The sequence below is a fragment of the Meleagris gallopavo genome, chromosome 6 (assembly GCF_905368555.1).
Source record: "Meleagris gallopavo chromosome 6, MGAL_WU_HG_1.1, whole genome shotgun sequence".
NCBI classification, from domain to species: Eukaryota; Metazoa; Chordata; class Aves; order Galliformes; family Phasianidae; genus Meleagris; species Meleagris gallopavo.
This window is the reverse complement of record NC_139409.1, coordinates 6016941-6262248: the sequence shown is the minus strand read 5'-3', so window position 1 is coordinate 6262248 and position 245308 is coordinate 6016941. Positions and strand designations below refer to the sequence as shown.

At 41.9% G+C, this 245308-nt stretch overlaps 4 protein-coding genes across 20 annotated transcripts; 2 read left to right on the top strand and 2 right to left on the bottom strand.

Annotated features, from left to right (window-relative positions):
- Nucleotides 1-1737: 1737 nt before the first annotated feature.
- On the top strand, nucleotides 1738-22085 carry WDR86 (WD repeat domain 86). Of its 4 annotated transcripts, none has more exons than XM_085226980.1 (7): nucleotides 1738-1874; nucleotides 2596-2872; nucleotides 5037-5178; nucleotides 6570-7002; nucleotides 15466-15601; nucleotides 18814-18917; nucleotides 20022-22085. In XM_085226980.1, the coding sequence occupies exons 2-7, from the start codon at nucleotides 2710-2712 to the stop codon at nucleotides 20238-20240; spliced, it is 1197 nt and encodes a 398-aa protein (XP_085083106.1). In that variant the 5' UTR covers nucleotides 1738-1874; nucleotides 2596-2709; the 3' UTR covers nucleotides 20241-22085. The 4 variants fall into 4 exon arrangements, with proteins under 4 accessions (XP_085083106.1, XP_085083105.1, XP_085083104.1 ...); XM_085226979.1 differs by lacking the exon at nucleotides 1738-1874 and adding an exon at nucleotides 1995-2181; XM_085226978.1 differs by lacking the exon at nucleotides 1738-1874 and adding an exon at nucleotides 1995-2181 and having other exon boundaries at nucleotides 2474-2872.
- A 502-nt stretch (nucleotides 22086-22587) lies between these two features.
- On the bottom strand, nucleotides 22588-39129 carry NUB1 (negative regulator of ubiquitin like proteins 1). Of its 2 annotated transcripts, none has more exons than XM_003206945.5 (15): nucleotides 38887-39129; nucleotides 35707-35824; nucleotides 35459-35620; nucleotides 33467-33525; nucleotides 32816-32886; nucleotides 31751-31933; nucleotides 29736-29824; nucleotides 28245-28351; nucleotides 27135-27321; nucleotides 26680-26787; nucleotides 26339-26491; nucleotides 25475-25621; nucleotides 25117-25212; nucleotides 24194-24386; nucleotides 22588-23272 (listed from the first exon to the last, which is right to left on the bottom strand). In XM_003206945.5, the coding sequence occupies exons 2-15, from the start codon at nucleotides 35821-35823 to the stop codon at nucleotides 23109-23111; spliced, it is 1836 nt and encodes a 611-aa protein (XP_003206993.2). In that variant the 5' UTR covers nucleotide 35824; nucleotides 38887-39129; the 3' UTR covers nucleotides 22588-23108. The 2 variants fall into 2 exon arrangements, with proteins under 2 accessions (XP_003206993.2, XP_010710661.2); XM_010712359.4 differs by having other exon boundaries at nucleotides 39014-39129.
- Nucleotides 39130-40579: 1450 nt separating this feature from the next.
- XYLB (xylulokinase) lies at nucleotides 40580-190006 on the top strand. Of its 13 annotated transcripts, none has more exons than XR_014884119.1 (23): nucleotides 57259-57594; nucleotides 59585-59667; nucleotides 60566-60635; nucleotides 61729-61809; nucleotides 63772-63858; nucleotides 65250-65378; nucleotides 66688-66753; nucleotides 69053-69125; nucleotides 74223-74341; nucleotides 75954-76035; nucleotides 77024-77064; nucleotides 77496-77611; nucleotides 79544-79659; nucleotides 82265-82338; nucleotides 83062-83158; nucleotides 122565-122623; nucleotides 126618-126705; nucleotides 128895-128989; nucleotides 149207-149333; nucleotides 156371-156515; nucleotides 173434-173568; nucleotides 178273-178579; nucleotides 181712-190006. XR_014884119.1 is itself a non-coding variant. In XM_085226977.1 (19 exons), the coding sequence occupies exons 1-19, from the start codon at nucleotides 57550-57552 to the stop codon at nucleotides 137336-137338; spliced, it is 1566 nt and encodes a 521-aa protein (XP_085083103.1). In that variant the 5' UTR covers nucleotides 57266-57549; the 3' UTR covers nucleotides 137339-137603. The 13 variants fall into 13 exon arrangements, 2 of the variants coding, with proteins under 2 accessions (XP_085083103.1, XP_003206992.2); XR_014884121.1 differs by having other exon boundaries at nucleotides 178273-182341; nucleotides 188629-190006; XR_014884122.1 differs by lacking the exon at nucleotides 57259-57594 and adding an exon at nucleotides 40580-40630 and having other exon boundaries at nucleotides 178273-190006.
- On the bottom strand, nucleotides 43239-49122 carry C6H9orf152 (chromosome 6 C9orf152 homolog). Its single transcript, XM_010712358.4, is given in 3 exon segments — nucleotides 43239-43830; nucleotides 43832-44325; nucleotides 48704-49122. Coding segments are annotated over 3 exon segments (801 nt in total). The 5' UTR covers nucleotides 48933-49122; the 3' UTR covers nucleotides 43239-43752.
- Nucleotides 190007-245308: the final 55302 nt, after the last annotated feature.

Genomic DNA, 245308 nt, shown 5'->3' with positions numbered 1-245308 from the left:
ATTTAGGTGGAATTTGCCTCACCTTGCTAACTAGAGTAGAAGATGAAATCCAAATTTCCCCCGTGTTCACATCACTGCAGCACAGGAAAAATAAGGAGTGCTTGTCTATCCTCCAGTTTCCCAAATGGGGACTCTGTGCAGTGGTTTGTGAGTGGATTTGACAGATGTACGAGCAGATGGTGAGGGATACTCCCTGAGCACAGCTGATTCCCAGGCCAACACATTCAAAAGAATGTCTTTCCACAGATAACATGATTTTCAGAGGAAAGAAATCCAGTGCTCGTGTCTCACATTGAAAGTTACGGAGCACACAGTGTCAAGACTGGGGATGGTGCAGAAATGCAGATATGCTTCTCTTCAGAAAAGAGCTGGCTGGAGACAACATGCCATGCAGGACGTGTGCTTACAGTGGGCAGCAGAACCAGGACCATCTTGTGGTGGTGGTGTTGGGTGGGATGTAGCAGCTCTGTTCCACGTCTGCCAGAACGCGCAGTGCAAAATAAAGTATCCCATTAAGCACACATTTAATGGCTGCATTTCTGTACAACCCACACACTGAAATACATCATGCAGGAATGAGCCTGCTGCCTTGTTCAGTGTTTGCTAAACCTCAGGGCTGAACGTGACAGCCTGAAATGGAGCCAGCAGGCCCAAGGACTTGATACAAAAAGGCACTTCTCTGATCAAATTGAGTGCAGGCTAGGGAAAGTGGGTTTTGCTATGTACCCTACTCAGCAGGTGTGTTTTTAGCAGCACAGGTGCTGCCCATTTGTTAGTTGTCAATTTAGGGCAATGGGATCTGCATCAGACCCTGCCATGGGCTTGCTGTGGGCTCTCTGTCTGTCAGGTTTCTCTTTTGTACATTGAATTACACATGCTGGGACAGGACCCATCCCACTTGTGTTTCATTCCGCTCCTAGCACAGCAGAGCCTCATTTTGGAGCAGCAGCATGCCATCACCCCATAACCCAGGGCTTGCATGACTACAGCCAGACAAAGTGTGGATTTGTGGCCAGACTAAGTGTAGTTGGCAGGAGTGTGCAGGTATCATCCCTCAGTACTTGGCCCTGGTGAGGACGTCATCCTGAATACAGTGTTCAGTGTTGAACCCCTCACTATAAGAAGACATGAGGCCCTGGAGCATGTCCAGAGAAGGGCAACCGAGCTGTGAGGGGTCTGAAGAATAAGCATGGTGGGGAGCAGCTGAGGGAGCTGGGGTTGTACAGTGTGGAGAGAAGGCTCAGGGGAGACCTCAGTGCTCTCTACAAATGCCCGAGAGGAGGTTGTGGTTGAGGTGGGGGTCGGCTTTTGCTCCCACAAAACAGCAATAAGATGAGAGAGAATGGCCTTAAGATGTGCCAGGGAAGGTTCGGGTTGGATTTTTGGAGAAGCTTCTTCTCAGAAGAAGTGGTGCTGCATTGGCACAGGCTGCCGAGGGAGGTGGCGCAGTCACCGTTCCTGGAGCTGTTTCAGACCTGCGGAGATGTGGCACTGTGGCACGCGGCCAGCGGGTACTGTGGGATGGGTTGGACCTGATGATCTTAGTGGTCTTTTTCAACATTAATCATTCTGTGATGCCATGGAAGCAGGGGCTCTGCTGCCAGTCTGGCTTGCCCACGGGAGCGAGGGACCGCACTAATGAGCAACAGCCTTCAACATTTTGGTAACGAGCAGAATTTTTGGTGTCCTCCCGAGGAGCAGCTCAGCCGCAGCTCATCCTCAGGGATGAGGGTGAGAGGAGGAACAAAAGGCGATGGCTTCCCTCAAAGCCAGCCCCCAGCTCGCCCCCTCCCTCCTCTCCCGGGGAGCACGGGGCTGAGACAGCCGAGGGCTGGAGCCTCCCCGAGGAAGGAAAGCCGAGGAACTGAAAGGCGGTAAGGGGAGGCAGGCGGGCTCGGGGTGCCGCTTTTCCTTGGAGGGAAAAAAAAAAAAAAAAAAAAAAAAAAAAAAGGAGAGGCGGACGGGGCACAAAGCGAGGGAGCGGCACGGATTGGGGAGAGGGGAGGCCGCGCCGTCCCGCCCCGGGGAAGCGGCTCTAACATGGAGGGAGGAGAGCCGGCGTCGGGGACCCACCCCGGGGTGGCCCGAGGGGAGCGCGGCGTCCGCCTCGGCCCTCCCCGCGCAGCCCCGGCTGGGGGCGGCTCCTCCGACCCGCCGCAGCCCGGAGCCGCGTCCGGGGCGGTGAGCGAGCGGCGAGGGCGGGGATGCCGCGGGCCGGGCGGGAGGGCGAGGGATGGCGGCGGGGCCGGGGGGCTGCGGGGCAATGCGGGCTGACCGCGGGGGGCGCGGGCGGACGCTGGGGGCGCGGGCGGGAGCCGGGGGTGTCTGAGCTGCTCGGAGTTGAGGAGGCTGAAGGAGAAGAAGCGTGCCCGCGTGCCGCAGCGCGGGGCGGCGGGTGGCCGGGGATCGGACGTGCCCTTGCGCTGGTGGTGCGATGGAAGGCGACGGGAGGCCCCGCGGTCTTCCGCCGTAGGGCTTTTATGCGGTGAAAGAAGCGCTCCGGAGCACGAACGCGTCCCGACTGAGAAAAGCGGTGTATCCGCGAGGAGATACAATGACTCAACGAGACCCCGTCCCCTGCTCTGTGTCCCCCAGCCGCCTTTCCCGCTGTGAGGTGCGTGGCTGAAGGCGGTCGGTGGGAGATGAGGCCCGGAGCGAGGGGCTGCGAGGCGACCTGCTGACCCGCAGCCTTCGTGGGCAGCGCCGGCAATGGGGAACGGCAGCTCGGCCGTGAAAGTGTGCGCCGATCACCAGGGAGGCATCAACTGGCTGAGCCTCAGCCCCGACGGGCAGCGACTGCTGACGGGCAGCGAGGACGGCACGGCGCGGCTCTGGAGCACGGCCGACAGCCAGTGCCACGGCCACTTCCAAGGTGGGCATCCTGACCTCCTCCTTATCGCCTCTCTCGCTCTCCGCGTTACTTCTGTCCCGTTAATCATCTCGCTTTCCAGGTGGTTTTTATATAGAACCTCTTGGCCCAGAGCTCTGGGAGGAAACCTTGTTGAATAGAACCTTTTTTCCTCAGAGCTTTGACACACGGATGGGTCAATCGCTGGAGTTTTGAATTCTAAATTGGTTTTGCATTTGTAACAGGATCTGATGTCGTTAGGCTAACATTTGTATACCTGAGAGAAAAGCTTTGCAGAAAGCACAGCCCTGCAGGAACCACAGTGGGGGCCAAAGATTGATTGTATTCTCAGTCACTCGTGTTCTTATTCTCTTAGTAAAGCAGAAAACCAACCACCCAATGCTTGCATTTGGAATTTCTCATCCTTTCTTCTTTCAAAAATTAACATTGTTGGGATTTTTGTTTGTTTGTCTGCTTTTTTTTTTTTTTTGGTATTGTCTGTGCCCCCACATCCTGTGTCTCCTGGAAGACTCACTGCGTTTGCTGAGGGATTAGAAGTCCACTTAAAGCAACAATTAACTTTAAACTGGGAAGATAAGTATGCTGGATAGTATTCAGTATGTGGCTTATGAACTGCTGGTGTTTGGGGTAAGCTTTAAAGAGGGTTGGCTAGATGGTTTGTGAACTACCAATCACATCAGCTAACTCTATGTATATTATGTTCATGTTCTTATGCTACTCTTGTGAAAATTCACATTGAAAAGCTGTAATTACTGCTAAACCCTTACGTGGAACAGTTTCCAGCTTGTACCACAGCATAACCAGCAGACTGGTGTGGTGGCAGGCCATCACCAGACCATCAGCTGGACCTTATCTGCCACAAGGGATTACTGTGTAACTATTATCAGTGGTTAAACTCTGACTGACAGACCGTACTGCAGTGACCAAAGTGCTGTTTTGGTCTTCTAAGAGTGGGCTTGGATGCTGCTGCGAGAGATGCTTGGATGCTGCAGGTTGAAACCTGCCCCTAGATAAGCTGCTTTGAAAAATGTTGTCACAAACGTGTGAGGCTGTGTAGAGTTTACATACAGCCTTTTTTTTTTTAATATCTGATGAATTTAATTAAAAGAAAAAATGAAGGCCGTGTGTGTTCGGAGCGTGGATTCTGATTTACTGAACACTGGAAGGGTTTTCAATCATAAAAGTTGCAATAAAGTCACTGTTTTGATGTCAGTGAACATAAGTGCTTTACTGGGCAGCCTGCTTTCCCTCAGTTCTTTAACATCTCTGTTGTACAACATTCTGTTTCTCAAGCATCTCTGTTTTTCTCTCTTTTTAATTACACTTGTCCTTTCTATATGCAAGCTTTTAAATCACATTCAGGCCTACTGACTTCAGCCAGAGTCTCTTGGGGCACTTCAGAAGAATCAGTTCTGGTCTTGAAATCTTAAAGTCTAGATATATAAATCCAAAGGAGTGAAAGAACGTTCTGTCTCATCTGCTACCTCGATGGGTGACTGTATAAATAAATCTTAGTCCTTCTTTCTGGGTCATTTCCTAAAGGTATACTGATATCCTGAAAACTGTTTTCACTCATGTTATTAATCACAATGGGGAAAACACTGGCTGACTTTTTACCAATTATGCTCTTTTGTTTGCATTTCATTCTGCTTGGACAATGAAACTAAGCTTGCTGGTGAGGCTCACGTCTCTTCCTTGTTTCATAGTTACGTGCTTCAGCTTAGGACTGTTTGTGTCCTGACAGACTGTATTGAAATGCAGCCTTTTTCCTGACTTCAGAAGGAAGCAAACGTGTTTCTGTATATAAAATGGATTAACAAACCTTCTTTTTTTTTTTTCCCCCTTGTTACCAGTTTTAAACTGCAGTAGGCAAATGTTATTATACTGACAATAGTTCAGCTCATCATCTTTTGATACAGCTGAGCTGCCTGATTAGAGAAGCAGTACTGTTGTACTCTTCCACCGAATCTGTGTGAAAATGAAGGGGAATTTTCTCCTGGTAATTAAAAATGCTGTTTTACACAAATCCTTCAATGTGTAGAATGGGATTGTGCATTTAAAACTAGTCTGCCTGTTTTCTGTGCTCTTAGTCCACCTGAAGAGCTCACCCAGTCCTCCCTGCTTGCGGGCACGATGCTTGAGCTGTTATTTCTGCTCTTATTCCTAGGACACGAGAGTTACATCACCTTTTGCCACTTAGAAAACGAGGCTGCCTTCACATGTAGTGCAGATCATACCATTCGAAAGTGGGACGTGGTGACAGGCCAGTGCCTGGCCATTTACCGTGGGCACACATCCATTGTGAACAGGTTGGTTCCGTGGAGTTCCGTTGTGTTCCTGTAATCTCTTATCGCATAGATTGTCATTTTGCTGCAATTTTCCGTGACTACGCTAACAAAACGGGTTGTGTAAACCTTTGGGTGCATGCTCCACGTGTTCTGTGCTGCAATGATTCGTTTTCCTAGCAACAGTGCTGACATAGCCATAGACGGCAGATAGGAGGGGGCTGAAAGGCACATGGTAGGGGAATTGAATCCAGCACCAGCCATGAAATTCCAGAAGAAATTGTTCAATTGATAACAGATGCTTTTGATAAATAGATGTAAAAACATCACGTCAAACCTTTGAGTCACTGAGGGGGATGAAGTCAGGGCTGTTTCTGGAATCACAATTCCTCCTTGTGCAAACGAAGTTTGTACTGATCTGATTGTTCGTAACTGATTGGCTTGTCGATTTTTGAAGTGCCTCTTAATAGTTGGGATGGCTTTACTTAATGGAGCAATCGGTCAAAGATTTATTTTTTTTTTGTTGTTGTTCATTACCAAACTCAGAGCACAAACGGTGTGTAGCTGGATGCTGTAAATAGTTAGGAAGGCTGGCTCTGCCTGTGTTCTGGCACTGGCCTGATTTTGCTTGAATCAGCAGGTTGGAAATGTGTTCCCTATTCATCTGTCTTTGTTGCCAGTTTGAAAGGTTCCAGAGGACCAAACTCAGAGTATAAAGAAGACAGGTTATGATGTTCCCTATTTCCAGTTTAGAAACACGGTTCACAGAGACTGTTATCTCTTAAGTGTTTGTGCAGCTACACTTCATTATTACGGAGGCCCAGCAAGCTGAATTCTTGAGCTATAGTCTTCGATTTGCTCTTTAGTTCTGTAATAGGGTTAGGTATCAGGAGGAAGTTTTTCACCCAGAGGGTGGTGAGGCACTGGAACAGGTTGCCCAAGGAGGTTGTGGATGCCCCATCCCTGGAGGCATTCAAGGCCAGGCTGGATGTGGCTCTGGGCAGCCTGGTCTGCTGGTTGGCCACCCTGCACATAGCAGGGGGTTGGAACGAGATGATCATTGTGGTCCTTTTCAACCCAGGGCATTCTATGACTCTATTCTATGATTTAGGCTGTACCTTTGCAGTGCTCAAAGCTGCTGTGCTATAATATCCACACTGGTATACCTGAATTGAAAAAAAAAACACTTACTTTTCGAAAGTAAAACAGAGATTTGTTTAGTATGGGGAAAAAGAAAAAAGTATGGTTATAAATAATGTGTTTTAAACAGAGGGGTTGAATCAGAGGTTTATATGTTGAGTTCATGCTACTGTTTCTAGCTTCAGTGTGCTTAGCATTGAAATCATGACAAAAATAAAAGGTAAAAAGAATGATACTGTTAATATATAATTCTTTTTTTATTTAATTTTTTGCAGGATCCTGGTTGCCAAAGACTATCTGTTTAGTGGCTCCTATGACAGGACAGCCCGCTGCTGGAGTGTGGACAAGGAGAAACAAATCCAGGAATTCCGGGGCCATCGGAACTGCGTCCTGACTCTAGCTCACTATTCCTCCAAGGACGTCCTTGAGGAGGAGGAGGAAGAAGAGGAGGAGGAGGAGAGAGTAAGCAGAGACCTCCTGGTGACAGGTAGCACGGACTGCACTGTAAAGGTCTGGTGGGTGTCCAGCGGGCGCTGTTACCAGACTCTGCTGGGACACACTGGGGCTGTCTTATGCCTTATACTTGACGCACCAAACAGGGAGCTGTTTTCTGGCAGCACGGACTATACCATTCGAACATGGAATATTGTTACTGGCGAGCAGCTGAAAGTGTTCAAAGAGCATCAAGGATCAATAATTTGCCTAGAGGTAAGAACTCGGGTTGGAAAAGACCTCAAAGATCATCAAGTCCAACCGCAACCCAACCATACTACTCTAACAACTCTAAATCACATCCCTGAGCACCTCATCTGAATGGCTTTCAAACACATGCAGGGATGGTGACTCAACCACCTCCCTGGGGAGCCTATTCCAGCTTAACACCCTTTCTGTAAAGAAGTTTTCCCTGATATCCAACCTAAATCTCCACTGGTGCAACCAAGAGCCATTCTAAGGAGGTATCTGTCTTCTAATCTGTGTGAGTCTCAACTGTCTTTTTACTCACAGAGAAGTCTTATGAGACACGTTGTAAATGATATTCTTAACCATTCATATAATAACAGAATAATTGTGTCCTATGATCTTGGAACAACCCTTTCTCTAAAATATGTCATGGTATCCTCTTGGCTTCCAGTGGCTGTCCAGGTTTAACTTCTAGCTCAGTACTTATTTAGGTACCCCTTGGTCTTGAAGTTTACGTGTGGGGTCTGTTGGAGCACTCTTCTTCTGAGTAGGGTTGTGCACATTGGGCCACCAGACTTCGAAGAGAAGTAAGCTGAGCTGTTGGTGCAACAAAGCTGACGTTGGGATGGGTAACTTCAAATGGGAGGAGTAAAATTCAGAGTAAATCAGATATCCAATGCAAAATTGTGAACAAGAGATGATAGGAAAGCATAAAGCTGGAAGAAATCCTGCTGTTAACACCACACACACAGACATAAGATAAGGAAAGAAAGGGAGAAGGAGATGGCCAAATGAGAGAATGGGCAAGGAAAATGGAAAAGAGAAGTAGAGCCTGGGGGAGAGAATTGGGAAATAGGGTAGGGGAGGGGAAAAAATTTAGTGTGACTTGAAGAACTGTATCTTGTTTTTCTGTTTGTGGTATTTTTCTGGTGAACATTGCCAAGTTTATTAACATTGCAAAGGAGGGAATGGATTTAGGGAGATGACGAAGACAAAAGGGAACTATGGCATAAGTACTTGCCCATTCACCAGGCAAAACTAATGGAATTTTAAAGAAGGTATGTGATGTTCTGTAAGTTAATTTCAGGTCAGTAAACCTAAGTGCTTTTAATTAGATGTGTTGCATTAACTTACACAGGTTATTGGTTTTTTTTTTTTCTTTTCACTATTCTTCTTGTTTATGTAACTTCTTTTCCTTTGCAGAGGCTACAGTATGTATTTGTAATAGCTGTTTAATAAGTGTTGCCTCTGTTTCTAAAGAAAATAGTCATAGCTGACACTGGCAGGCTGAAGACCCAATAGTACTGAAGGAATTCTATTTTCCTTTCTTTTTAGAAAGGAAAAAGAACTAAGTTGTGTTTCCCTGGTGTAATGTTTGTCTTGCTTGGGTACATTCTCAGATTGTGGTAATGCATTTTGAGGATGCTCAAGTAAATACGTTGTTGTTCTTAGTGTCATGCTATATCTTACTGTTTAATTGCAACCTTTTTTCAAGACACAGATTGGCAACAGCAGAGCTTGCTTTAATTTAATTGGGTTCTTGCTAAAATTGTTACACAAAACTGGCTTGACCCTCTCCCAAAAGCCTGGGAAATTCAATTACACTCTTTGAATGCTCAAGAATGAGCAATGCTTCCCTCCTTGTGAGCACAGCATTAAACAATAGTTTTAAACAAACAGAACTTCTTGTAGGAGAGAAGAAAAGCAAAACCAACACGTCTCTTTGGAAAACCTGAACAATTCAAAGTAGACAAGTCTGCTGCTGCCAAGGCTGTGCTGGCAATGATCCTGGCCAAACCCTCAGCCCGTAGCTGTGAGTAACTGGTAGCCATTTGCTTCTTTGCTTCTCCAGTTATCAGTTGATGGCTGAAGCCAGAGGAGTCCAGCTGGGTACACGCTGCCCTAAAACTTACCCCAGCTTAATCACTCACTGTAATGCTGCTGAATAGCTTTAGCCTGTCAGTCTTTCCTAATTCCTCGCTCTTCCTTATTGGGTTCAACACTAGCCCTTCTGTTCCTCTTGGCTGCCTCTCAGCACAGCCCACATGGTATTTTCGTTCTTTTAGAAAGGGGTCAATCACAGGAATCCATACAAAGATGTTGCAACAGAAGGGAAACTTCCTGAGCAGAGGTGTGTGCAGTTTTCTTGTGTTTTGGTTTTTGTTTGCTTGGTTGCTCTCTTTATTTTATTTTATTTTATTTTATTTTATTTTATTTTATTTTATTTTATTTTATTTTATTTTATTTTATTTTATTTTATTTTATTTTATTTTATTTTATTTTATTTTATTTTATTTTTTGCTTTATGTTTCTTTGCTTTTGCTTTTAATAATTTTTTATTTTTATTTTTATTTTTCTCTCCAGGAACCTTTGGAGCCTTCTTTGCCCAGGGCTCCTTTATGGCAGTGTTGCAATCTGTGTCAGTGAGTTTAGTGTAGTATTTTTCAAACGCTGTGTCCGGGAGGACTTGGAGGTGGTTGTGAGTCACTAACAGTAGCCAGCAGACAGCTTTAATTGTTGGCAGTAGCTCAGTTTCTTCAGAGCGTGAGAATGAGCTTCTAATTACACCACATTTTTACTCCCTTGTCCTAGAGGAGCTGAGCTGGTACTGGCATTTAAAGGTAGTTGTTACCATTCACTAGCTGCTATACTGCTTGCTTGGAGAGATTAAAGGGGTAAAAAAAGAAGTACTAATTTTTAGTGTATGTATGCAAATAAAGGTTCCTAAGGGAGGCTGGCCATTCAGAACGTTTGAGAAATGGAGTTCAATGTGGTATCTTGTCCCAGACAGGACAGGAAAAGTGTAATTACTAAGACTGTATCTTCCCCAGCTTTAAAATATACTGTATTAGCAGGAGTGCCTCAGGATGTTCTGAACTGCTGCAGGTAAGGTCTGGGCTGGTCTGGCCAGCTTCCATGACTTTCCAGTAAATACCAATAGCATTTCTGTAGCAGTGAATGGCGCTTAGGAGAGCCTTTCAGAGTAGGTATCCATAGGAAATCCCATGATTTCTCTTTCTGCATGGCTGGTGAATGAAGAGCAAAGAGATGATGGCACGGTCATGTTCTGATTTTGAATGCTCCTCATTGCTCCAAGATCCTCCAGGTACTGTTGCCATCCAGCATACATTAGAGGAGCCTGAATACTCTAATCTGGCATGGAAGGCCAAGAAACACTGTTTGGCTTTTGCTTTCCCTTTTCCCCTGTCTTTGGTGATCACAGACAACAGTGAGGAGAATGAGCAGTTCTGATCCGTGTGACGTGTCCTGCTGTCCCAGGGCTGAATCACGGCGTGTGGCCTGCTCTCATAACAGCTGCAGGTGCCAGCTTTTCCCATTCTTCCTTCCACCATCCCAATTCAGCTGACAGAAGCTTTGCCAGTACACTTTCTGCATGCGAGGTGCCTTGGCAGCCTTGACTCCTTCCCTCACGTCGTCAGGCAAGGTAACCATTGGTGGTGCAGCCAGAACTCCTCTCTCGTGCTGCTTCTGCACTGCATTGCTAGCTTGGCAAGCGAGGGCCAGCAGCTGCTCTGAGTGCTCTCTTTCCATATGAGAGCCAGTGATGTGATTTTACAGGAAGCAATGGGAGAAAAGCAAGGGTGGGCTGAATGTAATCACACAGCTCATTCTGTTTCTTCCGCTAAAACGTTTCAGGCCCAGCTAAAGACCAAGGTTTGTAATTCATAATCAGACTGATTCCCCTGAACACCACTGCCTGCACCAGGCTGAATAACCCTGGCCCAAATATTTACTTGTGTGTGTTATTCTAAACGTCTCCAAAGTGGTTTTGCAAACTGTTTACAAGGATTGCTTTGTCCTTTGCTGATTGTTCAGACCGCGTATTTATCAAACTTGTGCTGCCAAAAGCTGGCAGAAAGAAATGATCCAGCCTGGTATTTAGCTTGGATTCTATAGCGAACATTCTTACAAGGATGAGAATTGCAAAAGGAGTTTTAAATGAACATGAGTGGGCAAGGACTTGCTTCTGCTTTTCCTGCAAAAGATCCTTTGTTGGGAACATTCCCCTTCGTTGTCTTTCAAAGCTGGCTAGAAGAAAAGAATGCTTTGAGCAAACCCGCTGCTTGAGCTCCATTTATACACTTATTGTGATTGTGGGGATTTTTTTCTCATCGCACCAATGAAATTGTGTGCACTTTTGGCTAATTTGTTTGTTGCATCGTTCATCAAAGGATGAGTTAGGGGAATCTGGGTGTTCAGCACCTTTAGAAAAGGAGCGTGTTTTAGGGCCATTACACTGCAGTGAAGAAGCTGAAAAATGTTCTCTAGTAGCCAGAGCATACTCTAGATGGATTCTCAGTTTTTGTTTTTTTTTTTTTTTTTTTTAAAAAAAACCAACAACCAAAAAAACAAAACAATTTCTTGCTCACAGGGAGTCATTTAGCTTGCTAAAATGACTGTGGTTTGAATGGGATCCTGAAAGTCTAACTCAGCGGAAGGCTCACATGGCTGTAACTTGAGACTGCTCCAAGTTGGTGATTTCTACTCTTGGGAGCAGCTGTGAACAGAAGACCCAGCTGACAGGTTGCAGGAGCACTGACCCCTCCTAGAGAGAAAGCTGGCAATTGGAAGTGTGCTGATGGGAACTTGCCTTCTTGAGAGCCTGCTCGAGCACAGCGATCTGCAGCAAGATGACGTGCCTGTTCCAATTGCTGAGCCAGTGGCCTCTCCTTGGATGAAAGTTAAATTGCCGTATAGCAAAGGTTAATTGGAGAGCAAAGTCCATTTCTATAAGCTGTAGGTTGAATAACCTGCTACACAACTCTTTTGCTGACTTTTTTTGGCATTCATGCAGGTGGAAATTGTCTTAAGCTGCTGCATGTGTTCAGCTCAGCCAAGCTCACAGAGCAGTAGGGTTGTGACTGTCTGGAGAGACCAACCCTAGCTATGCTTCTTTATGCTAACTGTGGCATGTCTAGGGGCTGCAACCAACATCAGGATTAAATAAAACAGGCAATTTCTTTATGGTGAAACTTGTAACTACTTCAGTGTTGGCAACTTTTGTTTTCCCAGTGCTGTAACTTGGCTGTTAAAAACCAGTCTGACCAAGCTTTGTCGTGGAATAGTACATTTTTCAGGACATTGCTGGAAGATTGAGACCAATGTGCCTCATTCTCATGTCTCAGTGTTTCATCTGGTAAAAAGCAAAGTCCCTCAGCACAATGAGAAAAATGAATAGTCCAGAATTAAAGCTATCAATGAGGTGATTTCTTTCCCCCCATCTGGCTGAGGCTTTAAAACTGGTCATCTGATTGTCATCAGCTTTCTTTATCCTTTTGAAGCTCTTTGGGTTTGAAGTATCCGCACAGCTCATTAGTACCCAAGCTGCAGATCTGTTGTGTGTTGTCTGCTCTGCTCCAGGTGTCCTTGCATTGCCATGCTTTTCCTTGTCAGGAACTTTGTTGGGCAGTGATCCAAAGTGAACAAAGCACTCAGGAGCCAGCCAAGGAAAATACAGCTCTGGAAATACCACCAGTTCTCCAGGCATTTGCAGATTAGAATATGTAACTGTTTCTACTGATGGTTTTTAAACCGGGATTTGACAGGCTTGGGTATATTTGGAAAATCTGTTGGGTGAAATTTTACCATTTTCCCTCTAAATTATAAGAAAGTTAAATTCTTTAATAAGAATAGGACCGGGGTTAGAGAACTGAATGTGAGTTTTGGAGCTTTGGAGATAGAAGGGGGGGAAAAAAGGCCTGGTAGTTAGGGATGGAGGTTTGTAAGCACACAAATATTGGCTGAAAATGACTGCATCTGAATGCCCATGCACAAAAATGGGTGCTGGTCTCGGCACTGGGGATGCCTTGCTCCCACCAAAGGTACAGCTTGGTCTTGCATTCTGGTGAAGAAGTTGTTCTAGGAGCTGATCTGCTGAGCCTAATGTGTTAGCAGGGGTATTTAAGCCAAGGAACAGCAATTGTGGATGCTTCCTAGTGCTACGACAAAGGGAAAAGGCTTTAAATTAAGAAAGGGTAGGTTTGGATCGGATATTAGGAAGAAGTTCTTCCCGGTGAGGCACTGGCACTTCTGCCCAGAGCTGTGGGTGCCCCATCCTTGAAGGTGCTCAGGGCCAGGCTGGATGGGGCTTTGGCAACCTGCTGTGCCCAGCCAGCATGGGGTATCTGTGCATCATGTCCAGCCTTGGGTGGTTGAGAGCCGGGCCTACTGTGTCTGCACTGGGAGATAAATGCATCTTTTGGATGCCAATTCTGGCAGAAAGCTCTGGAGTCAAACCGCTGATTTGACATGGTTGGATTGGATCGGTTCCTCTGTCTTGCTCTTGTCAGTAAGAATCCCAGTTGGTTTTCATATACCTTCCTGGGCTCAGTGCACTGGTGCTCATCACAGCTTCCCTGAGGTGTGTAATGCATCCTGTGCTCTGAGATCCTGGCACTCAGAAGTTGCAGTATTGCAAACTTCAAGACACTTTTTTAAGCAGGGACTTGAGATGCACTGTATCACAGTTCTCCACCTGTGAATTAGGGAAGGCATTTATTTATATTTTATTTTATGCCATACAATGTGAGTGCCTGCGCATCAGGTGCTTGGACTGGGGGCACTGCCTGTGATGATGATGATTTTAACTAAATAGTAGATATCTGAAGAGCTGTAGCTTAGGTTGCAGCTGTAACCTAGATCTGTTAAGATGTGATCAAGTGAAGCAGGAGGTATTTCATCAAAACTGAAATGAGAGGCAAGTGTGACAGTTTGAACACGTAGCAGACTTTGCTATTGGCTTTGCTGCAAGCTTAGTCTGTGACATCCAATAGATGGTTTAACATGTTCATGTTTCTGTTTCTAAGCATTGCTGAGAATCCTTTGCTCCCCTGCTTAAACTGGGGAGGGGGAGGAGGGGAAATAAACAGGTGTATTAGAGGGTGGCACAGAGACTTGGGGCTTAATGAAGAGAGCTGCCATGCTGCCAACTCTGCAGGTCTCCGTGCTGCTTTTATGGTTCTTATGCTCCCGGAGGCATAAATTATCTGAGTAGCCCAGGTCATTTAACACATTTTTAAATCCAGCAAGGAAGAAAATCTAGGCAAGTGCTGCTGTTCTGTTTCATTTCAGCATTTGCACACCCACTTAGATGTGGAACTCAAGCAGTGTAACCTAATGTTCCGGTAACGCTGAGTGGCACTTACCTGCAGGAGGTTATAACTCCATGTTTTCCCCTTCTTCACTGAGTGTGTCGGTGTGAGATGTCTGAAACAGAAATGTGATGACTTGGCCAGGAAAAGCCCAGCAGGCTCTCAATTCAAAACAACTCTTGCATTGAGCAGGGGCCATGTGATGATGTTTGTTGTGCCCATTCAAGTTGAGCCTGGAAATGAAAGGTCAGGTTATCTTCCTCAGGCTGACTGTTACGGCTCTCACTTTTCGTTAGTGCTGCTGGCCATTCCTTCTCTTTCCTCAAAGAGATGTAGTATTAATGCCATGGTTAACGCAGCTTAAAAGTAATGGGATGTGACATTTCAAAGTACTGCTGACTTTTAGCAGCTGATGTGTTTTACAACCCCTTGACGTTCAGCTGTGAAAACTGCCCCATGGGCCAAGTTCTGCTTCTTTATGATGCCTTTCACAAATGACACCTTCTCAAAGTGGAGTGGAGATGGGAAAGAATGGAAAAACATTTAAAGCTTATAGAAACAGAGTGCCAGGAAGAGGGATTGAGGGTTTATAGTGCAAGGTGTCCCCTGAAAGTGACCCAAGAGCAACGCCCAGGTTCAGTTGACTCATGATTGCTGTGAGAGCGTGTGCTTAACTGGCTGACACCATCATACTGCCTTCAAATGGCATCTGCCAGACCAGCCTTCTGCTTGGAGAAGTATGCAGAGCCGTGCAGAATGGTGCCTGCTCAGAGACTATATTTGCTTGCTCTAGATGAGCATGAATGCAGGATTTCTCTTTGCACTGTGGAGGGTTTCCCTGCAAAGCTGCCAGGCTCTGTGCACTTCAGATAGTCTATTGCTGTATCCTGGCAAGTTTTATAGTACTACACAGTCTACACAGGTCTGTTATATTCTCCCTGTCACTCTTTCCCTTCTGCAATCATTCCTGTTGCAGTTCTCTGCTGTGTCTGTGTGGAAAGGAAAAACCCCTCTCTGCCATTGAGGAAGAGCTAGTGTTTCCACATATTGACCTATAATCCATATAATCCTGCTATACTAAATCCTGCTATATAAACCATATAATCCTGCTATACTCTGTTTATGATAGAATCATGGAATGGCTTGGGTTGGAAGGGACCTCAAGGATCATCAGGTTCCAACCCTCTGCCACAGGTGGGGTTGCTGACCTCTGGTTAAAACGCAGTCTGTACCTTGCAGGAACTACCATTTGTTAGTTCTTTTTTCTTGAGGCCGTTCAGACAGAAACTGTGACTTCAGATGAGTCAGCTCAATGCAGTGCTCACACCAACATGCCTAAGAGACTGTTGCTAATGCTTTTTTTTCCTCTTCCCTTCAGCTGGTGAATCGGCACTTGTATTCAGGAAGCGCGGACAGGACAGTGAAGTGCTGGTTAGTGGACACTGGGGAGCGAATCCAAACGTACAAGGCTCACAAACACAGCGTTAGCACTTTGAAATACCACGCTGGGATCTGTAAGTTGCCTTTCGTATGTTCAGCAATCCCTTGTCTCCCTTTGGATGTTTGTCTTTGATTGAAGATTGTTAATAGAGAATGCTGTAATTACAAGGCTTGAAAACGTGTCACTTTTTTCAGCTCCAGCTTTTTATGTTCAGTATCAAATTTGCTGCACTGTTCTGTCTGAGAAGCTCAGATCTTCCCTCCATTTTGACCTCCTTCTTCTAGCAGATGAAGTACTTGCTTTATTTATGTTACGAAGGGAAGTGGCTTAAATCCAGAGCTGTCTGTGGGTTGTTTGCATAGCCATGGTTTAGCTTCACCAGCCTAATGTCTGTCAGCCTGCTGCTCTTGCTGACAGCAAGTGCTGCTGCTGGATACACTGCCCCGTGCCACCCTCTGCTGCCTTGTCTGTACTGTTAACAGACTGTCCCAAACCAGAATCCCTTCTCAAATCCTCGCTGCTCTTTCCAACAGGGTTTCTGTTTGGACTCTGACTATCTCAAAATTTGCACAAATTCTTTTCCCTTTTTCTGTCCTTCTGCATCTAGTTGTTCCAAAACCACCTTTCTGCTGCAGCTGAGTGTTGCTTACAAATGCTCAACTTCACTGCTTTCAATATTCCTGTTAATAGAGTTATCTTTGCATAGCTCTCTCTTGTTGATATAACATATTCCAGCCAAGAAACTGTTCTTTAAATCCCTCTCTTGGCTAGTTTTCCTTCTGCATGTCAATCTCTGCTCTTCCACATTTGGGTTGCAAGGCTGCATTTCTGCTTTAGTCAGCCCAAACCTCTCAATGCATCATCTGTCTCATTCTGACACTGTTGTTAGACTCAATGTGCCTTCATTCACTTCCCAACCAAGTATTTCTCTCTGCTAGGTAACAGGGGTGTAGAGTCTTAAACTAATCCAGAAAGCTGCAGTGCTTTTCTGATCTCAGTTTCTGTACTTTTGGCTTGGTGGTGTCACACTGGAACAGGTTGCCCAAGGAGGCTGTGGATGCCCCATCCCTGCCGGCATTCAAGGCCAGGCTGGATGTGGCTCTGGGCAGCCTGGGCTGCTGGTTGGTGACCCTGCACGTAGCAGGGGTTGAAACTAGGTGAGCATTGTGGTCCTTTTCAACCCAGGCCGTTCTATGATTCTATGACCAACATGTAACACCAAATGAATGGTTGCTATTAGGGCCTTAATATCTCTTGTGGTAAATGATGGGTATAACGGTGATAAATGGCTGACAAATGTGAGATAATACACATTAGAAAGATACAAAACCAAACGTTGTCATCAAGCAAGATGACTGCGCTAAGCGAATGCTGGCCTGATCCAGTGAGGAATCTGTACTGAGCAGACAGCAGGCTGTCTCCTTTATTAATGAGATGCTCAGAGCTGCTTTTCAGGCTGTTAGTATAGGCTTGACCAGAGTCTCTAAAATCACTATAAAGAAGGTTAGGCTCAAACAGAAGTTTCATTATCTGATGCCGTTTCCCTCCCCTTCATCCCTCTGCAGTGTCTCTGCCATGCAGATACATTACTTTTCCATAGCTCTCTTTCTTAAAGTGCATTTGGTATTACTGCATTTAGTCAGACCTGCGACATCCTGCTAGCGTGACAGAAGTGCTCAGAGTGTTAAAGATCTCACTTTTCAATCTAAAGCAAAAATGCTAAGCGTGTCAAACAAGGAAAATTTATTGCACTTAAAGAGTAAGATCCATGCCATGGAAGAATGCTAGGGATGTGTCTGAAAATAATTTAGATATATTCTGATTCTAACTGAGCCATCAAATGATCAGAATGTGTTTCTATTGGCTTTGCTCAGTATGTGTTTGTAATTACAAGCATGGGGAATGTTACAGCTGTTCTCAGTTCCGTTTACTTAACGGTCTTATCGTGGTTATTTCTCTCCTACTGTACATACGTGGTCATTTAAGATTTAATTCAGTTTATATATATATTTTTTTTCCTGTTCCAAATCTCCAAGGGAACGTTCCAAACCTGCCCACTCTCCCAAGATGCTGTGAAATTTAAGTAAAAAAAAAAATATAAAAAAAATAAATTGCTGACATATATACATATTTGCTTGTTTGCTTCAGAGAGGTGTCTATAATTTAAATGCTGAATCTGGGTTATGTCAGCAGCTCTCCCTTACAACTCAGGGCTGCAGGGAGGCTTCGTAAATCTGGAATGACGGTTCAAAAGGTGGAGGAGATGTCTGTCAGGAGCAAAATCCTGATAACTGGAATGAACTGACAGCAGTGTGGTGAAAGCAGCTCTTAATTGCTTCTTATTCTCTGCAGGTGTGTAATATAGGAAGGTATTTCTGTTAACTGGAAAAAATTGTGCTGTGCTTTGTGTTGTTGGTACTGGTCTGCAGAATGGGACGAGTGATTTTTTTTTATTTTTTTTATTTTTTTCAGTATTGTGTTGACCACAAAGTGCATGCAGGCCCATGTAAAATGAGTCTGGTTTTTCCATACCCAAGTGTTTCTTAAAGGTGTACCCAGGAGGAAGCCAGCCTCTGGCTCTTTAACTTGGGTTGGAAAGCTACTAGCAGAAGGCAGCCTGTTCTGCCCTCCATTTGCCACTGTGTACGTTTCTTCACATCTGTTCAGGAATCCAGTGCCCAGGTTCTCCCAGAAGATGAGGGATCTGTCGTTTTCAGGCATTGCAGTTTTGTAGTTGTCTTTCTGCAAGGACATGAAGTGCAGAGAACAGTGAATATGAAGCAGTGAACGCTTTGTGCTGTTTTGACATTTTTATCTGTAGATAAACTTGAGGAATTTGAGGCATGTGAAAGAAAGTGGGTGTTCCTGGAAGCAATTTATAACTCTTAAAGCACAGGTGTTCCCCTTTGGGGGAACACTGCAAAGGCATGGCCTAAATCATAGAATCATAGGAGAGAGTCATAAAATGGCCCGGGCTGAAAAGGACCACAATGATCATCTCATTTCAACCCCCTGCTGTGTGCAGGGTCACCAACCAGCAGCCCAGGCTGCCCAGAGCCACATCCAGCCTGGCCTTGAATGCCTGCAGGGATGGGGCATCCACAGCCTCCTTGGGCAACCTGTTCCAGTGCCTCACCACCCTCTGTGTGAAAAACTTCCTCCTAATATCCAACCTAAATCTCTCCTGTCTCAGTTTAAGACCATTCTTGGTGTGTTTCTGAATTGGCGTGAGCCGTCCTTTTGTGGCTGCTCCTGTGTGTGCTGAGCTGTGTGCTTGTGTTGCAGTATTCACTGGGAGTGGTGATGCCTGTGCACGAGCCTTCAATTCCAGGAGTGGTGTCCTGCAGAAGATCTTCCGAGGACACAAGTTCATCATCAATTGCATCCAGGTGGGAAATTTTGTCACTTGTGCTTGCTCTCTTGTGTTTCATGGGAACCGTGCAGCAGTTGAGTGCTGTTCTGGGATAAGATGAAATGTAATAGATGCAAATATCCCCAGTGTGAAGGATAAGCAAAGCCATAGAATGAACCTCCAGAGGCAGTCCTATGTCAGCGATGGGAGGCTTTTCAGGTCAGGTTAGACAAGCGTTCATAAGAAATGCAGTGACAGAGACATGTAGGGGCAGGGGATGGACTTAGAGAGCCCTTCAAGCAGGAGGCTTCAATATGGCAAGGATTTGCAGTGCAAGTTCCTTCTTTATCCAAATAGAAGAAATACAGCATTCAGCCCTTGTCCCCCAGATATGGCATCCCTTCACAGAGAGTCCAGCACCTGTTTACTGTCCTTTCTACTCCTAGTGAGGTGCTAGTGCTGTTCCACCCTTTATATAAACTACTGTATGAAGGGTTGCCTCCAGCATATAATTTTTTCTATAGATGTAACAATGGCAGAGAAGCTCTGTGTTGCTGTCTGCTGCACCTCCCACCAGACAAATGGAAGAGTCTCTGCTACAGGGTTAACGTTTTTCTGAAAGCTAATCCAGGTCCTTAAAAAAGACTTCTTCATTGTCTTGACTCAATGGGCACTGATGTTTAATGCGAAAAAGGGAGAAAGTGAAGGGAAGTGGTAAGGAGAGCATTCCTGTCCCTATCCACTGCTCAGTGATACGCATTTTGGTGGTGCCTCAGTCTTCAAACTTTTTAAGTCTTTGTCTTCAAAACCAGCAGTCTGAAGCTGGCACAGAAATGCCTGGCTACAGCCTGCTGTGACACTTAGGAATTAGTTCCCCATTGCTTTTCTGGTGGATGTAAATTATAAATAATGCTTGCTGTGTATATTTTATGGCTCCGTGAAATGGCTAAGAAATGAGGCCTGACTTGGTAATGTCTCATCACTGCATTGAGCATTGAGCAGCTTTCGTGATAATTTTGTGATAATTTTCGTGAGCTGTCAGGTCCTAAGTGTCGATTCAAGCTGTGTTTGCTCTGATTCTGGAGTTTGATTATGCACGTTCTGAGCTGTAGCTTGGCATTGTGTGACCCTGTTGTTCCAGATCCACAACGAGCTGTTGTACACAGCCTCCCACGATGGAACACTGAGGATTTGGGACATCCGGGGAATATGCAAGAGAAATAAGCGGCGTTTGAAGAAGGAGAAATGTGTCCAGGGCAGGAGCTCTCAGAAGGGAAGTCTGTCTCGTCTCTTCAACAATAAGGTCGGCTGTATGGTACAGCAAGAAAATGGGGAACACGAGACTGTTGAACTAATGTGACTGTCCACAACAGACTTTCTGTGAGTGACCAAAGCTGAACCTTCCGTTTTCTGCACTGCTGTCTTCATGCAAGCCAGAACTTGGAAAGAGATGGGAGACAGCTTTGGTTGAAACTCTGTTTAAAGAGCCAAAGCTCTCTGTGGCAGTCAGATGGACTCCAGTCATGTTGCTGCTCAAGATGACTCAGCTGAGCAGTACTGGGGGCAGGAGGGACTGAGTGTGTAGCAGCAGTGTGGCTGTGTTGTTAAGAACTTTATTTACAGCTGCTTTTTTTCAGTTCTCCCTGGGGTTGAGGTGTTGCACACTTCCATGTGGCTGGAATCTGACAAGGACTTTCTGCCTATCCCCACTGCCCTCTCGCATGCCCTTAGTTCAGCTGAATGCCTGAGCATGGCAGGAGCAAGAAGGTTGTGGCACCACATCTGGAACAGTGGCTATGCAATACCCCTGGGCAGCCTAGCTCAGTGCTCGGTTCTGCGTGGTCCTTGTATCCATGTGGGAGTTCCAGTTGTGCTTCACAGGGGGTGGGCATGAAATATGGGGGAAGAATTGCTGGAAAGGTGTTGTCTTTCTTCCTTATGTGGTTATACCTGGCCTTGGCTTGCTAGCAGCAATGGCTGAGCTGTTGAATCCGAGAGTATTTCTCCCCATCTTTTTCCAGGTTCATCCCTTTCTGATAACCACTGAGCCGTGAATAAACAAAGGTTCTTCTATTTTTCTATTTGCAGATATAACCCTTTGTAGAACCAGTACAAAAATATCTAACCACATGTTTTTATTTTTATGGCTTTATTTATTCTGTCTACTACAGCAAGTTAGCAACGCTGTAATTCTTTCTTAGAACGGACCAATAAACATGTGGCATCTACAACTGCCTGTCTTGCTTTTATCTACTTTTCAGGTAGAGGGAATTTGCCTGCAGGTGCACAGCAGCAAAGGATGGATGGAATATGGAAAAACAATATTCGCTTTGGGAACCATTTCCCTTGCTGCTGGGGCTGCCCTTGGGGCAGGGCTGGTGTTGGCTCTGTGTGCTCCTTTCTTCTACTGCTGTGTTTTGCTTATGATGGCAAGGTCTGTAGGAAAGCAGTAGCAGAGATGGAATAGTTGTGACAGGCAGTGTGGGCTAAGACTTCTGGGTTAAAACTTTGAACTGACTGCCCACGGTATGTGAGATGTGAGAGCTCATCACAGGGCAGCTGCACATGAAGAGGCACAGAGCTCATAGAGTGGAATTAATGAGTCATTGCTGTTTCTGCCAGTTGCTAAAGATATCAGTGTCTTCAAATGCACGTTCAAAATTAACTAAATCCTTCAACTAATGCCTCCCACCCTGCTGATCACTTAAAACTGCGCACACAGTTCCTGGGGGCAGTGCTGGCAGAGTTACATCACAGAAGAACGGCTTCTCCTGTAAGCTTTGCATGTTAAGATGCTAATTTTACAAACCCCAAGGAGAAACGTTCACTTTTTGAGTTGTCACTGCCACTTGGCTACGTAAACTGTGCTGAAGCAGAGAGCTGCTGCCTTCCATGCCTGCCATGGTCTACCACAAGGTAATGCCAGTGCAGTGCCACCTACTCCTTGATAAAGCTATGTACAGCTCTTGGCTTGGTTGGTTGTTTCCATTGTCTAGGTATATTTTGGTTTGTATGTTGTTCTGTGCTCTTCTGCAGAGAGACAGTGGGGATACAGCAGTTGCTGGTTTTTTTTTTTCTTTGCCTCAAGTTTGCATTTCTGGCTTTAGAAACGTTGGTCAGTGGGGATGAAATAACACAACTACCCTGTTTCTGTAGTGCTTGTCTTGACACACAAGTGTGAAATAAACAGCAAGTAACTAATTAATGATATAGTTGATTATTCTGTCTTTTTCTGCCCTGGGCTACGGTAGCCAAAGTAAAATCCACTACAAAACTTACCAACTGTTAGCTTTAGGATTATTGCAGTCACTTTGCAGGCCATAGTCCTACTTCCAGTACTGTGTATTTCTCCCAGTACTGCAGAAGTGCAAGCCTTCATTTCCCCCGATAAATGCTGGGTAAGAAGAAATGGTCACAACATACTCAGCTCATCTCAGAGCAGCTCCTGTCAGGGCCACCTGCAGCAAAGATCCCTGCTCCCTGCTGCCTTCCCCGGGCCCTGCAGCAGGTAGGGCTTGAGCTCCCTCTACCGTGAGTCTGAAGGCATTGAATGCAAATGGAAAAAAACGCTGGGTGAACTCACTGGGATGCTTATGTTGCAGGATGTTACACCGGGTATTTCCACGCAGGTATTTCTCCAGAACGCTATGGGCTGTGGAAGTTCCTATTGCTTTTTGAGAGAAAAGGACAGAAGACTTACTAAAAGCTGAAGCAGCACATGGTTATCTTTATTGCCTGTGTAACACCTGCATGAAACAAGAAGCAGAATGCAGTATAAATCCATGCATAACAGACACATAAATGACTCTCAGCAATCTTCCAGATGGAAAAAAAACCAAACAGTACATAGGTGGATACCTCTCTAACTTCACTAGCCAGGTCTCTCCTTTACAAAGATTGCCTCAAAGCTGATATTTTAAAGTGATGTAGAAATGCTTATTTGCCTGTATACTAAGTGAATCAACTTTTTTCACAATAAAAATATAGTTAAGTTCTATTAAATTTTCTTCTGAAAATAAATGTTTCTATCTTTTTGCTATGACAATAAATTACAGTGTACCACAGATGTAGGCTTTAAGCAGATTTATAAATAAGCAGGAATTATGTGTTTCACCTACAGCTTAACCGACTTCAAGGCGTTTAGTAAGAAATAAGCTGAAGATGCATTTATAATCCAAACTCAATTTGTCAAGGGAAAAGCATGTAACTGAAGTCAAGGTAATGAGATTTAATGCTGTGGTACTTCTATGTAGGATAAGTATTCATGAATGATCTGTTCCTCCTCCTCCAGTGTTAAATCCAGATAATCCTCTTCATGTTCAGGAATATCCTCCAGGATTTCATTGACTGCATCAGTCTCCATGTCTTCATCTGTTGGTGAACTAGAAGAACCTTCAATTAAAAAAGAAATCAAGTCAGCAGTGGTTTCATTCCTGAATGAAGTTTGTACTTTCCCTCTTTCACCAGCATGACTGCTCTGCAAGAGCCAATTACTACAAACTACCTCTTATTTAAAATTGCTCTACCAGTTATTGCAGGATGGCCAATTTTCCCTCTACTTAAAGCTGCAGGAAAGCCCTTAGTCGTACAACAGGGATTGCTCAAGCTCTGACAGCTAATATGAGACAAAGTATGAGTTTCCTCTTTGCTAATGCAGGTATGAGTTACAGCTCTATCAAGATAAAGGGCATGTGGTCAAATCAGCTTCTGTATCACACATTTGGAATAAAACTTCATGGCAATCAAAAAAATCTGGCATTAACAAGCCGAAAATCTTCAGCGCTAAGTCCAGGAAGCAGGAGAGTCTTAAGAATGTACTACTTGCTCTCTGAGAGTACAGGCAGGGAGAGGCTGATTTGTTTTTAGTCTTAATTGGTATGAGGGAATTCAGTTAGATGGGAAAAGCTAGAATTATCCGTGGGCTAGAAAGGGCAGTGTGTTCCTCCCCAGTGATACGATGTAGACACCCAAGGCCTCCAGCCTTGTGTGCTAAAGCCATGGCTAAGTCAGCAGCCACTCCTTTCAGCTTCTCCCAGGATGCCTCTGAAGGTTACCCTTTCCTTCTGGGGTACATTCTGTCTTGTGTGACACTACAGCCCTTATAGATCATATATAGCTGGGACTGATTGTAGGAGCTATAGCTTATCTGGGGCTGATGTCTGCCTTGTCAGTAACTATGGTATCAAGGAAATCAGTCTGAGGCCTAACTCAATGCCCTCTACAAATGATGCAAGCAGAAATCACATCATCAACTTCTACAAAAAGCAAAATAGCCTCCTGCTTTCTCTCGTTGTTACATGCAGTATTTCTTACTTGCAGACTCTGTGGGTGAGTCTTTAGATGAAGTTGATTCCTCCGACAGACTGGACCCCTCTGGAGATAGCTGAAGTGAATCTGGCAGAACTCCCCCATAATGAGCCAGTGTCTGGGAAGCTAAGTGGATGTTGCCTTTAAAGACCTTTAAAGCTTGCTTTGCTGACTCCTGGCTGAATCCCATGTACATCAGCTACAAGGGGCAGAAATGAAGACAGAAATTCAAGCTCAGTCAGCATCAGTGACTGACAGGAATCTGACAGTCAATCCCCTTGCGCAGAGGAAAGCGTTGCATACCAGGAATTCCAGGACACTGAGTGTGGTTTACTGGAATAGCTAACAACAGGGCAATGACCTATTACAGGAATGGGAACGTTGAGCAAAATCAAGAGCCTCTTGTTTAACATCAGGCCAGCTCTTCAGTTTTCAAAGGGAACTTCAAAGCACTCCAACATTCCAGGAGCGTGCGTTTATTATTTATCTTTTCTAGGCAATACAGTTTTCCTGCCTGACATTAACTATCAGGCAACACTAGCTAATGAAGAGCTTTTCAGATGGCCCATGATGAGAAAGACAGATGTCAACTCTTTCCCAAGTGCACCGCAATATGTTTAAATACTTGAATACATCTCTTCTCTGATGTCTTTTTTAGAGTAAGAGCACTAGAATGCCTGTACTTCCCTCAGAACCTGTGCACAACACATTGGTGTGAAGGGCAGGAAGTAAACAGGAATTACACTTCACCCCAAGTGTGACTTTGCTGTTAAGAGCAGATGCAAGACAATGGAAGTTTGTGACAGCATATGAGGCACATGGGACAAAGATAATTTCTACAGCTTTGCTTAAGAAAGATCTAGTGTGGTTGAAGGTGCAATTCAGAAACAAAGCTACCAACTCCTCAGAAAGAAAAAGATCTGACTTACCTGGTCAATACTTTCTTGGGAAACCTGAAACTGGTCTGAGGCCACAGAATCATCATCGTCGTTTTCCAGCAGTAACTCTGGATTGTCCAGAATAAACTACAGTAAAATGGAGAGGGATCAGAACAGAGAAATACAGTTATACAGTTAATACAGTCTTCAATATGGAGAACTGCATACAAGGAAAACCTCAACCACTTTAGTGTCTGATTCACTGGGTCAGGAAGTAGAAGTTTGGTCATTACAGTTCAAAAAAGGGTACAAACTCACCAATACAGAAAGCAGAAAATAAGAATCTGCTAAGCAATTCTAAAAGAATACTTTTTTTTTTGTACAAAAGCACTACTCCTGAAAATCTTACCTTAAAAGCTTGGTCCAGGTTTCCATGTGCATGATGAAGAGCTACTTGAGCAGCTCGCTCTGAGTAGCCCATACTTTTCAAGGTGTTTATGTCTTCCAGTCGCTGCCTTCTTTTAGCTCTCTCCTCCCTCCTTATCTGTGCCTTTTCCTGCAAGAACATAGCCATTACAAAGCTAACTGTGCATGGGATTGCTTCCACCTTCCCCTGTGCGTAAGGGGTTTCTTGGATTTACTTCTTTTAAGCTTGGTTTCTTGAGGAAAAAGATCTTAGTATTTTAAATACAGATTTCACTGCCAGACAGTGATCACTAAAGTGCTTTGTATTCCCATGAGCAAGCTCTGCAGCCATGCTTCTGTTCTGAAGTCTCAGCAGATCTAATCCTACACTATCACCGCTATTATAAACCCTTGTAGTAAGCCATAAACCAGCTTGGCAGATGGGTCTGTGGACAAGACCTGCCAAGGACACACAGTCAGGGCTGGGCATGTAGCCAACAAGATCATTCTTCACAGTCATTTGACTTTTCTATCCACATTTCACTGTCTTAAGTCCTAAAATACCACCTCTACTTACCAAATGTAATTTCAGGTACTTTGAGTATGGCCAATACTGTCAGCTACTTATACTTAAGCACAAAACAGCCTTCTCCCCTCATGAATTTTTTTTAAGTCCAAACACTTCTATTAAGTTGTGGTTTCAAACTTGTGGCAGCGGATGTCAAGCTGTTAGTCACACTACCAGTGCCAAAGCACGATAATTTAAGTCCTTAATTTAGCACTATGGTGTACCAGTCATGCAAAACATGATCTTAGGGACACCCCCAACAAATATAATTCTTGATTTAATGCTTTTACTGGCCCATACCTCTCTCCTGTTGGTAATAAGGTTGGCAGCATGCTCCACATTCCCATGGCACGCTCGCAGGGCAAGGCGAGCTTCCTGTTCAGAAAACCCCAGGAATGACAGTTGATAAACTTTTTCTGGATCTATGTACAGTTCTTCATACAAATGAGATGCCTGTGTGTAAAATGAACAACATCACTAACACTGTTGCTAACATACAACTGGAAAAAAAAACTCCCCATTTTCCTGAGTAAGCAATGAACAGGTAGAAGGCACAAGGCATAGTCCAAACACAGGAACATATTTCTTTCAATAAGTTCCTAGTGCAAACAACTTGAAAGCTCTCCCTAATGGTGCCTCACCTTCTGGATGTACTCAGCAGCCTCCTTTTCTCTGCCACTGTGATAGTGTCCTATTCCCTGAAGAAGATAAAGCCGGAGAAATAAAACCTTCTCACGGCCATAGCTTCCCTAAAGGATTGTTAAACAAAGGGGAGAGAGGGATAAGCATATGTTAGAACATCCATTCATTATCAATAGAACATTATACATCTTTAATGAAACTTAGTCACTAATATGCAAAGCCTCAGTATGTAAATAAAGGGTCACAGCAAAATCTACACATATAAACATATTTGCTATGACCTCATTGTCAAGCCCATTGCTTTCACAATGACACAACAACATAACCAGCTAAGGAAGCACAAGAAAGCTTTAAACTAGAAGAGAGCCTTGGAATATATGAACAGTAAGTGAATCAATGCAGGAAAAAAACAAACAAACAACAAAGCCACCCTAGTTGAATAAAATCAGCATACCTTGATATCAATAAGTCTTTCATGGTTCTCCCCATAGCACCTCTGGAAGCACCCATGGGCTGTGGTCAGCTTTTTCTCTGCATCATCCAGGCAGTCCAGCTGTTCCAGGCGGAAGTAGCACCACACTATATCCAGCTGCAGCACTGCATAGTTATCAACCGTGTTCAGCAGCTCCGTGCTGCACTCACTGGGAAAATAAAACATTTGGTTTTTTTAGGGGAGTGGTTGTTTGCCTTTTAACACTAACAAAATAACAGGCTAGGAGTACATATATTTATACTCATAAATACATATACTCATATATATACACTCAATTAATTGAGGAAGCTCGTGCTTCATATGTGAGGTAGCTAACTGAAGCCAGTGGAACTTTAACAAAACACTAATGTCCCATCACTTTCATTAATACACAGGACATTCATGATAACACTACTTCCCAAAAAACTACAATAACCACAATTCCTTTTTTTTTTTTTAAAAAAAAAAACTATTTAAGACAGCATCCATATAAAAGCAGGATAGAATTAAACACTCTATAACCTTTAAGACCACAGAGATCAATCATCTGCTTCACTGCAAGTGAATACACTGGGATCTGTGCAAGTCTCCTTATTTGTGAGTGCAGATGAGAAGCAGAAGGGGACAACATTACTTTAGGGGGGTGCCTCAAAACGAGCACCTTAGGGTTCTGACTGCTGACAGCAAATTAGATTACAAGCAGAAACTCCAATATGGTCACTGACCTCTGTGTTCTGCTCCATCTTTTTCAGGAAATTATTCCTTACAGGAGTGATTGCAAAAGAGTACGTGCATCTGCCTCTCAAGCTACAGCAATTTATAGCCTCGTACATTAATAATGACAGTTTCTGTTTATGTTAATATGACAGACTAAATGGCCCAGTGGCTGTATCTGTTCCAGCTGTTCTACACGAAGCCACCTGTCACCACAAGTCAGAGGCTTCTCCTGCTATTTCCCAACTGCAGAGAGGGTGAGAAGTAATCCTGGGCAAAAGAGGCCCTGATTTACACACATAGCCAGGGCTAATGGTGTTCCTATATTTGGATGACAGTACAGGAAAGCAAGATATAAATACTTCAAAATGTTCTTACCAGAAGTGTTTATCGGCATCCAACAAATATGGTAGAGCTATTTCATATTCCTTCTTTTTCATTAATGCTCTGCCCTTTTCATGATAACCCATTGCCAGCACAAGTGCCTAGAAAAAAATATATCAAGTCATTTCTGTACTCCCCTCAGCTCTCTTTTATAACTAAAAATTATTACGTAGGTAATCCACTAGACTCCTTGTTCTTCCTAGAAAAATACTGTTGTATCAGTTCAGTAAGAGTCATTATTTCACACTGCTTGATATTTTTATCCCATTTAATAATATATTGTCTAAAAAAAAAAAAAAAAGCAATAAATGCTACTGACACATGAAGTGAAGCACCAAATTTGTTTTAAAACTAAAACCACAGATAGATTCTCAGTAACAAGCGATAACAAGCTAAGCATTTTGCAAGTCCCACACATTCTAACAGTACCAAGCTTGTTTTGCTTTACTATTAGAACCATCTTGTGTAACTCTTGTGATTCACTTCCTATAAAACCTCAGAACTGATAATTATATCTTGAACGTGGCAGGAAAACTCTCTAGTTTCTGCAGGATGACAGTTTCAGTAATATTTCTTGACAGTCACAACTTGCAATAGTTCTTCTCACCCAAGTTCCATAGATCTGATGCTTTAACTTTTAGGGTGAGCTCTTTAGCACCTCATCAGAACAATATGCATTGTGAGAATGGACAGCTATTTTTTCCAATCATCCAGAAACTCCAGATGAGTCAGAAAACACAGTGTGCCTCAGCAGATGCTAGAGCAGCAGTTAACACACGTTGGGGTCTGCTCTTTGTTGTTCTCCCCTCCACTGTATTTTTTTTTTCTATTTTTCTTTTGTTACATTTGTAAACATTTCTTACTTATCTTCAAAAAATCCAACATCTTAAAAGCCAGTGTTACTGCCATTCTTCTGCTTTAGCAGCCAACGTCAGGTGTCACTCCTACTGTAATGACTGCATGCACCTGGCCAAAGACCTTCAGTTGAGAACTTGGGGTTTAAACAGTGAGCAAATTTAAATCTGAGATGGCTCACAATGCAGAAGATCTCAAAACTACTTTTTAGAAGTCTGACTTTGCCAGACTCATTTTGCTTCCAGCTGAAGTTAACTGAGCCTAATGAATGAGCTCTTTTCATGTGGCCCTACAGCAATCAAAATTCAGGTGCTAGGAAACAAAGTTAAAACCCATCTTAAAAACAAACTGGAAAAAAAAAAAAGACATTGACAACACAGGAGCCTATGCAAGATTAAACCTGCCATTAGATCAGCAGTTAGGGGGCTGTCTTCAGACGGCTGAAGTATCTCCTATTGCAGAGTTCTACTTCATTTCCATTTCAGAATTATTTCTATTAAGCAAATATCTAGCTGACCCAGTGTACATCCCCAGAAAGCCCAACTGTACTTCAGTACTATATTTGAAGTAGCTTCTTAAAGCCTGATTTGTCAAGTGTTTAATTAGCTCAGTAAGATAAATTTTACCTACTTTTTTGGCTTGAGGAGGAATCTCGATTGATCTCCCAGTCTGATTAGCTATATCTAGATATGGAGTAGTATCTGCATCCAAGTACTCCTCTGAAACATAAGAAAAAGCAAGACTTAGTTATAAGTACCACCTCCTAAAAGAATACCATTGTTGCCTTAAGATTATGTCATTAAGTAGACAGTTAAACAAAAAAGCAAACAACAACAAAAAACGTGAATTACAAAGAGGGCTGGAGCACCTCTCCCACCAAGAAAGGCTGAGGGGGTTGGGCCAGTTCAGCCTGGAGAACAGAAAGCTCTGGGGAGATCTCATTGCAGCCTTCCAGTACTTGTCCAGAGCTTACAAACAGGAAGGGAACCAGTTTTTTACATGGTCTGATAGTGACAGAACAAGAGGGAATGGCTTTAAACTGAAGGGGGAAATTTAGGTTAGATCATAGGAAGAAGTTTTTTACTCAGAGGGTGGGGATGCACTGGCACTGCTGCCCAGGGAGGCTGCACATACCTCATCCCTGGAGTTGCTCAAGGCCAGCTTGGATGGGGCCTCAGCAGCCCTGTCCATGGCAGGGGCTGGAACTGGATGACCTTCAAGGTCCCTTCTGCTCTAAGCCATTCTATGATTCTATTATATGAAGTCTGTTTTTAGACAGACCTACCACCACCAGCTGGCCAAGCACGAAGCATTTTAGACAGCTTACTAAAGACAATCCCCCTTTTTTTTTTTTTTCCCCCCCAAAGGAGATTCAGGCTGGACATTAAGAAAAACTACTTCTCCAAGAGAGTGGTCAGGCACTGGAAGGGGCTGCCCAGGGAGGTGGTGGAATCACCATCCCTGGAGGTGCTCAAGAATCATGGTTTAGTAGGAAAATATAGGTGATAAGTGCACGTTTGGACAAGATGACCTTGGAGGTCTTTTCCAACCTCAGTGATTCTATGATTCTATCCTTTCCCAATGTCTTTAAAGTTTATGACTGTTCTATTAATTTTTTGTTTTCACTTTAATTCAATTTAAAATGAAAAAGGATGCTCTTCTTGCAAACAAAAGACAATTAAGGAGGAGTTTACAGAGGTTAAAAGCTTCTGCCTCGCAATTTTCCTCAGATGAAACAAAAGGTTTGGTAGATTCTTTTGGTATTTCACATTGCTTCACACAGAGCCTTGAGCCTTTGAGGACACTATATAAAGACTCTGTCATACTCTGACATTTTGCTATAAATGACAGCTAGTAGTAAATATCTTAAAAAGCCCAATACAGGATTCAAAGGCTGGGGTCTAAATTACCTCTTAAGTCAATAAAAAGACCCACTTCCTTTATTTGTTCAAAATCTGGTACTACAGTAGGCTAAAAGCAGCTTTGTTCACATACTTTTTTTTTGCATTTGGCAGGAATTCATTACATACTCAATTTCAGTTTCTTGTTTGTGGATTTTGAAACAATAAAATAGAGAAATAATTTAAGTTCATCATCTAGCAGCCCAATTCACAGACACACTTAATCTCATTTTGAAAAATTATTACTGTTAAATTGACCATATCCCTTTGACTTAATCCACAGTTGCTAGCAGTTGACATCAAACACAATGAGAAAAGAACAGCCACATTATAGATCAGAATGACAAGTGAGCTGTTCTGCACAATGTAACCATGGTTACACAGAGTCATATCTGAGGTAAACTACAAAAAAATGTGTAGGACTTATCATACATTATTCCACTGTGCTTATATGAACAATAAATTTAAAGCCTGCTCTCAGAGTTGTCAGTCCCTTAACTGTCAAGTGCCAATTACATAATAATTGATTCATATTATATCCTTCAGCAAGTGTAAAATATTTTCTAGCATTCCACTTGTGTAATAATTAGAAGAGGAAGTTTTAATCAACTCAGTTTTCAAGTTGGTAGAAAACTATAAGAGTATAAACTGAAATGACAGTACAGGCACTTTTCCATGCTGAAATGCTTCAGAGATGATCTGCAAGATGCCCAGCTCCCCCCTCCCACACCAACCCTGCCTTACCTCTCTCTGCTAGGATTTCCAAACCCTTCTTAGTTCTTTGCATCTTCTCACTGATGTCTTTTTCTTTCTTGCGTTGAAGTTCTTCTTCTTGAACTTTTCTTTTAGTTTCCTCATCACTCTGTTCCAGTTGAAGTACCATCACTTTTGCATTGTGTGTTACACCTTGATCTTCAAGGGTTTTTCCTGCAAAACACAGCATTAGGATCACATTTCTCATACTTTATTTGTGAAGAAACCATTTTACATTGTTTTTTTTCCTGTAGCCCTACAATCTCAACAGCCCCTTACCTTGCTTGCATTATGCTGGTGAACTACAATCAGTACCAGATTCAAGTATTCAGTCATGATCACTGTGAATTACTGACATCTTCCACAGAAACACAAATCAGAAGCACATTTGCATTTAAGAAATGCTTTTAAAATGATTGGTATGTTTTTTTCCCCAAACCATTCAAGAAATACAAGTGTTTCTATTTCAATTAATTGATCTCCAGGCAAGAACTAGAATAATGTGGGGTTAAACAAGACGCCCAGAATCACACATCACAACAATACCAGGACAGAGGAAATGGAAATTAAATCCAAGTTCTTATTATCAATTTCATGACTCTAACTAGTTCTGACTTTTTCCAAGGGAACAAATATGTCAACTGCTCAGGTAACCAATAAAAAAAAGAAAGTAGTTGTTGTTCAGTGTTTCAAACACATTGTGGGAATTAACACATCTAACACATTACAAACAAATTTTTGAATGTGCAGCTATATTATATGGATTGGGGAAATTTATTTTTCTTAAACATCTATTCTGGGTATTTCAAAGCTTCGGAAAATAGATTTTCAACATTTATTAAGGGATTCCTATAATCAATAATTCTGTGTACTTTGATCATTACTATTTATTACCTTTACCTTAGAGGAAAGGCTGGCAAATACAACTGCAATTCCTTGGAGATTTTCCACATTAACAAAATTGCAAACAAGTTTGCTTCTGAGAAGCAATACACTGAAAAACAAACACAGAAGTATACTCAACTGGAGACAGTTTACTTGACTAGAGATACATACCCAGGTCGAGCTGCTTCTTATTTATGATTATTTTGATAGCATTTTCTTGTAATGCATGCTCTTGTGCTATCCTGTGAAATAAATCATTGCATTTATGAATATAAACTTGCAAGGACAAACAGCATTTCTAATAGAACAGCGATAAAACTTGAAAACAACTATGTTCATAATGGCTTAACCTTTGGCTATGAAAGGCTGCTAAAAGTCAAAATAACATCATCAGAAAGCTTTCTATGCCAGAAAGGGAGAAGATGGGATATAGAAAGGGAAAAGCAAAGCAGACAGAAAAGAATCTGATTTTAGTTGGGTTAAAACAAAACCAAACCAAACCGAACCACAAAAGAGAAGCTGGTTCCCTATTTAGAGGACTTGCCTCACTACAAACAGGGTTGATCACTGCTGCCTTCTCTGGTACTTGCTGATGACTTACAGAGGAGTCATTTCCACCACTAACTTTCCTTTTTTCTGTATTAAGCTACCACTTTTTAAATGAAGAACTGCCCTATCCAGGAATGCTGTACAGCCTACTCAGACATAATAAACAGTAAAAAAAACTTTAGATAACCCAACAATAGTGCACTGTCTGTATTTTTGTGAAGTAGCACACTGTCATACAGTACTAAGACAAGAACCAAAAGTGATTACACTTACTGTGATCTGAGCTCCTTGCCAGTGATGAACAGGCTAGTTTCCAGTGGGACTTTCCTGCTCTGTAGTAATGATATTGGATGGGAGAATGGAAGAGAAAAGGAAAAGACTGTATCATAGTACTTTGGACAATTTTTTTAATTAACTGTTTTCTAACAACTACCATTCCTTTTTCAAATAAGAATCACGTTAACAGGGTTACCAGTTGGCATACATACTATAATTTCCAGGCAGGGAGCATACACTGCTATACACTGCTAAAAATAAGCATTACTACTGCACAAGATTGATAGTTAGATAAATCCAAATTCAGATCCAAACAATTTAAACTAATTTAATTATGTGCTTCCAATCTTAACTCTGCTCTGTAATTACGCCACTCACCTGTGACTGGTGAAGTTATGATTAATTCCTATTACTGTGTCTGGTCCCAGATTAGATACACTGGGATTTAAAATGAATTAATTCCCTCATGCCCAGCGGCATAGAAAAAAGGAATTAGCAGACTATTTGTTTGTTTTAACTGCATGGCAAATACTTAACAACTGCTGCCTTTAACCTGTCACATTCCCTGCTAATTAATTTTCACTACAGGAGAGAGAACAATTATGATTGTGTTTTTTCAAGCATTCAGTGGAAAAAGAAAGCTTCTGAAGCACAGGTTATCTCTGAAGATCACCGTCTTCAGCAGAAAAATATTACCCTTTTCCAGAGTCACCACTCACTGCTGTTGCTGAAAAGATGAATGCAACCTTTAAGTGCCCCTAAGCAAAGAAGTTCTACTGTTATCTGAGCAGATCAAGATACACAGCTTTGGGGAAGATGCTGCTCCCACTCAGCAGAACCAAAATTAGAAAGTGACTGGAGATGGCAATTGTGTTTGCCAGAGACTGGCTTTGTCTGTACCAGTAAGAACCTAACCAAGAGCTGTTCTCTGTCCTGTAAAGAAGTTTACATCCATAAAGCTGAATCCTCTCAGCCTTCAAAACAGTACAGCTGTATCCAAACCACTGATGGAGATCAGTCCCTCACCTTGTGCCTGACCATTGCTTGGCAGAACAGCAGGTGGCCTGGGCAGAGCTGCATCAGAGAGGATGCTAACAACTGTGACTGTGGAACAGCTAGTGGGCTTCAGCTGACTGAAGTTTAGCTGAGCAGGGTAGATGCAGCCTCAGAATCCAGCACAGCAATCAGAGTGACACCAATGTCATTAGTGTGGTATGTTTTGTGCAGGAAACTAAAAGCTGAAGCCTGGATTTAAGGGGCAAATTGTTTGGAACTTCATTTAGAATAGATGAGTACCATCATAACAGAAAACCATACCTTTCCAAGTTCAGACATTGGAGGTTTAGTTAGCTGCCAGTTCTAGAACAGTTACAATATAAATCACTGTAAGAGCACTGCCACGTGCCATGGTTAAAAGCTAAAGGAGGACTATTTTATATTGTCAGCCATACACCACTTAAGATGACAGAGCATTCAATTTGGTTATTGCAATTAAAAAGAAAGGGGACTTCTTAAAAAATTGAAGCTGTCATTTAAACAAGAGTTGTGGTAATAAACTGATACTCATTTGCTAATGCAACTTTAGGTATTTTACAACTGAAAAAAAAAATCTGCTCTTTATTACTAACATGAACAGTTAAGTCAGAAGAAATTAAATTGAACTAGACAGACACTCAAATCTAATTTACTTTTCTTAATTGAAAGATCATTTCTCATTAAATCCTAAGAGGAAGACAATTACTAGTCACCCAATACTATATCCCTTCTTCATGATATTCCCATATATCTGAGGAACTAAAACTATATGCACATAACTTGTTCTCCCTCCCCACTCCCAGCATTATTATTTTTTTAATACCAAACACAGATTCATCATGCAAAACACCCAAAGAAGTTGAGGAAGAACACGTTTGCACTAGATGTATAACTAGGACTCAAAAGGCCATAAAGTAAAGTGATTTATCCCAACTTTTCTTCAACATCACTTACTTTTCTCCGAGGCAGATGTATATCAAGCCTTGCAATCCCAGTCACTTTATAATTTTCATTTCCTGTTCCACGCTCAATTGCTTTACACCGTATTTCTTCCAGCATGTTCTCTGCATCATTCTCATTGATTTTCAGCTTGGATGAATATTTCTGTACAAGCTCCTAAGAAAACAACAAGAAAAACCTGGCAAAATGCATCAGTAATACTACTGAAGGACACATGACATCAGCTCAAGTGGAATATTTACCTTCATTTCTTCACCAGCTTCTTTTTTATCATTTGTGTACGGTGGTTTCCACAGCTGAATTTTGTCTTCTCTTAAGCAACTTGTCAGCTTTGCTATCAAATACTTCTTTTGTGCCATTCTTTTAAAGAAAAGCAAACAAGCAAAAAATATCATTGAGTATGAAACACATTTTGGTGGGAAGGGAACCTAACAACAAAACTGCTACCAAAAATTGGAACACAGATAATTCAGGAGCCCCCTGCTTTGTTATTTTGTGACAGGAAATCTCTTCCTAACCTCTCATATAAGTTAGAATTGTAGAACACGTTGATTCCTCAAAATCCATGAGAAAACTATTTTTTCCTGTCCTGGAAAGTGCTGCTCATTCCAATCCCTCTGCAGAACATATTTGTGCTATGCTTCTGCCTTCCTGCTTCCCTGCTTGCACAGCTTTTCTCCACCAGCCACTGGTTGAACACAAATCATGACTCTCTTTTGGAAGACAGAAAAGAGACGTCAAGAAGAAACATCTCATTACCACAAACTTCCCCATGAGAAGACCATAACACAACGTCCTCATCCCTCCAGCAAATGAAATCAGTGCCAAGATCCATGCCTCCCCTCTCAGATCTCAATCATTTGGCAAGAAGCCACATTTAATACTCTCATGAAACGGTATTGTAAAATCCTGCCATCACGGTGATGAAATAGCAGCTTGTCACTTTTCATAGTCCACGATACACTCTTCCCACTCCCAACTGCAGAAAAAGCACAAAGAGCACAAGCAACATAAAGTACAGAGACTGAGATTAAATGTGATGTGCACTGTAAATCTGCAGCAGGCAATGAAGCACCCATCACTAGGGAAAAGTTGGCAGTGTGCTGAACAGAGCAGTTCCCTGGCTCACAGGTGACAATTTAGGCTGAACTCATCACCACAAGTTATTCACATTCAGTAGAGAAAAAGCAGTTGCTCTGAGTAAATCAGTATTTCCCTGAAAAAAAATTCCATTAAAAAAAAAAAATGGTGTTCAAGAAATGTTTAGATCTTATATTGAGGGATGTGGTTTGGTGGGAAATATTGGTGATATGTGGTTGATTGGACTGAATGATCTTAGAGGCCTTTTCCAACCTCTATGATTCTATGACAAGGAATAGAGAAGGCAGAGAGAGGGAAAGGAAAGGATGATGAGGTGATCTTGAAAAAAAAAAAAAAAAAAAACACCACACACACAAAGAAAATCTATGTACTTATGACTTGGCTCTTGTACACCAGGAATCATATGGGAGATGTCTTTTAATATATATAGAAAGACATTTAAGTTGTGGGCATTGAAAATTGATTAAACTGTCACTTTTCTTTAAGACTGGATTCATTTTTTCTTCTTCTTGTTTATCAGCACAGAGCTCTCAAGAAAATGGGGGGAAAAAGAGAAGAATCAGAGGTCACTGCCTTGTGTCCAGATTCAAAGCCTGTTCCTTGTTCAGAAAGGTATACTTAATGAGCAAAAAAATGTAGGTAAAAAATGGTCAGTTAAACATCCCAGTTAACCTTATCTCAACTGCAGTTTTGGTGAGAGACAAAGAATCTCTGAATACTACAAAGACACTTCTAGCAAAAGGCCAGGACAGCTGAGCAGCAGGTGCTTCAAAAACCCTTCCAGTTTGTTTCCTGTAGTTTGTAGAGTGTCTGATCAAACCAGGTGAGAAAACAACACCTTCTTCTTCTTACTAGATGTTGTTATTATTTCAGGGCCAAAACAAAAGATGGTATTTGAAAGCAGAAAGGAACAAATGTATCCAGTTTCCAAAAGATGGTATTAAAGTGCAGTTTTACCATTTTTTTCCAAAAGACATCACACAAATCCCATATCACAGAATGACCCAGGTTTGAAGGGACCTCAAGGATCGTGAAGCTCCAACCCTCCCCTCCTTCCCCTCCCCACCCCCCACAGGCAGGGCTGCCAATGTCCACATTTAGTACCAGAGCAGGCTGCCCAGGGCCCCATCCAACCTGATCTTGAACACCTCCAGGGATGGGGCATCCACAGCCTCTCTGGGCAGCTGTTCCAGCACCTCACCACTCTCATAGTAAAGAACTTCCCCCTGATATCCAACCTAAATCTTCCCTCCTTCAACTCAAAAGCATTTCCCCTTGTCCTGCTGTTATCTACCCTTGTAAAGAGCTGACTTCCCTCCTGTTTACAGGCTTCCTTTTAGGTACTGAAAGGCTGCAATGAGGTCACCTTGCCGCCTTCTTTTCTCCAGGCTGAAATGCAATCATTTTTTGCAATTTTTAGGGTATGCTGAACAACCAACCCATCACTATATTTCCACTTAACGTTAACTTCAGAAACAAAAGAATATCCTTTACTTTAAGGCATCCAGACACTTGAAGTCTACAAATTATACAGGTGACACTTGGAAGCTAGTCACCCACCTTTTTATCAGATTGGTACTTCACAGTTTTGTAAATCTGTTCATCTATAGAACCAGGAAGCAACACCAAAGTCTCCAATTAAACTTACCCTTACCAACCCTCCATAAAAAGAATGTTTTTCTTTCCACAAATAATAACACAGTTATAGTTTTGTATGTTAAAAAACTTTAACATTCATAGTGAATTACCATTTCACCTTAAGTAAATGGCAAGAGAATTCTTAACAAGAACTTATAAGTGACATTCCCACAAGCGTCCCTGAGATGGTTTCACTTTCACTGAGCTTAAAGGGGCTCTCCCAAAACTCAAAACAACCGATGGGGATTTACCAAGGGCTGCTCTGAACACTGGACTGAGCTTTTGCCACACAAATGTCACTTTCTAAACCAGCTGGGCTCAGAAAAACAAACACAGGTTTGAAAGCCAAATCGTTGAGGGAAGGATTCTGAGCAGCCTAGTAACAAAACAGACTGGATAAAGACATAAGCAAGGTTCCCTACAGCAACGATTTAATGCTCGCTCACGGCTCCAGGGGCGACAGAGAAGCTAAGCGCCAGAACGGGCACCCAGCAGCAGCCCTGGGCCGCCCTCAGCACACACCCGGCTCACCCCTGCCCTGACAGCACCGACACCCCCACCCCCGTGCCGCAGAGGACGATTCCCAGCGCTGTCACTGCTGGGTGCCTCCAAAGCACCACGCTGGCAGAAGGGCGAGGCCCGGGGAGGCCGCACAGTACCTCAGCGTGAGGGGAGGCACCCACCTGAGCCCTAGCGCGTGAACGCGGGCCTCGGCGCTCAGGCTGAGGGAACAGCGAGCCCTACCAACAGCTGTCCCAGCCCGCCGCGGACCCAGAGCCCGCTCTGAGGGACAGCAGGGCGGCGGCTCACCCGCTGGCGGCGGCCTGTAGGAGGAGCGAGGCGCACCGCACCCCTTAGGAGGGCTGCTAAGGTCTGTAACGCCCTTTGCCGCTTCCGGCTTCCGGGAGATTCCTGCGCTGGAACCAGAAGAGGGGGTCACGTGGTGAAGCCAAGCCCCGCCTGCCATTTTAGGGCTTTGCCCTCACTTGTGTGTGTTTGTGTGTGGTGTTCGGTCGCTCGGTGGTATGCTGTTCTGCTCTTTGCTTGCCTGCTTTGCACCTTGAGAAGCGCTGGTGCTTGGGTGCCTGCTTCTCCTTTTTATCCTTTCACCTGTCAGACCCTCTCACCCGCAGCCTTTCTGCTTATAGGCAAAAGGGCAGAGGTTCCTGTCAGTGCTGGGGGGCCTTTCCAAGGGCTGAGAGGTGCCAGGGAAGAGCCGGGTGTGATGGTTGCTGTGTGCAGGGTCAGCGTATCTGTGTGGGCCTGGGGTTAGAGAACAAGTTTGTGTTTGTTGTAAGGGTGTCAAAATTAACCTGAATTCAGAGGCTGGGCTGGAAAATTATTACGTGTGGCACGGTATGTGGAGATAAACTCACACAATCGTTAAGGTTGGAAAAGACCACTAAGGTCACCTAGTCTGTCTACCCGTCCCAGCATCCCCACTGACCCCGTCCCTCAGTGCCACATCTCCACAGTTCTGGAACATCTCCAGGGATGGTGACTCCACCACCTTGTGCCACTGCATCACCTCTCTTTCTGAGATTAATTTTTTTTCCTAAAATCCAACCTGAATCTCCACCAGTGCAGTTTCAGGCCATCGCCTCTCATCTTACTGCTGTTACCTGGGGGAAGAGGCCGATGCCCACCTTTGGTACAACCTCCTTTCAGGGCACTGTAGAGACCTCCCAGACTCAGTGAGATGTTTGGCCCCATTTCCCTTATGATATGTGTTGTACCTTCTGTTCTAGTGCCCATAATGGCCCATTGCTGAGAATGGTATGAGACTACGTAGGCTGCACAAAGTAAACGATGTTATATTTGTATGTAGGACTCCCAAAGGTCCCACGTACTCCCAAAACTGTCCCGGCAGCTAAGGATTTTCATGGTATCATCGATGTTGGAAAAGACCTCTGAAATCATCTAGTCTAACTTTCAACTCATTGCCGCCATGCCCATTGAGCAATGTCCCTCAGCACCACATTTCTGGAGTTCTTGAACATTCCCAGGAATGATGACCCCACCAGCGTGCAGCCTGTTCCAATGCCTGACTAAACTTTTGTTCAAATTGCTCTGATACTCTGAGGGAAAGCATTGTCCAAAGGTGTTGTTTATTTTGGACTAGATGGCCCTGCAGATCAGTCGTTATGTAAAGCATATTCCTTAGGCAGTTATGTGGCCCCACAGGTATTGTGTGTCTTGCTCACAAACTCTGAACTAGAATTTCAGGATTCCAAACTCTCCTGTGTGCATAAATCAGTCACATTTGCCCACTGTTAAAATAAGGTTATTGTTACTCAGCTTACTTTTTTGATACTCTTGAATTCTGTGCTTGAAGCTTTGCTAAAGTTATAGTAATGCAGTAATGATAGTTACTCCCCATAAGTTCCAAACATGGAAAAGCAAACAGCAAAGTGCTTTGAAAATAAGGTAAGTTTGAGAAATGTGACTTCACAATATTTGAAGTTTTCCATTTTTCTCATGAAATTGTTCCCGTTTTCATTTTTTTTTATTATGGTTGCTTTAGGGAAAAAATAATAATTTTCAGGCAATGCACCTGTGTAATATTTTAATCTCTTGAAATGCAAGTTCAGCCACTTTTCTCATAACTAACAATACTCCATTAACAAATGAAAATGTACTGAAATTTTCCTTCTCTTATGTCCTTGGGATTTAAACTAAAGGACTTTTCCAAAGGCAAAATGCCCTTCCTAATTAAGCTCGTCAGTACAAAGCACACCAGTATGCTAGAGAAGCCTCAGGAAAGGACAAAGTGGTTTTATGAAAGTGCCTGCAAAGGATTTAGTTATTTAGTATGTGTATAAACTTTCACTGACTTTTAAATCAAGGCATTCAAGTCTGTGTTTAGTTAAGATAACTAATTCAAAGCACTTTAAAATCAATTTAGAAGTATTTGCAGAAAATAATATCACTAATTTAGTCAAATGGGCGTATAGAGAAGGTAGATAAGATTTTAGAACTTCTATGATACTGATTTAAAAATTTAAGTTGCATTCACTGAAACGTTTTCAAGTGTTTCAATGCAACTATCTTGCCAAAATGATCTTGAATTTAATTTTTAATAGTTTTTATAGTGGCTCCTTGCCAATGTGACTTTTTTTTATTAATTTTATTTCAGTTGTTCCTTTATCTTGATGTGATTCTGTTATGGTCTCCAGACTTGTAGATACAACAAAAACAACACTCTGGTATAATGAAAGGCTGGAGTACAAATCAATAAACTCTGTAATCAGCATGACAGGAAAATAGAAAGCTAATGTGTACCACAGAGTTCAAAAAACTCATTGTCCTTTGATATTTCTCTCCAGGTACTTTCTTGTTTCATATAGCTGGTTGTTATCTGGTATTTTATCCCTGTTATAGCTTTACCTATTATCCATAATTGTGTTTTATCTTTTTTCAGTTCTTTTTTTTAGTACTCTTAGTACTGTGTTTTTAGTTTTGGTTTGTGTTTTATTTCTTTTGTTGTTGTTTTAAATTCTGTTTGTTTTTAGAAGTTAGTTGTGATTGCTTATTAATTTTTCATGATTACCCAGAAATAGGAATCAATTAATTAAAAACATTAAAAAAAAAAAGGAAAACGTTGAAAAATCACAACAAGTGATCAAGTGAAATGGTTTTAAATGGTTTTAAGTTGAGGGAGGGAAGATTTAGGTTGGATATCAGGGGGAAGTTCTTTACTGTGAGAGTGGTGAGGTGCTGGAACAGCTGCCCAGAGAGGCTGTGGATGCCCCATCCCTGGAGGTGTTCAAGGCCAGGTTGGATGGGGCCCTGGGCAGCCTGCTCTGGTATTAAATGTGGACATTGGTGGCCCTGCATGTGGCAGGGGGTTGGAGATTCGTGATCCTTGAGGTCCCTTCCAACCCTAGCCATTCTGTGATTCTATGAAGTGAACAAGTACATCTGGAGAATTTTGTTGAAGAAATAAAGGCCATATATTGTTTTGCCTTTGTCTCATGGATGGTTACTTACAGAAGAGAGGTGCCTGCCAGTCTACTGTTGTGGGCTGGATCACTGTGTGACAGTATGGAATTTAGGAACTGCTTTGAGTGGCACAGAGGGGATGGGGCACTTGGCAAGGAGGAGTATAATAGCATTGTATTGCATGATGGTTTTTCCTTTCCTGTGGTCTTAGAAAATACGGTGCCATGGTAACATGATATTCCTACCTGGAGTACTGCATTCAGATTGGGGCCTTGAGCAAAAAAAGATGTGGGGCTGTTGGAGCAGGTAGAGAGGAGACCACAAAGCTGATCAGAAGGCTGGAGGAGCTCTGTTATGAAGGAAGACTGAGGGAGTTGATGTTCAGCCTGGGAAAGGCTCTGGGGAGAAATTATTGTAGCCTTTCAGAGGAGAATTACAAAAAAATTGCTTATGGACTCTTTACCAAGTTGTATAGAGATAGGACAAGGGCAGGTAATGATTTTAAATGAAAAGAAGGTAGATTGGACAAAGAGAAGACATTCTTTATTCAGAGGGTGGTGAGATCCAGAGAAGCTGTGGATGTCCCATCCGTGCAGGGCTGGATGGGGCTTTGGGCACCTGGTCTGGTGAGAGGTGTCCCTGCCCATGGAACTGAGTGGGCTTTAAGGTCCCTTCCAACCCAAACCATTCTGCGATTCAACACTTACCACAGTGAATCTCCTGTGAAAGAATTGGCTCTTATGGCCACATTCAGAGAATGGTGGTGAATGGAGTGGTCAGGAGTGGTTCTCCAGGCAGCAGTATTGGGGCCGGCCCTGTTTAATATCTTTATTGATGATCTGGACAGGGGGATTGAGTGCACACTCAGTAAGTTTGCAGATGACACCAAGTTGGGAGGAAGTGTTGCTTTGCCTGAGGGTAGGAAGGCCCTACAGAGGGATCTGGATAGGCTGGATGGCTGTGCTGAGGCCAATCACATGAGGTTAAGCTGTGTCTATAGAAGTGTGTAGGAGGGAGAAAACAATGTATTTTTACAGGATTTATATATAAGAAAAATGTACCATTTAGTGTGTCCCATCAAGACAACAATAGATGTGAGCAAAGATTTTATTAATTGCTTTTAAAAATACATTAAAAATTTTAATGAATATCTTTTTTTTTTTTTTGAGAAAAGGCTATCATGAAATCATATTAAGTGTATGAATCACCTTCAGTACTGTTTCATTACTCATTTTTTTATTTTCTAGTCAAATCGTACCATATTGAAGTTCAGCCTTGTTGCTTCATCAGCAGTTTTGCTAATGTTTGCTATAGCTCTCAGATATTTCAAGTGTTGTTATGATACAGTCTTTTTTCTAAATAAGTAACCTGAAAATAGAGGGGAAACAGCCCAGAAAAATTGCTCCAGTCTCTGGAATAACAAAAGTGAGCTTCTGTTGCAGTCCAACATCTTCCTTACAACTCACTTTAGATTGCAGTGTACAGCAACAATTTATTTTGTGAAGATCTTCTTTGGCTAATAGGAGACCTTCAGCAGGCTGATCACAGTAACTAGGAATGCTATTTTGCTGTTTTCAGTTTTACTCAAATTTTTGACTGAACTTTATTTATTGCTGAGTGTCTTCACTGTGAGACATATAATCCCAGCCTCCTTGCTGCTTCTGAAATTCTGGGTGCTTTTTTATTAGGGAAAGGATAAAAGTCTAACTTGTGGCAAGCTGGCATATATTTTCTAGAGGAAATGTGGTGATGCATCCAGACTGCTGAAGTGTCTGACTTCAGATCAGGCTTTTGGCAAGTTCCTGAGATGGTGCTGCCACTCTCATTGCTGAAACTGCTCAACGTTGAAGTGAGCACGGATAGTTCACTCGCTTCTTCTAATTCCTTGTGTTGCAGTGTGCCATTTTCTTTTGAAACCAGTCTCTGATTGTCAAAACTGCACGATTCATTCCTGCAGTGGGAAAGATCCCAGGGAGCTTTCTTACAAGGAGTTTGTGCCAGGCGGTGAATTCCCAGGTGAGTACGCCAGGGTGAGCTGTCGTGTGCAGTGCCATTGCTGGTCACCTCCAGCCTGACCTTTCTGACAGGGACACATTCTGTAAATGACTTTGAATTTTTAACTTTTTTATTAATTAAAACAGTGTTGACCATTGATTCTGGGAGAACGGATTCATGCTCACCTGTAAGAGAAACACATACATGCACTTTAGTATGGTGGCTGAAATTAAGGGTCTACTTCAGCTGAAGAACTTTAACAGATGAGTGGTGCCTGTACTCCTTCCATCTGTGACCAAGAGTAGTTCAAACTCCTTTGATGCCAGATTACAGAGGAGTATTCCTCACTCAGTTTTGCATTTTGAAGACATAAATGCTACCACAGAGTCAGTTAAACGATAATGGAAATTTATCAAGTCAATATTGATCTAAGCACTACTCTAGGACTCATTAACAACACAGATTGAGAATTGACTTTCAGTAATTAACTGCTTGTAAGCAAAAATTCTTAAGGTGAACAGGGGCCTGCTTAATGTGTCGATTGGTACTGTGATTTGAGAGACACAAATGTTTGAGTTGATACTGTTTGAAGCTTGTATTCACGACCCAAAAATATTCTGAATTTCTTTCCTCTTTTTCCCAGTGCAGAATCATTAACGTATAGGCTTGTATTTATTACTTAATTATTTTTTCCCACCTCTGTGGTTAATTTCTAATGCGTTAAGAAAGTTACTGCTGGAAATGCATAGGATATTAGAAATAGAAATGCTAATGCTGCCTTAATTAGATGTAGCAGCTATTAAATTACTGAACACGACGGGCCTTCTGTGCCTTGAAAATGAATAGAATCTGAACTATTGTACTAAAGATAAACAAACAGTGCTGTTGACATTGTAAGCACTAATTAAATGCACGTTAGTTACTATAAATATTGCTTAAAGTGGAGGTTGTGCAGAATGCTGACCTTATTTACGGGGTTGAGTTAAAGGAACTGAATTTTTTTTCAGTACAAATAATGAAGTATATTGATGTGAAAAAGAACAGACAGAGAGAGTTGATTATATTTTGAAATACAAAATCTGAATAGCCACTTAAGAGAATTCTAACCTTGAATTTGCACTGAAACTAATTGGAGTAGGATGTTGCCATAAAAAAAGAAGCTAATGCAAAAATCCTTGTAACAGTGCTTCATATCATTGTTATGAGAAACGATCTGAAGATGTCAGATGCAGCTGATTTACTGGCAGTAAATGAACCTGTAAATGGGGCTTGAGTTAAGGAGAGGCTTTTGCTGCTGTCTTTGGCTCCCATTACTAAAGCAACAACACCTTGTACAGTACCATAGAATTTTCTCTGCCCCTCAGTTGGCCACAGAAGGTTGATCTGATAAGAGCTGGGAAGTGAGAGTCACGTGCATCTTCTGCTTTCGTGCAGTGTGATCAGGAGAGAGGAGACAAAAGCACACGCTAAGCTTAGAGCATGTGCCTGTGCATATGTCTATACAGTGAAACATACCAGAAGAATTTCCTAGTGTGAAGCCATTCTTAGAGATGAGAACACACAATTTTGCATCATGAAACAGTGAGAATCAAAGTTACGGCCAGTTTTATGGTCAGACTTTTTCCAGGAAAGTCCATTTGCAAAGCAGAGGTCTGCAAAACAGCACCAGGCTACAATGGGTTTGTTCTTCACATGTGAGGGAAAAGGCAAGAAAAAGGAGGAACTGAGAGTCTCTCAGGGGTGCAGCTTTGCATATTCTTGTAGATATCACTGCACTTTTTATAGGCACCTTCAGGTTTTATCTCAAATCATCTGAACTGGTCATCAGAAGAATTACAGTCTGGTTTGAGCTGATCAGAGAGTTCAGTGTAATGCATCAGTCCAAGTCAAATAATCCAAACTGGTTTTCAGTTCAGGTTTGATTTGATTCCTTGGCTACAGATACAACACACAAAGTTAAGCAATGAGCTGTAATAGAAATGTTGGAGCCCTGAGCCATGCTCTGTTGAGTCAGTGCACATTCAGCACTCCCTGAACTTCTGAAGAAAGCTTGATTAAGATCAAGCTTTTTTTTCTTTTAGAAAAGACAGATCTTTTGAATTGCACATAATAGCTTTGCAGTAAGGTTGTCTACCATTTGACCTTTTTCATATGCTGTCATCATAGATTCTGAATTAACAGAAGTTAATCTTTGAAGTCTTGGAAGAGATTTCTGCAGTCAGAGGTCCAATGTTTATTCCATTGTTACTGCATGCTCTGAATGCTATTTTAATTCCTAAAGTAAATACTGCTTTTCTTCTTAGCCAGTGAATAATAAATACACTATCGTATTATTCCCCACCTGGAGATCTTCAAATCTTGTCATCCTTTTTCTCAAAGAATCAGGAACTGGCAGAAATATGAATGTGGCTGTGTGTTTTGGGGACAAACCAGAGGCAAGTTATTTTAAGGTGACTTAACAGTTACTAGCTCACCAATCAAAAACCTAGAAAAGTTAAAGAGTCTGAAATTCTGTTTAAAGTTTTACAATTCTATTGTTCTGGAAAACAAGGCAGATAATGAGATGCAGAGCTGGAAGTCCTTATGGAATCTTGAAGTTATCATTCCAATGCAGTGCTGTAAACCTGCAATGCTCAAAACAACTGTGGCACCATGGAAAGATGGCCTATCTGCAGGAAGCAATTTAAGGTTTTACTAGTTAAAACAAAGACTTTTTGCAGGGATTTTTGGGACCATGAAGGAATGAAGGCATCCTTCTACCATGGAATGTCACGTCTCTGACCTCGGAGGTTTGTGTTCATCTGTAGTCTTATTGTTGTCGTTACCCTTCAGCAATGATTTTACACTATGAGTACAGTAGCAGTACAAGGAGACAATAACTGTCAGTACAGAAAAGCAGTGCACACATGGAATGCTTTGTGGTACGAGCTGGAATTTCTGGATAGCTCAGGCTTGTAACTTAAGGAGTACAGTAATGCTATCTCATTATAGTGGTGTTTATTGCATCCTGACATCCTCTTGGAAATTGATGCACATAACAGCCTCTAAATGCTGATTTACGTAGTAGGTTTTTCCAACTTCCAAACCACATGAATGTTTAAGGTTAACTTTAGTGGTGCTGAGAACTCAGCTGTTTCTCACAGCAACATTAACCCCTTCCACACAAGGTGATTAAATGTAGAAGTTCATTGCCATAGGTTCTGCGTTTTTGTTAATGTTTTGGGCTATGTGCATGCATATGAAAACATGCGTGTCAATTTCCAGCCCTACTAAATTTTTAAATTCTCAGAGCTGCATGGTCCTACTTTGTCTTTTCTTTAATCTTCAATTAATGTCCTGGCCAAAAAGAAAAAAAAAATTGCTCTGATTATGTGTATTACATCTGAAGTTTCATCTGAATTTCATTGGAATACAGACCTCCGCTTCCTTTCTTTAACTGGCTGATATTGTTCCTTTGCCTTCAAGTTAGTTGCCTTTTCATACCTGATAAAATAAGCTTGCACAGTCACATCCCTTTCTTCCTTAAATAGGCTTTTTGTTTGTTTGCTTAACATTAGAATTGCTAGCCATTTGGGTGAAATGATACTGAGGAAGCGAGTATGTTTTATGGCTCATAATTAGGTGTTTTGTCTATTGTTTTGACGACACTCCTAGTCAGATACAGCCAAAAATCCAGAACTGCTGAAAAATGTAGAGGAAAACGTAAAGAACAAGATAGCCTAAGTTCTCTATTTGTTCAGCTAACTACTAACACCAGAGGTGAATTAAGCACGTTTTGCATATTGGTATTGCATTCAAAGACAATTTCATTAATTGATTTAGTATTCTCAGTATCACTTTAACTTAGAAAGTTACTGGAAATATGTCGGTGCAATATTGCAAGCAGTAGTTTAACCGAAAACTTCAAAACAGTTGAATGTTTGTTTTCTAAAAGCTGTCTGGCATAGCAGAAAGATGATTGATACACTGTCACTTCTTCTATTTTCCAAGCACTGTGCAATGAAAACGTTTTCAAAAAGGGATCTTTTGTTCCAAGATTATATCTTAGATACCCACTGTTACTTAGTAGAAGTTATTTTCTAAGCAGATGCCCAACTTTTGCTTGATATTTGGTATTGTCTCCCATAGTCTTGTAGGATGCATTTCTTTACATAGATAAAGAAGAGAAAAAGAGACGGAAAACCCACGACTGATTGTTCTGATGGAAGAATTTGACAAAATACATTTCACAAATAGATTGATGGTAGATGTGAAGTATATGGCTCCTGTAAGAATAAACACCAACGTTAAGAATTTTACTTTCCTAACTTAAAACCTGTAAAACCTTTAATCAAATGCATTCATCTATTTCAAATTGATATTAGTGTTTTTCTGCTGTGAAACTTACTGCTAGAGCCATAAGATTGCCTGTTAGTGAAATGAATAAAAAACCTAAACTGACAGAAAAGTAGACACTTTGTACCTCTCTTGAAGCTGAGCATTAAAAGAACAAAGATAGAAGTTATTCAGTATATAAAGTTTTTACATCTACATTTACATCATTTCCTATAAATCCAAGCATACCTGTTTTAAATACAATAATGTGTGATTGCAGCTTTTGCTTCTGTTTTATGTGGTCATACTGCTCCTCAAGTAAGCTTACATCCATCTTGGTTGGCTGCTTATGATGATCTGAATCTTGTAGCTCAGAGGTATGAGTCACTGAAAAAATAGCAGTGGTGTATTTGTAAGCCTTTACCATCTGTTCCCACAAGGAAGAAAAAGTTATGCAGGAGCAGGACATTTCCTTCATTGTGTTGGCAAAAAAAGCACATCAAAGTATCTGAAATCTTCCTAAACGATGAAATAATTCTAAGTTGGGTAACTTCTTTCAGAAGTGTCTGTTCTGAAGCTGTAGATTTCAAGCAGCTTGTTCTCCTGCAGCACACCTTGAGCTCCTGCATACAGATTTCATGGTGATAGCAGGATTTATGATTGGATTTAATGTTGACTTAAGGTTGTGAACACATGAGGCTTTGCCAAAAAAAACAGTGAAATTCAAAACCTCATTGAACACGGTCAGGTGCTCAAAGGGCTGGATAATACTGGTTTATGTAGCAAGGCTAACTCTTAAAGAGGTGCTGTCATGGTGACCTGACCAAGACAGTAATTCTGTCAGGGAAACCTTTAGGTTTCTTTTCGTGTATTTTCTGTCTTTTCCTTCCCATTCTCCTACCTTAACTTTCATCCAATGTCATTCTTATTGCAGCGTCTTGGGCAGTAGGGTGAAGACTGAACTGACAACCTTCATAACCTTGCTAAAGATATTCCTGGGTGCAGAGCCAAAACAAAGCTTTATGTAACAGTGAGGGAAAGATTTAAACAAACAAACAAACAAACACGTCTTTTTCTTCTATGAGAGTGCCTGAATGACAAGCTGCACATTTCTGTCCCTGAAATAGGTCCTTTTGATGCTATTACAAGGATCCAAGAGTGTTGCGTGGCTGAAACACTGTTAAGTGTCAATCTAATCGTTCATCTGCTAGGTTCCTTGCAGTGGGAAGCATTGCACAGAAACAGTGTGAAAGGGCAGTGTGTGGAAGGAATGCCTGCATGCTGTACTTTTCCACTTACTGGGAGAAATTATGCTCTCCTTTGCGTTCTAAATGATTTACTGAATCAGGTTCAAAAAATGCGGATCTTAGGAATCTGTTTGGAAGTTGTGTGTACACAGGTGACAAAAGTCTTGCTACAGAGTTACATGCATACAGTTCTGGTAAGGCTCAATTGGCTCACAGGTGTAAATCTGCTTTAAATCACTTAGTTCCTTAATTGCTTTTGCCTTTCTATTATGCATGTGTCTTGCAAATCATGTTCCCTAGCTCAGCTGCAGTCTCATTCTGCCCTACCAGAAAGAAAAGTAAGCACAACAGTTTATCAGACGCTGACTATTTGTCAAGTCATCTTCTCCCTCCTGAGCCCTGAAAAAGCATGTGTTGTGTTAAGAGTTGTTCTGATGTGCTATGGCTTTGGAGTATCTGCTTTGATATTCTGCCTTCAGTAGTGACAAACACTAGTGCTCTGCAGAAGGCTGCCTTGTTTTTCTGCTGTTCTGAGTTGTTGGCACATGGAGTCCTCCTTTGGACCTTCAGGCAGTGGGTTTCTGCATTGGGGCAGGAGATTTAATTAATCTCATTGCAGCTTGAGCTGGTATTCAATACAAACATTATTAATGGCCATAAAAGTTCCCCAACCTTCTTAAAATTCCAGTCACACTGTGTGGTTCTCTGACCTCCTGAGAAAGTGACTTGTACACCCTGAGCGTGTGCTGCAGACAGAATTACCGTGATACCATCCCTTAACGTGAAGGTGCACTCTGTCTTAAAAGATGTCCACCTCTCTTCTCATTAAAAGATGTCATTAGAAGGGCATGTTCATTAGAAGGGCATTGAAAGTGGGAGTTTTTATCTAATCAGGAAGTATTATGATTTTTGATCACTCGTACTGTAGCATTGCCTCAGGCTCATGGAAGGCCATCACGCTCAGTTACACGTGCGCTGTACAAGGCAGCCTCTTTCCAGACAGTTGCATGGTTAAATAACAAAAACAGAATGAGAGAAAAGAGCTGCCCAGTGAAATAGAGTGAGTGCAGGTGGTACAACAGGTCAGGGGAACCAGGAACAGGATTAGCTTTTGTGTTGCTCAGCCCATCCGTTACACGCTGCGGTTTGTTTCCTTTACAGGGAACGGTTGTGAGCATGGCATCCTGATTCTGGCTCAGGTGGAGTGTGTTTGTGTGTATGCATGCATTTGGCACTGCTTACTTTGCTTGCTATCAAGGCGTGTATATATACATACATTCGTGTGGTTTGTGAATAAGTTGCAGTCAGGATATGATTCATAAAATGAGGTGCAGATCTAACATCCAAGGGATCACAGAAAATGGGGTTGTGGTTTTGATGTATAGTGAGCTGATGTAACTAATTCTTGTTATACCATTGACATAAGCTTGCAAATTGCTTACCTGAGGCTTCTGTTCTTATACTGCAGTGGAACACCTTCCTTTGTACTCCAGCCTGTTTAGGTAAAAGGAAAAAAAAATATTTGTCTTTGATACACACAAAATGGAAATGATGATTTTTGTGTTTAAGCCAGTGATCACTCACTCTTTAAATGGAGGTACTCAGATCTGCAGACTGCTGTGTGCTTTTAAAATATGCAGCAGATGGCACTATTGGAGTGATGTGACTGTAGGCTCACCTTCGTCCTAAAACATCAGAAGCCCAAATTTGCTCTGCGTGTTTCTGAGGAATATAGGCAGCCAAGCCACTTTTTAGCATTGCTACGTGCATTTCTTAACAGTACTGTAGGTTCTGAAAATTTATTGCCATGATTAGGTTTCTGAATAAAAAAATTAAAAAAAAAATAGCCTTGTCTTTAATTTAGCAAACTCTTAAAATTGTCTATGAGTGATTTTAATTTCATTATCCACTGAAGTCTGAAGTGCTATATTTTCTCTTAAGTCTGTTCATCCATCACCCAATGGAAGCAATTTTTCATTTCCTTGAGGCAAAATAAATTTGTGAGTATATTACAGTCCAAAAGTTTTCAGAACCTGATGTAGATGCTTACTGCCTTTGACCTTGGTTGCAAAATCTCATTTAAAAAGATGCAACTAATTTTATCACATACTAATTAATTTGCAAGTAGTAAATCACTTTTTATTCTAAAAATGTTTGAAGGATCTTGTAGGAATCACTGTTGATTTAAAGATAATTAAAAAAAATGCTCAGAACTATGACTATGACTGAATGCAATTCCTGCAGCCCTGGGTTTTATGGCACACCTGGGGCTGGAGGTAAATATGGTTATTCACATTGCTCTTGTGGGGAATTACAGGCACGTGGCCTGTACTGTTTGTGAGGGGTGCAAAGACAGAATACAGACATCTAGATTTAATCTAGATGATTATGAGGAGGGATAGTGATAGGACAAGGGGGAATGGTTTTAAACCGAGACTGGGGAGGATTAGGTTAGATATTAGGAGGAAGTTTTCCACCCAGAGGGTGGTGAGGCACTGGAACAGGTTGCCCAAGGAGGCTGTGGATGCCCCATCCCTGGAGGCATTCAAGGCCAGGCTGGATGTGGCTCTGGGCAGCCTGGTCTGCTGGTTGGTGACCCTGCACATAGCGGGGGGGGTGAAACTAGGTGAGCATTGTGGTCCTTTTCAACCCAGGCCATTCCGTGATTCTGTGATTCTATAATAATTCCCTTTCTGTAGCTTTCTATAGACATATATGTATTACTTAACATAGTCTTGAATTGTTGGAAACTATTAGATTGTTAGAAAATTTAGTAACAAATAAGAAACATGGAAACAGGGTAGCTGCCCTTATTGGTTCTCCAGACAATACTAGCAGAATCAATAGTAATTATTTACTTTTTAATGAGGTTTTTTATAAGAGCGTGTATCTTTCTGTTATTCAAAGCGCAGCTTTCAAGCACACTGCAGTTAGGGACTGGTTAAGTAGTCAGAGCACAGCACTCTTTAATGATGTAAGATCATTTTATGGTGTTCTCTGCACATCATGATAGTGGCATGAAGAAGCCCATGGTGCAAGGTTTCAGAACGATCTTGAGACGTTTCTTTTATCTGCTGATCTTTTGCTTCTCGTATCTGGTTTTGCATGTGTTGAAAACTTGGTGCTATGCCATTCCTTTGCACAATCACTATGGGTTTTGGTTTTTGGTTTCTTTTTGTGGGAGATAAAGGCAGTCAGGTCAAAATCACTGGATTCATAGAATCACAGAATCATCATTTGAGTTGAAAGAGACCTTTAAAGGTTATCTGGTCCAGCTCCCTTGCAATGAACAGGGACTCCTACAGCTTGATCAAGTGAATCACAGCCTGGCTCAGATGGATTCACCTACATTAAATTAAACTGTGCTGATAGTGAGGGGTTAAATGCAGCAGATGTCCTGTATGTGGGGTATTTTTTTTTTTGTGCCTGGCATAAGCAGCATTTAAAAACCTCTGTTCTTCTGTCTTCACTCTGTTGGTGCTGAGGATTAATTAACTTTCCTTTGGAATGTTAACTGCTATGGAAAGTAATTTAAAATGCCAAGCTTTGCTCTGTTAGCTGTCTTTACTCTGTTGGTTGTCTGCATGAGTAGGACTGGAATCTCTCTCTCTCTGTTTGAACAGTCAGCATCCAAAACGTAAGGTCAGGATTTGCTGTTCATTTTGTGGTTTTGTTTCAGTTGCCCGAGAACTCCTCAGATGCCCTTTTGTGAGTGACAATTTGCAGAGGCAAGTCAAAGAAGAAAGAGAAGTTATTTACATTTTAGACATTTTAAACAAATGAACCCCGCCATCTTTCCTTCCTGTTTCCCTTTCTTCTTAGTTACAGGGTTTCTTAAATCAGTATGACAAACACAATGGTTAGTTTTAGTCTTGGAGGTAGGCAAGGTCAGGCTGGATGGGGCTCTGAGCACCTTATGGAGCTGTGGGTGTCCTTGTTCGTTGCAGGGGAATTGGACCATATGGTCTTTAAGGCTCCCTTCCAACTCATACATTTTTATCATTCTATGATGTTAACATTATAAAACTGTTCATGAGAAGTGGATGAGATGGAAGTGAATTGCCTTCACGAATAGGCCTTGAGAGGATTTTGGAAATTCACTTGATTCTTTCCTTGATTCTTGGATGTTTTAAATTCCAGTTACTGATAAACAGAGCTCATATTTGTGGTACTGCTCTGTAAGTATATTTTCTGTATGAGCTGTTTCTCAGAGTGTTTCCTGCCCATGAAGTTACTATGGCTCCAGCCACTTACATTTATTCGTTCTTGCAACAGACAGAAAACACTTGCATGGAGGAACTCAAGGAGACATTCCAATTTCAAATAAGGTCTAAAAATAAGCTATATAAATTTTCTGCCTTGATTTTTTTTTTTCCACTTGTAAACTACATTAGTTTGATTTATTCTTGATTGTAAAATAATTTTTCATTCTTGCTGGATAGTGCTAAAAAGTGCGAGGCTTGGCTCTTATTTTTTTTCCCCTTAAGGCATTGTTTGAGTAGGAATTAATTTACCCTTGATTGTTCTTAATCAATAAAATGTACTTATCTGTAAGCGAAGTGTGATAAGAATCAGATACAGCACGAAAGAACTGGTTAATCTGTTGTTAATGAAAAGTTTTATCAGGATGACAACGTCTTGCTTTTGGGCTTTAGGACACAAACCACTTCAGTATTCTTCTTGAAGGAAATCTGCCAGGTGGGTAAGATTTAATAAGCCTTGCAAATGACTATGGTTAAGATAGTCCTTCAAAGAGGATGGCTGAGTGCTACCACTATTGTGGAGTGAATGTGGGCTTGAAATCTGTACAGAGGAGGAAAGCGTCCTAAAAATAATTTGCTAGTCAGAAACATCCTTCACTTCCATGCAGAGATCTCATGAGGAATTTGTTCTGCACTTGATAATCACTAGTAACATAACTGAAGTCAATGAAATGACATCTGTAAAACTAGAGTATGTAAAACCAGAAGCAATTCCACAGTGCCTGATTCAGTGCCTACTGAAATCAAGAAGTTTCAATAGATTTCTATTGAAATTAGTAGAAATGAAATTGGAGGATTTTATGTACATGATTTAGTACAGGCTCTGACCTGACCAATACATGTGAAACTGACAGATTGGGCAGCGAAGCCATCATTTAAATTCTCTGCAAGTACCCATTGTTCCTGTGCTTTCATAGGCTATTATATGAAACCCTGTGCCAGTTCTTCATAAGGGGTGGCCTCTTAATGGGCCTTAATTAGTTAATGCAGTCCAACACCTGGGAGTTTGAGTGTACACGTGCCAAGAACTAAATCCTGCAATAAGACTGCGGATAATTTCAACACCTAAATAAGGTATGTCTTCAGTCCCAATGTAACAACTGTGGTTTGGACTTCCTGTAGTGGACCACATGCAAGGAGCTTCTGCCGGATCTTTGTCTTATAAACTTTTGCTCATTCACAGTGCAATCACTAAAATTAGTGGATAACAACAGTCTTGATACATTACTTTTAAACAATAAGTATTTATTCTTGCAGAGTGAAAGATGAGGTTGTGTACAATGTTTGGAGGTATGAACAAACACAATTGTTAGCATAAAGTACAAAAGTAACTTTGGTGGATAAGTGCGTATTTACTGAAGGGAAAACATTTTTAATGTTACAGGTTCATCTCATTACAAAGAACAGGAACTTTGTATTTTAATTTATGGTACTGTGGTATTTTGAATTATCAGCACTTGGTTGAACATTGCTGAAAATTGTGATAACAGAATACCAGTGGTGCTAAGTAGAAAAGGGATGACCTTTAGAGAATTATTGTTGTTCAGGTATCTTTCCAGAAGGTAGCTCTACTGCTCACACTGAGGTTTTTTTTCTTTCCTTAAGGTGGAGTATTATTGTTACGTTGCATAGAACTTACAACTGTAAACATTATCCCACTTAATTAGCAGCATTGCATGTGACTGTCAGACTCACTGGCAAATAGGCAGAAATTTATCTGACCCAACTTAGTACACTTTGATGTTTCTGATGCCAATTAAAGACCCACAAGATTTCTTATGGGAAAAAGCACAGTTGTGCCACCAAGCCTAACAGTGCTACGTCTAATATGGACTGCCTTAGTTGTAGGGGTATCAGCTGTGTACATGCACTACGTGCAGTGCTGTCTTGTTTGTGCTGAGCCAACCTCTGCTGTGTACAAATATGAAGTACTTGTTTGGGATGGAGAATATTTGGCTGTCCAGCTATCTAAGTAGGTAGAGGCCCAAAATCTGCTGAAAGCAAAAGGATGGGTAGCTTTGAAGCAGCTTGTGGACTTCTACGAAGGTGTAAATAGTTTCACCTACCATTCAATGATGTAGCCCACATACATCAGGACTACAGTCAGTATGGTAATGCTAATTAGTATCAAAGGTCTGGTCTCGCTGTTGCCTAGTTTTTTGGCATGGGATGATACTGAAGCACAGTAGTTAGGCTGGGGGGGAAATCAATATTATTAGTTAGCTTAATAGTTAAAATTTACCAAAACAACTAGAGGCCTAAAGCATAGCAGTATTGCTCCTTTGTTGTATCAGGTCTGTGCAAAACGGCAGAAACTGGTTGATAGGAAAAGGGGAAGAAGCCCACTTTTCCTCTTACTGTAGTATACGTGCCGTGAGTGATTAATCTTTGCTGTGCCTCAAACTGTTAATCTGTGATGGTGACATTTTGTCCGCGCTCTCTGGAAATTTTGGACTCGTCAGTACCAAAACATCAGTGGCACATGAATGCGACTTCACTGATATCTGCACAGCTCTAATCCTTGTTTGCTTTCAAGAAGCGATTTTAGAGGTTATGGCAGTGACCGCCAGCATAAGCCTTAACACAGAAAGAAAAGCTGCAATGTCAGTTTTCCATGTAGAAGCAATTAAATCTGAGAATGCTGACCTGATGGGATGATGTGTAAGAGTGACAGAATGAGGTTCTGAGAACATCCTGATTTCCATTAGAAAGACCTGAACAGTAAAAGTAGCGTAATTAACTTTCCCATTCTGTCCTTGCGGAATCCCTATGGATTGTTCCACACTAATTCCAAATTTAAGATCTGATAACAGTAGAGCTGTTATCCCAATCCTATAACTTTTCTGTGCTGTTTAAAGCAAAGCATTTCACAGAGCAGTCTGACCACCGGACGATCTCATTGCTGAAGGATAGAACTGATTCTTACATTCTCTCAGGACTGCTTTATATATTTATTAGTACTGTTTCCTTTTTCAGCCCTACCACCTTCTTTTAAAAGTTGCACAGGTGTCTCTTTCCGAAGCGATTCATCATTCCCGTGGCTTTCTTTAGGGCTGACTTCCTGGGCAGCCTGGTCTGGTGGTTGATGACCCTGCACATAGCAGGAGGGTTGAAACCAGATGATTTGGTCCTTTTCAACCCAGGTCTGCGTATGATTCTGTGACTTCAATTTTTTATTATTTTTTGTGAGCAGCTGTACATTGAAAACGGCAGCATTTCAAGCCTTCCAATTCCATAACTATTCCTTATTTATAAGAAACATGCAGCAGGGTCCACCCAGCACGACCTCTTCGTGGACAGAGGAATCTCAGCAGCACCAACCGCTGCAATCCTCTGATTTAAAGAAGCGTTACTACAAACCGTGTGACCTTCGACACGCCTTCGCTTTCAGACAGATCGGTGCTTCAGCTTTCTCCAGCTGGACCTTCCCTGATTGCAGACTCACAGAACCCGACGCTGCTCACCCAGCTGCAGGCGAGCACTCATTAACTCGGGTTCACCTTTAAGCAGCCGCAGCGGTGCGGAGCTCCGTTCCGGGGGAAGGCCGGGCTTAAGGCCGCCCCTTCCCTGCCCGGCGGGGTTCGACATGGCGGCCCCCTGCTTCTTGGGATGGGATTTCAGCACGCAGCAGGTACCGCAGCCGCTTTCCTCCTTCCCTTCTCTCCTTCCTCACGCGGCTCTGCTGCTGCTTCCTGCGGGCTGGAGCCTCACGGGCCGTGCCGTGCTGCTCCCCGGGAATTCGGCGCTTCCTTTTCCCGAGTCGGGAACACCGCCTCTCGCTGGCTGCTGTAGAGCGCGGGCTGCTGTATGTCCGCCCAGCGTTCTGCACGCCTCTGCCTGCCTGCGTAAGGTTGTTGGGCCGCCTCTTCTAGCGGTGTGCTGCTGCTGTTTGTCTGAAACTGCACTTGCGAACCGGGCTGCGTTCCTCTGCCTCTTGTCTTCTGGCCCAGGTGGCCAAATCAGCGTTGGTAGAACTGTGCACTTTAATGCCGAGGGTTTTACAATTGCTGGGAATTCTGGAATTCCTCAATTTTGGAATTGTCAGCATAATCTGGTGTCAACCACACTGCAAAGAGAAATGTCTCCCATGCTGTGTATGAGCCCAAATTTTTTTAACCAGCAGGTGTATAAGTAAGTCACTTCATTATGGCTGTGCTGAAGAGACAAATGCAGGTTACTCATATTAAGTTGATTGTTTTAAGGGAGAACATAGCAAGCAGAAAGCCAATTAAGCTACAGTTGGTCAGAGCCATGTTAAAGCTAGCACAGTGCACCAACTTGGTAATGAGTTGTGGTAGTGCATAAATGAGGCCCTACATTAGTATGGCTAAAATTAATTAACCCACCCCCAGATGTGATGGCTTTGTTAATTGAAAACAGCTCTTTGAGATGACTTGGTCTTTATAGTTTTGTTTCAGTCTGTTCGTTTAGCAGCAGGTTGCATTCTTTCCTTTGTTAAAATTTATGCAGGACATGAACTACATTCTTGCTTTTTATTTGAGGCTGTTAATGTTTTTCTTCATTGCTAGTTAAACTTGAAAAAAGCTAGAGTGGGAATATCTGTGGTACCTCCTAGCCAGTGCTTGCAAGAAAGCTCAGCCTGATGGACTTGAGGTTGGGATGTTGTTTTCCATTGGCTGCAGAAGCTAAGTGTGCAGCTGTGTAATGTCCTCTGAGCTTTGCCAGGTGGAGATCAGCTTGCTCCCTGTTTAGGGGGTGAGAGAAGATCCTCAAGGTGTTCTAAAGGTCTGCAAAGTTCTTGGATAAGATTGCAGAATCAAGGGATCACAGAATGGCTTGGGTTAGAAGGGACCTCAAGGATTATGAATCTCTAACCCCCCCCAACACAAGGAGGGCTACTGACCTACATATTTAATACTATCCCAGGGCCCCATCCAACCTGGCCTTGAACACCTTCAGGGACGGGGCATCCCCAGCCTTTTTGGACAGCCTGTTCCAGCACCTCACTGCTCTCATAGTAAAGAAGATCTCCCTGATATCCAACCTCAGTTTTCTCTCCTTCAACTTAAAAGCATTTCCCCTTGTCCTGCCATTATTTACCCTTTCAAAGAGTTGATTTTCCCCTCCTGCTTATAGGCTCCCTTTAGGTACTGAAAGGCTGCAATGAGGTCACCCCTCAGCCTTCTTTTCTTCAGGCTGAACAAGCCCAGCTCCCTCAGCCTGTCTTCGTAGAGGAGGTGCTCCAGTCCTATGATTGAAGATGAGGCTATTAAGAAAAACACCCAGAAAATATGACGTGTTTAACCTAAGATACTGTATTCCTTGGATGGATTGGTTACTGTGGTGCAAGCTGGGAATGGTGCATCTCATTTACTGTTTTTTCTTTTAGCTTGCATCTTATTCTAGTGTAATTAAAGAGAGAGAGAAAGTGTAGGGGAAAATGCAAGCAAATACATTGCTGGATAACTGGCATGCTGTAAATTCACACAGTGACTTGTTTCAAGTAAAATTGTGTCCATACTTATAGTCATTTGTATGGATTGGGGTGATCTTCTTTCCCTTTTTATCTGTGAGAATTGAGTTACTATAAATGAATTACCAGGGCTATCTAATTATGTTGCTGGACGGTTTTTGTTAACATCCTGTTTTATTTCTTCTAGCTGAAAGTCATTGCTATTGATGAACATCTGAGAGTCATTTATGAGGATAATGTTAATTTTGATAAAGACCTTCCAGAATTTAAGTAAGTTTTTTTTTTTTTTTTTTTGTATTTTACTTGGATAATCTCGTTTAGAACTTTGAGTACTGAGAAAGGTCTGTTGCCTGCTTTGCTCTCATTGGAATGTGTAGAGGTGTGGAAGTAGTTATGCTGTGTTCGTGTTTTGTACCTCACAAATGAAGTTTGTGCCCTTACCTTGCTTCGTATGTAAGTATGGCAAGAACTCCTACGAGGAGAAAGAGGAAATAAAAAGACCCTCTCACCCTAAGGCATTATGTGTAAACTAACCAATGTATATTTTTTCATTTGGGACTTTAACTTTTGCAGGTGGCTGTTTCTTTTTGGGACAAAGAAGTAATCACCACCTTCGTGTTAGGATGGAATGCTGTGATAACAGTGAATAAATTGCATAAGAGGAACTTCTAAAAGGCTTTTGAAGACAGATTCAGTGGCTCCAAATGGCACATTAGAATATATAAACTCTGATTTATAGATGAGAATTTACCAATTCCATCCGCTATGGTCATAAGTGTCAGTAAAGTCATTTGCTTACAGCAAAAAATTGAGTTTCATCTTCTAGGTTTAAGTCACTTATGATGACAGTTAGGAAACTTAGAGATAATTGTGACTTGTGTGGAGCAAGTGAGCAGCGTCAGCACTGGAGTCTATCACAGATCTTACACCAGGACCAAAGTCATTCCTTCCAATTTATTTTCTTTAGCATTGGGTCTCTCTCTAATGCTGTTTCCTAAGAGCTGGCCTTTTTCAGGTTTCAAACTCTGATCTTTTCTTTGCTCCTAACAAAATAAGCAAAACACCAAGCAACACTGCGAGCTCTCTTTAGTCATTAATAAACTTGAAAAACTTTGCTTTATGGGGAAAAATGTACTGAATTTATTAAGAAAATACCGTTTTTCTGTAGGACTCAAGGTGGAGCCCATGTTCACAGTGACCGACTGACAGTCACTTCTCCTGTGTTAATGTGGGTCAAGGTATGGACAAGCTATTATGTCAGCCTTCTGGGACCATTTGTAGTATATGGTTCAGCTTCTTCCTTTTTGTTATAGGAAGCTTTGCCTAGCTTTACTGTGGTTGTGCAGCATCCAAGTTGCTGTGTCTTTTTAGAATGAACTTTGCTAACTAATTCATGTCTCAAATGGCAAGTGGTTGAAGAGCAATTTATTTAGTAATTCCCAGTCATCTTGACTGGCATTTATTTTGAAATACAGATAACATTGTCTGCTGTTTTGAAAGCAGTTTCTGCAATTCTTGCTCTCGCACGGTGCCATTGTGATTTGAATAGTTAAAGACATTTAAAAGGTCACAGAATTCCCAGTTGGTGATCAACAGCAGTTCTATCTGATAATACATGAAGATTTGGTAAATTGGTTGCAGGTGGTCTGTAGAAACATAATAAGCAGTTTATTTATTAAATTAGTATATGATAATGATATATGGTTTCTTGGGAAATTTTGAAGCATTATAGTGGTTCATCTATCAAGAAAGTCTGAGAAATGCAGATCTGAATTAGACTAAATAAAGACAGATTGATTTTTGGTTTTAAATTTTAGTAAAATAGAACAAGAGTGAAAGTAACCTAGGTACTTCAGTGCAAAAATGTACTTTCAGCAGATGCTGGAGTTGGTGATATTGAGGTTGCTTTTTAGCATCCTATAGGATGACTTGCAGGTTGCACACCATTAAAAATGTCACAGATTTCCAAAAGTAAGAACAGAAAGTTAATCACGTTTTGTATCTAGCTCTCTTAATAGTTGCTTTTAAATGAATTGGAATTTATTAAATCTTGCCTTTTATTTAGATTTCAAAGAATGGTTCTTTGTGATTCATCTTGTTTAAAGATTTTTTTTTTTCCTCTTTGTGATTCAACTTTTCTTTTATGGACTGTTACTTAGTAAATTAATGTATGTGGCTTCTTGAAATCCATAGTCATTAGCTAATTTTTCATTACCTGCCAATGAACTCTTACAAGTGATGACATGAGTTTACTCTTTAATCCCAAGGACTGTGAGTATGCATAATTTGATATCTCGTTACTGTCATTCTTGATTCTGTTTGTTCTTGTAGGCTCTGGATATGCTTTTGGAAAAGATGAAGTCTTCAGGATTTAACTTCTCTCAAGTCAGAGCTTTGTCTGGTGCAGGCCAGGTTAGTTCATAAAGAGAGAAATCATTCTTAACATATGCTCTATTGAAGGTATACTATCTAGTCGTATATTTCTTTTTAATAGTTATATCATAGGTCATAGGATGGCCTGGGTTGAAAAGGACCATAATGACCATCTAGTTTCACCCCTCCTGCTATGTGCAGGGTCACCAACCAGCAGACCAGGCTGCTCAGAGCCACATCCAGCCTGGCCTTGAATGCCTCCAGGGATGGGACATCCACAGCCTTCTTGGGCAACCTGTTCCAGTGCTTCACCACCCTCTGTGTGGAAAAACTTTCTCCTAATATCTAACCTAAACCTCCCCTATCTCAGTTTAAAGCCATTCCATATTATGGTAGATCTTAATGACATAAGTAATGTCAAAGCTTGCATATTAAACAGCCATTAAAAGACATGTGTTACTCAAGGGAGCCTAAACCTAAAGCATATGGAGCAATCTATAGAAGGTAATGGGAGTGGAGGATGACGCTTACTGATCTAAACAACTGCACTGTATAGTGCATAAATAGCTGGCTTCCAATTGTTTAAATTCTTTATATATGCAGATCTGGAGTGACTGGGATAACTTTGCACGTATCTATGTGCTTGTAGAAACAGGGTATAAAGTAATTAGCTGAGATTGCTGAAGGCATAGTAAAGTCTTGTTGAGCATGGTTTTTATTGATTAGGACAGAGATTTGCCTTTGATGCAGTGAGGACAAATATTCTGCCTTTGCCATGATTTATTCTGCCATTTTTAATTTTTTTTTTTTTTTTTTTCCAGATTTAGAAACCCATCCTGATAATTAGTTAATTTGCTTGTCTCCTAATACTCTGGTAGTGAAACAAGGAAGCTTTTACACCTTTCACAGATTTCAAAATTGTATTCAAAGTGAGGACACCACCAAAGTCATAGCTAATTCTGACACATGAGAGCTAGGTTATTCATTAAGTAGATCTGGGGCTAATTAATTTAAATTGTTGCTTTGATCTCCATGCATTATTTGTTGGAACAAAGTGTCTGAAAATAATAACTTGCATCAAGGCTTTGCTAGGAATTACTTCGTGAAATAGGAGTTAGGGACTGGAAGGAAAGTGCAGCTCTCTCAAGCGGAAATAGGAATTGGTTTTCCAAACTGACAGCATTCCCTTTGCTTCAGCTTCTTTCTTCAACTTAAAAGCATTCTATGCTTCTATTACTTGGGGTTGCTACATTCAGATTCTTTCAGGTAGTTTAGATTTCCTTTAAGTGCCACTTTCCAACTCACACTGTCATTCTTCCTTTTCTCTTAAGAATCTTGTCTCTTGTCTCTGTCCCTGTCAATCAAATGGCAGGGGGGTACCAGCATGCCAGTTTTGTCTCAGTTGTCAGCAGAACTGGAACAGAAATGTTGATACAAACTGGATCACGATGTGGGTCAAGAATTGTGAGCCTGGGAGGTTCATCATTAGTGGGCCACTGAATGGTGCCTTATAGTTTGCTTTGGGCGATCTACAGATGAACAGCTAGAGTTGTCTGACATTAGAAAGGCTTCTGAGAGTTGGAAGTTAAACAGTATTATTATTTGGTATTATGCAGTTGGTTAGCAGTGACTGGGATGGGCATGTGATTGAGGGACCTGAGGTCTGTGCAGGTAGAGCCAGAAACAAATAGTCTGTGCAGCTCTGGCTACAGCTGAAAGAGCCCTCAAAAAAGTAGCTAATGGCACAGGTTAGTAGTATGATAACAACTTCCACTAAAAGTTGCTGTAGTTTAAGGTCATATTTGTCTCAACTTCTATGTTTTCTGGTTTGCTCAGTCTCAAATAGACCTTTAATATGAGGCACTTGATTTGAGAAGGTACATTTTCTTTCTTGTAGTTTGGAGAGAGTTCTCTGTCCCTAAGAGCTTCAAATTCAGATCAAGCTGCAAAGTTCATATCCTGGGAGGCTCTCTCCAACTTGTATTTTTGCACTTCTTACAGCAACATGGAAGTGTATACTGGAAGAAAGGAAGCATCCAATTCTTAAAGAATGCATCACCCGAGCTGCCTTTACATCAGTCACTGAAGGTAATGTTCACGCAAGAGCTTTGAAAGGAGAGCTACACTGTCCTTTTCCTCGTCTTCACGCATTGCTTTTTTTTTTTTTTTTTTTTTTTTCCCCCTGCAAGTGTTTTCTCTGGTTGCATTCCCCTGCAGTATAGAGTAAAGTGTATGGGTTATTCCTTCAGCTCCAGAGCTCCTGACATTTCATGTTCTCTTGAGTGAAAGTATATACTGTTTTAAAAGCTTATAGGTGCCGGTAGGCATCCCAGAATCTATTTATGTCAGAGCTAGAGCCTGTTTGTTCTTTAAACATAACATTTTTGTAAACAACCTGTAAATATTGTAGGTTTTTTTAATCTGTATTAAAAGAAAAAATGGTGAAGAATATTATTGTACCAGAGTTTCCCTGATGTGCTTGAGTTTTCATTAGAAAATATTAAAAAATTTACGCTTTTCTCTGAAATGATAGAAGTGGACAGAATCTTCTACCAAATGCTTTGTTGAACCTCAGTACTTTTTTGGAGTGAGGGGTTTGATATGTTTTGCATGTATACTTGACAAATTAGTATTTGAAAAATAAGGAGAAAACAGCTTTCCTTTCTGTAGTTCAAGATGAATATGCAGCTTTGTCCTGGGGTGAATCAGGCCCAACACTGCCTGCCATGAGAGGGAAGGGCTTGTGTTAGGAAAATGTTCTTCGCTCAGAGCAGTGGGCACAACCTTGAGCTGCCAGAGCTCGAGGAGCTTTTGGACACTGCTCTCAGATACAGGGTTTGGATTTTGCTTGCTCTGTGTGGAGCAGGGAGATGGACTCGATGACCCATGTGCATTTCTTTCAACTTAGGATATTTTATGAATCTCAGATCAGTAACAACAGTCAAATGCTGAAAGAGAGGCATTTGTGTAAGCTGGTCTATTAAATGTTTAATTTTGGAGATACCTCATGCAGAAAACTTGGAAAGGGAATGAAAATGCTATCTGGTGATGTACTAAACCTCACTTGTTTTGCTTAACAATTATGACAATCAGTGAAGAGAAATCTGTTAGAAGAGCTCTAGAAAGATCATCTAACTGTTGAGGGAAGAAGCTTGTCAAAGTGAGTCTAAGCTTGTATAAAACATCCTGGGGCTTTGGCCACGGAAGGAATGTACTGATACATTGCTACAGTACATTCAGCTGCAGGGTATGTGTGATGTACCAGCAGATAAAGCCTGCTGCTTCCCTCAGGTGTGACATTTGGGTTAGGCTTTCCACCACTGGCCAACATACTGTCCAATACTGTTTTCCTTTAGTTACTGAGAGAACATCAGAGAACCGACCTGTGAGCTGACATCTCTGTCTGCTGTATTGTTATTGTTTCAGTAGGGACTTCTTAGAGATCAGGTGTTATTCTTAAAGAATATTGTTTGTTCCAGGCTTGTTTTGCTGTCAGTAACAGCCCCATCTGGATGGATTCTAGCACAGCTTCGCAGTGCAGCGCTCTGGAGAATGCTGTGGGAGGAGCACAGCATTTAGCAAATATCACTGGTTCTCGAGCCTATGAGGTAAGAAGCCATGACAAGAAAGTCCTCAGCAGAGTCTTATGACCAAAAACAACTCTGTCACATCACAGCAGATAATGATCAGCCATTAATTATAAAAGAGGCAGTTTTATTCAGTGTTTCTGAAGAAACTCCAATGATATTATGCTTTGCAGTAAGCTCACGGAGAAAGATGTGGAAATCCTATCCTGTGGAAATTTTCGAGTAAAATTAGGCAAAATACTGGAAATTTTACTTCAAGAAGCAGTGCAGGAGTAAGTTGGATTAAGCTGTTGCTCTTGGCCTGTGGTTCCCCAGATGTGGTGTTCAGTGTCCATACTTAAAGTCTCAGGGTCCGGCTCTCTGCTGGGAGCTCCTGTGCAGCCAGGTTTCCATTGGGACACAATTCACTTTGTGTTACAGATTTACTTGGGGTTAATGACTCAGTGTTTTGGGATCACTGCTCTAGGTTACTTCTGTAATTTAGATTGCCCTTTTGATGTTCCGTGAAGGCTAACAAGCAGCTGTTAACCTAAGAAAGGTGAGCTTCAGAAGTTTGGGACTCTATCAGGGAGTGTTCTGTCACTCATCTCATCTTCCCAGTACTTCCCTCTCTTATAACCATGACAAAGAGTTATGGAGTGGGAGTGGGCTGCCCTGCAGGCATCTTTGCACCCGTCTGCTCTCACTGTTAGTTCAGTAAAGTAAAGCTCTAACCTCCCAGAATTCTCATTCTGGTTTTGAATCATGAAAGGTTTATAGCCAGTGTGTGAAATCAGATTTTATATACTACTAATGCTTTATTTTTAACTTACTAAAGGTTAAGGTTTTGGAAGATCAGTGTTATGGGGTTTTTTATTTGATATAATATATGGAGGAAAAATAGTTCTTCTCAAAACTAATATCTTGTACTGACATTGCTTCTTTAAGTATAAAACTTCCTACCTGTTCCCATTTACCTTCCTCACAGAGAGGCACATAAGTTGGATAGCCTAAACATTTTTAAGAAGGTTAAGAAGGCAGCATTTGAATAGTGTTAGTTCCTAGGCATGTAGTAAGAGTGATTCATTCCACTGAACTGTCACTTCTGAAATGTAAATTACGTATAGTAATGTTTTTTCTCAGATTTTTTTTTAAAGGTGAGCAAAATTCTCATAATGAGACCATGTGTTATAGCCTGTTTAGTGCAGATTGCCTGCTGTGCACTGACTTTCATCATGCATCAGACAAATTAAATATCCAAAGTGCAATGTACTGAACTCATTACACAGAGTTAATGATTATTGACTCCATTTAAGGTTTGTGTTTCTAAGCATTTGCATTTCTTTCTCAGCGTTTTACAGGAAACCAGATAGCAAAGATTTACAACCAGAATCCTGAGGTCTACACACAAACTGAGGTTGGCTCAACTTCAATATACTTATTGGAAATCACCAGTTGAAAATCTTTTTAAGTAGAATTTTGTGGAGATGTCACTTTTTTTCCCTAAAAAATATTTTTACTTTTCTGCTTGCTTTAAGATAAAATTCTATGATCTTTCTTATTTTACTTCTTGTGGATTTGTTAGTCATTAGACAGATACAAATCAGGCATCGATTCCTGAATGTTGGTGTAACACAGTGGGCACCATTGGATCCTAACTTTTGTGGAGTAAGTTTTATTACAGGCTTTTATTTGAGTGCCAATAGGCTGGTATATGTAACAGTTCAAATATGAGTGGGTAATTAAGCACACATGAAATTTTAATAGTGGCAACTGGCTGTATGCATACAGAAGTGTGGTTGTTCTGCCATGCAAAGCTGGCATCCATGCAGATATGCATAGGAAACAACTGCAGTCAATTCTAGATTTTTTTTTTGAGAAACTTTTCCCTTGAGGAACTACTTTGGTTGTTATTACGAATGAATCACGTTGTTTAGTTTCCTCCTGATTATTATTATTATTATTTTTTTTTTAGCTTTTAGAAATCTATATAAAATTCCTTTACCTCATTTTGTTAAGTCTGCAGCTAGCTGTGACTAAAATAGTTTGAAACAAGGTGAAACTTCCATGCACATGTGATATAAACAAGGGAGAGATTCCTGTCCTGTGAGTAGAGTATGCCATACATCTTGATCTGTGAGGTCAAACTGCTTGTACTTTTACATTAGTGCAGTTCTTGTTAGCATTGATCATAATTTTTAAAAACCTTATTTCTGCATGAAATATTTAATTTTGTGGGGAAGTGAGTTGCAAATTTGACTGCCTATTTTTTTTTTTCTTTCTTTTTGTTTCATTATATAATTTTTTATGCTGGTGAAGACTGGAATGAAACAGGAATAATACAGTTTGATTGTAAGTTTAAGAGTAAGCTTGGAGAAAGATGCATTAATGGCAGGGGCAGGGTGGGGGGTGAGTTCCTGGGAACTGAGAACTGCTCAGACTAAGCTAAGACAAAGGGCTGGTGGCACTGATCCACCTTTTTGGCAATAAAGGATGTGCAAGAAGCTGTGTTCTAGCACAAATGTCTCTGTGCTGGAGTTGCTCTTAGGAACCCACAAGAAACACTTAGCAGGTTGGTAGTTTCATTAGCATGTGGAAGGTGGATACCTTTCCTCCTCCAGCTCAGCTTGATAAACTGGCTGATTCACAGTTTAACTTCATCCTTTTCCTTCCATTTCAGGCAGCTTGTGCCCATTGGGGCACCGCAGAAGGTAGGCCTTTGTCTAAGCACAATGTGATATATTCTTGGGGAGAGATGCATGAAGAGCAAGTGCATCATTAAGTTTCTTGGCCATTATAGCTAGATTTTTGAATTCTGGCTATAGTACATCTCTGAATGCCATGCAAAGCAGTGGTTTCATGGTCATTAATAACAAAACCCTGTCACTGCTGGCTCATTCCACTGGTAGAGATTTGATTCTGATTAGTTGTTGGGTGACAATTGCAACTCTTTTGAATTAGAGAGCACAATAAGGAATTTGTTAGCTTTTATGCCAGCTTCTGGGGGCGGGTGATACTCGATCCTACCAAAAACTCAGCAGTAGCTGATTAACTTCGTAGTTTCTCTAGCAGACTTGAAATGGAGGTGAGTTCATGTTGCATCAGTGTTTTGTGTTATGTGACCAGGGCATTTTAGAACTGGTGCTAGAAGCCCTGCAGCATCTAATGCGCTGTTGGAACATAGCCTGAGGGAGAGCAGCGGATACTGATTTAGTTCAGATTACCAATTCCTGGAAGTAAATCCTAGGAGATCTGTCATCTCTACTGGCATGGTAAGAGATCGGATGGAGGTGCTGTCAGAGCCTTGCCTTGCAGACCTCGAGGTTGATCAGTGTGTGTGGCTGTTTCCCTGGTCATCCAGACATCATTGTTTTTTCTTGTGAGTGTTTTTCCTTGAAGGGAGATCCTGGAATATACCTCAGTTGTGAATTAATTCATGATAACATAGAATATGCTAATATAGTAGGTGTATTTTGCCTGTTTCAGAATGCAAAACTATTAACAGCTTTTATCATAGGGTTACCTTTAAACTGATGTCTGCCATGTTGCTTTAGCAGGAATACAGAACTGAGTAATCCTTGGAGATGTACTTCTGAGTGTATTCTGCCTAACATTAAGCATCCATTAACATTTGCTGCTTCCAATTATTTAAGTTATTTTCTTTCTTTGAAGTCAGTACTGATGAGAATCACTATCTCACAATTTTTTTCTTTCAGAGGATCTCTTTAGTTAGCAGTTTTGCAGCTTCCCTTTTCCTAGGAGCTTATGCACCCATTGATTACAGTGATGGTAAGTATGTATGGGGTTTTCTGGTAGTGACAATTTAGCAAGGCAGATTTTGTCTCTCTTCCCATCTTATGTAAAAGCGGGATGAGATCTCTGCCATTTATTTTTGGTCTTTAAGCTTTAATGACAAGCGTATTAGTTTTTAAGCTAAATTACTCACAGACACAGCTGTAGGGGTTGGTAGGTACCATGAGAGATCATTGAGTCCAAGCCCTCTGGTAAAGCAGGCTCCCTGCAGGTCACACTGGTAGGCATCCAGGCAGGTCTTGAATATCTCCAGAGAAGGAGGATCTACAACTTCTCTAGGCAGCCTGTTCCAGTGCTCCGTCACTATGACATTTAAGAAATTCTTCCTCACATTACGATGGAACTTCCTGTGTTCCAATTCCTGCCTGTTATCCTTTCAGTTTGTTGCTACTCCTGATGATGATGTCAGGTCAGCTTCTGATACTACTTCTTTGTATTTTGCTGGTTCGGCTCCGAGTTGCGCACGATGCAAGCAAGACATATACTGTGATTATTTCTCTCACTCTTTACCATCTAACTGGATGGGATTCTTCTGGAGTGAACCAGAGGAAAAGCAAAACCAAGCCTCCCTTCCTCCTCCCTGCCGCCCTCCCCCCCAAAAAAAAAGAACAAGCTCAATTTGCAAAAAACATAATGTTACTTTCTGTATTGCTCTATTCATCAGAACAAAGAGCAAAGTGACTAGGCCAGTGTCTCTCCTTTCTGTTGTGTGTTATCTCAGTTATCCAGCTTTCAAATGGCAATTTTAAATGGCAGTTACAAGCAGTGCCTCCTTCCTGGGAGCTGCGCTATTATTTCTAAATAGCATTTTTGATTCCTTCTCTGAAAATAAGAGAAGATATTCTTCAGAGCTGAAAGGGTAGATAAAAAGATTCTCTGAGGAAATTTTGCATTATAGAGCTGTAGGTGACACCAATATGTGAAGACCAGCTCATTTTTTCCCTTCTGTTGTTCCATCAGAGCTCATAGAAAAAGCAGGACAACTCAATTTTAGCTAACGGTCAACTTATTCAATACCAGATTTCCCATTTATATTTGAGACCTTAAAAATTGCAAGACAATCCATTCTTATTTTGAAGCAATTGTGTGATTACTGCATCTGTCATCTTGTCTTGTTCTGTTAGCCGTATATTTTCACAGCTATATTTGTGTGTATTATTGCCCACAGTGTTGCTACTTTGCTCCTCAGTAGGCCCAAGTATTGAGCATTTCAGCCACTCACCGACCTCCACGAAGCTAGCTCCGTGTCCTGTGTTTCAAACAGAGGCTTAGAGCTTCGGGATGCTTTTTTCTGACAAAGGAATATGTTGCTTCAGTAGAAGATTTTCATAGAACATGTGTTGCATTTTTTGAACAGCTCTAAGGAGAGCCTATCTGTTGTACCTCTGGATATTTACGTAACTTGAATCAATGTTATCTACTGTTCAGAGCATGTAAGATTATTAAATCTCTGTGAAAAAAAGATAAGGGAACTAAGCAGGATGTTACAGTTCTCTTTACAACACAGAAGACTTTTTGGTGATGTAAGCTGTATTTTGACTTGTATGTTCTTATCTTCTGTTAATGTAATGAGAGAGAATTCTAATTTCAGTACTAAAATATAATGCATACAGCAGTTACTTGGATCCATCTGAAAAACTTACTTGCTTGTCACATACGATTTCTTGCAATTCCCTTGATCTTTTATGTTGCACCTGTATACTGTAGTTTGAAACACAGCTCTCAGTAATGTTCATATAATAGACCTAATCTTCAATTCTGTAGGTTTGACTTCAGGTCATATTGCCTTTAAAAGACCTTGTCAAATTGTTTAGCTCTGCACAATCCCCTCTTCAAATTTTCATTTTATTGTAGGGAATGTGCTAGTCAGTTCTAGGAATTTTTCTTCTTAAAGATCCAATCCCACAAAGTTCAAATGAACTTTATGGGCTCCTTATGAATGGCTGAGCACCTTGTATGATTGATTTAAAAGAAATCAAGTTATATTTTGGTGGAACGAAGAATGATTTTCACTTATATTGTGTGGAAGGTAAAAGTAAGATACATTTGGGACCTGAATAAAGTGGACGCTTCAGGTGTTGTTTCTTTTAGAAGACACCTTAAAGAGCAGCTACTCAGCTCTTGACCTAGAGAAGCTTTATCTTTTGAAATGCTTTTCTAGGAGCCTTAGGTAAATTATAGCTTAGCATACTTTTTTCTGTTGTTCAACCAAATTAGGATGTTTTGAGCTGAAGCCTATTCAGAGGGAAGCATGGTGTGCTGAATTTACTCTGGATGTAGGCTGTTGGTGTCAGCAGTTATGCTGCTTATGGTTTGAGCTCTTGAGAAGGCAATCTGGAGTGCTGTAATACAAATGCACTTACCTGTCTTACCTATTTATAAATATATGCAAATACTGATCTTTGGGTTGTTAATTAATGAAGCCAGTTAGTTGGTTTCTTTTGGTCTTTGTGGTGATTTTTTGTTTTCCAACCTTGTATTTTTATATAAGCAGTAAATGTTAGCAAGTCCCAGTTGTGCTCCTGAACACTTCATGTTAAGTCAGTGATGCTTGCAGTGGGATACTGAATTCTGCTCAGTTCTGTGTTGAACCTTTCCTCCATTCTTACCAGACTGTGGACTTGACTGTTGACCTTCCTCATTACTGATGGGGTGACATCTGGAGTGGCAAGTTGAAGGATTGCATTTTGTTGTTGTTTTTTCTTCCTTGTTTTTAATTTTATTACTTATTTTTATGTTAAACTTACAATGATGTTCTTAAGCCATTTTTTACTAACTTTCATTTCTAGAAGTGGCATAGATCATAACCAGAGGTGCTTGAGTTAGGTGCTCGTTGCGTTGCTCCACGTGTAATTGAAGGAGGAAGCAGTTCCAGGGAGCATCCAGCTCTCTGGTTTCTCTTTCAGGTGTCTGTAGTTGGATAGGGTGATCTGGGCCAATAGGCAAATTGTTCTTATCAAGTAATTGTTTCACATCTTTTAAATTAGTTTTTGAGAATGAGGTAAATTAGTTCGTCTATCTTTTATCAGGGCATAACAGTGTCTCTGTGTGACTGTGTCTACCAGTCAATAAAACTGAAGTGCTATTTCAGTTTATATATAAGCTTAGACCTTTTCAGTCATAAATGCTAGTGTTTTCCCTATTTTATGGAGGAAAGATTGGAAGCACTCCTTATGTCTTCAAAAACTGCATTGGAAGATACTGGTTGAGTGTTTCCCTATGCTTGCAGGGTATGGGGGTGAAGGATTTAAACCCTTCTCTAATAAAGTTCCTATTTATTTAAAGCCTTCCTTGCTTGCTGATTAGGAGATTTTCAAGGAAACTTTCTAGCTTTGCTTAATTCTTCCTAGGCATCCCTATCATGCCTGGAAGGCTTGGGAAGAGGCTGCTCACTCCCTCCATCCCTTGGAAGTGCAGATGGTGATGCTGGACTCAGGTTTCCCAGGCAGGAGGGATGGCTAGATTTAAGAGAACTGAGAAAAGCTGGTCTGAGTCATTATCTTTCCTTCTCTTGGTGGTAGCGACTCTAACAGTGGAGAAGGAAACTAACTGGTGCATAATTTAAGTGTGTTTAATTTGCGTGAAATTAGATGAATTGAATTTAACAAATTTAATTCTATTTTAAATGTTACTAAATATAGTTCAAATTTCCTGCTGTTTGGCTTGGTTTATTCAGGTGTTTGTGCAGTGCAAAGCACTAAGTCCAGACCTTGTTGGTGATGCTTAGGATTGAGCTGTATGAATAGATATTTTATAAATAAATGTCTTTAATCTGTGGAAAAAGGCTGCTGGGATTTGATAATGTCAGCTTATTTGTACACGATTAACCAGCAGTGGGGTATGCAGAGGGAGTATGGCAGGCTTGTGGATTTGTTCAGAGTAAGTGCCTTGTGATATGCTGGCTGAAATTTGGTTACAAACCTTCTCTTCCTCTGTGTCCCAGCGCTGTGGGTGCCTTATTCCACAGGCAGTGCCTGTTGGGTCAGCTTCACTGCCTTTGTGTTTTTTCACAGTTTTAAGACGTATTGAATTGAAGGAAACTTCAGGTATTCCACAGTGTTTCGCTGAAAATGTGGCTGTGTTTCTGAGATAAATAAGTCACAGGCTAAACAGTCTTTGAAATGAAAACATTGTTAATCCAGTGTAAGATTAATATGTCCCTGAACAGCATTAACAGATTTTTCAAGTCTAATGAAATGTGCAGTTAAAGACATCCTAGAAATATAAGCAAGGGATGTGGAGTGCTTAGTAGGTTGCTTAGATTTGATCACTAACCAACTTCAGTTAGCTTTATAAACCGGGGCAATGCAAATAAAATAGTGAGGGGGGAAAAAAAGCAATGAGAGGTGAAACAGAAAATGTTGTGCCTGGGAAAGTGGTAGAATTGCCATACCTGGAGGTTTTCAAGAAACGTGGAGGTGTGGCACTGAGGGACATGGCTTAGTGGTCATGGTGGTGTTGGCCTGATGATGCTGATCTTAGTGGTCTTTTCCAACCTTAATGATTCTACGATTCTAAGCTGGATTTTTTTTGCAACTGGTATTTTATTTCATTGTCTTTGAAGAAGGAAGCACTGATATGGAGGAAGATGAGTCAATGTGGGCAGTGGATGTAGGTGCTGGTTTGATACTCTGCTCAAAGATAGTAGGGTATAACCAAGCTGCCTAGGATAGAATTTCTTCATTGTTAGGTCTCAGATGAGGACAACTTGCCTTCAGGTGACACTGCTGCATCTAGACAGTAGTGAAGTATTTGTATCAAGTAGAAGGATTGAGGAGGAATCAGTTTGGGAGGTATGTTTTCTTTTTCTTTATTTGGAAATAACTGATTTGTCTGTTGCAGCATGCATCAGAGAAGTATTTTCTGCAACCTTACAGATGAAAGGCAGTTAGGTTGAATCATCAGTATCAATTATACTTAGAAGGGCTGAGACCATTCTATTTGAATGTAAAGTATTTTTTGTAAACTCTGCTTCCTGTAACAAGGCAGAATTTTGCAATGTAATACCGTCTGTTTTCTTTACCCTAGTTTTGTGTTTGATCTATGCTTCTTGTTTTGATCTGTATCTTTCAGGTTCTGGTATGAATCTGCTGCAAATTTGGGAAAAGGTGTGGTCAGCATCCTGCCTTGATGCTTGTGCACCAGGGTTAGTGGAGAAACTGGGAAACCCTGTGCCATCCCATTCAGTTCTGGTATGTGCCTTCTAGAGGAGTTTAAATGAGCAAACAAGAACAACCAACAAACCAAACCCAAACAAACAACAAAGAACAACAAAATGTTTCTCACTGGAAAAAAAAATAGAGCTTTTTGTTGAGAGTTCAACTGATGGTTCTTTCTTGGAGTATATTTGAGTGTGCGTCTGTGTTGCACAATTATCCTCAGAGCTATGTTGGTTGATTTAATATTTGCAGGTATTCTGTACATATGTGTGTCAGAGCAGAAGTGGACACTTTTGGAAACTGGTAGCAGGTATCAGTCATAGCTTTCACTGTGGATCACCCTGGATTCTAGCATGCTCTGTGCTAAGAAGACCACCAATTTAGCAGATGCTCCGGTGATGAGAATTGTTGGGGTTCTCCCTTCCCCTTCCCTCTATGTCCCCTAGTCAGCTGGCTACTGCAGAACTGTGTGTGGCTATTATTGCTGCAGAAACAGAACTCAACATTTGCGTTACTTAACAGGAGCTTTGTTTTAAATTGTAGAATTAATGAGTTAATCTTTGTGAATAATTGGGGATGTTTAGAGCTCCTCAATTCGTGTAGCATAATGACGAAATCAAATCAAGGCTCACATCTCTTAGTGTAGATCAATTTAGTCTTAGTATCTAATACAAAAAAGAAAAGAGCAATTGCTTTAGATGGTGTACATGTGAAACAGTGTAGATATCTGTCACTGATTTGTCTTTAGTCAGTGCTGTTAATGTAAGAGACTTGTTATTCTAATGCTGATCCTCTCTAATGGAGAGAAACATTAAAAAGTCCTTGTACTTTTTTCAGGGTAGTTGTATTCTCTTATTTTTTTTTCCTCTGTGGCTATCAGCTGTTGCTTAAAAAAAAAAAAAAAATACATTTCTTGGCCCATAAAATAACAGGTGTCATATTAGAATCATAGAGTCACTGAGGTTGGAAAAGACCTCCAAGGTCATCCAGTCCAACCATCCACATATTAGCAATATTTTTCACCAAACCATGTCTTCTGAATACTTTCTGAACACATCCATTATTTCCTAATGTCCAGCCTGAATCTCCCTGGTGCAACTTGAGGCCATTCCCTCTATTCCTGTCACTATTACATGAGAGAAGAGGCCAACCCCCCACCTTGGTCAGCAGCCCTTCAGGTAGATGTAGAGAGCAATGAGGTCTCCCCTGAGTCTTCTGTTCTCCAGCCTAGACAATCCCTTACCTGCTCCTCATAACACTTGTGTTCCAGACCCCTCATTCCAACATTTAATGTTGTGATGTTTATTAATGTTGTGACTGCATTGGATTTTTAGTTTCTGTGTATTCCATGCACGTGTGCAGAATAGGTGGATATGTTTGTTATTTGATGTGAATAACATGAGAGTGAACCAGGGCTAACATGCTACTGCTTACTTGATCTATTTCAAAATCTAATCTGCGTGTATTTCTGAGATTCTCTGACAAAAAAAATTGCATTCAAAATCTGGAAAATATTTATGCCTTAAATATACAGAAATTATTTTTGCAACTGCTCTGTGGGTTTTTGGACTATGTTACAACACTGTGAGATTATTTTCCAATTTTGAGCTTTTTTTCCTTACTCTGTATTTCTTTCTTTCCTTAGGGATCCATTTCTCCATATTATGTTCAGCGTTATGAGTTTAGCCCAGACTGTAAAATAGTAGCCTTTACAGGAGACAATCCAGGTGAGATGATTAAGTGTATAAGATTCAGTGAATATGTTTATGTATGTACTAAAATTCTAGATCAATAATATTAATTCTCAGATGCTCTTTTATACAGTGGAAGAGTATCACATTTATCAGCATTAATAGCTTTTCCTGACAGCCATCTGTCACTGATTATTCTTAGATATAGACATCTTGGATAAGCAGGGTACTGCAAATGACTTGCACTTAACCTATTATTTGGAGATGACCTCATTTGCCTCCTGATAGCTTCAGTTTTTGTTTGTCTCCACCTAACAGTCTATTCTTAAAATGAATCGCTTCCATTTTTGACTTAGGAAATGTGAATTCAAAGCCTGCTGTTTCATCTTCTGAGTCAAAGAGATGGAGATAAATGTTGCAGCTTTTCTCTAAGAGTTAGAGCTGTCCTTTTGTCAGAGTGGTAGATCCCAATATAAGGGAAGATGTTAATTTAGGGTCAGGTTTTGTAATCCTCAAGACTGTTTAAGTGCAGACAGAGCAGAGACATCTGCTTCTCAAGACTGTGAAAGTGCTTACTGTATTACAGGAGTGTGTCCAGGTTTGGATTGAGATATAGGATTCATCCTGGAATGTTTCCCATGAGCAGAATGGGAGATGAATGTCTTGAAAATTGAATTGATTTTTCTTGAGATTAAAATTCAGTTTAGTCCAATAGATACATGAGTAGTCTGTAAGTGGAAGCCTTCGTGCTTTAAATAAGGCTCCTCAATATTTAAAACTTGAACATATAAAACTTTAGAGAATCCTGCAGCTCTGTAGCTCTTTGCCTTGAACGTTTTTGATTCAGTGTCAAAAATAACTCCATCACCCAAACTCTTTTACGGTGTATAGGCCAAGACTGTCACAAGTATGCTTGCCATTTATATTCTACCTTGAGATGGTGAATTCAATGTACTGTGACGTCTCATGCAGTATGCTATAATTGAGTCACACAAGTAACTTTTTATCTGACTTCTGGTTCCAGCATCATTGGCAGGGATGAGGCTTCAAGAAGGAGATATTGCAGTAAGTCAAAATGTATTTCTGAAAACTGTTCGTGTCCCTGAATAAATAGAGTGTATGAAATGTGGAACAGTAACAAGGACAGTAGCTGTAGGTTATCAGTCAAATTAATCAGCTAGTGTTGATTTTCTGTTTATTGGCTTCATGCTTGTTTTATTTCTGTCAATGTGCAAGCTGTTTGAAAGATTTTAAGTAAACTTTGTAACTATTTTTAACTAATGCTCCAGTCAGTAAGGCCCAAGTCTCTGTCTAGTATGTATTTCACTGATGTGACAACCTGAAAGTCAGAGTTAGCTTCAGTATGAATCCAATTGACTTAATGTGTAATTTAAAAACAATTAGTGGTGATAACAAATGGTTTTAATTTAATTTCTGTATTGCTTTCCATGCACGTTGTGATAACGCCTCAATTACTTTTTTTTTTCCCCCTCCAGATTAGCCTTGGCACAAGTGACACATTGTTTCTGTGGATCCAGGAGCCAACTCCAGCCTTAGAAGGTCATATCCTCTGCAATCCTGTTGATTCTCAAACATACATGGCACTTTTATGGTAATATCTTTTTTTTTTTTTTTTTTGTACGTTTGGGATCAATAGCATATTTCTGTGTTAGTGTTTTATTCCTTTTGCAAAATGATCCTGAATAGAACATTCAGCATTCTGTATGGTCTGTGGCAATCTATTGCTGAAACATTTGCATCAGTGCTAGAGCATTCTATTCTCATTGTTTAGCGTGGGTAACTGCAACTGCAGAGTTATGATGGATACATTTTCATGGCAGTAAAAAGACAAAATTATTTTTATATATTCATAGAGCCAGTTCACTATGAATCTAAGATAGTATATTTAAGGTAAAGGAATAATAGCCTTTTGAAATGTAATAATCCGGAATGCCAGAAGCTTGACCAAACTGTATGACTTCTGTGCTATTCTAGTGGTCCAGAGGGAACATAATGGGGCAGGTGAAAGGTTTCTTTTCATGGAGGACTATAATCAGTGCTGTTCAGGGACAGATTAGGCTGTGCATGTGGAAAATACTGAGATCTCAAGAAACTGAGCTGAGAGAACGATCCTCGTGGTGGCTTTTGGCTGCTGTGATGTGGGAATGGTTTGGCTGCTATCCAAGCAAGTAGGTGGAAAGAGGACCTGAAGCTACGTTGTCCCTGTGTTCAGGGAAAAAATTTACAAGTCAGAGTATTTAGAAAGTATTTACAGGTACAAGTATTTTACAGATACATTTGAAGTCTAAATCCTCGGGATTGCACAGAGCACAGCACAGAATTTATTGGTGGGAGTGAATGGGGCTATTGCTTGGGAAGAACTCCAGAAAGTGTAATGGACTCATTAGTTATGAGTGTACAGATACAGCCCTCTTAAGGAAATTTTGATTCCCCCTGCTTTGACTGATTCTTATATGTCATAGTAGTAACGTTGTTTCGATTATTACAAATTAGCTGGGGTATAAATGGCATTTTCTGAAGTGGAGATTTGATGGCCTTCCTGATTAAAGCAACCTGTTCCCTCTGGATTTTGAGATTACCTCTTGGTGTTTTTTTTTTTTTTTTTTCTGATATCACAAAATCAAACTGTAAGTGCTTCAGCAGAGCTCACATCTGCCTTTTAATTGTGATGCCTTTATCTGAATAAAGAATAGGATGCTGTAGATGACAGTGGGAGCAGGGTTGTGAAGTTGAGTTTAGAATGTTGATGTTGATTGCAAGTTACTGATTTTCATAATATGATTTCTCAACAGTTGGCTATTTTTGAAGCTTCGTATTTAAGTTTCAATTTTTTTTCCTAATTTTTCTCTGTTTTGACTTCCTTTGCCAATACTGGCATGGAACAAAACCTCATAAGTCTTACTGGACCCAAGCTGGCTCCATACCAATACCACACTCCTGAAATCATAAATTATGTAATGCAGTGAAGAGATGCTCTTCTTCCTCCTTACAGTCATCTCACAGCCTTTTATTACTATGACAGAATGCTTCTGACAGGAAGTCAACTACCTCATCATTCAGATCATTTCTCAGTACAAAAACACAGCTCCCCAAGTCCTGTTCCACAGCCAGAACGGGCAGAGCTGATGTGTGTTCTTCTGTGCTTTGGACACCAGGAAACAATGATAAGCCAGGCTTTGGATTGCAGCTCCTGTCCTTGGTGCTCTGAGATGTGGTAGCTGTTAGAGCTAGACTGAGTATGGCATGACTTGCTAGCCTAGGTGTAAGCCAACTCATTAGAGAAATGTAGAAGAGCATCTCTGCACTGTGTTCATCAACATATCTTGTAATAGTTTTCTCTCTTACCCAGTTTCTTGCTTCTCCATCTCTTTACATAATGAAGAGAGGATAGTATAGTTTTGATTGCCCAGCTGTCTTCTGTTGATGTAATAAGCAGCAATATTACATAAAAAACAGCAATTTGCTTTAAAAATCTAGAGCCAAATGGTTTGGAAAATGCATATGGTATGTTTATGTGTTTCAGTTTTAAGAATGGCTCTCTGATGAGAGAGAGGATCCGAAATGAGTGTGCTTCAGGCTCCTGGGATGAATTCTCCAAAGCCTTATCATCTACTATTGCTGGAAACAATGGCAACTTGGGTATGAGCCTTGGCAGGACTGGAATTTCCTGAGTTTGATTAAAGACGTGACTTAGTAGGAGTTGTGCCTACTTTTTACTTGAGTCGTGAGAAAGACTAAGGATTAAGTTAAGCTGTGTAAGGGAAATTTTTAATGTGTACTCAGAAATACTCTGGCAGGCTGAGTGTCCTGAGTGTCATTATAGTATTCTTCTTCAAAATTGACTAAATAAGAAAAAGATATTTATGGATCTCTTTTGGCCATTGAAAAGGGCTAAGTTAACTGCAGATTGTTTAAAATGAGTGATTTCTGAAGGAGATTTGTTTTTTTTTCTGAGGACTCAAGCCATGTGGTTTAAATAGCTCCATGCTTTTTTTTTCAATCATGCTGATCTCTTAACATTACTCTGGAATCTTGCTCTGTGCATGTGAATAAAACAGTAATATCAAATTTTACCCAAATGTCCTGCATTTTCCCCTACATGTATTGTAAAGGCCACTTCATCCCTGGTTTTGCCCAACATTAGGCTAAGTGAATTAAATAAAATAATTGAAACACTTTAAAAATATTAAAAAAAAAACTTGAGTATTTGAATTTTTACATTATTTTCTTTTTGAAAATTTAACATTTTCAAGGGCATTGAAAGATGAGCATCTTTATTAATCTTGATTTGTATAATCAAGATTAATATTTAACGGTTGGATTTGAAATCATTGCAATCATGTGAGATCTGAGTAAAATTAATTTTAGAAAACACTGTAGGGTTATTAAGCTATGGAAGACTTCAGTCTCTATGAAAGTGAATTTAAGATGCAGTTTCTTGACAAAGTGAGGTTAACAATGATTTCATGCTTAGAATCCCAAAACAAAAAAGACAGAGAGCTGTTGGAGAGGGTCCAGAGGAGAGGGGACTGGAGCACCTCCCCTATGAAGACGGGCTGAGGGAGCTGGGCTTGTTCAGCCTGGAGAAAAGAAGGCTGCAGGGTGACCTCATTGCAGCCTTTCAGTACCTAAAGGGAGCCTACAAACAGAAGGGGAATCAACTCTTTGAAAGGGTTGATAACTGCAGGAGAAGGGGAAATGGTTTGAAGTTGAGGGATGGGAGATTTAGGTTGGATGTCAGGGGAAAGCTCTTTTCTATGAGAGTGGTGAGGTGCTGGAACAGCTGCCCAGAGAGGCTGGGGATGCCCCGTCCCTGAAGGTGTTCAAGGCCAGGTTGGATGGGGCCCTGGGCAGCCTGCTCTGGTATGAAATGTGGAGGTTGGTGGCCCTGCATGTGGCAGGAGGTTGGAGATTCATGATCCTTGAGGTCCCTTCCAACCCTAGCCATTCTGTGATTCTGTGAATCCGTATTATGTCCTGTCAAATCCAGTCTATGGGGGGTATTAAAGTAGCCAGACATTTCTTGCCACAAGATGAATCAAGTCAGTTGATAGCAGGAAGTTATTCCAAAAGTCAGACAATATGAAAGAAAAATGGAAGTTGATGAAAACCTTGTTATTGATATCAGGGATAGCAGGACTTGTGTTACAATATATTCACTTGGATAACTCAGTCCTCTATAAAAATGGGTGTTTCATGAAAGCTGTCCTTCAGTTTTGATAACTGATAACCTTGCGTGACTTCTGGGTTATTGAGTCACTTCTATGATCTTTAATTTTCAATATGATACATATTATTTATACATATTATGACATGTAAAAATGTAGGAGTCTCTGATTTCCTGAGCAAAGCAGAGTGGAGAAGAGCCTGGTTCGACTTCCTCTTTTATCCCTTGTTCCCTGCACACTCTGAGCAAGCCGATGCCTTTGGAGGCTTTGGGGATGTGGCGATGAGCAGAGGCAGCTGCTAGGGTGAAGTTTTCTTGGGGGGCAATGCTTCTTGGTCTCAATGCTTATAGGGCAGCATATCCTCATTCTGAAGACCTGAGCCTTACAGTCTGCCCTTAGTTTCCTAGCTACTCTGATCAGCTTTTCAGTTCTTGTGTTTTTTGGGTTTTTTTTTTTTTCCTCTTTTCCTGAGTATCTTTTCTGACCAACTTGCTGTCAACGCAAAGGAAATCTTTGTCATGCTTTTTCCTCTAAGTGTCTGCAAAGCATTCCTGCATTTCCTTAGATCTCATAAAAATTATTCAGAGACCAGCTCTGCTTTGTGACTTAAAATATCTGATGCTCTCTAATAAATTCATGAAATCTAATCCAGTGCATGGAATGTTCTGCTATTCTTACACACTTCTTACAAACCTCTCTTTTTCATTTTTTTTCTTTCAACTTTGCACATAATTTACTGGAACTATTTCTATTATATATTATCTTAGTACTGTGCTACTTGCATATGTACATGATCTGGTGGATGAGAACTTCTTTGGTAGACTTATCTTTTATTATATTGCTTAGATTTCTAATGAAGTTTTAGAGGCCTAGAGCCAGCCTCTCTCTTTGTAAAGCCAAAAGTAATTAAACTTATTAAATCTGGACTGAAATTAGTTAAGAAATAAGCTGTGTGGTATATCAAATGTCTTTCTAAACATAATGATATGTATTTATTATTTCAGCTCTGTGCTGAAATAAGATTACAGCTTTGAGCTAGGAGGAAACATGACACTCTTCAACGTTAACTGATGCAGGTTTCTACTTTGACGTGATGGAAATCACTCCTGAAGCAGTTGGGATTCACAGATTCAACAGTGACAACCAAAAGGTAGTGATAATCTAGTTATTGCCTAAAACCTTGAAGATGTGCTGCCAAAGCCTGAAATGATTTGCTATTATCTCTTTTCTTGTCTGAGATGCTTGCTTCCAAGTTCCAAGTCCTACTGTTTAAATGAATGCTTCGTTGCTTCTTGCTGCTACACAAGTTTGTAGGCATTAGTTGTAGTACATGGAAAAAGTCAACTGTTTTGTGAAACGTTCTTTTTTTTTTTTTTGTTCAATGTTTTCCCGCTTCTGCTAGCTTTCATCTGGTTAACAGAGGACTGAAAGATGCTACTTGTAACAACTAACAAAAAGCTTGTTTCACTTCTGTGCAGATAGAAATACATAGATTTAAACCCTCTGGCATTGCTTAAAGTGTTTGAATTTTATATACTTTAATTTTTCAATTTTTGAGATATTGATCCTTAAGCAGCCTTTGGTGCTGAGAAATACTAATAGTTTACAATTCACACTAGTACCTCTTTCCGTTCTGCATTGATTTCAGGACTGATGGATTTGCCAACAGTTCCAAGGTTATGGGTTGCGTTTTTGAGTCTTTATATGTCTTATGCATACGAATAGAGGACTGGCCTAGCTGAAGGCTGACTTCAGAGTGAAGACAAGGATAATGAACTGTAAATCTGTCTTGTGCTTTTAACCTGTCACCATCCTGGCATTGTATGCTGTGTAAGATGCTGGTTAACTTAATGCGTTCATTCTTTCGATACAGGTTTTGAACTTTCCAAAGGAGGTGGAAATACGAGCCTTGATTGAAGGGCAGTTCATGGCCAAGAGGATTCATGCTGAAAAGCTGGGGTATAAAGTCAGTAAGTACGCTGAAAAAGCTGCAGAACAAATGGTAATACAGTTCAAACACAAAGATGGGAGCTCTGACAGTAATGTCAGTATTGTGAATCGTGTCCTAAAAGATACAGAAACTAGTATGACTTCTGAATGAGCCTGCTGGAAACATTTTTGACAGTATGCTGGGGACAAGTTTTTGCAGATATTAATTTCAGAAGTAGCAACGATTGAACTTCGATTACTTCTTTTCAAGTATTCTTGCTATTTGTTACTAAGCTGCACTGTCAATTTTTAAATAAGAGCTTGGACTTTGATAGCTTTGTTAAGTGAAAAAAAGGCTGGGCTTCTGCCTGAGGCATCAGGCTGTAACTCAGAAAATCTGAAATCTATGTTCAGTTCCTGGACCTGTCATAAGATGCTCACTTATCTCCAGAGTTTTCTGCTAATAAACAGAAGTCATTTTTCTGTCTTGTGATTTAGAAAGGAAAAAAAGATGTTGCACTCCAGAATTTTTAGTGCAGCAAAATCAGCTGGTATTTTACTTGTAGAGGTGGAAGCAGATCACTACTGTCCTGTGTAACTCAAGGGGAAAAATACAGGAAATTTGAGAAGCTGTTTTATTTTTTTTCTTTTCTGCCAGTACATCATCCAATAGCATCTTAAAAACACTGAATTAACTCTTCTTGAGAGCTTTCTAAAATAATGACTTTGCAGAATAAAATGTTGGTTATTTATACGCTTTAAAACAAATCCTGACCTCTTTACAAGCCTTTTACTTTCTCCAACCTTTGTGCTCTTATCCACAATCATGAGGGATACTGTTGTGACTTTGTTTTTCTTCTGTTCTTGAAAACAGTATTTAATTGTGGAGGTTATTTATGCAGACAGAGATTTAAATAGATTGTGTTTAAAATACCGATTTCTACTCCGTTCATAGATTTGGCTCTTCATTATGATGGGCTTATGCAGCTAAGAAGCTCATGGTTGAAGAAGATACATTTGTACTTCATAAATGTCAGGGTTCAGACAAACACAAAGTCGGAGAAGAACTATTTAAGATGTCAGACAACTCTGATGCAGGAATGAGTGGGTAGAAATTGTCTCTACGTGTGTTTAGGCTAAATAGGGCAGATAAAAACCTCACCAGTTGTAGGATTTCATAAGCTTTAAAAGCACACATACCTTTTTTTTTTTTTTTTTAATTTTAGTGTTGTAGGATCTACAGCAAAAAGGAGATTGTTTTCCTGTCGATTCCTTGGAACCTTGTATGCTTTTGCTTTGTTTCATCCCAAGGGTCTAGCTATTTGGTAACTAACAGATGAGTTGCTTTGAGAAAGAACTGCTGTACATAGTGTAGGCTGTATGCATCTCCTACTTTTCCTTAGTGGTATTATTTAAATGTCATCTTCTGTTGTTTGTGTGGTGATGGCAAGCTTGCATCTGCATTTGTTGTGTGACAGCTCTGAAAACAGGGTGTGTTCTGAATGTGTTTCAGGGTATGGATGAGCTCTGTGGGAGTTACTCTGATACTATCAGGCTTTCTCTTGTTTCATAGCTATAGCTGCTGCTTTTTTTGGCTTTAATGTGATTAAACCTCATTTACTTTTTGTATGAAAGATGCAGTCAAGATCCTTGTGCTTATTCAATTCTTTTTAGGCCTATTCTACATGGGGAATTTGCTTTCATTTTTCCAGGAATCAAGAATTGCATTCACAAATGCAATTACAGCAGTGTAAATCTGTTGTTTACATCAGTAAGAGAATACTTGCTGTGACTAATAACTGCTTGCAAAATCCAGAAGGTTAAGTGATGGCACTTCTAAATCTATCTGCAACAGAAGATGGAAGCGATACGGTCAGTCACAACAAGCACTTTCTGAAGTCATCCTGAGGTTTACATGGCACCATCTCAAACGAGCAAATGAGCCAGAAACCTGGCTGAGGATTTCTACAGCTCTGGCATCAAGGTGCTGCAAAGTCATTTTTGCAGTTGTGAACCTGCCTCTCCATTCCTGGGCCAAATGCACTTTGGCTGACTGTAATTGTGAAAGCTTGCAGGTATGCCAGAAAGTGGTTTTTTAGTGGAAGAGAATTTTGTAGAAAATACTTCTGTCTTTCAGAGTTCTTGGATATGTTAGATAATTTCTTAGAGTTCATTTTCAGTTAATGAATGTATTATCTTGCTAGTAGTACTTTAAAGCTTCTCATTCTACCTAGCTCTGCAGGAAGAGGTGCAATGATGCTGAAGTATTGTTTTACGTGTGAGATTATGCAGCAAGTTTGACACATCCAATACATTATAGATCTTTCACAAACTATGAAGAATAGCATAATAAGCCTTAAAACAGCTCTTCAGTTACCGTCTATAGAGGGTTCAGTGCAGCTTGTGTGCCAGTAGAGGGCAGGAGATTCTGTGTCATGATTTTTTCCTTTGAGACTGGGATGTGTGTTGCTTCTGAAAATGGCAGAGAGTAGCCAGATGATCTTTGAGAGAAAAGTTAGACCTTACATTAGTTGTGATTTGAGGGGTTTAAAAGTGTGTGTCACTTTGCTCTAATTGCTCTAATCTTTCTCAATCAGATTTCAGGGGAAATCATTCAGTAACACCCTATATCCTGTTTTGCTTAAGGGTTGGATAGAGTGTTGTGATCTTGAAACAAACAAGTGAAGTTTGGTCTGTGCCTGTTGTTTACATCCTCTCATTCAGAGATCCATGCAGATAAGTTGAAGGTTTGCTGTTATGCTTTTATTTTCCTGGATTTTGATTGTATCGTAAACACTTCTGTTTTGTCACATCCTTTTTCAGCTTGCAACCATCCTCTTTTGAAAGCCACGCTTGCAACTGGGGTTCAGATGCTGATCATATAGCTGTACTTGTTGCCTGTTTTGGGAACCTTTTGTAAGAAGGAACATACACATTTCTTTGGTCAAAACCATGGCAACTTCACAGAGAGATGACAATGTCTGCAGCTCAGTGACACAGGTGATCACAGCAGCTATAAAACTGTCAGTGGCTCAGAGTGATCTGCCACTGTATACTTTAATAATCTTGATGATCACTTCAGTGTTGATTCTACTCCTGACTCCTGAAAATTCATATTGGCAGTGGGCTGGAGAACATTATGATGGTCCTTGCTTGCACCCAGTGAAATTGTTCTGGTGAACACCTGCAAAACTAATGATTCTTGGGAGAAAATCTTCTCCCCTGGTCACCAGTCAGTGAAGTAAATACTGCAGAGGTGTATGTGATGTATGCTGAAGGAAAACAAAGTTGGGGTTCTGGCACTGGTTACATATACAAACAACAGATATTTAAATGATGTGCTGGTATGCTGATAACAATCTGAGCAGTCTATATGTAGATATGAGGTCAGATGTGCTAGAGCTGTGAAGCTGCAGCAGCAATTAATGAACCCTGCCTTGTAGGTAGGGTAATTATCTGGGGTAGGAGGTTTTCTTAAAGCTGTTAGCTTTAGTCCAGGGCTCAGTGTTCGTGTTGTTGTTTTACCTGTTAGTGACTTCTTAACACTGTAGCTGCCCACTGTGCTGATGCATTACATTTTTTTTATACCTTTAGCAATCTGATTCTGCCACCTAACTGTCATCAGCAGGGGGAGATGGCTAGAAGGTGCCAAGTTTTACAAGCAAACGCATTATCTCTAAAATCCTGCATCTGTGTTTATTAAGTAATTTACAGTTTGTTACGTACATAAATCCATCACTTGCAAACGATGTTGGTGCCCTGAATTCTGCTGACACTACTTGGTGCTTATGTATTGGCTGGGGTGACACAGACATGGCTGTGTTTTTTGCACTGTACTAAGAAGGAGCCTTTTTTATTTTCCTTAAGTGCCATATGTTACTAGTGTGTCGAGTGTGAAAATGCATCTTTCTCATTGAATATACAACAGGATGCATCCTTAAACAAAACAGCAGTTAAAATGCTTGGCTAGGAAAACAAGGAAACTTCAGAGCATGCTGGGCGTGAGTTTTCAGTAATTAGAAAACAGGTGTTTTCACTTTAAAAACTCAGCCTAAATCTAGCAATGTGGAGTTTGCCTTTTTTTTTTTTTCAGGAGGTGTTTTCATCAGGTGCTCATTGCTGCTGGTTGAGGGTAGCAATAAAGTGGCTCTTTGTCGGCGGGGAAAGCAGCCTGGTGGAGTGAGGGGAGCTCAGAAAACAGCAGTTAGTACGTGGAGCTGTTGTTTCATTGTTCATGTTGTCACGTGGGGGCACGGCAGCCTGAAGGTGAGGTGTGAGGCTGTCACTTTGCAGCACAGTGGTGGTCGTCTTGACGGTAGGTTGCTCTCCAGTTTGGCAAGGTGAGATGCCACTGATTGTTGAGACACTGAGTGATGGCTCTGTGTTAGGCCGGTGGTTGTCTTTGCCTGGATTCTACGACTGTAGCCTCCAACTCTGTTGCTAATTATTGGCAGCTTTGGGGTACTCGTTCAGTCTGTCTGTCCTCACAGCTGAGTGTGTTTCTACTCGAGTCGTAGCAGTGTTTTGCCTGAAACGAGGAACGCTGCGAGCGAAGCCATTTTGTAGTTGCATACAGATTAAATTGATGTTTATGCCCTGCGGGATTTAAATTTCCTACAGAAATCAATACTAAAATGTTGTGCTGGCTTTATGCTTGTCTCTTGCTGTTTGCTGCTAAGAGTGCTGGTGGTGTTTCAGCAGCACAGGGGTGACGGCGGTGTTAGAGCTTTTTTGCTCCAGAAAGTGAGTGAAAACAGTTGGAAAAATAAGAGGAGGATGAAGTTTAAAATAATAGTGAATGGTGGTAATGCTTGGATTGGAACATGCAGAAAAACTGAAATATGTGGGACAAACAGAACACAAAATACCTATGCCACTGCATCTTTAGCCTGGATGTTTTGAGGGAGAAATGTTGTCTTGAAGTACTTTGTATTCATCAAAGGCAGGATCTTCCTCCCAGATAAATCAGTGATTCTGCTGTAGAGGATATTTGTATTTTCTGATGAAACTTCAGACTGATAAGAGTGCCATTGTGAGATGGGCATGACCTTGCAAAGAACTTCCTAGCAGCCCCTTTTGTTTCCCCCAGACCATCAGACTTGTATCACGTAGCAGAGCCTTTTAGGCACGATCAAGCAAGGCTTGGTTTTAAGCCAGTGGTCTGGAGTGGAAGGTTGGTTAGCTCATTACCAATTCCCTGACCAAGTATTTTGCAAGAGGGCCTTTTTATTATTACTTGGCTCAGGAGAGTACAGTATTAGTATAACTGATTTTTAAAAGGATTAGATGAAATGTCTCTGAAGGAAATGACCTAATGTGCTCTAAGGAAGCTGCTTACGTGCTCTCAGCTTTTTCATGCGGTGGCTATTGTCTTGCTTTTATTTTGTTTTATTGTTGTTATACATACACAGGAAACACAGTGAAGATAGAAAATCTGAAGAGTTAATAAAAAGGTTGCAAGGGGTGCTATCTGTCTTTCTTTCTTGACACAATGATAAAACGTTGTCATTGTTTGAACAATCACTTTTAACGTTTGGTCAGCAAAAGACCAACTATTTAAATGGTTCAATTCCTGTGCCCTGTGTTAGGAGAGACTGTTTATAACTGTAGATGTGCTCTTCAAGCAGTGTTCAGAAAAACAGGCTGTCAGTTGCCTGGTTTTGTTAGAGCTTATGGATCTCTGGAAGCCAGGGATTTAGCGATCAGTTGGGTTATCTGATAAATCTCCTTCTATCACTTGTTTTTGAGACTGATGTGTAGTTTAAAATCTCTTTGTATTAGCAAAGGAATGACATGATTGCAGTCTGTAAGTACCTTCTTGGGGAAAGGAAATCTGACTGTATAGGACTCTCTAGAGTCTTACAGGCAGTAATATTATGGCTCAGTAACTAGAAGTTGGAGGTAGGCAAACCTCAAATGATGAGCAAGGTGCACGTTGTTAACAGAAATTGAAATCAAACAATGCAGCATTTGACAGAGGTGCAGTGGATCTATTAGTGCTGACAGCTTTAAGAACAAGATAATGAAAATAAATAAAAGCTTTTCCCTCTAAAAATACCCGTTTTGTTTTTTTTCGTAAAGGGATCGCTGATGTTATTGAAGAGTTAACTTGAAGGATCAGAGTCATCCGTTTTTGTCTGAGAAATGTGAATCTGTAGAAGAAGCCATTGTTAGGAAGCTTAGCTGATCTGTACATGTGCATACATTGTGCATACATGTAGCTGGTTATATATTTATACCAACAGCGGTGATCTTCTGTTTTGATGCTGCTGCTGCTGCTTGTAAAATCCTACTCTTACCTTAGTTAACCCTTAGTCGTATATTGGATACTCATTATTTTAAAACTCTCTTCCTCTTTAAATCTGTCTTTCTGGATTTTCATTTTTCTTGCTCGAATGTGACAGGCCTGTTAGTGAACTCTAATCAGCTCTCCCAAGTTTCCACAGACCCTCCAGCTGTCTCTTTTTTTTTTTTTTTCTGGTTTAAGGTGATTTGACTTCTCTAGCACAGCTCGCATGATGCATCAGCTCTGAACACTAAGTGTCTCACTGCTTTCAGTTGCATCAACCCACACTTGAGTGTTTCAGTGTTAACAGAGGTTCTACTAGATAAATCATTCTTTCCCTACCTACTCTATTTGCCTGTACTGTGATTTTTAGCTGTGAGATTGTTTGTTGTATAAGATTAGGTAAGACAGGTTTAACCTGCTTTCAAAACTGCTTTGGCTGTCTATAGCTTTAGTTCCATCCAGACTTTGATTTCTGGATGGCAGCTACTCGGTGCTTATTGAAATGATTTCAAGAAAAAAGAAACACAACCCTTCGCATTTCTTGTGTAAGTAAGAACAGTTTTTTTGGACGGGTGGAATTTTGTGGCTTACTGGATAACTAATTCTCTATAGGAAGGAATTTGGACAGCTTTTCTTCCTTATTTCTGGCCTGTGGTTCCTAAGAATGCATTTGAAAGGTTTTCTTTTTCCACCTTTAAATTACAGCATTTTTAGCCTGTATGTGTTGCATCTAATCTATGCACTGGCAAAGGGATGCATAGCACACACAAAATGACACATCTTAGCCCCAAGGCTTTCACTGTGTCAGTTTAGTCCAAGTGTAAAGATGGAAAAGAATGGGAAGTTCATTAAAATAGGCTTCGAGTGCAGCACTTACTCATGTCAAAGAAAGAACTTCTAACAGCAGAACAGTTTTTAGCTTACACTTGGAGACTGAAATTTGGGATCAGTAACTGGACTGACTCAAAGTGGACAAATTGGATGGGTGGAAGAGTGTGAGATTAGAGCATCCATGGCATTGAGTCCATTAAGGATTTACTAGGTTACATGAAATTCCTGATCCCAGCTTCTGGACAGTGATATCATTTCTCTTTGTCCTTCAGCTCAGCAGTGCTATGCTCTTCTTACCTGGACAGTCTAAAGAATAGGTAAAATAACATTTAAAAAAAAAATTGTTCTATCCTATTGCAGTTACAATGGTTGTACAGCATTAAACAGACTTAAAACTAAAACTAAACTCAGGAGTACCTACTGAGCATTGTACATCAGTTACTACTCAAGGAGAGAGTGAGCTTAAAATGACCACTTCTCAACCACTGCTGTTGGTTTTAAAGCATTTCTTTTCTGTCTGACAATACTTGAGGCTTAACAAGCTTTCAGAAATTTATTGTTATGATCTAGAAACTTGAATTAAAAATAGAAGCATGTATATTTGTAAAGAGAGGGTGGATTTGAGATGGTTTTGTATTTGAGAGTGTCTTGCAATGAAATAGGTTTTTTTTAGGGGATAACTCCTGCATGTAAATACACCTATTAACCTTAATCTGAAATGTTAGAGAAGTATGACTTCAGTAACTTCTTACTATTTCTTCTCTGGGTGTGCTTATCTGATTCTTTTGGAATGTTGTTGATTCTTTTGAGATGTGTAATTACCGGAAGTTTTAGCAGATGAAAGTTCAACTGCCTCTTGATTGTAGGAATCAGCTAGCACCATATTAAAATATAAATCCGAATGCTTTTGTACTTCTATTTCTGCAGTAGCACTAAGTGAAAGGGACAGCAGCGTAGGAATTGAACTGAGCTGAATCTCCATCTGGAAAACTTCACTAGAAGCTGTTTTGTATGCACAGATGTAATTCTTTCTTCTTACAAGGCACCAACACCACTGGAGGTAGCAAAACTAAAGAATACGTACCCATGTATTATCAAATGACAGCAGTATTTTGGACAGCGAAGGAACTGAGCTGAACATACATTAGATTTTGTTAGCCGAAATTTGGTAGCTGAAGTTTCAGTGTACTTATCTAAATACACTGTCATTGATAGTACCTTTCTTCAGGGGCTTCTTGTGTTGTGGTCTGTTTTTAGCAGAGTTTTGTTACAGCTCAGGTATGGGGTTTATTGGTAGAAGGTTTAGGATCATATTTTGCTCGTACTAGGCACTGTACTCAGTTTACTTCATTAAAAAAGGACAGCCTGTGGTTGATTGACTAAAACACAAGCCAAAGTTAGGGTACTGAGGCCTAGACTTTTGATCATTGGACAGGGAGAAAGTGTGGCTGAAAACAGCATGCAGTTTGGCTTCTAGGCAGGTTGAGAAGGTGGTGTTTCCCTCTCCATGAAGCCTGTAGTTCTTAGACTTGCTCTTCACAGCACTGCATGCTGTATATCCGATGGTCTGCTCTTCGGGGTTGCTACAGAGAGGTATCCATGTGCTGGAGGAAGGCTCTGGAGGCTCTATTCTAGCACACCACTGCTCTCCTCCTCATTTTTTTCAGCATAGGGCTACTCAGTTCTTTCCCTCTTCAATATTAGCATCTATTAGCTAACAGGTAAATGTCAATATTTATCTGTACGTAGCAATTTTCATGCTTGCATCTTAGGAAGTGGTAATTATGGAAAGCTGAAGGGCACTCAGCATTGTTACAAATCAGTAATGTATTTCATTCCTCTCAATGGCTACTTAAAACATGAAAAATAGCAGGAAATAAAATCACATATTACTCTGTGTAGTTGCAGCCCTCTAAGTAGCATTGGAACGAAGGTGGTCATTGGTCACAGAGCTAAAAGGATTTTAAAGGGTTTTTTTTTTTTTTTTTTTAAAGCATTCACTCTCTTCAGCTGAGGTGCTTTTGATCTTTTTCCTCTGTGTTTATTGTGGTCAAAATAGAACTTTTTGTTGTTTTGAAGTAGTTCTAATTATAACAGTAATACAAGTGTACAAGTGGAGAGCTACTTGACTAATCTCTTCAAATTAAGTGCACTTCCACTTAGATGACTTAAGTGTTCACTTGCAGGTAAACTTGCGCCTCAGAGTACATGATAAAAAGCTTTGTACTACAGACCAAACTTTGTCTTCGAATGCAAAAGCCATTGTTTTTGAAGCTTTGCACATTAGAATAAAAAACTGCTGGAATATCTACTTGCAAAGGTAGAATTGTGGCTTTTAAATAAATTGGAAATGCTGAGGACCCAATGGCTTCTCATTTTTGTTTTAACCTTCTATTTTATTCACAAATCAAAGGTATTCATAAATTCTTTCAACTACTGTTGTTGCCATGAGCTGCAGTACAGTTCAGTGCAAACTTCAAATGTTAGCTAAACTATTACATGTGAACATCACTGCTGGAGCATTCCTGTTGATTTCAATGTTGCCATTTGTGTGAATAAAGGTTATTCATGGGAAATAAGGTGTGCAGGACTCTAACTTCTAACTCTTCTCTATCTTTGGAAATTAGTTAGAAAGCTCATTGAAGGCCTGAATATTTAACTATTTATTTCTGCTGTAACCAAAGGACTAATCTGATATAGTGAGCATCTCCAGTTTAAAGAGACCTCATTTTAAATTCTTGCACCTACCTTCTCCATACGTCCTTCCTAGTAGATCATTGGTACGTGCCCAGTAGAATCAGCTGAGGGTTCCTGGAGGCTGCAAGAGCAAAAATATGTTGAGGACTGAAGATATTCTACTGGTTAAAACAAGAAAGCTTATATTATGTGCTATATCTATCTATAGTAGTAGCACCTGTATTATATAAATAACTTCCCTGTATCACCTGGAGGCTGGGAGGCAGGATTGGAGATGTAAAGAACTTAAACTTTTTAGTAAGAAATGAATTCTTTTGTCTGAAAAGCCATTCATGTGCAAATGACTGCTACATGTAGAGACACAAAGATGTTTTGTAAAACCAGCGTGGCTTCAGTAACTCCTGTGCATCTCATGCTTAGGAGTAATACCACAAATGTGTGAGAAATGTGATCTAATGGATGGTGTATACCTAAAAGCTCCAAGTAAAAGGATCAAAGAACAATTAGCTGAGCTGAATGCTGTGTTTTGAAAAACAACTTCATCTGTTTTCCTGCCTCTTTTGTGCTTTTCTTCTGAATAACTCTAATGTATATTAATTAATTACTTAAAATAAAACCAATAAATCTAACAAGGTTTGTCTAAAGCTTGACTGCGGATAGGAAACTTCATGTTTGTTTCAGTGGCAAGAAGAAAACAACATTTATAGAAAACGCTAAGAAAGTTAATATTAATCTAGATGGAACTTAATGAAATCTTTAATGGCTTTTAAAAATTGTTTTATTTTCCTTAGGTTTTAATTTGAATTAAATCGTTACTACTGTTAAATTAGTTAAACACTAAATTAAGAAATGCAAATGAAGTGAGCCTAAAATCCAATATGGTTATTGTTTTTATTGATATATGGAGGCCAGTGGTGTGGAACAAATTCCAATTATATCTGATCTGTTACTTGCAGTGCAAGTTCCTGACTCTTCATTAAATGTAATACATCAGATTAAAAGCTTTGCTCAATAAGAGCTGGGAAAATACCAGTCCTACAATAAACCTCTTGCTGCTTTTTCTCTTTGTTTGGCCGGCCAGCAGTGTCTGGTGGAGGCTGCAAGGCCTTCGAGTCTGAAGTTTTACAACTCCTGCCCAGCTGTGATCATCAGACAAGGATAAAAGTGAACTTTAGGCAGCACAGTCACAGGAGGCACAGAAGCAGGGGAGAGTTGCTTAAGGCAACTCCATTACATACATGAGTTCACCTGAATAAATGCTCAGTGGCTTCTGTAATGCTAGCTTAAAATACTAGTAGCTAGTGAGGAGAATGCAGGTTTCAGATGATTTATCTCCCTGTAGGATGAAAACGTCCAAAATAATTGAAGTGTATCTTCTAATACCAGAACTAGATTATTCCAGGTTGTTCTCCATGCTCTTCCATATGCGCTGTGGCGGTTCCCTGTGGGACACTGTGAGCAAGGGTAGGCTTGTGAGCTGGCCTCCTGTAGCTCTGCGTGAGCCAAGCACACGTGGCAGTGCCATGTTGCAGAGCTGGGGCTGAACTGTGCCTGTAACACTGAATGTATCCTGCTGGGATCCTGGGAGAGGGTGATGCTGAGTGTCTGCTTGCAGTGGATGAGCAGTTTCTGGGGAAGACTATGATGATCTTTTCCTGATGGGAGATGTGCTGTGGTTTTGAGGCTGGCACTGCTAGGCCTTCTCTTGTGAGAGATTTTTGAATATGCTTTTACACAGATGTTTTCAGATGCTTCTTCCAAACTTCTTTCCATTAGGGGGCAACCAGACTTCCAGAACAATCCTCTGCCCATATAGCATCATATTGCAGGAGTTAATTGGTTTCAGGGGGGCAGCCTGGGCAATCAAGCTGCTACAGGTGTAAGAATAGTGAAGATAAGTAGTGTTGAATTAGAATATAAATCTCCATCAGGATTTTGACGCAGCAAATATAGAGCAGGATGTGCCGTATCACAAAACCACAGAATATCCTGAGCTGGAAGGGACTCACAGGGATCCTTGAGTCCAAATCCTGGCTTCACAGAGGAGCTCCCCAGTATCACGCCCTGTGTCTGAGAGCAGAGTCCCAACGCTCCATGAGCTCTGGCACTCAGGGCTGTGCTCACTGCACTGGGGCAGCCTGTTCTCTGCCCACTGCCCTCCAATTTCAGAGAGAGCTTTGCTACACTCTGAGTTAGTGTCCTTTTACACTCCAAGGGCAGTTCTTATTGCACTAAGGATGAAGCTTTTCTTTAAAATCCAATTCAGTGGCCCATGACTGAGAACTCACTGCAGAATTTGTTCAGGATTCACTCACCCCATTGGAAATTCTGACAGGGCTGAAATGAAATGTGAGCAAGAGGAAGAACCACGCGATGGCACAGGCTCATTTGTTTTCACATGAATACATTAGAACAAAATCTCTATTTCATGAATCAGCGTTTCCTTTGTCAATAACTTTCAATATTAAACAGTAAGGTGACACCAGGTTTACATAGGAGGAAAGGTAAATTAACTTGTGCAACAAAAGATTCCTGAGGGTAAATTGATACCTCGGATCTTGATTCATGATTCAGCTACAGAACAGGATGGAATAACTGTTTCCTTCCCGGCATGTTTATAATTCTTTTGTAACTGAGGGAAAGAAGGCATATCCAGATCCCTAGAGGGCACCAATTCATCCTTTACCAAATCCCACTCTACGCTGAGGAATGATACCCTTATTCCTTTCTGTTTTCTTGTAATTATAATGCTTGGTTTGACAAGATAAGGAACTTCTACTTGTGTACTTCCTTTGTTGCATAGAAAAGAAAAAAAGCTGATGCTCTAGCCTGGTCGTGTGCTGAAAGTCATATTTTTCAGTTGAAATGCAGTGTTTCCGCCTCTTTCTTGCCAAATCCATTTTGTATGACTATACAATAACCTCTTCCTGACTTCATAGTGCCACTTATGCACAAGAGGTTCAAGAAGACAAGCATTGCAGTTGTGTAGTACATAGGTACTAACAAAGACTCAAAAGAAAATGCACAATTTTGTGAATGATAGTAATAATTTTAATAAATAACCTTGGGGAAGTTGTTCAGGAGCTTTTTTTTTAAAAAAAAAAAATTAAGAGGGCTATTTTTTAAAGCTTCTGAGGTTGTTTTTTTATGCTACATGTGTGTCCTGCCATTCTGAAGCAGAAATTATTTTACCTTGGGACATGCTTGGTTCATAATCCATATACCGATTTAAATACAAGCATCCTCAGATTAGCGGCAACTCTTTCTTCACACTTACTAATGCATGACTTCTAGGCTCAAAAAAACCCAACAACAACAAAAAATCCAAATGAAAACAAACCACCAAGAAAACTGAGTCGTGTCATTTTTGACCCAGTGCCTCCTGTGCGCCTCTGTGTGACCCAGAGGCGAGCTGTGCATCATCCTACTTCATCCTATCTACACTTAATCCTGTTTTACACATTCAGCTCTATCTTCAGGATTATCTTCTGATATGATGATGAGAAGCTCATGCTTGTGACTTGAATGTATCGTGTAAGTTGTGTGTTAAACAGAAGAATGGTTTGTCAGGAGCCTCAGCAAATTCAGTAGAGAAAAATGAGGGATCTTGCACTTGGGGCACATGAACTCCCTGTACTGATAAGAGGCCCTGGGGAAATTGCTGAAAGGAACCTGGACAGTAGACAAAAATGAGCGGTGTGTCTTTGTAGCAATGAAGGCTGGTGGCTTGTGGATTGTAAGCAGCATCACAGCCAGCCTGTTGAAGAAGGTGATTAACTTTTTTTTATTGTGTGTGTGTTAGATCACATTTGGAGTACGGCACTTACTTTTGAGACACTTAATCCAAGAAAAGCATCAGTAAACTGTAGCAAGTGCAGCATAGGGCTACCAAAGTGGTCGAGAGCTAGAGGGAGCTTCCCTGAGCAGAGAAGATGGTGAAGGTGAGGTTAGTTAGCCTGAAGAAGAGGAGGCATTGGGGAATCATAGAATGGCTTATGTTGGAAGAGACTTAAAAACCCATCTGCTTCCAACCCCCTGCCATGGGCAGCGTTGCCACACACCAGATCAGGCTGCTCAAGGTCCTGTCCAGCCTAGCTTTGAATGCCTCCAGGGTTGGAGCAGCTTACCTGGGCAACCTGTTCTACTGCTTCACCATTTTCTAAGTAAAGAATTTCCTCCCAACATCTAACCTACGGAAGACTTTTGAGGTGTTCTTTGCTGAGCTAGCTGCATGACAGGAGATTGTGAACAATGTCCATACATCAGTAGATGAGGGTTTCTAGTTGGATATACAAACCTAGATTTTCCCAAAGAGGAATAAAAGTATAAAGCATTTCAGTACTGGCCTTCTGGTAACTGAAGGTCTTAAAATATTGTCTCAAGTGTAGCTAGGCACAAGGCTAATTTTACGTTGTTCTCTTTCTGAATCAAGTTGGTATATTGACCTAGTTCTGTCATTCAGCATCCATGAGCCGATTGGAGCCCTCAGCTGCCACCCCATTTCATTTTGCCTCATTTGGACAGATAGAGCTAATTACTGTAGGTACTCTATCCAAATTTTTACAGATTAATTTACAGCATGATGAACAGAGTCAGTGATGAAGATGCAACCAAGAAAGTGAGGGATGCTCTGACCTTGTCACTCAGTTGGATGAGGAAACATACTGCTCTTTTCCCAGATGGCTCCTGAGTTTTACAGAAAGTCAGTGACATGCTTAATTACTTCTGACAAATAGAGAATGCTTTCTCTTTTAGCTTCATTGTGTTATGCCCTTTGTGATGGTGGAAAAAGGCGAAGCTGCATTTTGACCAGCTGCCCTTTGAGTAGGATATTATGGACTGAAAGTCTTGGGGCTGAAGTACAGGCTTTCAGTTCACATTGTCTCTTGGTTAGACAGAGAAGATGAATCTAAAATTGCATTAGGGTGTGGGAAGAAAAGATCAAGATTGTTGCGATCTCCAAAATTATGATAAATATAATAAAGGTTGTCAGGCTTGCTTTCTCATAACTTTTAAAACAAAAATGTTCATGGGGAAAACGCTTATACTTTGAAATTTAGACATGGTGCAATCAAATATCTTTTGTAAGATTTGAGTCAGCCTTACTTGTTGGCTTGATGTTGGAGTTTTTAAACACTCAGTGTAAAGTACTTTCATGTGCTCTGTGATGGTGAAAGGAAAAATGTGCCAACTTTATTTTCCCCATTGAGAGTGACTTCGGACCAGCTCTGATTTGAACTGATTTTCAGACTTTCATTTCAAAGTGGCAGAAATCTGAGGGGAAACTCGAGTCAGTGGCAATCTCTAACAGGTGAGGAAGGCTTCAACAGCTATTGTATCCTCCCAGCTTCCACCTCTCTTCAGTTCAGCAGCTTCCTGAGCCTGAGGTTTTTCATTTAATGATTGTTGACATGCTTTTTCCCATGGACTTCTCTAATTGCTTTTTAAAAACATGTAGATTTCTGGCAGCTATGGTATCCTGTAGCACTGAGCACTTCAGTTGTGCTGTGCATTGTGTGAGAAGTCCCAATTTTTTGTTTGTAATTTCAATTGCTTCTCCATAACTTTCTACCATGAGAAACAATGAATAGCTTTTCCCTATTTATCTCCTTAAATGCTTTGCTCTTCTGGCTTCCTTCTGGGATCCCTTTAACCATCTCTTTTCTTGACTGAAGAGTTATAGTCAAGGTTTACTCATGTCTTTTTGGAATCTGTCTCATGCCTTCAGTCCACTTTGTTGCCCCTCTCTCTATAGTTTCCATTTTTATATTCTTTTTGAGATATTAGGACTAGCAATTGCACTAATTATTCAAACAAAGGCTAATCTTGCATTTAAGAGAAGGCACAATACTGTTTTCTGTTGGTTTTATTCCTCTTATAAAAATGTCCATGTTGGACTTACTTTTTAAATTTTAGGGTATTGGACTAATTTTTTTATGATATTGTTAGAATTTGCCACTCTTTGCTCAAAGGTAGTACTCAAGAGCCTGTTGGGTGTTCATGTATTTGGTTTGGTGGGGCTTTCCATTACAGACCCTGAATCTTCTCCTTTACATCACCTTCATTTAAGTGTCTAATGATTCTGGTTTTACATAGTATAGATTTCCATTATTGAAAGCACACGGATCCAACCTGGAGAACTTTTTAATAACTGGCATCATGCTTGTCATCAGTAAATGCCTTTGCTACTAAGGTACAAGGGTTTAAGTAATAGGTTCTATTTCTACAGGTAGCATTTTAACATTTTTACACTTGATTCCTATGCAACTTTTACATGGATAACATCAGGTCTTATCTATTTCTCCTTATGCATTTAATTGGTTTGCTCTTATGCCTCCTATGTTGACATCTCAACCTGGGACAGGCCCTCCAGCATCTCAAATTAAGAGCTTCCTCATATGGTATTCTTGAATAGTCTGTTGCTTTGTGAGCATTTTAGGCTTTTGGCTGCTGCCTTTAATTTATTTTTAATATGCTTTCTCCTTCTTGTGTTACTCCACTTCACTGAAATATTATAATCCTATTGTGGATTTTTATTTTATTTATTTACTTATTTTGATTCATTGGCTCTACCTAGACCAAAGTATCTAAACACTCTGCGGTATCTATTGCAGTGTCATCAGTAGTAACTTTCTGAACCCATGTATTTTTTGCTTAACATGAGACAGGTCAAGAGTTGCTCTTTTTCTTTTAGATTTTTGAGTAGCTGTAGCATACATAACATATATACCATGTGTATCTGAATGTGGTGTTTGTCCTACCTCATAAGGGAATAACCGTAGTCCCTCTATGATTATGTTACAAGATAGTATAATTGTTCGTCTGCTCTGACTTCAAATTTTCATTAGTGCAAAGCTCCAGCTTCTGTGATTTTCTGTATCTTTGCAATATAAATTGCAGTATGAATTGTTCTTTTATCTTATGCTATTGTAATGATTCTATGCCTTTCACTACTATGCTGCTTCTGTCCATATCCTCATTGAAAACTAGATACTTAAAGGTTTTCTGTTTTATTTTTCTGATTTCTAGTATCTGTGTAGTGGCACTTAAAATGGAATTACTTTTTATAGTTTCTTATTCAGATTTATTAATATCTGTCCTATCTTTTATTTATGGATACAAAGTTATAATGATTTCAGTCTTAGAGAATGTGTCATGTCCATCCGTGCCAGCCTTTAGTGCACTTCTTAGTTTAAAGGTTCTCCTGTAACATTATTAACTGTAAATGCCAGTAGTCTGCTACCAATTTGATTTAGATGAAACTCAACTTTGCTTTATGGGCAGTCTTTCTTCCATAGCTTCTGCAGATCCTACTGAATCTAAAATTAACAGTAAAAGCTCGCATTTCTGAGAACAAAGTTATGCCTGTGCAGATTTTTTGAAACTCGTAACAAAAATATTTAATAGACTTCCTCAACGGAAGGCTTTGTTAGGATAGAAAGCCTGATTGGTTTACAGTAAAGCTGTGGATACTGGAAATGCAAAGTGACAGTTGCTGAACAATAGGCATTCACATATTGGCTGTGACTTCTTAAGGGCAAAGTTGATAAAAGTGCATTTGGTTCTATTGTTGAGTTGGCATAAGAGAGTCAGAATCCCAAGCAAAGAGGAGGATCGGGCTGATAACAGTGGATGCATGGTGCCTGGTTAGGATTTGGTTGTAGGAATTTGGAAGTTGAAGACGGTAAGCTAAGCAGCTTAAAATCTTCAGAATAAGAGGGAGTGAAGCTTGTAAGTGCGTCAAGCTGTTTGCTCAGATCTGGAGTAAGGAGCTTAAGTAGCTTATAACACCACAACGTCGGGTAGCTCCAGAGGAAGGGACTTACAAGCTGTGCAACAGCTACACTTCAAAGGCCTTACAAGCACCGCTGATGAAGCCTGCAGGGCTTCCAGGGAGCATGTCAAGTAAATCTGTCCATCTGTCTGTTTCTCAGCAGTAGCCCAGTGCTTCCTTTTCTTTCCTCCTTACAAGGCTATGGACACCTCCCTGCAGTTATCAGAGTGTTAAATACCAGGCACTTTAAATTCAGGAGGTTTTCAAAATTAGTTTAGTCATGTCCTGGCTATGTATTCTGTCCTTCTTTGCCTTTCTGAAGAAACACTCTATTTTGCTTGCTAGGATGTACTGTTTTCTGATGAAATGTTATTTGGGAAACTTGAAAAGAATGGAGAGTCTAGTAGGGAATAGAAAATTATTTCTATTCTGTAATTACAAATTAGCCAATATTGGGATCTGAAGCTTTAGGCAGGTCAGTTGTTTGTTTAAATCTTTATGACTAGATGTTTACTAGTTGCAAAGACACACGAGTCTCATCTAGTTACCATTGAAATCAGATGTCTTACCTGGGGCTAGGTTCTTACAAAATGAGATGGCTAGCTTCACAAGTTTCCACTCTACAGAGAATTTTCATGTTCTCAAGAGTTTATTTACCAGTCATAAAAACACTTTACATCTTTAAAAGGAATTTTTTGTATTTCACTTTGTGGCCATTGCCATTTATCCTGTCACTGGGCAACACTGAGAAGAATCTGGTTTTGTTGTCTTGACGTATGCCATCCCCCATCCTCCAGAAGTATTGATACAGTGGACAAGATTCCTCAAGAACCTTCTCTTCCCCAGGCTGAACGCTCCCAGCCCTCTCAGCCTTTCCTCATATGTCAGATGTTCCAGACCCTTAGTGGTCTTCATGGCGCTTTGCTGGACTTGCTCAGTATGTCTATGTCTCTCTTGTGCCCTTCCCCAGGACTGGACCCAGCATTCCAAGTGTCTCATCTATGCTGTGCAGTGCTCTCTTGACATGCTGGTAACACTTCTTAATGTAATCCAGGATGTTCTTGGCCTTCTTTCCTGCAAGGACACATATCTGGACTATATTTATCTTGGACACCTCTATCCTCAGGTCATCTTCAGCCAAGCAGCTTTCCAATTAGTGGCCTCCAGTCAGTTGGCTCTCAGCCTGTACTGGTGCATGGGGTTGTTCCTCCCTGAGTAGAGGACTTTGTTCTTCTATTTGTTGAACTTCATGAGGTTCCTGCTGACCCACTGCTTCAGCCCGTCGAAGTCCCTCTGACAGCAGCACGCTCTTCTTGCTTATCAATCACTTTCAGATTTGTATGGTCTGCAAATTTGCTAAGGATGCACTCTGTCCAGTCACCTGGGGTTGTGAGTATTATCAGTCTCCCATTATTGACCCCTGAGACACACCACTGGTGAGTTACTTCTGGCTGGACTTCATGCTGGTCCCACAGCCTTTGAAGCCAGCAGGTCAACCTTTTTTCGGTCCACCTCACTGACCACTTATCTAATATGTACTGTGTCAGGTTGTCACTGAGAATATTGTGGAAGACAGTCCGAGATAAACTACATTCATTGCTGTCACCTCATGTGAGAAAGTGTACTTACTAATCCCACAAACCTTTTTATCCATCATGTTGGGAAGTGGTTTCCAGGAGTGTTTGCTCCACCATCTTTCCAAGACTGAGATGAAGAGGGCATCCAGAGCTTCAATTCTTCATCACCGTGTCCAAATACTTTGTCACAATATGCTGTAGACTTTGGTCTGTATGTGTGGGCAAGTGTTTATGTGGGCTCATTTCCAAACAAACAAGCCTGAGGTTTGTGCTGATTTCCCAGACAAGCTCTTCCTGTTCGTGGGTTGGGATATCAGCCAGCTGCCCATTGAGCCAGCAATTCAATTGCAGGGGAAGTTCAGCTTGGGTGAAAACAAAGACAGCAGTACACATTTTTTTTTTTTGTTTTTAATTGCTTCCGTCTCTATATCTGGAGTATTTTTCTTAAAAATACTTCACTTTGCAGGTGTAGCTTTGTGGACTTTCTTTCATCATAGGCTTTCTTATCATTTGAAGCCATTAGAGAGTAGAAAATGTTGTTTTGGCAGGGGAGTTAACACAGGTGCCCTGGAGCAACTCCCATTGGGATAATTGCATTATTTTACCAAAGTCCCCTTTCTGTCAGCTGTTATCTTTGGGTTCATGTCATGTCACGAGTTGTGCTTTGCTATGCTTACTGCCAGAGCGTTGTATTTCACTGCAGACTTTTAGGGCTGAAATTGCTGTACGCAAAGTAAATTTTTTCTTATACTGGAAGGACAATCCAATAAACCATTTTGTTTCTTATTGGAAGTTGAAGCAGTGTTGCTTTTTTTGGATGGAAAGAAGTGTACAGGCTGGATTTTGATGTCTCATTGATTTTAAAGCGAAGCATTGACTCTGGTTCGTAGTGAACAGGTGATGTGATTTAGGAGATGCTTGCATGCTCTGGAGACTTGGCATACAGTCCCAATTCGTCTAGGTGAACAGCTTTATTCTATCTGATTCTCACCTCTAAAATACAGAGGATGATAATTCCTATCTGTTAAGGGTGCTCTGAGGATGAATTGATTATTATCAGATTGGGTTTATAAACTAGTTTGGTTTTTTGGGGGGGAAATAAGATTTATGCCTGGAGATTTTTTATTTTTTTTTTTTGTAGTTAATTCTCTAACTTGCTAAGGACTCTGCACACCAAGAAGTTCAAAGTTCTTGTCCAGAGTTGCTGATGTTTTCAGGTTCCTGATGGTTTATTTGTGCCATAGGTGAGATACTTGGATACACGGAGAGAAAAGAAACCAGTCTGGTGGTTCTTGGAATCACTGAGGTTGGAGAAGACCTCCTGGATCATTTAGTCCAACCATCCACCTGCCACCAATATTTCACCACTAAACCATCTCCCTCAGTACAACATCTAAATTGAACACCTCTAGGGATGGTGAACCACCACCTCCCAGGATAGCCCATTCCAGAGGCTGACCACTCTTTTAGAGAAGAAATTTTTCCTAACGTCCAACCTTGAGGGCAGGAATTGTTTCTGCTTCTGTGTGGTAGAGGAGAAGATGTGGAGTAGTGTTTCCACTGTTTCTTATGGAAAATAATAAAAGGACATAGCAGCAGGTAAGCCTGGTGGGCATGTCTATAATATGTCAGACACATGTAGTGCACAGCAAGCCAGGGCACATATGATAAATCATGATGCATTGTGTACTCCTTCCAGCCAGTCAACTTCCCAGCTTTTCAGCAGTAAGCTGAATATATGTGAACCTTAATTAAGAGGGTGATATTATTTTTTTGTCTTCATACTCATTGCACTTATACTGTCTTTAGCAACTCACCCTAATCCTTTCCTCTACTTTATTCAGCTATTGCCATGAGAAGTTTTGCTTGCCTGTCTCCGAAACATGGGGAATGAGGAAGTGTGTGCACTCAAATACCCATATTTTTATTTCAGACGAAATTATGTGCTTTCAGAATTTGTTTTGAAACTATCTCGTAATTAAAATTGCACTTCAGGGAGCTTTTGGGAAGAATCATGAAAGATGCATCTCCTTCTGGAGACAGCAACTGAAATCCCTTTTCTGACTGGTAACAGGACTGAGTCTTGAACCTAGATTTGACATAAATCAAGCCAGTGCCTTTGCTTTTGGGGTTAGAGTCAGTCTGTCTTCTGCTTGGGGCTATTCTACTTCTTATGAAATATTCAGTGGTCCAGAGAGACTATATGACTTTGTACAACTTGATGGGGAAGGAAAATATGTAGAATAAAGCAGACCCTGGTTCAGGATCTTTTTCAGCTCGACACTAGGTGATTTACATCCTAAGTGAGTCCATAGGCAGTGGGGTGATATTATTTACCTATTCTTTTCCTGATCTTTCTCCTGTTATTCCTTTTCCGTTCTGGCCTTGAAAAATACTTTGATTAGCTGTCATGATCCAACAACAACCTTATAGAAAAATTCTTGACCAGATCTCTCAGAACTACTTCATGAGTTATGAATTATAGAACAAGGGTGTCAATATGTTCTAGGTAATAGTGGATAGTTTCCCATTTTATTTAATTAATCTTTGCTATAGCCAGTGTCTCTAGTTAGGTCCTTGGCTTGTTTGCAGCTGTTGTATCCCTACTTTCCATTTGCTGATATAAAAAGAGAGTCTAATGCTCTTTCCCATGACTGGAGCTTTGTTTTTCCTTTTTCTTGTGATTCTCCATAATTTAGATACCTTTACAATGTGTCTTAGTGGATTTTTAATTTTGCAGAACTTGAATCAGTTTGCTGTTGAAAAATTAACCAGTCCGTGCCCTTGAAAAGTCATTGCATCCATTATTACCTCCACATGTGATAAGTTTAAGAAAATGATTAGCAAAGGTGTCACTCATTTCTTCATGCTGTATATCAGATCGGACTTGCTGTGAAGTAGTGAACCATATTAAAGCTGTGAAATCAGCCCTGCTCTACAGGGACTACAACCAGCTGCACCAATTTTACTACTTTTTCCCTTGCAGATTCAGGAATGATTGGAATGGAGTTTGACAGTTTATTTACAGATTTGCTGTGACTGACAGGATGCCAGAGGGGAAATGTTTGTACTCCCTGAAGGTGGTTTTTGGTAACTAAGCCTAAATATCTGACAGGACTTCTGTTACCAAACAGAGTGTGATCAACAGTTGTACTACTGCAAAATTCAGTGCATCTTTTGATTTAAAATACAGCTAAAATTACAGAACTAAAGCAAGCATTTGCTATGATGGAAAGTGCACAACACGAACAAGATGTGAGGCACTGGGGAATGTGAGCATTCCAGTCTGATTCTGATCTTTCATCCCTGTAAGAAATTAGCATTGGGGGAAGGAAGATGAGAGCAACTCGCATACCTTCTTTCCTCTTGGTCACTGCTCTTCAGACTTAACATTTGTGAGTTCCATAAATTTTTCAGTATAGCATTGGTCCTCTTGTGTGGAAAATTCAAGTCTCCTAGACAACAGACCTGTTTTTCTTACCTTATGGGCTGCCAAGGGCTCACAGACCGTGTGCTGAAAACTTATGTCTATGTGTGTGATGTTAAGGTTCCTTGCAGTTTAACCTTGAAATTAATAAAATCAAATTCATCTTGCTCTCCTCTTACAAGTCATCCCTTGGCTTAAAACTATGGCAAATAGGGTTTTTCTTTTTCATGATTGTGTTGTGCAGTTTTTTATTATCAGTGTAAATCTACAGTGACCTGACTGAAGTATCCTTATGGTGTATAAAAATCAGTGTAATATGGTTATATTTAGGAAACAGAACCCTTTGTGAAGGAGATACGTGAACTACGTGCTGTATAATATACAGTGTATGTGTGGTAATAATATACTCTGTATTCCCAGAACCAGTATTAAGCATTTGATCAGGAAAGTATTTTTGTTCATTAATAGCTCTTTGTTCATTTAAGAGGCACGGAAGCTTTTGTACATTGAAAAGGTTAATTATACTCTGAGTAAAGGTACTTGAATAAATTGTGTGTTTTATGGGTAGCAGAGGTTGAAGGTGGGCAGATTTGTCTAGCACAGAGAAAAAATATATTTTTATTAGATTGTTGGGTGTTAAGAAGTGCTGCCAACTGGCCTAATGTAATCGGAGTGTTCATGAGCAGCAGATACTGATATATTGCAGAGGACAGAAAGTATGCACCTGAGTGCCTGTGCCCTTACTTGCATTTAAGCCAGTCCAACTCACTGTATCTTTTATCACGGAGTTCGGTGGGGTTCATTTGTTGGTTTCTTTTTTCTTTATTCATTGTTGTTCCATCTGGATCAGCAATATACTGTAAACTGGATTTCTTCCTGTATATACTTTGGTTGCAGTAGGATTGTGCATCAAGAAAAAGACATAGAGCACAACTAGTGAGAAATAGATGAGAAAAGACAAAAAGAGCTTTTTGTGAATTATGATCTTGTAGTGTACAGCTCTAATACTGACAGGCCAGGTATGAATTACACAAGTACCTGAATACCCTGTATTGCACCACAGCTCTAAGTAGGATTTCCCTGGATCTCTCATCATTAGATCATCCAGCTGTGTCCTCCTTTCTACTGATGGAGTTCTTCTGTTTCTGACAGGTGAATTTTTCTTTGTATTTTTTTAATTGTCAGGAATAAAAGCTGTACTTCTGGAAATAGGTTGGTAGCCAGCTCAGCCCTTTCCCAAGTAAATTCTGTTACATGGCTGTATGGATAGTCTGCTGATATGTAAGTACTTTTAAAAATCATATTTCCACTGGATTTAGTGTTCATACTGCTTGTTTATACACATATAAGGGAGGAGAAAGGTTGTCCAATCTAATGCAAGATGTCAGTGATGGTGGTGGTATAAGGCAGAAATACAGTGCAACAGCCCTGAATCCTGCTTTCTCACTAGATCTACTGTAATACTTTTTAACAGACAGAAAAGTAGATAAAATGTACTTTTGTTAGACTTCAAATAATCCGCAGTGTGGATCGTAAAATCCTTAGCTTTCAAGTTCTGACTGTTGCAGTAAGAAAAATTCAGCTGTCCACTGACCACCGCCTTGTCCCTGACAGATGACATTGTTCCTGCCTTGATTAGTACCTCCTGCTGCAGTTACCATGGCTCGAGTCTCTGCAGGCTGTAACTCTATGGGCACTATTAAAAAATAACCCTCATGCTTTTTAAGACACAAGAGAAGTGAGCAAAATTGTCAAAGAGCAATGACCAGGGTATCTGCAATCATAATTGAAGATCTTTAGCAGGGCTGCTCAGAGAGTTTTATTATGTTGCACCACGATGTCAGAGGTGAATGCTGGTGTGTTATGCCCATAGAGGCTGACACAAACAGTGGATGCAAGGAGTGAGGTGATGGGTGCTGCATTTCAGCAGTGGTGGAAGTGATCATTGTTGATCAGTGAGTCACCTCTGCTGGTGCAGGTTGTTGTGAACGTGGCATGCAGGCTCTGGTTCATCTCTGGCAAAGATGCATAGCGAATGGTGTGTTAACAGTGTTTAGTAGCTGAGAATTTCCTCTGTCAAACAGCATTATTGTGCTCTCTGCAGCTGTTGTAGTTTCCATAGAAATAATGGGAGGCATTACTTTTGGAGCAACTTGCGCATTATTTTGTTGAAGAAAGATTAGATACGTAGTAGGATTAGAGTGCTTTGAGATCAGCATCAGAACTGGGAACTGGAATTTAAGTATGACAGAGACTGTGATTCAGTACCCAAAGTCAGAAGTGTAATTACAATGAGAAGGTCATTTTTCTAAGTAAAGGACAGTTGTAAACTGCCTTGACCAGAAGAAATCAGTATTTGTTGCCTTGCTTCATTGAATTATTCATCAAGATCAGACACTTTCTTGTTCAATTTACTTTGTCATTTTCTTCTAGCTTATTCTCAGCAGTTGGGATGAAAATATAACACAGTGACACCTGCTTACGAGAGGCATTCAATCCACTAGATGTCTTGATTGGAAAGGTGTTTGTTTTGGTCCAAACTAAAATCTGATGCTCTTTATTTTAATGAGATATTCATGTTTTATGGGGAAATAACTAGAATTTGTGTTACAGTTAATCTTTCAGTTAACCTGTTATTATTTTAATGAGATATTTCAGGCCCGTAATTTAGAATAAACAAGAATCATTCATGGGTCAGATTCCACGCCTTTTCATTCTATAAGGGCCTTGTTTAAACAAGTGTTTTACCTGCAGTAAAATTTGATTGTCCACGAAGATGTAAACTTCCTTTTTTCAGGAATTTCTTTGTGTACATAGGTGAAAATAACACTGGTAGGGTGCTCTGGGCATGGTTAGGTTGTTTCAAGATCCCAGTTGGAGTACTGAAAGGAATAGATGATAATTGCTTTGTTACTTTGCTACCTTTTCTTCGTTCATAGAAATATGAGGGCTGCTCCAAAAATAACGTTTCCTATTTTATGATGTTGGCCCACAATGTCAGAGCTGGATGTTGATGGGATGGCAGTAGAGGCTGAACCTTCCCAACAGCATTTCATTTTGTTGCCAGGTGACATACGGCAGCAGAGGGGCAGTCTGACAAAGGTGTGGAATTGAATTATTCCATGCGGGAAAAAATGGCTCCCATTGACACTCACTGATGCTTGCTGAACCTTTATAGAGACCAAACAGTGGATGTGAGCACAGTGAGACGGTGGGTGGTGTGGTGTGTTTCAGCAGCGGTGACAGAGATGTTAAAGACAAGCCACATTCTGGATGGCCATATGCAGCTGTCAGTCCATGACGTGAAGAGCAACTCAATCCAGGACTGTGGAGCACATTGCCAGTCTTGGCTGGATTGTCCCACTGCAGCCACTGTATAGTCTGTATTTGGCATCCTCCATCAATTCGGGCAATGAAAGACAGACTGTGTGGGCAACGTTTTTCTTGCAGTGATGCTGTGATAGCAGGTGTGAGACAGTGACACCCCTATTGGTGCTGAAGTTTACAAGCATGGCATGCAGTTTCTTGTTCATTATTGGTGAAAATGAATAGCTAATGTTTGTGCCTATTTTGACAAATAGTGTTTTGTAGCTGCAAATTTGCTCTATCTTAATAGTGCTCTTGTGTTCTTGGCATCTGTTGTAGTTTCCCTGAAAATAAATAAGAGGCATTACTTTTGGAGCAACATATATAGAGGTACTGAAATTGAAAGGGAGATTGAAGTGGGTGCCCAAGTGTTTCTCTCACCACAATCACTCTTTTTCCTTTTTTGTTGCCTTTCCCCTTAATTTACTTTGTTTGAATATTATACTGTTTAATACTGTGGTGCCCGAGTCAATTTTCTGATGAATAATTAAGCAGGTACATGCCCTTGGAAAGTCATTGCATCCTTTATTGCCACTTAAACCTGTTAAAGGTGAGGAATTGGGGAAATGATCTTGTCCATTTTTTTTTTTTCTTGACTGCTGTTTGTGTAAGGATCGAATTTAGTAGGACTCAGAATATGCCGTATTTAGCTGTATGTGATCAACTATCTCAGGTAACCAGAGATGTACCCAGACTGGGGAAGCATTTCCTTGGCCTTTTGTCACTCAGTGCAGCTTCTTTTTGCATAGTTAAATTGCATGCTTAGATGGCAGCGGAGCATTTCTGGCAGAAGAAAACATAAAGAATTGGTCATTAATTCTCTGTGCACAGACAGCCAGGAGTTTTGCAGCTCTTCAATAGAGATAGCTGGGACTTCTCTAGAGGAGAAGGAGAGTCAGCAGCAGTTGGGGTGTGTAATGCAGTCAGAGTGTTCTGGGCATGGCTGGGTTAACAGGAAAGTTTCTGTAAGCACTGGAGAATTTCAGGTTCTCATTAAATTCTTGAGGTTGGTATGCTTGAGTGTGGCTGCACTACAGATGCAGCTCTAGGAGGGTTATTATAGGGATTTGCTGATGTTGTGCTGGCCTGGGTAGCCGAGCCGTGATTTCCCTTCTAGGAGCAGTGCATGCTCATGACAGTGGGGAACATATGCTTTGTTAAATTGCATTTTATTGTACTTTTTTTTTTTGTGAGAATACTTTTAATTGTAAACATATTTCAGTGTCTTTGGTCACTCCAAATGATGCTAAAATGTCAGCTTGCCTTCATTGCTCATTTACTCTTTACTCTCTTGCAATTAGGATGTTGTTAGAAACGCACATTGATTTCTAGGTAGATGCTTTTCCTAGGACAGGACATATTTCTGCTTAAATGTTACAAAATAAACCAACACAGTTCATGTTAATGTCAACTCATGGGTTGTTGGCAGCATTGGCCATGGCAGCAGCCTGCTGCCAGCTCCGCGGCAGGGAGGTGAGATCTCTCTTCTGGCTAAGGCAGGGAATTCCTTTATAAAGCAAAACTTCTGCCCAGGCAAGCTTGAGGAGAAAGGGTAGACTGGAGCACGTGCTTAGGGTGTTTGAGTGATTAATGAATGCAGAAATAAATGGAAAAGGTTATGACAGGGTAGCTTTATCTGTATGTGGTGCAATTGACAGGGATATTTTGATAGGGACTCTACCCACTGATGCAGTTATTGTGGCATTTGGAAGAGCTTGCCATAAAATTGCCCAGCTGTGATTAAAATTCCCCTGTGCTGATGTGGTTGATGTGTTCAGTCAAGCACCGGAAGAAGCACATCCAGTTTCGGGGTTCCTCGGTGGGAGGAAGAGTGATGAGTAGGGGGGTGGTTTGTAGCAAAACAGCTGGTAGAATTGGAGAGGTTAACATCTCAGGGGAGGTAACAGGAGTAAAACACAGCTAAATAACAAACAATTAAAAGAAGCAAGTGTCATGGAGATAAAGAACTCTTATAGATTGTGGAAGAGATTATTGACATCCTTCAAGTCAGTGTTAATGATGCAGATCTTGAAATGTGTGGTGGCTGAGATTGCAATGTGTGTTTTGATAGGAATTCTGTGATCGCTCGTCAAAAGCTTCAGACCTGTTGCTTTTTAAAGGATGTTTTCTTTGCTGTCTGAATCAAATATGCCAGCTCTGCAGTCTGTGTTAGATTAATTGAGATGCAGTGAGAGTGTAGAATCTGAACCAAGTGTGAGGTTGGCAAACTTTGTTCATCCTTTTATATAAGCAGACTTCTGAAAGTAACCGCATAGAGTTATTGGTAAAATTAGTGTGAATCTCCACCCATCCTTAGAAAGAAAGGTTTGGAGCTAGATGGAGTCTGAAGAAACAATTTGAAATATACCATGTCGTATTTGATTGGCTCGAGTGAATGAATAGTTGGTCTTGAGGAATGCTTTATTAGAGTATTATTATAGTTACTTTTCAGTGTCTGGTGATGGATTTTGTCTCACTGGAGTAAAATTCTGGAAGTGGCATGCCCAAAATACCCCAAGGTAGGTTTTGCTGTTTCCCTTTTCCTCATAAAGTGTTATTTAATTTTATGTGATTGAACTTGGTGACATTTAGTGCATCTTGAAGGAAAGAATTTATAACTCTAGCTAAGCAAAGTGTATTTCGGGCTTGTTCTCGGTGAGCTTTTCTTGCTATTCTGCCAAATCCATGTGCACCTTTGCCTGTTAGGAACCTGTGCCACATCATGCCTGAGCTCCTTTCCTTAAGGTAAAATAATATCTTCAGACACTCAAATGGAAAAAAAGAAAGCTGTGAATCCATGGGGGCAGTTGAACCACGGAGTGAGGAGTTGAAGGGACTCTTTCCGTCCCCATAGCAGTAGCTCATCTTTTCCTTTGGTTCCCACTGTAGTGCCACTGGTTCCTATAGAAGTCCCACTGATGGCTTTAATTTATATTGAGCCCAGGGAACAGTGCAGGAACATGATGTTCAGCACCACAAGGATCCATCAGGTCTTTTTTACCCACCCTCAGCTTCCAGGGAATGGGATAAGAAAGGCACTAAGAATACCCTGCAATTTGCCATCAGAAAATTTCCATCCTGTCCAGCAGTATGAAGTTTGTAGGGTGTTTGTGAATGAAGCATAGCACAAAGGAGTTGTATTGTTCAATACTCAACAGCGTACCCTCCCTGGATCTAATATTTCATTTAAAAACAATTTGCCTGAATAAAATAAAATATGCATGATGGGTGAACACAGATGAGCTCTGTTAATGTATTCTAATTAACTTGCTAAAAATATTTTAAAATCTTAATAAGCTTAAAGAGAATTTCTGATGATCAGTTGCAATGTTAATGAGCATGGTACAAAAACATAAAGTGAAGTGGAGAGCTGACTGGCATTTGCAGCACGGTCTGTATAGCTGACATTATTCTTAGGCAAAAGAGCTCTTTGGATTAAATTTATCTTTTGTCTTGGTAGCTAATTTCTTGAGATCTTTTTCTAGAAAGCATAATGCACAAAACATTAAAAAAATAATTACCTGTGTGATTTGGGGTGGAGCGGGGATTTTATTACTTAATCATGCCTTAGAAAAACATGCTAAGGACATTTATAATAAAGTATCTGTGTTCTTTGTGTGTGGGAGAATGACTCTTTTCCCTTTATATCTGCCATAAATCTCAGATTGTAGTTCTTGTTCTCTCCAGGCTATTAGGTTTCTGCAGCCTGTATTTCATTCCTTTAGCACCTATTGTTGCTTGGCAACAGCACCCAATTTACATGAGCCCAGCCCTGAATGAACAGCTACCTGGAACCTTTCTGCTCAGAAGCACCGAGAAACGTAGCAGTTCTCGCATTCAGCATGACTTTTATTAGGAAATATTAATTGCTTCTCTCAATTCATCTTTATATAGCCTTTATTTTCTTAGTTAAAGGAGAAAAAACTCCATTCTCTCTTTAGTTCCGGTCTGCCAGAGGTCACAAAATTCATTTATAGATAATCCACTCGGAAAGCGGGAGGTTTGTTAATAACGGAGGAGTTTAGCAGTGCTCAGAGCCTCAGCTGGTACAAGAGTCTCGGGTGCTGCATGCAGGTGTGCAGGGGGGAGGAGGCTCAGGGCAGTGGAGGAACCCACCAGAGTCACACATGGAGGATCAGTGGTGTTTTTTCTGTTTTTTAGGGAGAGGAAAGAGCAAGTGTTCCTAGCTCACTCTATTTGCTTCCCTTCTTGGTGCACATAACTTTTCTGAGCAAGCAAAATAAAACGAGTTTTCTGGTTTTCTCAGCCTGGTCAACAGCAGGCCTGGTCAAGTATCAGATATGGAGGGTGGTGGGCCTTCATGTGGCAGGGGGTTGAAGCTTGATGATCCTTGAGGTCCCTTCCAACCCAAGCCATTCTATGATTCTGTGGACAGCAGGTACACTTTTCCTATCACCTGGTTTTATTATTTGAAAGTACTTTATAACTTGTAGCTTATATACATGTATATTGAGAAAAGAAGAAAAGTTCTTCACCAGCACTAAATGCAAAAGTCTTATAGGACAACATTCACGAGGACCAAAAATTTAATACCTCTTTTGAAAAATCTTGTGAATAAAACACTAAAATGATTTGATAATGCTTGGACCTTGACTCTTTCCTGTTCTTTGTAGTCCTTTACTAATGCTTCTTGATAACAGAAAGCCACAAAGCAAATTTGAGATCTGGTTTGTAAATCTTTATCTGAAGATGTTTTTTCCCCAAAGTTTGCGGGTTTCTCTAAAAACAAAAGACTTGGTAGGATATTCTTTCCTCTCTTTCCTCAAGCAGTATTCAAGGTCAGATCATTGCACCCGTACTTTTTAATTATGTTCTGTGGCTTTAGGTAACGCTGAACTTGCAGCTGATTATTGTTATATTTTCTCCTGTGGACATGTCTTTCTCCTGATGCACAGACTGTGCAGATTAACTAATGCAGAATCGAATGCATTTGTGATCTAAGTAATGAAGGGGCCTTTGTTCTATTCTTGGTTGTTCTACTGATTTTGTGCGACCTTGGGCAGCTCATTTATCTCCTTCTTCGCTTTTCCCATTTTATCTTCGATGGGTGGTGTCATCTGTTGATTTGCCAGTGTAATTTTTTATTACCCTTAGAAGATTTGCAAGGTGAGTAAATAGTTCTTAAAAATGAAACGGTGGTGTTTTTGTGTTTCTGAATAACTCAGCAGTAAGTGCTATACACTGCTTTGTGGTCTGTAATGCCACGTGGTGATTACCCACGTCAGAATTGGGTAGGCATGAGGGTGTGTATATTTTGCTCAGGTTCAAGCATGGATTTCTCACGTGTCAGAATGTTTTGAGGAAATGCTAAGCTGTGCTGCAGTGCTAGCAAGAGAGCACACTGAACAAAATAAACGTTTTTAGTTAGTAGAAAATGCCTAAGATAATGATTATTTATTTAACCAATTTCTGGGATTATCGTGCATATTTCTGACTTTGGCTAACTGTCTCTGCTCCAATTCAGGGAACTGAGAAATGCAAACTTGTAAGCTTGCATTTCCAGTGCTCCTGTGGGCGCTGATGAATGGTTTAGTGATGAGCTCTCTCAACTCCAGGGCTTCCTGAAATGGGGAACATGGGACACCTGACCTCCTCAGGACTCTGCATAGTGTGTGTTCCAGAGCTGTACACCTTTGAAGTCTGCATATGCTCCTAAGAAACCTGGCTGACTTCTGACAAAAAGTTCTTTGTGATGAATTAGCAGTTGTTCACAGAATGGCTAAGGTTGGAACTCTGTGGTCTTTAAAGGTCCCTTCCAACCCATTCTAAGTGGTTGGAAAGGACCTCTGAAGTTCATCTGCTCCAAACTCTACTCCACAGGCCTACCCAGAGCACAGCGCCCAGTCCCACGTCCAGGTGGTTTTTGGTGATCTCCAAGGAAGACACTCTATAACGTCTCTGCACAACCAGTTTTATACACAGACACCTTCCTGCTAAGTGTTGGGACAGACAAACTGACTACATGCAGCATCATACAATTCTAGGGTAGACGTTTTTAATCCTCTTAACTGACTCTTCTCTTTTTTGATAGTTCTTTTAGTGGTGAAGACATTTCTGCAAGTCACTGGTAGTGTACCAGTGGCTCTAAGCGTCAGTGATTTGTGGTCTTGAGAATAAACCTTTTAATGAGTAGCAGAACTTAATATACTTATCAAAAAGAAAGATAAGATGCAGCTTAATTGTAGTCTGTAATTGCTAAGACACAAAGAGGAAACCCAGTTCTATGTTAATCTTTTAATTGGAAGCCTGAAGCCACAAAGATCAACCAAAAAGAAGTTTAAAAATAAAAACCTAAATTATGGGAAAATTGCAAATATTTAACTTTGAAGGTCATTAAATACAAAAACAGTCAGTAATCACAATAAGTCTCTGTCAGTTCAAATTTTTCATCTGAAAATCTCTGTCCTCTTCAGATTATTGTCTTCAACAAATAGTGTTGGGTTGAATTGTGGGATAATTGTGTTAAAATTATGCAGCCTCTTTTAAGCAGATGATCTGTTCTGGACTTTAACATTTTTGGAGCTCTCTGTAGGTAGATTTTTAAATAGGTAGATGTAATGGCTGGATTTCAGCTGTCCAGTTTGTTTCTCCTCTAAGTTCTACTTCAGAACATTTTTTGGGAATCGGTTAATTTGTCACATTGGTTCCAGCTTTCATGTTGCAGTTCCTCACTGTCCTCCAAGAAAAGAATTTCCACCTAATACCTAATCTAAATTCCCTCTTTTAGTTTAAAACCATTCTCCCTTGTCCTATTGCTATGGGAGTGTATAAAGAGTTGGTCTCCCTCCTGTTTATAAGCTCCCTTCGTATACTGAATTCTGCAGTGAATTTCCCTGAAGCCTTCTCTTCTTCAGGCTGAACAAGCCCAGCTTTCTCCATTTTTCTTTGTAGGAAAGGTGCTCAGGCTCTCTGATTATGCTCATTCCTATCTCACTAGCTCATGGTAACTTATTTTTTCTGTAAGGAGTGAATTCAGAACCAAGGATTTATGCAAGTCAGAGAGATAGCAAGGATGACTTCAAGTAATACTGTCTTCAGGGGAGGACTTTTCCTCAAGTACATTTTCAGATTTGACCAAATAAATTATAAGTGTTTCTTCTTGTTAGCCTTCCCTCTTTCCTTAAAAGCATTCACAGAAAGATTTTTTCAAATTATTCAGTGTATGTCTATGAAGACTTCAGATCTAAATCTGCTTTTTTTTCACCCCTTCCTGTAAACTCTGTTGCTGAGTTGTGGATTTTTTTTATACGTTACTGTTGGAATTTAGCCCAGGCTTCATCAAAATAGTCTGTCAAATAGAGATCCATGGCTCAAAAAAGAAAAGAAAAAAAAAAAGGAAAGAAAAAATCACAGCAAATTGATAAGCGATTGCAGCTCTGCAGAATTTCTACAAGAAATGCAAATATTCCAGAGGTCTTGTTGTGAGCTTGTCAATGTATATGCTACTGTTACGGCTATTGATCAGCTTGTTCCCAAATAAGTCTTTAACATTCATGAGCCGAAGTTTTCATTCCTGCATAATGCTGCTGAAGTCAATGAAGTTGAATTGTCAGTAGAGTTGTATCTTAACTTTTTGGTTTGTTTCCTATAGCATGTCTTAGACTGTATTTTGTAGGTAATCTGCAGTAACAAGGTAAAGCAAAATGTTAAAAGGGAATTTATGTGCACATTTTTCTGTGTTTATTTTCTTGAAAACCATTGAATAGATAAAGACTTTGAGTCAGTGCTATTTGCACATTCATACTGATGTGAGCTAGGTTATAAGGAGTTTCAGAGTCGGTGATTTGGTCTCTTTAAGCTCCGGGTTGTGAAATACAAAGGTTGTCTTTACTGAAGTGCTTAGAAAAGCTAAATTTGGTATCCTCATGAAGAATGATTTCTGCTATTAGAAGTCAACACTGTCACTTGAGAACATCAGGTGACCTAGACTAGCAGTTGCATATGGGTCTTGGCTATGGGTACCGCTTCTACTCAGTTTTACTTAGGTGTGTGCACATCTACTCATTTTAGTGGTATTATTCTTGCCTTGTAGAAGGGTGAGCAAGAAGAATCACGCCTGTTCTCCCCTACATCATTGTAGAGACTTTATCTATGTAAGTAGCATAAATGTTGAGAATATTAGCCATATTTGTCATTGTTGCAAAGGAAATCTTGGCTTTTTTTCCCCGGTTGAGTTAGAGCAGGTTTGATAAGAGCTGTAGCCTTACAGGCAGATGATCAATTTTATCCTTAGAAGTTGTTTTTCTTCCCCAGACAGTGCATTTAAAAAACTAAAAATAAATTCCGTGTCTGGAAAATTTATGACAGAAGTTTGAGCAATTGAAACCCCTAATGAAATTAAAGGCCGTTATGAAATATGAAAACTTTTTTGCTTGTATGTAAGGAAGTAGTCAACCTATATGGCAAATATGGCTTGCTTCTTTCTGTAATAAATTAATTGACACTTCAAAGTGAAAGTAAAGTCTTTTAAAAAATGGGTTTTGAATAGCTTTTATGAATTACTGTCTTCTTTTTAGTACTGTAAAGATGGCTGGATTTGTTTTATTATTTGGCTTCCAGCTTGTAGTTTATTCACTCAGGCAGTTGCATTGGCCTGTAAAGTAAAACAAACAAACAAACAAAAAAAAACAATTAAAAAAAACAAAACAAAACAGTTTGGGTTTGCATTACTCTTACCTCAATCAGGTAGATATTGTCTGTTGTGCTGCAGCTGTTTGTGGCAGTCTTTTTTTCTCCTGAAAAGCGTCAGATGTAATGTAGTGTAGTGAGGCAGAGAAGCAAGTGCCTTTGACCCAGTCCTCAAAGTCATGTAGGGGGCACTGAGTGGCTTGCAAATTTTCCTATTTCAAAGATACGGATAGGAAAAGCTTTCTACTGTAGCAGGTGCTTACTTTCACTGTATTAGCAGAAGAATAATTAGCATGAGTTTTTGAAGAGTTAATCTGTAAAGAGGAAAATTTTGGAACATTTGTTTTATAAATGAGGCAAAATAATGATGTATTCTTGCTTTGTTTTTTTTTTCTTGAATGAAAAGCTAGAAAATAATTTTTTTTTAAATTATAGTGTTTGGAGTTAATCAGAGAAATAACGGAGGGGCTGACACTTTTCTTGTTGCTTACAAATTGTAAATTGCAGTTATTTGCAATCATGCTTATAGCTGGCGTGGGTTCATGTGCGTAATCAGCTGCTTTTTGAATGCATGTTCCATTGTTCTGTTTTATTTATGGATTCATTTGTGATGAGAAAGACATTATCAAGTTGTTTGGATGAAGCCTTGAAAATGTGTTTTAGGAGTTTTGAATGTCAGCAAGTGCGTGGAGATTGGGGTACAAACCAGGGCTGTAGACAGCAATGGGCATTTAGGTGGAACAGTTGAAGAGTTTCCATCTTCAGGTTCTTCTTCCTGACTTTATGCATGCTCTAGCAAAAGTCAGGATTGATACAGGCATGTTCCTACTGCCCAGTTGAAATACGGCCAGACCCAAAAGCCCTAAGGTCAGGAGTTTTCCCATTCAGGTTAACATCTGAACCTGTTTGCAGTCTGATCTGCTCCCATTCCTGTTAGAACAGGGGAGTGAATTTCTGCCTCCAGCCTCCTTGGTGCTACTCGTCAGCACTAACCTTCCAATTGACATGAGTTTGCTTATGTGATTATTTTTTCTGAATAGATACAGTCATGTGCCAAGGCCACTACAGGGGATAGTGGGTTGCTCAGGAGAGACTGCCTGTCTTACTTGCTGATTCCCATTTCACTTGCTGAATCCATCTGGGCTCTTTGAGTTTTCGCTTTCTAAAATTTTTGTTCCAGTCCATCCATTACTTTGTATCTTACTCTACTTGAGCTGCTTGCTTTTTTGGAAAGGCATCGGTTGTATGTTTATTAATATACAGCCATGTAGGACTGCAGTCTTTCTTTCACTGAAATATCCATAATACAAATAACTAATTTCTCTGTCTTCCCATTTGTCCCTTATGCTTTTTGGTGAAAGCAATATCTTGACTGAAAACAAGAGCCAAGAGATGAACTTTAACATCATCCAGTTCTTCTTGTTGGATCTCTGAAGGAGACAGTGGGGCTTGTTGTGGGAACAGTAACAAAATCTGGCTGTGGGCTGGCTTCTCAGTCTTATTTGGGGAAGTACCTTGTACTCCCATCTATGCCCATCCCTTCAGGTGCTTAAGACCAGATTGGATGGGACCATGGACAACCTGATCTAGTGCCTGATTTAATGGCTGGTGACCCATGGCAGGGGGTTGGAACTAGATGATCTTTGAGGTCCCTTCCAACCAAGCCATTCTATGATTCTACTATCTTGCTATGTAAGTGAACTTCTTTACTTTTCTTCTCCCTGCTGCTCTCCCCCAGCCATAGCAATTACTGTTTTAACTGAATTTAATTAAATCAGCCACAGTATTCCACAGCGATAATTCAGCTGTGGAAGTGATGCATATTGCAGGACAGTGCCATGCCACAAGCAGCTGTAAATGCTTTCTACACAGGGTTAAAATCCTGTATTGGCTCTCTAAAAAATCATCAAATTTTAAATAGGAAGGAAATAAACGGGTTGGTTAGGTACTAAGCCAGGAGCTTTTAATTAAAAGATGTTTAAACCGATTCTCTCAACTGTCAGAGAATTGAATTCCTGAATTATGTTTGCTAGAGTTGGTGTTGATTTTTATTTTAGTAACACTGTATTTAAGTTCTTTCTGTGCACTGCTGTAGGGGATATAGATGGTAGCTCCTGACAGATTCACCCACAGCTGGCTGAGAACACCACTAGTGATGGATGAATGATGTCTTTGTTAATGCCCCCGTATACATAAATGATGGGCTTTATTTATTTATAAGATGTATCCAATTACACATCTTAGAGCAAACGTCCACCGTTCAGTAAAGCACACAATATTGGCATTAAAAAGGCAAACCCTGAAATCAGTGATCGATGCATTTTCCACACTCTTAGGAGGAGAGACTGAAATAAGAGAGAAACATAAAATTCTGCTAATTCAGATCAGTTCTTTTGGGACCTGGCTCCTTGTTTGTATTAAGTGGTTGAAACTCAGTCAAGAAAGCTGTTGTCCCCGCTCCGGCCGTATGTGGAGCTGCTGCTGGGAATGCAGAGCACTGAGGTCACTCTTCCTCATGTCTGGATGGACCAGTCCCACCAGTGCAGTGGGTCAGGTTCTCTTGTCAGATAGCAATGGCCAAGGTTCATGAAGCTGGTACCCACTGGGATGTGTTTCAGTGAAGCAAACAATCCTAGTTAAGGAAAATTAATGATTTTGCCCTTCGTGTGTAGGACATGCCTTCTTTTCTTTTCCTTGCATGTGCTTGTACTCAATAACTAGTTCAATTTAGAACTTGAGATATCCAACCAACAGTTGAAACTTCACAGCGCAATCTGCATCAGTTTCTTTTGTCAAGTAGGTTCACTATGCACTGAAATAATTCTTTAGTGTTTAGCTACAACAGAATTAGTCTGGATTCAGATAATGGTGTTAAACACCTTTAGATTTAACTCTACTTCCCCTCTTGTTAGGTACCTTCTTCACCTAAAGGCAGGGTAAATACAGGCTCATAGGTGCACTGCGATGTTACCCCTGCTTTTCCTATGGTAACTCATTTATATTGAAATGTTCCAAGTTACAGTGACGGCACAGATATATAATAAAAGCAAAACCTGAGTCTTCCAACCTATTGATGAGCAGAAGACTCCTGTCCAGCCCTTGATTCCTGCCTGCTTTTGCCCCTTCTGCCTTGTGCACCATTCTCTCCTGATGGTGACAGCCCAGAAGCTTATTAAGCCCCTCTCCAGAGGCAGAGGGTAGTAAGCATGGCTTGTTCCTTGCTTTCAATTCCTGTGAAGTGTAGCAAACATACTTGTTTCTAATTCCGTCCTGCTGGCTATTTTTGAAATGTGTTTTCATGCTGGATATGATACTTCTGCAAGAATTTATATTCTCAGCAAGGTTTAGCAAGACAGAATTGCAACTACTAGGCAAATCATTTAGAGTTCAGCTTGGTTTCTAGGAACAGAGGCTTGGTAGTTATTTTTCACTGGTTTCTGTGCTATTACATTGTTGTGATAATCTTGGCAGGGATCTGTCATTCTGCGTTGGTATAATTGAAACTTGTTTTCCCCGAGGAATCACTCTGCTGTTTGTTTTATTTGTTTACTGACATTGACAGAGATCCTAATGGCTTTTAAAACCCAATTTGTGCATCGCTGAATATCCTCCAAAGAGGAAAATAAAATTAAATTTATCAGCAAGATAGGGTCCTCTGTGCAGTGCTGTAGCTGGGTCTAAGACTCCACCTGAGCACCTCACTTTGGGTCAAGAAATGTCACGAGGAGCCTTTTGTGAGACACATCTTCTCTGTTTCTGATTCTGTCTTCAGGGATTTTGCCATTAAGGACAAATAACAAGTTGTTTAGGGCCTCGGTATAAATTGACCGCGTTTGCTTTGTGTGAAGTAAGATATTTTTTTCAGCTTTTGTTAAAAATGAGGTTAAACGAACAAAATAATATCACAGTAAAATTCCCTTTTTAGGAGGATGTACAGAATGGTGTTACTGTGATAGATCATATGACTGTGCTGCTATTATTATGATAGATTAGGGTAATTAAGTGTGTAGATTTATTTTTAAAATATAAGATATTGAAGTATTTATGCATTCATTTAATTTTAAATCTTTAAAGAATTTCAGTGAGATACTTGAACTACTGAAGCTTGTAATACCTTGCTGAATTGTGGTTGTGGATAGATGTATGGCTTGTTGGATGTCATGCTCCAGAGGAGCACGTACACAAATAAATAATGAAGCACTGGACAGAAAGCCAGGAACACGATGAGGAAGGGTAAATTTCTTATAAAGACTAAAGAATGTGTAGGGTATTTTTTTTTCCCACTACCCCCAGATCTATGATTTTTAATTGGATAGAGATTTATGTAATTTTTTATTTTGCTGAATTGATTTAGACCATCTCTAATTACCTTCTGACACGCTTCCTTGTCATTCAAGCATATAGGGATGCTCAGGTTCCAGTGAACTCTGATTGTGAACGTTGTGAGGAGTAAGTTTGGAAAATATTGCTGATTTTAAAGGTTACCTGTCAGTTTTTATATATACAGCTGTGAGCCAAACCAATCTGACCTCAAACCAGAACTGTTGTATAATACCACTCTGCCTTTTTATTGAATATCTCTTTTGCAAATCTCCCAGACTTGGTAGCACTATAATAATAATAGACGTGCAAAACCTATGCTACTTCTTTTAAGGAAGTGTTCTAATGAGTTTTGGTGGTTAGTATTATCTTCTTTTTTACATGTGGTAAGCTAGAGATACAGGGAGAGAGCCCAGACCATCTGACTTCCCCTCCTCATTCTCATGGCTTGGTTCAGTAGTGCAAATCTGTACAGTATGTGCTTTCAGTCTGATCTGTGTGTTCTTTTGCATTGCAGTGCCCAAAACAAGGATTTTGGCTACAGGTGGAGCATCCCATAATAAAAAAATTTTACAGGTAAGTAGAAAATTAAAGTAGATGATTATATCTACATTTTTATTTCGGCATATAGAATCCAAATCACTTTAACTGTATGGGAAGGTTTGGGTATAGGATTGTGAAACTGCTTCAGGTTATTGGGATTTTTCCTCAGGTTTGTTTTGGAGACTAATGCTAACTTTGTATTGAACTTCAGATTTATTTTATGTGTGTATATATATATATATATTTACACTTCACTAGTTTTATGGATGTGTATCTGAAACACTGGTGATTTCCAGCTTTCGTTGCTTATGTCAAATCAATTAGCAAAGAAACCAAGAAGAGACTTGATAAGATACCTGAGATGTTTATAGTTTTTGTCATTAAAGTCAGTACTGGACTTTAGACTGAAACTGGAGTGGGATTACCCTAGTGCTGGACACTCAAACAAATAAATCCACCGAAGAAGAACCACTCTAAACCCTGTCCCTGTTGTTTTTGAACATGTATTTCTTACTGGCATTGTGTCACATATTAGTAGAGCTCCTTTTCTTCTGTGTAGTCTCTCCTCCCTCTTCCCATCTTCCTCATCTGCTGCTGTTGCTGCACAGCTAACACTGGTTAAGATCCTTTGTCCCGAGAATATCCTGAGTTTATTCCACTGAGTGCATCAATAAGCTTCTCTTTGACTAGAGGCTCAGTGAGCTTGGGGATGGGCATCTACACCACAAAGCTCAGGAGTTAGTCAGCACAGGGTGAATTGTGTTCTCTGGATACCGATCCATTTCCATTAGTAATAGAAACTCTTGAGGCCAGCCTCAGCTACACACCATGTTCTTTGGTGAGCACGGTTGTACAAAGTGAATGCGATCTGTTCTGCAAAATGTGAGTTGGAATAAATGGAGATTGAAAAGCAAAGACCTCACTTTCTCCTAAGGCATCTAAAATGTGTGTTTGTAGAGCCATAGGATATAGAGCTCATTGGGACACAAAGGACAGATTTGGAATGTTTTGCCTGTACATGTCACTTCATCTGCTTTGGTTATTTTGCTCAAGAAGCTGATGTTGGAAAATTAACTGGTATGTTAATGGCTTAAAATATTGGTCCCCACTGAAATAGTTCTACTATTTCTTAGCGTACTAAGAGTATGTTAAGAAAGAGATTGAATTAATAGATATTTTCTCTTAAAGCAATATTTAGATACTAGGAGGGTCTCCTTGCTGTGAGGGCTGAGAACAGAATGTTTTTGTAACTTGTAATTTTAAAATAGCTGAAAATTTGTGGTCATGAGAGTGATTCCTGTGGTGCTTGCTCTTCAAGTGTAGTAATAGAGCTGCTTTTAAAACTCATTAGAAGTGTCTTAAAATAATATGATCAATATGGTTTCGTCCACTTAATTCAATCACTGGTTAATTGGATCCTCCTTTTTAATTTAATCAAAACCTCAGAAACCATATCAGTTGCATGAAGAATAACGGCTTCCGCCCTTATCATGGTCAATTTTGGATAATTTGTTCCAGGGTTACAAAAGAGTATCATTTAATTAATCAACATTCAGTAACTCCTGTATTTTACATAGCAAAGAAGGCAACTTAGGAAAATGTGCTTAAAAAAAAAAATACAGCTATAGCAGAGCAGTTTTCTTCACTATTCTGGGAAGCTTTTTATAACATATGTGGGGCCTGATTAATGACCACATGAAACATAGTGAAATATTTGTAACAGTAAAACCTTTAACAGTTTCTTTTAAAATTATTCGTGAGAGAGATCGTGGTTTCAAGTAATGTACTGAATATATGAACTTTTAATAATTTTAATTTCATAATCATGTGACACAAAAGGTAGTTATTATTTGTACGATTGCAGTACTTATTAGCATTACTGAATAGAGCTGCATTGTATAAGACTCTGGAGAGGTGCAACACAAAAGACCTCTGTTCAAGGAAATTTAAAATTCAAGCATAAGGCAAGGAATACCTATGTGAGATGAAGAGATGAACAGATGGGGAATGTGGTGAAATCATACAGGACGGGATGGATATTTGAACCTTGCACTCTGTGACCTTATTTCCAGAGGGCTTTTTAATGGATACAGTGGTTAATTTTCCATTTATCCCCTAACAGTGAAGCTCACTGTTTGTTCAGTTCTTGCTTACTAACAAAAGTTAGGCAGTACTGACACTGCAGTATGAACAGAAGAGAGCATAAAAAGTGTGTAAGATGAGGCTATTACTGGATTCTAATTAGCAACTTAATGGCTTTTGTTTCAGATAACAAAATTCGTGATTATCTAAGGTTTTTATTTGCAAATCTCTCTCAAACTTTCAGAGAAAGAGACAAAATCCTTTAAAAACATTGCATATCTTTTTTACTGTAGCATATGAATTGAATTCCTTAGTCATCTTCTATGAGGCCATGGGGCCCAGGATGAACCCTGGGCCCCATCTTGAGGCATATCACACCACATGTGCGGGACAACAGGGGGATCAGGCCTAGCCAGTATTTTGGGGTGTAGGAGCACAGTCCTCATGAGGAGCAGCTGATGGAGCTGGGATTGTTTGGTCTGGCGAGCAGGAGGCTGAGGGGTGACCTTATTGCACTCTACAACTGACTGAAGGGAGCTTACGGTGGGGTGGGAGCTGGACTCTTCTCCCTTGTAACTAGCAATAGGACTAGAGAGAATGGCCTCAATTTGTGCCGGGGGAGATTCAGGTTGGATGTTAGGAAATACTTCTCCGAGAGAGTGGTCAGGTACTGGACTGGGCTGTAGAGGGAGGTGGTAGAGTCATGAACCTGTAGATGTTCAAGAAACATTTCTATGTTGTACTGGGAGGCATGGTTTAGTGGGAACTGTTGGTGATAGGCAGATGATTGGACTGGGTGATCTTAGAGATCTTTTCCAACCTCAGTGATTCTATGATTCTGTTCTATGATCAGCAGGGTTGTGAATCCCTGGATGGGGTTTTGCTGGTCACAAATCTGATTGGTTTGTGTTTGTGGACACTGTGACCTTATTTTAAATTCTTATATACTGATGTAAATCAGGTGATAAACTTCTGAATTGCTGCTTGATTCTTGTGTGGCCTGAGGGACACCTACAATCCTTGGGGAGATTAAACAAAAATATCTATTTAATTTGGAAAGAATAAGTTGAGAATATTTTCAGTAAAGCGTTCTTGAATATTCTGTGTCCCTGTCCAAATTTGTCTTATTTTCCCTCCACAGTATCTTATGTTCTTAAAACTACGTTGTTAGTAAGAGTGCATACACTCAGTAAATGCGAGATGCTGGTGTAGATTTCAGTGCAGTGGGTGGAATGGTGCATGGTGGAATAACTTAGTATCTGTCAGATATCAAAACAGATTCTTTTCATGTATTATTTTCTTTGTACTGCCAAACCAAGCTGAGAACACATAGCCTTGCTTTGTCTTCATAGCTAAGGATTACTCAAACGCAGGAAAACTCCTGGTATGTGTAAAGCCTGTGAGATCAGGTCATGCTTCATTCTTCTGCTAACCCTAATGTAATGGGAGTGCTGGAAGCAAAGACAAGTGGTTTAGCAAACTGTAGCTTTTATGCTATCAAAGTTGAGAACTGGGGAGCCATGGCTGGTTCCTTTCTCCTTCCTTTCTGCTTGAGTCAGCCATACAAGTGATGGAGGAAAAAAGGCATCAGTTGCAGGTTCCCAAATGGATATCCCTGATGCAGGCCTTCAGCATGGGCAGACTGTGTGGGCTCATGAGAGAGATGATGCTTGAAGTTAGAATCCTCTAGACTTTCAAGAAAGAGATCTGAGGAGAAGTGGGACTTAATCTCCTGGCTGTAGTTGCATCTCTAGATCAGATTTACAAATACTCCATTGTGTCACAAGTTCAGGAGACTCAGTGTTGTCTCTGGTACTTTTTTCCATGGATACCCAAATGCTCTGCTGGAGTGTATATAATCTGTCTGTTTTCCTGTGCAGTAATAGGGATTGCTTATCCTTTGTATTTCATGAACATGCATAACTGATACTCTGATACTTCCCAGGTCCTGTCTGATGTGTTCAATGCTCCAGTGTACACTATTGATACAGCCAACTCTGCTTGTTTAGGAAGTGCTTACAGAGCGATTCATGGTAAGACTGTAAGGAGATACTTCTGAGTGGTCTAGATGTTTAATTTCAGTTGGTTAATACTTGGGATTAATGTTATTGAAAATGAGAGGGGAATAAAACTGGATGAATCTGACTGGAAGGTCACTGAGGTCAAAGCAAGGGGGAAGTTGCTTTAATACTCTTGGATCGAGCTGCTTCTCAATCAGGGGATAAGGCCTGGAAGCTGCTGAGATTGGCAGGTTAGAGTCTAGGAGCTTTATGTGTTGTTTTGTTATCTGAGTGGCTGAAGTGGTCTAACAAACTAAAGATCCATCCTAGCAAAGAGGTTCCAAGACAACAGAGACGACAAGTCCAGGAATACTGCTGGCCAAGTAAATGTTTCTAAACCTATATATCTTCCAGCTTTTAAATGTCAAGACATACAGTATACAAGCCTACTGGGCTTCACACTCGAGCTGTGTGCACTTTGTCTTGTAAAAGCATAAATCCTGGGATGCTTTTAGGTTACCCAGTCATTCTGTTCATTGTACCATATCACTCAGTGTGATGCAACAGTCCAAGACCCAGATTTAAAGTGTTAATGAACTTGTATTTATTAATGCATGCAGTGCTATGTTTAGGTTAGGCCCTCAGCCATTTAAGTGTTCAATCTCAGACAGGACATTCTAATAAAGTATTGTTTAAAGTAAGTTTCTAATACATTATTGCTAAACAAGTTAAGGAATGGGGATCAAATTCTGAAGTAATTGTGTAGGCCAACTGTTCTTAACCTCTGTTTTTCTGATTAGAAGCTTTAGGATTTGGCCCTTACTCATAGAATCACTAAGATTGGAAAAGACCACTGAAATCATCTCGTCCAACCATCAGCCCATCACCATCACTGTGCTCAATAAACCAGAAATGGCTAGCTCCTGTAAAGATTCATATAAGATCCATGCCATTGCACATGCATGGAAGAGAAAACATCAGTCATGAGGAAAAATCAGCCAAGTTGTAATTTTAGAAGCAAGTTCTGCTGTCACATTATACCATGTGAAGACTACATGCTCTCTTGCATTTGAAGAAGCACAGCCAAAAGTTTGAGTCAGTATGTTTAACACACACAACTTGCTCTCTGCTTTATTTCCAGACAAGTCACAGGGATTCTGTCAGGCAAAGCATGGCAGAGCAGTGTAAGCAGTACAGTAAGGTTATCAGTGTGTTTAAGCCATAATGGGACTATTTTTTGCACCTTGGAGGCTAAATCTCCAAACTCTGTGCTCAAACTTTGCCTACTGCTTCAGCAGTCACCAAAAGCTTTCCAGTGCATAATGCTACAAGCAAACTTTTTGTCCCTGAATACAAGTGGAATGTAGAGCCATCATTAAAGTTTTTTTCAGTGATTTCATATGTATGGAAGATATAAAATCGCTCTGCCAGTTTGGCATGTGGAATCTTGAAGCTTGGTTGACAGAGCATTTGAGGGAGGATTTCAGATGCTGTGCTGTCACAGGGACTCCTTAGCTCAGGTGCTCTGCCAGCCAAGCCCTGGGGGCATGCCTTGTGTGTTTCTAAATGGCATTTTTCAGATGACTCACTTTTGACCAGGGAAAGGAATTTAGTATAAGCAAAGACTTCCTAATATAAATGAAATATTGATGGCAGTGGCTCTTTAATCCCATTAGACTGTACATCTGGTTACAAGTAGGGTTTTCCACAGTTCACCTGGGGTACTTACAGTTGTAACAAGGAACTCCTAAAAGGGTGTGATCCACTTGCAAAGCAACATGTTGTGGTAGTAGGACTCTGTTGTTATTCTGCTTCCTTATATATCAGTGTGTTTAATGATTTGTAACATGCTTTCTTGACACTCTTTTCCCTTCCTTTTTAGTTTAGTCACATTTTGTCCTTGAATCTTTTGCTTCCACATATTTCCACTGCTGTTTACTATACTGTTGTAAACATAAATAATTACTGATATTGTTGAATAGCATTTCTGCTGCTTGCCTATTCTCCAGGGCATGTATTGAGTGATTGGCAAAAACTCAATCACAGCATCCCCACTTCCCAGGCTAGTGCACTGGAATGTAAGATTTTTTGCCGTTTATCCTTCAATCCTGAATGCTGACCTGACCGGGGAAGATCAATATAAGGTATTAATTTGCCAGGGAGTCAAGGCACATCCCTCATCTTGCTTTTTGCATTGATCAGGATTGTGATTCTCGTTGCAGGACTTGTAGCTGAGACAAATGTGCCCTTGGCTGATGTTGTGAAATTAGCACCAGAGCCCAGATTGGCTGTTACACCAACTGCTGGGGCTGAGGAGGTGAGCAAGCTTGGGAATGTCATTTTTCTTTTCATTTTCTGTCTGCTTCAAAATGTAGTAGTATACTAATTTTTCTAGTGAAATGGATTAATCTAAGTAATATTTTGTTGCACAACTCTTAATTCTTATTGTGAAAGTTGATTTAATTTGGGGAGATGGCAGGTGTAATGATGTAGTAATCTGCATGATCACCCTCTCTATGTCTGAGAGAATGATTTTTTTTTTTCCTTAACTGGGTGTGATTGGAGAGCAAAAGCGACTTCCTAAACAGATTGAGTTTGGATACACATCAGGTTGTAACTGATAGTAATTGACAAAACAGTCTTTACTTGCTTGCAGGCTGCAGTACTGAGAAAGGCATGGTGATGGTGCTTTCCAGATCTTCAACAGTGGGCAGCAATGCTGTGTCTTTTCTTGTAGCTCTCAGTTGGAAAAGCTGAAAGCATGCCAGCTTGGAGAATTCAGTACTCACAGGTCTTTGGTATTTTGCTCATCCTGGGAATTTCAGCTTATCTGAAGGTGAAACTTGTGCTTCTTTGGGCCACATATATTAAGCAAGACAAGTGGTCATTGTTGCTAATGGCACCATTTCTGCCTGTATTCCTGCCCACGAAGGACTTGTCTTGGGCTTTACAGTGCTACCTCACACCTCTCACTACCAAATGTCAGATGCCTTAATTTACAACAGCTTTTGCAATTTAATGTCAGCTAATAAATTTAAAAATGCAACATTGCTAGATTCCTGGAGAATATGAGTTTAAAGAAGCAAAGATGAGTCTAGCTCCATCTTCAGCTGTGTATCAGGACGGCCTTACATACTCTATTTGTGATGTTTGGTTATGCCCTAACTACAGGCAACAAGGTTTTAAAGCTTTTATTTAAACTGGGAAATTAATGATCTGCCAAAACTACTAACTCCCAGCTACATATGTACTGGAGCACCAGATATCATCATGAGTAATAATAGAAATGATCATGCTGCATTGTGCCTGCCAGCATATTATTTAATTATTAACTGAGATGGAGGAGCTCAGTAATCGAATAGAAGTCCCCTTCAGAAATATTAAGACATTGAATAATTTAAACTTGATTGATCTGATCTCATTTACTCAACTTTCCCCCCTCATTCTGAAAGATAATTAACAGCAATGGCCTGTGTCGCATCTGTTGCAGCTGGAGGCTCCTGTGGGGGCTTCAGGAGCAGCTCCCTGGTGTCTGATCCAGCCTCACGTTGCTGCCTCATACCCCCCAAAATGCTCACTGCTGGAGAGCTGACAGGCTGCTTTGGTGGAGGTGCAGAGTGCTCTGAGACCTGCTGGTGACCCCCAGTGCTGCTTCAGCTATAAAGCTCAAGGGCAGGGGATACAGCTGTCATTCACAGAGGACTTGCAAGAGCAGCAAGCACCTTGTGCCCCTGCAGGGGCCAGCAAGCCTAGCTGGAAAAAACAGTGGGGAATTCATTTGCCTCTTCCTATTTTACTGTCTGCATAAAATGGCCTGGAAGCTAAAAGAGTTAATTATCTCCCTCTCGATACTTTTCTTCTCCTTTTCCACTTGGTTAGACCTGGCTCTCATAGCATATCTTTTTATTGGTTTTAAATGATGTACAGCAGAGAATTATTGCCCCAGTAGATAGAAGTGAATGATAGAGAAGGCAGCGGCTGAACAGCGTGTGAAGGAATAACTGTTCCTGTGCTTCAGCTTAGCTTGCCAGCTTCATTCCATTAAGAGCTGCTTCTTGCAATTACGTATTCCATACAATTTTTTTTCTTCCTGTCTTATAATTTTACAGTTGATGGTGGATTCCCTGGCTAGTTTCATGGCTGTGAAACTGCAGAAAGCCAGAGGGGCCTGTCAGTAATACAGTGTGTTAGCATGAACAGTGCAGTAAAAATTCATAATGTGATGAGTCAGTTTGATTCTGTTTCTTACAGAGCTGCAGCTCCCTGTCCATCCAATTTCATTCTGTTGAGTTTAGAGGCTTTCACCTAAATGACGGTTCTTTTTATAAACTTCAAAGTCATCCTGAGGTTAGGTTCTGTCTCACTGAGGAGCTCTTCTGAAAGAATCTGGCTAACCAATATGAAATTGCCTGGACCACTTCCCTACATTTTCTGGACAGCTACAGTTAAATCTTGGCAGAGTGGAGAAAAAACAGGTCATAACACAGCAATCTGGTCTAGTTTTGTCCTTTCTTCTTGGTGTAGATTGGAGGCAACATGTGCTACATCCTTAGAAGGAGAAAAACCTCCTATAGACAGAGGTCAGATGCAACAGTTTGATGTGGCCTCCTCTTTGATGCCAAGGCCTAGGCATATAGCAGAACTTCCCAGGAACACGACATGCAAGAAATGTTTCTTTGATTGCCAAATGATTATTTGTGATAATGAGTGTGATTTCATAAAGGGGGGGCAGGGCACAAAAAACAATTCTTCAGATTCACTTAAGCTGACAGCCAGGTAAAATGAAGTCACAAGATGGGAAACGTAGTTCTTGTTATGTGTGACGGTTAGTAGCTAGTGGAAACTGAAGTCCCGTAAGTTGCAAGTTGTCTGGCAAAAATGTGACTTTATGTTAATAGCAGACCGTCCTGCCTGGAAATGACCATACTAAAGAGAACCATTTCTGTGGCTGACGCTTCAGCTGAACATGATTTCACAATATATTTGTAGGCTATGGAGGCTTCTGCACCCTGAGCTTATTTATAATTATGTAGACACCCACATGGATCAGAAGGTCTTCTGGTGGTAGCCACCGTGGTGATAACCTTTGGTCATGACTCAAGCAGACTAGTTGAAGTTAGTCATCTGTAGGTTAAACTGATGAATTCCTTATTCTTTTTTTCATATTTTCAGAATAACAAAAGCTAAAGTCATCTAACCTCTCTGGAGTCTTTTCATCCCCAAGGAAAAAGATTAATCAGAAATACTAGGCATGACAGAAATGATCAGGAGATTATAGAGCAGTAAATATATGCTAACAGACAGAAAGGATCCATTATTGTGGCATTAGAATTCAGCTCTATTCTAGTAATCTGTTAAACAGAGATGGTTGGCTTGTTGTTTAATTAAGCAAAAAAGCAGGAGAGGAATCATGATTATGTGGGGTTGGTGACTTATGTTTATACAAACCAAATACCTATAACATAGTGTTTGATTTATTGTAACACTTTATATTATAGGGTTTTGCAGGGAGGAGGGATGACACAATTCACTACCTCTGGATATATAATCTTTGATTGCACTATTGAGGGCACTGAGGGCCATAGTTCAGTGGGCATGGTGGGGATGGGCTGATGGTCGGACTAGATGATTTTAGAGGTCTTTCCCAACCTTAACAATTCTACGGTTCTATGGTTCTATTGACCCTATTGAAAAGTATCAATTCTGCAAACATTCAAGAAGGAAAAATGTGGGCCTACAGGTTTTCTTGACTTTGGTGATGTGCTTTGTAAGCATGTGTGTTTGTAGAAGTGACCCTGTTACCCAGGAAAGTTATAGCGACCTATTTATTGATTTAAAATAATGATATTTTTGTTGAATTAGATATTTGGGCGTGGGATGTTTTCTGAAATTGGCTTAGGTTGCTAATTTAGTGCATTGCAGATCATAATAATACAAGTATGGAAATATGATAATAGGTTTTGATGGAAGTTTGATTAAAGTGACTTGGGTAACCAATAAGTTTCAGGCTATTAAACTGTTTCAGATATGCTTACAAAATGAATATGTGAAAGAAATGAAGGGACAGTTGGGGTGTGGTTCCTTGCAGTCATCTTGAGGGTATTTCTGGACACCATCATGTTCTTTCTGCCCTAAACATATCCTTTTTGAGTTAAAAAAGGTGAACTACTGTGATGATTTTAAAATAAAATATCTGTATCTCTCAATTTCTTAAGCATATCTCTGAAGTAATTTGAATTTAGTTTAAAGGAAAAAAAAAAAAAAAGGAACCTGTCTAAAGTAGCAAGTGTTTGCAAGGGACTGATTAATTTTAATCTATGCAGAGTAGATTAAATGTACTTGGGTAGATTAAAATTAGATAATCATCAGCATCATCTTTGTAATTTGTAAATTTTGATTTGTTCCAGTCATTGGCTAACGCAGGAGACAGAAGGGTCCGTGGGATTGTCACTTGCAGTAATCATTTGTAGCTGGATGTACTCGTAGAGAACAGGAGGGACAAAGTCCTGTTCTTGTAGGCGTAGTATAAAGAAGTGGTAACAGCCCTGTCGAGTTCATAGGCTAGTAGTATGGTGAGATAAAATATGAGGATGACACACTTGATTTAGATTAAAGAGCAAGGTAACATTTATCTGCAGAGTTTTTCCAGGCAAGGCGAGTCAAGTTATTCTCAGTTATAATGTAATCTGTGTCATTTCTTCTTTCTTATTTATTTGTGGGATTGTCAGAGCGTGTCCAAGTTGTCCCAGGAGTGAAGTTCAGCATTTGTAAATGAAGCCATCAGAATACTGCTAATGCTGCAGAGTTGGCTATAGACATAAGCAGGAGAAAAGGCCATAATATAGCAAGGACAATTAAATTATGGACAATAATAAGGTTCATGTTGTGATACATGTAATTACTCCTGCTAAATATCGTGGTCTGATATATTAGGTTTGAGGCTATGACAGAGAGGGAATTTATGTTCTTGAGTTTTTATGCATCATTGAGAGTTCTTTATTCCCTTTGGACCTCAATTAGAAAAATAAATCTATATAATTGCCTCAGGAAAAAGGCTCCTGGAATGGCTTAGAAGGAGCTGCTGAGGTTCTGCAGGGGCGATTCAGCCGCAGCAGATGTGGAGAAATATCTTTCACAAACACAGCTGTGTGCGTTCAGGCCAGGTTCTCCATAAAGCACTTGGGTTTTCTGTGGTGTTTCCTGGGAGCTGTGCTGCTTTGGCCCCAGACTTCAGCTGGTGTAAAACTGCTATGAAAAGCACTGCGTATGAAAGGCGTGAAGCACTGCTGTGCTTACCAGCCACGATGGTGTCGCAGCCAAATTCCCTAATGAAGAGGAATTTAAAACTTTGTGTTAGCCCTCTGAACTGTGCTACCCCCAAATGAACAGAGTACAAGCAGTGGTCTTGAATTTTTGTTGTTGTGGTTTGTTTGCATTGTTTTCAGGTGGTACAAAACGCAGCATTCATTTACACTAATGGCTGGGAAGATTATTGCAAATGCCTGAATTTTGTCAATTAGCGAGCTAAGTGCTTAAGTCCAATAAACAGGAAAAGGGATTGTTATCAGTAAACGTGGCTGTTCATTTATTTTGACACATTTTAATTTAGCGTGATGTATTAACAACAATACTTCCCAGCCTTCTAGTGAATGTGCTGTTGTGTATTCTGTAAGAGCACTGCTGGGTAAGTAATAAGGAGCCGCCTTTCTCAGGAGTTGAGCACACTTACCAATGCAGCTCTGCTGTGCTGAATCTTTGTTGAGAAGTGCTTAGGGTTTTTCAGATTTACAGAATAGCAAAGTAAGAAACAGTGAAGCTTGATTATAAATGCTTCAGTGAATAAAAGAGCCATTTTTGTTTGACATACCGATACTCCCAGCATAGCGGTGGTTGCCTGCTCGGTATTTTGTTTACTCTGATGTGCATATTTAGCAGAAATGGGAGCAAGAGTATTCTTTGGGAACATGAAAAGAATACGTGTATGCACTTAACTGAACACCCAAGACCCCCATGTAGTCATTTAGAAATGGTATGCTGTGTGGCACTTAATAATAATAGTGGTTTTTATTTGCTAACTCAGTAATCTGTGTAAGTCTCCACGGACCTTGGTATCACTGCTCTGTAGAGAAGAGGAGCTGGGGCATGGATATGTTTGTTGGGATTGTTCAATCTGGCGAAGAGGAGGCTCAGGGGAAAGCTTATCACTCTGCACAACTGCCTGAAAGGAGGTTATAGCAAGGTGGGGGGTTGGCTTCTCCTCCCATGTAACAGTGACAAGACAAGAGGGAATGGCCTCAAATTGTGTCAGGAGACATTCAAGTTGAATATTAGGAAAAACTGCTCAGAAAGAGTAGTGCTGCAGTGCCACTGGCTGCCCAGGGAGGTGGTGGAGTCACTGTCCCTGGAGGTGTTCCAGAACCATAGAGATGTGGCACTGAGGGATGTGGTCAGTGAGCATGGTGGGGGTGGGTTGAGGTTGGACTGAATGGTCTTAGTTAGAGATCTTTTCCAACGTTAACGATTCTGTGATTCTATGTTAAATGTCTTCCCAAGATCATGGAGTTAGTCTGATACAGAGGTAGGACTGAGTAGGTTTCTCTCTTTCTGCGTGATGTGTCACTGCAAAATGGATTGAGAGCAGTGTCCTGATGAGGCCTTGGCTAGTGAACAGTGTTTCTGCTTGGTGTAGGTGTTTCTTATCTTCCCCTTGATATGCTTAATCTGTTGAAGAAATGTACTTTAACTGCTGCAACATCTTGTTGGTGAAAGGGAGGAGTCAATCAGAACAGGTTTGTTCTGCAGGATGTACCCATAAGTCACTCACCTGCTATAGGGGAAGTGGGAACAAAGCGTTAAGTCCAGATTTTGCTGTTCAGACTGAAGCTTTCCTTTTGGAAGGGGGAAACAAGAACTGAATGTTTGACCATCAGCTGAAGCACAAGAACAAAACATGTTAATTCTGTATTCCCTAGGTAAGAAAATTGTGCAAACACTTGATGGATTTTTCTTCTAACCAGGAGAATATTGGCAATATTGGTGGTAGGTGGACATTTGGACTAGATGGTCATAGAGGTCTTTTCCAACCTTAATGATTCTATGATTCTGAAATGACAGGTACAGATACTGAGGCCACTTCAGGATTATACATAAAATGCACAAGAACAGCATCTCCTCTTCCTGCAGCCTCACCATTTGCACTTGAAACATTTTCCTCCTGATTTTTTCATGCATATACAGTTGTTGGCTGTGGCTCTTATCTGGAAAAGGATAAAATGCATTTAAATGCTGGATCTCCCTTATTGATGAAAGCCGTAATTCAGTTTACTGGATATGATTCATTATGGCTTTATAACCTCACTGAACCTGGAGCCAGGAGCGAGACTGCCCTTATTATGAATAACATCAGTGCAGGGGGCTTGTAGACTAGACTTGGCGGCCCATAGGATTCATTGCAGCAGGGATATGACCTGATGGCATCCTCCTAAGGACTGCTCGAGGCTGTACTAGCTCCTCACTGGCTCCTGGCAGTCCCCTCTTTGTGCTAGTGCCAGCAAATGAGTGAAGCTATCCTGGCATGGCATCAATTTCTTATTTTATTAGATGGACAATTAAAATTCGACATAGGGGTAAGGAGGAAGGTGTATCTCCCAGATCTGGAATGGGTGTAGTTTTAGATTGCAGCCTGCAGTAGGGCTAGACTTTATTTGGGATTTCTTCTGTGTAAACTGGTCACATACAAAGTAGTTCATCTTCTAAGATATGTCCTGTGGTGAATTTGAAACAGAAGAAAAAAAGAAGAAAAAAAAATAATGTAGAGAATGTAGCAAATTCCAGCATGGATCTTGCCCATGTCCAAAAGCATAGGGCATGTTTCAGTCTGGAGTTTTGAATACATTTGAATCTTGATTCTGCTTTTCATGGCTGTAACTATTCTGAGCTAAAAATCCCTGGTGGATTCTAGATAAGGAAATAGGAAAAAGCTGCTCAGATGCTCCATGTTATTGTGGAAATAAGCTGAGTGTTTGTTTGTCCCTGGGTATACAGTGTGAGGAGCCAGGGCATGGAGCACATCATAGATGGGAAAGGTTATAGGGTGCAAGGGAGATAAGCTAAAGGAGATACGGGTTTTTGAGAGGGGTGGGAAGTGTATTTTAGAACGCCGTGGTCTGCATGTTGGTCTTTCTGACAGTGGCATTGCACTGTGGTAGGGGCTCATTAGCAAGGCAGAGGAGGAGGGAACAGAGGCAGTGATCCGTCCTGAGGTAGCAGAGGGAGGCAAGGACAGGAGTTCTGCCTGGGTGGTTAGGACTGCTATTACTGAGGGGGCATGGCCGACTTGGAGAGGTGACTTTAGCAGAGCTGCTTCCTCTGGAAGCAATGACTTGTGCTTATAGCAAGAATACAATCACAGTAAGAACAACTTGTGTGTGTCATAAAATTAGGCTGTAAAGGAGATGGTGAAAAGGACGGTGACATTTGAAGGTGGAAGATACTGCAGCATTTCTTGAGCAAATTGGAAAAGAAACCTCAAACCTGCAGTTGCCTGTGACAGCGCTACTCTTTCAGCTCTGAAGATATTTTTAACTGCAGCATGATTTAAAAATCTAATTTTTCAATCTAGACATTTGTTTCTTTTTTCCCTTTTAGCTCTATCGTCCACTCTTGAAAAGATATGCGGAGCTTGAACAGAAGGTGATCTACAACCCAACCTCCTCTTGTCACACAAAATAACAAGCAAACAAAATTTATGAGTTGGCTGCAGAGTGGACTCCCAAAGAGATCAGAAGAGATTTGCTCAGAATTTAGTGGAGTTCTTTAAATCATTTTGTTCCTCTTTGTAGACAAATCACTGTTAAATGGCTGAGTTTCAGTATGTTGATGGAAAAAGTTGCACTGTGATTGAAAAGCTAATTAAAAAAGAAATCATTGTTCTAGTGTTTGTGACTTCAGGTTTTCTCAATACTTTTCAAATGATACTTGCTGATTAGGAATATCTGGATGAGCACATGAAGTCCACTGAATATGAGCTTTGATTCCACGTGTTCAGTACTGTGGGCTCTCTACATACCCACCTAGTACAGTATCTTCATTCCATGACCTCTTTCCCCAGTGTATTTTGAAATTATCTTCCTACACATCTATAATTTATCTCCTCTTTGCTTACATAAAACCAACAGAAAGCATAAGCATATTCATGTCCATCTGATGGAAGTCTTTGAACACTCACTGGGATCCTCATAGAAGGGAAATTCTTGTTACATGATGCTATGGAAAATCTGCTGTGGGATGAAGCATGATGTTGGATTTTATAAATTGTGGAAGTTGCAAAGGTGATACGTTGAATTTACCCTGTGAGATGTGGGCCTGGTTGCTCAATGTTTTATTTGACGTTATTTTTGAAAAGATTAAAATAAGGGTCAAACGTGGAAAGTTTTTACATGTGTTCACATTTTCATTCAATTTCATAAAGAGTCTGTTCCATCTGCACGCTTGTTTGGGGTTATGCTGCTTTCTTTTCCTCCTTCAGGAGACATGGCCATAAAGTTGTTTGTTTCATGCTGAGTGTGAGTGCAGAAATAGGACTCTTCCTAATAGGGCATGAAGGTCACTGTTTTTCTTTATACCATCAATATATCATTTCTTTCTTGGGGATGCTGAGCAGAACTGGTGGTCGTCTTGCCCTGATGCTACTCCTCAGTCCTAAGGAAAGTCTTAGAAAAAAATACAGCCCCAGACACCTTCCTGCAGAGATGTATGGAAGTCACAGAATTTAAGTGAAAAACCTGCATCACCCTGTGCAAGTGGGAACAGCTTATGGCACTATTCTACAGTGCCAGTATTTTTCCCTTAGGATAAAATTTCTTCTATGAATAAAATAGGTTAACGAAAGACTTTCTGAAGCCTTTCTTCAGTTCTCGTGGAAGCTGTAGTGTGCTTTGGGAATACATCAGGGTGTTGTAGCGAGTAGAAGATCTGTTTATGGAGTACTGTGAGGTGTTGGAGTCGCCATCCCTGGAGGCTTTCAAGAAGAGAGTAGATGTTGCACTGAGTGACGTGGTTTAATGGTGGTGGTGGTGTTGGGACGATAGTTGAACTTAGTGATCTTAGTGGTCTTTCCAACCTTTATGATTCTATGGCTTGAGAATTGGGCTATGTCCCTGCTGGAGGCAGGTGACTCAGGTTCGTGCTCTTCACGTTAGAGCAGTTCAGGAGTGCTCTCTGTCCCTGCTGCATTGCTGCAGTGAGCGCTGCCTCTTGGCAATGACTCGCCTCGTGTGTGGTGGAGAGTGGGGACATTCTTCCTTTGCTCCCCTTTCTATTGAAGTGCCTCATTGTGAGTACTAACGGTGCCATTTCTGTTCACGACTCAATAATTCTAGCTTCTCTTGATATTAGCAAGATTACTCAGCAAGGTGAAGAATTACCTTTCTGAGTTTCTAAAGCGAGTTTCTTTTCAGCAATTCCTTTAAAAGGTGGCATTGTAAATACACATCTCTTTTATGTGCTTATTATTTCTGGGTCCTAAGGTACAGTGCTAAAACATATAACACTTCTCACAGGCGTCCGCCTTCAGCAGTTGCTTTGTCATTGAGCAAAGCTGTAGATAGGTTATGAAAAACGTGTTAATGCGAATTAAGCAATGCCTATTGGTTTGTCATCAGTAGTCATTAACCATGCCTGGTGACCAGTTTGTCATCAGGGTTAAACCTAAGAGTGAAAAGGTTCAGAGACGATTGCTCAGTTTTGACAACAGTTTCTTCAGTTGGCTCACTGGAGTGAGAAGACTGATATCTCATGTGGCACTGTGGCTTTGCCCTTGAATTGGGACATTCAGCTCGACTCCCACTTAGCTGAAGAAACTTAAAGCTCGTGTTCCCCATCTTGTATCACAGAGCTATAAGACACAGGGGCATTTTTTTTAAGATTATTTTTTATAGATTATACATTGGCTCTTAACAGTTTTGTTAGTGGTGTACAGTCCACATGGCTTAGCAACTCTCTGGGCCTGAGCTCTTTGTGTTCAAGGCTGCATTGCACAGTGGCCACATGTGTCCATTTCCAGACATGTTAAGTCGTGTTGGGCTGTGCTGGGGCTCTCTGATGTGTCCCATGTTAACATTAACTACTGTTTCCTCACGGTAGATGATGCACTCTCTGCTTACTGCAGGAGTCCCTCGAAAAGATGCAGATGCCAGACGCTGAAAGGCCAGGAGCTGAGCACCACTGAGTTATAGTATTGTTGTGGTGATGGGTTTATTAGGGCTGGCCTCTGAGGAATGTTGTCTGGAGTATAAGAATTTATAGACAAGCTCTTTTTTTCCCTGGCTCACCAGAGTTGCACATGTTCACTGACTAGTGTCAGATAGAATAAGGCTCAATAAATCTCCCCCTAGAAAAGTCTTTTGAGAAGATGCTGCTATAAGAGTTCTACCACTCTTTTCTTTTTGTAATTCCTAAGGATGCCTGTTAGCCTGCCAAGGAACCATGTGCACATCTCTTTAAAGAAGCCCCCAATGATGGAAAGCTCTGGTGCACTTTGGTTTCCAAAAGTATTTTTTTCTGAAGTGTTTTTGGGTTGTTTTGCTTTGTTTTGCTGGTTTGTCTACTGATTATATGTTCTGCTGTTTGGAGTAAAGACGTTACGGTGCTAATTAAAATCCTAGCTAACAAATCTGAAGGCAAGCCAATATCCTCTACCTCCACGTATTAGATAAAGGCTGATTCCCTCTTTCCTCTTTAGGCCCTTGCTGTACTCCAAATCTAGCAGCAAATTGTCCCCAGTTTGTTCAGAGGAAAGGTCATTTTCTGTATTTGAAGACCTGCTGAGCTATTCCCGGTCTGAACTAATATACCTGAACCTGTATGGAAAACTGATCTTGTCTCCTGGATTGTCACAAGGAAATTGTTCACTGCTGAACTGATCCACAGCTCCCATCTTACACCAGCAAAGCCACTTGAGGTGGCTTATGAGTCGTGGAATTATGTGGCAAAACCCAAGCAGCTTCCTTAGCTCAGTGCCTTCGCCAGTCAGTCAGAGCTGCACAGACTCACCTATGAGCTCTTGGTGTTCCAGGACCCAAAGACAAACAGTTTTCTTTGCAGCCTGAAGTCTTTAAAGTCTTTTGTGTTGCAGCGGGGAACAAACAGGAAAAGATGTTTGTTTTTTCTTTCGGGATCAGTCTGAGGGAGCTGGAGCTCTGAGTGAATAAGTAATGTACTGAAAAAAGTCCGTGCTCTGACAGTGCTTTAATAAGTAATTGAACTGAACACCACGGTGTGTGATCCCAGTGGGACCTTTTTTGTTGTTTCTTCAGCTTTCTTTTCCTTTGGAGTTGTGGCTGCCACCACAGATCACAGCAGCACAGTGAAGGGTGTGTATCTAAAGCTGCAAAAAGCCATTGCAAAATCTGTTCTGTTTGTCTTTCCATTACTGTCATCCCCAGCCTTCTGTATCCAAGTTAGTAGGTGGGCAAGAAAAGCATAATTGCTATAGAGAACTACAAATTTTGATTTTTCCTCATCTCAGTCACTGACATTTTTTTCATCTAACCATTCGGATTCGGATTTTGTTGAGATCTTTGGGTTGAAATTGACCAACAGTTAACAGTATGACTAAGGATGATTCACAGCTGGGTAGCCTTTCCCTCAGATACCAGGGGATCACTGTCCCACCTGGAACGTTTCCTTAGGAACTTCACTAGAGGAGACTGTAGTCCTGATCCTACATAGCTTGAAATTTTAATACAGTTCACACATAAAACATAAAACACATATAAACCTCCGCCAAAGAATCTTAACTTGTTACTTTATGTTCCTTTTGTGCAGGTCAAAATTAAAACGTGATGTATCAGGCAGAAAGAATTTGGGATGAGATACTTAGGTAACCAGCTTTTTTCTGAGCATGGCTCTGAAGGGTGCGAATATGACATTTTGACATCTTTAACATCTCTGACATCTTTAGCAATTTAACGTGGATGTTCAGCACAGCTCCAGCCCCTGCTCACTCTCTGTGCTTTGATTACAGCTCAGATCCAGGCTCTTTGGTCAGCCTGGTCAAGTGGCTTAGCTTTCAGCCTTCAAAGCTTACACTATGAGAATGTAAGATTTTTAGAACTTTTTCTCTACAACTCTTCTTCTTATCTTGGAAGCGGATACGACCTTTTCTTTCACAAAGTTCACCTGGTTGGCTGTTTCCACTTCTGTGGGATGCCAAGAACTTCCCGTACACGATACTTAACAGAGCGAGTGTATCTCCTGCTGAAATTTGACCCCAAGACTCTTCACTTGTTTGTCCTTTCCCCTGTTACTTCTTAGAGTTGGTTTTGACAAACAGAAGGATACTGCTGCGGTGATCACAGCCCTCTGAGAATATCTCGGCCATTGTGGGAACACAGTGATTTCTCAAAGTGTTCTTGAAGCACAGAACCTAAGGGGTAAGGATGAAGAAGTTACTCTTGCACGTGGATTCTGCTGTGATCTCTCATTTCAGATTTTGACTAGGTTTCCTCATCTCTTGATGCTTCGCCCTGCCCACTAGAACAACTGAGGATATCATTGCATGTGCTTTTCTTGCTCTAAGACCTTTCTTTGGATGACAGGTATTTTTTCTATTTTTCTTTGTTTAGATGCTGCTATCAACTCTGCTTTTATTGAGTATGTGTGTCTTAGTACTCTGCAATGTATCCACCTGGTTATCCTTTCTTTCACTCAGCATTCAATCAATTAGAAGTTCTTGGTTACCTTCAGCGTGGGATTCATCCAACCAGTGTAGAAATCTGTCTCCTATGATTTGAACAAAGGAACACAAAGAAAAGGAGTTCTTGGCTGCTGTTCGTCTTATCGTGTGGCAGTTGTCTGCAACAGAGCAGGTGAGTTATCTCCTGAGTGAGCTCTTTCTCCCTGCTGAGTAGAAGGGCAGTTGTACAGAGAGGAGAACAGAAAAAGTCAATTTTTCACATTGTGCCAAAACTCTTGAAGACTTCATTGAAAACTGATTTCAACTTTGGAGGTAAGAGTTGTCCCCAATGGCCATTGTACAACTAGAAATTTTTCTTATTCCAGCACAGCTCTGTTTTTTCTATCAAATCCATGTGATTGACCTCTCCTGTCCCTTCAGATAGGACTCCTCATGCACCTCCATGGAGATATCCAGCAGACGTGGGTCACGAGCTTTGTTATATTTCTGCTTTTAGTCCTTTTGTTGCATGCCCTTGCTTATGTTTATTTCTTCAGGCTGGACTCTTTCAGGCATTTGTATTATGCCTCTAAGCTCAGTTCTCTGCTATAGAGAAAGGCAATTCCCTTAAGACTTAGGCAAGCATTGCACAAGAAAACAAAGGCCTGCTCAACTTGCTGTAGGGAGACAATATTTACTCTCTGACTGACATGTGTGCACTCCCCTCATGAAACCTCAACTCTGTTGCAGTACTGATGTATTGGAAGATGGAATTCTCCTTGAAAATAATCTAAACCATGTTGTATAAAAGTAGGGCTTAGAGAAACAGAGCAGAAACAGAGCTATTTCATAGCTGAGGGCTTTTATCTTAATATAAAACACATTAGAGCAAGCAAGTAAGAGGTAAAGGATTCTTACACCCTTTGGTGTCACAGCTTATGCCACCTGAGAACATCTCTTCACACTTCTGCCATAGCTTTGTTAGGATGGGACATTCTCCTGTCAATCCTGGTGTTTTGTTAGATTCCTACCCTAGATGACTCGACTTGAAGACAGTTGCTTACAGCAGAAATATTTTTTTGATCAAGAAAGGTAACGTTAAAAGGCAATGATACGTTTTCCCCTTTTTCAGTTTCTCAGCAGAATTATTGTGGTACCTGCTGTTGTTGTTTCTTAGAAGAAATCCCTACTCCAGCAGAGGGAAAAAGAAGACTTTGAATGTAGCTAATCCAGCACGCAATTTAGTCATCACAGAATTGTTTGAGTTGGAAGGGACATTTAAAGATCATCTGTCCAGCTCTTCTGCAATGTACAGGGACATCTACAGCTCAATCAGACAGTTCTGTCAGTGAATAAGCAAATAAACTACATTTCAAGATTTCCCTTAGATTATTTTTTTCCTCTGAATAACTCTTGGCTGAGGAGACATATCCGTGGTGTTTTATTTGATTCCTTCTCACCATATTTGCAGTGTGGAAGACTCTCCCCAGGGTCTTTCCACAAAGGCTTGTTTTGCTATTAGCCCAATGAACGTAGGTTTTTCACTTTGATCTGTGCTGTGTGTGGTTTTGGCATGATTCTTAAATGGACTGATTAAACAACTGCTGCTAACAGCTTCCTCTGCCTTCAGGAGTCAGCTTCCATTGTTCAGGGCTTTCCTTAGCAAAAGGGAAGAGGCAACACTGGTATAAGGGCTTACATTAAAGGCTAGAAGAAATGTCAGAAAACTCTTTCCCGTTCCTCTTGGTCCAGAAACATTGCTGTAACTCACTCACTAGATAGGCAGTGTTGGATTGTTCATAGCGTGAGTGTTTTGAGCAAAAGGGATGGATGCCTGTATGCTGATGCTGAGCCAGATTGTCTAGATGAGAAATCACTGAGCTGAGACTGGCTTGGTAATTTACATCTAGTTCTGTGTTTTATATATCAAAGTCTGTGTTTTGCAGTTTACACTCTGAATCTTTAAATGAAGAAATAAATTAAATTTCTCAGATGAATGAGAATGGTGCATTTAGAGGGAGAGGGAGAGTACACTGAGACTTGGGAGCTGCTCAGGGAGGAGACCCAATACTCAAGCTGTCCTTTTCTGGCATGAAGCATCTTTTCTTTCTAAAATGTTCCAGATCCCCAGGAAATATGGAAACTGCTCCCTCCCTGAGCCTCCTTCAGCCTACTGAAGATGCATTGGGCATTTGGTCAAACCCATGAGGCAGTGGTGGCAGCCAGAATTCCCCATGATGTGCCATCATGCCAAGGCTGGTGTCCAAGAAGCTGCTTAGTTCAGCATGGGGCAATCTGATGAGGCTGAGACCGTAAATATGTCGTGGCCATGGCATGGTCAGTGTTGTCCTTGATCTTCTCTTTATGCCTTTCCAGTTGAGACAGGAACATTGCTTTCTGTGAGGCACTGGTGAGCCCCATCAGGTAGGACATTTGCAAACGTCCTCTCTTGTTGTCAAGACAGAATTTAAACTGGTACAGATGAGGAAAGAGGGCTGATACGTCAGTGAGGGGAATAGAAATGTTGTCCTAGGAGAGGAGACTAAAAGCTTGGCTTTGTTTGCCTAGCAAGTGAAAGCGAAGAAGTGATACCATTGCTCAGTATAAATCCTTCAGGCTGGGGGTAAAGAGCAGGAGAAGAGCTGCTCAAGCCAAAGGACAGTGTTGGCACGCAAGCAAATGACACGCACGGAATGGGAGTAAATTTAAACAGGAAATTAGGAGTGAGGTGGAGGTGCTGAAGGACCTCCTGTCCCCTGCGTGCCGTGCCAGGAACATCGAGCCACGTACTTGCAGCATGACGTGTGGCAGGGCTGTAGCACCATGTCAGAAATCCTCTGCTCACTGAGAAAGCTGCATTGAGTACTGACCTTGAGAGAAACTGTTGTTTGCCACGTGGCCAGAGCAGAGTTTCACACTTGACCTCTTTTGAATTTCCTTCTTAACTGTATTTGATTTGTCGGAAGCAACGAGTATGGTAGGGACAAATAAATTGAAAAGTTCCAGCACTACTTCTTAACACTGGGACACGTAATAGCTTGATTTGCTATCAGTTTGCTGGGCTAGTTCTCTACAAGCAAGAGGAATTTGCCCCCTGGCAATTTTTCTTCACTAGAACCCTGCAAAAGGAAGTGAGGTTTAATTAGCATTTTAAAGTGGACAGCCTTGAAGTTAATGATATTCAATAAAGAAAAATTGTTTTAACCTTATTTGCACTTTTCAATTTACTTATTAGAGGCCATCTGTTATATTTTAAGCAAGAGCACTGGGAACTAAACTCTCAGATTGTCAAACGAGGCTAAGCAGAAGGGAAAGAGCAGGCTGCCTTAAATGAGCAATTAGACTGCTTTTCTTAAATTTCTCATTTTTGTGTCAAAAAGCAAACAGTCACCATTTCAAGCAACAGTTAAGTTGCTCTAATGACATCTATTTTTACAGGTACTCATCAGCCCTGGGAAATGTCACTTGTCCTCAGATCTCAGATGTGGCCCAAGGATGAAATTAGAAAAGCCAGAAGTGAGGTGAAGCTTTGAGGGAGTGAAGGCTAAGAATAAGGATTTCTGTAAGTAAGTCATTAGAAGAAGGAAAACTGAGGCTGCTGAATTAGTTGGCCAACCTAGTAAAAAAAGAGCATGGGAAAACTGTGGTGCTCTTTGCTTTTGTCTTTACTGGTAAGTTCTGCTCTCGAGTCTCTTTCTGTCTAAGTAATGTGTGGGGAAAACAGGTACTACCCATAGTAGAAGAAGATCAGCTTAGGGACTAGTGAAGCAAAATGGGCATAACAGGTGTGTGGGGCCAGCTGGAAATGTGTGAGCATGCTGAGGAAGCTGGCTGATATCATTGTGAGGCTACTCTATCATCTTTGAATGGCTGTGATGACAGTAGAAAGTCCCTATTGACTGGAAAGAGGTAAATGTTTCTCTCATCCTCAAGCGAAAAGGAGATCCAAGGGAACTGCAGACTGTTCAGCTCCATCTCTGTCTCCAGGAAAGTTACAGAGCAAATCTTACGGGGAGCCATTTCTGAGGACAAGAAGGAACCACTGAATATAGGGACCAGATCTCCATTGACTATAATGGCAATTTGAGTCCTAAACTTTTCTAGCTTAAGGTTAAGCTGACTCCTAGTGTACCTTCAAGAAAGTGAATGATTTTGCCATCTTCTTGGGTGGAACAAAAGCCTTTGGTAGGACAAAAGCCAAACTTTGCTCTGTGGGGTCTCGTAAGCCCAACTTAAATTCTGAGTGCACTTAATCCCTCCTGGAAGGATGGGAAATAAAAACAAAATGTCTTCTCCAGGTCTACGTAAAAACCTATGGGAGCCAGCAGAGCTGGTGCTGTGTGTCTGGATTTGACAGTGAACATTCATGTATGGATGTGAGCAAACCTGCTGGATTATTAGATGTCCTGCTGTTCAGCTGAGCAGAGGCTCTGGATCCTGGTCTCTGTGGGATTTGTTAGCAGTGGCTGTAAGATCGCCATGCCCAAAGTGGAATGGAATAATCCCTTCTGCAAACGAACACAAAATGGGATCAATGCCATGGGTCGATAACCTGTTCCACAGGAACAACACCTTAAATTGCACGAGTGGAAATCCTATGTGTCAAAGGATGTTTGAAGACTGATTCCACAAATGTTTGCAGATGTAGATCTTAGCTTCACTTCTGTGGTTTGTCACACTAAAGTGGTTTGTCACACTAAAGTTAGACTGAAGTTAAACTTCAGTCTGTGAGATCTTGCGGGTTCCAAATTTGCAAGGAGCTGAACCCACCAGCTCCTGTTAACTTCAGGCTTGCTCTGAAATCACCTGCATTTCTGTCCTGAGAGTTACAGTAAGAGAAGGGAGGAGAAATGTAAACTGATTAACAACAGCACTTGATCATTACAGCGAAACCCAACCAAACCAAGCCAACTATGAAGTACCTGTAGCAGTGAAACCCAGCTGTCAATGATTTTGCTGTACAGAACAGTCTTTGGTACCCTTAGTTTGCTGTCAGTGCTAAAGCCAAATTTGTACATAATGAAATAGCTTTTTAAAAACCTGGCTTTTTTGTCTTTCCAAGCCTAAAAATGCTATTTTGTGTCCAGATCAATAGAAGGGAAAAAAAAACACAACTTGAGGTGACTTTTGTTTTAAGGCTGTTTTAAATTTATAACAGAGCTGGCTAAAATGCTTTTCATCAAAGTACAAAAGTTTCATGCTGTAATTAATGGCAAGTGATATCTAACGCAATAAAACACCATCATTTCAGTGTTCTTACAAGACTATTTATGACTGGATATTGAAACTGATAATGATTCTGCCATTTGTCCTCATAATTTATTATTCCAAGGAGAGGCAAGTGGTGGTAAGGGTTCATGATCCGTTTTATGGAAAGAGTGCTGAATTCTGCTTTTTATGGATGTAAATGACAACGTTTGGTGCTGGGCAGAAAGTGTGTGTGTGACAGCGAGTGCAGACCCTGTTGAGGGGTCGAGGTGGGGAGCATTAATGGTCCTTCTGAGCCAGGGAAGCCCTTGGCTGTGTGATCCCATTGCAGCTAGCTACTGGAACCAGTGCAACGGGTGGGTCGTCTCCACAGCAGAGTGCTTTGAAAGACCAGGGTAGGATTTTTCTGGAAACCTCCCACCTGATTTCTGAGCAAGATAATCTGAACTATTGCTTTGGGCAGCCAAAGCTGAATTCACTATAAAACAACCCGACCCAAAGCTCGTTGAACAGAATGAAAAGAGTTACTGGCTCTGGCAAGCCTTGTATCAGACTGAAACAAAAGCTGTCTTCCAGAGGAAACTTCTCTTGGCCTTGCCAAGTGCCAGCCTGCATCCCTCTGGGCAAAGACCATTCCTTTTCATAGAATCATAGAATCACAGAATCATTGAGGTTGGAAAAGACCACTAAGATCATCTAGTCCAACCATCCGCCTACCACCAATATTGGCCACTAAATCATGTGCCACGGCTTCACGGTTCTGGAACATGTCCAGGGACGGTGACTCCACCACCTCCCTGGGCAGCCTGTGCCACTGCATTACTACTCCTTTTGAGAAGAATTGTTTCCTAATATCCAACCTGAACCTCCCCTGGCACAACTTGAGGCTGTTACCTCTCATCCTATCACTGGCTGAGGCTGAATTACGGAATGCTTGGGCTCTGATTCACACCTTATTCAGGCTCATAGAAACCTGGAGGAATTTCTGTAAAGTCAACATTGACACAATTAATGGAAAATCTAAGTGAAGTCAAACCCTGTGGGTTATTTTTTGGGCTTAGATGGTGCTTCATTCTCCTGGACTCCGGGACTGGGAGGTTCATGTTCCTACACTACAGCCTTCTGGTTTCCAGGCTGTTGTTCATTTGCTGCAGAATAAGGTACTGTAGGTAAAGATTTGCATTTCTATCGATAGCCCTAGCTGCAGTCTCACGAGTTCCTTGCTGCTTTGCAAATAGCTTGGAGTGAACCTGCTGCCACGGAAGCAGAGCACGATGTGACCTATTATCTTTGCTTTTCAAGTGCTATGGGCCCCTTCTTCAAGCCTCCAACATCCCCGTGTTTATTGTAATCAGCACGTCAAAAGGGAAGTCGGTCCTTTATTGGAGGTTATCCGTGTCAGGGGAAGTTATGTTCCCATCGCTACCTGGGGGCCCATCAGCAGATAAAGATGGAGAGCAGTGACTCAGAATGACTTTGAAGCAACACCCAGCAGCAACTGAAGACAAGAACATAACCTTAGCTGACGTTTAATATAACCCGATACACAAATAAAGCCATTCCACTAAATTATGCATCCTTTTACTCTTGGCTGTTGTTAAAGGAAGGGGACAGGGTGAGTGTTCTCTGTGTGTGTTTCTTCCTTTCCAGTGTCGGGAGCTGAGTGACAGATGCACACTGATGGAGCACAGTGCATTGATTTTTGCTGCTGCGGTACTTTATGCTCAAAGAAATACAGCTTTTAAAACGATGGAGGACCCCTATTCAGAGAAAACAGGTGAGGCAGATGGGTGATTTTCCCTGAATACGCCTTAGTTATGTGCTTTGAGTTAAGCAGGTGCTTTGTTGACCGCATTGATGTGAGTACATTCACCAGCGGATTTGGGTTGAAGTAAGCAATGGTTAAACAGCCATCAGGAAAAAGAGGGTAGTGGAGATATTTAGAAAAAATCTGTCTCTGATTCACTGTTTGTTTGAAACCAAGAAATAATGTGTTCACTTTTTTCCCTAATGGCACGAACACAGACATGTGCCATTGCTTGTTCACTTTTCTCTTTTCCACTCAATTCAATTAATTCATTGTGGTGAATCTATAAAATATGAGTCGATTTTAAAGAGGACTCTTGCATCTTTAAGAGGCAGTAATGGCACTTTTCAGGATATGTGCATAAATTGAGAACAATCTGTCACGTTGACGGACTCAGCTGACTCTTCTGTGAACACATGTCCACACCACCAAAAAATGGCTGTGCGATCAGCATGATAGGCAAAAGGCATCTGAAAGGTCATTAAGGGGATTTGCTAGCTGCTCTGCCCTCAGAAGTGTGCATAGATCCTGTCTCTGTCCTCGTTTTTGTGTTGCAATCCGTATCGCAAAAGTCCTTTTGTTTCAGGAACCAGGCAAGCATCCCAGGTTTTATGTTTATTTACAGGAGATGAACTTGCTTGTGAGTTGGGTTCTGTAAAATTGGATCCAGCTTTAATCAGAGCTGAGCCAGTCCCTTGGCTCGTGTTGCTGTCAGCTGGTTTTCGTGGGAAGAACCTGGCTGGGGCAAGGGAGCACAGGACCTGGAGGAGGCAATGGGAGCTCAGAGGTAATGCAGGAGACGCAGGGGTTTGCTTCCTGCTCATCAATCCTTTGGTTTTGGGCTGGTGGGACAAGAAAGAATATGGAAGAAGGGATTAAGAAAGTGGGTTAGGGGGTGACAGGCTTGCCCTGAGCACAGAAAAACCATTTCATAGAATGTAGAATTGTTAAGGTTGGAAAAGACCACTATGATCACCAAGTCCAACCCCAACCCACTCCCACCATGCCCTCAGTGACATATCTCCATGGTTCTTGAACCACTCCAGGGATGGTGATTCTACCACCTCTCTGGAACAGCTTGTTCCAATGCCTCACCACTCTGAGATTCATTTTTTTCAAATATCCAACTGGAACCTCCTCTGGCACAATTTAAAGTCATTACATCTTGTCCTATTTACCTGCGGGTGATAGGAACCTCCAACAAAAACACCAGTGATGATGGGACGAGGAGGGGTGTCCTTCAAAGCTTGGTTAGATGCCAGCTCCCCAGGTCTGACAGGAGCTCTCACATTAATGTTTGCAGTACCAGGAGCAACATTTACCCTCATCAGGGCTTGGCTCTGTTCTGTCCCTGAGGGCTTGCAGAGGTGGCAGTCACCTGCACCTTCCCTGGCACTGGTGATCAGGCTACCACCCACAATCCCAAGGCTGCATGAGCTGACCCCAACCAATTTTGTTTGTGAAGATGTGGGAAAGAAGGAGATTTTGTTGTGTAATGTTTGCAGTCAAGGTTCCGGGGAGGGAATATGGTCTCTGGGTCAGAGGATCTCATCTCCTGCTGGCTCTGTGCTGACTCCTCAGCTTCAGTGCCACAGAATCGTAAAATTGTTTGAGTTGGAAGGGACCCCTGAAGGCCATCTAGTCCAGCTCTGTGCAGTGAACAGGGGCACCCACAGCTCCATCGGGTGCTCAGAGTCTCATCCAGCCTGACTCCAATAGCTCCAGGGATGGGCCATCCACCACATCTCAGTATGAAACGTCAGCCTGGAAAATACATGGGAGCCTGTTCACCATTTACACAGCAGTGCTGGGCAGAGAACGCAGCATGCATTACCCGAAAGTTCACTGGAAGACGATGATCAGGAAGGGAAAAACTTCCGATGCCTTGCGAGCCAGGCTGTAAAAAGGGAAATATTCGTGGGAGGCTGTCGCTGCTGGGGAGCAGCGGGTGGCAATTGAACGGGGCTGAGCTGTGGGCACCCACAGGCTGTGCTGCGGGGAGAAGCGCCGGGCAGGGCGGTGGGTGCGGGGGGAGCAGCGCTTCTCAGTGCATCTCGCTAGAGGGTGCCCGCTTGCTGCGCTTGCAGCAGCACACAAGCCCCTGCCCAAGCTTGGAGGTTTTGGGCTCCGAGCATCGTTCCGTCCTCGTTTCATTGCCCGAAATTGTTGCGGTGTCTTATCACCGGTGGAGATAATAGTTGTGTTTTCTGCGGTGCACGGTGCGCTTGGGCCAGAGGTGCTGCCTTGAGATTTGGTGATGCACAAGGAGTAAATTGGGTTGATTGTAGGCAGTTTGTTGTTCTGTGTACAGGAAGCATCCCTCGTCTTGAATGGGGTTCCCAGGTGATGATGGCAGCCGCCTCCAGCCCTCCCTCTGTTCCCCAGTGTTCCATTGGGGGTTACCCCCCATGCCTTGGAGGGCTTATGTGCCTCCCTTGTCCCCTTTCCCATCAGTACACTGCAGGAGGGGACTTCACAGGGATGCTGCTCCTATTGCTGGCTCTTGATCCCACGAATCATGAACAAACATCTCCTGTGTGTTGTTGCTGTCCTCCCAAGGGCAGGAGATGTGCCCTCCTCTCTGGACGTTCTCCTTGCTTCTCTCAGATCATTGCTTTTCAGATTATGTCTGAATACCCCTCTTGAGCACTCACACCCCTGTCAGAGTGGGGCCCACAATGGAGGTCACAAGGACATTCTCCACCCCTCAAAATCATGTCCTCAGTTCACATTTCAATGAAAACATTGGCCAGATCCAGATCTGAGGCAAGCCTACATGTTTGGGAGTGAGCCATTGCCAACCACTTGCTATGCTGTCTTTCAATCACTTGCATCCTTTCCTCCTTAGTTGTTCCTACTGGAGTTAATAGTTGTGCTTTCTGGGCCTAAAGCATGCAACAGCAAATTCACCAATGTCCGTGGATCTGCCCATGGACACTACTGTTACCATCCTAGCAGAGTCTAGGGCAACTTCTCTGAAGGAGCTATAATTAATTAAGAAACAGCTTTTCCTTCCAAACTGACTGGGGAGTATGTGGAACACAGCAGACTCTTCCATGTTAACTGGAAGCCCTTTCCTCAGAAAGGTGGCACTGATGATAGTGCTGCTGATCCCTGTAGATTCCAATTGTCTCCTAATGTAAGACACAGTTTGATAGAGAAGGAGGAGTATACATGAAGGATGGGAGAGAATAACTATAAAGTCCAAATCCCCCAAACTGTAATCCTGCCCATGCACAAACGCTCCCTCCAATACCAAACAGAGCTTTTACCTCCAGAAAGCCCACAGGGATTCCCACTCCTTTAGATCTGTAGTAATAGTAGAACTTGGCTATAGCAGCAGTGAGTAATGAATTATTGGGTAGGTACAGCTGTTCATGGTAAATCAGAAACCTGGTTCCCAAATACCAGTGGGATAAAGGCTTCCTCAGCAGCAGAATGCCTCCAGCTCTTCCCCTGCCCATCATAGAATCATTGCTGTTGGAAAAGACCTCAAAGCTCATCTAGTCCAACCACCCATGTATCACCAAGATTACCCAATGACCTGTGTCCCTCAGTGCCACTCCTCCACGTTTCTTGAAGGGGATGGTGACTCTACGACCTCCCTGGGCAGGGTGCACAGGTCTGGTGATGGTTTTCCTTCTTCATCCTGTTGCTATCACCCTTGGAACCAGACTTCAATCTGTATTGTCTCTTTCTCAGCTCATCCCTGTACAGATTAGGGTGGCAACATCCCATCCCTGTTCACTGCAAGGAGTTGGACTAGATGACCTTTACAGGTCCCTTCCAACTCAAATGATTCTATGATCTGACAAAGGGCAAAGAACATGGGAAATGAGTTGAGATGCTGGATGGCCCATGGAAATTTTCCCTTCTTTTATACAAGGTTGCTTGGGCTTGAGCTGTATGGCTGCTGAGTGAATGTAGCACAACAATGCTCTGCTCTCTGATTTGGTGTATTTTCCTTCAGGGTGTTCTCCTTCCTGAATGGAGAGCTCACCATTGGAAAAAAACAATCTTTTGCATCTTCTCTCTTGCATTTTTGTCCTTCCCTCCAACCCTACCAAAGTTTGCAAGCTCACATTTAAAATACAAAGGAGAGCAAAAGGGGAGTGTGCCTTATTTTTGGCAGGCAGTGCAGTTGTTAATGAAGAGTGACATTTTCTGAGGTTATGGCAGAACAAGCAGAAGTCCAGCTCTCCATGCTTGGCTCTGCAGAGTGCAAACTGTTGTGCGGCCGAGGCTTTGAAATAAGTTATTCTTATTGTGATTCTTGTTTACAACATCAGATTCATTGTTTGCAATTTTGTTCGGTGGCATCCAATCAATAGCAGACAATAAAATATTATTTCAAGTGGCGTAGACGTTCCACAAGAATGTGATTGATTGCTTTAATTTCTGCCTTCCTCAGTGTTTTTACTAAACCTTGTCTTGATTTCTTTCCTCCTGCCCTACTCTCTTCAGCACCAGTTGTTAAATAAAGTGACATATTTATTATATGAGTTTTATTTGACAGATTGCCGGGTGACATATTTTAGATTAATTTTTTCATTTAAAGATGTATGTAAATGTGCATGTGAAATTATATACGTACACACACACACACAGAAATACGTATATACTGTATAAACACAGCGTGTGCATGAACTTGCTCAAGGCCAAAATTTCCAAGCACAACTTGAGACTTTGGGTGCTCTTCTTAGGTTTTCGACACCACATTAACGAGCCCAAACTCAATTTCCAGAAGGTGTGTGACCATGCAGTTAGGGTGACCAAGTTAGCATGTGTTTTATGACATTCCCAACACTCTGATAAAGTTTAACATCTCTTCAGTTGGGCAGCAGTAACAGCCATGTGATCACTCTTGATTTTCCATGTCAACCAAGTTAACTTAACAGCCCACCACTGAGAATAGTTATATTAAAACAAGTCCTGGAGGTGGCTTGAATGTGTATTTTTTTTACAGTGTTATGTCCAGAATGTTTGTTTTGAAAAAAGGAAAACCACCACCACCAACAAAAAGGAATTTGTTAGGACTGTTTCTAATAATGCTCAGTCCCTTGTGGAGCACCTTTCTTTCTTTGAGTTCAGGTGTGCATGGCGATTGAAGTCAAGCTCTTTTCATGTACAGATATGGGCCGTGGGATTTAGTGCATCTCCTAAATTGTGGCCTAAATGAGCTGTTTCTCCCCATAAATACTGCGTGACTCCAAGTTAGGTGCCCTGGGACTTAATGGCCAGTCCCAGAAATAAAGGATCTGGAGGAGAAGGCTCTGGAGAGATCTCATCGTGGCCTTCTAGTACTTGAGGGGAACTTAAAGCACGAGATGGACTGAATTTTTATACAGAATGATAGTGATAGGACAAGGAGGAATGACTTTAAACTAAAAGGGGAAAATTAGGTTAAGGGGAAATTCTTTACTCAGCAGTGAGGCCCTGGCACTGCTGCCCAGAGAGCTGTGTGCGCCCCATCCCTGGAGGTGCTCAGGGCCAGGCTGGATGGGGCTCTGGGCAGCTTGAGCTGGGGGGGGGACAACCAGACCATGGTGGGGGCTGTAACTGGATGGACCTTAAGGTCCCTTTTAACTCAAGCTGTTCTGTGATTCTATAACTCTGTGATGTCATCAAATACACAACAACTGCTTCCAGCTTTAAGATATTAGGCTGTAAATCCTAGTCTTGGTTGCGGACTGAACGTTGCTTCACGATGTGCCCAGTGTGCTCTGGATAAGGAATTTCAGAGCTGAAAAACAGCTGGGCGCTGTGAAACATCCATTCTTGATCCCCAGACGATGACTTCTTTTTTGTACTAATCTGAATTTTTCATTTAAAATGGAAATTATCTGAACTTGCTTAGCAATGTAGGATGTTCTCATAGCAGAGAAGCATTAAAGACTTCCAAGGCTCTGAACTGCGTGCTGAAAATAGAGTACATTTGTGTTTATTTTCTAATCCTTTCAAAATGTTGTTGGGGTAGGGCTTAAGCTCAGCCACGTCCCTTTTCATGAACATAGCTTGTTGTCTCTGAGCTTAAAGAACACAACCAACAAACAACCAACAAATAAATCCTATTACTCCAAAATATGATTAGTGTTCTGGTTGGAGTTATAAATCACCTTCATTTAAAATGCACTGTTGCTACAAGTTAGGATTTGAAAGTACAATCATGCAAATGCCAGTTGCAATGTTTTCACTCTAGTAACCTTGGCAATACGGCAAACACCTTTCCTGTTTGATACATACAGTTTTGGAATTTCAATTGTAATGCAGAGAGGGAAGCTGCCAATTTGTGCCACTTCTTGAGGGGAAGAGGTCATTTCTGGGGCAAAATTTGGCTGCCAGTGGAGCCATGCCTTTTAAGTCCGCTGGATTCTGGTGCTTTGTTTTATGTTGTTTTACGCTGGTTATATCCAGCTTTACAAAATTTAAGCCCTTCTTATAAATCAAAATCACGGAGCATAAATATTTATCAGCAAAAGAAATAAGCTGCACAGTAGAAAAGCTCAGGAATAGAAAAAGCCAAGTATTGCTTATAAAGGCAAAAACAGCGAGTTATGTTTTCATCCTGTCAAAAGTTAACGTGTAAAAGCAGTCACAGATGCAAGCACCTTAATTCCCTCTTCATTTGATATTAAACACCCCAGATCAGTGTGGATATTCATGCTGCAACTTTGAGACTGGTACAGGGAAAGAGTAGGGCTTCCCTTGGTCGCTTCTTCTTCCTGCTTAGCAGGCACACAGCCCTGCTTGACCTGCCAATGTCTGCTGGTGGTTCCTGTTGGTAGACCTGGAATTGTAGGTCAGCTTTGACCACTGTAGTATTGCTACCTGCCTGGTGGGGTGAAAGGGATTCTTAGGAAGAGGTATCTCATTGTGAATGTGGTAGAACCAGAATTTCTGCTTGTGGGTGGAAAAAAAACAACAATCTCATGAGATGTAATGAGAAACTGACCTTCATTAGTCTTTGCCCTACCACTAAAAAGTTGCTCTGATGTTTTCTCACACAGGAGGCTCCTCAGCAATGCTGATTTTCCAATGGCAGCCACTCTAAGAAATTCCTGTTCCCACCTTCCTCAAGCCATGGTTTTCTGCTCCTGGATGTCAGCCCTGTTCTTTGAGCTGGGCACACCTGAACCTGCTGTACTTCAGAAGGTGAGTGAGATGGCAGCACGTCAGCACCTAGAATCACAGAATCTTTAAGGTTGGAACTAAGATCACCAAGTCCAACCACCAACCCATCCCCACCATGCCCACTAACCATGTCCCTCAGTGTCACATCTCCATGCTTCTCGAATACCTCCAGTGACAGTAACTTCACCACCTCCCTGTGCCAATGCATTACCGCTCTTTCAGAGAATAAGCTTTTCCTAATATCCAACCTGTTGCTTTCCTCTTGGGTCCTCAAATGTTGGAGGCAGGGATCAGCTATATGTCGTTGCTCTTGAGGTCCATCAAAACCTTTTCAGAAGGAGAGGCTCTGGCAGTTGTGATCATGAACAGCAAGCAGAAAAGTCTGAAAGGTTGAGTACAGTGTAAGTTATATGAATGCATTAAGTTGCCTGAAGAGGTTGTGGAGTTTGCTCCTTGGAGATTTCCATAGATGTGGGTCTGCCTGGACATGGGTCTGGGCACCTTGCTCCGAATGACCCAGTTGGAGCAGAGGTTAGAGAGATGGACCCAGAGCTGACTTCTGATCTCAACCATTCTGTGATTCTGAAGTTGAGTATACGTACAGAAATGGAGAGTTAACGACTGGCTGAGTGCTGGGATGCGCCTGCCTGGCTGCTTTCCTCGTCCCCATGTTCTTCCTCATGTGATCACGATAGGAGGGATCCCCTGGGTTCAGCCTATTGTGGTTCAAGCATGGGTGGAGAGAGCTTTGAAGGCAGAAGCAGGATGTCAGGAATTCCTCTGATTTACAAGAGCAAAGGGCTCTCATCATTCCTATAGAAATAGAACACCATCACGTACCCCACTTTTCTGCAGTGCTCACTTCCTACAGAAAGATTTTACTTTGAAATGAAACACCTTTCCTGTGCCTTTTCAGCATGGGTAGCTAACATGAACATGAAAGCAGCCATGGGTTGGGTGCTGGGGCTGTATAGGGGCCCCTCTGCCTCTGCAAGGGCTCTTTGTGTGACCGCTTTGTTTGGCATCGCCTTTTCAGACAGGCATTTTTCAACCCTTAGCATTGTTCAGGTTGTACAGCAGAGTCAAATGTTAATCGGTGTGTTGTAGTAAAATGTTTTATGGGACAATTTAGCTTGAGCCGATACCCTCTCCCTTTCCATTGTTTTTCCTCAAGAAGCACAAGGGGCTGTGTGATGCTGTTTTCCAGGTGTGAGCTCTTCTGACCGCTCGCCATCCTTTCAAGCAGGGAATGCATTTAGAGTACTAAAATTGGAACTGGTGTTTCTCCTGTCTGTGGCATGTAGATGATCCTGTTTGCATTTGTTGGCTTTGAGTGGGAATCATTGCTCCCCACACAGATACCCAAGTGTGACACCCATCCCCAAGGACAAGAGCCATGCGCAGGCATCTTCTCCAAAGGGGATCATGTTTTTTGCCCATCTCCTTGAGAAACCCATCCCATGTCCAACCTTCCTTGTCACAAGTGGCACAATGTTGAACGTGGTTCCCTTTGAAAATAAATTTCTGCATCACAAAGATGAAACTGTTTTGTTCATGGCTCCCATGGACAAGTATGTTCTGAGAAGACTGACTCAAGTCAGAGGTAAAGATGCTGCTCACACGTCAGCTGATCTCAATAGCCATCTGAAAACCCCACCAGAGGTATAAAAAGACACATCTGCAAATCAAGATGTTATTTGGACATCTTCTTCTCTTTTGGAAAATTCCATAAAATTAAATAGTGATAGGAGCAGGAGAATACTTGAAGTACTGAATATGCTGCTATGTATTTTTTTTTTCCCATATACTGTAGAATTTTGTGCAGATCAAGATCATTTGTATGAACATCTTTATTTTCTATTCCATTTTGTTAGCAGGATCTGAAACAGAAAACATAAGTGGCCATTACAATATGTACAGCATCCTCCTAAGGATTTTGCCTCCGAGATCCACAAAAGAAGTGTGTTCTTCATCAGTAAAGCTGTCCCTTTCTAGCATTTCCATTCTCTCCTAATCCCTCCCATTGTTGGAGGTCTTCATCCAGCTGCAAAGATAATCCTTCCACTTGGAGGCCTAGGCTCCAAAATTCACCCTCTGCACAGAATTTCCCAATCTTGATTTAATGTTTTGGATTTTGCTCAAATAAGAGGCATGGCAGTGTTGAAACAAGAATGTACAAATGCATCTTGTCTTGTGTTGGTACTGTGGAAGCATTTCAAATCACGAAATTCTGCAGGAAAAAGGGCTGGATGGGAAATTTCCATGCATGCTGGAAATAGGCATAGTAAATAGCTGGGCTGTTTTCTACTCTGAGTCTCAAAGGACCTGGATCTGTTCAGGGATTTCTCTCTCTTTTTTTTTTTCCCTCATTTCCCAAATGTTTATTTTTTCTGCTTTCTTCTTTTGGCCTTCACCTGTTTGATCTTGTGGGAACAACCATTAAAGACTGAGGAGGCCCGTCAGTAAATAATTGCTAGCACCCTGTAATTAGTTGAACTAATCAGAGGTGGTTAATTGTGATGGGAAAATAAGTGTAGAAGGGCCACCACCGTGGTTTGCAGGCTGGGGATGAAGCTGCTGAGGTGACTGCTGGCAGACAGAGAATGAGAGATACTTGAGTTTGGGTTCTCTTCCAAGAAATTAGGTGACTCGTGGTTTTTGTAGCCCTATATCTAGGCACCTCCAATCCCTGAGCCACAGTTAAGCTGCATTAATTCCAGGTTTATTACCTCACCATGACTTACTCCTTTTTCCAACTTGGATTGCGATGTGCCTTAGATGGAAAAGCTTTGTTGCTGTCTTCTCTTGCCTCTTGTTTATAGAAGAAGGTGTGATCTGGAATGAGGGGTTTGAATTTACTACCCTGGTTCTTGAGGGGAATCTCTACAACCTGATTCCTTCTCTGTTTGGAGAACTCTACAACTTGAGTACTTGCGTCACTATTCTTCTGCCCTCTGGGTTGCTCTGGTTTACTAAAATATACTGGTTGGGGTGTATTTTGTGATCCTGACCCGAGTGAGATAAGAAGGTTTTGACATGTCTTTTCAGCTGTGAGATATTAAACCAAAACTCCTACATCAGGCAGTGATTGGGGTATCACACATAAGAGGCAAGGGTAGACCCTGCACAGAGCCAGACTGGGAAAACACCAAAATGCCATTGTTTTTTTCTTTCTCTTCCTTTAAATTTTATAAAGTGTTCCTGTCATCCTGCCATTTTGGAAGAACCACATCCCTGCCTTCTTTTGCAGAGCTCACCCTATTTGTGCTTCCTTGAATACATGCCTTAAGTTGAAATGATCGCTGTGTTTTGCTTTCCTCATATTCTGACCAAACCTCTAGACTATGGCTTGGATGAGCCACTTGTGCCAGCTTTTATTGTTTGTTGACAAGAGACTTGATTTGCTTTTCCTTTTCCTTTTCATAACTGATGGATGTGAGTGATAGGAGAACAATGCCCTTTTTATTTTCTCCTAAGGAAGGATCCTCTCTTGGAAGAGAGCTCCTGGGTTGTTCTATTCAGAGCTTGTGTAGAAATTTATGGAAAGATGATAGGAAGTTTGTGGAAACTATGTTGGGTAGTGGAATTTCTGGCCAGGGAGAAATATCCCTACCTAAAATACCTGAAGCAGGGATGAGTTGAGTGGTCACCTCAGAAAAGAGAAACTGAAGTTGCATCACTACTGTAGATTGAAACGCACTTTCCTGCATGCTTACAGTAGATCAGTTGTTCTCCTCTTGCACCATTCTCACATCACATGGGTATCTCAATAACCATTGAGCAGGGAGAAGGTAGAAAAGAGCTTTCATTCCTTTCCCTCCTCTCCTTCCTTGTTCTCTCTCCCCACTGAATGTCTGCAAGACCATGAGGTTACAGCTTTGCAAAACCAGCTTTTGAAATGTCCTGAAATGATAACCACTTCCTACCCAGTCCTACCCCTCCTGGGAGGGCTTGAGCTGCCGCAGGGGATTTGCAGGATGTGGGTACCTCAGTGTATCCAAACGCCTGCTTCTCACAAAGAAACATTTCTGTTCCTCTGACACTGTTTTTGTGTCACAGTGATCATTTTTCATTTTTAAAGGCCGTCGATGCATTCCCTCCAACTATCAGCTTGCCACTCCTTTCATGTGATGTATTGGGGACCCTTTGGGGACTTCTGTGAATACCAGAGATTACCTTCGAAGAAACTGTGTTTTTCCTGTTTTACCTGCTGGCTCTCGTCACTTGTTTTTAACCTAAAAAAAACCCCTAACCCCACGAGAAGGAAACCAGACAGTGTTACACCACCAGGATAAGATACTAACTGTACCTTACGCTGCCAAGCCTGCAAAGCACGAATTCAATCCCAATTTAAAGTTGTTTTTAAACACTTAGGCTGCCTGCACAGCTCACAGAAAATCTCGTTTGTCTGCTTTACACTTCTCTTGGTATTTGTTCCACTTTATCTTGCAGTGTCCTCTTGTCTGTCTGCTCTTGGCAAGAGAAGCTGACACTTCATAAGCATTAGAGATGGGCTTCTCACACTGTAGACTTATAAATAATAATAGAAACCAATAATGTTCATACTGTAAATGCAAGTTAAGAAACAGCTATATCTGGAAGAAGTATTCATATTTTATGAGAATCTGTGTGCAGTCAGCGAGAGCACACACATAGCTGTGCTGAACAGGTGAACAAATAGAAATTTAGGCTACAAATACTGTTTCCTAAACAGGAGTAGGGGCCTGTTTGTTTTCACAGAATCACAGAATCACAGAATGGCCAGGCTTGGAAGGGACCTCAAGGATCATGAATCTCCAACCTCCTGCCACATGCAGGGCCACCAACCTCCACATTTAATACCAGACCAGGCTGCCCTGGGCCCCATCCAACCTGGCCTTGAACACCTCCAGGGATGGGGCATCCACAGCCTCTCTGGGCAGCTGTTCCAGCACCTCACCACTCTCTAGTAAAGAACTTCCCCTGACATCCAACCTAAATCTCCCTCCCTCAACTTAAAATCATTTCCCCTTCTGCTGTTACCTACCCTTTCAAAGAGTTGATTCCCTCCTGTTTGTAGGCTCCCTTTCGGTACTGAAAGGCTGCAATGAGGTCACCCTGCAGCCTTCTTTTCTCCAGGCTGAACAAGCCCAGCTCCCTCAGCCTGTCTTCATAGGGGAGAAACCTATGAATCCTTGGGAGTTTTTCCAGAATCATTCTGTTTTTGAACATGGAGAGAGACGTGGAGCTCAGAAGGGTGCAGGCAGGAATGCAGGTGTGTCTTCAGGTTGGATATCAGGGAAAGGTTTTTCACCATGAGGCCAGTAGACATGAAGAGTGTCCCCAGGGCAGCAGGCACAGCCCTGAGCTGTTGGAGCTCAAGAAACATTTGGACAGCTTTCTCAGATATATGTCTGATCTTTGGGTGGTCCGCTGTGGAGCCAGGAGTTGAACTCAGTGATCCTTATGGGCTGCTTCCAACTCAGGATATTCTGTGATTATGTTCTTCTCAATGAATCTTAACAGAGTTATTTTCCTTATAAACGTGGTGTTATACACAATCAAAAGATGTTAAAAGCATGTCATATTAATCACCTGCTTCATATTCAAGTTTCGTTCTGGAATTCCGTTCTCAGCCATTAATTTGAGTAACATTTTATTCATACTTGTTAATCGTCAGGAGATTCTAACTCAGCAGAAGTGGATATTCATTGATTTCCCTTTGATAATGAATTGATACAACACTAAAAACCATTGTCAGCCCTCCTGTACCTGTTGCAGTACCTGAAAAGAGTGTGTCATGTAGGCCAGACGCTTCATATCTGACAAGGATTCCTTGGGGGAATTCTTGTGTTTGATTTCAGTGGAATAAATGAGCCCTGAAGAGAGCCAATAAAAGTATGAGACCATGAGAGCATGCTAATGTATCTGCCTAATTGTTTCCAAAACCTCCCCAGAATGCTGCCTATGGTCCAGGACTGTCCTCCAGTTAGCAGCTGAAACCTTCAAAGACTCAGGAGTGTTACCACAGGGGAAAAAATAGGAGGGGAGCAAACAGCTTAGCCAACACTCTAATCCTAAATCTGATTGATTGACCAGCTTGTCTCCTTCTCTCTGTCAACCTAAACCATGTCAAACTGCATTAGATCTTCACAGTAAGAGCAGCCATCACCTATCACATGAACAGGTTGCCCAGAGAGCTGTGGATGCCCCATCCCTGGTGGTACTCAAGGACAGTTTGGATGGGGCCCTGGGCAGCCTGAGCTGGTGGGGGGCAGCTCTGCCCATGGCAGGGGGTTGGAACTGGATGGTCTTTGAGGTTCCCTCCAACCTAATCCATTCTGTGATTTTATGAATGGAAAGCAAACAGCATCTGAGTATGCATCTTTGGAGGAAACTGGAAAGATTTTGATCACTCAAGTCTGTTGAGGAGCCTGTTGTTGTTGTTTGTTTATTTGTTTGTTTTTAAACTCTGCTGGAAATCTTGATGGTTGGAACACACCCAGTTTGTTTTTAGATCTCCAGGGAGTTGTCTGGATGTCAGTGAAATTTGTAATGGCAATGGCACAGAGGAACCCAACAAAAACAGTGTTAAAGGAGGGATACTGAAGCATGAAGAATTATTTCGAATGACTTGTTTCTGCATCATCCAACCAGACCTGTTAGACATGGGGAAGCTTCAAATTCTGGCTTTTCCTTTAGACTGCAAAATGTAAAATCTGTGTCTATGGATGTGCATGCATGTGTGTACACTCTGGGCACTGAATCAGAAAGCCTTGTGTGTGACGTACTGTGGGGAACCTGCTTCAGCTGGGAGTTGGTATAGATGATCTCCAGAGGTCCCTTCCAACCTCTACAATTCTGTGATTCTGTGGTTTGGTCCAAATGTTACCTGAAATGGACACGGGAGTGATCCTTATGATTCAACTCCTTGCAGCTCTGCTGTGAGGATGCTCTGCTGGGTGCTGGAACAAGGTGGGAGCACAATATACGGTCCATACTCATGTCTGAAGCAGGATATATGGAGGCTGACTTTGCAATGTATGTCATCGACCAGTGGCGAGTTTCAAAGGCTGCAAGGTGATGGTCTGAGCCCCATCCTGTAAGGGTGGGAGAGCACTATGCTGGAGCTTGTTGACCTTATTGGGAATCTCAGTGCACTCAGTAGCTCCAGACTGAGTGATAGGTACTCAGCACTTCTCTCATAGCACATGTTCCTTGGTGCTGCCATCAAGGCTTCTCATGTGCAGCAGCCCTACTTAGTGACATTACTAATAATATAGCATGAGGCTATAACACAATGTAAATGTCAGAATTTGGACATGGTGGACTTATTTCTGCACAGGGAAGAAGGTACTGGAGGGGCATCTGGAGGGACTTTGCATTTTACAGTCCCAAGTTGTGATCTGAAGTAATTCTAGGACAAAACCATGGCTCAGTTAATCATGTAAGACGGTTCTGAGAGTGGGGGTAGGGGATAGCCTGCTGCTCCTCGTATTGATCAGGAATTAATGTCTAACCTTTAAAAATGCAGTGTAGAAACTGAGTGAGATTGTGAAACCCTACTTTGTGCTGTCTGTGATCAGTTACCTCCGGGGACCCACAGAGCTCAGGCTGCTGATTACAGATGCATTTGAAAAAACCTGAATTTTCAATTTTTCACATGAATCTCATAAAGCGAAACTGAGTCCTGCTGGGATTTATGAAAACTGGTTTGCTCTCCATTGCATGCAATACATCTCCTTTGCTAAGTTGGGAGAGTGCTCTGACAGGAGAGGCACAACAAGAATTATTCCACCCTCAGCAAGTTAATTGCTGCATCGTCAAGTAGTACAGTATCCATCCTGTCCCTTCTGCTTTCTCTCTCTTCTCCCCCCCTGTTCCTCTCCAAGAGCTGACGTGTGATGTCTTTTATTTTTTTCTCCTTCTTGCCATCTGTTTCATGTTTGTGACTTGGGGAGGGTGGGTGTGTGGTAGTGGAGCTTGTGATGGAGTTTGCTGGTGGAGGCATTTCTTTCACTCAGTTAATTAGATTTGTGTTTTCCTTACTCCCAGTTCTAAGGGCCATGCAAATAAGACTAAATTATGCATTAGCTATATACCCCAGTGTTTTAAATGCTCCTGTTGTTGGGGGACACCGACTCTATCCCATATTCCTCCCTTTCATAGAATTCAATTATATTTAAACTATTAACAGGGAAAGTCTAAAAATTCTATTAAAATGTCAGTTTAATAAATCTTCCAAGGTTTAATCTTTCATTTCTGGACTGGGGGAAGGGGAGGATGAATTATGACAATTTTAAGTTTTCCCAGAGCAGCCCCTGCATGTTAAATTGTCTGTAGCTCTCAGCATTACAGAACTTATCTCTATTTGTAAAACAATTTCAAGCAACGGGAGGGTGCCCAGGTTTTGTTGTGAAACATGTGGTGGCTGGGGGAATTTGGACCCAGCTTTTGGTTTAAGCCATTACAGAGAAACAAGAGAAACGGAGTAATTCAAGTCCACTCTGGAGACCATCTCCAATCCCTCTGCTGGCTCCCAAGATGAGGATATCTGGTTCTACACCTGTGATTGGCACTCAGCATTCATACTACACAGATCGTTGTTGTCTTTCATTCTCTCTTCCTCCATATGCCACATGAGGAGTACCAAGGCATGTGGGACCCCATTGGGCTGAGTGCAAATGACTCCTGTAGGGAATGCTCAGGTTGGATAACAGGGAAAGGTTCTGTGCCAGAAGGCATTGGGCATAGAATGGGCTACCAAGGGCAGTGGGCACCGCCCTGAGCTGTGGGAACCCAAGGAAGGTTTGGAAAACACTCCCAGTCATATGGTCTGATTTTTGGGTGGTCCTGCATGGAGCCAGACTCACTGATCGCTATGGGTCCCTTCTAACTCAATCACAGAAATCATCATAGAGTGGCCTGGGTTGAAAAGGACCACAATGATCATCTAGTTTCATCCACCCTGCTATGTGCAGGGTCACCAACCAGCAGACCAGGCTGCCCCGAGCCACATCCAGCCTGCCCTTGAATGCCTCCAGGGATGGGGCATCCACAGCCACCTTGGGCAACCTGTTCCAGTGCCTCACCACCCTCTGGGTGAAAAACTTCCTCCTAATATCTAACCTAAACCACACCTGTCTCAGTTTAAAACCATTCCCCCTTGTCCTATCACTATCCATCCTCGTAAACAGCCGTTCCCCTTCCTCTTTATATGCTCCCTTCAAGATTAACTTGAAGGGTTATTCTATGACTCTTTCCTTTCCACCTCTCTGTGTGCTGTACTTCAGACCTGACTGAATGCCAAAACCGTGTCTCCTCTGTTTTCTTCAGCTCACTCTTGATTTGAAGCTGTTCCAGTGTCTAGCACACAGGAAGCTTTCTCCTATCTCCTCTCAGCATTCCTGTGCTTGAAATCAGGACTCATATTTGACCATATAAAGAGATGGCAACGTTTCAGCCCAAATAAAGAAAATCTAGCTCTTGGTCTTGCATCTCTACATCTGTAGCACAGAGGATGAAAGCAAGGTGGGTGTTTGGAGACCCAGGACATGAACAGAGCATCCAGGATTGCCCTGTGATGAGGCTGCTCATTCCACTTAAAGATTCAAGAACAGAATAGCAACTTGTGTGGGGTAGGAAGAAGCCTTTAATGTCATCTGGTCCAACTCCCCTGTTACAAAAATGGACACTTATAGCTCCATCAGGTGCTCAGAGCCTCATCCAACCTGACTTGGAGTGTCTCCAGGAACGGGGCACCCACCACCTCTCGGGGCAACCTGTGCCAGTGTCTCACCACCCTTAGTGTAAAAAATGTCCTCCTTATATCCAGTCTAAATCTACCTTCTTTTAGTTTGAAATCATTTCCCTTTGTCCTATCACAACAGACCACCTTGCATGAGAGTGGCTGTTGCAAAGAACTCTGAGAGGCAGGTCTGACCTATGGAAACAAGTTGTGATTTGTACTGGCTCTGCAGGCATTGCTCATGCACTGGGAGCAGATCCAGGAGTGGGAGCTAACCCACTGAATGTGGGCTCTTCCAGGAATACACGCTGAGAAGCAAAACATGTCCATCTGTGGCATGGACAGAGGCTGGAGTCAATGCATTTGAGGATGTTACATAGGTTTCCCCAACAGCCATGTGGCAACTAGGGAGTATCTCTTTGTGTGGAGCCTTGCATTGTCCAACTTCTCATCGTGATTCCTTCTTGCAACCACATTTTCAACTTCTCTCTGACGTTTAATTCCAGAAGAGTGGAATTGCCCCTTCCCAGCCCCGGGAATAGAGAAAGTCAGTGACCAGCAAGAAGGGTCTAAAAGTTCTCGGTACTTCTGGAGAGAAAGAGGAGAAAAACAGTTTGATCCAATGGCTTGGTCAGCCTGATTGCCGAGATTAGCTGATGTCAGGCTGTAGGGAGAGCAGTGTGGGGTGCAGTGCTTTGTTTGGGTGAATAAACCATGCATGTTCATGGAATATTAATTAATAATAAATGAACACGCATGAATTATTCATGCTCACAAAAGCAAATTTGCCCTGAAGGCATAACACAAGACAGGTTTTAAGATTTTTTTTTTCCTTTTTTTCAAACTGGGGGACGGATTTGTATAGGGCATAACTGATTGGTGGTAATTTGCATCCAAACACAGTGTGACTGCCACAGCCTCGGCTCAGCCACTATATCTCAGCACACTGCACAGGCGCTCCCACTCCCACTAATGCTATTTTAGTCATTCATTTGTCTTCCAAGTTGCATAGAGGGACCTACTTGCTCTGAATCCCATTTGACTCCAGCAGGCCAAAAGCGCTCCCCTGGGGTAATGCTGCTGCTGTTGCAACAGGGATGGATTTGTCCCCTCACGTTCGTTCTGCTGACAGATTTGTTCCACCAGCGTGTAGTGCAGATGTCTCATACATGATGCAGGATGTCAGGTAAGATTTGAAGCAGCGAGCCGACACAGGAAATGCTGCTTCTGTGTTTTAACTCAAAATTATGCTAAAGATGCCAGAAGAACCTTTTGCTGTGCCACTGTTTGTTCTTCTTGTCAACAAAACCTGTAAAATGAATTTTGATAAAATAATGTCTTTGTGTCTTGATGAAGAGCCACCATGCCATTAGAGGCTGCCCATGACTTAGGGGATATCTTGACTCCACTTTGAGCTTGAGTTCACTGACCAGAAATGGCTTTCTACCCATAAAGAGCTGCATGTGGGACAGGTGTCACCCTGGGGCTGTCGTGTTGTTTGCTGGACTCTGCAATTGCTGACCTTGCAGGGTCCAGTGGTGTAATGGGCTGTAGCAATGCGCAGAAATATGAGCGAGCGTCTTGTCAAGTTTCTGGTTCTGCTTCTTGTATTTGAAGTGAAATGCAAAGATGTTCAGGTCATCAAAGATTCTTGGGCTGCCATCATAGGATCATAGAATGGCTTGGGCTGGGAGGGACCTCAAGGATCATCAAGTTCCAACACCCCTGCCATAGGCAGAACCACCAACCTCCAGATCTGGTGCTAACCAGGCTGCCCAAGGCCCCATCCAACCTGGCCTTGAGCACCTGCAGGGATGGGGGGGCACCCATCCTTAGCTTCTCTAAGGAGCATTGCAAGTGCCTCACCACCTTCTCACTGAAAAATGTCCCCTGACATCTCACCTAAGTCTCCCCTCTTTTAGTTTAGAACCATTCTTTCTTGTCCTGTCACTGTCTACCTGTGTAAAATGTTGATTTTCTTCCTGCCTATTAGCTCCCTTTATATATTGGAAGGCCACAATGAGCTCTCTCCTTTATCATCCAGGCTTAATGCTGAGATATGTCCCCACCTATCCACATCACCATATTAGTGCCTATCAAGGTACTCGTACTATGCCTTTCCTTAAAGATGTGGGCAAAATGTGGAAGCTGGACCTTGCTTCCTGCAGGTGGTGGGTGCACTGCAGCTCTCTCTGGGTGATAAAACCTGTCCCTAACATTCTTCCCAGCTGTCTGGGTGGTGCGTGTTTGTGACAGGTGGCTGAAGTCCTTATTTTGGGTGACCTGCTGGGGAAAGGGCTGCTGACAGCTCCAAAATTGGGTCAGGACCTGTGGAAGAGGAGAATGGTTTGAAGATTTGCTGGGTGCCTCCAGGGGACTGGCAGGGCAGGAGAAATATGGCCTTTGTCAGCCTCCTGGACATCATTTCATGGGAAAACTTAAAGGAATGTTAAAAATAGAGGTGAGGTCCCCAGACACAGCTCAGGTCTGCTATGAATCTGGCCTCAAACCATTAAAATGATCTTAAACTCCTTTTTATTTCTTTTCCTATTTTTCCCCCCAGAAGCCTGCACTGACTTCCTCAGCTAATAAAGATTGAGGCCATAAACTCTGCTGTGTTTTTCCCAGCAAGGCCGTTCCTTTTGCTAAGCTTCTTCCTCCTGTCTTCAAGTTCTTGTTACTACAGTTTTAGTTTCTACACTTGCAGCAATTCTTCGCTGCTGAGCTGCTGCAGTTTGATCCCTGCTTTTTATCCTGATTCCATAACAAACATGTTGTAAAGCCTCTGCTGCTGGTCTGCAGACGGTTTTTCCAGGAAAAGTGTTTCATGTATTACAACTTAAAACACGGGTGGATTTATTAGGATTTAATGTATTGGGAGCTAAGCCTTTGGTCTCCCTTTTCATATGGTGGTGGAGGCAGACAGATGGGAGCGATTTGAGTAATTTATATGTTAAGAAGTAATAATCTTTGCAGCCATTTTATCTGCCCAAATGCTTTTACCTTTGATCTTTCTGTTTTCTAGAAACACCTTGTGTTTTTTTTTCATACTTCTTCACCTGCAAAAGACAGACATCTCTGAAGACTCCTTTGAGCGTTTCCCTCAGCTGAAGAGAAGTGACTGTGATTGTCACTGCCCCATCCAAATGCCTCCACAATTAGCTGCAAAACTTTTTGGTAGTTAAGGGCAGAACAGCCAAGGGAAAAATGCTCTCTAGACCTTGAAAAGTGCATTGTCCTCTCTCAATGGAAATCTGTAGCCTTAGGTCTCGTGGTATTTAGAAGTCAGTAGATTTACTAATTAACGTTGCTCACTCAATTAAAAAGCCCTTGATCTGAGCCCATCAAAAGATTTTTGGTATCTATAAAAATCTTTGCCTTGTGTCTGAAGATTTAGCGATTTCTTTCTTTACTTTCAGACCAAGGGTCAGTGGGATGAGACATGGGTCAACAAAATGAGCTTTGGTGCTCCAGTGGGCTGGCTGCAGAGGCTGTCCTGGGCTGCAGCTGGGAAGGGGTTTAACTGCAATCATTTACTAGGCTGGGTAATTACTGGATTAAGGGTGGGTGTTGTAGCACTGGGGGATGGCACTGACTGAAGATAAGGTTTTGTTAGAAGAAGGCAATAGGGCCAGAGGAAGATGGCAAAGTCATTCATGATGCCTCTTTTTGAAAGGTCCCACAGCTTGGGGAATAAGGCAGATGCCAGCTAAGTTTTACTTTATTCCATTTGGGCTATATCCAAGGAAGCTAGGAAGAGAAATATTTTTATTTCACCTTGTAACAGGGTGAAGACTATCAGTACTACACTGCTTCTCTTTCACCTCTTGCTATAAATACGTGCTTGCGAGAAGGCTCTTCACAGCCCACTTTGTTTGTGTGTTAATTGTTTTCTCTGTCTGGCACTTTTCATCTGTTGAGTCTGTTGTTGTTGTTTTCCAGTGGTAAAGTCAAGCTGAGCATCACATGAACTGATCTTCATAAGTTTTTTAGGGGAAATTCAAGTAAAGTTTTCTCCACAAGAAAAACCCCTGAAGTGACAGACTGGATAAAGACATTTTATCCTAAGAACATAAGCACAGCATGATGCACAGATCTCTTGAGTTGACAGAAGCCCAGCTCTTTGTAGAATTAAGGCTTATTTCAGGGACTTCCTTAAGAAGTTTAGGCCCATATATGCCTTGAGTTTAGAAATCTCTTTTTCTCTTGCAAGGTTCACTATCTTGCTGAAGTCATGAGCATAATAAAATCTCTGATCATGCTCCTTTTTTTAGAAATGCTTTCATCATCATTTCTCTTATTATACCGCATTCCTTCATACTTTGCAGCATGGACATCCCTTATTAGCCTTGTGTGGGTAAAGTCTCTAAGTTTTGGGTGCTGTGGATGGCAGTGATAGTAAAGTGTGGGTGATTGGTAGGCTTGTGAAGTGTGCAACCCCTAAATCCTGTTTTAATTCAGAGGACTGCCAAGAAAAACAGTGGATGCCCCATCACTGGAGGTGTTAGGAAACATTTCTTCTCAGAAAGATGCACTGACACAGCCGCCCAGAGAGGTGGTGGAATCACCATCCCTGGAGGTGTTCAGGAACTGTGGAGATGTGGCACTGAGGAACACAGTTTAGTAAGCATGGTGGGGATTGGTTGACAGTTGGACTTGGTGATCTTAGTGGACTTTTCCAGCCTTAATGATTCTGTGGTTCTTTGATTCACACGCTGGGTGCATGCAGGCTGATGCAAGCACATTGCAACCACACACCCACCATGCAGACACAGCAACTGTATGCATGAAGGTATGCAATGCCAATGCTTCTCATGCACCTCTACACCCTTCAGAACTCACTGGGGATGAAATTATTCACATGGTGTTTATCATAGAATCATGGAATCGCTAAGATTGGAAAACACCACTAAGATCATCAAGTCCAACCACCGACTCATCACCCTCATGCCCTCTAAACCCCCGTGCCCGTCATTTCCTCTGAAGTCCTTGCCCATAGCAAGGAGTTTGGAGCTAGATGATCCTTGAGGTTCCTTACAACTCAAGCCATTCTGTGATTCTATGATTTACCAAGCAGTGTCATTGCAGAGCTTACCTGCCATGTACATGCATATACAACTGCCCAAGGTTGAAGTGGGAAAGAGGTAGAGGTGAAATCCAGCAGGAGCGAAGTGGCTGGAAGGAAAGGCAAAGCTCTGAAATCTCAGTTCTAAAACTGAAGTGAAAGGGTAGGCGAGGTGTGAGCAGCCCATGCCTCCACAACACGTCTCCCACCTGGTTTCCCCCTCAGTGGCTGAGCTCTGAAAACCTCTTGGGGAAACCATCAGCCCTTGGAGGCTGCGTGGGTTTAAAGTTGAGAAATGCAGTTCAGAGATGATTCTCTTTTGCTTACCATGCAGTTGTCTGTTTTTTCTAAGCCTCTCAATTGGAGCGGATGTGACTCGTCTCATCAAATTGGCATCAGCAGAGTAGATGCTGATTTCAGCAGCAGTCACCCAGGGCCCCCGAACGGACTGCAGGGATTGAGCCAAGGCAGCTGAAGGAGTCCAGGGCATGATTCATCTCTGCTTCCACTCCACGTCTAAAATAGGTCTGGAAAGTTGAGCTCAGAAAGTGCCGATTTTTCTCTGCTGGCTGTGAAAGATGCTGACAGTGGTCAGCTCGGCTGTAGTCCCCGTTGTGGACATGCATGTCATCAGATGGATCCTATCCAAATGGTTCCTGGATGGGTTTTTGTGCAGTGCTCAGCACATGGGGCATGTCCTTGGTTGCTGCAGATGTTACTTTATTATAATTAATACCACCAACATGTTGGAGGACACATAGTGTACTTTCTCATTATTCCACCTCCATGTACATACACTTACGTCTACCACAGGTTGACACACATTTGTTAATATAAGAAGACTAAGGGTAGGGGGGCCGGGTGGGTGAGCGTGCAATGCTTGGTATGAATAGGGTGAGATAGGCTGATATCATCAGACAGCATTTCTGCATCCTGATTGATTGAGGTGCTCTGTTTCCACATTAACTTGCAATAAAGCGCTCTCTCATGCCGATACGCATTCATCATGTGCAATTGTGGAGACTGTTTATAACTTAATTTACTCCGAGGTAATGATGATTATATCTAAATATTTATGGAGAGGTCAGTGCAAGTAAATTTCTCAGTGATTCTGTTTTGCTTTTCTTTTCTTTCTCTTTTCTTCAGCCAGCCAAATTATCTCAATGCTCCCTACAGACCTTCTGCTAATTCCTTTGTTTGCAGTGACAGTTAGTGGAGAAGGAAGGCTGATTAACTGCAGGCTGCCTCTGTGCCGAGCCAGCCAAGAGTCTAACTAGAGGTGTATGGCTCGTCTCTCCCTTTTAATTTTGAACTGCAGGAATGTCATGGGCCAGAGCTGCCTATTAGAATATATCTAAATCATGCATGTGTTTGTGTGTGTTAGCAGCACAAGCTTCACACCAGTGCTTTCACAATTGATGCTCTCTGCAGATGTGAAAGCGGGTAGCACTACGATGGGAGCACTGGTTGTTCTTCATCTGACGATGATTTTTTCAGTTCAGACCATAACTGATCATCTTTAAGGTGGATTATATGAGGAAAACACATTAGAGTGCCAGTTAATTTTGGAGTGTGGGCATTTCCCCATTTCTTCTATTTGCTCTTTGTGCTTTTTATCTCATAAGACACATAGCACCACGGAGGTCCTATCGCTTCTGATGGGATTTAGCCCTGTAGGGCTGTGGTCTGTAGGCATCTCACAGCCTCTATGATATATGAGGGCTGGATGAGCTGGAATTCCTCTCCCAGGAATTCCTGGAGGCAGCGTGGTAGATGGACCACTGTTATCTCAGAGAGAATAGGAATTCCACAATATTGATATGAAAGAGCAGAGAGGATGTTTCATTTTGATATCTTACAAGAAACATCTGTTGAGTACCATTCTTCTTGGCTCTCCCCACCCCAAACAGAGAGCTCCAATACATCACCACCTTCTTTTCCTTCTCCTCTATTGGCCATGTTCATTGTCTTCTGAGTGTAGTTCTGAGTGCTGTGCTTGGTGGAGACCTGGTTGCCATTCGTATGCTCCCACCCATCATATGACATTTAAGACCTCCCCTCATCCTACCTTAACTGCTGCTTGACTTTGACTTGTTTGTATCCTTCACACACACTCCACATTTTCTTCTGCTTTTCCCTTTTCTCAGTTGTATTTTCCCTGGAGGAGCAGTAGAAGCCCAGCCACCATGCGTTCCATGTGCTACACCATGCCAGAGGGATACCAAAACTCAGTGACTGGAGCCAAATGATTGTTCCATGTATCTGTGCATCAGTGATTTGGGGTGAGTATGCATTTTTAGGTGCTCCTCAAAACATTGGATTGTCCAGCTTCAGCTGCCTGGGTTCAGGTGGAAACTGGATCAGTGCCATCCTGCAGCTCAGCCTTCATGGTGCTGAGGAAGGCAATTGTACAAATCCACTGTAAGCCTGAATCAAATGCTGGAAGAGGGAAGAGATATTGAAGTATATTGAACCACAGAGGAAAAAAGTCTAAGTGCAATCTGCTCCATTAAAAATTTCATAGGCCGTTACTTTTACAATGCAATTAGCTTTGCAATTTCGATGCTATTGGAAGACCAGCACAGTGGATAATCAGGAGCAGAAATGCCTGTGAAGGTACATTTGCAGAAAACCTTTAGGTTTTAGCTATCTTTCACATGGTATGTTCCTGACTGCATTCTCATGTCAATGACTGTTGTTCAGGTTGGACGTTAAGGAAAATTTATTCTCCAAAAAAGTGGTGATGCAGTGGCACAGCTGCCCAGAGAGATGGTGGTCATCGTCCCCTGGAGGTGCTCCAGAACTGTGGAGATGTGGCACTGAGGGACGTGGTCAGTGGGCATGATGGGGTGGGTTGATGATTGGACTTGGTGAGCTGAGTAGGCTTTTCCATCCATTTTCTATGATTCTGTTGTTCTTTCCTCCTTCACTCACGTCCATTTCTGCAGTTTTAGCAAGCAACCTCTAGCCCCATGCAGCTACTCAGGGTCTGCCAGCAGCGGGGGCTTTGTCAGCAGTTTCCCACATCTGATGCCATAGCTTTGGAGGAGTTAATGCTGACATGAAAAGCAGTGAAAGTGCTTTTCATGTGAATTCTGATGAAAAGAAAAGGATCCCAAGAGCCACATAAACATCTTTCCATGGCTGAATGCTTATACACAGTTTATGTTTTGTTTTTAATACAAAGAGCAAAGTGAGTTTTTTAATCTATTTTGCATACTGCAAGACTTAGGGAAAAGTTCCCATTTCTTTGAGGAAGGGCCTGACTCTGGTCCTTGTTGACTGTGGCATGCATTGGCTGCCACACATCACAACTACAGTGAGGTTCTCCTGGGCAGAGAAATGTTTTGGCTTTATTTTTATCACAACACATTTCATTTCATTGTGAGGACTCTCAGCCCCGTTGAAGCAGCAGAAGGGCTTTAGCACCGAGTTCTAAAAGCAGCATTGCCATGCAGGAATCCTCATGGGCTCTACTGAGACTCCACGTCTCCGTATGTCTCAATGCCCAGACCTGGCAAATTTTGGTGGAAATTCATGGTGTGCATGTGGATAACCTTGCCCAACACAAGCTGTGGACAAATAGAATCAAAGAGTCATTAAGATTGGAAAGGACCACTAAGATCATCTAGTCCAACCATTAGCCACATGGTATGGGATCAGGGAGCTCGTTCAACTGACAGCAAGTCCCATAAAAGTCTGTGTTCCTTCCCCTACCCTGAACCCCAGCTCTGCAGCATGCAACCAAACATGAATCACTGATGAGAAAATCTTATTCCTTCTGGCTGAAAAAAATAAATTTCCTTAAAAGCCCAGATCCTGACATTTCAGAGAACTGGAGCCGAACACGAAGAATGCGTATTGTTTTTAAATAGATGCATGGATAACAAGAAAAAAGAAAGTCTTATATTTTTTAGCCAATCTCGCAATTTCAAAACCTGACTCATGGTTTTTCTCATGCTTCATGGTGACATTGCCAAGCTTCTGTTGTCAGACTGCTGAAAAGCTTGTTCACTTTCATCCAAATACCGAAAAAATGAGCAAAATCAGATCAGTTTCCTTGTCTCTGAAATTTGGACAGAGGTTGCATCTTTTTTTATAATGCTGTGCCTTAGAAGAAGAAACAGGGGCAGGAATCTGGGCTGCAACACCCAGAGATCTTCTGTTATCCCTCTTCCAGTCTGTCTCCTCACAACCTTTGCCTTATAAAAAAATATAAAATCATAATTCAACACAATTCATTTCTGAGTGTGAAGCAACATTGTAACATAGGCTACCATGAGGCTTTTGGGGTCCTAACGTGCACAAAATAGTAATTGTTCTGGAATGATTCCCCCCTGGGAAGAGGTGCCTCCACTCCTGAGGTGGTCTGTTCCCTTCCACACAGGTGTAGCTGTGCTCCCTGAGCACAGAGGATCCTGCTAGCAGAGACTTAGGGTAAATCAGGGATTTTTGTTGTTGCTATCTCTGCAGGCAGCCTGGTGCTGCTGAGCTGTGACCAGGGTGTGCAGTGCATGCACACTGCTGCTGGAAACCATCTCGCTAGGCTATCAGGCCAGATGTTGGACAACCAGATTTTCCTTACGGGAAATCAGTCCCCAGCAGGTAGCAGGTGGCGTTTTCTTCCCTTTTCTCTAGAGTAAAAGGCTTTGGGAATGGGAAGTGAATACCCTCAGCCTTCCTCTCCTGCAGCTCTTTCCAATGGGCAGCAGTATGGAGCTGGCACCAGCAAAGCCATTTATTTGGAAAAAGAGAGAAGAAGCGAGACTAAAAAAATACTGTCTCTAATAGTTCAAGACCAGAGGCAGAACATCCACATAACTGCAATTTAAAAGGTACTTTGAGTACTGCAAATACAGCCTGTATTTGGCCTCAGAAAATGAGGAGGTTCTGTTTTCTGTTGAATGCACCAAAGCATCTCCCTTTAATGCCAGCAGGAGCAGAACATACCTAGAGAGCAGGTCATGCAGACAAAGAGCCACTCAGGAGGTGCAGCTCACTCATCAAACTGCAGAGGGCACAGGACGGGGTGGACATGGTTTGCCGTGGGCTTTGACTGCTGTGGGCAGCAGTGCAGACGTAGGATATGGAGGCATCAGTCCCTGCTGATGAGCACCTGCTGCCCGCTGCTCTTCCAGGGCTGGCATGAGGTGATGAGCTTAGTGGGTGGTGTGAGGGGGAAGAAAAGATGCTCAGAGGCTGAGGTCCCTGGGGGATGCTTGATCCTGTGCACCTATTTATCCACAGGAGTTTGTGTGCACAAGGGCTTTCTGTCTTCCCTGGAGATTAGCGATACTTGCTTTCCCCAGCATATAATATTGGTTTGACAACTGTAGCTAACTCCTGGTTCCACTTATTTTTCCCATTATCTAGGAGTGCTGTGTGTGAAGGAGCACAGATCGTGTTTATGCCTACAGATCTCAGATGCAGACAAAGGCAAAGCAGAAATGTCCTTGTTCCCAGCCACCCTCAGTGCTCCAAGCTGGAGGCTTCAGAGGAAATGACGGGCACGGGGCTTTAGAGGGCATGAGGGTGATGAGTCGGTGGTTGGACTTGATGATCTTAGTGGTGTTTTCCAATCTTAACGATTCCATGATTCTATGATAAACACCATCTGAGTAATTTCATCTCCGTGAGTTCTGAAGGGTGTAGAGGTGCATGGGAAGCATTGGCATTGCATACCTTCATGCATACAGTTGCTGTGTCTGCATGGTGGGTTGTGGTTGCAATGTGCTTGCATCAGCCTGCATGCACCCAGCATGTGAATCAAAGAACCACAGAATCACCAAGTCCAACTGTCAACCAATCCCCACCATGCTTACTAAACTGTGTTCCTCAGTGCCACATCTCCACAGTTCCTGAACACCTCTAGGGATGGTGATTCCACCACTCTCTGGGCAGCTGTGCCAGTGGATCACCTCTCTTTCTGAGAAAAAATGTCTCCTAATATCTCACTTGGATGGCTATTCCTGCCCAGTGACACAACTTGGATCCAAGATGTGGCTATGATGTGGGCAAGGCCAGTTCCCTGGATGGAGCTTTAGCACACTTACCATTTTTATTTTTTACTGACACTTTGAATTGCAAAGTGTCTGATTTGTAGGAGGATATGCAGAGATTTCAGAATTGGTCAGGGAATCTCTGTTCTTCTGGATGTGACCTCACAGCTTAGAATCATAGAGTCATAGAACGGCTTGAGTTGGAAGGGACATCAAAGATCATCTAGTTCCAAGCCTCTGCTATGGGTTGGGCTGCCTCCCACCAGCCCCATCTAACCTGGCCTTGAGCACCTCCAGAGACGGGGCATCCACAGCTCTCTCAGCAGCCTGTGTCAGTGCCTCACCACCCTAAGTAATGAATTTCCTCCTAATACCTAAAATAAATCTGCCCTGTTTTAGTCTAAAACTGTTCCCCTTGTCCCATCACTATCAGACTGCATAAAAAGTCAGTCCCTCTTCTGTTCATAAGCTCCCTTCCTGTACTGGCAAGCTGCAGTCAGGTCTCCCAACAGCCTTCTCTTCTCCGGGCTGAACAATCCCAGCTCCCTCAGCCTGTCTTCACAGGAGATGTTCTCCATACTCTGGACCCTTTCCAAAAGTTCCACTAAAACTCCATGTGTGCCAGCTGTGGTCCTGACTGTCTATAAAGCTTATTTTCTGGAGACCTGAGACCACGTGCGGATTTCTAGCAACTGACGGCTGCCACCAAAGTGCAGCGTTCTGGCAGGGCGATGACGGAGGCACAGCTGGGGTTACAGCATGGGGGAACAAAGCAGCCCCATGCCATGGTGGAGAGCCGTGTTGTTGCACTGGGCTCTTGGGGGATGGGATGAGTGAAACAAAAAAACCCGTCCAACCCCCAACGTGGTGCCAGCAGCACCGTGACATCAGCTGGGCCCCGTCCTTTGTGACCACCCCGCTCTCTCCTTCCTCCCCATTCTTCCCAGCCCCCTTCCTGACAGGGTTAATTTTATTTTTTTCCTCCAGGGGTTTGCAGCGCTGGCTGAAACGCGCAGGCCAGCTGCCTGCCGGTGGCAGCAGGAAAACAGGCAGACAAAGCAGATGGACCCAGCAGGGGTGGAGGAGCGCTGTCTTCAGCGGGCCATAGGCATCACTGAAGAGTAAACAGCTCTCCGAAGGGAGCCGGGAGCTAACCCCAAACCCATCCTCTCCAAAGCACTCAATCACAGCACATTAACAAGAGCGCCTGGACTGCTGGGGGAGAGTAAACAATGAGAGGCCATGCTGGCGGGAGAGTGGGAAAAGCGCAGCCCCCCTCCAGCTCATATTTATTGTAAGAGGGTGTAAAAAGTGGCTCGTGGCTCAGCGTGCTGTCAGCGAGCCGCGCTCGTTGTCAGTGCTCATCTCCTTGTAGGAAAGCTGCCCTTTGCCTTCGCGGGTTGAGTGGGCGCCCGCGTGCTGCTGGACACGCAGGGATGCTCAGCGAGGCCGGGAGGCAGCAGCAGAAGTGAGAGATGAAACCTTCCCTCCCGCAGGCGAACGTGCTTCAATACTTGCCTTAAACCGGGCAGGGATAGCATCGGGGCTACAGCTCCTTCCAACCACAGCCACCCAAGTGAGCTGCCCGTTTGGATGAGGGAAGCGTGACTGGGGACCCAGCGCTATTGTTCAGAGCAGGAGGGGGTGATCTCTTCCTGTCCACACCATTGTGACTTCCTTGGTTTGAGAGCAGCTCCTGATTTATGCCCAGGGGCTGGAGCCCGCTCACCGGGCGCTGCTCTTTCATCTGCAACATTGCAGTGAAATTTGTTTACAGAGCTCTTGGCGCGGTCACAGATTCTTTCTCCCCTTCCCCCTTTCCTCTGAATCAGCTACAGTTTTCCCTCTCCTTTGGCTCCTGCTGCAAAACCGATTGACCTTTCTGGGCTGTGTCTGACACATGAACCGTGCAAAATCCTTTCTTCTCCCTGAGCCCCATGCTTGCTTGGGAACGTGGCCGCCCGGAACAGTGCAAACAGGAGCCCTCCAGCAGCCCTTTGCTGCATTTCTGAGAGCTGCTTCGCTTGTAGTGCTGCGCATCCTTGAGAGTGGGTGGCTATGTGTGCTGTGGCTGAGCTCCCCAGTGCTCTTTGCAAACACTGTTGATAGGATGAGGAGGAATGGCCTCAAGTTGTGCCAGGGGATGTTCAGATTGGATATTAGGAAAAACTGTGTTTCAGAAGAGTGGTGATGCAGAGGCACAGGCTGCCCAGGGAGGTGGTGAGGTCACCGTCCCTGGAGGTGTTCCAAAACCGTGGAGATGTGGCACTGAGGGATATGATTAGCAGGCACTGTGAGATGGGTTGATGGTTGGACTTTTCCAGCCTTTATGATTCTATGATTTCTATGATTCTATGCCATTGTTGTGTTCTAGCACTACTGAATTTCAGCCGGAGTCTGAAAATTTCTGATCCAGTTGTTCCCTGCTCCCAGTGGGGTGTATCCACATGGAAATAGCAAAAGGACAATTTTTTTCTCGTAAGGAACACTCAGCAGAACACTTGTAGGGTGCAGAGAGCTGATCTTACCAGCTTTGTGGTAGTGACTTTGTGATTTAACCACGGAAAAAGAGTTGCCTATGCTTGGCCCATTGAGCCACAGAAGACATAACAAGAGCCACCAGAATACAGTTCCTTTTTTTTTTTTTTTTAAATCTAGTGGTTGGCCAACCTGCCCGTGGGGATTGGAATTAGATGATCTTTAAGGACCCTTCCAACCCAAGTCATTCTGTGATTCTCTGATTCTATGACTGATACTTTCTACCTCTTGTGAGGGTAAAGAAGCATGGTGGAAGGGACAAGTGGTCTAGTGGCCTGGCTGAGATCATCTCTGCAGCCATTTCCACAGGCTCATATCAGTCTGCTGTGAAACCAAAACACTCTTTAACCCTTCCTGAGCAAATGTTGAACCTGGGCCTTTGGTCCACATATTGGCTCAGGTTCAGCTTTGTTGTGTTGCTCATCTGTGCTGCAAGAGGGAGGTTCAGAAGCAGCTTTCCATTGGCAGCAGGTGGAAATTGAGCTGTTTTTCAAGCGAGCCCGTGACTGCTAAAGCTGACCTTATCCTGTCTGTCTTGTATTTTAAAAGCTGGAGCTTGAGGCAGGTGAAAACATACAGGTGTTTTCTTCTTTTTGTTTGAAGTAGCTGTGTTATATGCCTTGGTGAAAGCTGAGCTTTATTCACCTTGGCCATAACATATCAGAGGAAATATCAACAGTAAATCATAGCAAACTCAAGGATGGAACTCTGAGAAAGAAGTGCCAAAGTGGCCAAGAATACATTAAATAATGAAGGTTGCTCTGGCTCAGTTGCAAGCCAAAAAGGTCCCATTTGCACAAAAAGGCATCAGATTGCCCCAGAAAAGAAAACCATGCAAGCTGAGCCTTCTCTGAAACTCGAAGCACAAGGATCCTATGGGGAACCCAACCTTGTCTGGTGGTGCTCGGCAAGGGGATCTCTCCTGGGCTGGGCCATACCCCACATGACCCATTCCCACACTCGTGAATGTCAGCAGAAGATTTTCACAAGACTCAGGGAGAGCAGTGATGTAACTTAACGATGGGATCTCCCCCCTTTTTCTGGAAAAAAATAAGTCTTCAAATTGAGTAAAATATAAAAGTGTTTTCTTCACTTAGACCTCCTACAAGTGAATTCCTTTGATGCTGGTGATGGGTTCCTGTTCTCCCTGGGAAATACATCAATTTGATTTTCTCCCTCAAAGGATTAGTCACTGAAAGACAACACCACCCTCTTCCCCCCGGCTTTTCAGTTACCTCCAGGTGCTTGGGGAATACCAGTGAAAGGAGCCGCTCCCTGCTTCTTTTCCTACATTCTCCTTTTATTTCTCATGATTGCTTCCTCTCTGATCTTTTTTTTTTCCCCTTGAAAGAACACCTTCCTTCCCACCAACTGCACTGCCTGCAGTGGTGCAGCATGTCCCAGCATCTGTCCTGGCAGCCGTCCCTCCCTTCCCATCTGATTCCTCTATATTTTCATCATTTATTGAATAAAATTACTGATAGCAGCAACAGAGCCCAAGTGCATAGACCATGCTGCAGGGCGGATGCAGAACTGCACTCTTGATGTAAGTGTAGAATAATTTCACATCTTTAGCAGAGAGGGGCAGAGCCCCTGACACTGTTTCTATGGGACCGCTGGTGATGGGCAGCTCTCCTTGTGGTGTGATGCATATTCAGCAGCCCTCCGTCTCCCCTGGACATTGAAACAGTTCACTTAGGTGGCTGACGAGAAATGTGGTGGACTCCAAGCATGCCCTGATGTTTTCACATGCTCCCCCTCTGCCTCCCCTAGGGTTTAACCTCTATGACACCAGTTTTTCTCCCATGACCAAATACATGCTCCTGAATTTGGGGAGGATGCATGTGTTTATCAGAGTTGTGAGAAACGCTCTACTTCTTCCTTGCAGGAGGACAGAAGAGGAAATGGTTTGTTTTGAAGATGTGCCATGATAGGCAATTCAAGCTTGCTTATCTTTTCACACATGCCAGCTTGGATAACTTGGGTGGAAAACTGAAGTGAAGCAAAGTCTTCAGCCTCTCACAGCTCTGGCAGCAGTCATCAGTGCCCTCCTGGAGCCGAGCTCTTGGAGAGCATCTTGATCCCAACCCAACTGGCTGGAGGTGACTGCTGTTTTAGGGATCTTGAGTACTCTAAGTGCTTTGTTTCCTAAAGCAAACAAAAATGCTGCTCCCATCTGCCCTTCAGAGACACTCAGGAGGCATCCAAGTAAGCTCCTACTTTTGGGAATGAGTTTGCCTTCTTCCCTGGGATATGATAGCCTGCAACTCAGGAGCAGTTCATGGAGCATGCCATATTCCTGACTACCCAAGAGTATTCTATCAGCCCTTTATAGGCCTGATATTGCATTAAGGACAAAAGCTTTCCAGCCAGCAGTAGGGATGCGTGAAGTTTCCTCAGTGAAAGACCACAGAAGCTTTGGGTTGTTGGAAGTTGGCTTTTGTATGCAGCACATCCCGCATCTCAATGCTGCTCTCCAGAGCTGTTTGCTAGCAAATTGCCAGGATTTGAAATTCAGGTAGGTTGCAGGATGAAAAAATACCCTTCCCCACATTGCTATGACCTTTTTGGTGGTTTATTTGTTAAAGGCATTACTGTTCCCTTCGGGAATGGTGCCTTCCTCTGTTTTATGCTCTAAGGATGTGGCTCTTTTCATGTTTATCTTTGATTCAAGCATTGTAAAGAGCAATCCCTCGCACTTATGCGCTTCATTGTATTCTGGCCATGAGAGATTCTCCCCCACTGTTTGTAGCCTTTTTTCAGTGCAGCTAGTAAAATATTTGAACAGGAAAAAAAAAAAAAAGAAAGAAAGAAAAAAAAAAAAAGAAAGAAAAAGAGACACTAAACAGCTTCCAACATTTAGAGGATAAAATGAGATGTAAGGAAAAGGACGACTGTGGTTAATGCACAGGGCTGGGATGCCTCAGATGGACCGTGGCCTCTCTTCGTTTCTCTTCTGACTTCTTCTGTGACTTTGTCTAAGTTATCTGACCTCCTGCTGTAGCTCTGGGGTGTTAAACACACACCATGTTTTCTGCTTGGAAAACCCAAGCTTGCTGCCCCCAGAGAGCAGAGCTCAGCAGTGCCCATCCGCTCCCCATGACGAACTGTATGGCCATGAGCCCTCATCATCCTCTGCTCTGTACCCAACAAACCCAGGGCCATCAGCTACCTCTCACACTCCTTGCCCTCCCATGTGGATGCGTGTCAGCATGTGATACAGCCTGGTTTTCTTCCCTAATTTTGGATGACACATGGAAGCTGATTTGCACAGGGTGGATGCAAACCAATGGCTCATCCACTGAAAAATAATTACATTTCAATGGGTTACAGCAGGCAAGCTGGAATCCAAGGATCCTAAGGCTGGTTATGTTGGGGTGGCTAAGGGGACACCTCCAGTGGGCAAAGGTCTGTTGTAGTCCAGATAAGCCCTGACAATTCAGAGTTTTCTTAAATTTCTGGAGCATAATGGCACAGCTGGCGACAGAGCACCAAGTGAATATTTGACATAAATAAACCAGTGTTCCTATGTGGGAGAAGGGCAGAGGGAGCCTGTGAATTAATGATCAGCTTTTAATTTGTCCTTTCATTGGAATCAATGAAAATGTCAGGATGATTGAGGTTTATGTGCTCATGGGAAAGATGTGAGCCCTAGAGTAAGAGATCAAGGCTATTTTTTAATATATTTGTTTCACTGAGGAAGATGCTTCCCTTCATCTCTAATACCAGAGAAGGATTTGCTATGGGTGAATTCCTGAGAAAGCCTGGGCGGTGTGTATTGGAACAGGCTGCCCAGGGAGGTGGTGGAGTCACTATCAAGGTGCTCAAGAACTGTGGAGATGTGGCACAGGGAGGGACGTGGTCAGTGGGTGTGGTGGGATGAGTTGACAGTTGGACTAGAAGACCTTAAAGGTCTTTTCCAAGCTTTATGATTCCACGATTCTTAATTCATTCAAGTCTTAGCAGAGACCTGCCACCCTCAAGCTGTGGGCTGCTGGCTGTCCTTGGGCACTGGTTCAGCCTACCTGGTGCTGGTTTTTCTGGCTGCAGGCATATCCTGTTTGCTCACCCCAGTGCCAGATCTGCTGTGGGAGACACAGGGCTGGGTGCAATTCCTGGTTTGAAAAGGGTGGATCCTGCTGATGGATGTAAAAAAATGGCACTAATGTCCTGGAGGCAGAACTGGCTTTGGATCATGACTGCTGGAAATACTGTTGCTTGATCACCTGAAATGGGCACCTCCATCCTTTTCAGCCAAAATAGGGGTTTCTGCATCCCTGCAATGCTCAGGCATACAAACCTCCTGTTCTAGCCACTCAGAGCTTGTCGCAGTGCTATTAGTAGTCAAGTGAGTGGGCATGGGTTAAGCTTCTTACAGGAGGCAGGGGGAACCTGCAGGGTAAACAGTGGACTGGAGTGGTGGATTCATTTGCACGTTTCCTCTGTCTTGATGGAGGCTTCCTGCAGCCCCTTGGCACAGAGAAATTGTCTGCAAACTGCCAGGCACGCTTTGGCCTAATTAAATATTCATGGTGACAAAATGTCACAAGCACAGGGGAGTTTTCAGCGACTGCTTCACCCCAGCTAGCAGACACCCTGCTCACTCCAGCAGGGCTCCTGTGATGCATTCCCACCCTTCCTCCACACTCACCTGCTCACCTTGCTCTGCAGCAAAACCAGGGCAAGGATGAGCTGGGCTTTTGCATCTCAGATCTGCTTTGTCTCAGGGCATCAGTCCCCGAGATACGTTTATTTTGTCTTTGAGGGATCCGATATTGCAGCCAGCGCTCTGCTCTCTGGGTTCTGGAGTCAAGTTGAGGTCTTCTGCAGGTGGATCACAGCCAGACTGTGACCTGCAGCTCCTTTCTTCTGCACATTGGCTCAGGCTGGCTTTTTGTTACAGAAATGTTGTCACTCCTGACACTTCCAGACATGAGCAACGCAACCGCGTTCCTGCCAGCAAACACAGCCCTCAACAAGAGCTTCTGTGATAACATCAGCACCTCTGCTGCTGCTTTGTTTTCAGCCTTCTCATGGAACTGACCTCATAGTTTCCTAATTTAGAGCTGGTGACACAGAGTGTGGGGAACGTGCATGCTCAACACCTGTGGTGACAAGGCCAGCAGACACCTTCCAGCAACCTGCCCTGAGCCAAAGCTGTCCAGTGGCTGCTGAGCTTCCCCAGTGGCCCCAGCAAGCACGGGTTTAACCCAAATAAGGATCAATTATCACACCAACCTAGAAATAGAAGGGAAGAAGTGAGAGTTGGGGTCCTGATTTTCAGCTACATTTCTCATTTAAGAACATTTCTCTTTTGAAATGATATGCTTTTCTTGCAGAAGGCAGAAAGCTGGATTTCCAGCTGATCCATCAAGTCAGCCTAATGCCCATCCTACAATCTTGCTGCTCCTTTCTGCTTTAGGGTACATGCTAAAAGCCTTACTGTTCTGGAATAGTTTACTCAGAGTGGAAGTATCCCACAGAACCCTTATGTTGTCTTCTTCATCTCCCCACATCCCTCCCAGCCATGGGAACTACATCCTCTCCAAGCTGCTTGAGCTGTTTAGCTCCTCGTTGTTACTGCTCTTGCTGCTCTTGTTATTGAGATGCCCAACCCAGCGTTAAACTTGTAACTTGTAGAGCTGTACCTGTGCAGTGAATGGCATGGATGAATTACAGAATCATAGAATGGCTTGGATTGGAAGTGACCTCCAAGATCATCCATTTCCAGCCCCCTGCCATGGGCAGGGTTGCCAGTCACTAGATAGTGCTTTATGTAAAACCCCAGGCAACAGAAACACTCCAGGGAGCTGATTTTTAGTGGCTTTAACTTCCCAGCTGATTATTTAGCCATCTTCACCAGAAAGTTGTCTCAGTGAAATGAGAACTCGCCCACATTCAGGATAAACTCACGGTTCTTTTACTTGTTTTTTTTTTTAGTTTCGGAAAATGTCGCGCTGTCTGTGGTGGTGGAGGTGTGTGTGTGTTTTATTTTCTGTGTGTGGCATCCCTGCATATGTCTTGGATTGCTTCAGAAGCTGTAATAGCAAAACAAGCTTTTCTTTATTCAAAAATAGAAATGGGATGATCAGACAGCTCAGACTAGGGCTATGCGTAATGCTTTATTTTTTAACCAATTATTTAGTAGTTATCAATAACAATAACTATTATTACCACGACACCTTATGCTCTGGCTTTCCTCATCACTCCTTAGAGTTTCTATATTTGCAAAACATTGTGAAAGCCCATTCCTGTTTGTTTTCAGCCCAATGAGGATGTTGTGAATTCTGCTGCAATCTGCCTGGAGGTTTTTGGAAGCCAAAGACAGCAGTTTGTGCAGTGCACTGGAAGGCCACATCCCCACACAGATCTGGTATGGGGGATGCTGCAGTGAGGCACAGAGTTTGCTCTTATGCTGCCTCAGTGGAGATGTGTATTTTGTTCATGCTCAATTACTGGGGAGTGTCCATATGTCCTTTAGGTGAATATCACAGGAATGCTCTGAATTTTGGGCGAAGAGTGCTGGTACTTGCAAATACAGCATAGTGGGATTGGTTGGCTTGAGCAAGGGGGACCTGAGACCTAAGGGATAGCAGTTGGTAGCAGAGTGACACACTGAAACAGGTCGCCCAAGGAGGTTGTGGATGCCCCATCCCTGGAGGCATTCAAGGCCAGGCTGGATGTGGCTCTGGGCAGCCTGGTCTGCTGGTTGTCGACCCTGCACATAGCAGGGGGTTGGAACTGGATGATCATTGTGGTCCCTTTCAACCCAGGCCATTCTATGATTCTGTGATTCTATGAAGTCCTGCAGGAAAGAAAGCAATCTGCAAAAACCCATCTCCTTTTGTGAATTAAGGGTAGAAATCATTCTAGGCAACTGGTTTTGTTGCAATTGCACTGATATTTGAGTTGAGAAAGAGGGAAAAAAAACACTAAAAGTTGTCAGGCTCTGTATTCTTGGATGGAGCTTTGCTGATCTTTCATGTGAATTTCCCCCCTTTCCCTGAATTTGGCACAGTTAGTACAACAGAAGCAAAGATGATACATATGTTTTATAACAGTAATGCACATAGCGAGTTTAAAGTCAGTTTATCAATGTCTCTCCTTTCCCTCTTTTTCTGTATTTTCTGTTGTTCTCCTTATGAGTTCTGCAGCCTCCGCTGAGGAACTTGATGTCATTTTGTTGAGGGAACAGCAATGACATTTTCTTTGGACAGGAGTGACATTCTTGCATTTCTGATGTCCAGGAGAAAATGACAGTCAGATAATTTCTCTCCTGCACATCACTTCTCAAATCCTGGCCGTGCCCATAAGAGCATTCATTTAGAAGAAAATTCACTTTAGGAGGGGAATTGCCACAGCTAAGCCTTATTACGAGGAGATGAATGCATAGCACACTTGGGTATAATGGAGACCCCATGAAGAACAATAACTTCTGCTCCCCTATAGGTGTTAGCCACTGCAGTGGATGTATCATGGGGCACAGTAGCTGTGTGCATTCACATCTGCAAGCATCCAATACCTAAAAGGTTCATAGTGCCCTGTATTTCTATAGTGGACAAGGTCATGCAGTTCACAGGCAGAAAGTTCAACGCTGCAGAGGGGGGGAAGGCAGTCCTATGCATAGGTCTTGCTTTAGCATCTTAAAAGTGAATGCCGTCCCCATGAATACAATGTCTGTTCATGAGGTATAAATCCAAGAGTGGACCACCTTGGCTTGGCACATTGGCAACTTCTGGGATGGCATTAAAAAGGATGCAGCACGGTTTTGGTTGTTGACTGTTGCTTGCTTAGTGTTTTCTACTGAATTCCATGAAGCCGAGCCGAGTTACATCTACCAAAACCAAATACATCTGATTTTTTCCCCTCGCCTCTTACGTTCGGGCTTGATGTATTATGTCTGGAAGCAAACAGTTAGAATAAGATGCATTTGCTAGATTGTGTCTTTTCATTATCGAGACAGAAGGAAAAGGCAGTTGACAAAGTTTCAGCAGACGGTGCATAGTTGTTGTTTATGTTAAACAAAACGAGAATGTGCAGCATTCGGGTGTATAAACAGCATGACAGCAATAAGCATAAAACATAAGATTGGAAGCAGATTTTACTTTCAGGCCTTGGGGAGCAGATGGATCTGAGATCATTGTGCATTTGCGTACAACTCCGAGACCTATAGAAACTCATTTATTCCCCAAGTCGAGGCATTTCACAGGAGTCAAATGTAGCACGGCTGCAAATGGATGCAGCTCCACTGAACATAATGGGCTGGACCCAAGCACCTAGATCTGTCTCTTAAATTGCTCCAACAGCACTAAGAGGATGGAAAGCTGTTTTAGTCTTGCAGTCAGAGATTGCCTTGTCATCTTAATGTTCAGGTGGCATAAAGATGAGGCAACCTCTATTTGCATCTGTTCTGTGTGCAGGCTGGAGGCAGCTGAGTAGGAAAGGAACTGCAGCCAGTGGAGCTGCAGAGGCTGGCTTCCTCCCCACACATAAGATATACACACATAAATATATACACACATACACATATATATATGTATATAAAAGATGCATATTGATGTATAAAGGCTTATTAAGAATGGTGAGGCACAGGCACAGGTTTCTCAAAGATGTGGTGGATACTCCATCCTTGGAGACATTCAAGGTCAGGCTGGACGGGTTTCTGATGGAGCTGTTGGTGTCCGTGTTCATTGCGAAGGGAGGTTGGAATAGATGACCTTTGAGGGTCCCTTCCAACTCAAACAATTCTATAATTCTGTGATTCTAATTTTTCCTCGTTTGCTCTTTTCTTACCCCATCCCTGAGTTTGCACCAAGCTGAGCACAGCTGGCAGTGGAGAGGTGGTTCATGTGATGGAGTCGCAACCGTTTGTACCTGTGTGCTTCAGGACTGATGCTGCAGGACAGAACAGCACTCAAGCCCACTCTCTGTACAATGGTAGAGACAGAGACATCATTTCTCAGTTTCAGAGGGCCAACTGGATCACTTCAAAGGCTGCCCTGATTTGACACTTGCAGAGGCAGGAGCACATGGATTGCCCATTGTGTATGGCCCCGATTCCCTGGCAGATCTGCGTCATTGAAGTGAAGGACATAATGAGGGATTTCAGTCCCAAGCAGAGACCATCCAAGCAGGTGGGAAAGCGATGGGCCAGCATCCAACCTTCAGAGCACAGACCAAAGAGAAGCTGTTTTAAATAGCAACAATGGCTCTAATCCCCCGGCAGGATGGAGAGATGCAGATTGGTAAAGGGAAGAAAGGGCAGAAAATAGCAACCGCAGAAAGTGTGTGTATGTGAGAATCCCTTTCAGGATGCATTAATGGGATGCAGTGAATAGGAAGAAGAGACCCCAGAGCGTGTTTAAAACAGATTCCTGGTATAACATGAACCACTGTAATGAAGTGCTGTACAAAAGAAATAATAAAAATATATCACTGTAGTCAGGAGTACTGGCTGTGTTCAGTGTTTAACCGCATCAGAACCTCTCATGAACTAAGAGGCAGAATAATACAGGCAAACAAGAGGGCAATTGGAAGGAAGAATATTAGGAGCATGATGGGGGGCCTAGTGAGGTTTCTCCCATGGCAGCTCAAAGAAATGAGGGCCCAACGAAGAGAAAAAGCCCACCTGCAATGCTTGGCTTGGCAAAGCCCCTCCAACAACGGTGTGGGAACGCACTCACCTCCTCCATCACAGTTCTCCTGCAGTGATTCGTCTGCAGCAGCCGCTCGCCTCCGAGTGAGGAGTTTTAATAAATGATCGTCATGCACAAGCCATGCATGTACGCGAGAGAGGATGGGGACATGTATTTTTAAACACAAAAACTCCCACCAGCCGCAGTTTGAACACGGGCTGTATGATCTTCAAGAGAAGGAGAAAAATGTGCTGGTTTCATCCAGAACTGGATCATTTGCTGCAAATTGTATGGTTGATTCAAGAAGAGTTATGGAAAATGTGGTCCACAAAGGGCAGTGATTTTGGGGCAATGTGAATTTTAGGATGGGCTGTTAGAAGCCATGTCTCAGGAGAGGTGTTTGGCACCTTTTTGGAGATCAAACCATCTCCAGATGCCTCAAGACCAGAATGTGTCGGCTCTAGCAGTTGAGAACATAGTTCTATATGGGGGGTATTTTGAATGGCTGTATTTGAATAATCTATTGAATAAATGAATAATATGTTGAAGACCACTGTCTCCTTGTGCAGAAGTAGGTGGTTAAAGCATTGGCTCCCAGAGCTGGGCTTTGGTTACCCAAAATCCTCCTTTGGTTTGACAGTGTTGATGCAAGGGTGGGTTGAGCTGCATTTGGAGTTCTTGATCTCTGAATCTTTGAGGCAGTTGGGAAAATACGGGCAGAGGTGAAGAAATGCATCCTACAGCATTTCAGGTGAGTCCCATGGGATGGAGGATGGAGACAGAGCGGGGAAGGTTATGGGAAGGAGCAGGAAGATTATAGAGGACAGAAGAGTCAAGAAAACATAAGATAGGTTTACCTTAAATACTCACCTGATGCCCTGGCCTCTCTTGGCCTCTGGGGACTTGTCACAGCAGTGAGGGGATGCTCATGCGTGACAAGGGGTATTAAAGATGAGTGATGGAGAAAGCTTTCCCCATGCCCTCAGCTTGACCTGCTGTTCCCTGTGGCTCTCATTCCCCTATGTTTTTGCATGTCTCACTGAATACCTGCATACCTCAGGCTGGCGGCAGAGCCTCAGGCTGGTGAGTAGGACTTTAGCTCAGCTCCCAAAAGCTGCTGGGCCTGCCTGTCAGAGCAACGTTTTATCCCAGTGCCCAAAGGGCTGTATGGAGCTCCTGTATGACCCAGCATTTCCAGTTCTAAGGTTTCCCAAGCCCAGCCAAATAAAAAGGAAAGGACAACATTTACCCTGTCTAATTTCTACCAGGAAGGCTCTTCATGACAAGTGTGAATGCAGAAGTTGCTTTGACTCCTGAATGGATAAACTCTGGAATCCAAAGGATGTTTGAGGACAAATCTTCAGAGGTTGGCACGTACATACTGACTGTAAAATTACTTCACGGAGCCAGGCTGTGCATGCTAAATCCATATTTGCCTGCGCAAACAAGGTGCTTATGCATGCAGTTAGATGTTTTGCAGACACAAAGGCACAGGCAACTTCAACCCTGGCTTTCACCATCTTTATGACTGTATTAGCAGTACTTTTCCCTGGCCAGGAATGCTTCACAGGGACCTGTGTTTGCAAGGAAGAACTCATGCCATGGTCCCAGATGGAAAGGCTTTAAGCTCAAGGCTTAGCTTCAGATGTACTGTTTTAATTGGGATGGTTCCCAAAGCAATGAATAATCAGCCTTGAGTTTTAAATTACCTCAGAGGAATGTCTCCTTAGCACACAGTGGGAAGGTGCCTGCATCACGAATTCTCACTCCCCATTTGATGCTGCAGCTTTGGCTCCTGATGTCAGCAGGTAAATGCTCAGGGTGCCTGCTAGAAAATATTCAAAACCACCCTGATTTCTGCCCCAGGGCAAAGGTCAAAGCAGGTATCTGCATTGTGAAGTGATGCTTGGACCTGTGGGCAGCTGCAAACCATACCAATACTCCTGATTCTTCTGGCTTTGTTCTTTGCCACGTGCAGTTGGTGGCTTGAGTCCAACATCTCCATGGTTCTTTGGTAGCAGCTTGGGCTTGTCTTCATCCAGCCTGCGTGGATGGGACTTGGGGTCCCTGCTCCTCTCCCACTGCCAGAGCCTTCCACAACAGAGCGTGGGTCAACCAGTTCTGGATGCACCTGTGCTGGGTTAACCTGGACACAGATGGTGGAGATGAACCATCAGGTGTGCACTGGTGAAATCATGGGACAGTGAGCATTATAGCTGCAACTGTGAACAGCAGAATATCCTTCCACTTCCAGAGAACTTCATTCTGCATACAGGGAATCATGCTGCAAAAGCAGATGGTCGTACCTCAGTGTCTAGGAGCAGAGGGAAACTGTGCTACTCTTGGGAAGATAATAAAGGGCTAAACATCACAGGCTTTGAAAATAATTGTCTGAGTAAAGCACACTCCTAATCCTGCCTCTCCCTTGACATTCTTGCCTCCCTGAAGATCTTTGTCTCCTGCTCAGCTATCCGAGAAAACTCGTGTTAGTTATAATAGCAGCCTGGGGGATAGATATTACAGCCAGAGCAACATAAATAAGGCATTTATTTTCAACAAATGGCACAGGGTGTCTGATCTGCCACACTCACATTTGGCATCATCAGAAATTCAAGGCCTGATATTTGCTGTCCAGTGCATCCGTAACAATGTGGATTCATCATAGCCCTAATTACAGCACTCGGGTAGCTCATGTGGGGTAGTGAGAGGTTTATTTATAGGTAATATTTATAAACAGATCAGCTATCCTCCCAGGGAAAGGGCTCATAAGGCGAGATGTGTTGTGGTGAGTGCTCTGAGAAGCATCACAGTATCACCATGGCTGCACTGTCACCCTCCCAGGCAGCGTCTGCAGCAGGCAGGGTCCCCCATCCCACCTCTATCCCAGCTGCCCGTTTGGGTATCCAAACTCATTTGCTACACTTCCTGATGCTTTGTGGGATGTCTGAAAATAGCAATTTCCCAGTGCCACGGAGGGCATGTGACAAGTGTGCTGTTGTGTCTCAATAGGCCACTGTGGTGTTTGCCTGCAATCATGTGGCTTAATCACCTGACTGCATAAATGAGTTTCCCTTGACAAGATTCGATCCCTTCGGGCCCCTTGACTAATTACCTGCTATTGTAAGAGGGCCTGCTTGTTGGGAATCTCAACCCTTGTCCCCCAGCAAGAGCAAAATAGAGAAATAAACACAAAAGTCTAGAGATCAGAAGGTGCTCTTTTTCTTTCCATATTCAGTGCCGTATAAAGGATCATTAATTATGTTCCACTTTCATGACAGAATTTACTTTTGAAAACATTTTTTCCTTGTTTGTTCTTTTTTCTAAACAAAGGTACCTGTGTTTTCTTCTCCCTTATCACCCTGTAGCAATGCAGCTGCTTTGCAAGGAGGAACTGTGCAGGAAAACATCCCTCCCAGCACTGCACAGCTTGAATTTCAGGGTGCCCTGCAAAGCAGAGGGCAGAGCCCCTTGCCCCTTGTAGATGCCCTGGAAAGAAGGGGTTTTAGTGCTTTTCCTAACCGTGCATGCTACAGGCATCATTTTCCATGCATATGGGTGGTGAAGATGTACAAAAACCATCTGAAGAGGTAACTGAGTAATCCGCAAGGAGAGCTGTTTAGAAGAAGCTATCGAGCCTGAGATGCACGTGGAGACCTTCACCATGTTGTGCCACTGTTCATTTCTAGCAATGTGAATCTCAAAATGCAAAGAGGCGGAGCTTTGTGATCCCACTGAGTGGTGGAGAGGGCACTGAGATGCTAGATGAAATGGGAGAAGTGATTTATAGTAATTGTAAACTCTAAGAAGCCAAGATCAGCCCCTCTTCTTCATTTATTTTATTTTATTTTATTTTATTTTATTTTATTTTATTTTATTTTATTTCTGAATATGCAGAAAACAGACCCAACTTGTTCTAAATTAGATTCCATTCTGACGTGCTGTCTCGCGCCTCTTTGGTGTCAGGCTCATTTTAGGTAGTGCTAGAAATCACAAAGAGGAAAAGAGGGGACCTATACCTTTAGTTAGAGCATCACGGAGCCGTGGCTCACAGCTTGACTGGTGTCAGTCACCCTGTGCCACCCTGCTCCTGCCCTAGGATGAGCAGAAAGTCTTGTCCTGCCCTGCTTAGGGAGAAGAGGTCTTTTTGTTATTTCCTGGTAGGAAAATTCTATTTATAACTGATAGTCCCATAAGGAAATGGTCAGGAGCAAATCAAAGACTCAGGAACAGGTCGTTTTCTATTCTTATATTTCACTACTTTAAGCTCCACTAAGGACAATGAAGCTGCCATAGGCTTAGGCAGCAAAGCTAAAATCCAGCTGAAATGGGGCCTTAATAATGCACAGTGGGGCACTGATCCAGGGTTTCAGTCCCGGATCACTTTGTGCAGTGAAAAGTTAGGAGAAGGATGGCTCTTCAAGGTTCTCTTTGAAGAGACACATTGGATCTATGCAATAAAATTGCAGTTTCTTCTCCATTATTGTTATGAGTGGGAATCTTCCAAAGAAATTTCCGCTCAGAAAACACCCATCTTTCAAAAGCACACTATTCCCAGAACAGATACCCATCAGTGAAACTTTGGAAGGGTGAGTTTCTTGAGCTACCGATGCTCCAAAATAAGAAAATGAAAATGATATGTGGATACCAACTCTTGTCAACTAAGCAATAATATATGTAAAACACTTGGCTTGGATGTGCAAGAACTTTATTTAAGACCCTTCTGTGTGTTGTGAGGTGTCACAGAATCATAGAATTAAGGTTGGAAAAGACCACTGAGATCACCAAGTCCAACCCACCCCACTGTGCCCACTGAAGATGTCCCTCAGTGCCACACCTCCACAGTTCTTGAACACCTCCAGGGATGATGATTCCACCACCTTCCTGTGCCACTACATTTCCACTCTTTTGGAGAAGAAACTTTTCCTAATATTCAGCCAGAACATCTCCAGCAAAGGAGATTTCACTATGTCTGCTCGTCAGTGAGTTGCCCTTTGTAAGACTCATATCCTAACCAACTTGCTGAAGCTCTGCTTCCAAACAATCCACTGTGGGAGAGAGATTTGTCCTCCACAAATACTGCTTTGCATCTTAGCAAGATCTGTTTGCAGCTGCTCTTGATCCTTGATGTCCAATCTAGCAATGCACACCTGGTCCAAACTATAAGGAAGGGCTGTGCTCCTTTGGCTGCTGATCTTCAGTGAGGATGCATCTCATTATTCCACATGATGGGGATCTTTCTGACCTTCATTTCTTACACCCCTGCATCCAGGGTACATCATGCCAACATCTCCCCCTTGGTGCCTTCTCGACTGACTTGGATGCATGTTTAATTTCTTGCTGCCCAAATTAATTTCACTGCTTGCAATGTGACTTTAATGAATCTCTCCCAAGACTCCTAATCTTGATGACCTTTCTAAGAACAAATACAAGCCAACGTGTTTCCCCAGGCAGATTTTCCTAATTTCTTATAGCTCTGTTGCCAACACATTCCCACTTCCATCTAATTTTTTTGGATACGATGACTCCTCTCCTAACTCTAGAGAGAGTAATCAATATCAGGAGGAAAAACAACCATTTTGGCTGCTTGCTGGGAAGTAGTTTGTCCTGTTTAAGGAAACTCTGGAGAGAGTCTATTAGGCACAAACCAGAAACATAAGCTGACAACTCACGTCTACTTTTTTCTTCATGCTGATGCTTTCAAAGTCTGTATCAGCCACTAGAACCTCCATTAGGTTACTTCTCACCTGACTGCTGAGATTTCTACTGACCTCCATAATTCTTTCCCCTTTGTTTTTTCCCTGCTGTGATGTAATTATACTTTTTGCAGCCACAGAAAGTTGAAGCTGGTGAGGCCCTGGCACAAGCTGCCCAGATAAGTTGTGGATGACCTAACCCAAGAGGTGTTCGAGGCCAGATTGGATGGGACCCTGGGAACCCTGATCTAGTGTCTGATGTAGTGATTGGTAACCCTACCCATAGCAGAGGGTCGGAACTAGATGATCTTTGAGGTCCCTTCCAACTCAAGCCATCCTATGATTCAGTGATTCTATGAAAGCATTGGGATATGAGCAACTGAGGCATTGGCTGCAGCTCAGGTCTTCAGAGAGATTCTCTTGCTGAAAGCAGCTTTTAAGAGGCAGTTGAGATGACTTGCCAAAGGTGACCCAGAACATGTGTAGCAGTGTGAGAACTGAACTCAGGTCTGCTAAATACCACACTAGAGCCCTAAGCAGAAAATCTGTGTTTTTTTCTGTAACAGTGGAATAGAGGAGAGGTAGGGATTTCCAGGAACAAAAAATCACATCTTCAAACCTCTTTAAAGGCCATGGACTTAAATCCTTCTTGTGCTATAAATGTAGGGGGAAAATAAGAGTTCAGTTCAGTTCAAATTTGCTTGCAGTCAACACTTTTTTTTTTTTTTAATGCTCTTTTTTTTTTTACTTTTGTTTTGAGGATGTTTAAAGAACAATGAAGACTCAAGACTGTTCATGGGGTCTGGGTTTCTGGCACTGCTGAAGTTTCTGCAGGGTAACAACACTTCTGTATTCAGATGACTTGCTAACTCTGTCATAGCCCTGGTAGAACACTATTAAAAAAAGTTATTTCTGATGACATATTCCAGTGCAATGGAGATTCCTATGTATGTTAATTTGCTTTGAGAATTGCATCATCCCAAAGGAAGTATAGCAAGAGAGATTTAAAACAAAAGTGGTCTGTCTTCTGGCTGAGCTGTGATACTTGGCAGTGATACTGCTCTCCACTGAGTCCAACGTGCTGCTTTGACATAATGCTCTCCTCCCCATTGTGTCATACTGGAAGGATGGCATTTCTTGTCTCCCGATCCCTAAAACATACCAGATGAGATATTTAAGCTACCAATGTCCTTGATTGAGGTTATTAGTCCATGTAGGACCTTGTACTGTGAGCATTGTGGGAATTTCAGGGGGACTGTTCAGGAAGCAAAATGCTGAAATGAAACCTCTTATTACTGAAGCAAGTGTCGTGGAAACCTACTTATAACTTGGTTATAAGACATGCATATTTATCCCTATTCCTGTCCCAGTATTTTATCAACTACTGTCTTACGTTGAATTGAGAGGGTGGGATGCCTGGGATGAAAAAGAATTTCTTTGCCCATTTCCAGGTTTCACACAACGACCACAGTGCTAAGACACTAATTTTCATGCCCCAAACCTGACATATGTCCCTTGCTGCCTGGAAGAGACATTTTGTGTATTGTCCGTGACAATTTTTGGATAAACACCACTGATAATTTCCTGCCCACTGCTGAATTTCGTGAGAGAGCTGTGCTGAAGTTATGACATTCTGGTACTTCATCTCCTTCTGCCTCCAAATGTGGCTGTAGGGCTCCAAAATACCAAGAAAGGAGCATTTGTTTCAGATGAAGGGTGAACATGACATCAGTTCAACTGTGGTTGCACATGGGTTATAGTTGAAGAGCTGATTTTTTTTTCATTTCTGCTGCTGAAAGAGACTGAATGAGTTGATAAACACCTTAAATGAAATGATTTTTTTTTTTTAATAAAAATTAATGAGGAAATCAAGCACTGGTCCAAAAAATCTTATATGGAATTTTAAAGGTTTGCTTATTGAAAAAATCCCCCAAAAGTCACAGAGACTTCTGTTGAAACCTAGTAGGAGATGGATAAAGAAAAAAGGAACTGCTTGATAAATGTTACCTTGTTTTTGGACAGTTCTATGGAAAATGTTAGTTATAGTACACAGCTGATAGTAATGGTCATATTATGGCTATGGGTATAAATGGGGAAAATTTGTGTAGCACAAACTTCTACCTGTGGTTCTCTCTCTTGGAAGAAAGGGAGCTCCTACAAACCTGGACAGAAAGTGGGGGCAAGGACTAACCTCCTCATTCCCCAGTATGCCCATGCTTTCTATTCTTAGCATGGGTAGAGTGGCCAAAATGCAATTCCTGAGCAATCTCTGTTGATATGTTAAGGCTACTGCAACTACATTACACTCTCCCTCCCACCCATGAAGGAGTTGCTAATTAAACTGCAAAGCAATTCTGCCTGGTGTTTAAATGTTGTGCTTGGGTATCTACATAGTTCATTATCCATTCCTGTGAATATCCCAAAGCATGGCTCTGAGGAATAGCTCAGTGGAAAGTTTAATCTTGTTGTGCTGATTTGCTAACTACCTGTAATCAGAGGTACATCCACTCCCTCGATCAGCTGGGAACAGCACCTACCCCTGCAGCTCAGCCTTGTAGGGCTGCTGTCTAAGGAATTTATGGTCAGGTTCAAAGGATTTCAGTGGTATAAATGATCAATTAAAAATGGGAGTCATTCACTCTGCTTTAGATATGCTTTCAATAGAGAAGTTTAGAGGTGCTTAAGTTTAAAGCACGGTGATTACACATTTCTTTTATGTTCAGTGGAACAATCACTGCAGGATCCATTTACGTTTTCTCAGCGGAGAAAAATGGCCCTTTCTAGAGGGCAGTTCTTCTGACCTCTCCCAGACGCTTATTTTACGATGAGATCACTTCCCATCTCCCCATTGGCTATAAAAGAGGCTGAGGTCTGAGCAGGTCTCAGCCGTCTGACTTTTGGATATTGAAATTAGGGTAGAGGGGCTGTACCCTGCCTACCCCCTAATTGGGCTGGGCAGCAAGCAGGCTCAGGTCTGGTGCCAGTTTCCTCTGAGGGTTTGGTTCCTGAGTGAGAGCTCTGGACACTTCATTTTTCCTTGATGCATAAATGAGAAATACTCCACTTGACATTCAGAACTGGGTGGAGGAAGGGAGACCATGCTGTACCTATTTATTTGTGTGCTGTTGAGCACACTGGGTGTAGTCTTGGTGGACAACAATAAAATAGGGCTGCCCTTATGGTGTCACCCTTCAGAGCAGCTCCCACACCCTGGCTGAGCCAGGAGTACAGTTGGGGAAGCTTCAGTCTCTCATCTGCTCCATAATCCACATTTCAAGCAAAAGGGATCGTGCTCTTCACCTGTAAGAGTGAGAGGAGCCGAGGGGAAGGCAGGAGCTCAGCATGCTAACAAGCTGAGTGCTTTTGTTACTGAGGCAATAAAATCTCTTTGCATCTATTATTCCTTTTTGTGCCCATTTATAAGTGTTTCCACAATGCGAGTAGTGTTGTTCAGAGCTCTCTGCGTCTGACTTGTTTTTTAAATCTGTTATACTATTATCTGGAGCATATTAACCCCTAGGTGCTTCGGTTTTCAAAGGTATAAGCAATGCCAGAGGGAAGGAGAGGAATAAAACATCTAATCCTACTTTAAAAAGAGCCAGAAGGTGAAATAGCAGAATAATCAGTCTTTAACACAATTTACCGTCACCTTCTCCGCAAGGTCCCTTTGCTCTGATACTCAGAATTAAGAGACAAACTCGGCTAAGTTACTGCAATTCAGAAAACATGCACACACGCACAGACATACAAGTCAATCAGAGCCCAGCAGTTCCCTATGGTACAATTGTTGTAAGCACAAACCGTTTTTAAACTGATACCAGAAATGAACTTTTATTTTCAATCATATTTACCGTAAATTAGAAATTACTCAGTAAAATGCAATCTGTTAGGCAAAAAATGCATCCTGTCACTTTCAATTAACCAGCTAAAAGGTTGTTAATGAATAAATATTGACTTTTAGAGGAAATGGTTCTTAACCAGCCTCGGATCCGTGTGCACGATATTTGACAAAGGATCGATATGGAGCTGGTACACTCCTGCTAACCTGGAGGTAACTGTTCTAAATGCCCTGGCACAATGCTAAATGACAAGTTGCACTCTGGCCCAGCTGTAGCGGTAGAGTAAAGAGATGCTGAGATATGGAAAAGCTGCCTTTTGTTGATGCAGCCCACTCTACTGAAAACGAAATTCTGAAACTAAACAGCCAATACTGTGAACTTGGAGACAGAAATCAGCCATTTGAGCATCCAGGCAACAAAGGCCTTGAACAGTAATGAGAGCTGAGACAGCTCTACTGCAAATCAGACCTCTTGTTTGCTACTGTAAGGGAACTGCTGAATCAGTTCCTGATTGAGCCTCTGATTGATCACCTGAGGCGAGAAATGAGTCAGCCCTGGGAGCACAGGTGAGGGCAATTCACCTGTGCTGCAGGAAGGGGTGGAGCCTGGTTCCACCTCTCCTAGACCCATTTAAGAGCTGACTACGAGAGGGAAAGGATCTATTTCTGGAGATCCCTCCTTTGGAGCTTTATAGTGAATCCAGGATAAAGGTAAGGGTAGTTTGTTTTTTTGTTTGTTTTTGGTATAATAACCTGCTTAGCCAAACTCTCTGGTGTATTTCCTAATTATAACATCTGTATATCCTTTGATTATACAGCTACCAAAAATGTAAATGTTGTACAGATTGACTCTTTGGGGTTCTAAGAGTTTCTCAGACAGTCTGTAAAAGCTCCCTAAGATGACACAGTAGGGTGTATTCTGATGTATATAATGACTCGCACTGCACTCTTTGATAACCATGATCCTGCTGTGGGACATCAAGTCTCAAAATCCAGCATATCTGGTTGGGTTTTTGCATCTATAGTTAAAAGAGAGCCATGCAGACAAGAAGACCCTGTGGTGAAAGAGCACCACAGTTCGGGGTTGAAACTTTGTCCCTAGTTTGCACTTTCACTGCTAGACGTGTAGCTCTAGTTCTCATTTGTAAGCACTTAACTCATTCATTGTGTTTAGCTGAGGGCACTGTGTGGAAGCCTCCCTAGTTAGCTGGGAGGCTCTGGCCTTATTAAGCTTCAAGCGGCCTTAGTCACCATTAGTTATAATGGCTGGTATGACACGTCATGAGATGCAACCTCACAGCTGCTTTGTGTCTTCTTACAAGTAGCAGGAATAGATTTATTGATATCATACAGATGTAATATAGTGATTTCATTGAATCATAGGGTTAGAAGGAACCTTAAAGGTTATTAATTCCAATCCCCTGCTGTCAGTGAAAGGTATTGGAGCTTCTTGAGATGACCATGGCTTTCAAGCACATCCGTTTGCAGTCTTTGTCTCCTGTTCCATCTTCTGTATGTACAAAATTAGAAGCTGCTTGTTTCAGTGCTTAACCACTTCCAGTTGTTCCTAAATAAAAAAATATACCTTTCAACCTCTCATTCCTAAATACAGAGTGATCATGTTTGAAACATGACAGCTGCCATCAGCTGGGATTTTAAAGAGTTAGGTGTTTTTACACATGTTGACATTTGAAGTATTTTTCTTGCTTGAATGGAAACACAATTGTCTCTGGCTCCCTGGGCTGAAGATGATCAAGATTATGAAGTTTACAGATGCTTTGCTGCTCTGGCATCTAAATGGAAATGAGTCCATCAGCTGGGACACCTCAGGAGACCATCAGCAAGATTGCTGTTTGAACTAAGCCAGTTGCTTTGGTGGTTAATGGAGATCTTCTGGAGAGGTGCTAGCCCAGTCTTAGCTGGGCAGGGTTGTCTTTATTCTCAGTAATGTGCTGATCACTCTGATGTGCTGGGTTTGACTAATTTTGTTACGTGGGGGCTCAGTGTTTTTTCCAGTTGCTGTAGTGGTGCCTTTGTTGTAGTGAGAGAAGATGAAGTCATCTTGTGGTTTCAGACTTTTTGCACCTTTCTTTTTACCCATCCATGGTTTATTTTTACCTTTGAACAGAACAGCGTGGTCTGATATTTGTTGGGCCATTCAACAGCTTTGTGTTCCAGCTGGAATCCAAGAGCATGTTAGTGAGTTGCTGTGGCCAACCCAACCAGACCCATTTCTCAGAAGGACTATTTAGTACACTTCCAAAGGTTCAGGTAAGGGGTAGATCATCTAGAGCTTTATGTAGGGCATTTCATTTCTTTTTTTATACATATTTTTCATATATTTTGTAGGGCACGTTAAATGCAGGATCTTGGAGGCTTCTTGCCCAGGAAGGATGTTGTGATACAGCTCTAGAGTTTTCTTCATAGGTCAGGACTGTAGCTCTAATGCAAGGGAATAACTTCTGTGCTATGATGATCTCTCTCTCTTCAGTTGTTCTAATTTTTGTTCTTCAGATGCACCTAGATTCCTCTCACATTCCCATCTGTGTGATAAGTAATGCAGCACAAATTATGGAACTGGATATTATTTGGTGCGTCAACAACAGTAAAAGCTAACAGCATTGCACCGGGACTAATAAAGCTGAGATAAGAACTGCTGGGCTTTTCTCTTCTTCATTGGCAGTTAAATGTGATTTCTATTATCTCGCTGTTTGCTTTAATGTTATATGGAACCTGTCAAAGCTCCATAGTCTCACTGCTCAATGTTCAACTAGGAAAAAAAAGACTCCGTAAATTACAGTAACTTTTGCTTCTGAAAGGTATGTAAAACTATTTCGTCTAATTCATGGCTCCCTTTTATCATAAGCGATAGTGGAAATGCAGAAGATTAACAAGGTCAGACGAGTTTGGGATATCAGGCCAAATCTGTATATCTTCTGGATTTTACTGTATTCTCACTACTATCCCTAGATCTGCTGCAGCTTATATCAACTTCTCACATTCTCCATCATCATCTCTCATAAATGCCTTTAATTTGGCAGCCTGCTACCAAGGCTGCAAAAATCCATTGTATAGCAGAGAGGACGTGACTTACAGGATATCAAGTCTTGTGAACCTCTACACATCCTTGTGTCTCTGTATAGACAGGGATGACAGACAGGTATCTTGAAGAATAATTGAAGGGATCACTAACCAGTAGGAAGTGCCCTAATTATTTCAGGCATGGTCTCATGCTCATTTCTTCCTCTTTAGGAGTTCCCCCATGTGCAGCTTCATAAAGTGACTGTGCATGGTGAGTAGGAGATGATGATATATAAGGCATTTTGAGGCAGCAGAAACTTCAGGTGCCTTTGTTCTACCCCTGGGAGATATCCTTGTAATCAACATCTGCATGGTGGCATCACTGCATGGCTTTTCTTCTGTCTAGTCAGATTTTACTCAGTAGCATTGACTTAGCTCTGTTGCCAACACCATCCTCTGAGTCCTTGATGGGAGCCTTAAGTTCACTCTCTAGACGTTGTAAAACAGCCGGAACAGGACATGAGTTTATAAGGTATATGTGATATAGGAAGGAGAACTTGATCTCTTTGGTAAGGATCCAATTTTTCTGTATGATCACATTTCTCCAGCTGGCAATTTGTAGATTGATTGAAATATCAGGGATGTAATGAAATTCGCCCAGCACACATTGCTCATCCTGTGCCAAAATCATCATCACCCTGGTTCTGTTATCGATAAAAGATGATAACATTGTTACTTAATATTCATGTCACAAAATAAATGAGGAGAGATGGGGCCCTGTTGTGCTACGTACTGCATAAACGCACCAAGAGTTATCTCCTGCCCCAGGGGATTTATAAGGTGTGTAAGACATGCAAGGCATGGAAAAGTTTGCTGGCTTGGGAGGGAGAATCTCCATGGCAAACCATGGATTATCCCACTTGTGGGCTCTGCCCTCAGCTCCCCACATCAGGAGAGCAACCTTCAGAAATTTCAATTACTTTTATGGGAATTGTTGACAAGGACAGTGGGATGGACACAGCAGGTCAGGTCTGGTTCTGGAACAAAATAGAAGAATGCCCACAGTTCTGGTGTGTTAAAGTCGTTTGAAAGTAAATCCCAAAGGAATGGGGGATAATGTTTCCTGTGATTATTCCAAAATGGTGCATGCCTCTTTCTAGCCTACTCCTGCCTTGAGCATTACTCTCCTACCACACAGCTGATCCCTTTAGTTATTAGCATAAAGATCATAAATACCCTATGTAGCTCCAGGATTTAGTGACTCCTGCCAGCTTGGAAGCAATAAGGAACGTATACCTGGACCCAGCGCTTTTCCCAGTAATGGGAAAAGTGGAGGATGTATGTTGAATCAGATCTTACTGGAACCAGGCTGAGGTCTGTACAGTCCTGCTCATTTAACACCTTTTTGTGGGGGGGAAAGGGCATAGAGAGTGTCTGACTTCAGATCTGGTTTAAAAAAAAGGTAAGTTTTGAGCTGGAAGAGGTGCAAGAAGAGAGAGGCAATGCCTCATGTTCACAGTCACTGTGCAGCTGGTGGAGAGCACATTACTGAGTAGCAGGACTGAGGATTAAAGGGAAGCCATTCCCTCTGCTCACAGCAGGGAAGGATAGCAGTCCTGTCATCCTCTCAGGAGTTGCTCTCTGCCACACTCTTAAATAAGACAGGATAGTGATTAAATTCCTTCCCTGGGAGCTTGCCTTTCTGAGGCAAGTGAAAAAAAGAAAGGAAACATGTTAACAAATATTAAACAGTCAGGCCAGCCTCCCATACTCAGCTGGGCTCTGGGTTGTTGCATGTGCTGCTATTAGGAAATGTGCATGCTTGGGTTCCTGTGCTTGTTTCAGCTTGTGCTAACTTTTCTGCTGCCTTCCTCTGCCACTACATCAGCTCCTGTTGCTGTTTCTGCTGTGACTGTGCTGTACGATGAACTGACCATTCTGTAGTGGGACTTCTGCTGCTAAGAATTCTCAGAATGGATTTGGAGATGATGTTTGATTATCTAGTCCTGATTCTTTCTCTCCTTTCCCCAAATCCATCCAGATTCTTTGTTCTCAAGACAGGACTCTTCCACAGGCCATGTAGATCAACTTCTTGTGCACTACACTCAAACCCTGTCCATGTCTTCTAACACATCATCTGGAGGTCGATCTGTTGACTTGGAACTTTGGCTGGTCAATGTTAGACTGGCTTACTTGCATCTTACATCAAAATGAAAAATAAGATTGCAGAACATCATCTGAGTCTATGCAAAATTACTGAGACGTGGGCAGTGAGGTAGGAGTTTGCTCTTGCAAAGGACAAAGATAAAATAGCTGCCAAAGGACAATTTAGTGCCCAAAGCCAGCCCACGGGTGCAGGTAATGCTGCATCTTTTAAACGTTTCTGATGCATCCTGCTACATTGATCTGCACCTCACAAGTATGTTCTGTTGCATTATGTCAGAACTGACATGACATGAGGTAATTGGATTTGATATGACATAATCCACCCGTAACACAACATGTGATAGATGAAAGGACTTTCCCTGAGGCAAGCAGAAGCCAGCTGGTACTGTACAACACCTGCAGAAAGAAATGGGTTTTAATCATCTCCTCCTGCCTGACTAGGGTGGCAAGTTGTACAATCTAAGCACATCCCTAATTGGTAACTCAGAACATCTAATTGTTTTTCAGAACAATGCTTCATGTTTTATTGGGTTGGAAACAAAATGAGAGTTTTCAGAAATTCGTCTCAGAGACGCACGCATAAAAAAGAAATCCAAGCTGAGGTGAAGTTCAGCAATATATGAGACATAATCAGTTTGTTTCAAGCTGCTCTGATTTAAAGCATCTTTTGCTTTTTGTTGGTGTGTATGCTTGTGTATGTTTAATCCTAGTTTTCAGAGTTAGAGGAACACTGATGGGCTGGTACCCATTTAGTTTTAATCCTGAGCAGTTTCTTGTGATGCTTCCTGCTGTTCGGCCAGCGTTAATGACCACTACACTGTACCACTACTAGGTATAGCTTGGAAATGTCAAAGCTGAGCTTTGAACTTGATCATCTTTTCCTTGGGGATATCCCAGCCTCTGTGAGGTCCCCGGAGTAGGAAGGGAAAGCCGCGAGCAGAAGATTGTTCACAGTTTGGTCAGGAGATTTGGTACCTTCACTCCTGAATGAAGACACCTGGTGAAAATGCTGGAAGGATGAGGAAGAATTGCTTTAGCTGAGTTAAAAGGTATCTGGTCCTTAAGTGAATTGTCCTCCATCAGCTTCGATCCAGGTTGCTGTCATCCAGCTGTTTTACAGGCTTCCCTTTCAACATTACTTTCTGAAGTACTGTCACCTCTTCATTCACTGCAGAACGATTCAGAGGGTTCAAAAAAAAAAAAAAAATCAGTACTAGGAAATCCTGCCGAATACAGAGATGGGAAAGCATCATTTTAATGTACATGTCCTAATTCCTCTTGACTTTGATGTATAGCTTCTGTCTTGCATTATTTAGCACAGACATGTGGCACTCCCACATCTACACTCATTTTTGAGGTGCAGCATGTGAAGTTTTGTGTGACATCACTTGGCTGTGAAAGAGATGGAATTTGCCTATTTTTCCCATTTCAGTCCCAACCCTACCCCCAATATTTTCATCCCAGAGAAACCTGGACAAAAGCAGCAGGCAATAATGCATCAGTGTGAAGGCTCTGGTCTGCTGAGGGGGAGCAAGGCATTCCCTGCCAGTACCCTTCCAGTCCTATGTATTTTACTCTCCTCTTCGGTGGCCCTACAGTCACCAGGATGGACTGTGCTTAATGTCTTGAGTTCTTCTGTAAGCAGAAGCATCTTGACTACAAAAATGCATCCTGTGGCTTATGATGATGATCTCCAAATATGAGGTGATTTTGTATTTGTGTCAAGGGCCCTGCTGCAGTTTCCTGTTGCTGGCGTGTCCAAGAACTCCTGCCAAGTGCTGCCATCCCAGTGCACGCCCTAGTGAGCAAAGGCAAGCTGTGTTTCAGTGCTGGCCTTGAACGTCCTTCGATTGGGGTTGAAAGAGATGCTGAATGTTGTTCTAAGCTGTTTCCTTTGTGATGCCTTTAGTATAAATCTCTGCCCCCTTTCTTAAAAGCCAGCTCAGCCACATGAACTAGGCTTTATTTTATGAGGCTCATTATTTTTATATTGATGTTCATTTTCTGAAAATAGTGTGAAAGCTAAATGCATACAGCCCCCTAGACGTTTTAACAAAATCATATTTCAGTCACACTATCGATTGTCTATCTATAAAGCAATATATGGCCAGGAGTTAATGTTAACAGTGCACTATGTTAACTGAAGTAATGTAGTGAAAAACAAAACCAAGAGTTGGGCTTGCTTTACTTTTTTCTGCAGTGTGACACCTCCAGCTGAGCTTTATTGCTTCTCTGAGTGTTAGGTAATCACATAGATGACCTATAGCCATTTCCCTTAATGGATGATGAGCAAAATCAGCCAGAGTTCATGGTTGCTGATTTGGGGGTAGCACATAAACAATCCTCCTTTCATTGTGTTTACACACATTTTGTTTTTGTCCTTTGAGTAAGAAGCAGTTGGTTGTGGGTTCAATGCTGAAGTGATGCTGACATGACATACTTCTATGTGCTCCTGCAATCTTTAAATTATTTCTGCTTTGCTGAAAAGGGTAAAATTTTTGTAGGAACCCTATTTGTTCAGTTTCCCAGGAAATGAAGCTTTGTGACTAAAACATTGCAAAGTTTTTCTTTTACAATTACTGCAGATATACAAAAGTAGTTTGAGGACCTTGGTCTATATTATCTCCATTCATAGATGGGCAGACTGGCCTCTGTTTTCAGAAGTCAACATCATCCCAGCAGATCTATAATCAGGCAGATTTTCTAGCTGCGTTATTACTGTTACTACTTTTCCTGAAAAGAGCTGAATGTTTTCTTTCTGTATATTTACATATGGGAACGCTTTTATGTATAGAAATGCAATGATCTGGCCAAAATCACATTGCCCTGCCAGAAATCAGAGCAAAACCAAAAGCTCTCTGGCTTACAAAGACTGTAGGGTCATCTGTTCTGCCCCTCAATGACTGTCCCATCAAGTCAAGCAAAAATTTATCTGTTTTCTTCTTAAAATCCGCCAGTGATGATTATTCTGCCAACAACCATAGCATGTGCTGAATAGGAAAGTTTTACTCTTAACTGCAATAAAATCCCCCTAGTTCAATCTGTGGCATGTTTTCATATCATGCCCCTATGGTCATCAGAAGGAGATCATCTCCAGCTGCTTGTTATGTGTTTGAAATTACAGTGAGTCATAGCATCATAGAATCATTAAATTTGGGAAGACCACTAAGATCATCTAGCCCAACCATCAGTGGTGCTACTTCCATATTTTTTTTTCTCAGGTTTTCCCTGCTCTTGCTCTACATAAATCATATGGATTTTGTTCTTTTATTTTTTTTTAATCTCTTCTACTCTCTTTCCCATTAATCTAAGTTCTCCTGACATATAGTGGCCAAATCAGGGAAAAGTTCTCCAGTAAAGCCTTTAACAGCCGTAAATGGAGCAGAAGGCTTTCTTCACACATCTTAAATACGATGGTGCTCTTTGCCTGCCTCAGCATGGTGTTTGCTGTTCTCAGCGTAACCTTGTTGATTCACATCTAGCTGCACATTCACTCCAACCTTCAAGTCCTCTTCAGAGCTGCCACCCAGTCTGTTGCTCCTAGTTTGGAGTGGTGCAGTTGTTGTTCCTCTCTGATCTTCATATCCATAAGGATAAAGCTCGTTTGTCCTACTCTTCCAGACCACATATATCATTTGCCAGGATAATTTTGATCTCTAGCCTCACGTTATCTGGTGTGCCAGTAGCCCCTTCCTCTGTAATGATGTGTGTGAATATGTAAACATAGAGGTTATGCTGTCACAGGAAAATATTGCATAGTGTGACATCTCAGTCAGACCCTTGAAGATTTTTTTTTTCCCTATATTCATCTCTTTCTTGCAAGTGAGCTACTTATTACTGCTCCTCAAATATGTATTTTTTCCTGGAGAAAGATATATATATATATCTCCAGGATATATATATATATATATTGGTGTAGCTCAATAGCACTTTCACCTAGAGTGTCTCACCTTGTTAGGAAAAAATACAAGTTGCTGCAGTTGAGGTACAATCTCTATTGCTATTCTCCTATTCAGACTGCCAAATAAAAGCATCAGATTGGTTTAGAAATGATTTAGCCTAAAAAAAAAAAATCCAAACTGAGCGTTGCTTAGCGGTCCTGGCTATCTCTGAAATGTTTACAAACAGCTTTGTTGTGTCAGTGTTTTTTATAGAAATTGAAGTTAAATTGCTTTTCCACTCTTTCTTTTCCTTCCCCCCACGTTGGCCATTTTCCAGTTCCCTGTAATCACCAACACCCTTCAGGAGATGCAGACGGGCCCTTCCAAAGGCTTTAAGACTTTTTTTTTAGCTATGTCATTCTTTCTTAGCTGTTTTCTTCCTTCTGGGTCCTCAACACCTGCTGTGCAAATTGCAAAGAGATGCATCAAGAAGACACTGTTCTGTCCACCTCCCCAAAACCCCAATCCCCTAAGCTAAAGAAGAAGGAGTTGGGTTGTCATCCAGTGCCATATTGTAGGAGTAAGAGATTCAGCTTCCTGTCCCTCCTGCTCCTGTTTTTGTAAATTAATGTGATATTTTATGCATTTTTTGATATGCAAAGTGGATAATTAAACCACATTAAATCTCTTCACAGACCCTCATTCAAGTATAACATAGCATTAATTTGGCTGAGCTTAATTTATGTTGTAAACTGAATTAGGGACACACTAATTCTGAATAAGAGCGTGCATAAAGGAGCCTAATGTGGATTAAATAATCCAAATTAACTTAAAGTGTGAATAGAAAATGAATTTTCCTGAGAGTCCTAGTGTAGGCTCCACACATCAATCATTCTCTGCTGCCGTTGCCCATCCCACACAGGTGAGGATTCACCTCCAGTGATTCCTCCCTCTTTGCTATGTGGGTTTCTCACTTCTCCGTGTAAGTGATGACCAGATCCTGCCTGAGCATGGTGTAGCGTAAATTGGAATCAAGGAAATGGGGATTTGTCAACAGAAGGCAGTATGAGTGTATGGAGCATGTAGCCAACACATACAGCAATTTACCCATGAGTTAAATGAAGATGGAAGAGAGAAACAGAATTTCCCAACTGCTAAAAGGAAAAGGAAAAAAGCTTTTCCTCTAATTTTAGTTTCGTTTCCTTTTGTTTTAGCCACCACTCCTGATTTACACTGAAAAGGGAGGCCAGGCTGATGACTCCTGAATGTAAAGTATTCCTATAGGACGCCATCCATTACTTGTGCTGCGTAAGCACTAATAATCCCATTGAGCTCTCTTTCACTTGTGCCTTGATGCTAATGCCTTGTACACCAGCTTTCTCATGCATCTCCCTTCATCAAGAGCTCTGGGGAGAAAACTAAAATCAACCACAGATTACTCAGACTTGTCAAGTGTGCTCTGCAGGCTGGAGAGCACATCCTTAGCTCAATGCATGTGCATAACTCCCCTTCACATTAATGGGAGTTATGTGCTTACATCCACAGAAGGATATTCCCTAATGCCCAACATCTTGTTTCATCATTTATGGGACTGAAACGACCTGCAAATAGTAAGGGTCAATGTACTGTGAGGGGTCTGGAAGGAAAAAATGCCGATGTACCAAAGTGGTGCCATGTTTATAAGTAGATGGGAATTGCCACCTATATTACACCATGATGCCAGTGCCCATCCAGGGCTTGTTTGTTCTTTCACTGCTAATAGGACAACTTCTAGATAGTTTTGCAGTCTTTTCCCCATGGAATTAAGTAAGACAAAACTTCCCAATGCTCTGACACTCCTACAGCACAGATTTACACCAACTGTATGTGGAAGGGAATTAGCCCTGTGGCAACAATCAGCAATTATATATGCCAGGAAGAAAGAGCAGTTGCTGTAAAGGGGATTAATTAGGAGTAATGGGATAAAACTGAGGGGGTGGGAAGCTTAGTTTGAATATTAGGTCACACTTCGTACTTTTGCGTTTCTCAGGCCGTGGAACCATGGAACAGTCTTTAAGAGGGGAAGTCTTGTCACTTCAGGAATTGGAGATATCCAATACAACATCTGAGACATTGGAACAGGCTACCCAGGGAGGTGATGGAATCACCATCCCTGAAGGTTTTTAAAAAAAAAGGGTAGATGTGACACTGAGTGACATGGTTTAGAGAGGTGTTGATGGCTGGGCTAGATGATCTTGGTGGTCTTTTTGACCTTACTGATTCTATGAATTCAGATGTCCCCCGTGTGCATTGCTGGAAGCCTCTGAAAATTCAACAGTAATGGGGTAGGATGTGAAAAAGGAAGGGGACTTTCTTCATTGTGCATGGCTTCCATGTGTCTTTGGAGAAAGGACACGGATTGTGGATAACAGAGCTGCCCACAGAGCAAGATGAATCTGTCTGTGATATAAGTGAAGAGAAATAACAACTGTTTATGAGAGTGGATAGTGATGGGACAAGGGGGAATGATTTTAAACTGAGACAAGGTAGGTTTAGGTTAGATATTAGGAGGAAGTTTTTCACACAAAGGGTGGTGATGCACTGGAACAGGTTGCCCAAGGAGGTTGTGGATACTCCATCTCTGAAGGCATTCAAGGCCAGGCTGGATGTGGCTCTGGGCAGCCTGGTCTGCTGGTTGGTGACCCTGCACATAGCAGGGGGTTGAAACTAGATGATTATTGTGGTCCTTTTCAACCCAGGCCATTCTGTGATTTCAGGATTCTATGAAATATAAATCATTGACCAACATATTTATTTGTTCAGGAGTTCTGAGAGATCAGGCCATGCTGTCTTTCAGTGGGGTTTACTAATGCTGTACAGACAGTAGGTGACAGGAGTGTTTATCTACTCTACCCAAAACATTAAGGACCACAGCAGTCATGATGACAATCGAGCCTGGTTTCCTACTCAGAGATTCCTAAGAGCACCTGCTCAGGAAAGCATCATCCTACAGTATCAGTACCCCACAGATTGCTCTCTCATCTCCCAGGCTTCCCTTCTAGCCACAGGTACGTGTCTATGAGGAGTGACAGCCTGCTCAACACAATCCCTTCAGGCAGATGAAGGTATGCCTTGAACCATGGTGGTGCTGTGACTCCAGCGTGACAGAGTATTTATTTATAGTTAATGGCATTTTTGACCTTCCTCATCTCCTTACTGCTCTTTTAAGTCTTTCTAAATCTCATTACATAAGGAAGTAAGAGCCTTAGAGGGAGAATCTGTGCCCAAGCAGGCCAGCTCATATAAAGCTCTAAGCACTGCAGGGTAAAAAAAACAGTGGAGTATCTGGTTACTGGCTACATGGGGATCAGTGGGAGTGAAGATGGTACCTGTCAGCCAATAGGCAAAAAGACTTAGAAGGGGGCTGATTCCTCCCTCTGCTTTTGGTGTAGCCAACCTTTCCTCAGGTCAGCTGAGTAAAGAAAATGAGGAATAACAATCAGCCATTGACTCCTGGAATTCTATCTGGGTGTGGTTTGGAAGCAGGTTCATCCTTGTCCTGGAGAAATACCAGAGGGAGGTGACCTCCTGACTTTTATTTCTAGAGACAGATGAATTGCAGCTCTGCTTCAGCCAGGCTTCTTTCCATTCCCAACCGAAGCAGCAGTCCATCCACACGTGACCTGTGGCAGGGATAAGCTGAGGTTGCAGGGAAGGGAAGTTTATTCTGTGCATAGTGTAGAGCACACTGAAAGCAGCCTAGGGTATGTGCTGACAGCAAGATAGGAAATCCTCCTACTTCTGGGCTTATGGGAGTTTCTGCTTGAGTGGAAGCAGCTAGAGGGAATGTTCAAGGACCTCCATTTAATTTCCCATCCTGCATCTAGGCCGATGTTCCACTTTTTATTATCTACATATATCTGTAATTATTAACTTACAGCAACATTTCATTGGCCAATAAATGTTAGTTATGGTATATTTGGTAGCTTTATGAAATGTAATTAGTGCTGGAATAATATAAGATACTCGAGAGTTCTGGCACTGGTAGACAAACCTTTTATCAGCTGTGGGCATTTAATTCATTTTAACAGAAAAGACATAAACAAATAACAATATTGCATCCTCGAACTGGCCTAGTTTCATCTCGTTTCCTTGCCCAGCTGCCGTGTTTCTATGTTTTCCTTATATGATTTTTAGCTCCCGCAGGCATGTAGTAAATTGATCATTGTTAGCTCTGAGATTCAAATTTCCCTTTATACCATCCACAGACTATTTATTACTGTTCATCGTATTTCACGGGAACCTAGGAGCCTCAATCAGTTTTAGAGGGCCTTGCTCAAGACTCAGAGTGCAGAACAGATAAAATTGGAAGAATGCTATTACCTAAGCTTTCAAATAATGCATTATCTTTTCCAATTTTATAAAATATATACCTTTCAGTTTAAACTAAATCATGTTTTTATTCATGTTATCTGGCCAAAATGAAGAACCCCAGATGTTATTTTATATGCCTTGAAACGTTCCCTCCAACCTGGAGGAAAGGATTTTGTTTGGTCATAGGAAATATCAAAGTCTCCAGATTTCCTAAACAGTAGGCATTTCAGAAGACTTACAGAGGATGCTGAAGACCCAAGTTTATCCACTGCATCAGCCTGAGAAAACCTACATCTCTTTGGCACCATTCCACTCTGTGCAATTAAACACTTATGGGAACAGGGGTGGGTTTGGGTAGACCACCTCCTGAAGTGCATGCACTGGATACCTACAGGCAGGTTCACTGATAAGAGCAGACCAACTCCAACATGATAAGCTGAGAAACGCCTGCCTGAGTTGCAGAGACTATGGAGACCGCATGAATAAGAAGCCCAAATTTGCACATAAATCCAGGCTGATGAAAATGAATTTTTAGCCTATTTATCGGTTGTCAAAAAAAAAAAGCTGGCTTGGAGCTCTGGTTATTATTTTCACTTTATGGTAAGTTAATGTGAAGCAAGTGAGGTTAAAAGTCCAGCCACGCCAGAGAAGATCTGATCATCTCGCTTGAATCTGCCTGCTCTTCCTGTGATTTTATAGGCACTCATCACATGATGCTTCCACACTCTGCACACCTGAAAGCCAACAGCACTCCAGGGATCTTTTCCTGCTTCTGTTTCTGAAGGCTCCAAGCACACTGTGCTCCAATGGCATTTGGCAGCCAAGGGGTGTGGGTGCACTTCAGTGCACCAAGGCCAGCCACAGCACGGACCACGGGGTCTTTCGTCCCACTGTGAGGCACAGGTAAAGCCATGGCCACTTGCAGGTCTGAGGCTGCCTTCATAGTGAGGCTCCAGTGATGAACCCCAGGGTAGGTTCAGATTGGATATTAGGAAAAATTTCTCCTCAGAAAGAATGATAAGGCAGTGGAACAGGCTGCCTGGAGAGGTGGTGAAGTTACCATCCCTGGAGGTGTTCAAGAACCATGGAGATGTGGCACTGAGAAACACGGTCAGTGGGCATGGTGGGGTGGGTTGGTGGTTGGAATAGATGAGCTTAGTGGTCTTTTCCAAACTTAATGATTCTATGATTCTAAATCTCTCACCTGCAGGGATAAACCATTCAAACATCTCCTGTGATTCCAAATTACAAGAATCTCACTCTTCAAGTTTCATCTGCAGTAAGACATTAAACCAGGTCATGAGTCTTGGCCTCTTCACTGAAATCTTCTTATTAAAGACTTACTTGTCACACACAAGGATCTCCCCAGTCAGACCTTCTTCACAGCTGGGAAAGAATCTTCCTACTGCCCCTTACTCTTTGGGAGTTTATAGCATCATTAAGTAAAATCCATAGATGCACTAACGTAGTGGAAAAGGGAAAATTAGACCCCTGGAATCTGACTCTATTTACCTAGGAAATAATACAAAGAGCACATGGACATATGGCAGTTATGAGCCATTTGGGGCTGCCAGCACCTGATATAGGGTTATCGGCACTTTGTGGGTTTCCTCTCAGTGCAGGCTGACAAAGCTGGCGGGAGGGGGAATTTGCTTGTCATTCATTGGATTATACCTGATTTATGGTTTCACTCATTGACTTCAGGATTCTTGCAGAGGCAAGCTGCATTGTCTTAACTTTGCATTTGTAGATTATCCACACTGCAGAGTTATAAATCCTTCGGAGCACAGTGTGCTTCTAAGGCCTAATTATATTGTCAGCGATAGGGTCTGGAGCGGGAGTGTATGTGCTACAAAGCACTGCTGGCCTCGAGTTCAGGAGGCATTCATAGAGGCATTTTATCAGTCAATTTCATGAGACATTAATTAATGAGATACTTCAATTAGATCATTTCTGTCACTAGGAAGGAATTATTCTTCATGGTCAAGATTACATCATCTTAATTAGTCCCTCTCCAAGTAATTTGCTTCTTTTCAAGCCCTGAAGAAGGGTACATTCATTATAGATAATTAATATTCAAGTTAATTGACTGTACCCTACAATTCATGGAGCCCCTTTGAAACAGATTTTCTAGCTAGGCATCAGGAAGGGCTGTTGAAGTTGCACTGCACAGCTCTGCGTTGGGTTTCTCAACCCGTCTGTGGACCAAATTATAATAATCAGCCCCAGGCCTACTTCAGCCACTCCAGTTAATACTCACAAAAGAGTGCCCATTCTGAGCGACTACAGGGTATACACAAAAGTTGGGACCAGAAGGTTAGGCTAAAGATCTTGTATTTACATACACACCATAGAGGGAACCTATTTTTTTGTCAGCACACACATTCTTCACAGCAAAATTACTTTGATTTGACTATTTCAGTCTTAAAAGGGAATTTCTATAACAAGCCAAGCAGGAAGAACATATAACTTGAAGCTCAGATGCTCTGTTTGTTTCTTCTCCGAAGAAAGGGCATGCAGTGTTAATCATGTGCCATTTAATGGTGCCAATAATCTGCAGAAACTACCATATCCCACTCATAATAGTAAATTCAATGGAAATGCTCTCTGCATGTCAGCGCTTCCAAAGGCAGATTTTCCTTTTTTTTCCTTTTTTCCTTTTTTCCTTTTTTTTTTTCCTTTTTTTTTTTCCTTTTTTTCCTTTTTTTCCTTTTTTTTTTCCTTTTTTTTCCTTTTTTTCCTTTTTTTTTCCTTTCCTTTTTTTTTTTTCCTTTTTTCCTTTTCCTTTTTTTTTTCCTTTTTTCTTCTTTTTTTCCTTTTCCTTTTTTTCCTTTTCCTTTTTTTCCTTTTCCTTTTTCTTCTTTTTTAAGATTTTGATAAGAGGCTATTAGGCTTAGAGGCACCTACACATCTCCGATAGACAGGTAGAACTCCCATTGAAGCTGGGGAATTGAGTTGGCTGTGCTTGTAACAGCTAAATTTGTTTCTTTGCAAGTGCAGTATTGCAGCTCTCTATTTCTATGCAGATTGCTGAACCAGTCTGATCCAGACAGAGCTTCTGAGGAGAGGAAGCACGGTTCATACATGTGCAAGTCTCTGTTTTTGAAAACAAACCTTCCCCTTTGACTCAAGCTTTAAATAGTAGAGCCAGGCAAATCATGTGGATAATGCCACTGAATAAGTGCTTAGATTTCAGCACTTTTCTTTAGCTCTTCTTGTCTTCGTGTCACGTATTAGTTTCCTCTGGATAGTCTATCAAACAAATTAAATAAAGGAATGCTAGTGGAAGCTGTGAGATACAAAGAAACACTGAATATTCAGAGTCACTATTTTCATTCCCAGTGGAAACCTAATTTCAAGATCAGACTTTCTCCAGCTGGGGAGGAGAAACATTAAAATGTGTACAGCCACTTTTACATGCAGTACTGGTGCAGGAGCACTGCTAGAAGCTTAGCAAGAGGAGGATGTCACGGAGTGAGCACTGTACACACGCGAAGTGACTTGGAGTGGATCTGTATGGGAAAAGGGTTTTGATCAGTATGGACAAAGCATGTGGCAGTGCATGGAGAAGTCTCCATCTTCTTTGCTGAATGATCTGGATAATATGCTAGAGTGCACCCTAGTAAATTGGCAGATGACATGAAGCTGAAGGGAATGGCTGATTGACTGGAGGGCCATATGATCATCCATAGGAACTTGGACAAGCTGGGGAGGAAGGCTAACAAAAGTCTCATAGAGTTTGATGAAGAAAAGTGTGAAGTCCTGGACAGGAACAACTCCAGGCACCAGCTGGAAAGTAGCTCTGCATAGAAGGAACTGGAGGTCCTGGTAGACACCAAGTTGATTATGAATTCAATCATGGGCCCTTGCCAGTAAGAAGGCTAAGAGTATTCTTAGCTGCTTAGGCATGGTATCACCAGCAGATCAAGGAAGGTGTTCCTTCCCCTCTACTCAGCACCAGTAGGTCTGTCTGAAGTGTTGTGTCCTGTTTTGGGCCGTTCAGTATAAGATAGACATGGACATACTGGAGAGAATATAATGATGGGCCACAGTGGTGATGGTCAAGGGGCAGTGGGCACAAACTGTAGGACAGGAGGTTCCCCTGAACACCAGGCAGCACCGCAGTGCTGTGTGGGTGATGCACCCTGACACAGGGACCCAGGGGCTGTAGGCTCTCCTCCTTGGAGATGTTCAGGAGCTGCCAGGGTGTAGGGCTGGGCACCTTGCTCTGAGTGTCCTTGGTGAGGCAGGGTGGGACCAGATGCACCCAGAGATCCTGCTGGCCTCAGCCAGTCAGGGGTTCTGTAAATATGCAACAGAATGCATCCAGTACAGAATTCTAAATAATAAATAATTTTAGAGATGACTGTATTCTGCATTTGGTCAGATGGCAAAGAAAGGTCCAAAAACAAACAAAAGAAAAAAACAACTGAAAAAGCAACAACTGTTTATACTTCATCTAGGAATTACTTTGCTGGGAGTTATTCACCCAAGCCTGTTTAAAAATGCAGCTTGAATTAACATCATGCCATTTGCTTAGTACCTCTGCCTAATTCTGTTATCTGTGATTGATTATCCGAGAGCAATTCTCAGGAGCTTGCCCAATTTGTTTTTATTACTACTTAGGCCAACAAAAAGCAATCGTCTAAAACTTCTTCTTGTCTGTTCCCCTGCCCTCCCCCATCTGCATCCTTTCTCCCAGAAGGCTCATACAATTCCTAGCTCTGTCCCCTGCATCATTTCTGGGCACTGTGTGCTTGCATTTGGCTGCTGATATTTCTCCACACACACTTATTGTGCCCCACAGAAATTTTTTGCTGTTGGTTTTAGAATACATTAGAGGTGCCATTTTGTGGCCCATATCAAATCTGTGTTCAGCTGGATTCTGTCACCCTCTTTGGAGAATACAGACTCCTCCCATACAGTGAGTGCACACAGGCAGAGCAAAGGACTGTGCTTCTGTCAGTGTAATTTTGAAAGGGGTCCTTTATTGATTTGGAGATAAAATAATGCTAGGAAAAAAAATCTGATTGTATTACAAACCCACCCACCAGGCTGCCTGATGCACACATTTCCTCTTTCGGCTCTGGGTCTGGCAGTGCTCTCTGCACTATCACTATCACAGGGTTAGTGTAGGAGGATCACTGCAAGATTTGGCACACATGGAGCAGCCCTTGCGAGGACCTCAAATTGCTTTGCAAACAGAAGTGCAAAATCTACTGGAGAAGGTCAGTAACATTAACCCTATTTTGGCACTGGCTAATTTAATGTCCAGAGAGACCAAAGGTCCATATGGTGGAGATGCTGAACATCTGCAGCTTGAATTGATGTCAGGAGGAGATGCGGGTATGTGATATCTGTGAAGAACAGGAATCCCATCAGGGATTTGTTTAAAGGTAAATAAAAGAATTAATGGGAAGCCTTGACTCCTAGCCTTCTCCTCTGATCAGTGAATCACAGCAAAGAGTAACTGTTTAATCATCATCCTTGTCTCTGTTATCCAAGACTGAAGCTTGTAAAAAATTTCCTTAGTATTTCAATGGCTTTGTTTCCTATCTTGGGAAAAACGTTCATACTTTAGAAATGCTCCCAGTATTTGCACAGCTCTAACATTCCAACTGGGCTGTTCTGAATGGTGTCTGATTTGGGTGTCTGATTTAGGCAGCACGTTGTTGCTATGTGCCTGGGCTCTGAAGATGCTGCTGGAGAATTTTCACATCACTCCCAAGTTCCCAGCCAGTCCAGAAGTTTTCCCTCCATTTTCTTACAGTTTGTTTTCTGTACCCAAACCTTTATTGACTACATCAGGTCATTCCTGGCTCCAAATCAGAGAGGAAATGCCCTGAGCTCAAGAGCTCTCATGAGTGCAGTCTGAATATTAAGTAATTCATAGAATCATAGAATCATTAAGGTTGGAAAAGACCTGTAAGATCATCTAGACCAAGAGTCCACCTACCACCAATGTTACCTACTAAAACATGTCCAATTAAGGTGAAAAGCCACGTCCATTGGCAAAGGCAAGCAAAATCATGGGGAAAAAAAAAGGATAATGTAGCCTACTGGAGCAAAAAATCTATTTCAGTACAGATCTGTAAGAGCTAGGGGAGCTGTATTCTGTGAGAAGATAACAAATTGCACATTGCAGATAGCATTTTTCCTTGCAAGGCAGAGAGATCTATGGAGTGTGAAGAACCGTGAAGAGACTTTGGGGGTCCCACAGTCCTGCTAAAACGAACTGGAAATCTGAGAGCTGTTAAGATAGGGACAGCTTACACATGAGATGCTTTTCCCAACCCAGGGCAAGAAGCAGAAATCAGAATTTCCTGAAGTGACTGATCAGTTCTGACATTGTGCAGCAAATTAATCACAGTTTATACTGTGCCCTTGCCATCGTCTTGTCGGGAAACTTAACCATACTTCTGCATGTCTTAGTGGAATATAGCAGTACACTCAGCATAGCAGTGTGGTTTGGTTTGCTCAGCTAATAATTTTTTTATTTAATAGTCTCCATCTTTCCATGAGAAAACTTCTTTTAATTAGTGTTATCTTTTCTATTTGGACATATAACTATTGTTCTAGCATCTGGCATTTACTTTGTAGGAATCTACCATTACAGAAAGAAGTTTTTTTTCTGGCCTCTGAAGAGACTTAGAGAGGAGTGGTTATGGCCCAAATCTACAGACAGAGCAATGTGAGTCATTTCCCTATGGTACTTTGAGTCTGATGGGTTGCAGACAAAGGGAAAAAGGGGAGAGCTGCCCAAGCATGGCTATGGGAGCTGCAATCACAGCCTGGTAGGGACATTTCCAGTGAGCACTGAAAAGACCAGTTGTCTTCTGCATTTCGGAGAAATCCTTTTCAAGCTTTTTGCCCCCTCTTTTTTCTCCTTTTGCCTCTTCTCTCTTTTATCGTTTCCTTTTCATTTTCAATTTCAGCCACTTGATCTTCAGATATTTTTTGAAATGGCTGGGAAATAGGAGTTCAAAAGTGAAACTGGCATAAAGAACGTTGAAGAATGGGGAAAAACCGTAGCAGCTTATTCCAGACTTGTTTAATGAAAAATAATTAGGAAATTTCGAAACACTCTGCAAGTTGATGTCCCATTTTCTGTTTATTTGTGATCAACAAAAGCTCAAAGTTTTGGTTCCCTACATTAGAAGCAAGCAATATTTATTTTTTAAAAACACTTTTTTTTTTTTTCCCCTCTTTCTTTTCTTCTTTCACTGAATAACTTGGAAGGCTTTTGCATCTAAAGCAGACACAGTATTCAGAGCTCTGTATTTTGTTTAACTCTTTTTTTGCCTGTTCCCTCAGTCTGGTTGGCATTTCTCCCCATGACCTCCATCTTCCCTTTGTGAGCACAGAGCTAAAGCCATCGACTGAAGCTACTGGTGAAGTGGCACTGACTTGTTTTGAGAGAGAAACTTCATTTGTGCCCTGTTCCCCATCACAAGGAAGAGTTGGTGGGACCAGTCAGGCTGGTGGGTCAGGCCTTTTCAGTTTGGAAAGCAGGTGACAGTGAGGGAAGGCATCAAAATCGGCAATGGAAAGGAAGAGGGAAAAATTATTCACCCCTTCTCAAAATCCAAACCTATATTGACCCAATGAATTTACCAGGTAACGTACACGAAACTGTGAACTCATTGTCACTGGATGCTGCAGAGGCCAAATTATTGTGAGTATATTTAAATAGGACTGAACTGAACAGACTTATGAAGTAAAACATCACTGGTGGCTATTTGAGATGACATTTCATGCTCTAACTTTAGCTTAGAGAAGCCTGAGCTGCTGGATGACAGAAACTGGATAGATAGACCAAGTTATGGCAGGTTTTTATGAGCTTTTTCCCTTTTTTCACCTCTACATTTAGTGATGAAATGGATGTTTCATACACTGGAGTTTGGTAGGTTTTCTCTACCAACATGCCATTCAACAGCCCAGTTACACTTGGATTCTGTTAATTCAAAGTAGAGTTAGATGAATCAATAGGTAAGTATATGCCTTTCAGTAACGACCTTCATCCCCTGTATCCATCCCGAGCTCTGGCAATGAAACAAGTGCCATGGTGGGAAAAGCAAGGTTTTACTCTTGACTTCTCTAAGCTCTCATGTTTTACATGTCATGTAAAATGTTTTCTTCTTTGATTATTTTTCTCCTCACTCACATTATGCCTGTGCTGTTTGGAGTACAAACTCTTCAAAACCCCAGAAATTTTCTGTCAGTACAGAGCCTCGTATCATGGAGCTCTAAATTTTCTTGAGGTTTCTAGGCTCTTTTTAATACAGGTAAATAATTATAATTTCTATAGAACTACAGTCATTATAAATCGTTGGTTGTTATAAATCATACAATCACAGAATCATTAAGGTTGGAAAAGACCTTGAAGACCATCTAGTACAAGCGTCAACATATCTCCGTGATGCCCACTAACAATGTCTCTCCATGCCACATCTCCATGGTTCTTGAACACCTCCAGAGATGGTGATTCCACTATCTCCCTGGACAGCCTGTTCCGGTGCATTACCAGTCTTTCTGAGAGGAAATTTTAGTAAAGTGGAAGATAGTTGAAGGATGTACTAGGGCAGCTTCCTGTGGTGTTTTGTTGTTTTGAAAGTGGTAGAGTATTTTTAAAGAGATCTAGGTTGAGAACCCTGGGAGTAAATTGATTAAACAGAACTAAGTATATCGATATCCATGTTAAACTAGAGGTGTTGTTTTGTTACTGGAGACCTCAGGAAGAAAGGGGAGCATAAGATTTCCATGTGCAAAAGAACAATAATAGCACTTGATCTTTTAGGTAAGAGAAGTTAAAAATCAGTTCTTATGAAGTTATTTTTTCTAAGTATAAATAATCTCAGAGTGCTGGTGTGGTCATCCGTCTTTGAATATGGTTATTATTCAGCAGCATTGAGTTAGGCTGGGATCTACAATTGCTGTGTGGAAACCATTTGAATGATCAGAATGTGATACTTTTGGGGCTTAAGAGGGAAGAAATGGAGGGTTGATCTTCTTTAAATGTGAACAGTGAAGTACTAAATCAGATTTTCTATTCTGACAAGCATGCAACTTGTACAATGTGAAGTTAAAAAAAAATGCCTAGAAGACTATTTGGATTTGAATAATGTTTTCTAGAAGGAGCTGCCTGCTGACAGTGCATCTCAGTCCACTGTGTGTTGACAAGCCCAAAAGCAGAGTTAAGAGGCCTTCTGAAGTTGACTGAAGTCAGTGTCAACAAAGCTGGGATTTCTTCCAACCAAAAGGTATGCAAAAAGTGTGAAATATTTGTCAGGCTATACGGAGGAACAGCTACTGTCAAAATATTTAACAGAGACTCAGAGAGACACTGGGATTCTATTAAAAGACAGTGCAGGGACAATCAACTGAGTACTGCTTTACCCAAAATCTTCCTGAAGTTTCCACTTCAGTAAGATTTCTTGGGGAGGTAACCAAAGAGCTGCAAGGTATTTTCTAGTCAGGGCACAGGGGAGCTGCATTGTGCAAGTTAGAGATTGGAGGCTTCGATGTGGGAGGTTCAGGGATTTGCATCCCAGCCTGGTCCTGTTGTGCTGAACTTCATGCCCACCTCAGTTTCTTCCCTGAAAACACTCCCTGGGGTTAATGAGCCCCTATAGAGGGAGAATCAGCCTACCTCCATGCTCTCTATTGGTTGCCAGGGAAAGAATTAGTGACTGAAGGCTTAAATTGGGCTTCAGTTCAGTGGTGGCTCTGGCCTGAAAATGGCCTGTGTAAGAAGATCTTCAAAGAGATAGAAGAAGTAGCAGGAATGAGAAGCTGGGGACAGTTTAATGCCTGATCTAAGAGGAGAAATCTGCTCCCTCCTGTTCTATGAAGTACTTCAGTCTTCACTTTGTTGAGCACTGTCTCTGAAGGAGAGGAATTGCTTCACTGAATAGCCATATTTTGAGAACACCCAGTGCAACTTTATCTACTGGAGTTGGTAGATTAAACATCTTTAGTCTACTCTTGTCCAATTTTTGCTCTTTGACTTTTCTGATCTGCTTCAAAGAATTTGTGTTTGTATTTCAATGAGCTACCCCAGCTGATCAGATATGGTCACCCCTAAGTCTCTAATAAATGGTGGCTTGCACAGTCCCTCCTGGGAGGTGGGAGACTTAGATCTGAATACCTCAAGGTAGAGAAAGTCATTAAACCTAGGCCCCCCTCTTCCTTTCCCAAGCTTCTCATCACCAGTAATCCCTTAAAAGTAGGGCACATTCAGCACTATGCTTCCTGTGGATGTGCAGACATCATTCCAGGAATTAATCATGCAGTTTCTTCTGGTCATTTTTAATACCAAGTAGAGACAGCCCTAGAAACAGAGATTCCCTCCTCTTTCTCCACAGGAAAGTGTGGTAACCAGCAAGTCTAACTCACTCCCTTCTGTAAGGTAGAAGAGGATGAGCAGATGAGATGAAGACTTCCCAAAGAGCCTGAGGTTTGGTTCTTAGGACAGTCTCTAGGGAGACAAGAAAATGTGTTCATATCTCTATAGGCAGCAGCAGATCTCTCACAACACTACTGCTCACTCTAGTAACTTGGAACCCCCTTCTCCTTTCTGTCAATGAAGAATTTGGAAAAAGGAGTGACTCCTCCTTGGTTTTTGTAGAGGAATTTGGGGGTATGGTTTCAAGATAGGCACTTTTATGCAGTACAGTGTAAGCCAATGAAAGAGAAGAGGTCAGATGCCCACTGTTTTCTGGATGTTCCACAGGCTGTTTGCTCTGGATCCTGTATTGAATTGCTCATCTCCTGTCCTCTAGGTCTCAGGAGCCTTGGGCACCTGATTTGTATGGGGGCTGCTCTGGTGGAAGCAGGACTTGGGATCAATACACACATTTTTAGATACAGCTGAGAGTTCACAACAAATCAGAGCTGATCTGTGATCTTCTTGATTCCTGACATTTTATTGATGGTTAATTCCTCCCTCTGCCACTCAGAGATAGAAACTATCACACTCACTTCAGATACCAGATTTTTTCCTAAGTCTCCCAGAACTCATGTTAGAGCTCTTTGTGTTAGCAACGTGCCCAAGAAACATTTCCTTCTTTTAACACTCCCACTATTCTAATGTTTAGGATAACATCCCGGATGAGCCTATTGAACAAGGGTGATAAGCTATGATTTTATTCCTCTATGATGGAACATAGCAACTCTGATGAACAACAGATTGTGGCACTTACATGGCATATCCTCAAAGAAGGGATTTGGCTCATGGCTTTAGAGGAGGAGAAATGAAACTGAACCTGTGAAGCCAAGAGAAACTAAACACAAACAGATCAGTGAGCACACTAAAGATAGCTCTCCTGATCTTGAGAAAATATCTGTTTTGCTGCACTCATAATTGCTTACAGTCTGTTTTACTTCTCATCCAAAGGGCAGTTGCTTGATAAGGCATTGGTTGGGAACCAGCTTCTTGCTCTTTAAAGCTGTATTAAATACCCACTGAGGCCATCACAAGGAATCTTTGCGATGGCTTCAGTGAGTGCTTAATTGAGAATAAGAGGAGAGATGAATTTTAAAGACTTTGCATTCCCTAGTTTAAGGGACTTCACATGAAGAATTTTCTATTTATTTTGCCACCTAAGTAAAAGATGCATGGATCATTAAAGCACATACAGCATCTGGAATAGTGATCCGCTGTGGCTTCAATGATGTTTATCTACAGAGCTTAAACATGAAAACCAGGATAGTAGATGAACCTTTAGTAACAAGGATCAGTAGGATTCAAGGATAGAAGAGACAATTTGATTATCTATTTTGTTCTCTTGAACACAGAAAGTAGAAAATGTCATCCACTGATGTGTGCACTGAACCCAAGGTCTAATGTTTGATTAGACCATCTGTGTCAATTCAAAAATCCTTATCACTCCTGTTTGCAGACAGTTCTAACCAGAAGTCTCATCTTGCTTGAGAATTACAGGAGTGAAACAGCAACTTTGAGTGTATAAATAGAACAAGTTATTATCAAATATTATCTTGTTATTATATTAATTGAGACCTTTGTCCCTTGGCATAAGGAGAAGAGGAAAGGCAGTGTTTACATGCACTGCAAGTAGTAATGAAAGCTGGATTCTCATGGGATAACTTACAGGACACCGTGGAATGCTGAGGAGTGGAGTGAATGTATTGACCTGACACTGTTGAAACTAGCTCTGCCCAATGCACTACAATGAATATGTTTTTGAATGTTCCTCCTCGGTACTGCTTGGTTTTAAATGAAATTTAAAATAAAAAAATTAAAAAAAAAAAAAAAAAAGGAAGAGACAGAGAAAAACCAAGAAGAAAAGATCAGAGAAACACATTGGCATGGAGCTCAGCACTTTTTTTTTTTTTGGCAGGGGGCAGGGAAGTAATCCCTTTCCTCAAAGATTTTGGGGAGAAAAAAAACCCTGCTGTGCTTGCTAAAATTCCCTTCCAGCTCCCATTGTTAGTGTTAATTGGTGATAGTCCCCATCCCACAGAAGCACTGTGGAGGTAAAATGAAAGGAAATATGTAAGGGTGTACGTGTGAGTAAGAGGCTGCCGTATCATGTGAATGAGAAGAACAACAATGCCCAAGAATAAGCTAATATATATAAATGAAAATATCAGCTTGATCCTTTGCTGGACTTTTTGATGCTTTGAAAATTCACGTTAATTCCAGCTGCGTGGGTCCCTTTATTAATTAAATGGTCAAGGGAAGCTCCATGTGCAGTAGCAGCTCCACTAGCAAATGATGAAAGCACCATGTTGACATCCTTATTCTAAGCTCCACAGTCACCTTCAGGGCCTGTATTCAGGGTGAATTACTTTGGCTCCAGTGAACTTAAAGAATCCCGGGCTTCTCTCAATAGATTTTAAATCCTTCGGTGCTGTTCCCCTAAGAAATGAGAAGGTCTCTTGCTGACACCCTTCTTGATGTTCCTGATAGTAAAAAAAAAAAAAACCCAAAACTTTAGAGCCAACTAGGTAGATCTAATTATTTCAAAGGGTTCCCAGCTGCACTGCTTGTTAGCTTTCCTCTTCATCATCTATTTAATTAGAAAAGGGCTTTGTTTTATTTATTTTTACACAGTATGTGGTAGAATTTTATTATAGACTCCTAATAGCTTGTGGTTTGCCTGTGTGCTGGTGATTGCAGCATTCATTCCTCCTGTGCTTTGGTCCTGGGTAGGGTTTGATACCAGGTGTTCTCAATTCTGTGGATGGTTGCACAAGCACAGGTGGCTTTGGTGACGTAAGAAGGTTTGCTTTATGGCTGCTGTGAATGGATGCTCAGGGCAGTGCACAGGTAGGATCTAAGTATAATGGGGATCTTTGCTATTGAATTCTTAGTTTAAAAACTGTTTATGATCATCACGTAATTTTTGTTCTTCATCACTTCAGTGTGCAATGTCTCTTGGTGACTTGTCAGCAGAGCTTGGAGGTTTGGTGAGGAGGAGGAGGGAAAACTGTTGTTAAGACATGAAGCTGTCCTAGGTCCCTGCAGCTCTGTCTCATAAGGAGGACTTACACTGTCGTCCTGCCTTCTGCTCTTCTTCCTTTGTCTGGTTGGGTCTGGTGACTTTTCCTCACTGTCTTTTTAGTAGCTCTGAAATCCTGCAGGAGCCAATTCTCTCTGCAGTTAAGCAGTGTGGTGTTGGAGCATTGGTTGCTTTTGGAAATAGAGGACTTATCTGCCCTCCTTGAGGAACACTATGTGTTGATACATAAGATAATGGAAGCTTGTGATCCTCCTACATGTCAATGGAGGAAGTTTCTAACAGCTCTTCTGACTCTGGTCTAGATTTCAAACCCTTCTAGAAAGCTTTTTTACACTACCTAATTGAATGCTGAACTACGCCTGTGAGAATAAGGACAAAGGAAATAAGGCGAGCCTTCATAAATGAAAAAGAAATACTGTTTCAGCTGAGGGAGCTATGAGGAGAGTTTTGTAAGGAACAAGCTCTTCTATAGCCACATGTGAGGAGAGCTTCCCTGGGGACAAACTCTGTAGCCAGGTCCTTCTGGTAGCATGTGGCACACCAGACCCAGTCCTGACTTACTCAGCTCCTCAGTAGCAATGTCCAAACTTGGATGTAGGATGTTGGGCTTCTCGTATGCGTTATGATAGATTTTGATCCTTAGAAAAGAAAGCATGGGCTGATTGAGGGTTGGGTATCGTAATTCTATAATGATTAGGCAGTGCTGAGCTTTCTCTGGTTTAATTCAATGTTATTTTACACTATCCTATTGTGGCTCATCATCTGAGGTTTGAATCAGTAATCTAATAACATGCTTCAATGGCTAAGTCAATTCCTCCCCCTGGATTTTTTTCCTTTCTCTTCTGATATTAATAGCAATAGGGCAGGTGAAGAAGCTGGATAAACAATTGGAACTGGTGGCTGTCCAGAGCGATAATGGCTTTTTCCCAAGCCAACACGTGCTGCTTATAGCATGGCAATTGTGCCAGGTGTCCAGAGGGTAGAGCCAGCTCATAAGCTGCTTGTCAGCTCGGGGTGGTGTCATTAGAGCATCATATGTTTCAGAAAGAGAGTGCCCAGCAAGAGCCCTGCGTTGCAGAGCAGTAGCTGAGATGCTTCTGCTCTGCCCTTCTGTCACTGTCAGAATGTCACAGCTCTCAGCTGAGCAGGCAAGGCATGTGGGGATGGCTCTTCTGTTCTGCCTCACAGATGGGATGTTTACCTTTTTAGTTTTAGGCTATTGCCCTTTGTCCTGACATTATCAGACTGTGTAAAAAGTTGGTCCCCCTCAAATACTGCAAGGCTGCAATGATGTCTCCGCAGAGCTTTCTCCAGACCGATCAAGGTCAGCTCTCCCAGCCCTTCCTTGTGAGAGAGATGCTCCAGCCCTTTGAGAATCTTTGTTGCTTCCCCTGGACCTGCTCCAGCAGCTTCACACCTTTCTTGAGCTGGGAGCAGTACTCCAGATGGGACCTCACACCTGACCTTCTGCTCTCCTGTGAGGACCTGTAGGCCACCATGAGGTCTCTTTTGCAGGAGCAGCTGGTGGGATATGAAATGTATTCCTTGGTTGCCCGTCACTCAGTCTTGTGCCATGCCGTGATAAACTTTCAAGTGGAAGCTCATCGCATGACCTGTGCTGTTGGAGAGATGTAACTTGTGTTAATGAAGGCTCCTTTGGATTGTTGTGGTACCTTATGGGCAGCCATGTGGCCTTCACAAATGCATAAAGCTTGTTGAAAGAGCTCTGAAGGGTCACTTCACTTTTAATATTTATCTGCAGTGATTTGCCATGGTGAACTTCTTTGGGAAATGACTGGGAGGGGCTTGCATTGGTCAAATACTATCAGAGATCAGGAAAAAAAAACCCCATGGGGGTGTACTTTTTGTGTTCAGAGCTTTGAGAAGATCTGTTGTAGTTTCCCTAGGGAGGGACCTGTTTATCCAGTGACAGGGCCCACCTTCAAGGAATGACCTTGCATTATCTGCTAATAACTCTGGCATATTTGCAAGGGGCAAACATTAAACGACATCACCTGGACCCAGCATGGCCTGCAAGTAGTATGGGGAGCCTGGATGGTGCAAATGTGCAGAAGAACAAGCAGCTCAGGGGATGGAGAAGACTTTCACCAGGTGGAACTGCAAGTGGGTGGCTGTGGGCTCCTGTTTCCCCCACCTCTGCCCATGTCCTGGTCCCTCACCCTGTGTGGTTGGTGACAGAATGCTGAGTAATAGCACATTCAGCCTCTTCTCAGAGAAAAATAGCTGAAATGAGATTTGGTTATAAATGTGCTCTGTGTTCTTACAGAGGAAAAAGTTCTCAGAAGGAAATGCACTTAACAAGGAACACAAAAATTAGATGATTCCAAAATGTGCATATGTTATCTAATAGCTTTGTGATGAAATGTGCTATTGGGGATGTTCCCAGCTTTTGCAGAGTTTCAGTATGCGTCACTGTGTTTTTGATATTATTCTGCTCCTGGAGTGTGAGGGAGGCTCATCCTGGCACAGGGCCCTTTGCGGTTGGTGCAGTACAAACACCTGCTTGAAAGACAAAGTGCAGCTGAAACCAAGAGGGGACGTGCTAACAAATCCTGTGGTAGATTCCCAGTTTGGCCAGCTCAATTTTCTTAAGAGTCTGAGTCTTAAATGACCTGCAGACACAATGCCCATGAGACAAGTCCCATTGCAGGAGACACAGTTGCAGAGGTGACACTTGTTTGGTTCTCTTTGGAGTTGCTCTTTGGGGTTTCAGCCCCTCCAGTGCCATGGGGTGATGAGAAGAGGCAGTGTGTATGCACTGCACTGATGCAAAGTGCTCCTGTACATGCAGCATGTTTGCTTTGCCCATTTTGGCACATTCCACCTCCCTGAAGGGACAGAGTACAGTTTTCCACTTTGTCACAAGTAATAATTATCTCAGCAATAGCCTTGTGATGGGAGCTTGCCCTAAGGAGAGTGCTCTGGCTGCAGGAGGCTCAGCAAGATGCTCCAGATGATACTCTGTGCTATTTTAGCTGTGCATTTCTTGTGTGTAGCGTGAAGGCAGACTCTGGTGCATTTGTCCATCACAAAATCCTTGGACTCACTCACTTGCAGTGGTGCAGATGCTCACACCTTCCCTTTACCTTCTGGCATCACACTCTACAGTGCTCCAGTTCAAGCATCTTCTTAATCCCTTATCCTCAAAATTACAGTGGCTCCTCATTGTGTATTAGCCCAACACTCCAGCATTGCAGTTTTGTTCTTTGTCCCAATGAGTCTCCTAGCATTAAAGCAGAAATTCATCATTCTCCCTTTACAATAGACCAAGAGAGTGTACTTTATTCAGTTCCAGCCCCAGGCAGCTCAAAGCAGGTATGAATCTTTTAAACGTAATTTCTTCTTTAACTTGTCCCAAACGTGCCATGAATTACTTACATGGTTTGTTAGGTGTCCATAAAACAATCCTGAAATTGAAAATGATGATGTGGCCCCAGCAGAAGTATGCTCACTAACATCTGTGGAGAGAAGTTCGTGTGGATCATACATTATACTGAGCAATACTTTACTTTTCCATCCTGTCTTTTGGGTAAGGTTTTCAGATTGCTTGGCAAAATGCTAATAATTGAGGTTTTTGTGATCCCAACAGGATATGACTGATGGGCATCCAGCATACCCCACCATTAGTGTTACCATTTATAGCAGAAAATGACTGGGCAGAAGATTAAAGAATTAGGGAAATTGCAATTTTCTGTTTCTGTAGGCTTTAATGACCACAAGAGGTCAGAGCTTCTGTTTTTACATCTTGTGTGAAAGAAAAGCCCTGTCAGAGTGCAGCATCTTTAAAGGTACTGTTTGCTGAGCAGTTGAAATTGAATGCTTGAAAGAACCATCTTCTGTCTTTAACCATCCTGGGCTGTATTTTCTATTTTCCTTCCTTGTGCTGGTGTTGGTAAGTGTGCCACCATGTGAAAGGGCAGCCTCTCTTTCTGATCTGGATGAAAACGTTCAGGTGAGCCCTGTAGTTGTTGTTGATAAAGGAGAGGAAGCTGATGGCTGGGCAGAGAGGAGAGATGAGTGCATTACTTTTTGGTAACAAAACAGACTATGAAACCAGCCCCCTGGACCTGTGTGTCCTGCTCAAGGGAAGCTCTTGAGAGGAAAAGCACCTAGGGCACTTTGTAATCTGGGAGAGAATTAGATCTAACATCTCAAAGCAGTGAAGATCTGGAGCAGGGCACAGTGCACAGAGCAAGCAGCTCTAACAGCAGCAACTACCTCTGTTCCTGTGTTATTGCATAAGTGTTTTGTTTTTTTTTTTTTCTGCCTCTTTCTATTCCAGTCTTTCATATGTCATCAGTGCTGATGGTAATGGTTCTGCTTTTCCAGTCTACATTACAGCATGCCCTCCCTGGGAGGGAGCCCTGGTGGGATCTGTCCTGACCTGGGAGTATGGGGTCCATAACTGCCAATGAACTCAAGGTGGAATTTCTGAAATAGGCTGGCTGAATGTATATATTTTGTGGTGTATCAGGAATAATACACATGGACGTGGCTGTGACAGGAACTTTGCCATGAGCTTATTTGTGTTATGCCAAGATAGTCATTTACTATCAGCTTCTTGCTTCCAGAGCACTGTAACATCACTCCTATTGGGTTTCTGTTTTTGCTTTAAAGTGTGTGTCAAGCCCCAGGGACGTGATTGTTTTGTAAAGATGAAACTCACTGCCTCTGCTCCTGAGACCGGAGTCAGAAGTGTGAATTCCAAAGAACCTGATGAGGTCTTAAATGGGCAAAACAGATAAAATACCAACCCTGGTTACTTCAGCAAGCTGTTCTTACAGCAAACAGAGCTTCAGAGGTAGAAAGGCCTCCTAAATGCTTAAGATAATGTCTAACAAGAACATTAGATGTCAGACAAAATAGCAACTATGCATCTTAAGGAAAAGCATTGATGTTTCCTTAGTTCATTGGATATTTATCAAAGCATAACCTGTAGGTTAGCCTACAAAGCACCAGAAAACAAAGAGACTGTGTTCTGATCTTTCAAGGGGGAAGGTTAAACAAAGGACATTGAAATATGCTATGTCAGAAGATCTTTGTTTCTAGACATCAGTGGAATAAAGGATATAAAATAGCCTTTCCACTTCCTTCTTTGTCCTTGCCCATGGGTGTTTAAAAAAAAGAAAGAAAAAAAAAAATTAAGAAGTGGAAGCAATATCTATTAATGCAGTTGTTTGAGTTTCCATATGTGTATCACCTGGAATATGAACTACTCATATGTAAGCTGTGACCCACTTCACTCAGATTTCAGAGTATCTGCTGACATGGGTGTAGGATTTTCAAGATGAACTTGTTTGCTTGGGGAATAATGTGAGCTGAGAACATTAAAGAGTAAAATCTATTCATTGAATGCATTCCATAAATGGGACAGATGCTAACATACTGGAGGATTTTTACTGTTTTTCCGTAGGACTGAGTAAACCAGTGTATTCTCATGAATTATGTCAATATAAGCGCGGCACATAATGGCATTGCTGAAATTGGGAGCTCTTCCTTTGTGTGCCACAAAATAAAGCCACTGCAGAGAACTGGACTGAGGTAAAAGAATTATCAGATTTTTTTTTTTTTGAAGTCTTTGTTTTGCAGGAGGACCATCATCCAAGGTAAATTCTTACATGATTCTCTTCTCTTAGTCCTTCCCTATGAAATTCAGTGGCTGAGATTGTACTTGTAAATCAGCATGCTGAGTGCACAGCCCTTCCAAAGTTCTCACTAAGGCTTTCTTGACCACACTATCAAGGGAAACTTGTTCTTTCTGTATGCTCTAGGGTGCTTCTGACTCTTGAGCACATGTACTGCATTTCACATGTATGGACTTTATCCCTTGGGTAGCAACTGCTCCATGTTAAGATACTCCTGTAGAGATGCCAGGTGTGCTCTGATATCAGCCCATTCCTCAAGTTGATGCCAGTGCCAGATACTCCATAGAGTAATCTGTTGGCATGCTCTCACTTCTCACAAGGCTCAGTGTCCTTCACCAGAATAAGCAGCTCCAAGAGGAAATTACTTGGAAAAAAACAACAATTTGTTTGCAGAAAGTCACTTAAAATACAAGTGAGATAGCAAGTCTTAAAGAAACTTAGTTATGCTGCTTCTGGATGAGGTGTCCATGCAGGGTGGTTTGCATGTTGGGACACCAGCAGTGGACAGGTGGTGCATGCTGAATTAGTTTTTGTATGCATGAACCACTTCATACTGATTGCTTTTCTGCTAAGCTGCTGTGGGTGACAATAAGCTGGACTAGGTGTTTCACTAGGCTGCTTTAAAACCTGCTTTGTGACTATTTAAAACCATACAGTTCATCTCTCATTGCTTTCCAGGCCAAGAATATACTATTCTGTGATGTCAGTAAAATCTGCCTAATGATGCTACAGGTTTAAAAACCTGAGAAGTTAAAAATGGCCTTGCTTTTTTTTTTTTTTTCTTTCCCCAAATCTGTAGGGTGGCTTTTTTGTTGCCTGTGGGTTTCGTGTTGTAGGAAGCAACTTTCTCTCTCTCTAATGGCTAATTCTGATGAGGTGGTCACCGATCTGGTGATGATAGCTATTGAAAACCCATAATGTAAAATTAAATGGGTCAATCCATGTATTTCAATGATAGACATAAAATATCATAAAGGTTGGGCAACCTTAGCTGGAAATTATGTTTTTTACCTTTTGCTGCTGGGGTGAATATAATCAACGTTCAATAGAGAACAAAAGGGTTTAGCACGTGCTTTTGGATCATGGGGACAGTTCTGCATGGAGTTATGATGCTTAACTTTTAATGTTGATTACTAGAACAATTTTATTTAGAGGAATTTTCCATTCCCTAGAAACATAACCAGGATAAATGCTCCATAGGTAAAGGAGGGGGCACTTAAATTGATGAGAAGTGTCACAGAATTTGGCCCTGGGCTTCAGGTTATGCACCTAAACTTCAAATAGCTGGGTTCTTTACAAGCTCCCATAGGCTTTCTATGACCACAGAGGATTTACCTGGGACTGCAGCTCCCATTTATAAACCAAAGGAACAAAGAAATTTAAATCCATTATTACAAACCCCAATTTATTATAATGTCATTTTTCAAGAGCCCTTTTTATCTGTTACAATCAGAGCAAACCTGCTTGAAGAGTGAGTTGGATTCAGCAGTTGTTCTATGTGTTGGTTTTTTTTTTTTTTTTTTTTTGTATTGCATTGTAGTGTTCTCAATTTTTTACACTTTTCTTTTAAAAATCTAATTTAAATATTGGCTAAGTGAGGCCATTTCTATCTCTACTTGTCTCTCACAGACACAGTGAGAACCCATGGGAACCAAAACAGTGGACTGTTGTCATGCCCAGTTGGGATGAACCTCATCTACATGTTAATATAAGGGATATTAATGTAAAGCACAGCATGTGGAACAGATTTTCTCTGAAGTCTCAGTTCCTAGAAGGAACTGTCCAGGAAGGAGGGTTCACTTTTAATTTTTAATGAGTAGGATGAGCTCCTGTATGCTATGCTTGGGTGAAGGATGCTTGGGTGACTTGGGGCAGGGCAAGGCAGCATTGTGCATGATCTTCATGGGACATCTAAGCTTGGTCAGTCTCTAAATGAAGAAAGGTAGTAGCATGCCTGTTTGTGTGCATTAGGAGAATGTTTGTGTCCTGTCAGCAGGTTGTAGTGCAGGGCAGAAACAAAATTTGGCTCTAAACCAGAGTTGTACTCACCTGGCAACAGTACAGTTCAGTACTGTTTTCTTTACTTTCTGCTATCAATGACTCTAGTTGTCTTTACAAGCACCATAAACACTCCCTATATACTGAGCAGCTCAGTGGCAGAGGAGCAGAGCTGTGAAAGATGATTTCTTGCACAAAAGCTTAGTAACTCCACTATATTTGTGGATTTTTACCTCAGAATCACTTCTAAAGATTTATTTGTACTCAGGCTTTACCAGATGTGCTCCCAAAAAGTTCTTCGCTTGAGAAGGAATCCCCCTTCAAGTGCTTTGAGCCTGTACCGAAGTAGTGTGAGCAAGATCTGTTGAGGGGCTTTGATGCTCCGGACTAAAATGAATGTGTTGATGTACCCCAGGCACCTCGATGGAGAATGCAATGATCCTTAAATGTGGAGCATTGAGTCCTTAAAATCAGTTGCCTGAGCACAGCTACTGTCATGGTTTTATGATCTGTATATGCAATGCAGGACTTTGTGGAGACCTGCATCCTCCTGGGGCAGGAGCAGAAGGCTCAGAGATGTGGTGGGTGCCCCATCCTTGGAGATACTCGACATCAGGCTGGATGGGGCTCTGAGCACCTGATGGAGCTGTGGGTATCCCTGTTGGTTGCAGGGGGGTTGGACTAGATGATGTTCAAGGGTCCTTTCAAACTCAAACGATTTTATGATTCTATGTTTCTAATCCAGATGGGATGTTCCTTCACACATCTGAGGCAGTGACGTGCAAGAAGTTTATTGCAGTGAAAACTCTTTAAACAATCATTTGTCTGAGTCCCACAGGGTTTTGTTATATAGAGAATCTAGATTTCAGTCTTTTTTTTTCTTTTTTTTTTTCCTGTCATCTTTTTAGACTTTGTGCTGTCCCTGGAGCATGTATCAGCTTTTCCTCTATGTACAGGCAGCATTCAGTACTCTGAGGCTCATGTCTTGGCTGAGCCCTTATGTATGGCTGTGATTAAAGCTGTTTGGGGCAAAGGGTGGCTTGTGGTGTTGAGCCAGAGACCACAAATAATACAAACAAGATGCCAAGTGAAGTCTGGTTTGAATTCTCAGATAATGTTTCCTTGTGGCTAATTTAGAAGGACTGAAATGTAGAGTTTCTGTGGTCAGTTCTGCCAGTGTGATCCTGTAACATATGCGTCCTTGCTGAGGCAGGAAGAAATAAGTCACAGCATCAAGTCCTCTTTCACAAGCCAGATCCTGGGGTGCTTATTTAGAAAAGCCTCCTGTTGACTTCTGTAGTACGAATGCACAACATCTGCAGGAATGTAACCCAGAAGTGTGACCCAATAAATGCTCCTTCAGCCATCAATCTGTTTCGCATCATGTCGTTCTCTCAACTGTTAATCCAGATGTTATTTGCATCAGTACAGTAACATTAAACGCTTGTACAAGCAGTGTTAATAGCATCAATAACAATACTAAACATAAATAGCAGCAGCACTGATAGTAATACTTCCAAAGCAGCTTGTAATTGTAACAACCTGTCATTCCTTTGCTAACTTGTGCTGACTCAAGATTAAATTGCTCTGTGTGGAAAGCAACATGCAAAATAGCCCATCTGTGCCAAAGCTGTTTTCTTCCCTTTGTATTTTGTTTGTTTGCTTACACCAAGCAGCTGAGAAAATGTCACCATGCTTTACCCTCTTTGTTGTTACCCTGCTTCTGACTGGCATGGTTCACAGGCTGCTAGTCCTAGAAATGGCATATAGGAAAGGAATGCTATGGGAAAGGAGTGGCCACAAATCCACCTTACCAAGCAGTGTATGATGGTGGTGAGCCAGAGTGGACTTTGGTGGGTTCATTTCTGACTAGGAAAAATGTCTTCTCAGAGTAGTGATGCAGTGGCACAGCCTGCCCAGGGAGATGGTGGTCACCATTCCTGGAAGTGTTCCAGAACTGTGGAGATATGGCACTGAAGGATGTGGTCAATGAGCATGGTGGAGGTGGGCTGACACTTGGACTTGGGGATTTTAATGGTCTTTTCCAACATTAATGTGTAGAATCATATTTCTGTGATTCTATGATTCTATTTTATGAAAATAAAATGGAAATCATTTCAAGCATTAAGAACGCAGAGAAGGATTTTCCTGCATTCCTTGTAGAACTTCTATATCATAAATCATAGAATCACAAGGTTGGAAACGACCTATAAGATCATCATATAGCTCTATTTGTTATAAAAAAAAAAAAAAACAAGCAAAGAATAATTCCTATAAGATAGGAATTTGACATATTTTTTGCTGGCTTTATGGCTTACCACAGATCAGTGAATGTGTATGAATGCCTTCATTGTACTATGGATCAAGCCTTAGGTCATTAAGGAGTTTTACAGAGTGGTAACTGTTCCTTTGATAATAGAAGGATTCAAGTATAACATGTATGGAGGCAGATCTGAGAATGCATCTGAGGTGTCCTGTGGTGTTTTTTTTAAATCATTTTTATTTAAATTATTGACTTGTCTCTACACTGAATGAACAGCTCTGCTGGACTATATTCTCCACTCAGTGTTGCTCAGAATTTATTCTCTCCTGAATTTCAAAGGGAGCCAGCGACCTTAGGATTCTTATCCACAGCAGCAGCTTTAATGGAGATTGGGTTTTCTACTTGTGTTGTCATGAGATCATGAATGGAGCAATGGGATGGTCAGTGTAGGAGTTTCAGTGTGGTCACAGAACCATAGAATTTCTCATGTTGGAAAAGATCTTAAAGATCATCAAGTCTAACCACAACCCACCCATACGACTGTAATTCTAACAACCCCCTGCTAAACCATGTCCCTGAGCACCACATCCAAACGGTTTTCAAACACATCCAGGGATGGTGACTCAACCACCTCCTTGGGGAGCCCATTCCAGTGCTTAACAGCCCTTTCTGTAAAGAAGTGTTTCCTGATATCCAGCCTAAACCTGTGAAATGGAGACAACCCCATTCAGCTACATGAAAGGGGCGCTGTGAAATGTGAATTCACTGACACTTGGTCTCTGACAAACCTTGTAGCTGCGATTTCAGATGTCACCATGCTTGAGAGTCTGTCCTGCCCTGTGAAAGTGGATTTGGGCTAAAATGCTGGTGTGTGAACCAGAAGGCAGATGTGGAAGGGACATCTTCACTGGGCAGCAGCAGGGTGGACACTTGGGGCAGCAGTTCTTAGAGATGAACAACAAAATTCAATAAGGACTATTTCCTGTTGTCCTTCACAAGTTAATGTTGGTTTAAAAAATAAACAAAAAAAAACAAAACAAACCTGAAGCCTATCTGCAGAAGAGAACCGAATAGAGGGGAAAAAATGTATCTGCATGTTATTTTTTTGTGACAGCTTCACCTTGAACACCAGTGTTGAGGTCATTGTTAGCTACTACCATCTCATGAGTTTTCTATTTGATTGTGTCATATAAGTTATAAACAGAATTGTAAAATGAACAGTAAAAAGCCAAGCCTGGAATACTGTCTTTAAGAACTTAAACCACTGCAATTTCATGGACACTGTGATGATAGCTTTAAATTGTTGGGCTGATCCTGGATAGTTTGCCCAGAGGCTGGCATCCGCAACACCTTGCTTCTTCCATACCTCCTGTCTTTGCATGTTTTTAGGCAGCTGGTGGAGAAATAACTCCATATGTTTGAGAACAAATGAATGACTTTGTAAGTGGATGTTGCTTTGAGGTGTTGGAGTCAAAGGTGTTCATCTGGCATGGGTTATAGAAGAGGTCAAATGAAAGGATCATTGTAATGATGCCTTCTGGCATTTAAGAATAACTGTTAACATGTGCATTTTTGGGATCTTGGAAGATTTCACACAGTGAGCTGTAATAAAACTTAAATTTGAACTTTAAAAGGAATTGAAAGTCAAAATTCTTGGTATGAATTATATCTTGTCACAATTCTTGCTGTCTGTAAGTGCACCTCTGGAATTGAATTTCTAAAGAAATGAAACCTGGGCTTGGTAGGACTCTCCAGATTATGAAATAGAGTTCCAAAATGCCGAGGAAGACCCTTCTTTGTATTTTAACTGTACTTGACGAGATTCAAATGTTTATTTGAATCTTATCTGATCTACAGAAACATCCAGGTATGTCAAATTAGGCTCCAATTTTGAGATAACAAAATTCTTCTGGAAAATTGCAGTATTTCTGATGGGTCCTAAAATAACGGCAGTGTAATCTGCTGCAATGTATTCATCCCACTCCCTTCTGATCACAGAATGATTACAGAAGAAAAATGTAGAAATAGGAAAAGTTGATATATTTCTTTTTCTTTTCTTTCTTTTTTTTTTTTTTTTTTTTTTCCCTTAAAGAATATCTCCAGCTGTGGCAAATACTATTTTTTCACTTCTCAGTTTCAGAGGGTTTCCATTCTGTCCTGACAATCGTGGCCAATTTCTCCTGAGATAGAGGTGGTGTCAGGCTCTCTTTTGCCAAGAACTGAGCCAGTCCAAAGTGCTCTGTATTTGCTGTGGGATGAAAGCATAGGTATGAGCTCACACCTCTTAGGATCACAGAACCATAGAATGGCTTATGTTGGAAGGGACCTTAAAAATCATCTGGTTCTTATCCCCTGCCACGGGCTGGTTGTCACCCACCAGGTCAGGCTGCTCAGGGCCCTGTCCAACCTGACCTTGAGCAGTTCCAGGAATGGGGCATCTAGGCTTCTCTGTGCAACCTGATGTGGCAGCTCATGATGGGGCTGCTTTTTCATGTATCTGATCCCTGTATCCTGTCTTATTCCACGATTTATCCTCATTCTTGGCACTCTGGCTTATAATACAGGGGGTGAAATTTTTTGAGGTATTTAGCACTCCTAGGTGCAGTTTGATACCCAAAACATTTCTGAAAAAAAATATATATATATTTTATGCCATTGAAGCCTGTGCCATTGAAGCCCAAGCCCGCTACCTTAATATCTCTTCTAAAATGGGATGTAGGTGGTCATAGACTCTGAGCCTTGTGCCCAAAAATCTCATCCATGGCACTTCACCCCACACATCTTTACCATGGCAGCACTCTTCCTCACTGAACATCTCTTAAGTATTGAGGACAAAGTCCTCCATGGTTTAGTGGGCAAGGTGATAATGGGTTGACTGTTGGACTAAATGATCTTAGTGATATTTTCCAACCTTAATGATTCTATGATTCAGTGCACCTAAATGGAAGGTTTGCCCTGTGCAAAGGGTTACTCATTGTCCTTTCTTTGTCATTTCTCAGGACTCTTCTTTGCTCCTTTCTCTTGTTGGACACCCTAAGGTGTGCTCTGGGAGCAGAAAGCATATTGCCTTTCTGTTTGTGCACTGCTCTTACCAGACACAGATGCCTTTGGTCCCCAAACTATTAAAAATAGTGCTTTTCAGGTTACTTCATCCACTTGCATAGCTGTGGAACTGAATTAACACATTTTTGTAGACTCTTTGTTAAAAAAATATGTTATATAAGCACAGGAAGCCCTGTGTGTGCCTCTATAGACCACATGAGAGCACCACTGGAATTTCAAATGCAGCGATTAGATGGAAGAACCAAGCCCTCAATAGTCACTTGGTACGACTCAGGTGTTAGTGTCTTCTGAAAAAAATACCCTTTCTGGATACAGTATCTCCACTGCACGCCACAAGTGCTGCTCATTTCATCCTTTCTGTAAACAGCACAAAACCTGAGCTAGGATCTGAGGATTCACATTGCATGGAATTAAAAGCATTTTCTTCGTTACTGCTCGGTAACAAAGCATCACTGTTTCTGGCCCCACTAGAAGGAGGTTTCACTGTACATCCTCCTGGGAAATTCCTCTTGGCTGGCAGTCAGGCGTTGTGAGTGCCACTGCGAGATGCTGCAATTACTGTACTTGTGTTTCTTTGCATTTCAAGCTGCTGTCTTAGTGTCAGCCTGTGCACATTAAACATGACAGGGCTCCATAGACTCCTTTGTGATATCACTATCTCTCTGACAAAAGCAGATCCCAGGGACTTGGTGAGAGGAGATTTTGTGTTTCTTCTGCCTCTCTCCTGTTAGCTGGTGGAGATGGGGTGCAGTCTTGAATCTGAAGCCAGTTAAAAATGCACCAAAACCCTGAGTGTAACTATGCAAAACATTAAACAAAAAACCAGGAGCGTTTCTCAGGAAGGAATTGTGTGTGCTGCAGATTTTTTATTTTTTTTTTTAATTAGATTAAAGAGCCAGAATGAAGCAGTGTGATTCAAAGTGGTCACACAATAATAATAATAAATAATAAATAAAAGCTTCTCTGAAATCCTTTAATTGGAAATAAAAATCAGCTTTTGCTAAGCAACCTGGAGAGAGGGTACAAAGGGAGGGGCGGAAGCATGGATTTGGAGCTCTTTTGAATGATCTATTATGCTGAAACTGCTTTTATCTTTTGTTTGGTGCAGTTGTTGAATGCAAAGTTGGCTTCATCTGCGTGACATGTGTGGCAGACGCCTCTTTGGTCTGTGCATCCTACGGGGTGCAAAGGACCAGCTGGCTCAGCACATTCCTCCCAGCATTATTTGCTGCTTATCTTACTGCTGTGTATGGGGATTCTTTGACATCCATGGGAGAGATGAGCTCACACAGGATGATGGAGGCTGGGCAGAAGGGGACAGGGGGAAGGGAAGCTGCCCAAAGCACTTCTCGCTGTATTGTATCCCAGTATGGTCCATGGTGATGCTTTTTCTCAGTGTTCCGTTCTGTGAATACGCAAACTCCTGCTTTATCCAGTGGCAAACTCAAAGCCACCTGCAGGTGCATTAGGCAAGTTTCCTGAATGCAGGTGCCATCACCTCCAACAGCCTCACCCTATGTTGCTTAGCAGAAATGAAGCCTTTTATACAGTTTCCAACAAACTCCTTGTTATTTATTATCGTCACTCCAGTTTAACTGCAGAAGGCAGTGGGAGGCTTTACCCATCATAAGATGGGTAACCAAGCTTTTAGCAAATGTGACCTAGTCGTTAATGCCATCCTGGGCTAGGGTGATGGATATTTTTTTTCCTCTTACAAGCTTTAATCATAGAATCTTTTGAGTTGGAAGAGACTCTTAAAGGCCATCTAGTCCAAATCCTCCACAATGAACAAGGGCACCTAACAGCTCCATCAGGTTAATAACCCTCCTGTCTGATGCAGGAGAGTCTGAGCCACCTCGAGTACCCATGAGTGGATTGAATGCCACCGTGATGCAGGGCTATATAAAACACAAGTCTGTCCAGCTATAGAGGAGGTAAATGTGAAGGTCATTTTAACCATGCTGATAAAAAATACTTGGATTGAAATGCTTTGAAAAACTCTGAAAGTGATCCTGCTCCAAGAGGGGTCTGGTGTGGGACATTCGCAGACGGCACGTGGTGTATTTTTCATTTCCGATCTGTGCCTGTAATAACTTTTGTGGCTGAAAGAGAAGTAGATGACTTACAATAAAGGTGCTACAGCCAGAAAGAAAAAAAAAAAAAAAAAAGAAATATTCTAATTTATGGTGATTTAAACACATTGTACCTGCACTGCCATTTGAAAACCATGACTGTAAAGGAACGATAACATGAAAAACGTGGGGAGGAATTTATTAAAGGCCAAGCCACTTTAGCAAAGCCAAGATCTGAGCTGCCTGAAATGTAATGTGGTGCTTATAAACTAAAGGCATAAGTTATTAACTTAACATAAATGATTTCAGATTTGCGTTCAATGGACTCGGTAATTATACCAAGGAATTTAAGCTGACCTCATCAAGCCTGCTTTCTCTTTTAAAATGTATTTCTGTGTCAATTAAAATGCCTGAGTATAAAAAGCAAAGTTTTTATAGGCCCAGCCATACAAATTCATTATTGCGCTATTATATACTTGGCAGTCTACAAATATGCCAGTGATTAACTTCGTGTGCATTATAGCTGCCAGTGTTGCAGCATTTCAGATAAGTGTGGCTATTGTCTGCACTCAGCTGACTGGAATCGCCGTGGATATTGCCCTTGGATATCCTGGAGAAAGCAAGTCCTTTCCGCTTGATAGTGGCTGTGAGATGAAGCTCGCATTGGATCCAGAAACGTCACAGCCAAAGGACAGATAACTGTTCTCGGAAAACAGCTGGAGAGGCTAGTTTTCTGCAGGGTGCCAGACAGAGGTGGCAAATTCCTGTTTGGGTCCAGTTCTCAACTCTGCCCATGTGTGGCTTGATGGCCTTGGTCAACAGCTTCCCTAAACCATATGTTTCCAACAGTACTGCTATTTCATCCCATTTGTATGTCTGCTTTGCATTGTAAATTTTTTGGGGCAAGGGCTGTTTTATGAGTGGCTGTTACTACGTTATTGTATAAATATTATCAACTAAGCTGAAATTTCTCTAGCACTTGCTCCTCTGTCTCAACCTCTGTGATAGCAGTGGTGGTGGGGAGATGGAACAGTTCAGCACTGGACACCAAGTCCAAGGGGAAAATACACCATTCCAGCATAATAGTAGTGAAGCAGGTCAAGAGAAGTTAACCAGTGTGCCCAGGGGACACCTCGGAGGGGTACAGCAGAGCAGGCTATACCCCAGACCTTCTGTTTTGTGCTGCCCCTGTAGACATATCCTTTTCCCTTTACCTTCCACATTGTTTAGTTAAAAAATACAATAATATCTATTCCTCCTGGTAAATATTTCAAAATACTTAATATAAAACTCAATAAAGTGATAATGTCAATGGCGTAGGAAACTATTTTGTTGGGGTAATGGTCTCTTTCTGTCAGATAAATGCTGAAGCAAAGCCTTGAGTTGTAATGGTAACAGACATCAGGGCAGGCCCAGGGGAGAGCTGCCTGGTGCTCTGGCAGTTTTTTTTAGGTTGTGCTTTCTGTGTTAGCATTTGAGAACCTGTGTTCTGGAGTTGCTGAGCAGCCACATTCCCTATGGGAGGTGGTGGTGCCCAGCACTAAGAAAAATCAGCCCTCTGAAAGTGAATCCTGCTGACCATGGCTGTGACTGAAGGTAAGAGCTTCCCAGCCTGGCCTGTGGGTTTTGGAATGAAAAAATATAGTGCTTTTCCTCTGCTGTTTTTCATCTTTGGGAATAGCTCACTGTTTCATGGGTTCCAGCAGGAGCTGTAGGGGAGGTTAATCTCATCTTCGATGTCTTGAAAGGCAAATATCTTCTTGCATAAATTTTAGCAGCAGTGGAGGACACCGAAATTGCAGATACAGTAATCTGAGGCAGCTTTAGTTGGGATTCTCAAACTTGGTGTCCTCATTACCTCCACTGGTTGCAGCTGCTGGCTCCAAACTTTTCCCTTGGGATTGAGCGCATTGCTGTCCTGCGGGTACATCAGCTGGGAAGCCAGCCCTAGTGAAACAACCTAGTCGTCATGCCCATGGCTGTGCTTCGTGTCCATGTGTAAGCTTCAGCCATCATGTAGTTTTATGAAAGTTAGGGTTAACCTAGCCTAAACGTCTAACCAGACTTCTCTGCAGCTAAAATTGAAGGTGGCTATGGGGACAACACCTACAGCTTAGATGCTGGGTTTTGGCTGTCAATCCACTGGAGGTGCATAGGCATACAGGAGAGAAATCTGGGCTGCAGGCTGACATCAGATACACAATTTCTAGCTGCCTGAAGATAGGAGAAAAAAGTTCCGTCCTGATTGAATTAGATGATCAATAATATGTATCAGCTCTTCAAGGCTATCTAAATGTGACCTAGTATCATGATGGTGTCCAGGTTTCTGACCTGTAACAGAACTGATCTAAGTAACTGATTTCCTCTCCAGACAGAGAAAAATAGTCCAAGATTAAGAAGCATTTATGAAATCATGTTTAAGTATATGACATGATCGTTTCTCTCTCAGAGTACAAACACAATCAGGCAATGTAAAATGAGCGGTGTTGTATTTTTTTTTTTTTGTTTGTTTAAAAAATACCTGATGAACTTATCTGCATATGAAGTCTGGCTATGATTAGCTTAGACTGACTTGGAAAGAGCCCAGACATTTCCATACCAAGTTGTGCATGTATTTAGTGTATCCTGCCTTATATTCCAGATAACAATGGAGTCAGAAGATACTGCTTTTACTTAGTGTCACTGCAGAGTACCCTAATATGAAACTTGCACCTGGATGCCAGGGTGAATATTACAATCTTTTGGTTTTAGCCAGTCTGTAAATGGTCCTTTGCTGAAAAGGATTGTGTGAGATGGTTCTTTCTACCTATCCCACTGCTGGCCACGTGATTGTGAACACTTCTGGGAAGGTGATCAGTCCCACCTGGGAGGTAAAACTCTTTGGGATCTCAAGCTTTGTGGGTTTGTGCAGCCAAAGTCTTGTACTTTAGTGTGACAAATTCAAAGGTATGACTGGAGGCGGTGTGTAACATGTCCTGGTAAATATTTTAAGGCTGAGCAATAAAGGTCAATTATTAATGTTTTTGGAATGAAAGACGATAATTATTTATACAGAAGGATACTTAACACAGCTAGACATGTCACAAAACGAGACTCAATTTGATGTACTATTATTTAATTAGTATTGCTCTGTTTAAGCCAGCCCATTTGTACTTGTACATATAACCCTCAATATAATCCATTCAGATTCAACAGTGACACAGAAACAAACAGTTAAAGAATGCACCCTGTTGTAAATGGAATATTAGGAAGGCTGTTCTGAATCTAGTGAAATCTCTGTCCTTCAGTTGGGGAATTTGGCAGCAACCACCAAACAAGTCATACACAAATTATCCTGTGGGTTTGGAGTATTTAGGGGATTTTTAACCTGGTATTTTGGTATATTGTGGACATAATAGTAGGTTCATAAACCATGTGTTGTCTTGTATCTAACAGTGCAAAACCAGACCCTCTCTTAAAAATTACTGTAGATTTTCACCTAAGGTAGATTTGCCAATATCTTTGCTATCTCTCAGACAAGAGTATGTTATGTTCTCTTCAAGGCTTTCACGGTACCATCTCTGCTCCTCTCTGTGCCCAAATAACTCTGCTGGACATTGTAGGTGGAAAAAGATGGGCTGATGACTTCCAGGTAATTGTCTCAAAACATTTACAGGTCTACTGGGAGGAGCACTTGAGTGAAGGCATTTCAGCTGCTACAAGCAAAAAGGTGCCCAACTGTTCATGACTTCTGCACAGATGTAGTTACATAAGTATGGACCTTCTTTTTGGTGGCCATTGAAAACAATGGAATCTGATTTTACACTTGAAATAAACAGCAAAAAAGTCACTTGTACTTTTCCAGACAGGAATTGTATAGTGATACTTAGCTGAGTCTGAAGACAACCTACAGATAGCTCTGGGGAAATAGGGAAAATGGATCACTCTTCAACCCAGTAGTAGTATTGTAACTTCATGATATTTGTGTTGATATTGTTATTAAAGAATGTAATTTATCTAGATGTTTACAAAAGTGAATGCAACCAATCCTGTCTTCAGGCAGGGGTAAGGCCAGCATCCCTTCCAGGCCCATTTTCTCTGGTTTACCCATGAACAGGTGCACATTATGCTGGAATAGTCAGCAGCAACATGGAGAGCCTGGGAAAATGTCACCGTTTATTTTTTTACTCTGGGAAGTCGTCATGGACCTTTTTTTTTTTTCCACTACAGCCACTTTTTATCCTTCTTTAACTTTCTTCCTCTCTGTCTGCTGTGGGAATCAGCAAAGAGCTCAACAAGATGGCAGAAGCCCACATGCCATCTATGTTTGATGAAATTACTTGGGATGTATGGATGTTTTTTTTTTTTTTTCC

Coding starts and splice junctions, on each gene's coding strand:
- WDR86 (XM_085226980.1), top strand. CDS start 2,710: ATGGGGAACGGCAGCTCGGCCGTGAAAGTGTGCGCCGATCACCAGGGA. Junction 5,179..6,569: donor CACACATCCATTGTGAACAG/GTTGGTTCCGTG, acceptor AATTTTTTGCAG/GATCCTGGTTGCCAAAGACT. Junction 7,003..15,465: donor GATCAATAATTTGCCTAGAG/GTAAGAACTCGG, acceptor TCTTCCCTTCAG/CTGGTGAATCGGCACTTGTA.
- NUB1 (XM_003206945.5), bottom strand. CDS start 35,823: ATGGCACAAAAGAAGTATTTGATAGCAAAGCTGACAAGTTGCTTAAGA. Junction 32,887..33,466: donor GGCAAGGAGCTCAGATCACA/GTAAGTGTAATC, acceptor TTTATTTCACAG/GATAGCACAAGAGCATGCAT. Junction 26,492..26,679: donor CTGCTGAGTACATCCAGAAG/GTGAGGCACCAT, acceptor TTTTACACACAG/GCATCTCATTTGTATGAAGA.
- XYLB (XM_003206944.5), top strand. CDS start 57,550: ATGGCGGCCCCCTGCTTCTTGGGATGGGATTTCAGCACGCAGCAG. Junction 82,339..83,061: donor TCAACAGTGACAACCAAAAG/GTAGTGATAATC, acceptor CTTTCGATACAG/GTTTTGAACTTTCCAAAGGA. Junction 128,990..137,319: donor CAACTGCTGGGGCTGAGGAG/GTGAGCAAGCTT, acceptor TTTCCCTTTTAG/CTCTATCGTCCACTCTTGAA.